This window comes from Leptodactylus fuscus, chromosome 3 (assembly GCF_031893055.1).
Source record: "Leptodactylus fuscus isolate aLepFus1 chromosome 3, aLepFus1.hap2, whole genome shotgun sequence".
Classification (NCBI taxonomy): Eukaryota; Metazoa; Chordata; class Amphibia; order Anura; family Leptodactylidae; genus Leptodactylus; species Leptodactylus fuscus.
In genome coordinates, this window is record NC_134267.1 from 203,130,440 (window position 1) to 203,377,515 (window position 247,076).

Below are 247,076 nucleotides of genomic sequence, written 5' to 3' on the forward strand. Positions count from 1 at the left end.
TTGGAGACCCGGGGGAATAAAAACATAAAAAAATTACTGTTACTTACCTGTCCCCGGCTCCTACGCTGTCTTGTCCGCTGTCGGCCTTCTTCTATGACGTCGGACGTCACATGACCCGGGAAGCAGGCTGGGTTCATGTGACGTCAGACAAGTAGGACGGAGGCCTGGCAGGATCGTGGAGAGGTAACAGTATTTTTTACGTTCCCTTACCTCTCCCGGGCCTCCGATCATTATACTCGGGGGTCTGCAAAGACAACTGAGTATAATGATAGTATTTGTGGGGCGCGCGGTGTCACTTGCCGATCCCGTCCCAGCCAGGATCGCCAAGTAAATAGGGCCCGTAATGGCCTATTAAAAAAAAAAAAAAACGCAGCGGTAGCGACTGTCACCCGACCCCCTAATGGCCCGGGCCCTGTGGCAGCCACCTCCGCTGCCTCTACGGTAGTTACGCCACTGACAGGGGGTTAATATGAGGGACATGATGGGGTTAGTTGCTATTAATATGAGGCACATGGAGTTACTAAAACTAAATGAATAACTCCAAATGCCTGACAGTAATAGGTATAGTAACCCCCTCCCCCTCCAGCCTGTACCTGTGTGTTCTTTCTTTAATTTCACTTTGCTGAAGCTTCCTCTGCTCCCTCTCATGTGTGCAGGATGCAGGACGGCAGGGTCCATCTTCTGTATAGCGATAAGCTCCGCCTCCTGGGCTCTCCTCACCCTCTCATTGGTTGACAGAGGGCAGCCAGAGAAGGGGGTGAGGAGGAGCTTCCTGAGAGTGCTGAGTGGAGCGCCCTCTATCCATAGCTGCAACTCCCTGCGCTGGCTGCTGTCTATTAGCCGCTGCTGCAGGTACACAGTAGGGAAAGTGTTCCACCGACAGGGGGCCCCTGCAAGTGCTGGGGCCCTCGGCAATTGCCCTGCCGACCAACCTGACCTGTCTTTTGTTAGGTCCGGGCCCTACCGCGGGCCCCGCTGGGCGCGGGTCGCCAGGCCCTGGATCCGCCCCTGCTGCCCAGGTCTGAGATAGAGGCTGAGATACATTGAAGCGTTTTTTTGAAGCATTTTTTGAAGCGTTTTTCTGGAGAGGTTTTTGGTAAAAAACGACAGGCGGTTTTCCCCTCCCTTAAAGTGAATGGACCGTAAAAAAAAAAAATGCGTTTTTTCCGCCTCCCATTCACTTCTATTGCTTTCCTCAGACGGAATCCGCAAGAATTGTCATGTCGCTTCTTTTTTCTGCTAGCGACGAAAAAACGCTAGCAGAAAAATGAACGCTAGCGGTCTCCATAGACCACCATTGTATGGAGGTGGATTTTGAGGCAAAATCCGCGGTTAAAATACGCCTCATTGCCCCCGTGTGAACTATCCCTAATACTGACTTCTTTATTTAAATTATACAAGGTGATAAATCTAGATGTGTCCAGGTAAAGTCAGGATGGTGAGAACAGAGACCGAGCCCGGAATCTGTCTCCTGATGCAGCAGGAAATCCACTTATTCAGTGAGCGTGTCTGACTGCAGAAAGTCCGGTGAAGTATCAAGTCCGAGGGCGAGAGCAGAGACCAGCCGGTAATCTGTATCCTGGTAATCTTCTCTGCTCCATGGTGTAGACAGCGACATCAACACTTGCTTGATATTCATTCTGAAAGAAAAGGTGAAAACAATGAAGGTCAGACCCCTCCCTATAATAGCAGTGACCCCTCCCTATAATAGCAGTGACCCCTCCCTATAATAGCAGTGACCCCCCCCCCCCCATATCATTTATCACAATCAGTACATTAACGAACTTAGATAAGTCAATGGTTATTTACCGGATAGAACAGGTTGGCATGCCGTGGTCAAGTACCAGGGTCACTGGCGATTTTCAGGGTTTGGCAGTGACCACTGGGGAGGACCTGGGTCTGTCTTAGGTCTCTCTGAAGGTCAGGGCAATCACTGTGCCCACCATGGACTCTACATGTCGGCCGACATGGAGTCATTACTTGACCATTTTGGGAATCCTGTTATCTTGCCATTCTGCAGGCAGGATATAAGATGGTTTCTCATTTTCTTGTGGTCATACATGACTGTGGGGTCACCATCTTCTGCCAGGAGCTCGTAGGCAAACACTATAGCAAATACCCCACAGTCATAGGTGTTCTTCTGCTGATCCACATTCAGAAATATCAGGTTCTTCAGGGGCTTGTGGACCACGTCACTGTAGATATTAATGATCTGCTGCCGGATTGATGGAGACAGATTGTTGATGTTGATGCTGTCGGCCACTTGGATTTTGCCATCTCTGAAGCAGGTGGTCAGCCAGTGTACCCTGTCCTCATCATAGTGGATTTGTACCGCTTTTTTTAGTACACTGTAGCCTGGAAAGAGAACAACGGCGGAGGGCTGCAAGCCATCGAAGTCCTCATATTGGCGTTGTAGGATCTTCTGGGCTTTGTTGATGATGTCATCATCCAGCATTCCGTCTTCTCCTGTACTTCTCAGGATAGATAAGTGCTCTGGAGACAGCTGGTTCATGTTGTGCTGTCTCCAGGTATCAGGCATCTCCACTTGGGGTGTTTGCATCTCCGGGTTCCCTAGAACTTTTGCAGATGGATTAATAGTGTGTTCCTCTGCAGATTTTTTGGCTGGTGGGAAGGTCCCGGGCTGACTCTCCTTGGAGGTTGGTGCCTTTCTTCTATCTATTTCTTCTTCTTTCACTCTATTATGTCCCTTAGTAAGCCCTGCACTCAGTATTATCCCCCATAGTGGCCCCTGCACACAGTATTATCCCCCGTAGTGTCCCCTGCACGCAGTATTATCCCCCATAGTGGTCCCTTCACACAGTATTATCCCCCATAGTGTCCCCTGCACACAGTATTATCCCCCATAGTGTCCCATGCACACAGTATCATCCCCCATAGTGGCCCCTGCACACAGTATTATGCCCCATAGTGGCCCCTGCACACAGTATTATCCCCCATAGTGTCCCCTGCACACAGTATTATCCCTCATAGTGGCCCCTGCACACAGTATTATCCCCCATAGTGATCCCTGCACACAGTATAATGTCCCATAGTGGCCCCTGCACACAGTATTATGCCCCATAGTGGCCCCTGCACACAGTATTATCCCCCATAGTGGCCCCTGCACACAGTATTATGCCCCATAGTGGCCCCTGCACACAGTATTATCCCCCATAGTGTCCCCTGCACACAGTATTATCCCCCATAGTGGCCCCTGCACACAGTATTATCCCCCATAGTGGTCCCTTCACACAGCATTATCCCCCATAGTGGCCCCTGCACACAGTATTATGTCCCATAGTGGCCCCTGCACACAGTATTATCCCCCATATTGGCCCCTGCACACAGTATTATGCCCCATAGTGGCCCCTGCACACAGTATTATCCCCCATAGTGGCCCCTGCACACAGTATTATCCCCCATATTGGCCCCTGCACACAGTATTATGCCCCATAGTGTCCCCTGCACACAGTATTATCCCCCATAGTGGCCCCTGCACACAGCATTATCCCCCATAGTGGCCCCTGCACACAGTATTATGTCCCACTGTGGACACCCATTAACAATTATTTTACTCTGGGGTCTTTTCAGACCGAAGAGTATAATAATCGGAGACCCGGGGGAATAAAAACATTTTAAAAAAAACAGTTGCTTACCTGTTCCCCAACTCCTACGCTGTCGGCCACCGCTCTCGTCCTTCTTTAATGATGTCGGACGTCACATGACCCGGGAAGCAGGCCAGGTTCATGTGACGTCAGAGACGTCAGACAAGTATGAAGGAGGCCTGGCAGGATCGTGGAGAGGTAAGTAACAGTATTTTTTACGTTCCCTTACCTCTCCCGGTCCGCCGATCATTATACTCGGGAGTCTGCAAAGACCCCTGAGTATAATGATAGTATTTGTGGGCTCGCGGTGTCACTTGCCGATCCCGTCCCAGCCAGGATCGGCAAGTAAATAGGGCCCGTAACGGCCTATTAAAAAAAAAAACGCAGCGGTAGCGACTGTCACCAGGCCCCCTAATGGCCTGGGCCCTGTGGCAGCCGCCTCCGCTGCCTCTACGGTAGTTACGCCCCTGATTGTACACATAAATGATATTATAATACTAGACAGTGAAAGGATTTATAGAGCTTTAACCTGACAGTAACACCAGCAATCGTGATAATTGATGTCTACATTTCCTATTGTCTATTGGTTGTCGGTGACTTTGTTTCCAAAAGGACAAAAGAGATGTGGCAGTAATCCATGATTTTACTGTTGTTCACACGTGATCAGATTTTTCCAATTACTTTTGTCTTAATTTCTCCTTTGATTTATTGGATCTTTGTGCCCCCGTCTGGCTTCAGGTTTCATTTCATCATCAGGTATCTATTAGTCTTCCATTTTCAATTGGTTTTCCGAGCATTAAATATTAATAGCCAATCCTTAGGATAGCTCATCAATATCAGATAGAGTGGGTCATTGATCAGAGACCACAGCATCTTGGTGAGAGCTTCAGCCTCTTTACTTAATATGAAGCAGTGACACGAAACAGGAATGTGCTTGGAGATGTAGTTCTGCCTTATTTACTTGAAAAGGACTGAGCTGCAAAAAGGTCACGTGATGAATGAGCGCGATGTCACTGGACTGTGACGTGGATGTGGCATTCACCAAACTTTCATTGGCTTTTCAAGTGGTGGCTGCAGGTATCGAGCCGCACCAGTCAGGTATTGATGACTGTCCTAAGGATAGGACACCAATATTTAACTCACAGAAAAACCCATTAAAGGGGCTCTATCACTGGGAAAAGTCATTTTTAATTAATCACATCCTTGCATAGCCTTTAGAAAGTCTATTCCACACCTACCTATAGTATGTAGATTGCCTCAGTGGTCTCTGAATAAGTCAGTTTTTATTCATATGCTAATGAGCTTCCAGCTAGCACAGGAAGTTCCCAGCAGCACTTGTCTCTGCTATTATCTCCTATGTGTGTGCAAACAGGAAGCTGTATCATCAGCAGCAGTAGCCAGAGCCATAGGAGACAATAGCAAAGGGGGTGCACGATGTATCGTGCACCAGTCTAATTAGCATATGAATAAAACTGACTTATTCTGAAACCATTGAGGCAATCTACATACTAAAGGTAGGTGTGGAATAGACTTTCTAAAGCCTATGCAATGATGTGATTAGTTAAAAATGACTTTTCCCAGTGATAGAGCACCTTTCAGCCATAAAAAATAGATAAGCTAGAAACTTTACCAGCAGCTTGGGCGAGCTTGTAATAATGAGAAAAACATGGCTCCTTTATGAAACCAGTTACAGGTCATGTGTTACATTTCAACAGAACTCCATTTACTTCACTGCTACTGAGTATTGTATAAGACACAAATCCAGGGTTAGTTTTGGCGTTTCTGGGGCCTTAAGTAAAGCCATATCTGAGGACCTAACTAATATTGCTTCCATATTGCCCCCACACAGTATACTGCTTCCTTACTGTCCACACATACAGCATATTGACCATTGGAGTAGCTTGAGGGGGTGCAGAGGGTCCAGTTGCACCAGGGCCCAGGGCCATAAACACTGGCATCAGTATTGAGATTGCAGCTTCCATCTGGCCCACAAGTCAAGGAGACCCACAGATTCCTCCTAACCACACTAAGGTGGATTAAACTCCTTAGCACCGTAACCATCACTATCAAGAATTGTAGGCAGGAGGCCCCGGACAAAAGATTGCACCGGATCTCAAAAGACTTTAGTTACGCCAGTGATATTGACTACTTAGTGCCCACACACACAGGATAATGCCCCCTTAGAGGTCCCTACACTTGCCTGTCACATCAGCTGTAAAACCCTGGCTCCGCCATCATAGAGCGACTTCTGGAGCTTCTGCATATAATGTCTAGATAATGACATGATAAGGACATCATGTGTCAGAACATACATGGCTGAAGAGGAGGAGCCAGGAAGGTGCTAAGGTATAACAGTAACTAATATTGCTTTATGGTAATTAATATTGCCTATTACCTATTGGATTAATTCATTACATAGCAGCCATTTTTTTTTTTTTTTTTTTAAGAAAATACTTGTTGGTATGTGATCCGCATGGGACCCCCTTAATCTCTGTGGACTTTTGCAATGGGTTAGGTTGTTTAGTGTTCATTGTATTCTGGATACATCCAGAGACACAAGAGAAGGTATATCTTGTAGATAATGAACCGTCACTTGGTGGCTTAAGCTGGTGCCCGGAAAAGGCTTCTCACGGCCATCATGTACAATAAATGAAATTTCTGGCACTCTACGAGTACGCTTCCAAAATGTAACTTTATTCCGACAAATACACAAACGTTTCGGTACAAATTAAAGACCTTCTTCAGTGTATCGGTAGTAGGAAGAGGAATAGGAAGCCAGAGTAAGGGTGCATTCACACTGAGTAAACGCTAGCTTATTCTGAACGTCAAACACGTTCAGAATAAGCGGCGTCTAAAGCAGCTCCATTCATTTCTATGGGAGCGGGGATACGAGCGCTCCCCATAGAAATGAATGGGCTGCTTCTTTCACTCCGTGCAGTCCCATTGAAGTGAATGGGGAGTGCCGGCGTGTACGCTCCGGCATGAGCAGAGCTTGCCGTATACGCCGGCACTCCCCATTCACTTCAATGGGACTGCACAGAGTGAAAGAAGCAGCCCATTCATTTCTATGGGGAGCGCTCGTATCCCCGCTCCCATAGAAATGAATGGAGCTGCTTTAGACGCCGCTTATTCTGAACGTGTTTTACGTTCAGAATAAGCTAGCGTTTACTCAGTGTGAATTCACCCTAAATGGGATGTGGAATCCAAATAGAGGAGTGTCAGAGAAGGTGTAGTTCCCATGTATCAGTATGTATGGATGCATCACTTTTAGGGTTAGTTCACACGTAAATAACGTGTGGCTTATTTTGGCACCGGAAAAAAAAGCTTTTTTTGGAGCTTTTTTTTTTTTTTTTTTTTTAAACTGTTTAAAAAAAAGCCAGGCTGTTTTCCCCTCCTGTAAAGTGAATGGGCTGAAAAAACCACATCGCGTTTTATTCTGTGCGGTTTTTTGCAAAAAAAATCGTCGCTTATTTTTGCAAAAAAAAACGCGGAAAAAACGAGTGGTTTTCGCCTCCCATTCACTTCTATTACTTTCTTCAGGCGGAAAACGCCTGAAGAAAGGTCATGTCGCTTCTTTTTCTCTGCTAGCAGAAAAAAAAAGCTAGCAGTCTACATAGACTAACATTGTAGGGAGGAGGATTATGACGTGAATCCTGCTCCATGTCCCCGTGTGAACTAGCCCTTACTCATTAGATGTGTGTTCTCAAGAACTGAGTAAGTGTTAAACTTCCGTAAACATGACTTGTCAGATTCAACTCCTATTAGGGTGATTGCTTATTAAATGATGTGATCCGTCCTAATCATATGTTCTTGGGAGACGTGAAAATTAGTCCCATTACTTCTACTTAGCAGATGTGACACTTCTCTCTTAAATGATAAGTGACAGATTCCTGCAATGTGATTTCTTAATGTTACAGCTGAGATTGACATCAATGGTGCAGTAAAAGTTACTTACTGAGACTTAGGTGCCGGAGAATGAGTGGCAGATGCCTGGTAATCTGTAGTTACTTAGGGTGACATAGTTAGGGCTCGTTCACATCTGCGCCCCGGGTCTCCATTTTGCAGGTTTCTGTTTCCTGCCTGAAACTGGGCAGGAAACGGAAACCTGCAGTCATTTTTTCAAACCCATTCATTTTAATGAAAAGTGTCCGGCCGTGAGCGCCCGTGAGTGTTTTGTGCTCTCCGTGGCGTAAGCGGCTTTTTTTAACCAGACACAAAGTCGGACATGCAGGACTTTGTGTCCAGTTAAAAAAACACGGTTTCCCTGCGGAGAGCACAAAACGCTCACCAGTGCTCATGGCCGAACACTGTCTGTCAGGTTTCTGTCTTCTCTCGGCAGAAAACGGTAACCTGAAAACTGAGATCAGGCGCAGATGTGAACCCAGCATTACTTGTATTTTCTAATCCTTCTATCCATCTATCTAATATACCTCTTCATTGTCCAATCTGTTGAGCTTGTGTCGTACTTGAGTTTATGTTTGGCTATACAACAGACAAACTAAACAAGTTGCACTGCAGTGTAGAGTATGAGGGTAGGCCGGAGTAATCTGTTTGGGGGGAGTCCACACCGCACCACCCCCACAACCCCCCGGACAGACTACCAAATGCATTGGCAAGCGGTGTGCTGTAAAAACACACAGATCCCTTAGATTTTAATGGGGTCCATGTGCTTTCCGCACGGTCTCCGCACGGAACATGTGGACAGAAAAGTATTTCATGATCTACTTTTCTTTCCGCATGCGGAAAGCACACGGACCCCATTATAGTCTATGGGTCCGTGTGCTTTCACTGGCACACCGCTTGCCAATGCGTCCCCATGTGGACTCCCCGAAACGGATTACCGACGCAGATGTGAACGAGGCCTTAGCCACTGATGAGATAGGAGGCAGATTTCAGGCTGTCTTATGCTATGTTCACACTAGCGTTCGGGTTTCCGTTCTTCAGGTCCGCTCTGGAATCCAAAAATTTTCAATGGACTACAATGGATGCATAAATATATTTACTCCCATTCAATCCTGACATCCAAAATTGCCCTTGCCCTTAACAGGTTAAAAACTTGTGTGGTGTAAATGGACGTTTCATCGATGTATAATCTTTATCATGATAAATCATCCTGTCTAAATGCAAATTAAAAAAATGTGAAAATTGGCAGCAATGTTGTAATATTGAGATCTAATATTTAGTTCTATTGGCAAGTTAGAACAAAGGGGAATACTTTATCTGATGGAAAATAATAGCTTTCTCTTTTACATTAGTGAATAGCATTAGTACAGATGAGATTTCAGATTCTGAAGCTCCGGTTGCAGATAGTTGATAGAAATTGACATTATAGCTATATGCAAGAAACACACAGTGCATAGTCATGGCAGTCTAGTATATAGTCCGCTGTATAGGACTACAGTATGTATGGCCAGCTTTAGATATAGATGTAAATATCACACATTAAAGGGAATAAATCAACTTTTTATTTCACTTCTTGAAACCAGATCCAGTGACATACATGACTTTTATCTAATCTGTTTTTTTATTTTAAGATTGTAGATATTTTATTCTATTTTCTCTACTTGATCATGGCGACTGCCATCTTGTCTTAACTCTCCCCCCGCCTCTCGTCTGTTAACAGCATTTAGCGATATGCTTTACAGCAGTTCTCATGTCCATAAGCAACAATAGTCTGGATCACAATTATTGAGGTCTATGGGAGAGTTCTCTAGACATGTCTGTACAGGGTGTGGAGTAGATAAGCTGTGACATCTATTGTCAATGGGTGCCATGATGGGTCATTGGTGTTATTTATTTTTTGTTATGCTTATTTCTATAGCGCCATCATATTCCGCAGCGCTTTACACACATTATTATTATTATTATTTATTTATTTACCGTATATAGCGCCATTAATTCCATGGTGCTTTACATTGACAGTCACTGTCCCATATAGGGCTCACAATCTACATTCCTGGTGTTTTCTGTAGATAACTTCTAATTTAATTATGTCTGTAATGTAAATGTGGTGACTTCTTGCAAATTGGCAAATGTCAGCCCATTATTAGGCAGAGTAATAATTGTATATCATTATATCAGTCTTTTATTCTGTTCCTATGACGGAACAGAAGAACTCATTAAACAATGAAAATGTCAACCCATCCCTAAGTATAGATATGTAGTTATCTCTGGAACACACAAGACCTAAGGCCCAGTTCACATTGGTGTTTGGACCATTCCGTTGCCCTCTCTGCATTTTTCATGCTGAAACCGAGAGGAAACCACACAGACCCCATTGTAGTGCAAAGGGTCCGCTGGTTTCTTAAGGTACCGTGTATACTCGAGAATAAGCTGAATTTTTCAGCACAGTTTTTGTGCTGAAAAAGACCCTCTCGGCTTATACTCGAGTCAAGCAAAAAAAATGTTGGGTTTTTTTTTTTTTGGGAGGAGGGTCTATGACCAGCCACAATAGTAATGTATAGGATCTCCCATAAAATAGTGAAAAAAATATACAGTAATAAAAAAATGAAGTGAATAAAAGTTCTAAATCCCTCCTTTCCCTAGAATACATATAAAAGTAGAGAATTACTGTGAAACACATACACATTAGGTATCCCTGTGTGAGAGTGCCCGGTCTACTGAATATAGGGTATCTGCAGTGCTCCTGTTCGGTTGGGAAGGGGTTAATAGGAGCACTGCAGATCCCCTTAATTTTTGAAATTCTCCAGTAGCTGCTGCCGGAATCTCTCCCCCCCCCCCCCCCCTCGGCTTATACTCGAGTCAATAAGTTTTCCCAGTTTTTTGTGGTGAAATTAGGGGCCTCGGCTTATATTCAGGTCGGCTTATACTCGAGTATATACGGTAACTGCTTTTTTACGCAGATTAGGTTTCCATTCGAGGTTCCCCATTCAGATTCCCTGAATGGAAACCCATGCGCAGATGTGAACCAGGCTTTAGTTTCATCGTTCTGATGACCTGAGGGGGAACAGTCCCGGAGGTCAGGCCCAGTACCACATGTGGATAGCCTGTGTGAAAAATAGGAGTAATGTGTATACCTGCTAAAGTGTTGTGTAAGGGCATTCAGGGACTCAGGGATGAACTAATAAGAAGCATCCTTAGGGATAATGATAATGAAATGTAATAGGCCAGAAACAACCTCATCTAGTTCTGTAAGCATAAAGCAAAATTTTCATTCATAATACAACTAAAGATCCAACATAATTGATACTCCATATAGAATAATTGTACTCTGTTATTTTATTGCCGTGAACTTAAGGTATTCTCCTCGGCATATAAATACCTAGTAGTACTTAGAAAAAGCCAATTAAGCCGTCAACATGGGAGTCATTGACTTTACTGCAGTAAACCCAAGTCTAAGCTTATGGATATTTATCAGTAATATCCAGCGCAGAATATTATTTCCCTACAAACACATACTTTGCAGGGTTCTGGCAGCGAAGCAGTTAGCCAAGGATTACATGTCCCTAGAGAATAGAAAGTTCTGACTCATTTTCTTCATATATCAATCTTTCTCCCTTTGTACAAAGTGGTGAATCATATCTGGACGCCTTTGGTTGCCCCAGCAATGTGGAATGGGCTTATAGGCTATTAGCGACATATAATAAACCTGAGCATTAGGTTGTGTTCAGACAGTGTCTAGTGACGTCGGGATCCATTATTTGATAAGAGATCTCCAGGCTCAAGGTTGGGTCTTACGCAAGTGGCTACTAATGAGGTTTACACACAAGCTTTAGACTACAAATTGACTTTGTATGAGGCCAGGTGGTGTTACGGAAAGCGCCTGTTCTCATTAGGATTGACTAGAAGAAGGCTGAACCTCAGCTTGACATGTTTCCCCACCACTGCAATACTTGTGTAGTGTCTAAGTATCAGCCATGGTCTTTACAAGCTGCGTGACTTCAAGTCAATCTGAATATTTTACATATTTATTAGAAATTTGCATGTGTTTTGCATATAGAAATGAGGTCTGCGCTCGCTATGAAGAAAGAGATTTGGTACAATGGAAGCAAAGCTGATGGCTTTGGGTTTTTACACTAAACTAAAAAGGAGAACTGGTTGTTGCTGTTCTCTTTTTACCAGTTGTCAAATATCTTGCAATAAATTCAGTTTTATAATGGGTTGTCATTTTAGGTTTAGTAAAAAATATTTGTCTTAGTACATATGATTCATATGTTCTTCTTCAGACGCCCACATAAAATCGTCCGCTGTCCATCTCTCTCGGAAATAACTATTATAAACTGCAATGTTGTAGGGATACATTACTTTATATCTTATGCATTTTAGAGCTATTACACATGGTTGTAATGCTGTCACATTTTAGTGTTTAGTGTCACGCAACTGAGTTTCATCCGTGAAACCTGGTCTGAACACTATGTGGGGAGAGGGAGTTCTATCATTATAGTGGTCTCTGACATCATTCATGACATGTCTGAGACCGGAAGAGGCCTGGTCCGGTGCCAGAGCCCAGGGGAAGGGAGTAACACTGTTTGCTATATATGATCACCTCTCCTGGGCCTCCACTCATACTCTGGAGTCTGAAGAGACCCCAGAGTGTAATAATAGCAATTCCGTTTCAGACCGAACAAAACTAGTAGGTGAAGTTTGTCCCACAAAGTTCTCCCAACAAATACTCTCAGTGCGCCCCCTCAGAGATTCGGCAATCTGCTGCCCGAGGCAAGATACTCATCTCACCTCATGGCAGATGCAGCCTTGCCTAGCCTTTGTCTACATGACCCGGATCTACTGTTCTATTGAACCAACCATTATATTAAAGCTTCTGACTTATCCGCCCTTTCCATAGGAGGAAGATTTCTTCCCAGTCACTGCAGTGCAGGTATGACCATGTTACATCAGTTCATTTGCACTGTGGTCCAAGAGAAAATATGACTGTTCCACTTGTGATTTCCCCATTGTGTGTGACTCACTTTATGTGGTATAAGGTGTCTCTGGTGCCAATATTTATTGAGAACTTTGTGCACAGTATGGACAAAGTGTTTTGCCAGGAAAATCTGTGTGTGCTTGGCAGCGCCGCACCTCCCATGAGGCGACCTGAAGCGACCGCTTCAGGCGGCGCTATGCCAGGGCCCCAGGGAGGGCGGCATTTTTGCTTACCTAAGCCAGTCCAGGACAAGCTGTCCTGGACTGGCTTAGCACCGAGCGGTGGTTTGGGGAGGCCACTGGAGCAGCGCTACTCCAACATCCTCCCCTCACGCTCAGGCAGAGAGCAGGTCATCTCCGTGCCTGCTCTCTGCCTGCGAACGGCGATTAGCCCCACCCCCTTCTCTAAGCCCCGTCCTTCCACTCCGCCACGCCCCCTCCTCCCGGGAAGGGGGGGGGCGGCTTTCTGACATTCGCCTTGGGCGGCGAAAGGGGCAGGTTCACCCCTGGTGCTTGGATAGAGAAGTCCAAGGAGGGTCTCACAAGTGTTAGCCACGAAGAAGGAGCAGAACGCCTATCTATGTCCACATCTGATGACAAGATTGAGCATGCATGTGAACTGATTCATTGGATAGTGGCTGAGAATTATGTGGCAAATCATTTGCAAATCAGTGAGGAAGAGGTGAAGACAGGGACTGGCATTTGTGGCTCGCAGCTCAGTCTAAAAAAAATTTTAGGAAAAAATACATCAAGCTTGGTGACAGATGGAGGAAATGTACTGAAAAACAGGAAAATTATGTAAAAAAATTATATATTTGTCTTTTCTAAAAGTAGATGAAAGTAAATGTTGTCATTGTAGATCATGCCTTAATAAGCATGATCTACTGTGATCCCCATTCAGTATAATGCAGGATAGGATAGGGTAGGATAGGATAGGATAGTGGAATATAGAATGTGCCCACCCAAGGGATGACAATTAGAGATGAGCGAGTAGTGAAATATTCGAGATTCAATATTCGTTTCGAGTAGAGCCTCAATATTCGACTACTCGATCGAATATCAAATCCCATTATAGTCTATGGGAAAAAATGCTCATTTCAAGGGAAACCACTATTCGACTAAAGGAGAGTCACCAAGTCCACGAGTAGCAGGAGGAGAGTGTTTAGAAGGAGTGCTGTGCGGTTAAAGCGCACGGACCCCATTATAGTCTATGGGGTCCGTGCGCTTTAAAGGGTATTCCCACGTCGCATACTTACCAGTCTTCGTTGCTGTAAATTCTTCTGTCTTCCTGCTTTGTTGCGTCATTGGTGGGCGGGGTTACATATGCAAAGCCAGCGGCGAGATGCCGCTGGCCCAGCGTGCATGATCATAGACCAGTCTAGCCTTCACAATGCGAATACAGACCCGGCATCCACCTCTCTCTATTACAGAGATGCCGGGTCTGTATTTGCATTGTGAAGGCCAGACTGGTCTCACCATCTATGAGCGTGCACGCAGGGCCAGCGGCATCTCGTCGCTGGCTTTGCATATGTGAATACAGACCCGGCATCCGCTGTAATAGAGAGGCGGATGCCGGGGACGGTTAGACGCCGGCACAGATGCACAGATGCCTGCAACATCGCTATGCTCCTGCCCTGCATGAAGCCAGCAGCGGCATGAGTGATGCTGTTATTCCGCTCCTCCGCCCCCCGCCCTTCCCCGGAATAGCAGCATCGCTCCTGCCGCTGCTGGCTTCATGCAGGGCAGGAGCATAGCGATGTTGCAAGCATCTGTACCGACGTCTAACCATCCCCGGCATCCGCCTCTCTATTACAGCGGATGCCGGGTCTGTATTGGCGGCCCCTTCCCCCCAAAGGGTAAACTACCTCCCCCCCTCCCCTCTAGGCTCGCTCCCGTGCACTTAGCCCCTCCCCCCTCACCCCTCAGAGCAGCAGATACATAATTTGAATTATGACCAGATAAGTCAAGGGATGTGTCAAAAACAAAATGAATAAAGTGAGATAGTGGACAAACAAAGCAGTTTTGCTGAAGCAATGTATTTAGGAAAAATCTTACATTCACATTAACAAGCAGTATAGATAAGATCCTTGTGATGGGACAACCCCTTTAACTGCACAGTGCTTGCAATTGTGCTGATAAAAAGTAAGCTCCCTCGTAACTGCAAGCTGCCAACTCTCCCGACTAGCAAAGACGAGCCTGCAGCAAATCAATGCTGGTTTTTCAGCAGGCTCGTCCTTGCTAGTCGGGAGAGCTGGCAGCTTGCTGTTATGAGGGAGCTTACTTTTTCTCATAGGAATGCATTGACCAGTGTTGATTGGCCAGTGTACAGCATTCGGCCAATCAACGCTGGTTCTGCCGGAGGCTCGTCTGTGAGGAGGTGGAGTCTAAGAATGGACCACAGCAGTCTCCATTGTGGTCCGATCTTAGACTCTGCCTCCTCACACACGAGCCTCCGGCAGACAAGGGAGACAGTGTATATGCCAGCCATAGGGATACACACAACACCTCCATGCTCCCCATGTCATCCATATTTCTCAAAAAGGCATACAGACAAGGGTTGTTATAATGAGGCAACCCATTTGATAATAAAGGGAGTCTGTCATCAGAGCAGTCCCTAGTAAAGTCACATAGCTGGGGTCCATGTGAATATAGTTATTTTGTGCTTCCTGATTGACACTTCTGCTGAGAGATTATGCTCCAATGTCAATGAGCATGAGGCAACGGTGCCACCCTTGCTCTCATTGAAGCAAATAGCTATGCTTTCAAGAGCCAAGTCCCTGCCTCCCTATGGCTGACATATACACTGTCTCCCTTGTCTGCCAGAGGCTCATATGAGAGGAGGCGGAGTCTAAGATTGGACCACAATGGAAACTGCTGTGGTCCGCTCTTAGACTCCGCCTCCTCACAGACGAGCCTCCATCAGAACCAGCCTTGATTGGCCGAATGCTGTACACTGGCCAATCAACGCTGGTCAATGCATTCCTATGAGAAAAAGTCAGATCCCTCGTAACAGCAAGCTGCCATCTCTCCTGACTAGCAAGGACGAGCCTGCTGCAGAACCAGCGTTAATTTGCCAAATGCTATACATAGCATTCAGCAAATCAACGCTGGTTCTGAATTGAATTTTTACTGCGAATATCGAGTGGTATTCGATCGAGTACGAGTATTACGAATACTGTAGTATTGATCAAATACTACTCACTCATCTCTAATGACAATCTTTGAAGCCCTATTTGATGCTTTCCTTGATCTGCTGTGTATCCAGTTTATATTACCCTACCTACACATAACACTCACATAGTAATACAGTCATATCCATGGCACAATGGGGGAGGAACGATTACAACAGAAATACCTCCTCCCGTACTGACCAATGTGTTTCTCATTGGGGACGACATCTAGCTAGGTAATATTATTGCCTTTATACGGCCATCAGAAAGGGTAAAGTACCAAGTACAGTGTTTGTCACACTAGAAGCACATAGCCAACTTTATACAAAGGAATCTAATGTAGCAATCTACCATATCAGCTTAATGACCTAGCTACATGGTATCACTGTGATGGGAATATTGACTTTGGAGGGTAAACTGAACTTTTATCAAGAAATAGAGAATAAAATGTTGCATAAGTCTTTAAGATGACTTTTTACTTCTAGACTTTCTAATATTATTACATGGGATAGATAAGGTTATGAGGTTTGTTTCATCAAGGTAATAACTTACAGTCAATTATACTTAACATCTTGTGCCCGGGATCAATATCTCAGGTTACTCATTAGAGAGAAAAGTTCCTGTAATGATGTGAGTTAAGGAGATCTTAATGATGTCTGTGATGGTGTTTGGAGAAGGCTCTTGTTATTTCTCTCCTTGTATCTTTCTGATTCAGCGCTCTTATTCTCATGTAAGCAGTTAGCTATTTTAAGGTAATGCACGTGGCTACAAAATTGGGTCAGAGTCAGGTTTATAAAGAAAAAACTTTATATCTCATAAACTAAAGGACAGAATTACAGTGTAACTCCCATTTTATTTTTTTGCTTTTGTGTCGGGGGTGATTGATGAACATTTTGTAATAGTCTTAATTAACCTATCAAACTTCCTTTTAATAGAAAACAGGCTGTAAAGTTATCCTTAGCAAATCCATAACTGAGCTGTTACTAAAGAAAATCTGTACACATTTGTACTATCAGTATGTAGAGTTGTAGCATTTGCCAAAGAGGGAATGATAACTTCAAATGGTTTATAAAATCTAGAAAAATGGTCTAGGTATCACATGAAAGATGAGCCTGTTTTCTTTTAAAAGGAAGTTAGATAGGTTAATCCTACTAATATTATAAATGTGAAAGTTTCTGTATTTGGATGTTTTTTTTGTTTGTAGATTGTGAGCCCCACATAGAGCTCATAATGTACATTTTTCCCTATTATTATGTCTTTGGAATGGAAATCCATGCAAACACGGGGATAACATACGAACTCCTTGCAGATGGTTCTATGCGCTTGGTGGGATTTGAACACCAGGACTCCAGCGCTGCAAGGCTGCAGTGCTAACCACTGAGCCACTGTGTGGCCCCTGTATTTGGATGCTTTTTCCTCAATCACGCAAAAACAGCTGAACAGATTTGAATAAAATTTTGTAGATAATAGATAATTTGTAGCCTCGATTAAAACATAGGCTACTTTTTATCCCGGTAAATAACATGACTGTTATGAATTTATGTTCACATACTATATTACACTGCTATTGCAGCAGCTTATCTCAGGTTCTGATAAAACCAGGGCTGTTATCTTTCTGTGTAAACACATGCTAACCCTCAGTGGATTGTGTACATGTATTTGCATATTATCTGATCTGCACCAGGCAGTGCAAACAAACTGACATGCGAAAACACCTTTAATCCAAATTGGTAGTTTGTCAATTTTAAACATGCCTGAAAAAAAGAAAATCTAATTTGCCGCAAACAACGAGAGCTATGAAGGTAGCCAGAATTCAACAGAGTTCTCCCCAAGCGGAGCTGAGGAGGATCATCGACACCAACAACACACTCACTATATGGCGTCCCAGCGAGCTGCTGAGATGCTGGAACAATCACGGGCACAGCGCGAAGCACGAGTTCAGAGGCAGGCCAGCTTGACAACTACCAAAACGCCATCAGCAGGCAGATCATCAACACCAACATCACAGTCATTATAGGACGTCCCAGTGAGCTGCTGAGATGCCAGTACAATCACAGGCACAGTGCGAGAAACAAGCTCAGTGAAAGGCCAGTTTGACAGCTGTCGAAACGCTGGAGCAGGTGGATCATCAACAAAACGTTCATTATATGACGTCCCTGCGAGCTGCTGAGATGCCGGAACTATCACAGGCACGGCATAAGGAACAAGTTCAGCAGCAGGACAGCTTGAGAGTTGCCGAAATGCCAGAGCAGGCAAACCATTGACGGCATCAATTTGCTGAATATAGGGGGATCATTGATGCCAACAACACGCATTCAGAGTCGCGGGCAAAGGCTAGTAAAGTATATTACATAAATGCTCATCAAGCAACCGCCAACACAATAGCTAAAAATAAAATGTGAGTTACACTATAAGGTAGAAACATTATACTGATAGTCTGACACACAGAATATTTTAGATTATCAGCATTGTTAGACCCCATGCATATAACCGAGTGTGCATCTTATGTGGGGCACAGTTTGCAGTGGAATGCACTCAGTTGGCACTCCATTAGACATTCACTTCTATGGGAGCTTTGGATCCATTCCATTCTAATGACATGGAGCACAATAGAACCTACTCTATGATCATCCAAGCATATTCCGCTGCAAACTCAGCCCCACATCAGAAGCACGTGTGCATGGGGTCTTAGGGAGATTTTATATGTGTATTCCCTGACAGCAGGGCATAGTTTACGCCTTTTCTTGTCTTTTGGGATCTGTTCCTGTTGTTTCTGATGACAAAACAAGAGGGAGAAGATATTTCTGTAACTCTGTACTGAAAACGGAATCTTAAGTCTTACAATCATATTTTTGACAGGTTCTGAGATGAATGGTCCTAATGGAATTGTACATCCCCTGCGCATACATAACATTCAAGACTTTGCTATAATTTGATCTGAAAAATACACTCACCGGCCACTTTATTAGGTACACCTGTCCAACTGCTCGTTAACACTTAATTTCTAATCAGCCAATCACATGGCGGCAACTCAGTGCATTTAGGCATGTAGACATGGTCAAGACAATCTCCTGCAGTTCAAACCGAGCATCAGTATGGGTAAGAAAGGTGATTTGAGTGCCTTTGAACGTGGCATGGTTGTTGGTGCCAGAAGGGCTGGTCTGAGTATTTCAGAAACTGCTGATCTACTGGGATTTTCACGCACAACCATCTCTAGGGTTTACAGAGAATGGTCCGAAAAAGAAAAAACATCCAGTGAGCGGCAGTTCTGTGGGCGGAAATGCGTTGTTGATGCCAGAGGTCAGAGGAGAATGGCCAGACTGGTTCGAGCTGATAGAAAGGCAACAGTGACTCAAATAGCCACCCGTTACAACCAAGGTAGCCAGAAGAGCATCTCTGAACGCCGCACAGTACGTCGAACTTTGAGGCAGATGGGCTACAGCAGCAGAAGACCACAACGGGTGCCACTCCTTTCAGCTAAGAACAGGAAACTGAGGCTACAATTTGCACAAGCTCATCGAAATTGGACAATTGAAGATTGGAAAAACGTTGCCTGGTCTGATGAGTCTCGATTTCTGCTGCGACATTCGGATGGTAGGGTCAGAATTTGGCGTCAACAACATGAAAGCATGGATCCATCCTGCCTTGTATCAACGGTTCAGGCTGGTGGTGGTGGTGTCATGGTGTGGGGAATATTTTCTTTGCACTCTTTGGGCCCCTTGGTACCAATTGAGCATCGTTGCAACGCCAAAGCCTACCTGAGTATTGTTGCTGACCATGTCCATCCCTTTATGACCACAATGTACCCAACATCTGACGGCTACTTTCAGCAGGATAATGCGCCATGTCATAAAGCTGGAATCATCTCAGACTGGTTTCTTGAACATGACAATGAGTTCACTGTACTCCAATGGCCTCCACAGTCACCAGATCTCAATCCAATAGAGCATCTTTGGGATGTGGTGGAACGGGAGATTCGCATCATGGATGTGCAGCCGACAAATCTGCGGCAACTGTGTCATGCCATCATGTCAATATGGACCAAAATCTCTGAGGAATGCTTCCAGCACCTTGTTGAATCTATGCCACGAAGAATTGAGGCAGTTCTGAAGGCAAAAGGGGGTCCAACCCGTTACTAGCATGGTGTACCTAATAAAGTGGCCGGTGAGTGTATGTATCGTGGGAGAAACAGTGTAACATGTGCTGTTCATATTGATCTATGAAGTCTTGATTCTGTGATGTTAGAGCTGCAGTCACTTATGGGTTAAGAGACCTGTTATACAGTTCAACTATATTAGTGTCATTCATTCGTTCATGTGGAAGGGATTTATTTGTTTTTTCCTTACTAGACAAGGAGATGTAACGTAGAGAAAAAGGAGGTGTGGCCTACCAAAAAGGGCGTGGTTTATAATCTCCACATTGTACCATTTCTCTTTATGTCTCTTTTTGTCTGTCACCTTTCAATCTTTCTTTCTTTCTTTCTTTCTTTCTTTCTTTCTTTCTTTCTTTCTTTCTTTCTTTCTTTCTTTCTGTCTCTTTTGTTATTTCCTTCTTTCAACTATTTTTTTTATTTTTCTGTCTCTATTTATTTTTGAACTCCGCAAGTGGATGCCCCCCAAACACAAAAGATAAAAAATAACCTTTATTGAATCTATTAAAATAATGCACCACTTAATAAAAAGAACAGCTATTCGCCTCCAAGATAGCTCAATGTGAGCGATCAATCCACCTGGTGTGGTTAAACAGCCCCTAATACAATGATATGTAGACCTATACAAGGTGTATTGTGTATGAGTCTAATAAAACTGACAAAGTATCTGATCTCAATTCCTACTGTGCTATGGAAGTGAGACTAAGTATCCAGTTCGATGTGATTGGCATAAATCCCTATGAACTACACAGGATACCACTGTTACTTTGTTTCAGTTTGACTTAGCCTGTAGTCAGAGACTAACTGTTACGTAACCCACTAGCTGCCAAAAATTAAATAACACTCCTCAGTATAGCACAAGTCCTATTGGGCATATATGCTTAACTGTCTAGATGGCAGCTAAAGTACTAGGATTAGGGGCTGGTGGACAAAAAATCTAATGCTATAATCGTAGCATGAATGATAGCATGCAGGAATATTAGAGTGAGTCTGATAGTGTTCTAATTATGGCAGTAGCCACGTCTCAACGCGTTTCATTACTCAAACGTAATTCATCAGGAGACTGTTTAGTTCATTTACCCTGCCTATATTGCATATGAAGCTTTCGCTACACCCTGTTTACGGTGTGCGGTCAAAACCGCATTTCCCGGGACCCAGATGGTAGGTCCCAGTACTAAGTTGGAGGCCGACGCCGTGCTCGGCACACTCCGTTCCTATATAGATTCGGAGTGTAAGCAAACCCAACCCCCCTCTTCACACCGCCCAATCAGCACGCGTCAGAGTTCCTGACGTAACCCCGCCTCATAGGAGAGGGCGTGTGCAGGGTGGGGATGGTTGACGCGCTACTCAAAGAGTCATAGCGTGATCCCTGGACAAAGAAAGAAGGTAAGTATGTAATAATTTCAACAGATGTTTTCTGGCTATAAGGCAATGCTGTATAGATCAAGGCATAGGTTAGCTCTCAAAGAAAAAATGCTCATCGCTGCACGGTATCCTTTCATAACATGTCCCGCAGCAGTGATAGACATCACGATTCACCATCACTTTACCGCATCCGCAGCCGCTTAGTCTGAACAGGATAAACCACCATGGAGATGAATACTCTCTTACTCGTGTCCCGTTTTGCTAAGCCTTATAGCTAATGTCAATGAAGTGAAATAATGCCATGACTATAACCGCATAATCTGAACACGATCAGCCCTTTAAAAAGGAAAAAATTGCTTGCCTCAACAATGGTACTAAGGCCGCCAATACAGTGAAACGACCTAACATACACCATGAATGGGTTCCCCAGATCCATTCTGTACAGGGTTATCATTCCTACTCCTTCTGCATTATTCTACTGTGGGAGTATCTCACATGGTAACCTGATATTACAGTGACATGCTGATGAGCATTATACAACCTCCTATGCCTATATATGGAGCAGATGAACCAACTATAGCCATAAATCTGATATTCTGAAGAAACCACAAACCATTCTTATTTTTATTTTATTTTAAATAAACGGTAAGTATGAAATTCCATCATTCAAGCCTGTAGGTTTAACTGATGCAAATTTAAAAATCCAAAAAGCCTCACGGCGTAATATCTGTGCATCCCAATCACCTCCCCTCACTGACTTGGGTACCCTTTCGATAATTTGAAATTTAAGGGCAAAGGGGTCACCCCCATGGAAATCCCAGGTATGTTTGGCCACAGGTGTATCAGCACGTCTCACCACGTCACCAATGTGATCTAGCACTCTCCGTCTCAACTGTCTCCGAGTTTTGCCCACATAATTTTGTGGGCAGGGGCAAGTGACCACATAAACCACCCCTTCGGTTTTACAATTGGCGAAATCTCTGATGCAAAAGGTCTTTCCAGTGGCACATGCTCGGACCTCGGCGCCACGTTGTATGTAGGCGCAGGCCCGACATGATCCGCACTTAAAGGTTCCAACCATCTGGGATCTATTCAACCACGTTCCCTCATTTAGTGGGGGTGACAAATGGCTATGAGTTATCCTATCAGCCAGATTCTTCCCTCTACGGAAGGTGATGGACGGATTCTCAGGGATGACAGAACGCAGATCTGGGTCCTGTTTGAGTATGCTCCAATGTGTTCGTATGAGGTTAGTAACCTCCCTGGCGCAATTATCAAACGGCCCGATCATGCGAATAAGTTTTTCCCCATCTCTCTTATCCCTGGGGATCAACAGGGATTCTCTCGGGGTCCTCCTAGCAGCTTCCCTTGCTGCCCTCAAGAGTGCTTTGGGGTAGCCACGAGATGCAAAGCGTTCCGTGAGAGCCATGCTCTCAGTATCATAATCCTCAAGATCGGAACAGTTCCTCCGCAAGCGAAGAAACTGTCCCTTGGGGATACCCCGCTTTAAAGACAGCGGGTGGTGGCTTCCCCATTCCAAGAGAGAGTTAGTTGCCGTTGGCTTTCTGAATAAGGTCGACGTGAAACTACCATCAGTCTCCAGGCGTAGCTGTATGTCCAAAAACGGTAAGGTATTAGGGTGAAAGTAAGACGTAAACCTCAGGTTGAGTTCGTTCACATTCAATGCCGCCACAAATTGGTCAAACTCAGCCGACGTGCCGGACCATACCAAGAGTATGTCATCAATGTACCTGAGCCACAGCACTATGTGCCGGGCCCAGGTATCTGCATGTTGTCTGAACACAACAACCTCTTCCCAGTATCCTAAGTAGATATTGGCAAAGGTAGGTGCGGCGGGGCACCCCATCGCGGTGCCCCGCCGCTGATGATATACTTTGCCGTTGAACAGGAATACATTGTGTGTTAACACAAACTGGAGGAGCTCCATAACCAGGGTGTTGTGCTCAGTAAATTGCCCACCCCGGGTCCCTAAGAAGCGCCCCACAGCCCCACACCCCAAGTCGTGGGGTATGGAGCTGTAGAGCGCCTCCATGTCTAGTGATGCCAGGGCCGCCCCAGGTGGTGCCTGGATGCCCTCCAGATGTCGGAGGACATCCATCGTGTCCCTGACATAGGAGGGGAGGGCCAGAACAAAGGGTCGCAACACCCGATCTAAATAGTTGCTGACACCTTCGGTGACCCCCCCTATGCCAGAGACAATGGGGCGGCCCTTCAGGGGGGATACCCCTTGTGGATCTTAGGTAAGGCATAAAACGTGGGGACCCGGGGATTGTCCGGACACATATATTTGTACTCCTGATGTGAAATCAAGCCCTGGGTTTTGCCCCGATCAAGGATCTGAACAAGGGATTCCATAAACTGAAGTGTAGGGTCACTGGGGAGGATGTCATAGCTGGTTCGGTCCCCTAGTATATGTTCGCACATCTGTATGTACTTGTCTATTTATTTTTGCCTTTTTCTTTTTCCCTTTCTTTATTTCTCTTTATGTCTCATTTGTTTTTTATGTTTAGGAATTCTTTCTTTCTTTCTATCCTGCCTTCTTTCTGTCTCTTTCTTTATTTTTTTTCCGTTTCTCTCTCCATTTTCCTTTCTTCCTTTCTCTCTGTCTCTCTCTCTCTTTTATTGCCTTGTTCTTTCTGTCTTTCTTTTTTTTTCTTTTTCTCTCTCTCTCTCTCCGTCTTCCTTCCTTCCTTCCTTCATTCCCTCCTTCCTTCTTTCCTTCCTTTCTTCTTTCCTCTCTCTCATTCACCCTCTCTCTCTCTTTCGTATTGCCTTGTTCTTTCTATCCTTCCTTCTTTCTGTCTCTTTCATTCTTTTTTTTTCCGTTTCTCTCTCCATTTTCCTTCCTTTCTCTCTCTCTCTCTCTTATTGCCTTGTTCTTTCTGTCTCTTTCTTCCCGCTTCTTTCTTTCTTCATTTCATTTGTTCTCTATTTCTTTACTTTTTCATTGTATTCTATTTCTTCTCTCCATCTCTTGTAACTATCTCATACCTACCTCTACCTATCTTATCTATTGTACCTCATGGTGCCTTCTTGTCTACCTGTAAATAATATCTTATCCTCACTACAATTAGTTATGTCTATCTTGTCATAGAATAATGAAACTTTGGCTTTCCCTGTCAGAATGAGCTTGAGCTCAGTATTATTGGCTCTGTGGTCTTTGCACAATTTGAGTGACACTTCTCTTCATTGCTCAGTACACTGTGAACAGGGAAATTCAATTTGTCCTCTATTATAAAATTTGGTGTCTTCTCTCCTCATTGATCACAGTAGGATCCACCAGACGTCATTACTAGAGATGAGCGAACACTAAAATGTTCGAGGATCGAAATTCGATTCGAACAGCCGCTCAATGTTCGTGTGTTCGAACGGGTTTCGAACCCCATTATAGTCTATGGGGAACAGATACTCGTTAAGGGGGAAACCCAAATCCGTGTCTGGAGGGTCACCAAGTCCACTATGACACCCCAGGAAATGATGCCAACACCTCTGGAATGACACTGGGACAGCAGGGGAAGCATGTCTGGGGGCATCTAACACACCAAAGACCCTCTATTACCCCAACATCACAGCCTAACAACTACACACTTTACACACTCAATACCACCTCTCTGACAGTAGGAAAACACCTTGAAACATGTGTATTTGGCACTTGCAGTGAGGAGAGCTTGTCACCAGCAGTGAATTTGGCCCTTGTAGTAAGTTGAGGTTGGCACCAACATTTGTTTTGAAAATCAGGGTGGATTGAGCCTCTAACCAGCAGAGTTTGGGCAAATTCATGGTGGAGGGAGCCTCTAAACACCCCAGTTTGGGCAAATTCATGGTGGAGGGAGCCTCTAAAAACCCCAGTTTGGACCAATTCATGGTGGAGGGAGCCTCTAACCAGCCCAGTGTGGGCAAATTCATGGTGGAGGGAGCCTCTAAAAAACCCAGTTTGGACCAATTCATGGTGGAGGGAGCCTCTAACCAGCCCAGTTTGGACCAATTAATGGTGGAGGGAGCCTCTAACCACCCCAGTTTGGACCAATTCATGGTGGAGGGAGCCTCTAAACAGCCAAGTTTGGACCAATTCATGGTGGAGGGAGCCTCTAAAAACCCCAGTTTGGACCAATTCATGGTGGAGGGAGCCTCTAAAAAACCCAGTTTGGACCAATTCATGGTGGAGGGAGCCTCTAACCAGCCCAGTTTGGACCAATTAATGGTGGAGGGAGCCTCTAAACAGCCAAGTTTTGGGAAATTCATGGTGGAGGGAGCCTCTAACCAGCCCAGTTTGGACCAATTCATGGTGGAGGGAGCCTCTAAACAGCCCAGTTTGGGCAAATTCATGGTGGAGGGAGCCTCTAAAAAACCCAGTTTGGACCAATTCATGGTGGAGGGAGCCTCTAACCAGCCCAGTTTGGACCAATTAATGGTGGAGGGAGCCTCTAAACAGCCAAGTTTGGACCAATTCATGGTGGAGGGAGCCTCTAAAAACCCCAGTTTGGACCAATTCATGGTGGAGGGAGCCTCTAACCAGCCCAGTTTGGGCAAATTCATGGTGGAGGGAGCCTCTAAACAGCCCAGTTTGGGCAAATTCATGGTGGAGGGAGCCTCTAACCAGCCCAGTTTGGACCAATTAATGGTGGAGGGAGCCTCTAACCAGCCCAGTTTGGACCAATTAATGGTGGAGGGAGCCTCTAACCACCCCAGTTTGGACCAATTCATGGTGGAGGGAGCCTCTAAACAGCCAAGTTTGGACCAATTCATGGTGGAGGGAGCCTCTAAAAACCCCAGTTTGGACCAATTCATGGTGGAGGGAGCCTCTAACCAGCCCAGTTTGGACCAATTAATGGTGGAGGGAGCCTCTAACCAGCCCAGTTTGGACCAATTAATGGTGGAGGGAGCCTCTAAACAGCCAAGTTTTGGGAAATTCATGGTGGAGGGAGCTCTAACCAGCCCAGTTTGGACCAATTCATGGTGGAGGGAGCCTCTAAACAGCCCAGTTTGGGCAAATTCATGGTGGAGGGAGCCTCTAAAAAACCCAGTTTGGACCAATTCATGGTGAAGGGAGCCTCTAAACAGCCCAGTTTGGGCAAATTCATGGTGGAGGGAGCCTCTAACCAGCCCAGTTTGGACCAATTCATGGTGGAGGGAGCCTCTAAAAACCCCAGTTTGGACCAATTCATGGTGGAGGGAGCCTCTAACCAGCCCAGTTTGGACCAATTAATGGTGGAGGGAGCCTCTAACCACCCCAGTTTGGACCAATTCATGGTGGAGGGAGCCTCTAAACAGCCAAGTTTGGACCAATTCATGGTGGAGGGAGCCTCTAACCAGCCCAGTTTGGACCAATTAATGGTGGAGGGAGCCTCTAAACAGCCAAGTTTTGGGAAATTCATGGTGGAGGGAGCCTCTAACCAGCCCAGTTTGGACCAATTAATGGTGGAGGGAGCATCTAACCACCCCAGTTTGGACCAATTCATGGTGGAGGGAGCCTCTAAACAGCCAAGTTTGGACCAATTCATGGTGGAGGGAGCCTCTAAAAACCCCAGTTTGGACCAATTCATGGTGGAGGGAGCCTCTAAAAAACCCAGTTTGGACCAATTCATGGTGGAGGGAGCCTCTAACCAGCCCAGTTTGGACCAATTAATGGTGGAGGGAGCCTCTAAACAGCCAAGTTTGGACCAATTCATGGTGGAGGGAGCCTCTAAAAACCCCAGTTTGGACCAATTCATGGTGGAGGGAGCCTCTAACCAGCCCAGTTTGGACCAATTAATGGTGGAGGGAGCCTCTAACCAGCCCAGTTTGGACCAATTAATGGTGGAGGGAGCCTCTAACCACCCCAGTTTGGACCAATTCATGGTGGAGGGAGCCTCTAAACAGCCAAGTTTGGACCAATTCATGGTGGAGGGAGCCTCTAAAAACCCCAGTTTGGACCAATTCATGGTGGAGGGAGCCTCTAAACAGCCCAGTTTGGGCAAATTCATGGTGGAGGGAGCCTCTAACCAGCAGAGTTGTGGGAAAGCAGGGTGGAGGGAGCCTCTAACCAGCAGAGTTGGTGGAAATCAGGGTGGAGGGAGCCTCTAACCAGCAGAGTTGGGGGAAATCATGTTGGAGGGAGCCTAGTATTAGCAGAATTGTGCAACGCTTATGGTGGATGAGTATGAGGATGCGGAGGAATTGGAGAGGTTGAGTACAGACATGGAGTTTCATGTTGGGGTGCTTTACACAGGTGGGCACAAAAATGAAGGCTCTATCCAGTGGTGGTTCATTTTTATCAAAGTGAGCCGGTCGGCACTCTCAGCTGACAGACGGGTGCGCTTGTCAGTGATGATGCCACCGGCTGCACTGAACACCCTCTCAGATAGGACGCTGGCGGCAGGACAGGACAGCACCTCCAAGGCATATAGGGCAAGTTCAAGCCACAGGTCCAACTTCGACACCCAATACGTGTAGGGCGCAGAGGGGTCGGAGAGGACAGGGCTGTGGTCGGAAAGGTATTCCCGCAACATGCGCCTATACTTCTCACGCCTGGTGACACTAGGACCCTCCGTGGCGGCACTTTGGCGAGGGGGTGCCATCAAGGTGTCCCAGACCTTAGACAGTGTGCCCCTCGTTTGTGTGGACCGGTGAGAACTTGGTTGCCTACTGGAGGAACTGCCCTCCCTGCCGCCAACGTCACATGCTGGAAACATCTCCATCATATTCTGCACCAATTGCCTGTGGCAAGCATTGATGCGATTGGCCCTCCCCTCTACCGGAATAAAAGACGAGATGTTGTTTTTATACCGGGGGTCAAGGATAGCAAAGATCCAGTACTGGTTGTCCTCCATGATTTTGACAATACGCTTGTCGGTTGTAAAGCACCCCAACATGAACTCAGCCATGTCTGCCACAGTGTTAGTTGGCATGACTCCTCTGGCCCCACCGGAAAGTTCAATCTCCATTTCCTCCTCATCCTCCATGTCTACCCATCCGCGCTGCAACAATGGGACGATTCGAAGTTGCCCGGAAGCCTCCTGTATCACCATCACATCATCGGACAACTCTTCTTCCTCCTCCTCCTCCTCCTCCTCCTCCATTAAACGCAGTGAAGCGGACAGATGTGTGGACCTACTCTCCAGCTGTGACGGATCGGATGCTATCCCTAACTCCTCTGTGTGATCTGAGTTATCCCTGATGTCAATCAGGGATTCTCTCAGAACACACAAGAGCGGGATTGTAAGGCTCACCATCGCATCCTCAGAGCTCACCCTCCTTGTGGACTCCTCAAAGACCCGTAGGATGTCACAAAGGTCTCTCATCCATGGCCACTCATGGATGTGAAACTGAGGCAGCTGACTTTGTGGCACCCTAGGGTTTTGTAGCTGGTATTCCATCAAAGGTCTCTGCTGCTCAACCACTCTATTCAACATCTGAAACGTTGAGTTCCAGCGTGTGGGGACGTCGCACAAAAGCCGGTGTTGTGGCACATGCAGGCGTTGCTGGAGAGATTTTAAGCTAGCAGCGGCTACTGTCGACTTGCGAAAGTGGGCGCACATGCGCCGCACTTTCACCAGTAGCTCTGGAACATTGGGGTAGCTCTTTAGGAAACGTTGCACCACTAGGTTGAAGACGTGGGCCAGGCATGGAACATGTTGGAGTCCGGCAAGCTCCAGAGCTGCTACCAGGTTCCGGCCGTTATCACAAACGACCATGCCTGGGCCCAGGTGCAGCGGCTCAAACCATATTGCCGTCTCATCGAGGAGGGCATCCCTCACCTCGGAGGCAGTGTGCTGTCTGTCCCCCAAGCTGATCAGCTTCAGCACAGCCTGCTGACGTCTACCAACGCCAGTGCTGCAACGTTTCCAACTCGTAGCTGGGGTCAATCTAACAGCGGAGGAGGAGGCGGTGGCGGAGGAGGAGGCGGTGGCGGAGGAGGAGGCGGTAGAGGAGGAGGAGGAGGGGGGTGTTCTTCTCGTGTCCCTGCCAGGAATGTTAGGCGGGGAGACGAGGTACACCGGGCCAGTTTGGGAAGCAGTCCCAGCCTCAACTACATTCACCCAGTGTGCCGTCAGTGAAATGTAGCGTCCCTGTCCGCATGCACTTGTCCACGCGTCGGTGGTCAAGTGGACCTTTGTGCAAAGCGCGGAACTAAGGGCCCGCCTGATGTTGAGTGACACGTGCTGGTGCAAGGCGGGGACGGCACACCGGGAGAAGTAGTGACGGCTAGGGACGGCATAGCGAGGTGCCGCAGTTGCCATCAGGTCCAGGAAGGCGGGAGTTTCAACAAGCCGGAACGCCAACATCTCCTGGGCCAGCAGTTTAGCGATGTTGGCGTTCAAGGCTTGCGCGTGTGGGTGGTTAGCAGTGTATTTCTGCCGCCGCTCCAATGTCTGAGAGATGGTGGGTTGTTGTAAAGAAACGCCTGATGGTGCCTTTGATGGTGCAGGAGAAGGAGATAAGACAGGACCAGGGGAGGATGAGGTAGAAGTCAACAAAGTGGCGGAGGCAGATGAAGTGGTGTCCTGGCTCGTCCTCTGGAGTGCATCGCCAGCACAGTCAGCAGTGGCAGTGGCAGAGGCAGAGGCAGTGGCAGAGGCAGTGGCAGTGGCGTGAACGGCAGGCGGCCTTTGTCCTGCCGTTGCTGCCTGCCACTGATTCCAGTGCTTGGATTCCAAATGACGGCGCATTGAAGTGGTGGACAGGTTGCTCTTCTCAGAGCCCCTAATCAATTTCGAGAGGCAAATTGTGCAGACAACACTATATCTGTCCTCGGCGCATTCCTTGAAAAAACTCCACACCTTCGAGAAACGTGCCCTCGAGGTGGGAGTTTTTCGGGGCTGGGTACGAACTGGAACATCTTGGGAGATTCCGGGTGTGGCCTGGCTTCGCCTAAGCTGCTGACCTCTGCCTCTGCCTCTAGCTACCCTTTTTGGTGCTGCACCTGCCTCAACATCCACACTACTTTCCCCGCTTGACATCCCCCCTGTCCAGGTCGGGTCAGTGTCCTCATCATCCACCACTTCCTCTTCCAACTCCTGTCTCATCTCCTCCTCCCGCACAATGCGCCGGTCAACTGGATGCCCTGACGGCAACTGCGTCACATCATCGTCGATGAGGGTGGGTTGCTGGTCATCCACCACCAAATCGAACGGAGATGGAGGAGACTCTAGTGTTTGAGCATCTGGACACAGATGCTCCTCTGTTAGGTTCGTGGAATCGTGACGTGGAGAGGCAGGTTGAGGGACAATGAAAGGAGCGGAGAACAGCTCTGGGGAGCAGGGACAGTTTGGGTTATTGTTCTGTAAAGCTTCGGAATTTTGGGAGGAAGGAAGACAAGACTGTTGGGTAATAGGAGGAGAGGAGGCAGAGTCTGACTGGCTGCTGGACAATGTGCTGTAAGCGTTCTCTGACAGCCATTGCAAGACCTGTTCCTGGTTCTCGGGCCTACTAAGGTTTGTACCCTGCAGTTTAGTTAATGTGGCAAGCAACCCTGGCACTGTGGAGTGGCGCAATGCTTGCTGCCCCACAGGAGTAGGCACGGGACGCCCTGTGGCTTCACTGCTACCTTGCTCCCCAGAACCATTCCCCCGACCTCGCCCACGGCCTCGTCCACGTCCCTTTCCGGGAGCCTTGCGCATTTTGAATTCCTAGTTAGAAATTGGCACTGTATACCAGTAGTAAAAATTGTGGGTGCACGTAACCCCAATATATTCTTTGAATTCCCAGTCAGACACTGGCACTATATGGCAGTAGCAAGAAATGAGGGTATTTGTATTCCCAATATATTCTTTGAATTCCCAGTCAGACAATGGCACTGTATACCAGTAGTAAAAATTGTGGGTGCACGTAACCCCAATATATTCTTTGAATTCCCAGTCAGACACTGGCACTATATGGCAGTAGCAAGAAATGAGGGTATTTATAACCCCAATATATTCTTTGAATTCCCAGTCAGACAATGGCACTGTATACCAGTAGTAAAAATTGTGGGTGCACGTAACCCCAATATATTCTTTGAATTCCCAGTCAGACACTGGCACTATATGGCAGTAGCAAGAAATGAGGGTATTTGTATTCCCAATATATTCTTTGAATTCCCAGTCAGACAATGGCACTGTATACCAGTAGTAAAAATTGTGGGTGCACGTAACCACAATATATTCTTTGAATTACCAGTCAGAAACTGGCACTATATGGCAGTAGCAAGAAATGAGGGTATTTATAACCCCAATATATTCTTTGAATTCCCAGTCAGACAATGGCACTGTATACCAGTAGTAAAAATTGTGGGTGCACGTAACCCCAATATATTCTTTGAATTACCAGTCAGAAACTGGCACTATATGGCAGTAGCAAGAAATGAGGGTATTTGTATTCCCAATATATTCTTTGAATTCCCAGTCAGACAATGGCACTGTATACCAGTAGTAAAAATTGTGGGTGCACGTAACCCCAATATATTCTTTGAATTCCCAGTCAGACACTGGCACTATATGGCAGTAGCAAGAAATGAGGGTATTTGTATTCCCAATATATTCTTTGAATTCCCAGTCAGACAATGGCACTGTATACCAGTAGTAAAAATTGTGGGTGCACGTAACCCCAATATATTCTTTGAATTCCCAGTCAGACACTGGCACTATATGGCAGTAGCAAGAAATGAGGGTATTTGTATTCCCAATATATTCTTTGAATTCCCAGTCAGACAATGGCACTGTATACCAGTAGTAAAAATTGTGGGTGCACGTAACCCCAATATATTCTTTGAATTCCCAGTCAGACACTGGCACTATATGGCAGTAGCAAGAAATGAGGGTATTTGTATTCCCAATATATTCTTTGAATTCCCAGTCAGACAATGGCACTGTATACCAGTAGTAAAAATTGTGGGTGCACGTAACCCCAATATATTCTTTGAATTCCCAGTCAGACACTGGCACTATATGGCAGTAGCAAGAAATGAGGGTATTTGTATTCCCAATATATTCTTTGAATACCCAGTCAGACAATGGCACTGTATACCAGTAGTAAAAATTGTGGGTGCACGTAACCCCAATATATTCTTTGAATTCCCAGTCAGACACTGGCACTATATGGCAGTAGCAAGAAATGAGGGTATTTGTATTCCCAATATATTCTTTGAATTCCCAGTCAGACAATGGCACTGTATACCAGTAGTAAAAATTGTGGGTGCACGTAACCCCAATATATTCTTTGAATTCCCAGTCAGACACTGGCACTATATGGCAGTAGCAAGAAATGAGGGTATTTGTATTCCCAATATATTCTTTGAATTCCCAGTCAGACAATGGCACTGTATACCAGTAGTAAAAATTGTGGGTGCACGTAACCCCAATATATTCTTTGAATTCCCAGTCAGACACTGGCACTATATGGCAGTAGCAAGAAATGAGGGTATTTGTATTCCCAATATATTCTTTGAATTCCCAGTCAGACAATGGCACTGTATACCAGTAGTAAAAATTGTGGGTGCACGTAACCCCAATATATTCTTTGAATTCCCAGTCAGACACTGGCACTATATGGCAGTAGCAAGAAATGAGGGTATTTGTATTCCCAATATATTCTTTGAATTCCCAGTCAGACAATGGCACTGTATACCAGTAGTAAAAATTGTGGGTGCACGTAACCCCAATATATTCTTTGAATTCCCAGTCAGACACTGGCACTATATGGCAGTAGCAAGAAATGAGGGTATTTGTATTCCCAATATATTCTTTGAATTCCCAGTCAGACAATGGCACTGTATACCAGTAGTAAAAATTGTGGGTGCACGTAACCCCAATATATTCTTTGAATTCCCAGTCAGACACTGGCACTATATGGCAGTAGCAAGAAATGAGGGTATTTGTATTCCCAATATATTCTTTGAATTCCCAGTCAGACAATGGCACTGTATACCAGTAGTAAAAATTGTGGGTGCACGTAACCCCAATATATTCTTTGAATTCCCAGTCAGACACTGGCACTATATGGCAGTAGCAAGAAATGAGGGTATTTGTATTCCCAATATATTCTTTGAATTCCCAGTCAGACAATGGCACTGTATACCAGTAGTAAAAATTGTGGGTGCACGTAACCCCAATATATTCTTTGAATTCCCAGTCAGACACTGGCACTATATGGCAGTAGCAAGAAATGAGGGTATTTGTATTCCCAATATATTCTTTGAATTCCCAGTCAGACAATGGCACTGTATACCAGTAGTAAAAATTGTGGGTGCACGTAACCCCAATATATTCTTTGAATTCCCAGTCAGACACTGGCACTATATGGCAGTAGCAAGAAATGAGGGTATTTGTATTCCCAATATATTCTTTGAATTCCCAGTCAGACAATGGCACTGTATACCAGTAGTAAAAATTGTGGGTGCACGTAACCCCAATATATTCTTTGAATTCCCAGTCAGACACTGGCACTATATGGCAGTAGCAAGAAATGAGGGTATTTGTATTCCCAATATATTCTTTGAATTCCCAGTCAGACAATGGCACTGTATACCAGTAGTAAAAATTGTGGGTGCACGTAACCCCAATATATTCTTTGAATTCCCAGTCAGACACTGGCACTATATGGCAGTAGCAAGAAATGAGGGTATTTGTATTCCCAATATATTCTTTGAATTCCCAGTCAGACAATGGCACTGTATACCAGTAGTAAAAATTGTGGGTGCACGTAACCCCAATATATTCTTTGAATTCCCAGTCAGACACTGGCACTATATGGCAGTAGCAAGAAATGAGGGTATTTGTATTCCCAATATATTCTTTGAATTCCCAGTCAGACAATGGCACTGTATACCAGTAGTAAAAATTGTGGGTGCACGTAACCCCAATATATTCTTTGAATTCCCAGTCAGACACTGGCACTATATGGCAGTAGCAAGAAATGAGGGTATTTGTATTCCCAATATATTCTTTGAATTCCCAGTCAGACAATGGCACTGTATACCAGTAGTAAAAATTGTGGGTGCACGTAACCCCAATATATTCTTTGAATTCCCAGTCAGACACTGGCACTATATGGCAGTAGCAAGAAATGAGGGTATTTGTATTCCCAATATATTCTTTGAATTCCCAGTCAGACAATGGCACTGTATACCAGTAGTAAAAATTGTGGGTGCACGTAACCCCAATATATTCTTTGAATTCCCAGTCAGACACTGGCACTATATGGCAGTAGCAAGAAATGAGGGTATTTGTATTCCCAATATATTCTTTGAATTCCCAGTCAGACAATGGCACTGTATACCAGTAGTAAAAATTGTGGGTGCACGTAACCCCAATATATTCTTTGAATTCCCAGTCAGACACTGGCACTATATGGCAGTAGCAAGAAATGAGGGTATTTGTATTCCCAATATATTCTTTGAATTCCCAGTCAGACAATGGCACTGTATACCAGTAGTAAAAATTGTGGGTGCACGTAACCCCAATATATTCTTTGAATTCCCAGTCAGACACTGGCACTATATGGCAGTAGCAAGAAATGAGGGTATTTGTATTCCCAATATATTCTTTGAATTCCCAGTCAGACAATGGCACTGTATACCAGTAGTAAAAATTGTGGGTGCACGTAACCCCAATATATTCTTTGAATTCCCAGTCAGACACTGGCACTATATGGCAGTAGCAAGAAATGAGGGTATTTGTATTCCCAATATATTCTTTGAATTCCCAGTCAGACAATGGCACTGTATACCAGTAGTAAAAATTGTGGGTGCACGTAACCCCAATATATTCTTTGAATTCCCAGTCAGACACTGGCACTATATGGCAGTAGCAAGAAATGAGGGTATTTGTATTCCCAATATATTCTTTGAATTCCCAGTCAGACAATGGCACTGTATACCAGTAGTAAAAATTGTGGGTGCACGTAACCCCAATATATTCTTTGAATTCCCAGTCAGACACTGGCACTATATGGCAGTAGCAAGAAATGAGGGTATTTGTATTCCCAATATATTCTTTGAATTCCCAGTCAGACAATGGCACTGTATACCAGTAGTAAAAATTGTGGGTGTATATAGCCCCAATTCTATTGCTAGGGGACTTGCAGGGTATTTCTGGGGTGAAGGTGGGGGGGCACACCGTTGGAACGGGTATCGGGGTATATATCGGGTATACGGGAATACACTGACAGTGTATTCCATTCAGGATCCTGGGAAAGCTGGGTTGCGGCGATTGAGCCCGTCAGTGCCACTTTACACTGACAAGCTTCTCCCTGGAATTTAGCTCTTATAAGAGCTGTTGGTTGTCTTCTCCTTCCTATCCTAGCCTGTCCCTGCCTACCCAGAATCTAAGCCCTAGCTAGCTGGACGGAAACCTCCGTCCTCGGTGAATTGCAAGCTCAGAATGACGCGAAGCTGGGCGGCGCTGTTCTTTTAAATTAGAGGTCACATGTTTTCGGCAGCCAATGGGTTTTGCCTACTTTTCTCAACGTCACCGGTGTCGTAGTTCCTGTCCCACCTACCCTGCGCTGTTATTGGAGCAAAAAAGGCGCCAGGGAAGGTGGGAGGGGAATCGAGTAATGGCGCACTTTACCACGCGGTGTTCGATTCGATTCGAACATGCCGAACAGCCTAATATCCGATCGAACATGAGTTCGATAGAACACTGTTCGCTCATCTCTAGTCATTACGTCTGAAAGCTGACAAAGCCCAAAAAGGCTGTCACATTGTTGCCTATACCAGAAATCCAATTAAATGTGTCTGTTTTCACCGATGTTTCTGCCTCCGTCTTCTAAATATGATGTGACGGACTGAATAATCTTACAGCAGTGAATACACGTCCTTCTTCATATGTCTATTATTTTTATTATCTTCAGACTTGTTTAGTTAGCTCTGGTCACACATGACTGCTTCTTTATTCTATGCAAATCTTTGGCAGGCACTGGGCAAACATTAATGGGTGTTGTCTAATACAAGTATACCAAGTATGTATGGCATTTGTGATATACCCTAATAACAAAAAAAATGAACTTAGAAAATATTTCATAGAAATATTTATCCAGAATACAGACTTTTAAAGTGACAGTAAAATAAAATCTACTGTGAACATAATAGCATATCCACCCCCTGGTACATCTATAGGGGTTGCGGTGGTTGTAGTTGTGTCTGGGCCCCAAACCCAAATGTGCCCAGAGATAACTCTCACTAGGGTTGGATAAACTTCATTGATGTCCTTTGTGAATTACTTTGATGACTGTGTATCACAACTTTAGTAATCCCTGCCCTCTGGTGAGCTGGAAGTGAGAGGATTTATGATACACAGCCTTCCACTGGCTGAAAGGAGAAAACCTTTCCATGACAAACTTTAGTTGGTCAGCAGAATAAAGTAGGGATTCTGTAGGGAAAGCTGTGGCACAACCTTGAGTATGATTGATGGTTGGGGGCACCAATGGGGAATGGTACACAGCTTATGTACACAGACATGTAGTGAACATGTTTTCCTGGTGGTATTTATTTATGGACTATCTTCATGATAGGAATTAAATATCTGAGGGCCAACAGACAAATCGTGAATGGATTGTCTGTTTAAGGCCATTTCTTGGCACCCATATTATATACTGCACAGGCCCAAAGCTGTTGGTTTTGGTCCCTGTATAATGGCTGGGCAATGTTACTGCAGCTCTCTACAGGGCACAGAGCTATTGGCTTCTGGTTCAGTGCAGAGTTTAGCTGTTCCAGCTGTTGGCCGCCACAGATCAGATATTTACACCCTATCGTAAAGATAGGCCATAAATATAAAATCCAGCTCAACCCCATGAATGGGACTGTGTAGGTGGACAGGAAGGCCACTGTGCAGGGAAAGCTGAGAAGAGGGTGCAATACTAAATTGGCACATGGCCCTTTATTCCCCAGATCAGTGGGGGTTTGACATCTTAGCGATATATCTTCATTTTATAAGAAGGAAATAACCCTTTATTGGCTATGATAGGTCTAGTAAGTGTGAACACCAGACTATATCTTTGTAAATTATTAATACATGAACATCTGGAGAATGTATTATAGAGAGCTCCTACCGTAAGATCTGCTATCACCTCCGGCCTTACTAGGTCTATGACACGTTCTATGGAAAGGTGTAGTCAGCGACAGCCGATCCAAAGCATGAAATAGTCTTGTAATGACATATAAACCTACATAAATACATTAGGAAAATCTGCTATTGGTGCTATAGGTTCATTTACTCCCATGAAAGAGAATTTTAGAGAACATGACTTATCTTGTAAAAGATAAAAGAACAAGACGTGCGCTGTAAATAAAGTGGAATAAGGCAACACATAGGGTGAAGACTGCTCTATCCACAATATTATGACTATAGAACAGCTATATAGTCCACAATAACAACATATAAGGGGCCACATTTAAAGGGAACCTGTCACTAGAAAAATGTATCATAACTGCAATCAGCATGTTATGGCGCAGGGTTAACTGTGAAGATTGATGTGTAGCTTTGTGGGGGGAAATTGGGGCTGCCCAAGTAGCACTTGAAAGTTCCTTTATATATTTATTAAAATAATGTTTTATCTGCAAAGGGTCATTTTAGTCAGTGTGAAGTGTCCTACAATGCTGTGTGGTTAGTTTACTATGGTCGAACCTGCTGACAGACTCCTATTAAATGTCCCATTTAAGGTTATTCAGGGTGCAATGACTAAATCCTTGTGCATCTTGTGATTTGTGAGTTTCTTCTGGGATCTCCACCCTAGTGCCCAAATGCTACTGATATGTTCATTGACTTCAAAGTCAGCCCTAGAGGTTGGATCCATAGATTGTGAGAGATGTGAGTGATGACAGTTTCTGTATAATGCTGTGGAATGCACTGCTGCTATACTGACATTACATAGTACATAGCTAGGGGCGTAAGCGGATATGATGGAGGCAAGAAATGCTGAGGCCTGGAATATATACATTTATATGATGAGCAGAAGAATAAATACTGACAGGACTCCTAGGAGAGACTGTGAGAGTCCTCATTGCTCTGCTCACACACAGACATTGACAGCTTTCTCGGGGCTCAGCTTCTCTCCCTCTGTCATATATATCACAGAGCTCAGCTTCTCTCCTCTATCATATAACCCTATATACCACAGAGCTCAGCTTCTTTCCTATATCATATAACCTTATATATCACAGAGCTCAGCTTCTCTCCTCTATCATATAATCCCATATATCACAGAGCTCAGCTTCTCTCCTCTATCATATAGCCCTATATATCACAGAGCTCAGCTTCTCTCCTCTATCATATAACCCTATATATCACAGAGCTCAGTTTCTCTCCTCTATCATATAACCCTATATATCACAGAGCTCAGCTTCTCTCCTCTATCATATAACCCTATATATCACAGAGCTCAGCTTCTCTCCTCTATCATATACACCAATGTATCACAGAGCTCAGCTTCTCTCCTATATCATATACACCAATATATCACAAAGCTCAGCTTCTCTCCTCTATCATATAACCATATATATCACAGAGCTCAGCTTCTCTCCTTTATCATATAACCCTATATATCACAGAGTTCAGCTTCTCTCCTCTATCATATAACCCTATATACCACAGAGCTCAGCTTCTTTCCTATATCATATAACCTTATATATCACAGAGCTCAGCTTCTCTCCTCTATCATATAATCCCATATATCACAGAGCTCAGCTTCTCTCCTCTATCATATCACCCTATATATCACAGAGCTCTGCTTCTCTCCTCTATCATATAACCTTATATATCACAAAGCTCAGCTTCTCTTCTCTATCCTATAACCCTATATATCACAGAGCTCAGCTTCTCTCCTCTATCATATAACCCTATATATCACAGAGCTCAGCTTCTCTCCTCTATCATATAACCCTATATATCACAGAGCTCAGCTTCTCTCCTCTATCATATAATCCCATATATCACAGAGCTCAGCTTCTCTCCTCTATCATATAACCCTATATATCACAGAGCTCAGCTTCTCTCCTCTATCATATAACCCTATATATGACAGAGCTCAGCTTCTCTTCTCTATCCTATAACCCTATATATCAGAGCTCAGCTTCTCTCCTCTATCATATAACCCTATATATCAGAGCTCAGCTTCTCTGCCTCTATTCTATAACCCTATATATCACAGAGCTCAGCTTCTCTCCTATATCATATAACCCTATATATCACAGAGCTCAGCTTCTCTCCTCTATCATATAACCCTATATATCACAGGGCTCAGCTTCTCTCCTATATCCTATAACCCTATATATCACAGAGCTCAGCTTCTCTCCTCTATCATATAACCCTATATATCACAGAGCTCAGCTTCTTTCCTTTATCATATAACCCTATATATCACAGAGCTCAGCTTCTTTTCTTTATCATATAACCCTATATATCACAGAGCTCAGCTTCTCTTCTCTATCCTATCCTATCCTATTAATATTATAAATGTGAAAGTTTGTGAGTTTGGATGTTTGTGGGTTTGTGTGTTCGGATGTTTGTTAGTCAATCACGCAAAACCCGCTTGACCGATTTGGCTGAAATTTTCCACAAACATAGTTAATACACCCCATTGCGCAATAGGCTACTTTTCGTCACAATAGCGCACATACGTTTTTCCCAGGACCCCCACAAACCCCAAACTCACATCACCATCTCTGCAATCTCACACACTATGGACCATAGCAAGCCCCAAAATTCATGTTGCCCTCTGCAGCCTCGCCCCTAACCCCACACAATCTCATATACATAGACTTTACCACTTTGCCCCTCACCTTAACGATACTCCAGGAGGCTCTCTTTAACGCTCCGGAGCAGCCATGTTTGCCAACCCCCACCGCTCTGACAATCCGCGACACCGCCCACCCATGTCAATACCCCTAGGCGGTCTAATAAATGCAAAAAAAAAAGTTTAAAAAAGTTAAAAAAATATTAAAAACAAAAAAAAGGATTAAAAATGCAAATCACCCCCCTTTCCCTAGAACACATATAAAAGTAGTTAAAAACTATGAAACACATACATGTTAGGTATCCCCGCGTCCAAAATCGCCCGCTCTACAAAGCTATACAAATATATTTCCTGTTCGGTAAACGCCGTAGCGGGAAAAATGGTCAAAAGTGCCAAACCGCCGTTTTTTCACTGTTTTGATTCTGATAAAAATTTGAATAAAAAGTGATCAAAGCAATAACATTTCCCGAAAATGGTAGAACTACAAAGTACACCCAGTCCCGCAAAAAAAGACGCCATATACATCCTCGTACATGCACGTATAAAAAAGTTACGGCTGTCGAAATATGGCGACTTTTCAAAAAAAAATTTTTTAACAGTTTTGGATTTGTTTTTAAGGGGTCAAAATGTAACTAAAACCATATAAATTTGGTATCCCTGGAATCGTAACTAAATACAGAATACAGGGGACATGTCATTTTGGTTGCACAGTGAACGCCGTAAAACCAAAGCCCGTAACAAAGTCGCAGAAATGCATTTTTTCTTGAAATCCACCCCATTTTGAATTTTTTCCCTGCTTCCCAGTACATTATATAGAATAATTAATGGTGGCATCATGAAGAAAAATTTGTCCCGCAAAAATTAAGACCTCATGTGGCTCTGGGAGCGGAGACATAAAAAAGTTATGGGGTGTAGAAGGAGGGGAGTCAAAAACGAAAATCAAAAAATGCCATCGGCGGGAAAGGGTTAACTTCAAATACCTCGGTCCCAAAGTCACTATGTAAAGTTTCTCACAACACCGTATATATAGCAGCTCAAATACAAATTAACTTCAACACAAAAGTCTCACGTATTCTCTGAATTACAGCAAAAACAAGATACAAACTTACATTTCATATCCCATACCTTATACACAGTACGAAAACCTTACCCACGTCTGTATATACCCACTTCTACAATCACCGCAGACGAAGTCGCGGGTACCAGCTAGTAACCCTATATATCACAGAGCTCAGCTTCTCTCCTCTATCATATAACCCTATATATCACAGAGCTCAGCTTCTCTCCTCTATCATATAACCCTATATATCACACAGCTCAGCTTCTCTCCTCTATCATATAACCCTATATATCACAGGGCTCAGCTTCTCTCCTATATCCTATAACCCTATATATCACAGAGCTCAGCTGCTCTCCTCTATCATATAACCCTATATATCACAGAGCTCAGCTTCTCTCCTCTATCATATAACCCTATATATCACAGAGCTCAGCTTCTCTTCTCTATCCTATAACCCTATATATCACAGAGCTCAGCTTCTCTCCTCTATCATATAACCCTATATATCAGAGCTCAGCTTCTCTCCCTCTATCATATAACCTTATATATCACAGAGCTCAGCTGCTCTCCTCTATCATATAACCCTATATATCACAGAGCTCAGCTTCTCTCCTCTATCATATAACCCTATATATCACAGGGCTCAGCTTCTCTCCTATATCCTATAACCCTATATATCACAGAGCTCAGCTTCTCTCCTCTATCATATAACCCTATATATCAGAGCTCAGCTTCTCTCCCTCTATCATATAACCTTATATATCACAGAGCTCAGCTTCTCTCCTCTATCATATAACCCTATATATCAGAGTTCAGCTTCTCTCCCTCTATCCTATAATCCTACACTGTATATTATAGAGCTCAGTTCTCCCCGTGATATATCTTGCTCAGGCAGCAGAAATAACCTGACAGGTTCACTTTAAGTAATGTTGAGTCAAATTAGAACAAAACGTCCTTTTCCGATGGATGGTGATACACGATACAATGTCAGTGGGAGCTATGTCGCCCACAACTTAGAATATCACACAGAGTAGAGACAATAATCATTTGGATACTGTAAAGCCTCATCTCGGTGACAACAATGAATGATGCTCAGATCAGTCACTGTGCAAAAATATTATTGTATTCTGTCAGCCATCCATCTTATAAGGAGCTGCCTGTCATAAATTGCATGTGGCGCTCCATAGGAGTAGGCCGCTGTCATGAACTGTTTCTTAAAATCCAGTAAAGTATGATATAAATTCTATTTTGTTCCCGTCTGCTGCTATATGACTGTGGGTTTATAAATTTCATGTTGGTGACAAATGATCTACCTTTTATCTGACTTTGATCGCTTCCTTACACATTCGCGTTGTCGGAAGGTTTCATTCCCATTTAATAATTTATCCGTTTTATATTGTGCAAATAGCGTGAAACTGACTGAGGAAGGAAATTGTACAACAAAATGTGTTTTCTATTATTATGGCAGCGTTTTATCAGTTATTGTACTGGATGAAGATGTTGGTCACAGACGTATATCTTAAATCTCCTGAGCCCCCCCCCCCCCCCTCCTATGTTTTATGTATAATACAGGTAACATGTTATGTACAGCAGCTCATTTGCATATGGATTAAAAGTTCATTTTCTTGGCATCAAGATTGCACTTTGACAAAAAGATATTTTTTACTATGTCCCTAACCAGCCCTACAACAGTATATAAGGGGCTTATGAGTGCTTTTGGTGGTGGTAGTCTCCCTTTAGATTACAGCCACACATGGTGGTCTACAGTGGGATATCCTGCACCGGAGCCATCCATGGCAAAATCAGCCTTTTGGTTTAAGTCTTGCAGCTAGAGCCAGATTACACCTTTGCATTGCCCTGAAAATCACCACCGAATCCACAGCAATAATTGACATGCTGCGGGTTCCAAAATATACTTTCAGCAGAAACTCTGTGAGTTCTGCGTTGCAGAAAATCCACCGCATTTCAGTCAAATGGAAACTTAGGAGTCCTTCTAATGTCAGATTTCTTTTAATAACCTACAGTAAGGGTATGTTCCCACAGAACTGAATCCAACAGCACATCCAGTGACCCATTGACAGAGATTTATCATACAAAGGTGTCTCATATTAATGTATTGGATCTAATGCATAACTTCCATTCTCTGCTTGTCTTCAGATAATCCATTATATTCAATAGGTACTTGGATAATAGCCAAACACTCCTTGATATTACTATATCTGCCTTAGAGTAATACATCATATAATACACAGCACTAGTATGGTTTTATGTATATCACTGTGACACCATCCAAATCTTTCTTCATCTACATTCCCACAATTGACTGATCTGTCCTTCCACATCCGGCGTTCGATTCACAATTCCTGTGCTGTTCTTTTTTGGCTCATTGAGATACATAATATAATTTGCTGAGTAATATAGTTAGATGCCAGCGGTCTCACCAAGTTGCTCATTAGAGCATGAATTACTCGCCTCCATCCAGCGGCCTCAGTTATTCTTCCTCCACATTTAAAGGCGCACATTATAATCCCGTCATGTACTAATGAACTATCTGTGAAGACACCTCTAAATCATCCCCTCTCGCACCGCAACTTTTATTAGGCTCAGTAAAATCCAGCATATAATTAGTTATGATAGGAAATTTAGAAAAATCTTAGGGAATGCAGCTGAGATGGATGAAAAGTGGCAGCGTTACAAGATCTTCAATTAGTCATAATGATTTTCCTGATGTTTTATTGTAACTACAATATATTCTGCATATCTCTTCTGTAAGGCCAGGTCTACACTGCCTCTTCTGTTGTGCCATCCCCGGCAGATACACGTCACGTCACATGACTTAAATAGCATGATACAGCTGTTATACAGTACACTTGGTGTGCGCCGCAGCACCATATAGGATAACTTACCATTAAGCTACACAAAGCTTTCCCACTCTCTATTCTCAGTAATGCCAACTTCATATGCCCCCAATTGTGAACAATTTTTCTGTCTGCATATTCTGTGTGGACACCGCGCGGAAAGCACTCGGACCCCATTATAGTCTATGCGGTTCATGTGCTTTTACAGCACAGCTCTTGGAATTGCGTTTGCATTCTGTTCAGGAGATCACCATGCAAACTCTAGCCGGATGTAATACAAAAGCAGATGTGAACCAACCCTTAGGCTTCACAGGCGAAGCTACTTAGGGTATAATTAAGTTGAATGAAATTTACAAGTCTGCAAAAACACTTTATAAAATCATACCCTTGTATACTGAGCAGAGCAGATAACTAGACCTAACCGTGTACCAGATATGACTTTTGCATACTGTATAATTGTGCTGGGAGCAGACAAGGTTGTGGCGCCGAAATCGCAGATGGTCACAATAGCGAGGGATTGACAGTAATCAAACAGACTCCAACAATATGGCAAACAATTAACCCCATTCCACAATATAATGACTGCCTGTCCTTAAACAGGTTCCAATGTCTCTCTCAAGTATAAATGTTCTGTTACTATTTTTAATAATAAAATTGACCCATAAGACATTTTTCTGCGCAATTCAGTTTGTTCTAGTACAACTCAATGATCAGATATGCTAATCCAATGTGATTGGATGAAATAGATTGGATGAAATAAGGATTTTGCATACTGAATAAGTGAGGTGAATAAGTCAAGTCCAATTTACGGAAGTCAAGCAGGACTATTAGAAGCGGTTATGATAAGACGCTTCATTGACTGGCCAGGCTGACCCTATGACTTCTTTCCTTTTCGCTAGTTATTTTACTCTACTCATTAGATACAGAATACAATACAATGTGGGTATCTATGTGATACTTGAGGCGAGCAGAGTAACCTTTACATGGAACCTGAAGACATTTATCAGAATCTCCTGAAGTATTCAGTGCAACTTACTGAGAGTCACATCTCTATCAATAACTGAGCTAAAGCGAAATATCCACTACAAGGGAAGTCTAGTAAGTAAAGTGAATGGCAAACTATGTAAAATGTAAGTGTACCAGAAATGGAGGAACTCATTGTTATTGTGTCTTCTCTCTGACTAATAGGTCGGAAGCCGCCCATGATGTCCATACGTTCTGATATGTTCTGATGAGACAACCTGTAACTCACCATGGTTGGCTTCCGCTGGTTGGCCAACTGCACCATTTGTTTGCCAGACCACAAGACAACCATCACCAAATGAAGATGTCAGGCCTGATGGCCTATTTAAAGGGAGTTTATAATTTGAAAAACGCATTTTCAACTAAAGGCACATTGGAATAGCCTTTAAAAAGGCTATTCTACTCCTACCTTTATTTCTTTGATCCTCCCCACTGTTTCTTCAAAATTCAGTTTCTTCTTCCCCCGCTGCCCCAAGCACTCCCCGTGTCATACATGCTCACCACCCCTTTCATGCTTCAGCTCTGTCCCCTTCTTCTCTTCTCCAGAATTTGGGCCTTACCCAGGCCTCAGACACTGTGCAGTATAGTACAGTAGAGTATGTTCATTTAGCATACCACCACAAAATGGCTGCTCGGGCATGCACAGAGAGGCAGAGACAATTGCGCATGCGCAAGTTTTTAGATAGGTACAGCACTGCGTCAGAGGCCTGTGCAAGGCCTAAGTTCCAGAGAAGAGGAGGACGGGACAAAGCACAAGCATGAAAGGGGTGGTGGACATGTATGATGTGGGGGTGCTTGGAGTGCTGGGGGAACGCCCCCGGTGCTTCTTGATCCATATTAGCATACAAAATTTTGAAGAAATGGCAGGGAGAATCAAAGAAATAAAGCTAGGAGTAGAATAGCCTTTTTAAAGGCTATTCCAACATGCATTTAGTTGAAAATGTGTTTTTTTAAATGATAGACTTCCTTTAAAGCGGAACAAGTATGTCATGCTGTGTTGTAATGGAGCTGACAGGATACAGGTAGCCTATCTAGTAAACTGATCACCCGCTGCTATACCTAGCACTATCTACTTAGCAAGAGATGGGAAATAAATAAACCACCCTGATACTGGAGAACCTACTCGGGACCCTACCTAGAAACCCTGAGAGATCCCTGTGGGTGGAATAGAATAGCTTCCTTGCTAGCAGGTGGAGCGGGCAGGTAGAGGAATCTAACAAGCCAGATCAGCGTAAACACCAAATCACAAGCTAGAATTACAAGAGATGAAATAGAGAGTGAATAGAGACAAGCAGCACAATAACATAAGGAGGAAGAATAGCCACTAAAAGGTCATACAGAGAAGCGGTAATAAGAAGGAAGGTAAAGAATAGCCAGATAAACACGTTGGGTCAAAAGCACAAGAATACAGACTAGCGTAAAGTATCATGCCTGACAGTGTAATACCTGCATAGAGCAAAGGGCAGCAGGAAATAAGTAGAGCACAGATCTATCTGATTTATTCACTGGTCACGTCTGGAGTCATTACAGGTAACTTCACCATAGCTCCCAGGCTTAACCCTCATCTTCTTTATTGTCTGGTTTTAGGAGCAGTGACTGTTACACTTACCTGCAGACTGCCCTGGCTCTTTTTATTGTCACTTTACTTCTGATTGACCCTGATCTTGACCGTAGCCTTGTTTCTGTATACTGAACCTGCTTTACCCATGAGCTCATGTGCCTGGTGTTTGTTGTTCTAATCATGGCTCTGACTTTTTGTTTTATTCCTCACTGCACTCCCACCCAGTCCTCCCGCCGGCCTCATATGTATGCTCTACTGAGAAGACCCTTGGATCTTTATTCCTGACTATGCAAGTGCATCATCAGCGCTACCGAGTTCATGGAGTGACTATTCTTGAGAGTACAATTTGGTGACATGACCAAGAAAGTCCACACTTTCATGCAGAGATTAAATTGTCATTCCTATCTTTGTAAATAACTGCCAAGATGGGAATGACTGCTTCCTGACCTACCCCTACAGTAGAAGCTTAGAGGAATAGCCATAAGGTACTGACCTATGCTGTTCCTGTTATTCCCATAGAGGAGAATGAGAACTACAGACATAAAGTAGTCACGTACTTCTGTAGCTCCAATTCTGCTTGATGGGAACTACGGGAACAGTGTATGGCAGCAATACTTGGCTGTTCCCAAGAATCCAATACATATTGGCAGCGAATAAGATTAAAAAAAAATATCAAGATTCCTTAGTATTCTTGTACTCCACACTTAATTGGTTATGCCTGAGTGCAAATCCTTTGTGTTGCAACTTTGTGCAATTCTTGTATAGTGTACCTTTAAGGCCAAGACCTCACTTTAGTCACTGGAAAGTGGATTGGATTCTAGCGAACCCCATCCACACATTGCAGAGAAATACACATAGTGGAAACGCTGCGATTTCCAAAAACACGTCAGTCATGTCAGTTATATAATTTACAGGTATAACGGAAGCAGAAAGTCTGCAGTCCAATTTCCAAAACCGCCACAGTTTTTTCCACGGCATCTTTTTGCTGCGGCGTGCTACACAGGGCTTTAGCCTTTACACTATTGTTCGGGTGGAGTGGTTTTGCTTCTAGAAATGCAACATTTGAAACAAATGGAATTGGTGAATCTGGCTAATTTCTCAACACCATGCAGACCATACATACTTTTTATGAGAAGTTGAAAATATTACTATACAGGCAAACATAATATAAAAGGTTGATGAATATGGCCAACAATGAGCAGATGTACGGATTAAATTACGGCATAAATTTGTTCCTTTATTTGTTGAATTCCTCCCATTGTGTGGCTCCAGATCACACCTACATTAGGTATGCACATATACACAATTCTACCTTCCACAATCCAAGCCAGCTAGCATGTGAGTAGTGATATGGATTATGATTTCATTGTATTCATCATTAATGGTGTGTATATGCTTTGTTAGTTCTGTATTTCCTATAACAGAGCACACTTCATTGATGTTCCCATAACTATGAATCAGTTACTGTGTAGCTATGTGATAATAGGTGGTATTGATCATTGTGTCTACAATGTATCGACAGTGTTATATTCTCTTATGTATCTTTATCCAGGTGCAAATAAATGTATTTCATTGAGGAATAAGTGAATACACCCCAGGGATCTGAGATAAGCAATGTCATCGACCTTCATATAACACTCCGGAGATTTTAAGAGATGGATTTCAAGTAATTTCACTCCCATCATGCTTATGGGACCTGTCCACTATAGACGAGATAAACGCTACATCATTCCCAGACCGCCAAGGATGTTATTATTAACCCCTTAGACATCAATTGTGTATGCGCACTCCTGCACATAAATATGCAGAGTTATCCTTATTACATGGATCCCATATATGGCAGTTTTTGGCATATAGGAGAGCATTTAAATGGACCCATGTATTCCTTTATATAAAAATAAAGTACCATACAGGAATTTTTTACATAAAGTTAGAATTAAAAATCTCTTTATTAGTTTATGTTATGGCACCCTGCATAGAACTGTACAAACTGTACAAACTGTAAGGCTTAGTTCACACGGAGTTAACGTGCGCACATTCTGACACATATACACGTGTCAGAATGTGAGCGCTTACAACAGATCCCATTAATTTCAATGTGTCGGCTTACAGGCGTATAACGCGCCTGCAAAATTATGCTCCTTATACGGAAAAAAAAAAAGCCATTGAACTCAATGGCTTACTACATTTTACATGTGTATTTTTACACATGTAATTTGTGGCAATATGCGTGGAGCGTTACTCCGTGTGAAGGCTAAAAGCCTCCCATTGATTTCAATGTGTAGCGCCTGAATGGGATCTGTTTTGAGCGCTCACATTCTGACATGTGAATACGTGTCAGAATGCGTGCACATTAACTCCATGTGAACTAAGCCTTAACATGGTACACAATACGCTTCCTCATCTCTGTATTATGGAACCAAATTCACATGTATGGGATTCTAAGGTAACCATATTCCAGTAGGTCCTGTATTCTGAAGTTCTAGGTCGAGTAGGGAATCTTTGGCTCTCCAGCTGTTGCAAAACTACAACTCCCAGCATGCATAGTTTCTCTGCTGTTCTTAGAACTCCCATGGAAATGAATGGAGCATGCTGGGAGTTGTAGTTTCACAGCAGCTGGAGTGCCGAAGGTTGCTGACCCCTGTTCTAGGTTCTAAAGTATCCTTACTACCAAAAAAAAATACAAAAATTTCCAAAAGGGTTGTTCATGATTTTTTAATTTTTTTTTTCCCAAGGCCATTTGTTTGGGGATGCATCCAGATTTTGTACTATACAGTGTACAGAGCCAGAAGCAGATAACTCCATGCTCTGTGTAGTGAATTCTATGGGAGCTGCAATGAGGACACCTGGCAACTATACAGGAGACAAAGCTATCTGCACTGGGGAGCAGCACACCCCTAAAGAGGTGATCTATGCAAGGGCCAATTGCAAGTCCCCCACCATATTTATGGTCTATCCAAAGGACCAGCCATAAAAAATGATCATGAACAACCCCTTTAAATCTTTAAAGCTGCAACTACTAGGCGTTTAGGTAAACTTCTATGTTATATAGCTGTCATTAGCCTGACTCCTGACCCTGCCATACACACTGGTTGTGACCATACATTTATCTGTTCTCAAATGAAAGTCAGGAAAAGAGGCCTGGGAATGTTAGAATCTGCCTGACATATCATTCATTCTCCAATAGTAGGTAGAAAGTGGGGACATTTGATTTTGAGGCGGAATCCATGTGAACCTAACCTTCAGTATTTTTGAGCATATTTTGCCTTCCTTTTATAGTTTGGCTACATGATATTTCCTTGCTCAGTTATAAATAAGGCTCAATTCTGGTTTTTGATGGTTTGCTGTTGTCATACAGTAGTGCATGATGTCATCACTACACATAACATGTCACTAAGTGGATATACACATTACAAAAGAATTATAGCGGCACCAGCCAACTATCTGATCCATATGCATATATTTATGACTGGGAAAGGGATTGTCATGGCTGGCTGGCTCACATCTGCATTCGGTATTCTGTTCAGGGAGTCCGTATGGGGTCCGTGTGCTTTCAGCGCAGTTTCTGCTCGGAACATGCAGAGAGCAAAGTACTTCATGAACTACTTTCCTCTCCACATGACTCGTGCGGACACTGCACGGAAATCACACGGACCCCATTATATTCTATGGGGTCCATATGCTTTCATAAGCTCGCTGCTTGTCAATGTGTTCCATATTCCGTTCATGTGGTCTACCTGAATGGAATACCGAACGCAGATGTGAATCGGGGCTAAGCCAAACTCAGTAGATAAAAGGAAGGCAAATATGTTCAAAATTACTGAAGGTTATGTTCACATGGATTTTGCCGCAACTTCAAATTCCGTCTAGAATCTCTGTATCTTTGTGTTGAATGGGGACCAGTCTTGTTTTTTAAGACGCTGAAAAAAAGAAGCATCCTGATCAATTTTCCTGTGGAATCAGCTTCAACATCTTCACCAATGGCCGGAATTTGGAGTGGAATCTGAAATGGAAAATTGCCCCTCTTTGTGTGAACCTAGCCGAAAAAATTGTAAGTCATTATACAGGAGAAACTTCTTTTACTATGTATTTCTCATCAACATGGAGAATAAAGAACCTCTTAATGTTGATCTAGCGCGACTAAATAACGTAACCTGATGTTAGATTTATCTCTTCTTCTCGCTGGATTAGTAAAAACTAAATACGGAGCGCTTACTATGACAAGCAGGGGGATACAGGTGGGTCTCATGTCCAGGTCATCTCCAAATGTCCTTCACTGTTCTTATTTAGCCCTTAAGATTGAAACGCGATGGGTGGTAAAAGAAGAATCAATAACGCTGATTTCCATAGTCAAAGTTCACACAGTTGGTAAGGAAGAGATAAAAGCAAAGCATAAAAGCAAATGGAAAAAGTAAATAGACTATAATTTACAGGGGAGATGCAGTTATAGAAACTAGCTCTAGGGGAAAAAATGAGCGAGCTAATCATAAGAACGAGGCGGCAGAACTGAGGCGTCATCCACAGGAATTGACAGATAAAATGAGCCCTTCACTCTTCAAAGAACCCTTCACCATACACACACTTTTATGTGCTTTCAAGCAACAAAGGCTATAATACACTGATGGCTGTATACAGTGGAGTTGATAGAAACCTGCACTGCTTAACAACTTCACTGCTGTATGCAATATAAGTAGCTGCATCCAAAGAAGCGAAAGGTCTCATGAGAAAAACATTATATTCTGATATTATTATTACTAGAATTATGATTATTATTATGTGGCAAGCCAGAAGGATTTCATATGCCGGCTCATTCACAGGCTCAAAGGCAAATAATGATATTGAAGCTCTTGAATTTTCCTTAAAAACAAGGTATTTGCAATCTGTTCCATTACTCTTTGATAACCTGCACTGAAAAGAAAAGTGGTGGGTTGAGGAAAGTATTACTGTTATTAGATGCAAATGATATTGAGCGAATTTCGACGCTTCTGACCATAGGCAAAAAATCATGGCTTGCTCTATTCAATGCCTTTTTACCAGAAAGTATTGCTTCTGTTTCCCTAGGAACTTGTTCATACTAGAGAGCTAAGTACATGGAGCTTAATTCATTTTTTAATTTTCCTAATGAGTTAAGTCTGTAGGGGATTGTAGGGTTATAGGTTGGACTTGATGGACTGATGTCTTCATCCAACCTCATCTACTATAACATCTACTGTAATGTAACTATGTTAGGGCCCGTTCCCAAAATGTAACGCAGCGCTCATTCTGACACGTAAACACGCATCAGAGTCAGTGCTTCAAAACAGAATCCCATTGACTTCAATGGGTTCCATTTAACATGCGGAACACATTGAAATCGATGGGTTAAAAAGCCTCCCATTGATTTCAATGTGTAGCGCGAGTATAACGGAACCCATTGAAGTCAAAGGGATTCTGACTCTGACGTCAGAATGAGCGCCACGTTACATCGTGGGAACGGGCCCTAACTATGTAAGTCAGGCCATGCAGATTAGTGGTCAGCTAACCATTCATGTGACCAACTACCATTCCCCTGAGCCCCCAATATACATGTATCAAGCATGGTCCTGTTCTTAATAAATGGGAGAAAATAAGCCATTGCCAAAAACCTCTGAGGGCTTATTACCCTTAAGAAAAAAAAAAACGTATGAGAAATCCAAGTGCCCAACTCTTCCATCCCTGACATACAATTTTAGGCAGATGTGGGGAAAAAATTCTGCAAAGTAAGAATACTTTAAAAATAGAAGCGTAATAGGTTATGTTTGTCTATTACCAAAATGAAAAGAAGGAACAAAAGAGATATCTAAATCCCAGCAATATTTGGTGTGACCACCCCTTGGAGGAGGAGCCTGGAAGAGATGATATGACCCCCACAGATCCCTGAGCTCAACATCATCCAGTCTGTCTGGGATTATATGAAGAGATAGAAGGATTGGAGCAAGCCTACAGAACCTACAGAAGACCTGTGATTATTTCTCCAAGATGGAGGGAACAACCTCCCTGCTGAGTTTCTTCTAAAACTGTCTGCAAGTGTACCTAGAAGAACTGATTGAAAAGGGAAAAGGTCACACCAAATATTGACAAAAATAACAAAAAAAAAACTAATAACACTTCTAGTATTGAAAGCATTCTTAGTTTGCAGCATTGTTAACTATTCCAGACAGTGGCGTAACTAGGACTGGCAGGGCCCCGTGGTGAACTTTTGACATGGCCCCCCCTCCCCCAACCGACATCGACGCCGAAGACCTCGACTGACCCCCTCCTCCGCACTCTATTATGTCCCTTAGTAAGCCCTGCACTCAGTATTATGTCCATTAGTGGCCCCTGCACACAGTATTATGCCCCATAGTGGTCCCTGCACACAGTATTATGCCCAATAGTGGCCCCTGCACACAGTATTATGTCCCTTAATGGCCACTGCACACAGTATTATGACCCCATAGTGGCCCCTGCCCACAGTATTATGTCCCATAGTGACCCCTGCACACAGTATTATGCCCCATAGTGGTCCCTGCACACAGTATTATGCCCAATAGTGGCCCCTGCACACAGTATTATGTCCCTTAATGGCCACTGCACACAGTATTATGACCCCATAGTGGCCCCTGCCCACAGTATTATGTCCCCATAGTGGACCCTGCACACAGTATTATGTCCAGGATCGGCAAGTAAATAGGGCCCGTAATGGCCAATTTAAAACAAAAACACAGCGGTAGCGCCTGTCACCGGGCCCCCTAATGGCCGGGGCCCTGTGGCAGCCGCCTCTGCTGCCTCTATGGTAGTTACGCCCCTGATTCCAGAGTTTCCCCTAAAATTTTTTCCCAATTTAAGCACTGACTGTAATGTAGACTAGCTATAGGTTAAACAATAGCCTTTTTCTTCCACTCCCCCACCTGCAGGACTTCTATTTAAAGAGCTGGCACCTTTGGGGAGGTGGGTGGAAGAATCATAGCTCACCAATCTGTTTTGTGATGGCTACATCTGTAAGTAAACCTACTCATACAATCTAAGGCGACATGCACACGACTGTCATCCATGCACCAGCCATGCTTCTGCGGCCCCATTCATTGGGGCCAGTGAGTAAGGTCTGCAAAATGGGCAGGAATAGGACCTGTCCTGAGTTTTGCTCATGGCTCACGGCCCCATACACCGGACCATGAACATACACGGTTGTGTAAGGGACCATAGAAATGAAAGGGTCAGTGTTCTAGCCATGAAAAACACAGCTTGCACACTAACTATGCTCATGGTCGTATGCATGAGGGCTAATAAAAGTAGTAGCAATTAGTTTCTGCTCAGTTTTTTCTGATCATGATGATGAGTATGATGATGATGATGGAGAGAGAGGCTAGTCGGAGCAGGAAAACTGGAATATATACATTATTTTAAAGGGAAGGAATGTCTGCCTATGTAAGAAGGTCTATAAGAAGCTCCTTCTATAATGATTAGTAGGCAAGGAGTTAAAGCTTATTTTGTTGCTGTAAAAGCGACTGATTCAGTATTCAGTCCTCATTAATGATTCATAGCAGAAAATATAGTCTAATCACCAGATGACAGAGAGAAGTAGGCCGAGAACACCCAAATATAAGAGCAATGTACAGCGGCTAAGAACAGTCTAGCGGAGAGGGCTATGGTTTTCCTATTTGTTGTTATAGTAAACCCCAACATAAAGAGTCTGCAGACCTCATAGCATGATGGGACATGGCCGACTATGTTAACTGCACCTTAGGACCTCACATCCATGGCTTATAGTCAGGATCCCAAAACCATCAAGACTACAGTATTGTGCAAAATGTTTAGGCAGGTGTAGAATAACTCCTGTAAGAATGTTTTCAGACATAGAAGTATTAATAGCTGATTTTGTCAATTAACTAAATTACCAACTTAATTAAGCGACTGACCCAAAGAGAAATATCAAATCCAACAATATTTGGTGCGATCGCTCTCTGCCTTCCATCAGTTCTTCTACATACATTTAAGCTAAGGCTACATGTAGTGAGCCACAGCCAAAAAGTGTTTTTCACAGAAAGTACGCAGAGTTTTCGTCTGCAGACTTTCTGCTTCTATTATACCTATATGGAACACGCCAGCATTTCCGTAGGTATATCGACATGCTGTGATTCATGCAAACTGTGGTTGGGATTAGCCAGAATCGTTTGTATCATTGAAAGCTCGGTAAAGCCCCATTCACATGACCGTATTTTGCGGGTCCATAATTGTCCGCAATTGTCGATCCGCACAGTATTGAGGGAAATTGCTGTGTTGGCACTTTTCAATAAATTAGTGGGTTTTGAGTTGCAGTTTGGGCAATTGATCTCCTAAAGGTTCGCCATCCTTGTCACTGCAGTCGTACAAGTGACACTATCAATGCTTACAGAAAAGTGACATATTAGTGACACTTCCAGGAACCATTCCTGACAGAGGTGAGCAGTAATAAGATTCCGGTGACATTTTACCAAACGCACCCAGTTAATCAGCCGCCCCGAACGCCGCGTGACAACGACAACTTCAAGTCTGTAATTGTAAAATTGAATAAATGCTCCACTGAACTGTCAACAATCGCAGTGTTAAATCCATATCTGTGACCTGAAGATTAATGCAGGTCGTGAATCAGAATATAAATTCCAGTAAATGAATTTTTTTATCTTTAAATCTTGATTTTCTCTTTTTGCTCCATTAGACTGAATTTAATCAAATGCTTCTAAATTCGCCAAGCGTATCACCGAGGAGCTAGACCGTCACGCGGGAATATACACTAAGTCTCATTTAAGCAAGATTAATATATCTCATTAAAGCTGTAAATAAATATTCATAAATGTTAATCATTTCGTGAAAACCAACCACGAAACGTAGAAATTGTTTTCTGCAGCCATTATGGAGGCTTTTCTTCAGCAGCTGGAAACTATTAAACAGTATGAATGACTTTCCAATACGTTTTATTGCTTTAGCACCTGTATAAAAAAAAAAGAATGAAGGAACTTCCGTTTTATGTATAGAACTCTATTGCAGACTGATGTGTTTTCATGGTAACAGACTACAAACAAACCGTGAGTGTAATCGGTGAAGTCGGTTTAGTCCAATGTTTTGTATATTTGATAGGTCATTTTATTATATATATTCAGTTCTACACTGTAAGGCTATGTTCATATCTGTCACAGAGTCTTCATTTGAGACTCCATCATAGAGTTTGCTAAAAATCGTGCAGCATCCCAGAGTGCCACTGCTTTAAGTGTTTGTCTGTTGTGCCTCTGGGTTATATTGGTATGTCCCATGTTTTAGGTTCTGTGTCACATGTACACTATTTTGCAGCTTTTCCCTTGCTATTTCCGCCTCACTGTTCAAACCCTTGTCTTAGTTCAGCCCTGGCCAATGATAGGGTTGTAGGAGACCTGACCCTTGGTCCCCAGTTCAGTTGTTTCCAGTTTAGCCTTTGTACAGTGCACAGTGTAGAGCTTTCCTGCACCCCCACCATTAGCTTTACAGACCCGGCATCCGCTATAATAGAATAGCGGATGCCGGGGAGGGTTTTAGCTGCCGGGGCCTGCAGGAGCGTGGCAATGCTGTAATTCCGCTCCTCCACCCCATTTATAGTCCATATTCGGACTATAAGACGAACCCCCATTTTCCTCCCAAATTTTGGGGAAAAAAGTGTGTCATATAGTCCAAAAATACGGTACTCTTTGCAGGGGCTGTGCCCTTGTATTGTAGCTCAGCTTCCATTCAAACCATGATGGTTGACATTCTACCAGGGTGAGGAGAAGGATATTATTATTATTGTTTATTTATATAGCACCATTAATTCCATGGCGCTTTACATTTGGGAGTTACAAATAATACACAGAATATACAGGTAGATATAATACTAACAGTGACCGACTGGCACAGTGGGGTAGAGGGCCCTGCCCGCGAGGGCTTACAATCTATGGCGGAAGGGGGTAGAGACAGAAGGAGAGGGGGGAGACAGTTCAAATGGAGAGGGATATGTCGAAACCCCAAGACAGAGGTGAAGCAAACTTATTTAGAAGCTGCAGTATGGTGGCCACTAACTCCCCTGCTCCACAATGCTCCCTGATGAATCTCGTGAGCTTCGCCCAACACATACTTGTACTGTACAAGGAGCGTAAACTAAATAATTGCCCTTAATTGCAATCAAGGTAAAATCCCTGATTAATTGCACTTTTGCCCAGCCCTACTAAATATGCTGCACTTCTCAGATGGGAATTCCTCCAATAGAGATGCGAGTTGGCCAAAAAGAGAATTTTCTAATTTTGAATATTATATATTATTTTTATCATACCACAATAACCTTCTCCTTACCCCGAGCTTTACATTGCAAATTATCTTGTTCACATTCTCTGCCTTGTATCAGAACAAGTTCACCATAAAGACAGTTCATGTAGGGTTAATTTCCATTAAAGTAAGGGCAGAACGATTAGAAGCTACAAACATCTAACCCTCCAGTGAGACGGCAGATTATCTGGTAATTGGCGCATATATAATGATTCTCAATCAGCGATATCCCGGAGATTTGTTTTTCTGTTCCTAACTACCTTTTAGCGCCATCTTTTAGTTTAAAATCTAGATAACAAGATGAACTTGTATGTTATTGAATTTCATTCTGCGACGACTCATTTGCTTTATATTCATTATAAAATGCTCTGAATATAATTAAAATCTCTAGGAGAATAGAACAAAACAATTACAGCAAAAATGGAAAACAGAAGAGCGTATCAGCAGCGCTTCCAACATGTTCTCTGCTTTTTCCCCAAGTTCAGCGTGCAATAGTTTTGGTATGGAGATTTTGGTTTTCATGTTATCTTGAAGAGTTTTTGAGCATAGTGGTTATCAGCAAAACTATGTGGAAATTAACAATAATATAAGAATAATAAATAGTATAAACCAGTATACAGCTAGCATGCAGTATCCATAAGCCCCCTCATTATACATCACTGGCAGGGCGGGCAATGATCCGTAATGGTGCTCAAGGGTGAACCTAGGCTTTGTGCCGCCTGAGGCGGATGCCCGGAGGAGGGGGCGGAGCGGAGGGGGCAGAGCCAAGCAGAGGGGGTGGGGCCGAGCAAAGGGGGCGGGCGGAGCGGGCAGCGTTAGCAGACAGAGAGCAGGTGATGCTAAGCCAGTCAAGGACAGCTTGTCCTGGCTTAGGTGTCGCCTCATGGGAGGTGCGACGCTGATGGTGCTAGTTACCTATATTGAAGACTCCCAGTCTCAGCTGCTGGGCAGTGGCTGTACACTATAGAAGATGCACATGTAGACTAAACGATATGTAATCCCTTAGGTCTATGCCTCATTAGAACATAATATGGCTGGGATATCTAACTTCATGTGAAGCCACATCCCCAAACCACCCCCGTTTTTGTGTATATTAACATGGTCTATATTTTCATACACAGCAAGAGGTTCCTCTGTGGTGGTGGGGTTGCCCCTAGTTGAATCTTTATCCCAGGTTCAGCAAAGTGTACCTAATCCCCTGGTTAATCCTGTATGTATCAGACATGTATGTTAGACTTGTATACCAGCTTCAGCGAACAGAATTTGTAACACATCAATAAAGAAACTACCACATTGTTTCCTTGGAAAATCGAGCCTGGAGTGTTTCTCTGGTAATGTCATAGCTGTTAACAAGAGATATTATCCAGATACTCATTTCATCATCTGCAGAATGAATCCCATAGATGGGAAACAAACAAAACCATAAGTTTCCTGAGCATCATTCTGTGGAAACTACCAGATGCTGAGATACAGTAAATGCCGAGGAATGAGTCTGATGTCAAAGTGAAGCTCCACCTTGGGGCTACTTCAAGACTGTAACAGAGGATTCTGTAACAAGTAATTCCTTTAGATAACGTAACTCTCATAATAACACGTTCATGCCTTGCAGCCCTGTCAGCAGACATAGCCTGTTTTGAAGTAATAGAAATTCTCTGTTGCCACCTGGAAACTGTCGACAAACTGGCTAACTGCTGTTGACAGATGTGTTATTGTTATATCTAGTGATGCTGTAATGGGCTGCGGGTTCCATTGGCCCTGTAAATGGGTTTTCTAATTCAATACATTTAAGTCCCAAGATATGTTCAGTGGTCATCGTGCTGTCTCTTGCTGATCCATCCTTCTCCAATGGATTCTATTGGGCAGTTCTGAACTGGGAGATCTGGACTTCATTGCAGTGAAACCACCAAATCACTTCCTATTGAGCTATTCACAGTAATGGCATTATGGGATGGATCTGTTAGCTGTCAGATATTAGGTCTTGGAGCTGTCCCAGTCTTGGTAACAACTGACCTAGACAGGTCAAGAAATGCAGACGCATGAAACCATGGTCTGGCATATGGTCAGTGAGCAGGCCGAGGTCAGGACTAGAAGAGTTTGTGCAATATGGTAAAACAGGCAAAAAGTCGGGGAAAGCAGAACAGAATCAGAGTCAGGTAAGAAACCAAAATCAAAAACAGGCGCAGAAAATGCAACAGTAGGAAAACACCTGCACAGGATCTAGCAAGCTAGAAACATTTTTGCTCAGGTATCTTGCTGTAGGAGAAGTTGTCATGTGCAGGAGAGGCTGGGAGCAGATTGTAATGTTAGAGGTTCTTAAAGGGCCAGCATATATAACAGGCTGCAATTGCTTCAGCCATTATTGTTACAATAGGACTTTTCATGTGCCTCAATGCTACAACAGCATAATGGACAATGGATCAGTATATAGCACCCTCTTAAAGGGGTTGTCCAGCCACAAAAAAAGTGTAAAAAAAAATAAATAATACCTTCAGTTCTGCTGCTTCCTGTTCCCTGCTGGTGTCTGTATCCTGGCCTCCAGCAATGATATCCCGACATGGACAATTGACTGCTGTAGCAAATCATTGGCTATAGCCAGTGACCTGCCAACATCCCGAGCAGTCACATGTTTGTGTTGGAACATTACGGCTGGGGGACCAAATGCAGAATCCTGTGGGTGCGGGTGAAGTGACAATACAGGAAGAGTAGGGGATCAGTAGGGGGAATATTACTACTTCTATTTTTGTTTTATGCCATTCTAAGCATTTTTTTTATTTATTTATTCAAGTGGCTGGACAAGTCCTTTAAGTCCCTCTAAGAATCCATTAGCAATTGTGAGCTATGAAATTAATCCAGTCGACTTTATGCAATGTAAAAGAATGCAGGCTTTACAATTACCTTACCCATATCATTAAGTGCAAGGTTTATAGAACAGTATTTTATGAAAATACATTGGAAAAAATATCCCATAACTAATATTTATTGGATGTGTCACTTAGAATGCCTAACATTCAGTGGCGTAACTAGGAATGGCGGGGCCCCGTGGCGAACTTTTGACATGGGGCCCCCCCGACACCGAAGATCTCGACCGAGTTCCTCCTACGCATTCCTGCGCGCTCTATTATGTTCCATAGTGGCCCCTGCACACAGTATTATGTTCCATAGTGGCCCCTGCACACAGTATTATACCCAATAGTGGCCCCTGCACACAGTATTATGCCCCATAGTGGCCCCATTACACAGTATTATGTCCCATAGTGGCCCCTGCACACAGTATTATGTCCCTTAGTGGCCCCTACAGGACTAAATACTGTCACGTCACCCACTGACCGCTATACCAGGACAAATTGTGGATAAAAAATCTGGCCCTGTGCATTACAATTTAGTAACTCCATGTGCCTCATATTAATAGCAGTTAACCCCATCATCTCCCTCACATTAACCCCTGTAAGCCTCACCATAAGAGTTACTGATATGTGAGAGACATGGAGGTAATAATAAAATATCTTCATTACTATTACCCCCATATGTCTCACATATCAGTAACTCTTATGGTGAGGCAAACAGGGGTTAATGTGAGGGAGATGATGGGGTTAACTACTATTAATATGAGGCACATGGAGTTACTAAAACACAAGTAATCACCCCATATGCCTGACATTAATAAGTAACCCCAGTACGTACCTGTGTAGCTTTAGTTTCACTTTCCTTCTTCCTTTCTTCCTCCACTGCAGGACGGCAGGGATAAGCCCCGCCTCCTCCTCTCATTGGTGGGCAGAGGACAGCAGAGAAAGGGAGGGGGGAGAGAGGGGGAGCGTCCTGAAGCGCTGACAGGAGCCCGAGCTGCAGCTCCTGTGTCTCAGCCGTTGCTGCAGCTTCGGGGCCCCCTGTTGGTGGAAAGTATTCCACCAACAGGGGGCCCCGATCATTATACTCGGGGGTCCGAAAAGACCTCCGAGAATATTGATAGCAGGGGTAGCAGCTGTCACCGGGCCCCTGATGTCCCGGGCCCTGTGGCAGCTGCTACCGCTGCTATGGTGGTAGTTACGCCACTGCTAACATTAACTTTCACATAGCGTCAAAGCAAATAAAACCATTTATCACATGATAGTGGATAATGGTCATGTGACCTCCATTTTTTAACAAACGTCTCATGGCAGCATTGAATTCAGTGTCATTGAATGGGGGCTATTCACATAAACCGTATATCACTTGTCGTATTTTTGGCCATTTTCACGCATCCCTCCATACACTCAAATGTATGAGTGATCCGTGAAAACAGTTGCCCTTCGGCCATGAAAAATGGACGTTATTTCACGGCCATTTTGTAACTCGGTCGTCTGACTGTAGCCTTGAGTTCTTTTTGCGCAGTCATTAATGGAATTTTAATAAGTAAAATATCATGCTTCATAAAGGAACATCAAGGGAATTACTTACGTAAATTGTCTGCCACAATGCCTTCAGAGATACCATAGAGAATACATTGGTGCTTTTGAGTTAATGATCTATAAGGATCTGCAGAATGAAGGCCTAATGTATACCAACAAAGCCGTGAGTCACATATCTAGGTAATTACCTGTATTCACCATGGAGATACGGCGGAGCCTCAGCCTTGTTATTACATTACTGTACATTCCAGCTTGTGTACATTCTCAGAATACAATTACAACAATCACATTATTGGCAGCATCCTGCAAATGAAACATAGTGTCTATGGCTGTATGTAGCGCATGCGAAGGGCACCCTTGCTTCCAATTACAAATGTAGTGAAATATATAATATTGGTGCAGAAATGAATAATACATGATAGAAAACTCTACTTAAATTAAAATTCTCTTTTACTACATCTTTGGGGCCATAACATTGCTTTCATATAAGGATGCTCCATTGTTGAGACTTGTGAAGGGAGTTGTCTAATGATCAATTGAAAAATTAGTTTAGGTGAAACAGTGTCACGCAAAAGTTTTAGGCAGGTATGGAAAAATGCTGCAATGTAAGAATGCTTTGAAAAACACAAGTGCGTCTCAATAAATTAGAATATGATGAAAAAGTAATTTTTTTTAGTAATTCAATTGAAAAAAGTGAAAGACATATATTATATGAAATTTTTCAAGTGTTTCTTTCTGTGAATGTTGATGATTCTGGCTTACAGCCAAGGAAAACCCAAAAGTCATTATCTCAGAAAATTAGGATAATTACCCAAAAACGGCTGCAAAAGCTTCCTAAGCGTTACAAAAGGTTCCTTAGTCTGGTTCAGTAGGCGGCACAACCATGGGGAAGACTGCTGACTTGATATATGTCCAGAAAGCAGTCATTGCCACATTCCACAAGGAGGGGAAGCCACAAAAGGTCATTGCTAAAGAAGATGGCTGTTCACACATGCTGTATTAAAGCATATTAATGGAAAGTTGAGTGGAAGGAAAATGGGTGGTTGAAAAAGGTGCACAAGCAACTGGGATAACTGGAGCCTTGATAGGATTGTTAAGAAAGGGCCATTCAAAAATTTGGGGGAGATTCACAAGGAGTGGACTGCTGCTGGAGTCAGTGCTTCAAGAGCCACCACACATAGACATATACAGGACATGGGCTACAAGTGTCACAGCCTATGTGTCAGCCATTCATGACCAATAGACAACGCCAGAAGCGTCTTACCTGGGCCATAGAGAGACAGAACTGGACTGTTGCTCAGTGGTCAAAGGTGTTTTCAAATGAAAGTAACTTTTGTATTTCTTATGGAAATCAAGGTCCCAGAATCTGGAGGAAGAGCGGAGAGGCCGCAGTACACAATGCAAGCTACTTGAGGTCTAGTGTGAAGTTTCCCCAATCAGTGATGGTTGGGGAGCCATGTCATCTGCTGGTGTAGGTCTACTGTGTTTTATCAAGACCAAAGTCAGCGCAGCCGTCTACCAGGAAATTCTAGAGCACTTCAGGCTTCCCTCTGCCAACAAGCTTTTTGGAAATGAAATTTTCATTTTCCAACAGGACTTGGCCCCTGTCCACACTGCCAAAAGTACCAACACCTGGTTTAATAACCTCAGTATCACTGTGCTTGATGGGCCAGCAAACTCGCCTAACCTTAATCCCATAGAGAATCTATGGGGTATTATCAAGAGGAAGATGAGAGACCCCAGACCCAACAATGCAGACAAGATGAAGGCTGCTATCATACAACTGTTCCGATCTGTTGGATCTCATCAGCACAGTGTATCATACACTATGTGTATGATAGTGGTGTATGATAGACACCATGATAGTACTTAATATAAGGGTTTTATTGGAACTGGACTTGGCCAAAAATGTAGCAAATTCTGACCAAATTTATTAAAACGTGTTTACCTTTTAATATATTTGGCACATTTTTCTACAATAAAATTAGGTATGAAACACCAGTCTGAATGAATTGCCCCATCTAGCAGCCCCCTCTTACTGGCTTTTTAACCTTCCTCATTGTTTCTGTTCCTGAAAAATTCAAGAACCCAATATGAGAAGATGGTAGTTTCTAGTTCTCTACCTGGAACTATTTTAGAAAGACTAGCTTTACTTCTTATATGCCCTTCCCACTGCAGCTATTTTTTGGATCTACATTTTTGTTTTTTACTTCCTGCCTTTCAAAAACCACCTTTTTTTGTGGGAAAAATTGCGCTTGATAGTGTTAAATGTACCAAATTTATACAATTTTTGATACATTTAAAATACCTAGACGAAAGTTGTAAATGTAATAAAATACTTTTTAAAAAATTATAATTTATTTTGCCCTTTGTAACTTTTTATATTTCTATGTATGGAGCCTTGTAAGGTGTCTTTTTAGCCGGTGCAGGTGGTAGTTATTACTTATACCACTTTGGGGAATGCTCCATCTTCTGATCACTTACTATTCAATTTTTGGGGGCAGATGAAACAACTAAAAAAACAATCAATCCCCAGGGTCAGGGGTGGAACTATCGCAATGGCATCCATTGCGACTACTATGGGTCCACGACTATAGGGGCCCTGCTACTTTTTTTATTTTTTATTTTTTAATAGGCTGTTAGTTGCTGGTTTATTACAGCAAGTAATGGCTGCTATTTACTTACCAGTCCCCACTCCTGCCCATAACTTCCTCCATTTTCCTTTCCACCGTTAGCCTCCCCCACATTACATCTCGCCACTGCATAGCATCAGGATGTAGCTATGTTGTTCAGTGTTTGCACATGATGTGCAGCACGCAGCGAAGGATAAAGGAGAAGAAGAGGAGGCAGTGGTCAACAACGGGATTTACTGTATGGGGGTCTGTAAAGGGTGAAGAAACTGTATGGTGGCCACTAAAGGGGGAACTTTCTGCACTGGGGCCAATAAATGGGCAGTATACTGTGTGGAGAAATACTAAAGGGGGCAATTACTGTGTAAAGGCCAATAGGGGAGGCAGCACACTATATTATGGATGCAATATACTGTTTGGGGGGTCAGTAAAGGGGACATTGCACCATGTGTAAGGCCAAGTTTACTGTGTGGGGACCAGCTAAGGGGTCATTATACTGTATGGTAGCCAGTAAAAGGAGTGTTATACCGTGTGGGGATGAGGAAATGGAACATTATACTGTGTGGGGGCCAGAAAAGGGGTTTTTATACCATGTAGGGGCCAAGAAATGGGACATTATACTATGTGGGGACCAGAAAAGGACATTTTATACCATGTGGGGGTCAGTGTGGGCCCAGGCAAAAGTTTGCTATAAAAAGTTTGCTATAGGGTCTGGTTTTCCCTAGTTACGCCCCTGCATTGGATTGCTGCCAAGCCCCAGATCAGATGAGTGTAGGTAATGGCAATTTTATTTTTAATGGGCACTGGATAATGGAGGGGGGACTTCAGTGTGAAAGAGCAGCAGGCTCCCTCGCTATGCCAGGAGTAGTCACACACAATCCACACTATGATGCTGTCCCTATATAGAAAGACTACTTGCAGCCATGTGTGTATTTACAGGTACATTTAAAATACTTCTGCCATTGTGGGCTACTTCTAAGGGGTCACACTTATTAAAGTTGGTGAGAGATTTGGGCGCCATAAGCCCCAGGAGATTCAGGCCCCGGGCGGCCACACAAAAACACCAAATTATATCAAGTTGTCCTGTTTTGTAATATCTCTAAATTATAGTGAAATAGACAAATAAGTATGTGTGTATTGCACTAGAGTAGGGGAGACTACTCTGCAGTAAGATGTGGGATTTGTGCACAAGTCCTGATAAGATCTAAAGGATGAGAGAAAAAGCAAATGTAACGCTCAGGATGGTGTTTCATATTATTGAGTTCATCTCTCTTATTGGCATCCTGCAGATGTTCAATCAAGCTGAACAGTGTGTAATGGAAATCACTGTCTTTGGAGATACTCTGCCACTAGAAAATGGAAAACAAGATTTATCTTAAATACATTCAGTTTGTTGCATTATGGAGCCATGTGGAGCTCTGGAGTGGCGGAAAAGCTTCATAAAGGAAAAGGACACAAAGAAAAGTCAGAAACCAGACTCCGTCCTCAAATGTAGCAAGTAAATGACAATGTATTGGTAGTATAAGCAGTTATAATTGTTCAGTGATAAGCATGTGTGGCCAATATGCCATTATATGTGCTATTCTTCATGACAATGTAAATGTATTATCAATTGACATCTGAGTGTTTTATTCTCCTTCTCAATAAGATGTGCCCCTACATGGTCTGACATTGTTAGCAGGCTTGAACTGGATCACAGACGTACAGGTGAATCCCTCGGTGGGCTCCTGAGCAAGGATGGGCCCACAGCACATAACACTTGCTATACTATATACAGGTAGGACAGGATAACCAACTTATGCTATTATATAATAAACTGGTAGAGACATAACTGGAAGCTCCCATGCGCCAATGCAGAATAGGTAACAGGACCCCTCCTTACCATGTGCTCCTGGGCCTAGTAGCGATCACTTCTTCTGTAACCCATATAACCCCATGTACCCTATAAACTGGGTACATTATTTAATACTCCCTAATTTATTATTATTATTATTATTATTATTATTATTACAGTGACTCATTGGGTGGTTGAGATGACATCTAGGAGCAGAGAGAAGCCAACCAATATCCTCACTCGCCGGCCCCCACTTTCTCATTGTTGGGGGCATTAAATCATCTAGCCTACTGCTGTGTACTGTGTATCTTTGCCTGGCTCACAAAATTATAAGGCTGAGTTCACACAGTTTTTTGGTCAGGATTTTGAGGCCAAATTCACCTCAAAATCCTGACCAAAAAAGACGGCTGCCATTGAAATCAATGGGAGCCTTTCAGGTCTTTTTTCTGGGAGACATGCTAATTCTTCAGGCCAATTTGCCTCACGAATCGGCCTGAAGACACTTCCTCCTCCGGATTAGGCCCATTCATTTGGCCTCATCTGAAGTGGAGTTCGTGACACTGCATCAGCATCCAGTTGCAGCTACCTGTTTTTTGGTCCGGAAACTGAGGCAGCTTCCGCCCCAGTTTCCAGACCAAAAAACCCTGTGTGCACCCAATCTAAGGGCCCTAGTCTAAGGTCTAAGGTAAGAGCCAGTCAGCAGAGTACTCTTTGGGTCCAATGGACAGAAAACAGTACAAGGCAAGGAGTAGTCAGCAAGCTACTGCTGAAAAAAATGTGTGTTACTACAGTCTTAGGAATTTGGAAATGGGGTCAAGTAATATTTACATGTACTATAGCTGGTCCTTAAAACAAATTTGGAATGGTAACATCCAGATGACAATTTACTCAAAACAATTTCAATAGATTTTAGGAGGAATAACAGGGAATAGCTCTAAAGAAAGATGCCACAAAATTGTAATTTTATGTACCGTATTTTTCGGACTATAAGACGCACTTATATGCGGGAGGAGGAGGCGTGGTTTTCTCGGCAAGCTTGAAACCACGCCTCCTTCACCCGTCTGGCCCGCCCCTACTTCCCTGCCTGTGTGGCTTCATTGCAAGGAGCCAGATCTGAGAGGCAGTGAAGGAGAGACGAGCCAGACGGGTGAGTTTTCTAAGCAAGTTTGCTTAGAAAACCACACCTCCTTCACCCGTCTGGCCCGCCCCTTTTTCTGTTCTTGCATAGCTTCACTGCAGGGTGTCTCTTTCCATCCATGGATGAGATTAGATAGACAGACAGACAGACAGATAGATAGATAGATGCAATATACTGTCCCTGAGTAACCCCAGCACATAGGCTGCATAGGGTGGGAACAATGGAGGGGGGCTGCTCCAAGTACTACAAGTCCCAGCATCCTGTGCAACATGCAAACCTTATCCTACTTCATGTAACGTGGAGGAGGGAAGTATATGGGGTGCAGAGAGACATATTAGAGATATTACATGGGTAGAAATAAGATAGATAGATAGATAGATAGATAGATAGATAGATAGATAGATAGATTAGATAGATATGTTCAAATCACCCCCATATCCCTAGAATACATATAAAACAAAAACATTACTGTGAAACACATACACATTTGGTATCCCTGTGTCCGAAAGCCCCCGGTTCTATTTACATTGATGAAATATTATATTATTAGGTTATTAAATATTTCACCAATTTTTTTTCCTTAAAATTTTTTTTTCCCCTATTTTCCTCCTCTAAAACCTTATGCGTCTTATGATCCGGTGCGTCTTATAGTCCGAAAAATACGGTAATACGTAAGTTTTTATTCAAACATATCAAGAAAGGTGACCAGTCTCTTCAAAATGAGTAATTCTACCTAATATTTATTTGGAATATGGCTAGGGTTTGCTATAATGTTATGATTTGGGAGATTCAATGTCTGGAATCCCCACTAACTCCTAAAACAAAGGGACAGATCTCCCTTCTATAGTTCTAGACATTGTCACTCCAGTCATCCTCTATGTAGGAAACTACAACACATCTGCATTCAAGTGAACAGGTTTTTGTGGTAGTTTCCAGCACAATAAGTGACTGGCAGTGATCTGCAGTAAAATTGGTAAAAGAGCCTCACTGCTTAAAAGGGTTCTCCCATCTCAGGGTTTCACCAGCTCTCGTCTCTACTTTCCTCCACTTCTTGGTTTCAGTGACAAAATGGTGGATGGGCTTAGCCTGTGTGATGTACAGCGCATGTCAGAAAATTCTACCAAAAAGAAAAGTGTGCATTGTTAATACCATAGAGATAATCGAGGGATTGTTCAAGGAATTTTCTAGCCCAATATAGGTGGTGAGGAACATGGAGAGCTAACCACTAGCACTAGATATCAGAAGTGGCCTGAATCCTAGGCAACAAGCTATAAATACATCCAGCTGTATCTGATAAACAGAGTAAGGGCCCCTTCACATGGCTGATACGCTGGCTGCTTTAGAACGTGTAAACGTTCCATAGCAGCGGCGTCTAAAACAGTTCCCATTGTTTTCTATGGGAGCCGGCATACGTGTGCTCCCCATAGAAATGAATGGAAAAAGCAGCCCATTCATTTCTATGGCGAGCGCGCGTCTGCCGGCTCCCATAGAAAACAATGCGATCTGCTTTAGATACCGCTGCTACGGAACGTTTACACGTTCTAAAGCAGCCAGCGTATCAGCCATGTGAAGGGGCCCTTAGATAGACAAAGCAAAGTTTGGGGTAAAACACTTTACATTATGTTCAAATATGTGCTGTTGTGTCCATTGTTCTGGTCCATCAGAGAACCAGAACGGACACATGGACCACAAAAACAGCGGACACCGCAGACCATATTGACTATAACAGGATTTGCTGGATGTCCATTCTTTTGAACTGAAATATAGCACATTTTTGGCCGGTGATTTTTTGGCGATCAATGTAATTATGTCTCCAAACAGAGACTCTGAAACAGATGTGAACTCTGCCTTAGCTAACTGAAGATCTTTTGCACACAATCGTGTGCTAGTTCAGTGTGCTATCCGGGTTTTTCCCATAGGCACACCGACCCATTCATTTTGACAGTCCGGGCTGCAAAACTCAGGAGAGGTCTTATTCCTAGACGGTTTTGAGGCCTGCCTTCTGTGGCCCCCATTCATTGAATAAGGCCATGGAAGAATGGGCACCACACAAATGACATCAATCATGGCCAGCAGCCCGCACACAGTAGTAGTGTGTAAGGGACCTAAACTAGAAGTTTAAATATAATCTTGGAGATTAAAAAATAGCCCATTAAAAGTGCTTTCCAACTCATTTTATCGATGAACTCAGGATAGGTTATCATAATAGACATCAGGAGCCAATATCCATGACCCAATAAGATAGAGATAACAAAGGATAAGACAAGGATGTAGCGATGTTGTTTATCATTTTCCATGTTGTTAAATCCGAAAGGGTTCATCGATGAAATAATCAGCAGGCAAACGAATAACCAGAAAATAAGTTGAGGGTCAGAAAAGCAATCCAATTCCCATAACCCAATGCAGAGCCAAACAAGAGAATTACATTAGCAGGCACCTTGGTCAGGAGGAAGGGGTCTTATGTAGGCCTCCTCAGCTGCTAATTGAACAAGCCCAGGGAACCTCTGAAATTGTAGAAGTTTCCCAGGTTGACAAGTAACGGTATAGCAACTGAACTGAGAATCCTGACACGTGACTTCTGTGGAAGAGTTTTCTAGGCATTCTCTGTGGCCTTTGGTCATTGCACAGAGAGGGGAGTAGATAAGCTTTGAAAAATGGATTCTGTGTCTTATTTATATATGCATAATAGCTGAGATCATAAGTGTTCTGATAAGTGAGGTGGATGCCAGAAAAGAAATCGCCTACAGAAAACAGGAAGTTGCCGCATATTATTTGTCTTGTGGCCACTTACTACAAGAGCTTGCATAAGCGGGCACAAAAAAAATAGCTGCGTACAGGTGCAGTCAGCTCTGCCCGAGGCCTGGTGGCAGAACTGACTGAGCATGCGTAGAAGATTGAAGGCTAGGCCGGAGGACAATGCGTAGAGGCCTGTTCCTGAAGAAGATAGATGCAGCACTGGAGAGTTTTCTAGCAGCATTGGGGACGCCCCCAGTGCTGTTTGAGCGCTGGTACCCACCCCAATGCTGCGAGAGAACTCATTTGCATAGAGACGGAAAACGGAATATCTACCGAACGGCTGCGTGGAGAAGACATCTAAAAGGAGGAGAAGAATAGCTTTTCTTAAGGCTATTCCTACGTGTTAGTTAGAAAAAAAGGGATTCTAATGATAGGATCCCTTTAAATATAATAGTGCCCGTCTAGTAATCTCCTGCTAGAACTTATAGTAAATATCGGGTACAGTTTTGGGTTTCCCACTGTGAATAGGACACAGGAGAGCTAGATAGGTTTCAGAGTTAGGCAAGTGGTAAAGGCGGTCATGAGAATAAGCTCAAGCTGAATAATTTGTGTTTGCTCAGTTCGGAAAAAAATACATTTTAGAGAGGATCTTATTAGTCTGTTTAAATATATTCAAGGACATTATGAAAATTCACAACATGAATTATTCATTCCAAGGACTGTGCAAAAGTCCAGTATCATTTACTGTAGGTATGAAAGGAAGATGGTGTAATCAACAATATAGAAAAGGATTCTTTACAGGTAAAGTAGTCAACCCTTAAGGGGCTTACTACAAGGAGGATCATGGTGAACACCTTGACAGCCTACGAAAAAGGACTAGACATTTATCTCCTGACTAATAGGGCTGAAAGTTACTGTTAAAGGAATATGATGTGTATTCAACCTGGGAAATTATCGGATTACCTTGAGTGGTCTGAAAACATGTTTAGGAAGGAATGAGGGAGATCGCTGTTGTCAAGTTAGAATTTGTCCAACAGGTATGTCATGAAAATGTCGAGCTTATAGAAGACCTTTCACCATATCCACCAGCTCCAACTTGTTTCATTCTTTGGTAAGCAGTGATTCTGGTGCAGTTGGAATTTTATCTCTAACCCACACCATTCCTGAGCAATCAGTGTACTTAGTTTCAGCACCCAATATGCTAATTGGCTCTCTACTGTCAGGTGGGATGTCCTGGTCTGAAGCAGAGAGACAGGGACCATCCCCTGACAATAGGGGACCTAATTAGCATATTGGGTGCTGGAATTAGCAGAAATGATTGCTCAGGAATAGTGCGGGCTTGAGAAAAATTTGCAACTGTGATGGAATCAATGGACAAACATACATTAAAAAGAGTTTGAGTTGGTGGAGGTGGTGATAGGTTCTCTTTAACAAAAGCCTGAATGTCTATACATGTAGGCAATGAGATCAAGTGACCACCTACATCTCTTCAGTATATGTTGGATTCTGCTTGTATCAATCGAAGATGACTGAAGACCCTGGTCATTATCTGCTTTTATTGGGTATCTTCCATGATAGTTGTAGTATACATTTGTGTAGGTTCACATTTTGTCTTATATCTCTCTTGCTTATTCTCATTCAACTTCCTATAAACACTATAGCAGTGTTTCTCAACCTTTTCAAGCAAAGTACCCCCGACGTTGCGATAAATGTTAACAAAATAAGGCATTGTTTGGAGCCTCCGTCGAAAGTTATATAATGGTCCCCTCACTGTCCCTATATATAATAATAATGTAATAATAATGGCCCCCAAACTCAGTAGAATGTCACTGCCAGTTCCCCAACATGTAGTATAATGGCCTTCACACTCAGTACAGTGTCCCTGCATGAAATATAATGATGCCCCACAACCCCCCTCACATGTATTATAATGGATCTTTACAGCACCCCCCACCTCCACAGTGCCCTCAAATATAATATGAAGGCTCCTCCACTCAATAGAAGGTTCCTACATGTGGTATAATAGTCTTGTCAGTTCACCCGCATATAGTATAGTGGCCCTCGCACTCAGGAGAACAGAGCCTCACAGTTCCCTTTCATGTAGTATAATAGTCCCCTCAGTGCCCCGCATGTAATATAATGGCTCCCACACTCAATAGAAGGTCCCTGTTTGGGACAATGCATCTCACTGCGGTGCATACCTCTGGGGGTATGCCTACTGTGGATTGAAACCCTGCCCTATAGTATTTTGCAAATGACACTTCTATGATTCACAGCATAGATAGATCTATCAGAACCGCCCTAATATCTGACATTTCACGTTCGATTTTATCATTAGAGATGGCTACACTTATGATGGATTTTACCTCTTGGCCATCTTGATGACCATCTCAAATATTTCCAGTATGTTAGGTTTCTGATGTTTGACTAACAGGCATCTAGGCTTTGGCAGATTATTTAGGTGCAGTAAAGCTGGATTTGTAATTTTCTTACTTTGCCTTTACTTACTCATTGTCTATGTGTCTGACCGAAGACATAGCATAGGCTAATATTGATTCTTCTATTGTCTTCGTAGGTTAAAGCTTTACGATGATGGCCAAGTCGTACTGCTGACCTGACCTAGATTTTCTCCCAAAATACCCCTCCTGTTTTCCGCTCTGCATCCTTTATTGCAGCAGAATGTTCTCGTTTTATTAACATGAGCGGGCGCATAGAGAGGAGCTGTAAATAATTATAGGGCGGTCTTTGTCGGCTCTCATGAAACCACTACTTTTGTCTCATCTGTTTTAATTATCCGCAGGATTTGGAAATTACTGATGATCACAATTGTGCGTCAGCCGCTCATTACATTCTGTGATGTTAGATGGAAGGAAAAGTCGTACATTGCTATAAAAGAGAAGCCTTGCTTTTGATTTAACTATTTGCAAAGATTTCATCCTCTATTCCTTTAATAGCAGATTAATAACTATAGGAAACATACTGCTACATTTATTATATGCTTAGATTAAATGGGTGGTAGATACCAAAATCTTCCTACATGTTTACTACATAGAGTTATGGGATACTGGTCAGATCTGGTTTTCAACATACTGGTAAATTTTACACTTCCGGTCACCAGGGAGGCCAAATAGGAAAATCTACAATGATGGTCAACTCATTCCAAGAAAGTCTTTGACGGCATGTGAGCTCAGTACATGAAAATCTTATGATTATTTTGATCTCCGGTGTTTCTTCCTCATTTTTTGTCTCTCAGTGATCTCCCCTGCCCCATTTCATACAGTAACATACAGTAATTGTCCCTCATATCTAGGTGAAGTTGGCCACTTTAGGTCTTCTGGACCTACAGTAAGGCCTCTAGTACATTCTTGCTAATATATGCACCCTAGTAGAGATGAGCGAACAGTAAAATGTTCGAGATTCGATATTCGTTTCGAGTAGCCCCGCAATATTCGACTACTCGTATCGAATATCGAACCCTATTATAGTCTATGGGGGGAAAATGCTTGTTTCAGGGGTAGGCAACGTTCGATCAAATTATACTTACCAAGTGCACGAGTGAGGGTCGGGCTGGATCCTCCGAGAAGTCTTCGCCTTGCAGCGTCTCCACGGCGTCTTCCGGCTCTTTATTCACTCTGCCAGGCATCGGGCCTGGGCAGAGCCGACTGCGCATGTCCGCACTACAAGCGGACATGCACAGTCGGCTCTGCCCAGGCCCGATGCCTGGCAGAGTGAATTCAGAGCCGGAAGACGCCGCGGGGACGCTGCACGGAGAAGACTTCTAAAGGTAGGAGAAGAACCAGCATTGATTGGCCGACTGTATAGCATTCGGCCAATCAATGCTGGTTCTGCATCGAACTTTTACATTCGAACAGCAAGTGGTACTCGATCGAGTACGAGTATTTTGAATACCGTAGTATTCAATCGAATACCTACTTGATCGAGTACTACTCGCTCATCTCTACACCCTAGACAAATACTTAGTATTATCTTTGATTGATGTGACCACACTCTGTGTATGAAAACATAATTGAATGCACAAGAACCAGGGGCATACCATCCAACCACTATGGGCATTATATTGTACGGGGTCACTGTCGGGGGAATACCCCGACTTTTCCAATCCTTAGGTATGCCGTGAGGTGCCGAATTCAAGGAAGGTATGGTGAAGTATCGAGGCTCGGGAGATATACAAAGACACAGATACATGCAGTTCTGTTTCCAATATAGATCTCAGTTTATTGCAAGCAAGGATAAACATTATATAGCCATCTCAGACCAAAAATGGCTATATGGCAATAGTATGATGCAGAGTACATCTAGTGTTAGCCCTTATCAGGTATACCTCACATGCTACATTCTACTGCTTCAAACCAAACTACTCAACCGTGACAATATCACACTTCCATTATTCAGTGTCCATTACTCTCATCCATCACAGGATGAGAGCAACAGACATTAAATAACAGATACAAACAGAGCCCCATACGTTATATATCTGTCTGCATTCACCCCAATGTAAAAAATGTGATGGAAGATTCTTCTGTCATGTTTTTTACTTTTTATGATGGAAGAAAAAGTCTTACATTGACATTCTCTTCCACATAACTATACAAATGTAACAGAAGAAAGTGTTTGGCATGTTGTTTACATAAGAGTGAGTGGGACCAGACACAGGCAGAGGAGGCTTCATCTTTGTCTATTACTTTGTCCTATGACAGATGACAGCAACGGACATTAATAATGGTAATGTGAACATTGTTTAATGAAACAAGCATGGGAATGATAAGATCCTGACACAAAGATGGATTAGCTAAATCTTCTGCATTATTACAGGGAATTAGTCATTCATTAGGACGTCTCCTACACAGGTCAATGAAGATGATGTATTGCTTACCGACATGATCATCAATGACCTGATCAATATTTCATTTGGACCTAATCCCGGGGACATGCAAGCTGCAATAAATGACTCATTATCATATCCTATATCACTGCAGGGGTGAAAGTCAATATGTGTTTGTTTTTGTCCTTGAGTCTAAAAACTAGATGATGCCTTTAAGTAGTATAAAAAAAAAACAAAAAACTTGCAAGTCTTCAGTAGGTGATACCTTTTTTTAATGGCTAACTCATAATGATGACAGAACATGACGTTTGGTAGCTTCCTCTGAGCTCCTTCTTCAGATATATCGAAAAACACTTTCTGCAGGCTGCATATTTATGCACAACTGGACACATAGGGATAGGATTACAGGAGGGAGGGGGGAAGAGGCTTATTATTATAATCATATAAAACCAAATAATCAATTCCCAGTTCCCAGGTTCTTTAGCTTTATGGCTGTCTTAGTTCAGCCGACAAAGGTGGTGCCATAGTCATGATGAACACATCAGACTACATACAGGAAGCACACAGACAACTGACTGACACATACTACTACTCCAAGTTGGATTCAGACCCCACAGAGGAGTATTCCAAATTAAAGATAAAGAACCTGGGAACTGGGAATTGATTATTTGTTTTTATATGATTATAATGATTAGTTTTTTATTATTTCATAACCACTGGCTAACACGGTACGAGAACAAACATTTGCCTTTAAGTAGGTAAGCCTCACTTATATAAGGTACACGTAAACTGACAAAACAGACTCTTCTATACTGACAGTATTTGTGATGTTGTATTAAATAGTGTCCACCCACATTGTAAGGAACTTCTACTTAGCAACAGCCTGTCTCTCTTAACAGTGGCTCGAAGTGAACTATGCAGGAACCCTTTTCTCTAAAATGATTACAATATCTCTTAGATAGTTAGAAGTGAACCACAATGGGACTGTTCTATCCAGATCACTGCTTGGGGAACTTGTACTCTTTATCTCTACTTGCATTAAGAGTTGCTGCGCACCAGGTGCCCTTTTCAGTCTGTGCGAGTCCGCTGTATTTCTCTATATTGTTACATCAAAAGGATTCTCAAGATACTGATCCATAATAGGTAGCTTAAATCTACATTGTGTCTTGAACCATTTGAGAATGTGCAATAACAGGAAGCTTAACCCCTTTCTAACCATAGATACAGCATGTTATGGCAGTCATTAGCTGGTACTACTCTACAGTGCTACTCTTGCACAGTATGCCCTGTACAGGTCTCCCTTGCCATCTTGGATTGGATGCACAGCTGTCTATTAACAACTAGTTATTTAACCCTACAATTGTCAAGGTCAATAGGTCTTCCTCTTTGATCAGGTCACCAGGCTCTGAGGACCTAGGAAAGATCCTAGGGCTGTCCTTATACACTCATAGTTCCGCTTTGGCTGAATCTTTTCTGCTAATGGAAAATGCTTTAGAATTTACAGCTAGAATTACTATGCCACGTTTTTCCAATAACTCATACATTTCTCTTTTTTTAAGCAATATGTCGATGAGATTAACAAAAATCTCATTCACTTTGCTGGTATTGTAAAACGCAACGTTTTTCCATTGCATTTCTGCAGCAGCTAAATATGTTGCATTTACACAACGTGGGGCCTTACGCTAGGTTCACACTAGTGCCCGGACTCTGTTCTCAGCTTCCCATCTTCTGCATGCAGAAGACGGAAAGCTGTCAGAGCGGGTCCGACCGTGAGCGCCGGTGAGCGTTTTATGCTCTCCACCGCAAAACCATTTTTTTAAAATCAGACACAGAGTACTGCATGTCCGACTCTGTGTCCGATTTTAAAAAAACGGTTTTGCGGCAGAGAGCATAAAACAGTTTTGTGCAGGAAACGGAAACCTGCAGAACGGAGACCGGGCGCAGATGTGAACAAGCCCTTAGACTCAATTGAGCACACTACAGTAAGGTCCTGTTCACATGTGACAGAGTTGACACAGATTTCCACAAAGAACATATGCCAAACTCTACATTAAATACATTGATAATCAGTATCCCATACATGTGATGCTATGCTCACATCTTTGCCGGTGTGTCCATTGTTCAGGTATGTCGGAGGACCAGAACAAAGACATATGAACCACTTAAATGTTGTTGATTAACAAACCCAATTGACTGTAATGGAATCCGTTGTGTGTCCGTTCTTTTAGACTAAAACTGGGGGATCAAAAAGTCAGATGTGTTGCACTTTTTCCTCCAGGAATCACTACGACATAGTCTCGAAATGGAGACACTGACGCAGATGTGAACCCAGCCTGAGTGAGGTTTCCAGAACTTCCCAACCAGTGAACATGTATTTCTGTAGCAATTGTATGTATTTTAGATGGTATCCCATATAAAATTACTCCCCCAAACAAGGTATTCTTCTTGGTTAACTTCATTTTTCACTCGGTAGTGGCGATAAAATATCCACCTGCTGTTTAGAAAAGTGTCTTGTCCCCACCTCCACTCCTATAAGAACAGGCTTACTGTGCACAATGATAAACATGCAGAATTCTGATTTTTTTTTTAATTAATTTCCGTTTATTAGGTAGAAAATTACATTTTGCAATTGCTTGTAGGTATAACAGCTTCACGGTGCTTTATCCCAAAACAAGAAGTTTGGAAATAGATATTGCAAACTGTGCACATTCTATGCCATCTGTGGCAGTGGAGCAAGAGATATCATTACAACATAAAGGTAACTGCAACACTAGACTGCAGAGAACCAGAGCATGTAGCAGCGGTCATATACAGCAAATATTGTAACAAGGACCATTACCTGCTTCATCATGAAAGAGGATTTATCACAGAGACAGATCCCTTTAAGGCTGAGACCCCACATTGTGGAAATGTGGCTTTTTTTTGTTGCAGATTTTGCTGAGATTTTTGAGCCAAAGCCAGGAGTGGATTGAGCAGAAGGGAGAAGTATAAGAACTTTCTATATATTTCCCATTCCTTTTGGAGCCATTATTGGGTTTGGCTCACAAAACCCCTGCAAAATCTGCAATTAAAAAAGCTGCATTTCTGCAAAATGGGGCCTCAGGATAAAGGAATTATCAGAATTTGGAGATGATGGCTTATCCTCAGGTACTGGTGATCTACAGTGCTGTCAGACCAGAACAGATCTAATACTGATGGCGCATCATTTAGGCCAACAACTTTAGAAAATGGATAACTCCTTTTAAATGATGGCATTTATCAGATACTCAGCAAGCAATAATCACCCATACAATGGACACCCCAAAGAAACTTCAGCGCCTTATTTCATCATTCACGTATAAAATTCACTTCTTTACAGCCTTATATCAGGGGTAAAGGAAGTCTATTACCTCCCCCAAGTATATCCACCTGCTACCACCTCATTACAGAGCACATTACAGTGATAAGGTCTTATGTAAATGAGGTAGTGGGAGGGTCACTTTGCACTGTGGGCGGGCCTTCAGCCCTGGGAGCGTTGCTGTTGCTGCTCATGTAGGATGGATGATGGGGAGGATCAACTCTTGCTGCACAGAGAAATAATAAGAGTCTGAGTGGCAAGAGCAATGCTCCTCAAAGCTAAAAGCCCACCCCCAGTGCACCAACTGCCTCATTTGCATAAGACTTCAAAGTTGTTTTTCTCCAAATTTATAAAAGTAATATGTATAATAAAGGTATGCTGTGTATCACTGTGATGTGCTCTGTTGCATGGTGGTGGTGGTTCATTTTGTCTGGGGAAGGGGATAGACACCCTTAAAAGAATTACTACACTCCCTTGCTCAAATGTAGAGGCTTTTTCTGACTCTTTAATATTGATAACCTATTTAAAGGGGTTTTGCAGACATTTTTAAGTTATGACTTATTTGATTAAGGACCTATACTTAAGATTGAAGATACGGGGGTTCCAACACCCAGGACCTCTGCTGATCAGCTGTTTGAAGTGCCACCAGCGCTTTCTGAGGGCCGCTTCTGCTTCACAGGTCATGTAATGCCACATTTATCAGTCATATGGCAGCTCAATCCCAAGCGTATGGGCTGAGCTGTGAACAAGTACTGCAGTGTGAAACATTCATGTGAAAATGCATAAATGAAAGAAAAACAATGGCCCAAGAATGTTCTACCATCTTACAAGTTGAGGATGCACAGAGGCTTGAGCCCCCAAACCACTCAGATGGTTTTCTCAGTGTATACATATATTTTTATGCCCCCTTATATGTGTTTTGAATCACACATGCTACAGGTGAACTGTGGTGGCGGTATTTCACTATATGGTAAAACTTGTCAATTCTACAAGCTGTAAAATCTCTTGCGGAGTGAAAGGTCTGGATATTCTGTTGAATAGTCATTTACATTCCAGACTCTACAATAGGTTAAGTTACTTAAATGAGTTTCAAAGAATTCAAAATGTGTGCAAAAAGAAGCGAAGTACATCAAAGGAAACGCGGGATGTGCCACTCGAATCAATTTTCTTTTCTATCGTTTGTGATACAGCACTGGCTAATCCCATCACCCTAAAACGTTTCTTCACTTGCCCTCAAGGAAGGCTGGGTTCTGTCTGGCATATTAACTATCGCACCATGAAAGCTGATAAAATACAGCCATGTGAATACAGCTATTTCACTGAAAATGATAAAAAGATTTACTCTGAGATTCACTAACAAAACCTAAGGCCACTGCATACATCATAAAGCTACAGCAGCCCAGTGGGAGCAAATAGAGGATGGGAGTGGTGGTCCTTTGTTCCAGTTTGGTTAGAGTGGATGTAGATGTCTACCAGAAGCTCCCACACTCCTCAGTGCTTGTGCAATAAAGAAGCAGCCAACAATGTGGATGTTGGTAAAGGTAGTTCTCCCCAAGGGCACATGTTGAAGTCTCCTGCCTGATGATAGTTGGGGTGCCCTTGTTGGGAAGGTTCAAGATGTAATGAGGCATGGGACAGTAGCAATTCTCACATCAATTTTCAAAGAGATTCCAAAACTTGTCCCATAGTAATTGTAAAGTTACTGAAGGTTTTCTCCAAATGTCTAAAAACTACTAATGTCCAGGGTGTAGGGTGCAAGTCTACTCAAGGATACTAGACCTAACTGGAAGCTCATAAAGGCCTCATCGTAACATTGCTATGAGGTGCAGAAAATTGTCTTCAAATCTTTTACTATGCACACATCTGAATTGAACAGAATCTGATTGAAGCTCGAGCCGGCTAACTCCAACTCCCTGAACCAGGAGTAGAGCCTAACTGGCTTATCTCCCCATGAACACTGGCTGGAAGGTACAATTTTATTTTATTTTTAATGTAGATTGTGAGCCCCATATAGGGCTCACAATGTACTTTTTTTTTTCATTTAAGTAGGTCTTTGTAGAATGGGAGGAAATCCACACAAACACAGGGAGAACATACAAACTCCTTGCAGATGTTGTTCCTGGCGAAATTCAAACCCAGGACTCGAGTGCTGCAGTGCTAACCACTGAGCCACCGTGTTGCCTCTGGAATGTACTAAATTTGATAGTACGCTAAGTTGTTTCTTTCTTGCTTCAGCCACAATGGTACAGTCCCAGAATTAAAGTTACATAACTCTGAAATAAACAGATAATCCCAGTAATACTAGGTTCACACTATTGTTCGAGTTTCTGTCTTTTGACTCCACTTGAGAACCCAAAAGACAGAAACCCTATCCGCTTAAATAGCAGTCACACATGGAAACCCATGGACCACATAGACCGTCGGGTTTCTGTCTGATTTCCATCAAAGATGGTGGAGAGAAAATTCTTCCTTTGTAGGACTTTTTTTCTCCGCTAATTTTAATCAGAATGTGGGTGGGAGTCTCATAAGAAGACTCGAACGCTATTGTGAACCTAGCGTAAGTCATAGAAGGGCATACTTTACGGTTAAATTAAGTGGAGTAAGCTTTTGAGAAGTGTCCTACTTGGACTCTACCTAACTATGAGTATACAGATCACTATAAACCCCACATGTTTGGTATAGCTGAACATGCGTGCTATTTCAATTGAGCAGGGTATAAAGAACCATTGCTAGATACCTCTGGTGCTACTTTAAGGAAACCAATATTAGAAACGGGTAAACCCTAAACAGTCTGATCCATGATTGTCCCACCAATAACCCTCAGCTAAGATTTTGCCAGCACACATATAGTATACTTAGTTTGAGTGTCTTTAGGGTCTCCTTGTTCTTGTTTGGGGCGTTTGGGTGTCGGTGGGCATGGGGTAGACAGGTGATGTGTGGGGCTTATGGGTGGTTGGATAGTCCATGCGTCTCATCTTCCTCTAGTTTGGTGACAGCTGGATACGTATTGGGCATTGATCTCCACAGTGGCCTCTTCTTCTCCCAGTAGGATGTAGAGTTTCCTCTTCTCGTCTGCAGATGTGAAGTCTGGGATGTGGGCAGAGAGTCTTTGGTAGTAGACGGCCCTCACAGCTGAGTATTTGGTGCAGTGTAGCAGGAAGTGGGTCTCGTCTTCTAGGGCCCCCTGGTCACAGTGCTGGCACAGTCTGTTCTCCCGTGGCTTGTATGTTTGCCTGTGGGCGCTCAATCTGTACCGGCTCAGGGCTTGTCTGTATTTGGGGTGGAGTATTCTCTCCAGGTAGGTGGCCATGGTGTAGTCCCTTTGTAGGGATTGGTACATAGTCAGTTTCTTGGAGTTATTTATTTTGTTTCTCCATTCTTCAATGTACCGCTCTCTGTTTGCCTCTGTGGTCGCCTTTATTTTGGTCTTGGTTATCATCTGTTGGTGTTTTTGGTTTGGTGGTTGGCTGTTGTTTGGTTAGGGGGGTGTTGGGTTTGCTCAGGTGACTTAGCAATGCTTGGTGGTGGTAGGAGTCGGGGTTTCTCCCTTGGATGTGCACCTGGAAAGCTAGCACCCTCTTCTGTATAGCCATAGGGAGAGTCTGCCTAGCTCTGCAGGCCATGTTGGGGGTGTTGCGGTGGATATGGAGCAGGTATTTGCAGAACTCCAGGTGGAAAGTTTCTGTTGGGCTAGAGTCCCATTTTGGCTGGTCTGGGTAGGTGGCTGGGCCCCAAACCTCAGTGCCATAGAGAAGGATCGGAGTGATGACTGCGTCAAATATCTTCAGCCAGACCCTCACCGGTGGTTTGAGGTGGTACAGTTGTCTTCTGATGGCGTACAAGGTTCTGCAGGCTTTTGCTTTCAGGGTTTCTATTGCTGCTTTGAAGCTTCCTGATTGGCTGAGCTCCAGCCCCAGGTAGGTGTAACTGTTGATTTTCTCCAGTGTGGAGTCGTTCAGTGTGAATTGTGGGGTGGGGACTTTGTTGTGGCCCTTCTTCTGAAATACCTTGACTTTGGTCTTCTTGTGGTTGATAGGTAGAGCCCATATGGTGCTGAATTTTTCCAGCACTGACAGGCTTTCTTGGAGGTCTTTCTCGGTGGGGGGCAGGAGTAGGAGGTCTTTGGCGTATAGCACGAACTTCACCTTACAGTCGTTCAGGGTGAGGCCTGGGGTTGGTGAGGCCTCCAGGGCTGTAGCCAGTTCATTGATGTAGATGTTGAAGAGTGTTGGGCTCAGGCTGCAGACTTGTCTGACCCCTCGGGCCTGTTGGAAGTATGCTGTCCTTTTCCCATTCACCTTCACACTGCACTGGTTTCCGGTGTAGGAGCTCTTGATGACGTCATACGTTCTTCCTCCTATTCCACTCTCTGGGAGTTTTAGGAGCAGGCCTGGGTGCCATACTAAGTTGAACGCCTTCTTAAAGTCCACGAAGCAGGCGAATAGCTTACCTCTTCTGGTGTTGTGGACGTGCGTCTTGATGAGGCTGTGCAGGGTGTAGATATGGTCTGTGGTGCGGTGGTTTGGCATGAACCCTGCTTGGCTCTTGCTGAGGACCCCGTGTTGTGTGAGGAAGCTGAGGATTCTGTGGTTTATGATGCTGTTGAACAGTTTCCCAAGCGTGCTGCTGACGCAGATCCCTGCATTGGGGTCGTATTGGTCTCCATTCTTGTAGATGGGGGTTATGAGGCCTTTGTTCCAGTCTTTGGGGAAGTGTCCTGCATTGAAGACGAGGGTAAATAATTTTGCCAGTGCTGCATGTATTGCTGGAGGGCTCTGTTTGATCATCTCTGGTAGGATGCCATCAGGGCCGCTGGCCTTATTGCCTTTTAGCAGGGCAATTCTTTCCTGTATATCTTTTATGGTGATTGGTGAGTCCAGAGGGTTCTGGAAGTCCTTGATGACTTTCTCCATATCCCTCAGTTTGGTGGTTATCTGTTGCAGTTCTGGGGTTAGGTCTTCTTCAGGGGTGTTTTTGTAGAGACCTCTGAAGTATTTGAGCCAGATGTTGCCGTTTTAGATGTGGAGGGAGTTTTTCTTGGGCTTTGTGGCCATGTGGTGCCAGGTCTCCCAGAATGAGCTGTCTTTGAGGGAGTCCTCTAGTTGCTCTATTTTGTGGGAGAGGTACCTCTGTTTCTTCTCTCTGAGGGTGCCTTTGTATCGCTTACATAGATTGTCGTAGGCTTCCCTCGCCTCCTTATTGCTGGGGTCTCTGTGTTTTTGGTTGGAGGCTGTTCTTAGGGTACGGCGTAATGCTCTGCAGTCACTGTCGAACCATTTGTGGGACTGTTTGTTGGTTTGTCTTATGAGTTTGGTTCGTTTCAGGCCTGCTAGTTCTGCTGTGGTCTGTAGGATGTACTTGAGATCCTTCACAGCTCTGGTGACTCCCTGTTGGTCTGACTGATAGCTGTTTGTATGGAAGATTGTGAGCAGTATCTTGATTTCGGGTCGGTTGGTTGCGTTGGTATATTCCATGGCCTGGTGGTTGGCCCATTTGAAATGTCTTGGTAGGTTGTAGAGGCCGGTCAGTTGGGGCTCATGTGCGGGTGTTTTGTTTGTGGTTCTCATGTATAGTAGGATCTGGTCGTGGTCTGATAGATTGGAGTCAGGTGCAATTGTGAAGTCTTCAATGTCTGACGGGTCTGCGTCTGTAATGGCGTAGTCCACCACGCTATTGCCCACTTGGGAGTTTAGTGTGAAGTGTCCTATGGAGTCGCCTCTGATACGTCTGTTCATTATGTATAGTCCTAGGCTTCGGCACATGTTCAGCAGTTGTCTCCCGCTCTTGTTGACAATTCTGTCTTGGCTGTTTCTTCTTGTCAGTGTGGGTTCTGGGTGGTGGATCTCATTTCCGTGCGTATGTGGGTTGTCATTAGGGGGCAGGTAGTCTATCTCTGTGCCTGTCCTTGCGTTGAGGTCTCTGCATATTAGTACTCTGCCTTTGGGTTGGAATTGGGCAGCTTCCCTTTGTAGGACCTTGTAGGTGTCGGGGTCGTGGTAGGGGGACCCTGGTGGGGGGATATATACTGCACAGAGATAGATGTCTTGTTGGCCGCTGAGGATGGAGCTGCTTATTTTTATCCATATGTGATTGGTTCCACGTTTGGTAGCTTTTACATGTTCTTTGAGCTCTTCCTTAAACCATATTAGTATGCCTCCTGAGTGGCGGCCTTGTTTGGTGGTCTTATTTTTCTGGGCGGGCACGGAGAATTCCTTGTAGCCCTTTGGCGTTAGGGACTCGTCTTCTGCCCGGGTCCATGTCTCTAGGAGGATTTGGATGTCTATGTTTTTTATTCTGTCTATGAAGTCTGGATCTTTTGGTTTAGATCCAAAGGCTGAGGCGTTCAACCCTTGTATGTTCCAACTACTGATAGTTAGTGGTATCATCTTTGGTGGGTAAACCTTGTAATGAGCTGTCCTGCAGAGGACGGGCTGGATTTTTGGTTGGTAGCAGTGTGGCCAGGTATTGGTTCGTGTGTGCCACTGCTGTGGCCATTGTAGTGGCCGCGGACTCCATTCTCTCTATTCTCTTTAATCGTCTCTATGTCGGTGTTCTGGGTTGCTCTGGTTGGCTTTTTCTTGCTAGGTGGCCTCTTTGGGGGTTTTTGTCTTGTATATTGGCGGTTGTCGGGGGTATTTCCATGAGTCTTTGTCTTGTTTAGTGTCTAGGCCCAGAGTCTCTGTTGAGCACTAAGTCTTTGAATTCCTTCACTAATAGGCTGACTTTATGTTTATTGAGTATACATGAGCATATTGGTGGCCTCTTTTCCCTATGGGTCCTATTCTTAGTACATGCTTTTCTACTCTCATTCTATGATGGCATGATTTTTTTTGTTTACCATAATAATAAAACCATTTTAGCTGTATCATGGGTCATGTTACTTCTCTATTCATCTATAAAGCTAAATTCATAATTCTGCAGTTTCTTGTGACTAGATAGCAATGTCTTATGAGATCTCAGATGACACCTACACGGTACAGTTGTACAAACACATTAGACTAAATTTGCCTGAACAAGGTAGTCTCAGCTGGGAATTGGGTGTGTTATATGATTGAAAAGTGGAAAAATCACTCTCTGTATAGATTTATCAAAAATAGCCAATTATGGTGTATTGTTAAGTCTTAAGGTTCCCATATGTTGTACAGTAAGTCAAACCTGCTGATTTCTTATGTGTATGGAGGCCTACCAATTCTCCCCTGATGTCAGGGGAAAGAAGGATCGAAGATTTTGAATTTCAAGGCCCAATTTATTTATTTACAAAGGAGAAAATCCATAGGTGCCTCCATAGGTTCCTCCTTGTTGTCATCTGAACCTAATATCAATGTGAGTAGGGGGGTGGAGCTGGGAAGTATAGTTTTTGGCCAAAGGATCGTTAAGGAGAGTCTAACATCAGAATCCAGCATATCAACCTAAACCAGATAGATAAGGATGCCCAGAATCAAATGTGTCTTACACTTGTGAATTGGGGCCTCCATTGCTGAGATATCACTGCTTTTGTGTATATGAAAACAATCTCTGTGGAGCAAGGAGGGCATTTCTGTTGCTCCAAAGAGCTCATTTGCAGGTTGAAAAAAGCTGCGATATCTGGTCAATGGGGGCCCCAATTCACAAGGGGAAAGCACTATTTGATTCAGATGATCCTAACCTATCTATCTGTAGGCCTACGTTGATATGCTGGGTTTTGGTGACAGACTCCCTCTAGGCTGACAGCTATTGATGGTGTGGAGGAACCTTTAGCTTTGACAACAATTTCATAAGAGGAAAACTTTAAAATCATCTGTATTTATTAATGAAGAAGATTACCTGTATTACAGTACAAAAACAGTAAGGGTGCATTCACATGGAGGAAAATGGTGAGGAATTTGGTGTGGAATTTCTGCTAGCAAGGAACCCATAGAAGTCAATGGGAGGCTTTTTTTTTTCAGCGCTGAATTTCCACACCAAATTCCTCACCATTTTCCTCCATGTGAATTGACCCTAAGGCAGCAATATAAGTATTATACAGTCCTATGAAAAAGTTTGGGCACCCCTATTAATCTTAATCATTTTTAGTTCTAAATATTTTAGTGTTTGCAACAGCCATTTCAGTTTGATATATCTAATAACTGATGGACACAGTAATATTTCAGGATTGAAATGAGGTTTATTGTACTAACAGAAAATGCGCAATATGCATTAAACCAAAATTTGACCGGTGCAAAAATATGGGCACCTCAACAGAAAAGTGACATTAATATTTAGTACATCCTCCTTTTGCAAAGATAACAGTCTCTAGTCGCTTCCTGTAGCTTTTAATCAGTTCCTGGATCCTGGATGAAGGTATTTTGGACCATTTCTTTCTACAAAACAATTCAAGTTCAGTTAAGTTAGATGGTTGCCGAACATGGACAGCCCGCTCTCAAATGATCTGAAAACAAAGATTGTTCAACATAGTTGTTCAGGGGAAGGATACAAAACGTTGTCTCAGAGATTTAACCTGTCAGTTTCCACTGTGAGGAACATAGTAAGGAAATGGAAGACCACAGGGACAGTTCTTGTTAAGCCCAGAAGTGGCAGGCCAAGAAAAATATCAGAAAGGCAGAGAAGAAGAATGGTGAGAACAGTCAAGGACAATCCACAGACCACCTCCAAAGAGCTGCAGCATCATCTTGCTGCAGATGGTGTCACTGTGCATCAGTCAGCAATACAGCGCACTTTGCACAAGGAGAAGCTGTATGGGAGAGTGATGAGAAAGAAGCCGTTTCTGCACGTACGCCACAAATAGAGTTGCCTGAGGTATGCAAAAGCACATTTGGAGAAGCCAACTTCATTTTGGAAACAAAGATTGAGTTGTTTGGTTATAAAAAAAGGCGTTATGCATGGTGTCCAAAAAGAAACAGCATTCCAAGAAAAACACTTGCTACCCGCTGTAAAATTTGGTGGAGGTTCCATCATGCTTTGGGGCTGTGTGGCCAATGCCGGCACCGGGAATCTTGTTAAAGTTGAGGGTCGCATGGATTCCACTCAGTATCAGCAGATTCTTGAGAATAATGTTCAAGAATCAGTGACGAAGTTGAAGTTACGCCGGGGATGGATATTTCAGCAAGACAATGATCCAAAACACTGCTCCAAATCAACTCAGGCATTCATGCAGAGGAACAATTACAATGTTCTGGAATGGCCATCCCAGTCCCCAGACCTGAATATCATCTGTGGGATGATTTGAAGCGGGCTGTCCATGCTCGGCGACCATCTAACTTAACTGAACTTGAATTGTTTGTCCAAAATACCTTTATCCAGGATCTGATTAAAAGCTACAGGAAGCGACTAAAGGCTGTTATCTTTGCAAAAGGAGGATCTACTAAATATTAATGTCACTTTTCTGTTGAGGTGCCCATACTTTTGCATCGGTCAAATTTTGGTTTAATGCATATTGCACATTTTCTGTTAGTACAATAAACCTCATTTCAATCCTGAAATATTACTGTGTCCATCAGTTATTAGATATATCAAACTGAAATGGCTGCTGCAAACACCAAAATATTTAGAACTAAAAATGATTAAGATTAATAGGGGTGCCCAAACTTTTTCATAGGACTGTATGTCATTTTAGTTGTGACATTATTAAAAGGCAGGGGTTTAAGTAGAGGGGGCACATAGGATGAGGTCGCAGTCACATCCAGACACAGAAGCCTTAAGAGCCCATAAGGTGTCTCGGTGGCGTAACTAGGAAAGGTGGAACTCCAAGGTGAACATTTGACATGGAACCTCTTCAATGATGGAGGAGACGTCAATTGAGCCGGGCCTGCGTTGCAATGCATTATGACGCAAGCCCCACCCACGTGACATCTGGGACGTCACCAAGTAGGCCCAAAGCCTGCCGGAGCCCAGGAGAGGTAAGTAAGAGTGTTTTTGTTCCCTCACCTCCAATCATTTTACTCGGGATTCTGTGGGGTTCACAGGCCTGTGGTCTTACTTACTGATCGCGGCTCCTGCTCCCAGCTTCGACAGAAGGGGAAGTGCAGGTGGCCGTGAACAGGAGGTTGCATTGGTAAGTAAATAGGGCCCGTTAACTACTAGGTTTACTCCAGCAGGTGATGGCCTATTTAAAAAAATTAAAAATTAGAGGCCCGCCGGGCCCCCTAATGTCCAGGGCCCTGTGGCAGCTGCTACCGCGCTAATTACGCCCCTGGGTTGTCTCTTCCCAACATAAAGAGTGCTATAAACAATACATTATAGTTGAGGGGCCTGGGACAGAATGAAGGGCAAATTTTATGGATAAATACATTGCACTGGGGCCCAAGAGCCCATTGTTAAATGGAGAATTTTACTTGAATTGAGAAGTCATGATTGTAACAACTACTGTATTACAAGCAATATAAATCTATACATGTAAATATACAATTATAGAATAGACTTTTTATATTTGCAATGTGAACCTTATAACTAGGATCTATTCCTTATTTACGGATGAATTTGTATAATAGTAGTATATATTTTGTACAGTATGGGTGACATACAATTTATGTGATGTTTCTACAAGGTCAGGAGGCATTGTATAATACAATGATGATGTTAATGCACCTCAACAACATAATACAGAAAGGCTTATTAAGGCAGAGGCTGCCGCCGTCCTGTCACCATTGGTAGAAAATTACCATAATAAATGTGGATTTCAATAATGGCAAGTAAATGGATTTTGTGTGCTGTAATTTTATCCGTGTGCTCGATAATTCCCAGCTGTGTAGAACATCCATGTTCTCCGAACAACAATGTCCCTGCCCCGATTTCACAGCCAAATGTAATTTTCTGCTTCACTTAGAGTGCTAGGACTACAATCTCCCCGGCCTGTGTCCAGATGGATGTGACAGCGGGTGTGAATGTCCAGCTCTAGTCAACGTCCTACATTACAATCAATGTAAAATGCAGTTTAATGGCAGTATTATATGTATATTATATAGGTATAAGTATATGAATTATATAAAATATTATATATGTATAGCCTATACATTGTAGCATTAAAAATACAATATTTTCACTATAATTATAATCATTTTAGGTAAAAGCTGAAGCACAGATGATGGGGAGAACATGAAAGGCACCTGGAATATATAAACTGAAGAGGAGATCATTCATCGGCAGAATTTAGTCTACTGAGTTACTAGGAAACCTGACGTCACCTAAGCCCAGACAATTACAGCAGTGCAGAATGTGTTTGCTCTGCAGTGCCACAGTCACGTCAATGACTGATGATGTTAATGTAAAAGCCAAAGTACTGCCTCTAGTTAATGCACAAGACCACAGAGGGGTGGGTATTCCTGTCTGGTCCATTGCAGACAGATCACAGGTTGGTGGTGTTGGGAGGATTCCTGTCTACAAGCAAGATATTAGTCTGACCATAGATCAGTGAAAAGAAGGGGGAGGAAATATGGATGACTTCCGGTAGAGATAAAGGCTTCTTTCACTCAGGGAAAAAAATTTAGTTGGATGGGTCTCCCATACAAATGAAGATGTATGCTGATATGGATTTGCAGTTCTCTGACGCAACTATCAGCTTACGCCAGTATTACTGCTGGGTAGTGGCAAGGTCAATAATATTAGTAGTTAATTAATTATTCATAGTATTAACCTTAGATATCACCCAAATAAGAGGCTCACAGTGTCGCTCATCACCATGACATTAAAGAGTCAACCTCTAGCTACTGGTCTTCATCCACCTGGTCAATGCAAAGAGAATCTCCCTCTTCTTCAGACAAAATACAAGACAATGCTGTCAGGACTGCTCCCACTAGCCGTTCACCAGGTTCTGGTACATTGCAGTCACAGACTAAGCCTCCTGGTTCTGGTGACGCAGTAGCTATTTCCCCAGATGGTGTGGACCAACCAACCAAATGGTCTTGAACAATGACATCTCTGAAAAAGTAATGAGCCCTCACCTCGACACAACCAAATATCACGTCGCAGCTAACCTGGGGTCCTACCACAGGACAGATCCAACAACTCTTCACGTGGTACAACATTAAGGTGCAACCAGCATTCTTCCTCTATGTGTTGCATCTGAAAAGAAATCACAACAATATACACTTTGCATCACCAATGGCTGCAAACCAACATAACATCAAATAAACATTTAAAGATCTAACCTGTCTTGGGTAGGGATATTGTGTATGGCCATCTACAATCACTCACGTCACGTTACTTAACTAGGGAAGTTAAAGGGGTTTTCCATGCAGAGCAAGTTATCCTCTATCCAAAGGATATAGAGGGTAACTTGCTGATCATTGGGTGTGCACCCTAGTTTTAAATGGAGTGGCAGGATGAACACTACTTGCCGCTTGACTCATTGCAATGGGGCCACTGAAGATAGTTGAGTGCAGTGTTTAGCTAACTCCATTGGCCCTACTGAAATCAATGGAGCAGCATGTAATGTCTATTCCAAACTGGGGATGCAAAGGGGTAACTTACTCTGACTGGAATACCCCATTAACCTTTACCTCCTTACACACTGACCCGGATTAAGCTTGATTAAACAGTTTGGCACCGTGATAAAATAACAAAATGGTGGTTGCAGAGAAGGACATCGCAAGACCATGATCAGACCATAGTTTAGATGAGATATTGATGCTATGAAATGAACACACAGGTGAAATAAGTATTCAAGATAGTCAAGAGATAGGAGAAACAACATAACATGAATCCCAAAACGACTATACAAACTCTGTGATAAGTCCACAAGGAATCATCTTTGTAACCCACAAGGAAGACAGCACCAAAATCATTGTGATCCACAAGGTAAACTACACCAAAATCTCTGTCATCCACAATGGAGACTACACCAAAATTTTTGTAACCAACACAGCAGACGACTGAAACCTCTGTAATATACACAGCAAATAAGTGTATTTACAAGGCAGATAAATTGAAGTCTTGTAATCTACATGGCAAAGTCTTTTACCCAACTGGGATATGTGCAGTTTTGTATTGAATTGGGCTTTTCAGATAACTGGGAAGAATGTGGTGGAAGCCATGGTTGTGCTCACAAGATGGCTGAACAGCTATGGGATGGATCAAGTGGCCCTCCAACTTGTAGCTGGACTAGATTTTTGGGATCATTTATGCCAGTTAACTGGAGTAAATGATGTTAAATCTGGTGGACCCAGTCCCCCCACCCACGCTATGCTCCTCCCCATTCCCCCTTCCAGGAAACTGGTGATAGTAATGCAAAATTGAAAGACTCAAATTGCACAAAAATTTGCAACTTGATAAGACATGATAAATCTGCCCCAATATGTTGATGAACATTTTCTAAAAAATATAATTGTGGAGGACCATATGGGAGAAAGGGTTGGCTGGGTCTCCGAAGTAGCTAAAATGGTTATAGATGATATTACCCCTAAGGAGATGATTTTTGGCTAAAAAAATAAGTGCTTGTTCCACTTAGTATTGTATCAGACATTGGTAAAAGCAAAGCAATTGAAGGAAATTCAGAAACCATCTGCTGCTCTTTTATCATTATATTTAGTATAATGGTAGCAGCGGAGACATGATCGGTCACCCCTGCCTATACCAGTATACAGATAATATATATCAGGTCTTGTCTCCTTGTGTTTCATTTTAAAGTTATCATGAATCAAATTTCAATCCAGTTCATCACAATAGAAACAGAGGAAGCTGCAAAATATCAAGGAAGCGAAGCCCCAGGAAATACCTGATCCGTGCATGCTGATCCTGAATGTCAGATATTCATGTAAGATTCAGATACACAGACAAATATTGTCACAGTTAGTAAGTAAGACATCAGCTTTAAATAAAGTCATAACCTGACAACTGAAAGACTAGAAAGAAGATCTGTGGCTGCAAATAACAATATAAAGAACAAAACAGAAAATTCATGGGTTCATATTGAAACAGAAAACAATCCCGTTAATAGGAACAGAAAGCAGACTTTAGGATGTCTAGGAGCCACCTCAAAAGCAAACATTACATATAAAAGTCAACCATTTGTATTCCAGTTTAAAGACAGTTTTTCTGTAACATGGCAGCTATAATAAAGTTCTTAAAACAAAATAAAAAATAACTTATAGTATAAGATCAGAACCCAGAGGAAACCAACAAGGTTTGCGGCAATACTCCAGTGGGACGTTGGCTCTCAGACAATTGCATCTCTGTTATCTCTCTTCATAGCAGTACATGTTTGCAGTCAGTAATGAGGGATGGTTGTAAATAAATTAGAACAGTATCATTGGAATGAAGCTGATGCAGCAGTGCTGGATTTGATAGGTGATGAGAATCCCAAATTTACATTCTACAGCAGGGATAGGGAACCTTCGGCTCTCCAGCTGCTGTGAAACTACAACTCCCAGCATGCTCCATTCACTTCCATGGGAGTTCCAAGAACAGAAGAGCAAGTATGCATGCTGGGAGTTGTAGTTTTGCAACAGCTGGAGAGCCGTACGTTCCCTACCCCTGTTCTACAGGAACAAGAGTCAGCTTGCAATTAACTCAGTTTTAGGTCTGTGTTTAAATACAGAAGTAACAGACTCCCTGCCTCAGCCCTTATTAGCAAAATTCAATTAGCAGACCTGATAACTGATAGAGCGAGATAAACAGCTCAGAAAAACAAGCTGCTCCGAGCACTCAGTTTCCCCTCCCCTACTGAGAGCAGGAAGCTATGTCACTTGTCCTGGGTGGAGAGATTAGATCATCCCCAGGTCAGTGGTTATGAAGAAGAGAGTGTAAACAATGAAGTGAATAAACTCAGATAGTGGCCAAACAAAGCAGTTTTGTGGAGGCAATGTACAGGTAGTCCTCGACTTACGACGATGATCCATTCTTACGCAGTGGCGTAAACCGAATTTCGACGTAAGTCGGAAACATACCATACGACAACGCGTAGGATCGGATCAACGTGATTTAGTGTGCGAGGAAGACTGTACCATATACAGTACAGTCTTCCTCAGTTCTGAGTTGCTGCACACTAAATCACGTACTGTACAGGGAGAGCTGGCAGCTTGTGTTTATGCGGGAGCTTACTTTTTCTCATAGGAATGCATTGGCCAGCGTTGATTGGCCAGTGCACAGCATTTGGCCAATCAACGCTGGCCAGGAGGTGGAGTCTAATATCGGACCACAATGTAGACTGCTGTTATCCGATCTTAGACTCCACCTCCTCACAGACGAGCCTCCGGCAGAACCAGCGTTGATTGGCCGAATGCTGTACACTAGCCAATCAACGCTGGTCAATTCATTCCTATGAGAAAAAGTAAGCTCCCTTGTAACAGCAAGCTGCCAGCTCTCTTCCGACGAGCAAGGACGAGCCTTGCAGCGTTTTTCAGTGCAAGCAAAGGGGATGGGATTCATGCGAATCCCATGCCACTTTGCGGAAAAAAACGCAGTACGGACACGCTGCGATTTGCAAAGCCGTTGCGGCTTTGCAAATCGCAGCATGTCAGTTATATCTACGGAAACGCCGGCAGCTTTCCCGTAGATATAATGTTAAGAGAAAGTCCCCAGAGGAAAACTCTGTGAACTTTCTCTTAAAAGCGCTGTGGAAAGAACCGCAATGCGTTCATGCCGTGGGGCCTTAGCCATAAGGGGGTAATTAGATATACTTGTTCTCAGCAACAGACATTGGGTGGACAGTGCATATCTTATCTGAAGGAACATGAAAAATTGGATGCTTGGGATGTTATATGTTACACTTAAGAACTTGAAGGACTTATAGTGTTCTGTTCATATAGGTCACCTAGTGATGTGACGCCATATTGCTCCCAGGTATAAGGCATTCTGTAGAGAAAGTAATTCTGTGAGGTCTGAGTTATGCCATAGCAGAATGCCGCTGTATCCAGCTACCTCCTTCGCTTATTGCCATATCTGTTGTGCCAATCTATGAATGGGTAGCTGTCTGCCACAGAATAGGCTTGGATTTTCTACAACTAGCCACGAATTAGTCCCAGATAATGGGCCCAATGCGCCTCATATTCCAGCACTGGATTAGCCAGCAACCAGGGCTGTATATAATGGAGTTGTCCTGCCAAGTAATAAAGAACAAGATGGGAAATGCCGTCCCCCTAATCTGCTTAGGCCGCTGCAGAGTGAAGACTTGGAGTTTGGATCTTGAGACGCCCCAAATAAATGAGATGAGTATTGAGTCCATCTTTCTATTAGTGGATTGAAACAGCACAGCAGCATTCTCTAGTATGTATGGACACAGTAATTCTACCATTTTTATAAGGTTTATACATCCTGCCAATGACAAGGTACCCCAGACTTTAAATTTAGTGGCAAAATGAGAATCAAAGACACTTTATGTATCATGTATCACCTACTATCAAAACTGCAATTTTTTTGTCTTATGGGAAAAATTACTTAGTTGGGGTTCCCTAAGAATTTTTTTTCCATGGGTGCCCTGAATCTGAAAATATTGGGAAACCAACCAGACTGCAGTGAGTAGAGAGGCTGGAGAAAGCAAATTTCCCTTTAGTGAAGTGTTCTACTGTATATACTCAGGTGCTTGTGATAAATGTCCATTGATATTGCTTACTCCATCCTATAGCATATCAGCAATCAATATTCCATTATAGACAGAGACCTGTCAATTAGGCCGTGCCAGATGGGGAAAAGTGATGGAAAACTGCCCAATGGGGTTTACTCATGCAATGCAGTCAAGAATACACCAAGAAAAACATCTAGTAAAAGGGGATCCTGTGGACGTAAACAATTCATTGATGAAACGGGTCAGAAGAAAATGTCAAGAATCCTTCTGACCAAAAGATGGCGCAAAGTAAAGAAAACAGCAGCCAAATGCAATGCAGGTGTCCCAACTAACATGTGCAAACACACAACTGCTTGTACCTTAGGCTATAACAGTAGATGGCGTCATTACTGTCTAAAGATTTCAATGTACAGTAGATGCAAGAGTGCATCCCTGCAGTGGAAAGCATTGACTGGTCAGATGAATCCAGATTTCTATTGCACCAGGCTGATGAGAGAGACATCATTTGGTGCAATCAGCATTAATTGATTAACCCTTCCTTTGAGGTGGAGCTGGAGTGCTGATGTTTGGTGGTCTGAAGGGGTGTCTCTAATACAGTGGCCATTCAGCATATATATCTGAAATGTAACGCTACTGTTATGGTCTGGGGATCCTTGACCACGGACTGGCCGCTGACTGATAACTTCTCAGTACAGTACAAGAAAAACACACCAAAAGAAAAACAAATCCGAAGTATGAGCAGTTTGGACTTCTAGTGTGGATCCTCCTACACCCTGCCTCGCACAACTAGAAGTAGCCGTGGGCCCGACTAACTTGCCTGAATGGGCACGAGCACAGCCGGAGAAGTAGCTAACCTACCAAGGGAAATAGAGCCCCTGTCTAGCTTCACGTTTACGAAGGAGAGGCAGATACAGAACAAGCCCCCCACGGATGTCCAGACGCGGACTAACGGTGAACATGAGAACACAAAAGCATAGGAAGAGAATAAACGTGAAACATAGAATAACTGAACTAAGCAAGGGATAGGGAAAAACAGAACTTAGGATCACACACAAAAAACCCCTACCAAAATTCCAAACTTCCAAACAGAAAAATACCTAGGGCTTGCTGCGCCCGGAACACTATGTCTGGATACAAGCTCGATACTTAGTGAACCAGTCCTGTGTGAACAGGAGCAAGAAACTGGATGGGCCGGGATGCAGATGGTAGCAGCTTCAGACAACAGACCATTACTGAGAACAGGAACAGACGTTTAAGACCGGCATCAGGTAGCATGTACAACAGCCTTATATAGTAAAGAGAAGGCCTCGCCCATGGCCTGTAAAGTATTCAGCACTGCAGAGAACTTAACCCCTTCAGAGGCCAAGACACACCCGGCACTGATCCACCAGGCCACTCACCACGTGATCCACGCCCGAGTGCCAGAGCAGAAACAGCATGTCTGGTGTGAACATTCCCCTGCCGTGCATCAGGTGATTCACGCGCTGAATGCCGTCCGGACACTCTGCGCCTGAACCTAACAGGCCGAGACTGCTGAGACCGGGTCATAACAGCTACATTCACAAGACCGAGGTACAAAATGTCCATTTTTCATCGCTGTCTTATACCCAAGAGGCACCTATTTTTATGGATCACCCATAAATTGCATTTTCCAATATACTTTCTGTATGAATTTTCCTCACAGAGTTCTTTATCTCTGCATGCTGTTATTCATGGTTTACTTCCAGTGGTTAAAAGTCAGTCCATGGCCATGTGAAATACAGTCCACGGTCATGTGATGTACAGTCCTTGGTCATGTGATGTACAGTCCATGGTCATGTGAAATAGAGTCCATGGTCATGTGATGTATAGTCCACGGTCGTGTGATGTACAGTCCTTGGTCATGTGATGCACACACAGGTGCACAGCTCGTTACAAATCAGATAAGTACAATTAATTTGCTGTGACTGTAACATGCCGTGCTCCCGCTGTGCATCAGTGTTCTCCATAAAGCTATGACCCACATCATTCCTATTTAGGGTTTTCAAGTAAATGTGTCTTGTGTCATTCTAACCGTGCGCTAAGGAATGGGTTGTGAACTCGAATACCTACCCTGGTCAAGATCACTAGATAATAAATTAGTCCAGTGCAGCCAGTTTGTTTATCCCTCTCCATCTTATAGCAGAACCATTCATACCCTTTAGGAGAACTATTCTGATCCATCTGGTTGTTGTTTTCTTTTTGCAGGAACAATGTCATCTGGGTCTGGACCTCCCCATCGGCTTATGCCCCCACCATACTTGATCTCCTGCTTAATCAGGTTCTTAGTAGGAGTGTGTGGGGTGGGGTGGGAGGCATTTAGGTCTGGAGTTTGGGTATGACACATGGCTTTCTAGTGAGCATAGTGGTCAACCATCAGAGCCCTGCACAGTAGTTTTAACTTCTATAGCCTTATAAAGGCCTCATGCACAAACCGAGTGTGCGCGTTGAAGATGGGCCGGTTTTATAGCGAAATTCATTTGGATGACATCTGAATGCCTTCCGTTCTCCCTTGATTTCAATGGGGAGAGGGGATCCGCTCCATTCTGATATCATGGAGCAAGATAGGACCTACTCTACAATTATCTGATCACAATGAAGCTTTGCTTGGATGGCAGACTTGGCCATATGGATGTAGCCCAAGTAGGCAGAGTTGTAGCCACTTTCACTGCTTCTATTCAGATTTGAGATGCATCTTGTGCCCTCATAAATATTGGGACTAACTCCACCATAGCAGTGAACATGATTCACCTTTAATCTACACTGCACATGCATTTTTGGTCCTTGGGGTTGGTAAATTTTGGCCCCTGAGTGAGAGTTTATGGCAGTGTCTCATCTTTATATTGTGTAATAATTTGCAGTGTTCCTATAGTCTCACCATTCTGTGCTGGTCAGCGCTTGGCTTGGAACAGTTACTAAATAGCCATAAGCCTGGTTCAAACCCAGATAGGGAACCGCAATTGGAAAACTTAGGGTCCATTCACACGGAGGAAAATGGTGAGGAATTTGGTGTGGAATTTTCCACACTGAAAAAAAAAGCCTCCCATTGATTTCAATAGGTTCTGCTAGCGGAAAATTCCGCTAGTGGAAAAAAAGCTAGCAGAACCCATTGAAATCAATGGGAGGCTTTTTTTTCAGTGTGGAAAATTCCACACCAAATTCCTTACCATTTTCCACTGTGTGAATGGACCCTTAGGGTGCATTCACACGGAGTAAAGTGTGGCGCTGATTCTGCCATGATAACTCGCGGCAGAATGAGCGCCGATAAAAAGACTCCCATTGAGTTCAATGGGTTCCGTCTTCCGCGCAGAACACATTGAACTCAATGGGAGTCTTTTTATCAGCGCTGATCCTGTCGCGAGTTATTGTGGCAGAATCAGCGCCACTTTACTCCATGTGAATGCACCCTTAGCTGGTGCGGTTTTTAGGCTTTCCCTTTATATTGTGTAATTGATGTGGAGACTCTATAGCAGGGATAGGGAACCTTCAGCTCTACAGCTGTTGCAAAACTACAATTCCCAGTGTGTATATTTGCTCTGCTGTTCTTGGAACTCCCATGGAAGTGAATGGAGCATGTTGGGAGTTGCACTTTCACAGCAGCTGGAGAGCCAAATGTTCCCTACCCCTGGTCTATAGTGTTAGGAGCTTCCAATGCAGTTAGTGGTGACCAGCACTTTCTTGATTGTTGTACTGTCTTGTATAACTTACTAGCTGGCTTAAAAGTTCTTTTGGTGCACAGAGTTGTATCTTAGACCACACCACATCTCTACGTGGCTACACTCTTTTCCTGACACACCACCCACAAGTTAGAATAGTATCTAAAACACTTGATAAATGTGCTGTACAACATGTCAATGTCACATTTTGCTTAGTAAATCTCTCTCAATATCTTTTGCCTGAATAAATTTTAAATAAATGTAATAAAAGTTGCATTAATATATATATTTTTTTTACACCTTACTGAAATCTATTTTATGATCCACAACTAGGCTTAGGCCCCACATTGCAGAACGGTTGCTTTTTTTTGTTGCAGATTTTGCTATGTTTTTTATGAGTGGAACGGTAGCATTAACACTACCGTTGGATGTCCGTTATGATAGGGGCCGTTAAAAAAAAATAAAAACAAAACAGATACTTTCATAACGGACATAAACAGGCGCTACACATTAACATAAGTTATTGTTTGTTATTGGCAGTTTTTATACTGTCCAGCTTCTTGCTTTTTTTTTTGTTCTGCTTTCTGAGCATGTGCAAAAAAACCCTGGCAGTTGCATATAGTTACATAGTAGATGAGGTTGGATAAAGACATTAGTCCATCAAGTCCAACCTACAACCCTACAATCCCTACAGTGCAGACAGTATAATGGACAATCGTCTGTTACTGTCATTAAGCATTGACATTAATGTTAAAAAATAATGGACACTTAACCAGTGGCAGAACTAGGAATGGGACCCCCACGACCAACGCCGAAGACCCCGACCGACCAACCCCCCCCCCCCCCGCATTCCTAAATGCACTATTATGCCCCATAATATACTGCACAGAGTATTATTTCCCCTAGTGGCCCTTGCATATAGTATTACGCCCCATAGTGGCCCCTGCACACAGTATTATTTCCCCTAGGGGCCCTTGCACACAGTGTTATGCCCCATTGTGAACACCCATGAACAATTATTATACTTGGGGGGTCTTTTCAGACTGTCACTAGGCCCCGTAATGTCCCAGGCCCTGTGGCAGCCGCTACCACTGCTGCCCCGATAGTTACGCACTTTAACGTCCATCATAAGTCCATTATTATGAACGGACACAAAAATCCTGCACCCCGTGTTATTATGTCTGCTAAAATAATGGACATGTGATGGGTTTGGTTAAAATGGATAGTCATGGACAACAGATCAAATCCCATTGAAATCAAGGGGATTTTTAATGGATTTAATGTTACTGTCCTTGTTAACATTTTGTAACTGATGCTAGCAACAGACACTACTAACAGTAGTGTGAACGCCCCCTTATCCTTATCCACATGGAAAAAAAACTGCATCACATACATGACAAATGGAATTTCACATTGACTTTAGTGGTAATGCATAACAAAGCAAATTTTTTGCATTGAAATTAACACAGAAAATCTGCACGTAATCCTGATTCCAGGTAAAATGTTTCTCCTGGAGGGTAAAGAGTTGCTTCTGCTTCTTTCATTGTTGAGAGAATATAAGTGAAGGTTCATGAATAATGAAATAAATAAATGAAATATTCATTGATCCATTGTTCCCCATTACATCATTTTGTGTTATTTATGATTCTTCTGGATCATGTGACTTTGGTTGCCTTTGTTTCAGCCAGGGAATTATCAGAAAGTGAATAATTTTCTACAGCGCCGGGGAGGCAGACACTGTAGGCCTGCCAGTATTTCCATAGAATAAGGCTGTTCCTGTTTCCTTTCTATTCCATTATATCTTGAGTTTCATTTGTTCATTTCCCCTTTGTCATATATGTGGAATAATGCAGAAGACTAAGAGACATCGTCTCCTGGGAAGAACTGTAATCCCAGCGCAACAAGATAGAATTACACATCTCGCCATGTTCTTGTGGACTTGTAGCTAGTAAAAGATGAAATAGCAAAAACCACCGCGTGAGTGGACTGACTAGGTGGACTGGTCAAATACAGCAGTGGAAAACAAGACTGGGGTGGCCATCACTGAAAGAAATTAGGGTGTAGGAATGGACAATTAGGGGTGTTGATAAATAAAGTAAAACCTGTAGATTTTGGAAGGACCATCTGACCCGCTAATTTATATTGGATGTCAGTCCAATTTTCGTTTGGTGGTCAGCCAAAAACATCAAGGCTTGGCATAATCAGCCTATCATCAGTCAACTCGTGCCGACTCATTTGGGCAGATTTACTAATAGTGTCTAAGTTTTAGACAGTGCACCTTCAGACGAGATAGTCCTATACTGCGTCTGTTTGATCTCAATGGTAAATCTGGTGTGTTGTTAGACTGTCTAGTCTAACATTACATCACTAGCCGTACATTAGTTGGCTTTTTGGCGCATTTTTCTTAATAAATTTCCCCAATTGTGCTTATTCTAAAATAACTTGACTATCCTCCGATTGGGAAGTTTAGTTGTTAATGTTGGGTTTGTATGTACGAACAATCCCATTATCAATTGGACAGATGGATCATGGCTGACTGATATGTAATGTGCATGGCCAGCTTAAAGGCCATACACATTACATGATTTCTAATACTGATGGTTTATCCTTAGTATAGGCCAACAATATTACATTTGGGGGTGCCTTACACCTGGGACTCCCGGAGATCACCTGTAGTCAGACAGGTTATTATTTACATATTGCAAATCCCACTGCTCACTCGTGTAGCGATGAGTGTAGGTACTCCAGTGCTCCAGTGTAGGTACTCCAGTGCTCCAGTGTAGGTACTCTAGTGCAGGTACTCCAGTGCTGTCCCATTAAAGAAAGAACTTTAGTCAATGGGACAGAGCTGTAGTACCTACTTTGTAAACAATGCCAAGAGCTACACTGTCTAGGTACAGGTGATCTGCAGAGGTCTCCAGTGTGGGAACCCCACTACATATAATATCAATGGCCTATCCCAAGGATATCCCATCAATATCCTATCCCATATCCCAGGAGATGTAACTACCGCCTTAGCAGCCCTAGTGGGTGCTATGGGGCCTGTGATCTTAGGGATCCCTGCTGCATGTTTTTAACAAGGCTTTATCTGCTGGATTATCCAGCAAGTAACACCCAATTTTCACTTACATATCCCTGCTCCTATCCACTGTTGCCTCCACTTAGGGCTCCAGGGGGCACTGCATATTACGTCCCTGGAGGCCTAGGCGGAGGTGGCTGTAGACAAGAGCAGGGATAACTAATGGAATATCAGCCGATACCTGCTGGAGGCCTGTATGTGGGGACACTATATTGTGTGATGGCCTATAACAGGGGCCCTTACTTTATGGAGGCCTGGACTTACTTTATAGGGCCCTGAAGTGTGCGTGCTTAGTGTATGGTATCTGTAACAGGGGCACTTACTGTATGGGGACAGTATACCTTGTGGGGACCAGTAAGGTAGGTGTTATACCATGTGTTAGCCAGTAAAGCCCCCCCGGTAATACCATGTGTAGGACATTGGGCATACCTCCCAACCGTCCCGATTTCCGCGGGACAGTCCCGATTTGGGTGACATGTCCCGCGGTCCCGGTTGGAGGGAGGTATGTCCAGAGGACGCAGATCTGAGTTGAACACACATGCGGCTGAAGGAAGGAGCTGACACAGGTCAGCTCCTCGCTTCGCCGCTGCCCGCCTCTCTCCCTGAAGCTGCTGGCGTGCTCGCTTCGCCGCTGCGTCTCTCTCTCGCTGACACATGCGGCTGAAGCGAGGAGCTGACCTGTGTCAGCTCCTCGCTTCGCTGCTGCCGCCGGCTCCTGGCTTGTAGACGCGATGTACACGCCAGGAGCCGGCGGCAGCAGCGAAGCGAGGAGCTGACACAGGTCAGCTCCTCGCTTCAGCCGCATGTGTCAGCGAGAGAGAGAGACGCAGCGGCGAAGCGAGCACGCGAGCAGCTTCAGCCACATGTGTCAGGGAGAGAGGCGGGCAGTGGCGAAGCGAGGAGCTGACCTGTGTCAGCTCCTTCCTTCAGCCGCATGTGTCAGCGAGAGAGGCGGCGAGGGAGCGGAGGAGAAGGTAAGTTTAATGTGGAGGTGGAACGTGAATCTGGGGGCAGATGAAGGAGAGGACGGCATGACATTGGGGCAGAGATGGGGGACATGAATCTGGGGGCAGAGATGGAGAGGACATGAATCTGAGGGCAGAGATGGGGGACATGAATCTGGGGGCAGAGATGGGGGACATGAATCTGGGGGCAGAGATGGAGAGGACATGAATTTGGGGGCAGAGATGGAGGGACATGAATCTGGGGGCAGAGATGTGGGACATGAATCTGGGGGCAGATATGTGGGACATGAATCTGGGGGCAGAGATGGAGGGACATGAATCTGGGGGCAGAGATGGAGGGACATGAATCTGGGGGCAGAGATGTGGGACATGAATCTGGGGGCAGAGATGTGGGACATGAATCTGGGGGCAGAGATGTGGGATATGAATCTGGGGGCAGAGATGTGGGGACATGAATCTGGGGGCAGAGATGGAGAGGACATGAATCTGGGGGCAGAGATGGAGAGGACATGAATCTGGGGGCAGAGATGGAGGGACATGAATCTGGGGGCAGAGATGGGGGACATGAATCTGGGGGCAGAGATGGAGGGACAGGAATCTGGGGGCAGAGATGTGGGACATGAATCTGGGGGCAGAGATGTGGGGACATGAATCTTGGGGCAGAGATGGAGGGACAGGAATCTGGGGGCAGAGATGTGGGACATGAATCTGGAGGCAGAGATGTGGGGACATGAATCTGGGGGCAGAGATGGAGGGACATGAATCTGGGGGCAGAGATGGGGGACATGAATCTGGGGGCAGAGATGGAGGGACAGGAATCTGGGGGCAGAGATGTGGGACATGAATCTGGGGGCAGAGATGGAGGGACATGAATCTGGGGGCAGAGATGGAGGGACAGGAATCTGGGGGCAGAGATGTGGGACATGAATCTGGGGGCAGAGATGGGGGACATGAATCTGAGGGCATAGATGGGGGGACATGAATCTGGGGGCAGAGATGGAGAGGACATGAATCTGGGGGCAGAGATGGAGGGGACATGAATCTGGGGGCAGAGATGTGGGACATGAATCTGGGGGCAGAGATGGAGGGGACATGAATCTGGGGGCAGAGATGGAGAGGACATGAATCTGGGGGCAGAGATGGAGGGACATGAATCTGGGGCAGAGATGGAGGGGACATGAATCTGGGGGCAGAGATGGAGGGGACATGAATCTGGGGGCAGAGATGGAGGGGACATGAATCTGGGGGCAGAGATGTGGGACATGAATCTGGGGGCAGAGATGGAGGGGACATGAATCTGGGGGCAGAGATGGAGAGGACATGAATCTGGGGGCAGAGATGGAGGGACATGAATCTGGGGGCAGAGATGGAAGAGGGACATGAAACTGGGGGCAGATGAAGGGTGTATATGAAACTGGGGGAGAGATAGAGGGGGGACATATAATGTACGGGTGACTGTAGGAGGATTATGCTGTGTGCGGGCACATGAAAAATTAACGAGTGGGCGGAGTCAACACAAAAGTGGGTGGGGCTAAAATTTGCCCCTCTTTCGGTTCTTCAAAAGTTGGGAGGTATGCATGGGGGGGCCTGTCTTTTCTAGTTACACCCCTGCCATGTCAGGTACCAGTGATGACCTGTTACCAGTATCCAAAATGTGACTGCTGAAGCCAATGATTGGTCCCAACGGTCATCTAGGATGAGGGCTGTGTTGCTCAAACCAGGGATCAGAGGTAGGTGAGTATCAGTTATTTTTTATTTTACCTTCCCCCGTCACCAGTATTAAAATTATTGGGAATCCATGACTGAAATTCGATCGCATGTTCGCTCCTTTTATAACCGTTTCTCTGTACATTTCCCCAATATTACAAAAGTGAAGGTACAACAAGAACATAAAACAGCAAAAAATGACACAGATATGGCCCATAAATGTGAAATAATAAATGATCTGACTCAGGCTATTGCTGGATATTTTATATCTGCAGGAATGTCTGATTTCACCAGACTAGACCAGTTCCTCCTTTGCTGTTTTGCTGAGACCATTGCAGCAGTAGGTGTAATACGGCCATTGCTTCAGTAGATGGCAGCACTGTGCGGGCCAGATTAATTCTCTCTAGCGCCCTTGACGTTCTTGTTGCCATGACAGCACAGTGACCTCCCGGCTGGGCAGGGTTGGATTGTACGCATGCGCACTTCCTCCCTAAAGCGCTACCCCGTTTCTTCACCAAGCATGCGCACATTGGACAGCTAGAGGAAATGCTGAGCATGCGCAGTTAGTAGTGACTAATAAGCGCCTTGGTGATACCTCGACACCGCCCCCTTCAGGTCCATGGTGACCGTACGGGTAACGCCTCCCTCTCTCCCGCCCGTTTCCATGGCGATCAAATCGACACCGCCCCCTCTGGAGCTCCCGGTCTGTCTCCGCCAGAGGGCGCCCGTTCCCCGGACAAGCGACGGCGCCATTCCGGTGAGCGAGATACCGCCAGATGGCGGCTTAGGATTGCTGCTCCCTGCCAGGCGCGGCCCGGGGGTTATTCCTATTATTATTATTATTTGATATTTACCCGACCCCCCCCGCACCCCCCACCTACAGCGGGCAATATAATATTATTCCGACGGCTACCAGTAGTAGCGCTCTCCGCCAGGCCGGGGCCTGGGCTGCTGGGGTATTAACCCCCTCCCGCCGGATCCTTTGTGCCCCTCACCCGAGGACTAGGTGTATCGGGAACCATTCCCTGACCCCCCCGGGCGGGAGGACCGGGACGACCGGAGCAAGGAGAAGACCCGGGATGTCCATAGGAGGTGAGCCGGGGGTGGAAGATGGAGGCCGGAGCGCGGGAACTGGGGGAGGGGGAGGAGGCGACTGGGGCTTCCCGCCACCGGGTCATACCGGTACCCCCCTCCCCCCGGTACGGGCCTGTGCCCATGGCGGACGGGGGGAGGCGCCTGCTTGGCATTGTGTGCTGGGCATGACGTGCCCACCCCCTGCTTGCATTAGATTGCTAGCTCTGTGGCTCAGCTGCACCTGTCCTGGCATCACTGACAAGTCTGGAGGACTACAAAGTCCAGGAAAGTCTGCAGCTGGGGGGCCATGGGGGGCAGGCTGTATCCTAGAAATATTAACCTGTGATTGACCAGAGCGTCTGTCAGCGGGGTCGCCCAATCACTGTGATGGTTGTCTTTTGGCGCCTTGTAAACAGTGGCCGCCATGGCAGGTTATTGTTATAAACTTGTTGTATGTCACATGACTGCGTGTTATTAATGGGGCTGATGTGTGACGTTACTTGTGTCCCGTTGTTTGTGTCTGGTATTGGCCATATAACTTGTATGACCAGGTAGATGGTTGCGCCTACAATGTATGGACTCCTAGGAGAATCCTGCCCCTGTCCTCCACCTCCTCAGCCCTAACACAAGACCATCTGCCCCCATACGAGTCACATGACTGCAGTCTACAAATGGGGAAGACTTGTTACTTGTCCCGTTGTTTGTATACAAGGTTTGGGTCTCTGGTATTGGCCGTATAACTTGTATGACTAGTTAGATGTATGGACTCCTAGGACAAACTTGCCCCTGTCCTCCACACAGCGCTCTCCTAGAGGTTACCATATAACCCCACCAGGTCACATGACTACGTTACAGATGGGGCTGGTATCTTGTGATTGTTACTTGTGTATACTATTTGGTTTGTGTCTATTACTGTCTATGGATCTCCTGTATTGAGTATGTTAATTTTAAATGACTGTATAGTTTGACAGATGGTGGCACCTTGAGTGGATGGGTTCCTAGGAGAATCCTACCCCCCATCCCCAATTGATCTTCAGACCTTGTGCCCACCACCTTACACCTGATCCTCCATGGAGCCCATACACGCTAGACTTTACTTACATACCTGGTTGACCCCACCATCAATACAAAAGGGGGCTGTTGTGCTACAGATGAATACGTGCAGGCGAGATAAGTCCACCATGTTGTTCTGTGCTTGATAAGTTTTGATTTTTTAAGGTTACGTTCGCACTGGCTTCTTATTTTATTATGATCTTAGTTTTGGGACAACGGGCTAAAAACCAATGAGAATGACGGATACAGAGCACCCCATGTTTACATCCATCGCCAGTTACTGTAATGTAATAGGGTATGGACGCCTTCTTCCATCTTGTTTGTTTACTTTTAGAAGAACAATAAACTTATGCGCACATGACGATAATAAACGTGATGTGGGTTTTTTTTTTTACATTAAAGTGAATGTTGATCGATGTAAACAGAGGGTGCTCTTTCTGTATCCGTCGTTATGTGATGTGGACACCGCCAACCATTGTCATTGACTGCAATCTTAGGCCCTGTTCACATCTGCGTTCGGGCCACTCCGTTCCCCTGTCCACATGAAAATTGCGGAGAAACAAGTCTTGCAAGTAGCACTTATCTCTCTGCATTGTTTGTACAGAAACCAGTCCATGAGGTCTGCGAGTTTCCTAAGGTAACTGCTTTTTATGTGGATTAAGTTTGCATTCGGGGGGGGGGGGGGGGGAGGTCGGTCCCCAAGCAGACTCCGCGAACGGAAACTCATGCGCAGAAGTGAATTAAACCTCAAGTGTCATCTACTGCTCCATTGGATTGAAGGGGGTCATCATACCAAAGCAGCGGACTTGCTATGCACAGAATAGGACTTAAGTTGCATATTATTGGGGGCCCACCAAGTACAAGAACGTGGGTGATTGACTTCCCAGTCTAAATGGATCAGTGGCAGGAAATGACTGGGTAGGCAGACCCCCTCTGTCCTTACAGCTGGACCCCCACTAATCTGGAGCAGATCTCCTATCCTGTGTATGTGGTGGGACAATGCCCTTCAAGCGCAGGTCATTGAGTCTTCATCATGGACGACTGCTTTAGCTTTCCTTGCTTGAATTGTTTTGGTGTTGCACAATGCCACATGAGTTGGCGCCAGCTTTGGACAGATGTCACTTGTATATCTCTGGGTGATCCCTTTTTTGTTGCCTCATTTTGCATTATGTTTATATACAGTAGTTGCCATTTTATGGGTCTATTTAGATTTTTTTAGTTGGTGCCATTACTTCTTCGAGAATGTGGTGCTATATACAACTGCACAGCCATATACCTGGCTCCCAAAGGCTTTACAGTGGTGTCAAGGGTTAGAAAAAAAATGTCTGCTTTCTACAATATTCAGCACCACACCTTTCTGCAGGTTGTGCCTGGTATTGCAGCCTGGCTTTGTTGATGTTAATGGTTCTATGCTTCATTGACACGCATGACTTTTTGACAGGTCTGACACTCTACAGACCCTTGAATGCAAATTTGTCATTTAGCATTTTTGCCGAAGGGGGTTTCAGACTTGAGCTTAGTCCTCACTTATGTCCAAATGATAAATCTCCAGGAACTTCTGTGACCGTTCCATCTATCCCTATGAGGTCATCATTTGGAGAGCCGACATGTGGGACTTCCGTGGCACTCCTTGAGTTCTGCTTTTCGGGCCATGTGACATCACATACATCAGTTACATGACCTGATTGCAGCTCAGTCGCATTCAAGTGAATGAGCTTAACTTTGATACCAAGAACATCTGTGAAGAGACTATTGCTCACACATTTGGCAGCCGCTTCACACAGCTGATCAGCAAAACCTCCCACGGATGTTTGTGTTTTCTTAGTCTTTTTTTTTTTTTTCCTTTTTTTTAAATATATAGGAAGTTCTTATATTTCCCTTCTGCTTAACCTACTCCTGGCTTTGACTAAAAAACCGCAGCAAAATCTGTAACAAAAAAAGCTGCGTCTCTGCAATGTGTGGCCTTAGCCTAAAGTGGCTTTCCAGGGCTGCTAACAATGGATGACTTATTCTTGGTATAGGCCATCCATTGAAGATACTTAAGGGTCTTAAACGTAAACTCCTCCTCTCTCCCCCTCCCCCTTCAACTCAGCTGTATGGAGAGGCCGCAGTGTTCAACAAGTATATCTACTGTGCTTGGTATGGCGGCTCAGCCTGGTCACTTGAATAGGACTGAGCTACAAACAGGCCATGTGACCAATGAATTTAATGTCTGTAAAGCGGGTTTGGTGTGCAGGGAGCACCGATACAGTTCCATTGGGGTTTAGGCAAACCCGGGGCATATACCGTCAATGGCTGTATTCATATTTGGTTCAGCTTTGCACGGATGTGTTCTCACAGGAGAATGGTCTGTTGTCAGACACCTCTGGGGTAACAAAGGATCAGATGAAGGGTTTTTCATGCTTGGCATGTGCCTTACGAATATTGTGTAAGCGTATCATCCATGTTAGCAGGTACAGGTGAATTACGTCTGATTGGTGCAGCCGCCTTCATTGTATATTCACATGATGGGTTATCCTGCCAGTTCTAATGTGGAAAATCTTTAGAGTGGGCATGGAGATCCGTAACGGAAACCTGAGGCTCAGCCTTGTCTGTGTGTGGGCTGACAGCCGAAATATTTGTCAGGTTTTTTTTGGCCAGTGACAAGTCATGTACATTGAATTGTTCATCATGATCACCACTCAGAGGATAATGGTGTCACATACAACAAATGTCTTCCCAATGTTTGAGACTGTCGGTAGATGCCATCTTCATGACTTGCCAGAGGGCCTTCAGATTAGGATAAAGGGTTGTCCTCCATATGACACGCTGCAGTCATGGGTTGCCAAACAGACACATGAAGGCCTGGTCAGAGTATTAGGATCTAGGTAGCTTCATAGTCACTGTCCCAGGCCAGAAAATCCCTGTAATAACTGTATAGTACGCACTGGCACTATATGTATAGTACGTGTACACTATCACAGGCTTACACACTTAAGATTTCTGGTTTGACAACTATTCTGCTGCCTCATCCAGGTTTACAGGTCAGACTGTGCATAAAGTCAGCCCGGAGGCCATGAATATTGGGTGTGCGTCTAATGTGCTGTAGCAGCTTCTCCACTCCCCCGAGCCTCATGGTTTATGACGCGGTGTCTATTCACTGTGATGGGCCGGCTTGTCATGTACTATAATGCATTGTGTTCTGACACATTAGTGCCACATTTCTACATGTCAGGAGTAGTATCTCTCCATGTGACTGGTGGCATGTATAACATCCGTATACTAATATTGGCCTGCCAGAAACACCAAATCTTATCCCTGAAACCACTGACATGAATTGTAATGGAGAGGGTCTAGTTTGCGTCTTAAAATTCTGTTTGTCTTCATTGTGGTGCAGTCTGGAACTAAAGATTGACTGTTTTTTTTCCTGTTATTTTAGATATTGTTGTTCATGTGGAATTCTTTTTATTCCAGTTCACACAGGGCACGGGACGGCATATTTTGATCCTGATTTTGACGCGGGAAGCCGTGTCAGAATAGGACCAAAATGCACCTGACGCGGCTTCCGACAGTCGCGGCTTCCTGCTCCAGAGTAGGCCCAAATGAATGGGCCTAGTCCGGAGGGTGCTGCCGCGAGGAGGACGCTGGGGCTGAATCAACCGCGGAATCTGCCTGAAGAAAGGGCAGCTCGCTTCTTTTTTCCACTAGTGGGAACAAACCACTCACGGAAAAAAGAACGCTAGCATTCTACATAGACCTCCATTGTGAGGGGGCAGATTTTGAGGAGGATTCAGTGCCAAAATCTGCCACCTCTTGCCCCGTTTGAACGAGCCCTTACATTACGGTTTGGTTATTGTTAAAGATTTTTTTTGTTAGGTTTTTTTTTTTTTTTTTTGTATTAATATCTTTAAAATGTTATTTGAAAGCATTGTAACCTTTTAGAAAATTGTAGCTAAACTGGCTTTATTGCTGCTGTTATATGCTATATGACACTTGACCACCACATTACTTGGTAATATATATTGTACGTCTTACAACACTATTCAGTCTCCCCCGGTAATCTTGGTTTGGCAATCATACCTACCATGGTGACTTGGTGAAGGTTCAGTATTACACACAATAAGCTTATTTTTGGCTAAGTTATCTCTTTTTGTGTAATTCTTCAAGATGGTAGCGCCTAGAATGTACAGGTTCCTAGAATGTTTAAGCACCTGTTTCTGTGCCCACGCCACCTCCGCCATCTACTGGGTCCATTCCATGTAGGAATCTTCTAGGAGCCCATTCATTCCAGAAACATGCCTTTCAGGATGGCTACTCAAAAAAAAAAAAATGGTGGTTGTAACCTCTCCCCTACTTCCTGTGTGATCATGGTACGCCTCCCTCTTCTTCACTGAGGCGCCCCCCCCCCCCCCCAACCTCCTATCACTAGGCTAGGTTGTAGTCTCCTTACTCCTGAAATAGTTCTTCAGTGCCTGCTGTTCAGTTAAAATGTGACCAAGTTGATAAGTTTGACATTTTATAGTTTTTTGACCCAACATAAAAAATGTAACCAATGGTGCCTGAGATGTTACTTCCACCTTCGGTCTCCTGTTATTGAATACCAATCCCGCAGGGAGATCACTTGAGCCATTCCATTGCTATGGCAGTCGGGAGCCCTCTGATGCCTGCCAATGCTATATGACTTCTCAGACCTGCCTGTGGCAGGGCTTTATAGTAACTCTGTAGTATTGCTGTCTATGGTATATGCAATCTAATGATTGCTGGCTCAAGTGCCCTATGGGGGCTAGAAAAATAAATATTTTAAAAAGTTTATTTCAAATCTGAAAAAAAAAAATATTATATAAAGTATAAAAAAAACTTTCAATTACTCCCCTTCCTGTTAAGGAAGTAAAAGACAAAAACACAAAACTGAATTTCATGGTCCTGAACCAGTTAAGTGAAAACTCACCCGACGGATGTTTACAGAAATCTGTAATGGATCCGATCAGTTCATTGACTCCTAACTCTGTAATCCCAGTGGAGACGGATGAGACACAACATTTTAGCTATAAGTAACAGCAGCTCTTCCAGTGTTCTCCACATAACATGTAATCTCCTTTATGGGAGGTTATGTTGGAGCAAACAAAGCAAAACGCAACAAAACTCTGGTGACTTGTACAAAAAATGTTCAGGCTGAGCAGAAAGTCGCGACCCCGTGCACCAAATGTACCAAACTTTGTTGTATTTTTCTTGCGAACATAGCCAAGTAATGGGATGTGTAAAGTTGGACTTGAGTCTAATAATATAACAGATTTATCATCCAGGATTAGACACTGTGATAAATCTGGCACATTTTAACCTAGACTTATGTCTAATCTGAAAACCATATAAATAGCAACTCCTGTTTTTAGCTGTGACAGCCCTCGAGTGTTTGCTTTTGTTTTCTAGGGCCAAGGTCTGTTCTTAACAGCTTCGGCTACATATAGGTTGTGTTTTTACCTTATTTATATAGCCATCCCTTTGCATCTGCTAAAGGTATAGAAATCAACATTTAAATTTTTTTTTTTTTTACACAAATGCATTTGTGTCCAAAAAAAACTAAAACAGATTTTTTTTCTTTTTAATATCGATCTCTGTAAACAGATTGAATGCATATGATAAAATTAGATAAATCTTGTAAAGAGTCCTCTGAATGGAGCCTGTTTACCTGTATTATTTACATAAGTTTACAATATCAAACAGACAGACATCTGTTTACATAAAGGTTAATATTAAAAAAAAAAAATAAACAAAGCACAAAGGTAAGACAGTGTTCACATTAGTATTTACTGTATTTTTCGGACTATAAGACGCACCTAGGTTTTAGAGGAGGAAAATAGCGGAAAAAAATTTTGAAGCAAAAAATGGTAAAATATTTAATATATGGGAGTTGTAGTTTTGCAACAGCTGCAAGGCCACATTGACAGGTGACCCTGCAGCTGTACGGGGACGTATAGAATGTTTTTTCTACTGTTATATATATTCTAGGGAAAGGAGTGATTTAGAACTTTTATTTCATATTTTTATTATATATTTTTAAAGCTTTTTTTTTTTTTTACAATTTTATTCCCCCCCCCCCCCCCGGGGGCTTGAACCTGCGGTCACTTGATTGCAAGTCCCATAGACGGCAATACAACTGTATTGCCGTCTATGGGCCATTCTGTATATTAGTATTATATAGCAGTGACAGGCCTGGGAGCCTTATTAGGCTCCCGGCTCTCACCCGAACAGGTCGGCTCCTGCGATATCGCCGCGCAGGAGCCGGCCTGCAACTTCACAGGTACGGGGCCGGTGAAGTTCACAGGTACGGGGGAGAAGGGGCCACCAATCCAGACTAAGACCCGGCATCCGCTGTACTAGAGAGGTGGATGCCGGCGAGGGATAGACGCTGGCACAGGTGCTGGGGCCTGAAGCCAGCGGCGGGGGGACGGAGGAGCGGAATAGCATCACCCCTGCCGCTGCTGGCTTCATGCAGGGCAGAGGAGCGCAGCGATGTCTCAGGCCCCGGCACCTGCATCTATCCCTCGCCGGCATCCGCCTCTCTATTACAGCGGGTGCCAGGCGCCACATTCGGACTATAAGACGCACCCTTCTTTTCCCCCCAAATTTTGGGGAAAAAAAGTGCGTCTTGTAGTCCGAAAAATACGGTAATTCCATTATGAGGTGTTTGTTAAAAAAAAAATTCAAAAAAAAGTACACCTATCATAATGGACACTAACTACTGATAATGTCTCCATGTTTTTAACTAATCCATTTAGTGGAAACTTTTTTTTAACACAAAAGTCCTTCATGTAGGATTTTTAATCTGCAAATCCTCCCCCCCAAAAAACCGGACATGTGACAGATTTGGTGTAAACGGACACTGACGCACAATAAAATCCCACTGAAATGAAAGGAAATATTAACAGATTTTTGAGTTGTTCAGCTAGTGTCGTCTGCTAAAATCTTGTAGAGGACAATAGCAACGCACACAACTGACCGTCACCAGTGGTAGTGTGAATGACCCCTAAGGAACTTCATTTTTGTGTCCATCCAAAAAAATAGACAGAAACTGATGGAGACGGATGATATGTTTTATGCATCCATTAAACAGGTCTTCTCTGCTAAATGGAAGTAAAGGGCATGGTCTGAACGGAGCCTTAGATGTTCTCATTTTTGGAACTTGACTAGATGTCTGTAGTTCTTCAGTAGGATCTCTGGAGTTTTCTTGGAGGGTTCTAGTCATGTCTGTAGAGACAGATGTTGATGTAATTGGTTTCCTTTTGTCTCTTCCAGACCTTGCTGTTTATGAGAAGTCTTGGTAAAGCTGTGCCGTCCTTGTATAGTATACAGTACTTGGCAGTCAGGGTATTGTGTGGGCAGGACACCAGAATGTGCCCAACTTTTATGGTTTCTCTAGTGGCTCAGCCTTGTACTTTGGTTTTCTATGCAGAGCCTTCTCTGATGGTTCTTCAAAGTACAGTTGGCATTGTGCCATGTGCTGGTTCCACTTTGGTTTCTCTACTTAGTCTAATAGTAGTTTTTAGTCTAAACCCACAACAGGCTCTTGACCTTCAGGTTCTGCACTTATTCTTGGAGTTGACCCAAAACCGTTCTGTATTGATGCTTCAGCTTCTTCTCTCCATTTACCTCTAAGCTACTGATGTGAAGTATGCGAGGTAAAACTAAAAGCCTGCTGAGATTAAATACGAAGATTAAAGTTATTAATACTTTTCCTCTTTAGATATGTTAGATTTTCGTTACTGGAGCTCTGGCTATTATGATACTTTACAAGACATTTTTCAGTTAGGAGATTATAATATATAATTTTATTTTATTTTTTTTCATCTAATTTTTGTTACAAATTTAGAACCTTTTTTTTTTTAAAAAAAAATAGTTAAAAATAAATTCTTTTGCCTCGCTCTCTATTTTTTAATGTACTTTACCCTGTCATTTTCACTCTGGCCACTAAGCCTAATAATAGATAGAACATCCAATTATGTTAGTGTTTTCTCTCCAGCAGTCGCCAGAGGTGTAGCATTTACTATAAGCATTGCATTAGAAGATAATACCACTGATCCATCATTGCATCCACTACTGACAATACATGGTGTCAACCGTTTATCTACTCCCCCTCCAATGTCTTGCTGCCTATAGTCTTGAGGCAAGAAAGCAAATCACTGTTAAATGTTAAAAGAGCCGATAAAAAAGCTTGGATAAGATGGCCGCCCCCATAATCATGTATGAGATATAGAATGGGGGAAAACAAATCTGTAAACAGGTTAGAAAAAAGTGATCTACTTCAGAATCTGGTTTTAACCGGTTAAGGACCAGGCCTAGAAGTACATTAAGGACCGGGCCTCTTTTTTCAAAACTGACATGTGTCACTTTAAATGGCAATAACTTTGAGACGCTTTAACTTACACAAGTGATTTTGAGATTGTTTTTTCGTAACACATTATACTTCATGTTAGTGGTAAACACTAATCAATATTTTTGCATTTATTTATAAAAAAAACTAGCAAATTTGATGGAAATTTGGAAAAAATTGCAATTTTCAAAATGTGAAATTCTCTGCTTTTCAGGCAGATAGTCATACCATTCAAATACATGAATAAATATTATCTCCCATATCTCTGCTTTATATTGGCATCATCTTTTGATTGTCTTTTAATTCATTTTGGATGTTACAAGGCTTACACGTGTAACAGCGATTTTTCAGATTTACAAGAAAATTCCTCAAACTAATTTTTTAGGGAACACTTCAGTTCTGAAAGGAATTATAAAGGCCTATATAATAGAAACCCCCATAAATCACCCCATTTTCAAAACTGCACCCCTCAAATTATTCAAAACAGCATTTGGGATGTTTGTTAACCCTTTAAGCATTTCATAAGAATAAAAATAATATGGAGGTCAAATTTAGACATTTCATTTTTTTTCACTAATACATTCATTTAGACCTAAAATTATCACATTCACAAAGGGTTAAAGGAGAAAATGCATCTCACATTTTGTTATGCAATTTCTCCCGTGCACAGAAATACCCCACATGTGGGTGTAAACTGATTTTTGGGCACACGGCAGTGCACGAAAGGGAAGGAGCGACACTGGGTGTTTGAACAGCATATTTTGCTGGAATAATTTTCAGGCACCATGTCGCATTTGCAGAGCCCTTAGCGTACCAAAACAATGGAAACCCCCCAAAAGTGACCCCATTTTAGAATCTACACCCCTCACAGAATTCATCAAGGGGTATAGTGAGTATTTAGACCCTACAGTTGTTTCACAGATTTTACTAACATTGGGATGTGTAAAAGAAAAATTACTAAAATGTCACTTTATCCCCAAAGTTTTCATTTTCACAAGGGGTTAAAGGAGTAAAAGCCCCCCAAAGTTTGTTAAACAATTTATCCTGAATACGGCAATACCCCATATGTGGCCATTATCTGCTGTATGGGTACATGGCGGGGCTCAGAATGGAAGGAGCGCTATTTTGCTTTTGGATGGCAGATTTTGCTGGAATAATTTTTAGGTGCCATGTCGCATTAGCAGAGCCCCTAGAGAACCAATACAGTGGAAACCCCCTAAAAGTGACCCCATTTTGGAAACTACACCCCCCACAGAACATATCAAAGGGTAGAGTGAGCATTTCGACCCTACAGCTGTTTCACAGATTTTATTAACATTGGGACATGAAAATGAAAATTTACTTTTTTTCCAACAAACTGTCAATTTAGCCCCAAATTTTTCATTTTCACAAGAGGATAAAGGAGAAAAAGCTCACTACAGTTCGTTACACAATTTCTCCTGAACACAGAAATGCCCCATATGTGGCCATAATCTACTGTATGGGAACATGGCGGGGCTCAGAATGGAAAGAGCGCTGTTCGGCTTTTGAAGGGCAGATTTTGCTGGAATATTTTTCAGGTGCCATGTCGCATTTGCAGAGCCCCTAGTGTACCAATAAAGTGGAAACCCCCTAAAAGTGACCCCATTTTGGAAACTACACCCCTCATAGAATTTATCTAGGGGTTTGGTGAGCATTTTGGCCTCACAGCTGATTCACAGATTTTATTAACAATGGGACGTAAAAATGAAAAATTACTTTTTTTTCCAATTAATCGTCCATTTAGCGCCATATTTTTAATTTTGCAAGTAGCTGAAGAATTAAAAAAAAACCAGAGTTTGTTACACAATTTCTTCTTAACACGGCAATACCCCATATGTGGCCATAATCTGCTGTATGGGTACATGGTGGGGCTCAGAATGGAAAGAGCGCTATTTGGCTTTTAGAAAGCAGATGTAGCTGGAATAGTTCTCAGGTGCCATGTCGCATTAGCTGAGCCCCTAAAGTATCAATACAATGGAAACCCCCCCCATTGTGACCCCATTTTAGAAACTACACAGGTGACAGTAAACTGGAATTCACCAAGAAGTGACCCCATTTTGTAGGGACAATTTTAGGGCCTCTGCAAATGTGATGTGGTGTCCAAAAACAAAGAATCTAAATCTGCACTCCAAAAGCACATATCGCTCCTTCACATCTCCGTCCTGCTGGGTACCCAAATAGCGGTGTATACCCACATGTATGACACTGGTGTACCCCGGATAACGTACTTAATGCCATATGTGGGTATAAATGGCTGTTTGGGCACAGCCGGGCACAGAAGGGAAGGAGCGCTTTTGGTTTTTGGAGCATAGTTTGGTTTTTGGACGTCATGCCACTTTTGCAAAGCCCCTGAATTGCCAATAAAGTGGAATCTGCAGACATGTCACCCCATTTTGGACACTACCCCACTCATGGGATTTATCAAGTGGTGTAGCGAGCACTTTTAACCCGAGTGTTGCATTTATTTAGTTTCCAGAAATGAAATCACAGCTGATAATGAGAAGTTAAAAATGAAAATTTTCCAGAGATTCGCCATTTTAGTGCCCGATATGTTGTGCCCAACTTATGTCAGCAGAGACACTCCAAAAACTGGTAAGCGGGTATCCTGGGCACAACAGCTTTTAGAGCGTTCATCTCTGATACAAGATGGGCACAACATGTTACGCACTGAAATGACGGATTCCTGGAAAAATTGTCATTTTTCACCTCTCACAATCAGCTTTGTATTCATTTATGGATAATAAGTTATAGCAAAACTTGGGGGTTAAAAATGCTCTCTCTACCCCTGGATAAATCCTTCAGGGGTGTAGTTTCCAAAATAAGGTCTCATATCAGGGGATTCCACTTTACTCGTGTTTCAGCTCTGCAAAAGTGTCATGGCATCCAAAAACCAAACCGTCTGCGCTCCAAAAACCCAATAACCCTTCTTCCCTTTTGCGTCCAGCTGTGCCCTAATATCAGTTTATACCCACATATGACATTACGTCCGTTATCCTGGGTACACCAGTGTCATACATGTGTCATACATGTGGCATAAACTGCAGTTTGGGCGCACAGCAGGGCGCAGAAGCGAAGGAGCGCTATGCGGCTTTTGGAGCACAGATTTGGATGTTTGGTACGCCATGTCATGTTTGTAGAGCTTGTAAGGTACCAGGAAAGCGGATTCCCCAAAGGAGTGACCCCATTTTGAAAACTGCACCCCTCAAAGAATTTATCAGGGGGTGTAGTGAGTATTAGTATTGCAGGCGTGACTGCACAGCAGATGGCGAAGAGGGAATATGTAAGCTGTGCGGAGAACATTGCAAACACCAAATTCCCTACTATGTCCCAGTAGCTCCTATGATTGGGGGAGTCACTCTGAGGGTCACATTGGGGGTCACTTCTGGTGTCTTCTCCCTCATAAGCTGTAAATCTGGGGTGTCCCCTGATATTCGCTCGCACAGCTTATATATTCCCTACCTGCCGCAGCCAGTTGTGTTCTAATAATTTGGCGATTTTTGGGGGGTTTTGCCTTGACATTGCTAGATGCTATAATTTCTTTATTTTTCTGGTGACGTGGCCATATAAGGGCTTGTTGTTTGCGGGATGAAATGCATTTTGTAATGACACCATTTTTGGGTGCCTACAACTTATAGAATACATTTTATTAACTCTTTCTTGCTGGATTAAAAAAAAAAAAAATCAATCCTGCATTGAGTTTTACATTTTAAATTTTTCACCATGCAGCGTACAGTATAAGTGACATGTGTCCTTTATTCTGCGGGTCAGTACGGTTACGGCGATACCTCATTTATGTTATTTTTTTATGCAATACTAAGTCTGCTGAACAAAAACACATATGGGGACATAAATCAATGTTTTTTGCATCGCCATCTTCTGAGAGGCGTAACATTTTTATTTTTCGGTTGACAGTGTTGGTTGAGGGCTTATTTTTTGCGGGAAAATGTGCGCTTTTTATTGGCACTGTTGTGGGGTGAATATGACTTTTTGATCACTTTTTATAGCATATTTTGTAGGATGAGATGACAAAAAATCATTACTTCCGGCGCGTTTTTTCCGTTTTTTTTTCCCGACGTTCACCGTGTACATTAAATATTATTTCAGTTTTATTGTACAGGTTGTTACAGATGCGGCAATACCAAATATGCATTGCTTTTTTTAATTTTTAGTGCTTTTTTTTATATAATTCATTTTGTATAGAAAAAAGGGATTTTTGGACTTTAGAACTTTATTACTTTTTTCATACACTTTATTTATTTTTTTTAACTTTTTTTTTTAACTTTTTCATCTGTCCCTTTAGGACACTTGAATCAGTTGATGCTTTGATGAAAGCATCAACTGATTCTGCACAATAGCAGACAGGACACGAGCAGGACATGAGCCTGCTCGTGTCCTGTAAGCTGCAGAGGAAGTGAGACACATCGCTCACTTCCTCCACCGCCTGGCAGGATCACCAGGTATGTGGGGGCTCCGATAGTCTGGGGTCACTGGCCAGACCCCAGACTACCTTGTACTGACATCGGCACCCCCCGATCTCGCCGCGGGGGGTGCCGATCCCTTTCAATTGTCGGCGGATCCCTTTCGATCGCGCCGTGATGTTTGACGGCGCGATCGAAAGGGTTAACACGTCCAGTCGGACTCAGTTCCGACTGGACGTTATGGAGGAAGGGGTTAGGTGTTAGTAACACCTAACCCCTGTCCCCCCCGCACCCCTCCCCCCGCCAGAAAGGTACCTAAAGGCCGGACGTATTTCGGCAATAGTCCGGTCTTTAGGTACCAGCACATGAGGCCGTAAATTTACGTACGGCGGTCCTCATGTGGTTAATAAGAAAAAGAAACCCCAACTTGCAATCCATTCCATCTAAGGGAGCCTTTTATAGACAGGACACCTCCATGCACATGTCAGTCCGTCCTGTTGAAATCTGTGGCGTTCCTTGGTCTGCTTCATAGGTCACTGCTGCTTTCTATACAGTAAAACAAATTGTCCTGTTTTCCCTGTATTCATTCCTCTGTATAGGCAAAGCTTTTGGTCTGCTATACAAGAGGGCATGCAAACATCTCTTTTCTATTGGAGTAACGTCCCATCATTGTGTCTTGTTTCTTCCCTCCCTCTGAGGTTTAATGGTAAGAGTGGTCCTGGTTATATGAGCCCTTGTAACCAAGTCCGAAAGAAGGGAAATCATCTTGCCTTTTGTGTGCATGGTCCAAATAGATCTCAGGGGATAAACTGTAAATGCGATATATAATGTAACAATAACCTCCATCTGTGTGACCTTAACATGACCAGCACTGGTTCCATGGAATGACCAAGACCTCTTTAAAGGGATCCTATCATTCAGAATGAATTTTTTGTCCCTAACGCTTCGGAATAGCCTTAAGAACGCCTCCATCTTCTTCAGGAACATCATCTTCCTGTATCTTTTTCCGGTGCAGGCTTTGAAACTTGGACACGCAGGAGCAGTGCTCCCAAGGGTGAAGTAGGATGGGTGATGTTGTGATACTGGGAGGAACAACTCTCTCAGGCAGGAGACGCATAAGGCTTCAGTTTCTCCAAATCTACTATAGAACAGGCCATACGTGTTTGATGTACACTCTTCTTGGGGACAGTCTTAAAAGAAAGATTGTTTGTAGATGAAAAATCTCTCACAAGAATAGAATAGATTTTTATCCATTTAGCAAACTTGGGTGTTATCTTTCCGGAAGTCTCACCCTGCACTGTCTGCTCTATGTGTATGTATAGCAGAGGCTGCTGTGCTGATAAGTCATCTCTGCTGTACATACACATAGAGCAGACAGTGCACACAGACACTTCCGCTGCACGGTCTAAGCTCATTAGCATATGCATAAAAAGGGACTTATACAAAATCTACTGAGGCGATTTACATACAAAAGGTAGGCGTGGAATATCCTTTCTAAAGACTATGCAAGTATGTGCTTTGCTAAAAATGACTTCCCAATGATAGAGCCCCTTTAAAGGGAGCATGTCAGGAATTTTAGACCTCCAAACTCCTACCAACCAGGTAACCATGATGGTAAGAGATGGACACCTAGTTCATATGCAGTAAAGTGAGTTCTGGTGTCGGCCAAAGCAGACAGGTGACAGGCTCCACCTCATCGACTCCTTAGGTTATTAGAATATAGTGCACTTGATATTCAAAGTATATTTTATTTCTACTTTAAGGTGCATAGATGAGAATATATCCCAACCAATGGCCTTAAATTATGTATATTCGAGAAACTCATTGATTTGTAACATAAATAATATCCCATTATAGGACTGTATATCATATTGCACTGCTGTAGGTTCTGGCCCAGTCTCGGTGCCAGTGTTCACATCTTACTCAGGGCTGTGGAGTTGGAACCAGTTTTGGCTGGAGTCGGATTTTGGGGAAAAAGCTACTAACTCCAGGTCGGCTTCATAATAAAAAAATATTTTTTTAATTATATTATTGATATTGTATAATTGTATATATAGTCTGTTGTATATTTGCTTTCATAGGAATTCATCACTTGCATTGCAGAGGATTCAGAGCAGGCGTTGGTCTGTGGGATATGGAGTCAGTATTTTGGGCTGACCTCTGTACAGCCCTGCTCCTAATACTTCATAGATAAGGGAGGCCGCCTGTTATATAACTGGCAGCTTATACCCTTGTTTATTCCAGACACATGCTGAAGGCCATATACAAAACACACACACACACACACACACACACACACATTTCTTGCTTAAGTTTCTCCTTTCCCTTGATTCTATTTTTTATTACAACAGAGAAATATCTTAAAAGCTTAAATATTTTTATTTTATTTTGTTTTTTAAGGCCGGGGGAGGTGGAATAAATACTCTCCTGTTCCCGCTGCTCTTATTTTCTTCCCATCATGTTCCACGCTAACCTCTACCTGAACATTTAGGCAAGGTGTTTTGTGCCGCACTCACTCATTTGCCTAAATTGGGAGAGATCTCTATTTCAGCCGTATAAACACTATTCTTAAGGCTAAATCCCCACAGCAAAACAGCGCATCACTGTTCTTCCCACAGCACTTTAGACTGAAAGTTTGCAGAGCTTTCCTCTGTGGATTTTGTTTGTTATACCTATGGGGAAACCACCGGTGTTTCTGTAGGTATAATTGACATGCTGTGATTTCCAAAACTGCGCAGGATCGCTAGAATCCCATCCACTTTGCCGTGATTTTTCCCATAGTATTTCCGCCGTGGGCTTATCGTGGCACTTATGTGCTTAGTTGAGCGCTCAAATGAGATCTGTTTCCTATGTGATGATACATTTGCTGTCCTTATTACCCCCCAATGTGTTGACGTTAACCTTGATACACCAGAGTTCTTCCTATTTTTTTTTTTTTAATGCAAAAGAAATAAAAATCCCGTACATCACTTCAAGCTTCTGTGTGTATATAATAGCTCCGCAGTACATCAAATATGATCACCTTCTTCCACATACATATTCATAGAAACTATACCTTAGGATCCTTCTCTAATGTGGACCTTTAATGGCTGTTCATGTTAGGATAGGCTTTTGGATTGCATTACCATTGTGCACAGTCTGTGTTATGTTGCAGTACTCACTGGTGTACATGTGACCAGCTTAGTCCTGTATAACATCTGGGTGGCTGATATCTTTGTATAAGGAGAGTTATCATCATCCTATGGCACTTGTGAGGTATTTAAAAATATTGTAAACCAGGGGCTAATGACTCTTTAAACACCATTCATGCAGAAATGTATCAGTGATGTTTTTACACAGTCCTCACCACTTTGGGTGTCTGTAGTACCAGCAGTCCACCAACCTTTATCATTTACATCAGTTTCCTGAAGTCTAAACCAGCTTGAAAACTTGCGTAAGTTTCAGTCTCCAAGCACAAGGGTTGTGTAAATAGGCCCCAAAGTGTTCATTTTGTTCCCCACGGCTTCAGTATCCAGTAAGTGAGCCAGCCTGGTTATCTTGTACTGTACAGATACAGGTGAACTTATATCACTTTGTATAGAGCACATTATAGCGGTAGAAACATGACATGACCCTTCCCATATACTAATGTGACAACTCTGAGAGCACTCGCAATGCCGGCATACAGCACGGTACGGCATTGATGCACTGAGCTTATTTATTTGTAGGTAATGCTACATTATGGGTGCTAGGACTCTCTTGCTGTGTCTGGATTATGCTTGTGCTTATTTTTCTTCTTTTGTCTTGCTGTTTCTGAGGCTTCAGGGCCAGTTGGCGGTCTACCATAGTGGTATGATATCATCATATCGGGCTCTTCCCAACACCTGCTAATATTGTATGTTGAGCGGCCCCTGTACCATTAGTTATGGTGTATTGAGCAGATTTAAAGTTCTGCTAGTGTATCAGACTGTGTCCATAGTTACGTTGCGATGTGTTTTGTGCTAAAGGGCCCCTTCACACGGAGTTTACGCTCCGCTCATTCAGACACGTATACATGAGCGCTTCAAAACACATCCCATTCACTTCAATGGGAGGGCGCGTAGAGCCAGCTTTACGCGCACTCCCATTGAAGTGAATGGGATGTGTTTTGAAGCGCTCATGTATACGTGTCTGAATGAGCGGAGCGTAAATTCCGTGTGAAGGGGCCCTAATGTAGAAATAAGGGCCTCTTCACACGGCGTAAGCGCGCCGCTCATTAAGACACGTATACACGTGTCCGAGCGCGGCGCTTCAAAAAAGATACGCGCGCTTCCCATTGAAATAAATGGGCTCTATTATGAAGCGCCGCGCTCAGACACATGTATACGTGTATAAATGAGCAGCGCGCTTACACAGTGTGAAGGGGCCCTAATAGTTCTGGGTCTGTTCCCGGCTTTAGTATTTATTTCAGCAATGATATACCAGTCTCGTCCTGTTCTCCACGAGCACTTTATTTCGGCACGTATATCACTAAGCGCCCTTTCCACTGACTCTTCTTGTAATATGTGTCTCTCATTACCAACCTCACATCACTGAAAGTGACGGATTGCTTTATTTCGGCACAAAAGCCTTTCCTTATTGGCCTCCTGTCTTTTTCTCTTCACTTTCCACTACTGAAGTTTTTCAGATAATTGCTCCATGGCTGCAGCAGATGGTGCCGAGCCGGCTATAGGACTCTGTTTTTATACTTGGCTATTAAATTATGATTTGTCTACAGAACATCCAAGTAATGACTGTGTATTCTAGATATTATGTGTTGTAAATATACAGAAATGACAGGTAGCTGGCTTCACATCAACCTTTTTTCTTGTTTACCTCTTCTGTACGGAGTCTTTGACATCCTTATGTGCTCAGTAGTGTAGACAATAACTCTAAGTTACTCAGCCATTGCAATCCTGAACAGTAGGGTTACTACCCTATACCTCAATGAAGGTATTCTGGTACAGTAATGCTCTTCACTGAGAGGGTACCTGAGTTTTCTTCAAAAGGGTCTTGCAGGGCAATCTGTTCCCGGGCTGTATAAGCCTCATATGTTGCGTCCTATCAGTTTTTCTGCTGCTGTAGTCCCATTATGGCTGCAGCACATTTTGCATTTCTCTCGGAGGTGGGGCGTGTACAATACAGAGTAGGCTGCAGACTTCTCTCTGTGCTGTATAGGCAGGAAAAGCTGTGTGTAGACATGCGGAGACCCGCCCCTCCCCTGTCACTTATTGTGTTTCTGTATTGAGCCTTCTGGTTTCTAAAGATCTTCCTTAATAATGGAGTTAACAGTAAATTAGTAAGAATTGAGATTTTGAGAGGTATTCTGGCAGAAAACAGCAGCATTTCTAAATAAAGTGCACGAAGACTAGGTCCCCCACTAGCATTCGGTCTCTATTTGGGGATTCCGTTCCCCATTTCACTTTAAAAATGCGGAGAGAGAAGTCACTTTTCGGGTGGAAACCCGGCATTCCCCATTACAGTCTATGGAGTGTGCAGGTAACCACTGTTTAAGTGGACTGGTTTTCCGGGTTCCCAAGCGGATCCAAAGAACAGAACTCAGGATGCTAGTGTGAGTGACCACTGAGGACTATTATTAGGGCCCCTTCACACGGAGTAAACGCGCCGCGCATTGTGGTGCGTTTACGGCGCGTGTACGCCGCGTTTTTTTACGGTGCACGTTTACTACGTGTGAAGGGGCCCTTATTATATTATTCTTAGGCAAAATCTCCCAGTTCTGCACCACAGACCCGAGCCAACCACATGCTCGCAACAATGACCCATGTCAGTCAGGGCTAGTTCACATGGGGCTAGTGACTGCGTATTTTGGTCCTGATTTTGACGCAGGAAGCCTCATCAGAGTAGGACTGAAATGCGACTGTCGTGGCTTCCCGCTCTGGAGTAAGCCCAAATTAATGGGCCCAGCCCCGAGGTTGCTGTCGCAAGGTGGACGTCGCAGCTGAATCAGCCGTGGAATCCGCCCGATGAAAGGGCAGCTCGCTTCTGTTTTCCGTAAGCGGGAACAAACTGCTCACAGCAAAAAGGACACTAGCGGTCTACATAGACCTCTATTGTGAGGGGGCGGATTTTGAGGTGGATTTGATGTCAAAATCCGCCCCCTCTTGCCCCGTGTGAACGAGCCCTTAGACTGCTTGTCAAGGTCATGCACAGAACAGTGAGGGCAGCTTCTATTTTTAATACTTTTATCATTTGTTTATAGTTTTGTTTTTTTTAGACATTACATAATACACTGCATGATATACATTGTGTTGTCAGAGGGGACGATTGCACTGAGAAGCCTATAGATGTCCTCAAATCTCAAGTGAGCTGACAAATGAGTGGTTTTGGCAGGAGGCATAGAAAATATTGATTTGCCTATTTGTTCTTGGTGTGAATACAGCCACTTTCTTACATTTGTCCTCTCCATTGTGTTGGAGCAGCTTGGATAATACGTGACCTCATGCTGGGCTGACACAATGGCTGTGCCTGACTCTCTGAGCTTGTGTTCTTGTTGTGAGTCAGTCTAGTGATCTGTCTTTTTTTTGGAGTTCTGCTATTGTACAGCTGGCCCCTAGTAGGACAATTTGACCCCCACCCAGATATTCAGTGTATGCTACTGAGGCTCTATTGTGTAGATTTTCTGTGTGGAAAGTGCTTAGTTCCTATTGCTTTGCCCCATGTCTATTTCATGTCATGTAACTGTGCAATACATGTTACAGTATGTGATGGGACATGGATGACTCTTATGTGTATACCTAAAGAGTCAGGCTATATTGTCCATGTCAGAAGATGTCATTGTTAGGACTAGCACCATCTCTAGTCACTGGGCTGATAGATTTGCTCTCATATGGTGGCTTAGTAGTACAGCACTTTCTTCTAATTCAATAAAGAACTTATGGGCAACATAATATGGCTTCTTTCTACCCTAGTAATGCAGATACCACTACGTAGTTAACCCTATTCCTATAACCTTTGGTGTATTAGGTATGTGGTCATTTGTTGACCCCCGACTATGCTGTAGGGGTTTTCTCTTTCTATACATACATCCACCACTAATTCCTCTGCTTTCGGCTGCTCTGATCCTCATGGCGTTCACTTGCTGAATCTTTCGTATGTGGGACTTGATGTAGGACCCGATCTTATCTTGAGAACAGGAGGCAGGCTCTCCTTTTGAAGAAGCATGCAGAAAAGTCTTATAGAAGTCAATGGAAAGAGCCATACGTGCCTGGGATGGGGGTCCCTAACCCCTGTTTTTGAGATAGATAGCAACTTCCTGAGGTTGGATCCACATCTATAAAACATTTATGGCATCCCTAGGGATTGGAATACTTCTACGTCTATTATATCTTCTATTTTGTATTCTATGTATTCTATTTTATTTCTTTGGCCAGCGAGGCTTTTTATCTGGTCCTACTCTGCTGTTCACTAATATTTCCTGAGCTTATTATAGAAAACATAAAATGATCGTGCGTTGTGTTGTCTGGCTGTTCTGGCAGGTTGTGATTTTTATTGAGCTAGTGAGATTATATACTTGAGTAAAAATAGCACATTATGTAATTATTAGCTCACCTTTAACTCCTTCCTGGTCGTCGCCTTATGGCTGCTTGCATTAAACGTCTGCAAATTCTTAAGGGATTTTCTCCGTACTTAGGTGTGGCGTACGGGTATCGCAGTGGCGAGCAGCTGGTGTACAGCCGGCTGCTACTTTACTACACACATTATTTTACTGGCTTCATATGCACTATGTAAAAATAAAAAAAAATCTGGTTACAGTTGCTTCCAAAAAAAGAAAGCAAACCTTTGTACCGAGTGAGCGAAACTACAAATGTCTCAAATACACAACAAAAATCATACTAAATATTAAATCATAGAACAAGTCATTAGGGGAGGTGACCCCAAATAATCATACTTGGCATTGTAGTGCCCGCAGAGATTTTTAGAAAAAAAAAAAAAAAATTATATATATATATATATATATATATATATATATATATATATATATATATATATATATATATTATATAAATTAATTAAAGGGTAGGGCGTAAGATTTGGGATCTAAAAAAAAGAAACCTCATTCACACGTTGCAGTAAAAATGCATATGGATTTTCAGATGTTCTTCTGCAGGTTTTGTGGTTTAGCTTTCTCGTACAAATGGTAAATTCCTCATGAAATTCCTCTCTGAACACTGAAGAAAACACAATGAGATGATAGTCTTTAGTTTGGTTCCTCCGCACCAATGATGTCCATGGGAACTGCCTTCACCAAAAGCTTTCCTTATCAGTGCTGCTAAATGGCAACAAATGATAGGAGATATAATTGTCACCTGACTGGAGACTTGGTGTATTGGGCTGGCTTTGTGCCATGCTCTTGTGTCCTTCTCCTTTGCACTGGAGCACAGATATGGACGGCTCCACATCTACTATGATTTCTGACTTGAGCAAACTTTGAGTGTTAAAGAAAACCTTTCACCTTCTACTAATTGCAGAACAGTTGACACTTTATCTCTAGCCCACACCATTCCCGGTCTATCAATTCTTTATTTTTGATACCTGATGTGCACCAAAACTAGCAGGTGGTGGCAGGCAGGTGCATGCAAGGGGAGTGTTATACTGAGCTCCAGTCAGAGGAAGACTGTGCAAGAACTCAGAAACCTACCTCGTGTCTAATGCTGCCTGACCCACCCACTTGGCATTAGGGAGTCTAGTTAGCACCAAAACTAACTTCACCATTTGCTCTGGGATGGTGTGAACTGGAGAAAGAGGTCTTAAGGACGTTCACATTACCGTTGGTAACCGTATTGTCCGCTACAAGATTTTAGCAATAGACACTAGCTGAACTGTCAGAAATTTGTTAAAATTTTCATTCATTTCAATGGGATTTTATCTTGTCTGTTTACACGCAATCCTTCAGAAGTCCGTTTTTTTTTTTTCCAGTGGACAAAAAATCCTACATGCAGGACTTTTGTGTCCATTAGAAAAAAACAGACGGCAAGTGTCTTATTTTTTTTTTTTTTTTTTTTTTTTCAACATTGAAGTCTATGGGCAGCGGACTTATAATGGACAGTAACTGATAGCCATCAGTTACTGTCCATTATTTTGTCTTTTATTTATTTTTTTTCTGCGCATGCTCAGAATGCTGAAATGAAACCAAAAAAGTCAGTATAAAAAACACTGACACTAACTAATGCTAACTGACACTCATGCTAGTGTTTTTTTTTTTTTTTTAATCCAATAAATAGATCAGTTACATAAAAAATAAAAAAAATGAACATATTAACATCAGTGTCCTTTAAAGAGGACCTTTCATGGATTTGGGCACATGCGGTGTTATATACCACTGGAAAGCCAACAGTGCGCTGAATGCAGTGCGCCGTCGGCTTTCCCGACCTGTGCCCCTGGTGAAGAGCTATCGGTGCCAGTAACGTAGCTCTTCATTATCAGAAGGGAGTTTCTGACAGTCTGTCAGGTACGTCCTTCTCCACAGTAGCGCCTATCGCGCTGTGCTGTGTGAGCGGGGAGGAATGCCCGCTCACACAGCACAGCGCGATAGGCGCTACTGTGCAGAAGGATGTGACTGTCAGGAACGCCCTTCTAACTGTGAATAGTTACAGTACCGGCACCGATAGCTCATTACCTGGGGCACAGGTCGGGAAAGCCGATAGTGCGCTGAATTCAGCGCACTGTTGGCTTTCCAGTGGTAAATAACACTGCATGTGCCCAAATCCATGAAAGGTCTAATGTCTGTTGTGATAAGTGTCCATGGTGTTGTTTATAATATATGTATGTGTGTGTGTATATATATATATATATATATATATTATATACACACACACCTTCATAATGGAATTCAACGGTAGTGTGAACCCCGCCTTACTGTACCAGAATCTGTGGCGCAGAGCAGGTTAAATATTGAGATCTAGTGAGTGAAAGTGGTAAACGATTAGTTTTATATATCTTGTAGTTTACTTTTACTCTAGTCTATGGGGGGAACCTTCAGTGTTTATGCAGTAAGGACATAACCAGTTGCATTGTTCTAGAACAGTTACTGTGGCGCTTTTCCCTGTATTATGAGCATTTTACTTTCACTGTAACCGCCAAAACGCGCTGCTTTTCCTAAGGATCGGTCCATCAATTGATAAGCCCAGAAAGCCCAAGGCCCATTGACCAGAAGAATGGCAGCACTGACTCGAGTATATTGATCCAGGAAGCACAAGAGAGGAATTGCAGATGATCCAGGACTGTTCACACCTGGTCCTGTTTAATCTATTCACTTTATTATAATGACAAATATTGGTTTTCCTCAATGCTACTTCTGTACAAATGGAGCAGCGACATCACAGGGATTAAATGTATGCTCCCGTCTGTTTTCTTGCAGTGTTTTATCTGCCAGCGTTTATTGTATTTCGATGGGAATTATTTTTTGCTTTTCAGTCTGCCAGGTATGGACCGCTTCCAGGTTTCTTATAGGAAAATTATTCTTGGAGCTGTGATGTGCTCGGAGAGTGTTTGAGGAGAGAATTCTCTCCTGTTATCTCTTTATTCAGTTAATGGAGTGTAGCTGAATAAATTGTTCAGTCTCATGTTTGGCAAGTTTTCTTCCTCCGACAATGACGTTTCTGCGTCTCTGCCTGTGATTTGTTACTGATTGATGCTCAAATTAAAAAATTTCTAATCAACCCGTAACGCTTTTTTGCTTTTAATTTGTTAATTAAAATGAGTCTACGTGAGAGGCAAAGTCATTACCACTGTTAGGCTGCCTTCACAAGGGCGTAATATGTGATACATGATATTGTGCCAAGAATGGGATCTGATCCCAGAAGGATAAAGCAAAGGTTTCACTGTTTTGGTCCCATTGTGGACACTAAATTTTTTTTATTAAGAGTGAGGTTTTTTTCGGCAAGGGGTTTTTGTTCTCAAAGGCTGTGTTCACACAAAGGAATTTGCTGCGGATTTCGCCCCTGAATCTGGGGCAGATTTCTTCTAGAATCCGCCTCCCATTGTTTTCAATGGGAAGCAGAGATCGTAGTAGGATGTGGGGTGGGGGGGGGGGGGGGAGAGAAATGCATGCCGCGGACACCGCAACTGAATCAGCCGCGGGGTCTCTGCAGATTAGGCCCATTCATACGCGACAGAATGCTGATACAATGGAATTGGGTTGGTTTGGTGTGAAAAATAACTAGTTATAATGTATCTTGTAATGTTATGGCATCATTTTACTCTAATCTGGGGAGGGAGGTGGGGGGATTGGCTTTGTTGCCTACATGATAAAGGAGTTTTCCACGGTATAAATATTGATGCCCCATCCAAACAGTAGTTCATGAATTTCTGATAAGTGAGAGGCCGACATCTGATACCCCAACCATTCACCTCTTTACTGTAGCCGATGCACAGAGAATGGAGCAGGAGGCAGAAAGCTCTGTTTGTGCGATGTAGTGACTAAACTGAGTCACTGCAGTGTGGCAGCCATTCAAGGGAAAAGGAAGTGATCTGCAGTACCCGGTCTGGCCACTACACAAAGAACAGCGCTGTCTGCTTCCTGCTCCATACTCTGTGTATGAGCTACTGACAACAGGTGATTGGTTGGGATGGTGGGTGTTTTCCGCAGTGTTTATCATTACGTTTTCCTCTGCAGACTTTCTACCCTTATTATACAGAAAACACTGTAAAACGCAGCGTCTTCGGGGCTTGAACCTCAAGGAGACTCTTTAATAACTAATTGCGTGTTCCCTGATACCATTATACCGTTGTAATTCGGTATTGATTACTATTGTTTTTTTTTTTTATATACAAGATGACACATTGTACAAATAAAGATTGCCTTCCTCTGATGTAGGATCTAGGACTTCCTCTCCCTGACTTCATGCAGTGCACATACGTGGCCAGTTGGCCAATAGAAATCGCAGCATTGCCTCTTGTCAAACACTTCCTCCTCCCATTGCCGCTCATATCTCCTACATGTGTAATCTGTCTCTAACCATTGTACTAGCAATTATTACTATTGTCAGAGAACAGCAGCCCTCAGCATGTTGTAAAACTACACCGCCAAGCATGCTCTATTCTCTTCTATGGGAGGTCCACGGAGAGCAGAGCCACTATGTATGCTGGTAGTTGTAGTTGCACAACAGATGCTGTGACTGTCTTCTCCTGGTCTATAGCATGACGAATTGAGTTTGAGATAAAGCTATTCACACTGCATTGTTTCAGTCACTACACCGAGTGCTATAGACAGTACTAAGGGGTCGTTCACACTACTGCTGGTGACCATTGCTATTGTCCATTACAAGACAGAAACCACGGACACAAAGTAGAAGAGTCTCAAATCTGTTAAAAATTCCTTTGATTTCAATAGGATTTTATCGTGTCCTTAAGTGACCGTTAATGTCTGATTACACCAAAGTCGTTATACAACCAGCGGTAGTGTGAGCCCGCCCTAAGAGTAATTATACAAGTACTATGTGTCTAGGACACACAGGATGACCCCCACACACACACACATACACCCCAAGACTGTTTTCCTGCTTTATTAGAGCCTGTACACTGTGCTCCAGTGAGAGAAACAAGGCAAAGAACACAGAAGGGTCAGACGTGGATTTCATGAAAAGGAGCCAAAATCTGTTAAAATATTATAATATCAATGTCACAAATCCTGCCAGAAAGTCAAGTGTTTAGGTATGCTTTAACCCCAGGAAATGTTAAAGCTTCTCGGCAACAAAACCTCCACAATCCCTCCTCTTTGGTGTTGACTGATGGCTAAAGTGGACTCCTGCTGTCTAGGACATAGGAGTATAGTTATGTGCAAAGCTTGTGCTGCTTAATACATGCAATCTATTGTGTGGAGGAATTCTTATTCTGGCTGCTATGAAAAATATAGCAAAAAACATCACTTAAAGGTTTAAGTGTATCTGGTCTCCAGCTTCCTTTTGATTTAAATAGTCACTGACTTTTCAGACGACTTGGACTAACCTGATAGACCAGGTGATACTCAACCAAAATGCAGTGTCATTGAATTTAAAAATGTTGCTGCTTTCTCCCTGAAAAAGCTCTATAAACTTGCTGCTAGGTATCTCCCTTCTAGTTAGTTTGCAGTTCACTCTCTGTTACTACTGTCGGGGTCTAGGGTTGCTAGGTGGGGTGGCATAGACACACAAGTCCAGTTTCTTTAGTCCAAAACAAAGGTAGAGTTTATTTTCACTCAAAAAAGTAGTGCAGCAACAAAAGGAAACAATGTAAAAATAAATCCCTGCCCGGCTAGGCTCTAACTGAACATAGAATAGGTTACCTCACCTAGAATAACAGAAATCCAAAAGCCAGTAGAATCATTCAGGACACAGCTCCAAAAATATGACCTCTCTGTCAGCTCTTCAGCCAAACTCTGCCAAAGTGTTGCTGCTGGAGCTGGCTTCTTAAGCTTCTTTGACGAGGAGACTCTGTGCAGCTGAGTCGCTGCCAGAACATCCCCAAAGTGTGGACTGGAGGGGGGTGGAATGACAGGTCCCACTACCAATCCTACCTGTCATGCTTTCTCTGTAAGGGCGAGTTCACGCCTGCGCCCGGAAGACACTTACGGGTGGACACTGGCTGCCGGGTTTCCATCTCCCGCCCAGCTTCTTGGACAGAAGACGGAAACCAGGCAGTCAGTGTCCACCTGGTCTCCGCAGCAAAACAAATTTTTTTTTTTTTTATAACCGAACACAAAGTCCTGCATGTCCGACTTTGTGTCTGGTTAAAAAAAAAAAACTTTCACCGTGGAGGAGCAGAAGACGCTCACGGGCAGTCACTTTGCAAACCCATTCAAGAGAATGGGTTTGAAAACTGACTGCCGTTTTCCATCTTCTGCCCGAGAAACCTGCAAAGCAGAGACCGGGCGCAGGTGTGAACCCACCCTAAGCAGTGAAGATGTGCAGTATATTCAGTTCACTGCACAACGTAGGAAAGTTCTCTCTATACATGTACCTACTTTTAGCTGCATGTTTGGTTACAGATGGGATATTATTCATAGGCTGACACAGCTTTACTGACTGCTCATAGATTGCTCTCTTCATGTGTCAGATCTTTTTTAGCTGCATCATGCCTTCATGTATTTGTCCTGTATTTGCAGTCTAGTGTCCCTGGATCTCCTATAGTATCGTCACTTGGGCTATTTGTTTGCTATTGTACAGTTACTCCTGGCATAATTACATGGAAATAAACCAGTAGTAGTGGTAATGGATAGGGGAACGGAGGTAGACTGCTTCTTATTGTACAAGCCCCTAGCCTCAGAGGGGAATGTAAAATACTTCAGCTATAATGGTGTTATAAAGCATCAGAAAATCTGCTCAGATGCAATGTATGAAGGCTTACACAGTCCCTGCATATATTGCAACTTTTCTTGAGAGCTCGGATACCCTTTGAAATGCATGTAAAACATAAAAACATGAAAAATTCTGTGTCTGAGTCCAGGCTAATTTTTTTTTTTCTAAAAGATGAATTTCATTGAGGAGCTTGTACAAGGAATTCTGTGTGAAATGGAGCCCTCCTTGTAGTAAAGTTGGCTGGAAATAAATTCCCCAGAACACATGGTGTTTTTGACTCCTGCTATTAAATCTGGATTTGTTTCACTCATTAAACATATTTTATTTAGCGTTAATAGTCATCTGTCAGTGCTGGAATCCGATGCTGATTGATGTCTACACCAGCCAGATATCCAGATCCTTTCATGCTAGAATATCATCTGACATGTTCAGTTCTGATATTTGCTTGCGAGATCAGTTTCAGTATGGAAATATATACAATGTAAGGTTTACTGATGCCGAAAGGAATCGAGAAAAGTATCAGATGAGAGCAGTATTATAGTTAGGTATGCACAGAAGCATGCTAGGCGCCTTTGTATGACATCATATTATGTATGTGTATAAATATAGTGATAGATATTAATATTGTACATGATGTTAGTGAACAGGGTCCCTTTGTGTACCATGAGCACATCTTCTAACCTAGAAAAAAAAAAAAGTCAAGCGGTGTTCGACTAGAAGTCGCGGTTACAGAATAGTAGGTGCCACAACACGACAACATTAAGGAATATTAGTTATAAGAGTTGTAGGGCAAACTGCTGGTATCACAATCGGAGTTGCGACCAAAGGTCATGTTGCCCTAGCCTAAATCCTACCAATATTATAAATGTGAAAATGTATTTGTTTGTTACTCAATTTTGCAAAAATGGGTGAATGGATTTGAATGAAATTTGGCACATAGATAGTTTGCAACCTTGATTAACACACAGGCTACTTTTTTTATCCCGATAAATGACATGGCTTCATGACTGTTATTAATTTATGTTCATATACTATATTAAACTGCTCTTGCCAGCTAATTGGAGTCTGCTGATAAAGCCTGATCTGTTATCTCTCTATGTAAACACACAGATAACACTGTGTCCATTGTGTGCAATCATTGCATATTATCTGATCTGCTCCAGTGCTGAGACACTGACATAGGAAAACCCCTTTAACCCAAATTGGCAGTTTGCCAATTGTAAACATGCCAGGAAAAAAAGTCTAATTTGTCAGAAAATTCTAAAACAACACGAGCTATGAAGTTAGCCAGAAGTCACAGAGTTCTCCTCAAGCGGAGCTCAGGGGATTGAGAAAGCTAGGCGTCAAGTGGCTCTAAGAGCAGCCGGACTAGGCATCTATGCCAACAAAACACTCATTATATGGTGGGGCCACACGGTGGCTCAGTGGTTAGCACTGCAGCCTTGCAGCGCTGGAGTCCTGGTGTTCAAATCCCACCTAGGGCAAAAAACCATCTGCAAGGAGTTTGTATGTTCTCCCCGTGTTTGCATGGATTTCCATCCCATATTCCAAAAAGACATACTGATAGGGAAAAAATGTACATTGTGAGCTCTATGTGGGCTTGCAATCTACATTTAAAAAAACAAAACAAAAAAAACCCCACTCATTATATGGTGTCCCAGCGAGCTGCTGAGATGCCAGAACACTCATGGGCACAGCACAAGGAATGAGTTCAGCGGCAGACCAACTAGACAGCATCATCGATACCAGCAACACACTCATATGGCATCCCAACCAGCTGCTGAGATGCTGGAACAATCACAGGCACGGCATGAGGAACAAGTTCAGCAGCAGGACAGTTTGAGAGCTGCCGGAGCAGGCGAACCATGGATAGCAGCAATTTGCTGAGTATAGGCGGATCATCGACGCCAACAACATGCGGGTGAAATCGTGGGCAGAGGCTAGTGGATTATACGGTCTACAGACTCAGCGTGGAACATCCATTTTTGAGTGTCACACCTTGGTTTGGTGAAATTTTGCCATTGCAATTTCTGCTTTGGTGTGTGAAACCTAAGGCTGAATTTGCACAAATGTACCAGGAGGCTTTTTTTTATGTTTCAGTGGTTAAAATCTATTTCTGTATAATTCTTAGTATAGTGTATGAATATACTATATATTATATGATGACTTTTTGGATAGGTCATTAGTCGAAGATTGGTGGACGTTGGACACTCGGGAATCTGCAGTTTGAAGTGCGAGTGGCACTCTGAGCGCTGCTTCCTGCTTCCCAGACCGTGTCATGTTGCATCCATGGGTCACATGGCCTGTTTGCAGCTCAGGCTCAATGTACAGCTCTCTGCTTGGTTTCTAGTGAAGAAAACTCGGCTCTTGTCCAAACAGGACAGTCTCTTCAATCAGTTTATTGATGGGGATGCCAGACACCTGCCAATCTTTGATTGATGACCTATCCAAATCTTATAAGCCTGGAAAACTTCCTTAACCAGTGGGTGGTCTACCTCCTGGCTTTCCTGCTGGTGAGTTGAAAGAATGCTCCAAGCAATCTATCCCCTGTTGTTTACATAGGCACAGCGCTATTAACACAGTTGTGGTTATGCTCAGTACTGCAGTTCATTATCAACTGGATTGAATTGCAACACTAAGCACAGCCATATCTACAACCTGAGTAAAGGGGTCATGGACCTATTATTGTGTTGATGTTGTGAGTGCGAAGCGTGATACCCCCACCCATCAAATATTTATGGTGTACCCTAAGGACAGACAATATTATAATCCATTAAAACCCATTTAATAATTTACTACTATGGCAACAACAATCCTCAAACGCTTCATCTTTTTAGTGCAGGGCTGATATTCTAATTTACCTGTAATCCTACCTAATTAATCTGCATGATTTAGCTTCCCTTAACGCTAAGGCCCCACGTGGCGTAAATTTCGCAATTCGGCTGTGGCGGCGACACCACGAGGGAAAATCACGACATTTTATAGTCACTGTGTAGTGGATGGAATTCTAGTAAAATATGCAAAGCAAACATGCCACAATTTCTAAAACTGTTGCGATTTTGGAAATCACAGCACAACAATTTATATCTACAGAAACCCCCGTGGTTTCCCTATAGGTATAAATGAAGCAGAAACTCCACAGAAGAAACCTCTGCGACCCTTCTGTGAAAAGCGCTGCAGGAAAAACCGTAATGCTTTCCTGCAGTGTTTTTTGCTGTGGGATGTTACACGGGGCCTTTTATTTTCCTTCCTCCTTGATGCATTATCATAGTCTGCTGGCCCCCAAAGTACAGGGAATTAACTGTGAAAATAGGAATGAAAGGGGGAGCCACCCCAGTACTGATGTGACCCAGAATCTGAAGCACCCTAGATCTGCGATGTCCAGCGTGAAATAAACTCGGAAGTAAACTCGGAAGCTTGCTGAATGGGATGCTATGAAGTATCACAATACTTAAAGAGGACCTTTCATCAGATCGGGCACAGCTGAATTCAGCGCACTATCGGCTTTCCCGATCTGTGCCCGGTGTAAAGCACTATCGGTCCCGGTACCGTAGCGCTTTAGTGTCAGAAGGGTGTTTCTGACAGTTAGCCAGGAACGTCCTTCTGCCCAGCAGCGCCTATCGCGCTGTGCTCTAAGACCGGGGAGGAACGCCCCCTCGCTCTGCTCACAGTGCTCGTCCATAGACGAGTATTATCAGGAGAGGCAGCGGGGTGTTCCTCCCTGCTCTACTGTACAGCGCGATAGGCGCTGCTGGGCAGAAGGGCGTCCCTGGCTAAGTGTCAGAAACGCCCTTCTGACTGTAAAGCCCTACGGTACCGGGACCGATAGCGCTTTACACCGGGCACAGATTGGGAAAGCCGATAGTGCGCTGAATTCAGCGCACTGTCGGCTTTCCAGCAGTATATAAAACTGCATGTGCCCGATCTGATGAAAGGTCCTCTTTAAGTAGATCAGATAATATGCACATGCTTGTAGAGAAGGGACTCCGTGTTCTCTATAGGAATGCTGTGTAAACAATGGGAGGTATATGTTCACATAGCAGGCAAACAAAGCGGCATTTCTAAGAGTTAGTTCACACTTAATACCATTTGGCGTAATTTGGTCTGAAAAAAAATGCTTAAGGAATTATTATTATTCTTGAAGTGGTTTTTGGACACTGAGGTGTCTTTTGGAGCGTTTTTTTTTTTTTTTTTTGTCCCTCCTGGACAATGAATGGACCTAAAACAAAACCCTGCATTGTGGTCTTTTGGCGCAGTTTCCGCCTCTGATTCACTTGTATTGACTTCCTGAGGCGGAATCAGCCTCAAGAAAGGTCATGTCCCTTCTTTTTTCCGCTAGCAGAAAAACTAACGCTAGCGGTCTCCATAGATCACCATTGTTGGGGGCGGATTATGACGTGGATTCCGCGCCATAATCTGCCCCCCTCTGTGCCCGTGTGAACGAGCCCTTAAGCAATATATTTAGGAATAGTCTTCAATTTACTTAAGCTACCAGTATAGATAGGATCCTTGAGATGGGGAATACCCCTTTAATGCTATACATTTTGGAAATGTAGCTTTTTTTTTTTCTTTTCTTTTTTTTTTTGCATAAGTGCAGCAGGGAACATGTTTCATTATTTACCAGTAAAGTGAATGAGATTGTGTAATCTCATCCACACATTGAGGAAAAAGAATGCTTTTACCTACTGAAACGCTGTGTTTTTCCAATAGAATTGTATGGGGTGGGAAAGATAAAACGGAATACAGCAGTGAAAAATCGTTGATCAGGTGGTGGTGCTACATTTTAGCTACTTTTTTTTTTTTTTTGCTGTGGCCTTAGCCTAAGAATGAAACCCCCAATGGTACAGGACAATAATGCTTGACTTTTAATTGAAAAATTCAGGTTCAGGAATTTTGAAGCTGAATTTTGCAAATTCCTCCACAGCTGTAGCATCATCATCTTACGGCTTCCAATTCAGTCCAGTCTGCATTCAGATCGAACATGACACTCTGCGTTCTTTTTTTGAAAAAATCAATGTCTCCCATTGAAATGAATGGAGGCTGAGTTCAGGTGGAATATGGAGCAGATTTAGAGACAGAATCCACTCCAAATTCAGCCATGTGAACAATACCCTAAGGCAGACCTGGGCAATGTACGGCCCGCGGGCCACATCCGGCCCTCTGACTGCTTCTATCCGGCCCGCATAGGTAGTTGAAGTTTTTTCAAGGACCTGTGATGATGTCATCACAGCCTATCACCAGGATAAGCTATGACTCGTTAGTGGGCGGAGCCACACGGGACTGTGTGCTTTCTGCAAGCTGCCGGCAATGGGGGCTGCTGGACGATAAAGAGAGAAGAGACAGCATGTGTGAGCAAGAGGGGGGAACTAGGGGCAGATGTAGGGGGGCAGTTAAACTAAATGCACATGGAGGCAGGACATTAAACTGGGGCAGCTGGAGGAGGATATTAAACCATGGGCCTCCAGCTGCCCCAGTTTAATGTCCCCTCTAGATTCTACTGGTTTATACTGGGGCACCAGGAGAGGGAGTTAATACTGTGAGACATTTGGAGGGAAACATTATAATGTGGGGGTGTATAATGTTAGGGTGACTGTAGGAGGATTTTACTTTGTGGGGCACATGGAAAGATGATTGAGAATGGGCGGAATCAGCGGAGAAGTGGGTGGAGCTAAATTCGCTGCTGTGCGCATGGTCCTCTAGAACCGTTACAATTTCTCATGTGGCCCCATGGGAAAATTAATTGCCCACCCCTGGCCTAAGGCCTAGTTTATATCTGCATTCAGGCCAATCTGTTCTCCTACTTAGATGAGCTATGCAGATGAAAAGTCCTGTAAGCAACACTTGTCTCCACATTTTTTGTGCAGAAACCACAAGGACCCCATTATAGTCCATGGGTTTCATTAGGTAACCGTTTTTTTATGGACTTCCCGAACGGAAACCTGAATGCAGATTTGAACTGGGCCTAAGAAGTGCAGCTCTGTACACTGTGTAGTGTCTGTAAATGGTCCTGCAACTCTTTGGTTTCCACTTGAATGGACAGACTCCTACCAATGTGGTACCGGTAGCCTGTCCTAAGGATAGGTCGTCCTTATTAAAGTACCAATAAACCATGGTAGCTGCTTGAAGATACTTCTTTGGTGAGTGAAGAATTCTACAAATCTGTCTGTGGTTGCTGCAGTGATGAATATTCATCTGGGCTTGTTTTGATCACATTTGCCCTTGTTATGTGATTGCAGCAGACTGCCATCCGCTAAGACATCTAAGCGACTATAATTCAGCAGTTTGTCACAGGAGAATTTCTGCTGCTAAGACTGCACTTGTTAACTCTAACAATGGATTCCTGCTTTGCAGTTGGCGCTTTCATTACTGAAGATGCTTGCATGCCCCTGACCTCAACTGCTTTGATATTTTTTTATTTTTTTTTCCAGGAATTTGTGGCTTTCAATTATGCATAAAATACACAACATAAAGCTGGATTTAACTCTGCTTGGGCTGACTTGTGTGTTATGGAAGAGAGCAGAGTTATTTCAGATGGCCTTTATAGATTTCTGCAGCATTGCTTACTGACTTGGGTTGGGTTTACATCTGTGTTCGATGACCGTCTGGGGATTCTGTCCCCCTTTCCGCTTGAAAAATGTCCTGCAAGCGTGGACAGAGTCTGCGCAGACCGCATAGTAGTCTATGGCTTCTGCCAATAACCACTTTCTAAGTGGCTTGGGTTTCCGTTTTTCAGATCCCCCCCCCCCCCCCCCCAAGCATACCCGAAGAACGCAAAATCCAAACACAGGAGCGTAGCATTAGAGAAATTTTTATTTATATTTATATGGACAAGTAGAGATGAGCGAACACTAAAATGTTCGAGGTTCGAAATTCGATTCGAACAGCCGCTCACTGTTCGAGTGTTCGAATGGGTTTCGAACCCCATTATAGTCTATGGGGAACATAAACTCGTTAAGGGGGAAACCCAAATTCGTGTCTGGAGGGTCACCAAGTCCACTATGACACCCCAGGAAATGATACCAACACCCTGGAATGACACTGGGACAGCAGGGGAAGCATGTCTGGGGGCATAAAAGTCACTTTATTTCATGGAAATCCCTGTCAGTTTGCGATTTTCGCAAGCTAACTTTTCCCCATAGAAATGCATTGGCCAGTGCTGATTGGCCAGAGTACGGAACTCGACCAATCAGCGCTGGCTCTGCTGGAGGAGGCGGAGTCTAAGATAGCTCCACACCAGTCTCCATTCAGGTCCGACCTTAGACTCCGCCTCCTCCGGCAGAGCCAGCGCTGATTGGCCGAAGGCTGGCCAATGCATTCCTATGCGAATGCAGACTTAGCAGTGCTGAGTCAGTTTTGCTCAACTACACATCTGATGCACACTCGGCACTGCTACATCAGATGTAGCAATCTGATGTAGCAGAGCCGAGGGTGCACTAGAACCCCTGTGCAAACTCAGTTCACGCTAATAGAATGCATTGGCCAGCGCTGATTGGCCAATGCATTCTATTAGCCCGATGAAGTAGAGCTGAATGTGTGTGCTAAGCACACACATTCAGCACTGCTTCATCAAGCCAATACAATGCATTAGCCAGTGCTGATTGGCCAGAGTACGGAATTCGGCCAATCAGCGCTGGCTCTGCTGGAGGAGGCGGAGTCTAAGATCGCTCCACACCAGTCTCCATTCAGGTCCGACCTTAGACTCCGCCTCCTCCGGCAGAGCCAGCGCTGATTGGCCGAAGGCTGGCCAATGCATTCCTATGCGAATGCAGACTTAGCAGTGCTGAGTCAGTTTTGCTCAACTACACATCTGATGCACACTCGGCACTGCTACATCAGATGTAGCAATCTGATGTAGCAGAGCCGAGGGTGCACTAGAACCCCTGTGCAAACTCAGTTCACACTAATAGAATGCATTGGCCAGCGCTGATTGGCCAATGCATTCTATTAGCCCGATGAAGTAGAGCTGAATGTGTGTGCTAAGCACACACATTCAGCACTGCTTCATCAAGCCAATACAATGCATTAGCCAGTGCTGATTGGCCAGAGTACGGAATTCGGCCAATCAGCGCTGGCTCTGCTGGAGGAGGCGGAGTCTAAGGTCGGACCTGAATGGAGACTGGTGTGGAGCGATCTTAGACTCCGCCTCCTCCAGCAGAGCCAGCGCTGATTGGCCGAATTCCGTACTCTGGCCAATCAGCACTGGCTAATGCATTGTATTGGCGTGATGAAGCAGTGCTGAATGTGTGTGCTTAGCACACACATTCAGCTCTACTTCATCGGGCTAATAGAATGCATTGGCCAGCGCTGATTGGCCGAATTCCGTACTCTGGCCAATCAGTGCTGGCCAATGCATTCTATTAGCTTGATGAAGCAGAGTGTGCACAAGGGTTCAAGCGCACCCTCGGCTCTGATGTAGCAGAGCCGAGGCTGCACAAGGGTTCAAGCGCACCCTCGGCTCTGATGTAGGAGAGCCGAGGGTGCACTTGAACCCTTGTGCAGCCTCGGCTCTGCTACATCAGAGCCGAGGGTGCGCTTGAACCCTTGTGCACACTCTGCTTCATCAAGCTAATAGAATGCATTGGCCAGCGCTGATTGGCCAATGTATTCTATTAGCCTGATGAAGTAGAGCTGAATGTGTGTGCTAAGCACACACATTCAGCTCTACTTCATCGGGCTAATAGAATGCATTGGCCAGCGCTGATTGGCCAGAGTACGGAACTCGACCAATCAGCGCTGGCTCTGCTGGAGGAGGCGGAGTCTAAGATCGCTCCACACCAGTCTCCATTCAGGTCCGACCTTAGACTCCGCCTCCTCCAGCAGAGCCAGCGCTGATTGGCCGAATTCCGTACTCTGGCCAATCAGCACTGGCTAATGCATTGTATTGGCTTGATGAAGCAGTGCTGAATGTGTGTGCTTAGCACACACATTCAGCTCTACTTCATCGGGCTAATAGAATGCATTGGCCAATCAGCGCTGGCCAATGCATTCTATTAGTGTGAACTGAGTTTGCACAGGGGTTCTAGTGCACCCTCGGCTCTGCTACATCAGATTGCTACATCTGATGTAGCAGTGCCGAGTGTGCATCAGATGTGTAGTTGAGCAAAACTGACTCAGCACTGCTAAGTCTCTGCATTCGCATAGGAATGCATTGGCCAGCCTTCGGCCAATCAGCGCTGGCTCTGCCGGAGGAGGCGGAGTCTAAGGTCGGACCTGAATGGAGACTGGTGTGGAGCGATCTTAGACTCCGCCTCCTCCAGCAGAGCCAGCGCTGATTGGTCGAGTTCCGTACTCTGGCCAATCAGCGCTGGCCAATGCATTCTATTAGCCCGATGAAGTAGAGCTGAATGTGTGTGCTTAGCACACACATTCAGCTCTACTTCATCAGGCTAATAGAATACATTGGCCAATCAGCGCTGGCCAATGCATTCTATTAGCTTGATGAAGCAGAGTGTGCACAAGGGTTCAAGCGCACCCTCGGCTCTGATGTAGCAGAGCTGAGGGTGCACAAGGGTTCAAGTGCACCCTCGGCTCTCCTACATCAGAGCCGAGGGTGCGCTTGAACCCTTGTGCAGCCTCGGCTCTGCTACATCAGAGCCGAGGGTGCGCTTGAACCCTTGTGCACACTCTGCTTCATCAAGCTAATAGAATGCATTGGCCAGCGCTGATTGGCCAGAGTACGGAATTCGGCCAATCAGCGCTGGCCAATGCATCCCTATGGGAAAAAGTTTATCTCACAAAAATCACAATTACACACCCGATAGAGCCCCAAAAAGTTATTTTTAATAACATTCCCCCCTAAATAAAGGTTATCCCTAGCTATCCCTGCCTGTACAGCTATCCCTGTCTCATAGTCACAAAGTTCACATTCTCATATGACCCGGATTTGAAATCCACTATTCGTCTAAAATGGAGGTCACCTGATTTCGGCAGCCAATGACTTTTTCCAATTTTTTTCAATGCCCCCAGTGTCGTAGTTCCTGTCCCACCTCCCCTGCGCTGTTATTGGTGCAAAAAAGGCGCCAGGGAAGGTGGGAGGGGAATCGAATTTTGGCGCACTTTACCACGTGGTGTTCGATTCGATTCGAACATGGCGAACACCCTGATATCCGATCGAACATGTGTTCGATAGAACACTGTTCGCTCATCTCTATGGACAAGAAGTATTGGGACTCGCCTCTTAATGTGTTAGGCTATGAGCTATGGCCCTACATTGTGAAATTGCTCCCCCCCCCCCCCAGAACGCAGCCACAAAACCAGACAAAAATGGCAATCTGGGTTTTCCTAGCACATCATCTGTAAGGGGCCGAAGGCTAAAGCTCCATGTAGTAAAATGCGGTGAAAATGTTTTGACTTTTTGCTGTTTTTTTTTTTTTAAATGTTTTTACTTCCCCTGTTTAAATATTTAGGGGAAACGTTTGTGATTCTGCTGCTAAAATTAACATGGAGCTTTTTTTTTTTTTTTTCCTTTCACTGTGTGAGATTAAATCTCATTTACTGCTACTGTAAAAAGCCGTTTTACACTTCCCACTGCATTTCCACACCAGCCAGAAAAAGCAGTGTTTCTGCGATGTAGGGCCATAGTCTAAGGCTGTATTCACACGATCATGAATACTGGCCATGTGATGACTGTGGGGGACATTAAACTGGGGGAAACTAGAGACAGACATGTCCCCTTCCAGCTACCACCCACTGTTTAATATCCTCCTCCAGTTGACCCCAGATTAAGATCACCCTCCATCTGCCTTCAGTGTAACTGCCCCTACATCTACCCCCAGTGCCCCTCTCTTGCTCACACATACTGCCTCTTCTCTCCTCCTTAGCTTCCATCACTCTCCATTCCCGGCAGCTTGCTCTTTCTGTGTAACACAACCACACTGTCCCGTGTGACTCTGCCCACTAAAGTGTCTGATCATATACTAGTGAACTTAAGGACCTTTGTCATCAAAGGTCCTTTAGCCGACTTGCCATTCAGCATCGATCTTTATCCTACACCCTATGCTGGCCAGTCAGAGACGGTTAGAGGGAGCCGTACAATGCCCAGGTCTGTCTTAGGCCAAGTTCACACATGGGTTTTTGGTCCAGAACCTGAGGCGGAGGTATCGTTCTCCTGGAATTCACCAAACCCAGACTCATCCATTAGATTGCCAGATAGACAACTCATTGGTCACAACAGAGAACACATTTTCACAGTTCAGTGGTGTAAAGCACAATGCACACTGAACTGTGAAATGTGCTCTGTGTTGTGACCAATGAGTTGCCTATCTGGCAATCTAATGGACGAGTCTGGGTTTGGCGAATTCCAGGAGAACGATACCTGCCTGTCTGTATTATGTCAGCTGTAAAGTCTGGCGGAGGAGAGTTCTACGAGGTGTTGTTTTCAGGGTTGGCCTGGGCCCCTTAGTAAAGGGAAGACTTCATGTTGCCTGCGGTCTACTCTGTAGTGGTGATCAGGGCGGTGCGATCGGAGGTTTCACTAGTCTTGGGTGGACTCTTAAAAATGTTACCAACTCATACTCTAGCTTCAAAATTAAAATTTTGCGTTATATTCTACAGTTGATATTGTATAAATTAGAAAGTTTGTTTCAAATTTGTTAGGAATTTAATTACCATTTTTCTGAGTTAGAAGTGTTCTGCTTCGGTATGTCCATGGATACCAGCCATTTATGTCAGTCAGGTTGTGGGAAAGTAGATTTGGCCTACCGACTCCAAAGGCCACATCAGCTGTTGGGACAATGTGCTGCTCCACAACAAAGGCAGGGATGCAGCAATGAGATCCCATACTTGAGCCCGACCATCATTGGCTCCCTGCGTTCACACAGTTTTTTTTGTCAGGAAACTGACTCAAATTCCTCCTCCTAAAAACGCCTCACCATTGGACTGTATGGTGAGACGTTTTTTGGAGGAGGAGTTTGAGTCAGTTTCCTGATCAAATTCCTGACCAAAAAAGTCTGTGTGAATGCAGCCTAAGGTCGCTTTCACACAGAGTTAACACTCCGCTGATTCTGACACGTAAACTTGTTCAGAGTGAGTGGAGTAAAACAGATCTTCAATGGATGCTGGTTTATGCATGTATTAGGGTGCATTCACACTGAGTAAACGCTAGCTTATTTTGTAGAGTAAAATTACACTTGTAAATTTTGCTATCCCATTGACTTCAATGATATTTTTTTACAAGTGTAAAAATACGCCTGTAAAAAATACGCCTGTAAAATGTCATTGAAGTCAATGGGATAGCAAAATTTACAAGTGTAATTTTACTCTACAAAATAAGCTAGCGTTTACTCAGTGTGAATGCACCCTTACATTGAAAGCAATATGGATCTCTCTCTCTCTCTCTCTCTCTCTCTCTCTCTCTCTCTCGTGATGTGGCAGATATTACATGTTCTGTAGATTTCCTTTTGTGAAATAAACTGAGCAGAGACATTAATGTACAGTGGGGCAAAAAAGTATTTAGTCGGTCACCAATAGTGCAAGTTCCACCACTTAAAAAGATGAGAGGCGTCTGTAATTTACATCATAGGTAGACCTCAACTATGAGAGACAAAATGAGAAAACAAATCCAGAAAATCACAGTCTGATTTTGTAACAATTTTTTTTCAAATTATGGTGGAAAATAAGTATTTGGTCACCTACAAACAATCAAGATTTCTGGCTCTCACAGACCTGTAATTTCTTCTTTAAGAGTCTCCTCTTTCCTCCACTCATTACCTGTAGTAATGGCACCTGCTTAAACTTATCAGTATAAAAAGACACCTGTGCACACCCTCAAACAGACTCCAAACTCCACTGTGGTGAAGACCAAAGAGCTGTCAAAGGACACCAGAAACAAAATTGTAGCCCTGCACCAGGCTGGGGAAGACTGAATCTGCAATAGGCAACCAGCTTGGATTGAAGAAATCAACTGTGGGAGCAATAATTAGAAAATGGAAGACATACAAGACCACTGATAATCTCCCTCGCTCTGGGGCTCCACGCAAAATCTCACCCTGTGGGGTCAAAATGATCACAAGAACGGTGAGCAAAATCCCCAGAACCACGCGGGGGGACCTAGTGAATGAACTGCAGAGAGCTGGGACCAATGTAACAAAGCCTACCATCAGTAACACACTACGCCGCCAGGGACTCAGATCCTGCAGTGCCAGAGGTGTCCCACTGCTTAAGCCAGTACATGTCCGGGCCCCTCTGAAGTTTGCTAGAGAGCATTTGGATGATCCAGAAGAGTATTGGAAGAATGTCCTATGGTCTGATGAAACCAAACTGGAACTGTTTGGTAGAAACACAACTTTTCGTGTTTGGAGGAAAAAGAATACTGAGTTGCATTCATCAAACACCATACCTACTGTAAAGCATGGGGGGTGGAAACATCATGCTTTGGGGCTGTTTCTCTGCAAAGGGGCCAGGACGACTGATCCGGGTACATGAAAGAATGAATGGGGCCATGTATCGTGAGATTTTGAGTGCAAACCTCCTTCCATCAGCAAGGACATTGAAGATGAAACGTGGCTGGGTCTTTCAACATGACAATGATCCAAAGCACACCACCAGGGCAACGAAGGAGTGGCTTTGTAAGAAGCATTTCAAGGTCCTGGAGTGGCCTAGCCAGTCTCCCGATCTCAACCCTATAGAAAACCTTTGGAGGGAGTTGAAAGTCCGTGTTGCCAAGTGACAGCCCCAAAACATCACTGCTCTAGAGGAGATCTGCATGGAGGAATGGGCCAACATACCAACAACAGTGTGTGCCAACCTTGTGAAGACTTACAGAAAATGTTTGACCTCTGTCATTGCCAACAAAGGATATATAACAAAGTATACTTATTTTCCACCATAATTTGCAAATAAATTCTTACAAAATCAGACAATGTGATTTTCTGGATTTTTTTCTCATTTTGTCTCTCATAGTTGAGGTCTACCTATGATGTAAATTACAGACGCCTCTCATCTTTTTAAGTGGTGGAACTTGCACTATTGGTGACTGACTAAATACTTTTTTGCCCCACTGTATAATCCACCTGGGTCTGGATGGGGAACAAACAAATTGTGGGAGCTGCTTGTCCTCTGTACTCTGTCCTCTGTACTGGAGCTTGTTTGCTGTGAGCGCCCTCACAGATCTCCTAACAGCCTGTATGGTGGGTCATTTGTTGAAATAACTATCTTACTTCTTTGCAGTTCAATGATGCAAAACATTTATTTGAGTACATCATAAAGGCATGTTTGGCAGTTGGCGATCGCGCACCAAGAGGTATATTACCTAAAAAGCAGCCACTGAATTATTTTTTTTTGTTGTCTGTAAAGAGAGACACACACACACACACATTCCCCCAATTACAAAATTTGTATTAATCAGTTTGTTGCTCTCATCCTATGACAAATGAAACCGACATTTTGTAATTGTAGAATACAGGTGGAGCCCCCTCCTTCCAGTGTCTGTCTGCATTCACTCTTATGTTACAAAAAAAACCAAAACAACCTGGTGGACACTTCCTCCCCCTTTCATTACAGATGTTGTAAGAGAGTCATGTTGTTCAATTGGAATGAACACCAATGTGTGTGTCCTTAAGTGTCCGTTTACAAAGATGTCCGTTTTTTTCAAGCGTACATCAGTATTTTGCAAGCGGACATCTTTGTAAACAGTCACTAAAGGACACTACATAATGTCCCATTTAAAATAATGGAAATTGTAAACGAACACAGCTAGTGTCCGATTCTAAAATCTTGCGTGGACATTAGCTACGGACTCTAGCTGTCAGACATCGACGCTAGTGTGAACCCAGCCTAAGGCTTAAAGGGATCCTATCATTAGAATCCCTTTTTTCTAACTAAGGGTGCATTCACACTACTGATACGCTGACTGATTGTGATCGTTAAAACTCGTTCAGAATCAGTGCGTATAAAGCAGATGCCATTCATTTCAATGGGAGCCGGCATACGAGCACTCCCCATTGAAATGAATGGGCTGCTTTTTTCTCTATGAGCGCTCCCATTGAAGTGAAGGGGAAGCGCTCGCGTGTATGGCTCGGACTGAGCCGAGCGCCGGGCCCCTTCACACGGCGAACCGTACACGCGAGCGCTTCCCATTCACTTCAATGGGAGCGCTCTTAGAGAAAAAAGCAGCCCATTCATTTCAATGGGGAGCGCTCGTATGCCGGCTCCCATTGAAATGAATGGGATCTGCTTTATACGCGCTGATTCTGACCGTGTTTTAACGTTCAGAATCAGTCAGCGTATCAGTAGTGTGAATGCACCCTAACACGTAGGAATAGCCTTAAGAAAGGCTATTCTTCTCCTATCTTTAGATGTCTTCTCCGCGCCGACATTCAGTAGATATTCTGTTTTCAGTCTTTATGCAAATGAGTTCTCTCGCAGCACTGGGGGCGTCCCCAATGCTGCAAGAGAAATCTCCAGCGCCACCTCCATCTTCTTCAGGAACCGGCCTCTACGCGACGTCTTCTGGCCTGGCTTTCAATCTTCTACGCATGCGCAATCGGCTCTGCTAGCGGGCCTTTTTTTTTTTGTGGCCGCTTACTACAAGAGCTCACGTAAGCAGCCACATAAAAATGGCCCGCTGGCAGAGCCGATTGCTCATGCGTAGAAAATTGAAAGCCATGCCAGAAGACGTCGCGTAGAGGCCAGTTCCTAAAGAAGATGGAGGTGGCGCTGGAGATTTCTCTCGCAGCATTGGGGACGCCCCCAGTGCTGCGAGAGAACTCATTTGCATAAAGACAGAAAACAGAATATCTACCGAACGGCAGCACGGAGAAGACATCTAAAGGGAGGAGAATAGCCTTTCTTAAGGCTATTCCTACGTTAGATAGAAAAAAGGGATTCTAATGATTGGATCCCTTTAAATAACCTGCCTATTTATGGGGTTTGAAGGAGTTGCCTGTGACCTGACTGGAGCACTTTAGAAGAGATTTTATAGATGTATTAATGGTTAGGGGCAGGTGTATCCTACAAATGTAAAAATTGTGATGGCCTTAAGTTACCGTCTGAAAGCTTGAAGAGATTCTTATCACAGCGTGTGCCCTTCTGAATTCAGTCAGGTACATTGTTGTCATAGAGGCCCTACGTGGAGCCAAATCACCAAATACTAAATTATCTACGGCCTGGCTTAAAGGGGTTTTTCAGCCATGATTTATTTTTATTGTTTTAAATAGTATCAAAAAATAACAAAAAGTGTATTTGCTAGTGGAGCCCCCAATGGTCATTTGATACACAGGAAATGCCTTGAGACGCTCCATCAGCCGATCACTATCGGAGACTAGTCGCCGCTCTATACAGTGTTTCGCTGAGTGTGGGTCTCCAGCCTCATCCCATGTAGTCTGTAAAGACCACCAAGGGAGCAGAGTTAGTAAAAAGGCGTTCCTCACAACTTGCCGTAATATATTGCTTTCGCCTATGCTTCACTATGTTGTCTTAGCCTTAAAGGGTTTCTCTCATTAGAATCCCGTTTTAAGCTAAAGCTACGTTGGTATAGCCTTAAGAAAGGCTATTCTTTCCCCTACCTTTAGTTGTCTTCTCCGTAGTGCTGTTCCTTAGATATCCTGGTTTTCATCCATATGCTAATTATTTTTCTCACAGCACTGGGGATGTCCCCAGTTTATCTAGCTCCGCCTTCTTCTTGGTCTCCGCCTCTTCTTGTCTCATCACGTCTTCTTCAAAAAGCACAAACGTCCGTCGCCTTTTTCCCATGGCCAAATGGGAGAGACCACAGGAAAATGACTGATGTACATGCGCAGTGGACTCAGTCGGCCATTTTCCTGTGGGCAAACAGAAGACGGCGGACGAAAACCAGGATATCTTCGGAATGGCAGCGCAGAGAAGCTATCTAAAGGTAGGGGAAGAATAGCCTTTCTAAAGGCTATTCCGTTGTGGGTTTAGTTAAAAACGGGATTCTAATGATAGAATCCCTTTAAAGGCGTTCTGGGATTTACACCATACTGTGCAAAAGTTTTAGAGAAGAGACAAAAATTCTGTGAAGAAAAATGCTTTTAAAAACTCAGATTTTATTTTTGCTTGTTAACACAATGCAAGGTGAATACACAAGTCTAAAGCAAATTAATATTTGTTGAGACTTTTACCCTTTGCCTTCCATCAATCCTTCTGTCTCTTCATGTAATCCCAGACAGACTGGATGATGTTGAGCTCAGTGGGGGCCCTATCATACATTTCAGGGCTTCTCTTCCAAAGGGTAAAAACATCAAATATTGATTTCATTTATGTTATTATGGTTTATTTATATAGCACCACGGTGCTGTACATTATATATTAATTTAATGGTGTTGTACATTTGAGGGTTTACATACGGTACACAAAATATACAAACAGTGACTGCCTGGCACAGTGAGGTAGAGGGCCCTGCCCACAAGGCTTACAATCTATTTACATTTCTATTATGTTCATTCGCTTCATTTACTCGACACAAACTAATAACACTTGTATTATTGAAAGCATTCTTTGCAGTACTTTTCACACCTGCCTAAGACTTTTGGACAGTGTTGTATGTTGATGACCTTTCTCCTAAACATAGGCCAATTCCCAGAAATCCTCTATAGCGCAGGTTCACTGTCACGCTGCTTTATATGTCATGGATTGTGGCGTCCGCATGGTTGCGGTATGTCTAGTACGAGGTGAAGCGTTGTTAAATCACAAAGGCTGTAAAAGATATTTGTTATTTTAGCAGTTTTCTGTGTGACAGGAGTCATAATATTGTGTCAGGTATTTGGAGGATTTGCAGCGCTGCGTGCCGGTGACTGCTTTATGGTAATGTGCCATCCTGTAACTTTGTTTGTTAGCAATGCTTTTCCCGGGGCTTCCTGTGACTATTTCTTATTTTGGTAGCATTTATCATTAGCACAAGCATTGCTATGGTTACCTTGTCTTAGTCTGGTTTTCACTTGTTCCACATTTATATTTTATTAATAAGATTTCATGTCATCTCCTCTTTCTAGGCTTGTCTTACATGGGGAAATATCTCGCCTACACCTATGATCATTCAGGCTTGTCCCATTTCTTGCCCATAGCTGCGCTGCTGCCGCTACCTGCACATGGGAGTGCGTGTGTGTGTGTGTGTGTGTGGGGGGAGGTAGTCACTTCCCAAAAAAAACTTGACTGTATAAATGCAGAGGTAGGCCCGGTTCACATCTGCGTTCGGTATTCCGTTCGGGGAGTCCGCTTGGGGACCTATACACATTAAAGAGCAGTTAGTTAGCTAAGAAACCACATGGACACCACAGACTGTAATGGGGTCCGTGTGATTTTCGCGTAGAGTCCTCACGAATTATGCGGAGAGAAAAGTGGTGCTTTTGCAGTACGCGTCTCTCCGCATGATTCGTACGTACACCGTGTGGAAAACACACGGACCCCATTATAGTCTATATGGTCCACGCTGATCTATTTGGCCTATCCTAAGGGCAGGTCATGTGTAGGATTTGCCCATAAAACCAAATGTGAGCTAGGTAAGGTTCCATTGGACTTGTAGTTACCAGAACTATTGCCTATGGCAGTGATGGCGAACCTATGGCACGCGTGCCAGAGAGGGCACGCAGAGCCCTCCATGCTGGCACGCGTGCGGTCGCCCGGATCGCTCACCAACAGGGAATCCGGTACAGGATTCCCCGTTGATGAGCGATCACTGCCTTCAGTTGTATGTGCAAATGCACATACAGCTGAAAGCTGTCAGGGTAGGCCGCGGATCGCGCGGCCGCGGCCTACACTGGCTGCAGAGTTTGACCTCTGCCCCAACGCGGGCGCGATGACGTCATCCGCGCCGCCAGTGACAAGAAGGTGGATGCCGGCGGCTCTTCAGGGGTGAGTATGAGAGTGGCTCACTGTGTATATGATGTTGGGGGGAGCGCTTATAATACTTGGTGGGGTGTATGATACTGGGGGGGCTTATAATACTGGGTGGGGTGTATAATACTGGGGGGAGTGTATAATACTGAGGGGGCTTATAATACTGGGGGGAGTGTATAATACTAGGGGGGGCTTATAATACTGGGTGGGGTGTATAATACTGGGGGGAGTGTATAATACTGAGGGGGCTTATAATACTGGGGGGAGTGTATAATACTGGGGGGGCTTATAATACTGGGTGGGGTGTATAATACTGGGGGGAGTGTATAATACTGAGGGGGCTTATAATACTGGGGGGAGTGTATAATACTAGGGGGGGCTTATAATACTGGGTGGGGTGTATAATACTGGGGGGAGTGTATAATACTGAGGGGGCTTATAATACTGGGGGGAGTGTATAATACTGGGGGGAGTGTATAATACTGGGGGGAGTGTATAATACTGGGGGGAGTGTATAATACTGAGGGGAGTGTATAATACTGGGTGGGGTGTATAATACTGGGGGGAGTGTATAATACTGGGGGGAGTGTATAATACTGGGGGGAGTGTATAATACTGGGGGGAGTGTATAATACTGGGGGGAGTGTATAATACTGAGGGGAGTGTATAATACTGAGGGGAGTGTATAATACTGAGGGGGCTTATAATACTGGGGGGAGTGTATAATACTGGGGGGAGTGTATAATACTGGGGGGAGTGTATAATACTGGGGGGAGTGTATAATACTGGGGGGAGTGTATAATACTGGGGGGAGTGTATAATACTGGGGGGGGCTTATAATACTGGGGGGAGTGTATAATACTGGGGGGAGTGTATAATACTGAGGGGGCTTATAATACTGGGGGGAGTGTATAATACTGGGGGGGCTTATAATACTGGGTGGGGTGTATAATACTGGGGGGAGTGTATAATACTGAGGGGGCTTATAATACTGGGGGGAGTGTATAATACTGGGGGGGCTTATAATACTGGGTGGGGTGTATAATACTGGGGGGAGTGTATAATACTGAGGGGGCTTATAATACTGGGGGGGCTTATAATACTGGGGTGGCTTATAATACTGGGGGGTGTACTAAAGAGCATATAATACTGTCTGGGGTCCCCTCACTATTTATATCACACAGTATCTGTTTTATAGCAGACGTGATATTAGTACAGGATGTAAGAATATTACACGGTAACTATAAAACAGATCCTGTGCGATGTAAATAGTGAAAATTAATTGTTCAAAGTACCAAATGCCGAGACCTTTACATTTCAGTACAACGTTGTTTGTATTATTGAAAGCTCTGTAAAGCCCCACATGACTGTAATTTTTGGTCAGTAACTGTCCGCAATTGTGGATCCGCATAGTATTAAGTCTATATTGTCGTGTTGGCACTCCGCGAAAATTTTGTGGGTTTTGGGTTGCAGTTTGGGCACTCGGTCTCTAAAAGGTTCGCCATCACTGGCCTATGGCATGAAATAATATAAAGGAACCCTTGTATAAATCAGGCCAGATCTGGGGTGCTAGGACTTGTCCTGTCTCTACCAGAGGTTCACATGGGACATTTGTTCGGCCAGTTGCTGTGGAATAAATTTAGTGTAAAACAATTGCCATGTCTAATAGGAAACAGTTGTAGAAACTATTCACTGCAATGTCTGGGTGCGATCATATGACAGGTACTTGTGTTAGTAGCGGTCACCCCTATATCCTTACCTGACCATGGATACATAACTAGTGCTAGGTATATAGTATAGATTCATAGCAAGCAGACAATAAGAAAAGCAGTAATGCTAACCTGTGACCGCCGTAACCACATAGATCATTAATGTATACAGCGCCCTGTCACAGTGACTACACTCACATACCTGCCTGTATATATCAGACTGAGAGGTACAGAACATCTCCTGACTGGTTGGGGTCACTCAGGTAAAAGATAGTGACTCGGACTTCAAAATAAAATGTAGAATATGATTAAAAATGGATTGATAAATTATAGGTGATGTATAATTTGTTGCATTTAATTAGGAATTCAAGAAAATCCCTAGTCTTTTTTTTTTTGTGTGAATTAGAGGAGTGTTTTACAGCTTCCAATCAGAGTAATCTGAATCTGGGCTTTGGTGCATGGACTCCAGTCGTACGCCTTTTGTAGATACTTGTATTTCCTTTGTGATAAAGTCCCGAATCTGTTGTCACTCTGCTTTGTGCTATGCCTCATAGGAATGAGTGAATACATTGACAACTAGGTTTTACCTAGTTTGACTGGATGGTGTCACTCTTTGTAGGGGCACAGCCCCCCCCCCCAACCTCCGTCCCCAATCCGGTAACAACCAGTTTTCAATTTTGCTCAGAAATGTCATGGAGTAATAGCAGAGCCATAAATTGGTCTGGGAACCATTTGGGCAACATCATGAAGAGGACTTCACAAGGGAATGGTCCCACTCCTGGCATAATGTACAGTAGCCAGACCCCTCTAGTCTTCATTTCAGGTAGACCACTCCAGCGGTGACGCCATTTCTCCAAAGGGCTCATTCACACGGGGCAAGAGGGGGTGGATTTTGGCGCTGAATCCACGTCAGAATCCGCCCCCTCACAATAGAGGTCTATGTACACCCGTTGGCTTTCTATTTTCCGTGAGCGGTTTGTTCCCGCTACCGGAAAAAAAGCGAGCTGCCCTTTCTTCAGGCGGATTCTGCGGCTGATTCAACCCCGTTGTCCGCCTCGCGGCAGCACCCTCCGGACTAGGCCTACTCTGGAGCAGGAAGCTGCGGCAGTCGTGGCAGGCGCATTTTGGCCCTATTCTGACGCGGCTTCCCGCATAAAAACCAGGACCAAAATACACCATCCCGCGCCCCATGTGAACTACCCCAAAGTGTCCCAGGAGCCATTTTTTTTTTTTTCAACCGGAAACCTCTAGACCGCATGTTGCTCATATTACTGTCAGCAGCCCATTTGGCCTAAACACGCTGCCATGACCTGCAGGGTCTCCAGACCGGCCTCTCATTTAACAAGTGAGGGGTGTCATTGGCCGCAAATTAGCTGGCAGCGACCAATCTTGATTTGTGTGCCCAAATGCAGTCAACATGGTGTGATGGTCCAAAGACAGCCATTAATAGCCTTATTGTTGGCATGGCGTGCCAAGGCATGTAGGTGTGTGTATATCTGTATTTCTAGCTCATACTGGATACTGAATATTTAGAATATTCTATTATTATTATTATTTATTATTATTATTATTAATAAAAATGTGTGTATATGTGTGTGTGTGTGTGTGTGTGTGTGTATATATATATATATATGTATATATATATATATATATATATATATATATATATATATATATATATATATATATAATTATAATATCATTTTCATATAGTTGACATGTCAATTGATTCTATAAGTTCCTTTACCACAACACTTTTCCCTGCTTGGTGTTGCAATTTCAGGTGCAGGTTAATTCCTACTTAGCTGAATTCAATGTCTTCTTATTTCTTTCTTATTATGGCAGCTTCCCCAGTTCTTCCTACAAGGAGGAGGGTATTCCTTCCCTGTGTAATTCCTTGATCTCCTTTTGTTAGTTGCCATTGTCTGCCATTAGACATTCCTTTTTGCTTTTGTTCATTTGTTTGCTGACATGTGAAGTGTAACAATAGAGCGCTCGCTCTCTCGCCTGGGCTGTCTCACAAATTCGCGGCTGATGAAATCTGTCAGGGAAATCTCCCTCCCTTGAAGATATTTGCTTGTTTCCCTGTGACCACAGCTTGTGAGCCTTTCATCCCCTTTCATGTACATATTTTCTGTTGCATGTTAGGCTTACAAGATTTTTTTTGTTTGTTTTTTTCCCCATTTTACCCTTTAATTGTGAGTTTGCTAGGGATGGAGTAAGCGCACCTCCTTGTAGCTTATGAGGAGAGGGCACTTAAAATGCATAACATGTATCACAGAAAGCAGTGTTCCTATAGCAACCATCCAGTAGGTCACAAGCGTCTCTGCGTACATGATTGGTTCTTAATGCTAACTAATATGAAAAAAAATGATCAAATATGAGTGTTGTGAGAAAGCAGCGGGGCGCCTTGTGTGCACGTCCTTGTTTTTTTGGTTTTTTTTTTTGGTCTGACATCTGTGTCTTTGATAGACGATTGCCTCTAAGTGCAGACTTTATAGCTCTCGTCTCCGTGTTTACAGAGCTGCCTGGGATCCATGTAAATTGTAGCCGGCTATGGCCAGACACGGTGAGCTACTGAAGATTCCTATGGGCATTGCCATGGTAGGTTAGAAGAATGCCAGCTTACAGAAGGTCAAGTAGTGGTTACAGGTCAAGACGTTCTAAGCCAAATGCTAAAATAAAGTGGTCTTAAAGGGGTTGTCCAGGATCTGAAGGGATTTGATTGTGATGACCTATTTCCCCAGAAGCCATATATGAAGTCTATGGCTGGAAGTAGCGCTGCTCCTATAAAAGTGAGTGGTTCCAGCTACCACTGATACATTGTACAGAGATCCCTCTATAGTAGTAGGGCTGCTGTACTTAGTATATCATTTTTGGGGGAATCAGTGTTACATATCTTCAGGTCCTGCACAACCTCTTTTAAGGCCCAGTTCACATCTGTGTTCAGGCCATTCCGTTCCCCTCTCTGCATGAAAAATGTGGAGAGAAAAGTTCTGCAAGCAGCACTTTTCTCCCTGCGTTTTTAGTGCAGAAACCACACGGACCCCATTATACTCTATGGGGTCCTTAGGGTCTCCAAGCTGGCTTCGCAAACTGAAACCCATGCGTAGACTACTTTAGTTTAGCAAAATATTATGGGAAAAAAGGGAAAAAGGAAAAATGTATACTCAGCCTATCTGTTTTCCAAATGCTTTCTATTTCCTCAATGCCTCCTTAGAGGATCCCGCTCGGACAGAAAAGACTCTCTCGGTTCAGAGCCACACTGAAGAAATCCAAGTTGGATTACTTTAGTTTAGCATTTTGTTTGGGAGAAGGATAATAATTGGTATGCAGCTTCCAGCGGCCACATCGACCGATAGTTGCTTCCAATACAATACCATCAATCCAATACAATACCATCATAGGTCACAAGTACCAAATATCTTCAGATCCTGGACAACCCCTTTAAGTTGCTTGAAAGAAGTCATGTGGGTATTGCAAACTGTTCATATTTATCTTTTTGCTTTTCATTAATCTTCTATTATTGAATATGAAGAAAAAATTCCCTGCCCCAAGTCACACACCCTAATCTGCAAGTGGATGTAACACCTTTAGAAACCCATTTATGGTGGGCTGTTCGTTTCTAATTTTCCGCTTAAAGGGAGCCTGTCAGGTCTATTCAGGGCACTAAACCACTGACCGGTCCTAGGACACAGAACCAATGATCTATATAGACCTGTGGTTGGTTTTATGTCTCATACTGACCTGACTGGTTTAGTTTAAAGGGGGTCGGGTCTAAATTGCCTTGTGGGCCATTTATAATGCTGTGTAGGGACTTTAATAGCAATGCAGAAATAATCGTTGTTTTTATGGACGGGCAGATCAGCCTGAAAATACTTCTGGGGTGGTGTCAGATTGTCGCAGGTGTTGTGAATGTCCTCAGTATTTCTCCTTCAGTCATGACGGACATGTCTGGGTCACCATGGTCTGTAGTGGTATCTGCTACAGCAATCTCGCGTACCGGCTGACTTGCATATCCCTTAAAACCTGATTATTGCATTGCTGTAACAGCAGTAGCATATCTTCATGGCCCACAAGCCAATAAAGACCCTGCATGGGGGTAGTAATGGTTTGGGAAGCTTTTTGCAAATGAGTCTCCTGATAAACCCATCATAAATGACTGAATCTGTTTCATTGCAGCAGAAGCAACCAATACAGCAACATGCGAAGACTTACAGCATGTAAGCGATGGGGTTTTACCTGTTTCTGTGGATATTAGAGATTTTCTATTTTTATAGATGCTGGGTATATTCCTCTCTATAATATGGTTGCCTATTGCTTAAAGGGATCCTATCATTTTTTTTTTCTGATTAACACATCAGAATAGCCTTAAGAAAGGCTGTTCTTCTCTTATCTTTAGATGTCTTCTCCGCGCTGCCATTCAGTAGAAATCCAGGTTTTCTTCGATATGCAAATGAGTTCTCTCTCAGCACTCAGGGCGTTCCTCAGCACTGGGGGCGTCCCCGATGTTGCGAGAGAACTCTCCAGCGCCGCCTCCATCTTCTTCTGGAACGTCCTCTCCCTGTGTCTTCTTCCGGTGCTGGGGTCAAACTTCTACGCATGCGCAGACGGCTCTGCCATCGGCCTCGGACAGAGCCGACTGCACGTGCGCCCAGCCATTTTCTTGTGGGCCCCTTACCCGAGCTTACTGTGTAAGCAGCGACAAGAAAATGGCCGCTTAAACCAGGCAGGCACCAGACTTTGCATGCCTAGAAGATTGAAGCCAGCGCCGGAAGATGATGCAGGGAGAGGACGTTCCAGATAGAGGCGACGCTGGAGATTTCTCTCGCAGCATTGGGGACACCCCCAGTGCTGCGAGAGAACTCATTTGCATACAGAAGAAAACCAGGATTTCTACTGACCAGAGAAGACATCTAAAGGAGGGAGAAAAATAGCCTTTAAGGTTAGTCCTATGTGTTATCGAGAAAAAAATGTTTTAATGATAGGATCCCTTTAAAAAAAAAAAAAATCAGACTGTTCAAGGACTCAAAGTTCTAGTTCTCAAGAGTATTATTTTTATGTTTTGGATGGAAATCCTCTAGGTCAAAGGTAGGGAACCTTTGGCTCTCCAGCTGTTGTAAAACCACAACTCCCAGCATACATTCTTGCTCTGCTATTCTTGGAACTCCTATGGAAGTGAATGGAGCATGCTGGGAGTTGTAGTGTCACAGCAGCTGGAGAGCCGAAGGTTGCTGACCCCTGCTATAGATATCGAGCAACACCTGGAGGCTGAAAGCTATAGAATAAGAAATATGAAAGGGAATGTGAACCGTCCTTATACATTTCTGTAAGGTATTGTTAGGTAGTGAGCGTTCCTTATCAATATGAGCCGGCGCTTGTTTCCATTTTGCATCTGGAAGTGTGAGCCCGCTCTCCGGGGAGCAGAGATTTGAGCGTTGCCTCCAATATGCGCTGAATGTAACACTTTACCAACACATTTCACGTGGCGTGAAGCAAATTGGGTTAGACTTTTTGAAGCAAAGTTAAATATAGAATCGACGAGACGCAAATTAAAGGACACCTTTGTCTAGGACGGAGCAAATGAATGAACTTGTTTCTGTAATTGACTGTGATAGGTAAAGCCTGGGGAATAGCCACTCTGCTAACCACAAGCAATGTACACTGACTAGGCCGCCTGGTCACACTGCCCGTGTTCGGGTTATATGGCCACTACTTTATTCACATGTTGTCACCCTTGGAATTTCTTGTTCTTGAGGACAAATTTGCTTTAGTAATGACGGGCAGCATGTGTCTGTCTTGACTGGACTAGCTGACCATGTCATTTGTGAGGGGTGTCCCTACTACCTAAGCCACCTGCTTAGAATGGCTCAGGCCGCCATTACGGGAGATATTTGGTAATGATGTTTTCTGGTAACATTACTAACCAAACCCATTGGACCCCATTAAGTCTAGGTAAACATCTATGCTGGGGTCTTCCAGGGGACCCAAACATGGGCGAGCTGGACTGCCGAGACAGTGGTTACACACGGACACCTGCACACTTTTCTTTCTACCTGTTTTTGGTGGTTTCTGTGGATGTGAACTTAGTTCAAAGACAGCCTGGCTGAGTTACATGACAGCGTCACTCTATGACAAATCTGAAATCCAAGAATCTATGGTCTATTGTATAGTGCATTATATACATGTATTCTAGAGACTGAATGGGTGCGGGGGTGCATCTGCCTCCACCAGGGGATTGTCTGAATTCACAACAGGGGTAAAAGTTCTATAGAGTTGGTCGGGTTCTCAGCAGTCAGAGATGTATCCTATGGATAGAGGATACAGAATTTTTGTGACGTAACCCCTAATGTCCCAATCTTTGCTAAGCTCTGATCAGCTGGAGATTAACCCTGTGTACTCTAATATTTTCCACTGGATCATGTAGATAATCTACAGACAGTCAGGATAACTATATTCTGCTTTAGTTTTCACATTCCTTTCAAGATTGAGTTTTTCACAGACGTTCTTCAAAGGTAAAACACTCCTATAAGACGATTTCCTGGGGTTTCATGTCCATAGTTTATTAGGGATCCTCACTACACAGATCAGTAATGCCTCCTTGTGCACAAACCCTTGTAAAGGAGTCAGTCAGGTCCAAAATGCTCTCCAAACCAGTAATGGTGCCATGCCTAGCCTTTCAATAGGAGTAGAGACATACCTTTGTAACCAGAAGATGATGACCCAGCAGGGTGGGGGAGGGGTTGTCATCTTATCTTTTTTTCAAGTGCATTGAGGGCGGGGCCAGATGTATAGATATATGTAATGCAGGCAGCGGCTGAATATGTCAGCCCCAGCTAAAGGGGAGATATTAGAGGAGAACCAGAGCATTTCTGTAGAACTGTAGATAAACAGGCTCCGCCCCCCGTGCACTTGCAGGATGATTGCAAATCCATAAACATGTGTCTGTATTGAATTATTGGTTTCTGTCCATAAAGATAGCTTTCAGCTCCTATTCTGATCCCAAGTATTTTGGACCTTTTGATCTGTACATAATATTGCGTGTGTTTAATGCTATCACCTGAATGTAAGCTTGTCTGAAGCCAGAGCTTTGCTCTTAGACATTCTGCACACATTGACTCAGTTTCACCTTCTATTGGGATTCTGGTCATTGTCTGAATGAAAGCTGCGACAGATTGTACAAGTCTTCTGCAGGGGTCAGTGGTTTGGTTTACATGTCTGACCAGTACACTACACAGTAAGTCGGGAGATTCCTCTGCCGTCTCCATTTTTCAGTGCTGTCTTGCCAGCAGACATGGGGTATTTTCACTCCAGTTTTCTTTTTAGGAAGGGGACTATGTATCTGATCTGAGTGAGGTTGTCAGTTCAACAGCTTTGTCGCCATGATGTACTGACATGATATATGAAACGTGATCCAAGCCGAGGGTTGCTTGCTATTGAGGAATATTTCTGACGTAAGCGACTCGGACCTGGCCCTTTGTGAGTTTCTGATCAGTTTGATTTTTGGGACCTTTTATGGGGTTGAATCTCACTGTGTGCTCCAGTTTACACTCCTGTAGTCTAACTCCTATGGGCGCTAATCCCTGGTGATTTAGTTGCTATGGATTCTATAGTAATAAATATCCCATAGAGTACTCCACTCCTGGCTTTGGCTCAAAAAAACCACAGCAAAATCTGCAACAAAAAAAGCTGCATTTCTGCAACGTGGGGCCTTAGCCATAAACTAATTTTGGACTAAGACACTCCTTTTAATTTTTTTTAATTTTTTTTTTTTTTTTTTTAATGTAGATTGTGAGGCCCACACAGAGCTCACAGGGAGGGGTTATTGACAAAAACTCAGTGTTGCCAGTCTGTCCTTAGGCCTTATTCACACACCATTTTTTTTACGCACAGATTGAATCCATTTTCTTTACGGATGAAACACGGAGACGTCTATAGAGATGAATGGGTCAGTGGGCTAGTTGTGACAAAGATGGCTAGTTCTCAGTGGTGTGCATGGAGCCTAGGTTAAGACAAAATTTACACCGCATTGCCATGTGCTCTTGGCCATGAAGATGTTCTTTGTACACCAAAGAGTAATGTGTTTTTGCAGGTTCCTCATAGCCCTCAGTCTATAGATACATGCCTGAGAAATGACGTTCCAATTTTTTTCTTCCTACCCCTAATTTTTTTGGCCATTTGGCCTGCACGCTCGGCTGTGTCCATGAGGCTTTACTGATCATTTCTGACCTCTTCTGATCTTAGATCATTTTTCCTGGGAAGTGTCTGTATTAAGCGAAGTTGTCCCCGCTTTTCCATAAGCCGCCTCAGTGTATTTCTGTAGTGCTTTTTAATAGGTTGCTGTATTGCTCTTGTGTTTGCATCCATTGGGTTAAGCCTGTATTATTACCACTTATGCTGCAGTAATGCGCTCTGACAGAATGAATACAGATTTTCTGTAGTATTTATCCATGGGGTTCTTATCATCATCCAAGGTCATTATTAATTTGCTTGTCTGGCAGTAGTGAAGTAGCTGGAAGTGCTGCCGCAGATGGGAAACTACAAGCTTGTCTTAACATTACCCACACACATTAGATTAGAGGGAAAAATGCCACAAAATGTTATTAAAAAATAAGTAAATATCCAGCTACTCCTCTCTTGGGTCCCTTGCAGATCTAGCACAGATGCTCCAGTGATCCCCGCTGGTCTGTTCAGTCTGCCAGCAGTCACACATTGTTACAGGGGGTTTCCTAAATAACTGGACCTATCCTTGCCTGGTATATTTGCCACCGCTATGGTGGCTCCCCGACTTTTTGTTCTTCTGCAATGATCATATACCCAGTGTCCACGTGACTGTAGAGGACCAGCGTGGTCAGCAGATCCAGCATATCAATGCTGCAGGAAGATCAGCAATTGTCTTTCAGACTTGTAAAATCTCTTTAAGACTGAGGCCTCACAGCAGAAAAGTGCTGCGGAAAAAAAAGCAGCAGCAACGTATTGCGGTTCTTCTCGCAGCGCATTAGACAAAGTTCACAGAGGTTTCCATTGCGGACTTTCTGCTTCAGTTTATACCTATGGGGAAACCGCCGGCGTTTCCTGTAGGTATAATTGATACGCTGCGAATTCCAAATCCACACTGGCTCTGGAAATCGCAGCGCGGTTTTTGTCGCACAGTGGTCATGGGATTTTCTAGAATCCATCCACGTTTCTCTGATTGTAAAACTCTGCAATTTTTTTCTGCGGCATTTCTTACTACAAAAACCTCCTACCCATTTTCTGAAGCAAATTTTTGAACTTACCCTCGTGCCAACATTTCTAGTTTCCAGCAGCTCAATTTTCAATATTAGTGAGTCGACTGTCAGGACAATTGTCTTCTAATCCTTAAAGGGGCTCTATCATTGGGAAAAGTCACTTTTAGATAAGCACATCCTTGCATGGCCTCTAGAAAGGCTATTCCACACGTATCTTTAGTATGTAAATTGCCTGAGTAGTTTTGGAATAAGTCAGTTTTTATTCATATGCTAATGAGCTTCCACCGTGCAGCGGAAGTGTCTGTGATCACAGTCTGCTCTATGTGTATGCACAGCAGAGACAAGTCATCAGCACAGCAGCCTCTGCTATACCTACACATAGAGCAGACAGTGATCAGACACTTCTGGTGCACGGTCTAAGCTCATTAGCATATGAATAAAAACGGACTTATTCAAAATCTACTCAGGCAATTTACATACTAAAGGTAGGTGTGGAATAGCCTTTCTAAAGGCCATGCAAGGATGTGCTTATCTAAAAGTGACTTTTCCCAGTAATAGAGCTCCTTTAAATTGTGTGTTTGATAATTTAGTGACCTACTTAGTTCTCCAGCTGACCAGTCCTATAAGGTACGATACCTACACGATGCACAGGTATGCAGCTGCATGTCACATACAGGTCACTGATGGACAGGACTGTACACACATGACACTATAAGGATATGTTCACATGCTAAGATTTTGTTGCAGTCGCTTTTGTGAATAATGATCTGTGATATATTTGTGAGTCTAGTTTTGCAGCTTTTGCATGGACTTCTGCAAGCCTAATTTGGATGAATAAGACCTTCTCAGAAATTCTGCAATGAGCCTGATGTAGAATTATACTCTAGTTGTCTGTGACCTTTTTCTTTTCTTTTTCTTTTTTTTTTTTTGCATTTATCAAGATGAATATATTGGTGATCTATCATTATGATAGGTGATCAATATCAGATCAGTGAGGTCTAACACTAACGTTGTATGTCTATAGGAATGGTCCATCAATATTTTAGTTTTGGAAGACCCCATTAGTCTAAGGCCCAACTTACTGAAGCTCAGTGTAAAAAAAAAAAAAAAAACACTTTGCAATTTAGTTTTTCTTTGCAGACTTTCTGTGCTCCTATTGTACTGTAGGGACTGTGCAGCGTGAAGCCTTGGGCCCTAGGGTATGGTTTTTGGAGCCAAAACCCATAGTATATTGAACAGGGGGAGGGGGCTATAAGAGCTTTTTTATATTTCATTCTTTTTGTATCCATCCTTGGTGTGGCTGAGAAAACTGCAGTAAAAAAACAAAACAGCTTTTCTGCAACGTTGGGCCTTAACGCTTTTTCATTGACTCTGCCATTACCTATACTGCTATACAGACAATGCTGGAGGTTTGTCTCCAGTATGATAGAGACCCTTCTGTACATACTTTTTTTTTTCTTTTCCCCCTAAAATTGAAGCCTAAAATCATCTGTTATTGTGCACAGTAGCAGTCTGTTTAAAAAAAAAATAAAAATAAAATCAGCAGCGGATCCGACACGTGTTTCCTTAGCCTGAGAGGGTTAATAAATCCTTCTTTAATGACTGGCTTAGCAAAATTACTCAGATGAGCAGAGTCATTAGATATCTGGGAGAGCCGGCTCTTTGGCTAGGGCTCAGAGTTGCAAAAGGGGATGTAAATACAACCCAGGCCTGCAAATAAGATGACTTCTGTTTTGTATATTCCTAAAATTGTGCAGCCTGGATGTTTAGGTCTAGAGTGTTGTTTGTTTTGGGTTTTTTTTGTAAAAGGTTTTGTTTTGTTTTTTTGTTTCCCTGATTGTGTAGTAGGTGAACTTATCTTAATTTGTGATGAAAGGTAATCTGTTGTCCTCCTCCTCCAGCTCCATTTTATCTATCACCATCATGCTATTTCACTGAAACACTAGCACTGTATTCACACAGAGTTTTTTGTTTTGATTTTATGCTTCAGCTGCAGAAAATTGAGCTGAAACTGTGGCAAGTGGCCACTAGGGGCTCCTTCACACGGGGAATGAGTGGTTGGATTTTGGCACTGAATCATCCTCAAAATCCGCTCCCTCACAATAGAGGTCTATGTAGGCGGATTCCGTGGCTCATTCAGCCCCTGTGTCCACGTCGCGGCAGCACCTTCCGTACTAGGCTCATTCATTTGGGCCTACTCCGAAGCGGGAAGTCACGGCAGGTGCATTTTGTTCCTATTCTGACGCGGCTTTCCGCATCAAAATCAGGACCAAAATACACGTCCCCGTGCCCCGAGTGAACACGGCCTATCTGAATGGGGATTACCAGAAAGCTGTGACCTCAGTAGGCCCTTCCCACTGACTCCTGAACTGACTCTGACTCCTTTTTCAGCGAGGCTGACCGTCATGGTCAGACAGAAGCAGTTAGGGTATGTTCATATGGCGGAATTTGAGGTGGATTTTGCCCCCCAAACCAGGGCAGATTCTGTCCAGAATCCGCCTTCTATTATTTTCACTGGTAGGAAGAGATTGCAGCAGGGCGTCCCCCCAGCTGTGGCTAGATCCCCAGCGAAAATACCAGCGGTGGGCAATGAAGAGGAATTCTGCTTCATTTTCTGCCTTGTGAATATAGCCTAAAGATGTTCTACTTAATTAAAAAGCCAGTAATTGAAATCCTATGATAGTAAATGTTACAAAGAATTAATCAATTAGGCCATATTAATTGTGTAATATAATTAAGAAATAATCACTTTATTGTGAAGCCGGAGTCTGTAACTTGTTTTTGACTTCAGCGACGATTGGTTTGGACTCCACAGCTGTGGTATACGGCACGCTGACCCCAGGCAGAAACTCCAGGCCAAAAATACATGTTGGATTCTTACAATGTATTGTTTGCCCTGTGAATTGACCCTCCCACAAGCCCTACTTTACACAATATGTTGTGGAGAAATTGTGAGCAATTTTTGGTAATGCATCATAAAGGTTTGGACCTTATACTTATATCAAGCCAGAGTTTTTAACAAGAACATGTTTAGTATATACCAAACGACTCAGGACTGGGGTGAGGGATAGTAGTTATCACCACATATTAGATAGATAGATAGATATGTATTTGTATAATTTATCCCACATTCTATCATGGGAAATAAAATGAGAATAGAGTAATCATATGTGTGTGTTTTTTGTTTTTAGTAAAAAACCAAAAACAACCCTATATACATTAGATATCGCCAAGATTGTATTGCCCCAGAATATAGACATTGCAAAATTAGAGGGGAACTCCCAGACTTATGCACAGTATGCAGGTACAGTAATTTAGTGGAGGTCTCCAGAGGCCCTTCATTATTGATCCCTGGTGGTGTATTTATATATGACTGATGGGAAGAAATGTTTTCTCCAGAGCCGTAATCCTATTTCTATATAGGTCATGACCTGCAGAATATGGGTATCTTGTGATTTTAGAACATAGTGGATGCTATCAGGAGGATATCACATTGTGTAATCTCCATGTTGGATTCCGGGGCCATGTTGTGCCATGCTTGCAGCCATTAATGAGATAGGACTCCTCGCCTGTTTCTTATCCAATAACCATGTGCCAGAACTATATTACAGCTTTGCCACCAATCACGTTATGCTAATTATACTAGTCCAACCTGCTTTGTCTATACAATGTATTAAAACTACCTCTTTCCCTCCATTAAAGCAGAACCCACTGTATACATGATAGCTGTATGTGTGTCTCTAAGCTAGTTTATACATCAACTTTATTTATTTGATTTGGACTTGAGTATGGTGATACTTAGAGCAGTCTCATATGGGTAGGCTGACTGAAAAAGTCTTGGATGGTGGAGTGGAAATATTGGCATCACACAAATAACTGTCCTGGTCCTAAGGGCTTATAGGGCTGTCTAGATATACCAAAAATAGGAACTACTGGTGCCAGCGCGTGTACACTACTGCAATGGTCACTTACCCGTGGCTCATTCCAGCGTTCAGATTTCCGTTCTTTAGGTCCACTTGTGACCTAAAGAATATTCTACAACAGGATCCTACGGTCCATGTGGCTGCTGTAAAGCATATCTAGTGTCTGCTCTCATAGCAAAACAACACTCTAGTATCACAGAATAAGAAATGATTTTATTCCTAAAACTGTAAGCCCTCTCTTAGAAATGTTTTCTATCAGATAGTTGATCCATGGCCCTGCAAGGGGCGAACTGAATAAGTCTGCTCAGTGAGAACTGCGGCACTGACACCATTGTAATTTCCAGTTTCTTATGCGAGTCACCTGAGAGCACTGCTAATACTGGAAGCCATTCAAGTCTGCAGAGGAGAGATCTATTGACTGCTGAGGATTGTGTTCACTCGTCTTGTTTTTGAGGTTATATAAATAGCGAATGTTTGTCTGTTTGCCAATTGTAGTTTACACCATCAAATAATATTCTGCAGGAAGGCTGCGGACATGAAAGGAGACGTTCATGCTGTGTACAAGGAGCCTTCCCTCCAGCTGCCTCAATACTCTGCATGGCAAGTGTCTATACCGCAGAACATCACACCTTACGTCTCTGACACTCGGGATTCTTTATTTACAAATCCCTTTTAATAACGATATATTTGGAAGAACTTTTATATCTGATATAGTTCATATAAAGCGACGTTCCCCTCTGCACCTGACCTTCCCTTAGGAGCTTCCTTCACAGTTTATCTAAAATCACAGCCCAAAGTGAAGTCTTGCTGCTTGCAGTAATATTTTTCCCATAAAAAACAATGGGCCAAGTTAGTTTTTTGTAACATGACAGATCCATCCCGGTTTTTCTCTTATAATGGATTAGAAAAAAACAAAATTCCAGCTGAGGTGTGAACATAGCTTAAAGCAAAGGCCTCGTGGGTCAGGTCCACAGCGATCCTACCAGCAGCCAATGGTTATCGCCGTAACATTCAGCCACAACTTCTTTCCATTGCAAAAGTTGAATTTTATGGACACATTTTCCTAGTTTGGACCTTTTGCCCGTATTCTATGTATACAGAAAATGCCAGAGTTTTTGTAGGTATAATTGACATGCTGCGGTTTTCATCCAGGTACTGCTAAACGCACTGTGTTGTGCTGCCATTTTTCCGTTGTGACCAGAACGCTGCGTTTCCACAACACGGGGCCTTGGCTTAAAGGGGTTGTCCATTAACACTCCCATTTTCCACCATTTTTAGGAAGTGGAATAAGCAGAATAAAATTGTAACTTTGCAATTTAATTTCACAAAAATTATGTAACCGAAACCTGTTTAGCTACTGATAAGTCCCCATCCACCTCTGCCATACAATGGTTAGATTATAAAGCGGGTACAGGCATATTTTTACTGATGTGCAGTTATTTCACCGCAGCAGTTAGTAGAAGAAAGCAAACGGCTCCCCTGTGTACATGACCTGCCGCCGCTTCCCGCTAAAAGGATTTCCTTGTCTCAGTAAATAAATCTTGTTAATTGTGTAATAAAAGGCTTATTTTTCACTATCTTTTCTGTATATAAATCCTCTATTAGGGTATGTTCACATCTGCCTTGTTTCAGCCATACTTCTATTCCTACAGCAAACTAGAAGAACGGAATAAACTATAAAGACAGACAACAATGGATCCCGAGGGACCCTGATGACTGTAATGAGGTCCTCGCACATCCATTGTTCTTTCCCTTACATCACTGGATGAGAAAGTTGGGCTTGCAGGACTTTATTCATCCATGATTTCAGATTTTACATGCAAGAACCCCAAAGACTCATGCACAGGCCCGAGGGGGGGGGGGGGGGGGGGGGGGGTGGGTCCGATATTCCGTTGCAGTATGTAGGCCCTGTTCACATGGGGCAAGAGGGGGCGGATTTAGGCGCTGAATCCACATTATAATCCGCCCCCTCACAATAGCGGTCTATGTAGACCACTAGTGTTCTTTTTCCCGTGAGCGGCAAGAAGCAAGCTGCCCTTTCTTCAGGCCTACTCCGGAACGGGAAGCTGCTTCCCGCGTCAAAATCAGGACCAAGATACGCCCCCCCCCCCCCCCCCCCCCCCCCCCCCGCTCCGTGTGAACTAGGCCTTATAGAGCGGGTCCTATCCTGTTCCATGAAAACGGATCACAATAAGAACCCCCCCTGCCCGCCGTCAATTGAAATCATTGGAGGGGAGGCACTTGGCTATCATGTGGCTCTACACCCCCGAATTGTCCCTGCTTGGCTAAGCATACAATATTGCCAATTTGGATCTTCTATAATACCGTTGTGTCAAATTATATAGTAGAAAATTTACAAGTACATCTTTGTATATACAGGTATATCAGAGTTAACCTGAACTTCTGCAATTGGTTATACTGCTGCGACGTGATATCTTATCACATAAGACCACAAAAAAAAAAAAAAAAAAAAAAATCATTGGAAAGGCAAGTTTCAGTGATCCCCCCCCCCCCCCCCCCCATTGGTTTTTGTTGTCTTCAGTGATACAATGTCACTAATCGGTTGCAGATGTTCAGGATAACTCTTCTATATATGTATGGGTTTTAATATTTTTTTTTTTCTCATTGCGGCTTGCTCCATACTTTAACTGAATATGGCGGCCAACCATCTAATAAAGTTAAATGGTTTTCTGACTTGAAGATATTAATGACCACCAATCCTAAAGATAGGTCAATAGCAAATCTGCGGTAGGGACCCAGCACCACCACCAGTCACTACTTATCAAGCACAGCAGCCCAGCTGATCTGGGGTCCTGCATGTCAGCCCTCCATTCATGTCATTTAATAAGCTATGAACTTTGCTCTGTGTAATACTGTATATTGTCTCAATAAGGATGGAAACTTCCCTGCCTTATACTTCACATGGCTCAGATTTACCAATTGGAGTGTAAACTTTTTTCGTCTGAAAATGTCACATATATCACAGTGCCCAAGCCTGGTGTAAGTTTAGTCTGTCTAGGCTAAAAGTGTGTTTAGTTGACTGACTTTGAGCCAGAGTTATATGACCAACTTTTGACCCTTTTTTTTTTTTTTTTTTTCTCTCTTGGCGTGTTTTAAGGCCCTTGTTTCGGAGAAGCCACCACCAGAGATCTAGGGAGTCCAAAATATTTAGGTCAATCAAGATGTGCCATATGTACCTCAGTCTCTAGTCATAACCACAGTATTAGGCCCCATGCACACAACCAAGTGTGTAGTGGATGACACTCGGGGTGCAGTCTGTTCTACATTTACGTCTGTGGGGGCTTCAGAACTTTTTTTTGTAATCTACCTTATCTATCTGAATTCCTTTTAATAGAAAACAGACTGTAAAGTTCCCTTTAGCAGTGCTGTAACTAAGCATTGCCAAGGAGACCTCATCTATATACGGGTACTCAATAAGGTACATGGAGCTAAAGCAATTACCAAAGGAGGAAGGTCACTTCAAATGGCCTTATCTCCAGTTTTTGTATCGGCGGCTTCCATACACTGCCAAGACTAGTACTAGCTATAAAAGAACTGGAGAGATCACTAGTTAAAAAAAAAACAGTTGGAGATTAACTATTTTCCTTGGTGGTATAGAACCAGAGATACAGCCATATGAAGTGACCATTACCCCCTTTTTGCAAATGCTACAACTCCACATAGCGGCAATACAAATGTGTGGGGGATGTTCCCTGGCAACAGCTCAGTTAGGGATAATATTACAGCCTGTTTTCTAGTAAAAGGAAGTTTTACTACATTTACAGAAATGTTCACCAAACGCCCTCCTACACAATAGCAAGGAAAAAAACAAAATAAAACGGGAGTTACACTTGAAGGCAATTGTCAAGTGTAAAGAAAAAGAGACTTCAGCATCGTGTTCAGTTATGGAAACAATAGATAAGTCTTAAATTCTGCAGTGTTTGGCTTTATTTCTATGGGGGGGAGGGGTGTCATAAAAGGTCCCCCTACCACTTCAAATGTACTAGTATGGTACGTAGGAGGCCCATAACAGATTTTCAACTGAGACCCAGAAGCTTAGAGAGGTCCTCCCTCTTGCTGAACGGGACACTGACGTATCACAATACACATGCAGATCAGATAATATGCACATGCTTGTAGAGAATGATGCATAGTTGGAATTTTCTCTCGTTTCCACCATTCTTGAGCAATCAGTGCTGTTCGTTTTGGTGCCTGCTGTGCTATTTAAGCTCTGTAATGTCAGAAGGGCGGGGTCAGACAGGAGGTGTGATTCAGAGCACCAATAAGAGGCAGCCAGTGTCAGAGCTCAGAGTCACACCCCTTGTCTGCTCCTGCCTGACACCTGACAGTACACAGTCTAAATAGTATATCAGGCACCAAAACGGAAATGGCTACTCGGGAATAGTGGGGGCTAGAGAAAAAATTCTAACTGTGCTGAAATAAGTGGGGCAGCAGATATTAATTAATATAAAGAGCTGGACTTGTTGGAGGCGGTGAAAGGTCCCCTTTAAAGATGTACCTCTGTTTATTTCTATAGGGTCCACATCCATAGTGCATTATGTAGTACAACCTTGTACTTGCCTTTTATAATTGTACACACAGTGTCTTCATACTAGATCAGATAGGGGTATTGCCCATACAAGCTTACAATTGATGAGATTATGGGGATAACGTCCATCCTTAGGGAGACCACCTTCTCAGGTGTGTGGAGACTTATACAGCCATAGTTGCTTCACTGCAAGGGAACATGGGAGGAATATGCAAATCTGTCTCCCAAGATGTAAACGGTGCTTCCCATAGAGGGCAGCATAACAGAGGCACTGTCTTCCTGTTTACATCTTGGGAGACAGATTTGCATATTCCTACAATTGATGAGGCATAAAGAACTGGTAAGAAGCAGAGGAGGAATCAGCCCTGTATGAATGTACATGTAATAACACACAATATGTATAAGCAGCCCCACATACCGTACTTGCTGGTTGTGTAGATTTTGGTGCACTCCATCGAGCACTTCATAGTCTCAGCACTGAACTCATTTCAATAAACAGTCCCTAGAAGCAGATATTGATCCCTGGAAGCATTACAGTAACAGTGCAGAGGATTGTAGGCACTTTATACCGGTGAGTGGATGGTGGTGTAAGAATTCCTGTATAGATTGGATTTATACTGTAATGAATCCTAACATAAAGGAGAGTGATCAGTCTGATACTGTAAATACACCACTCTGCTTTTAAAGGGATTTTCCTATAAACATTTCTATCCTATCCTATGGATAGGGGATATCTCAACACTGAAACTACTAGCCATAATGAGAACTGCTTCCCCGAGTTCCCTGTGTGAATGACGCCTTAGTATGCATGTATAACCACTGCTGCATTCACTGCTTTGTTAATGATTGTGTTGTAAAGGGAATGTAACACTTATATCATTTTATTAATCTTATCCAGATTTTGCTGCTTTTAAATACATTCATTGGTTTGCTTTACCGCAGCCTCATAGCTCATAGGAACCGGTGATCTGTGTTGGGGTCATTTTGCAGGAAGGGGGGAAGGAGGTGACAACCGAAACAGGATCCACCATTCACATTGGGTATTTGTATATAGTTGTTTCCGAACACTGTTATCCTATCAGTGATGTTGATGTGATATTTGATGAAAATTGGTCTCTACTGATCATGAAGTGTCGGACTATAAAGCTGAAGTTAGTCATAGGCTAGATTCATATCTGTGTTTGGGGAGGGGGTCTGCTTGGTGACCCCCCTCCCCCCCGAACGGAAAACTAATCTGCATAAAAAAATCTGTTATCTTAGGAAACTCGCGGACCACATAGACGATAATGGGATCCATGTGGTTTCCGCTCAGTTTACACACCAAAAATTCAGAGAGAAAAGTTGTGTTGCCATGCTTTTCCCTCCACATTTTACATGTGGAGAGGGCAATGGAATACCCAAAAGCAGATGTGAACCGAGCCATAGACATTAAATTATCAGCCAAACTTGCCAATTGTGGTAGAGATCGGTGGGCGCTTAGAGACACAACTGCATATTGGTTTGTCTAGAGTCCAGCCAGTCTTGCTCATGGGCCCCATGAACTAGAATAGGCACCATACACAATACCTGCTGTGCGTTAGAGGATTGCCTTGGCAGTATGACTACCCCCGCGGGCCATCTTGCATCTCTGTATAATATCACATCTGGTGGGGAAGTACGCCTTGACCCCTTTAGAGTCAGAAGGGGTAGTCTATCTTAGTAAAGGGATTCTATCATTAGAATCCCTTTTTGAACTAAGACCATGTTGGAATAGCCTTAAGAAAGGCTATTCTTCTATCATTATTCTGATCCGTGCAGCCGTTCCAGTGTTTAGTTTTTCCGCCATATGCAAATGGTCTTAGGAAAGCACATTCTCCTTTTCGAAGACTCTCCAGCGATGTCTCCATCTTGACCACCTCTTCGCTGCGTCATCGGCCGTGTATTTAGCTGAAAAAGCAGACTACGCATGTCCGTTGGCCATTTTCCTGTGTCCTCGTACATGAGCATCCGACCACAGGAAAATGGCTGATGAACATGCACAGTTGGCTCTTTCGGCTGGCGAAGAGGCACGGAGGGAGGGTCTTTGGATAGCGTAGGGGACGCCCCCTTTGCTTTCAGAAAACTCATTTGCATATGGCAAAAAAAAAAAAACAAAACAAAAAAAAACAATAAAATAACATCAGAATGGCAGCGCTGATCAGAATAATAAAGGTAGGAGAAGAATAGCCTGCCTTAAGGCTATTGCGAAATGGTCTTGGTTCAAATGGATTCTATTGATACAATCCCTTTAAGGAAACCTTGCCTCTGAGGCCATCATGAGGTGTACAGGGACTTATTGCACCATGTATGCTCTGCTAAAAAATCTGGGAAAAAATGTGCAAATAAGCACAACTTTGTGGCAAAGCGAGAACTTGCTCCTCCTAGCGCAACCTTTTGGAAGGTAGTTTCCTATAGATCAATGCCTGGTTTTCCTGCAATTTAGCAGAATAATTTTTGGGGAAAAAAACAAAATCCCTAGTCCCCTTAAGTGCTCTTTGCTGAAATTAGTAGTAGTAAATATAGTAGCAGCTTTAATGGGGTTGTACAGAAATAGGAAAGCATGCCTTATTCTAAAAACAGTGGCCACAGGTTGGATGTGGTATTGCAGCTCAGCCCCAATTCACTGTAACAAAGCTGAACTGCAATACCAGATAGAGCCCATGGACTAATGTGCCGTAACTAGAAGGGAGTAGCCGTGTAACCCCATTTATGTCAATGAAGCTAAACTGAAATGCTACACACTTTCTGAATGAAAGCGGCCATGTTTTATTGGATGTATTCAGTCTAAGGTTTCCCAAGGTGGTCTTGGCATTGGGGACTTTGTTTTGCGGAGGAGTATGGGAGTTATTGTTATAGGATAAATCCTCTCTTGGATGGGGTTAATGTCCTGATTTAATATTGTGTGTGGATTTAAAGTACCCCATTTGTATATGTAGTATGTAGGGACATACAAGCAGATTTATCCATTCCTCTCCCTAGTTAGATTTATGCAGAGATGGTCAATACCCCGGTCAATAATACTGATGCATGAATTCCAAAGGACTGCCACGTGAAAAGTGGTGGTAAAATAAATAAAGCTCCCTTGCTAATACATGTAAGGGTGAGTTCACACAGGGTTTTTTGGTCCGGAACCTGAGGTGGAGGCTGACTCAAGTTCCGGACCAAAAAACGGGTAGCTGTGACTGAATGGTGATGGACTGCACTGGCATCCAGTCGCGCACTCCGCTCCAGATTAGGCCCAATAAATGGGCCTAGATGGGAGGAGGGTGTCTTCAGGCCGAATCCCGAGGCGACTCCGCCTGAAGAATGAACATCTCGCTTCTTTTTTCCAGGAGCTGGAACAAACAGCTCCCGAAAAAAGAACTGACCGGCTCCCATTGAATCAATGGGAGCCGTCTTTTTGGTTAGGATTTTGAGGCAGATATGGCCTCAAAATCCTGACCAAAAAACCCCATGTGAACTAGTGAGATTTAAAGGGGTTTCACCAATTCAGCAGCTCATTTACAAATAACCCATATGGCTGGATTCTTAGGGTAGGTTAACAAGGCAGAATCTGAGGCGGATTTGGTTACCTGTATTGGGGGCCAAGAACTGATCTAGAAAACCGTGTGGAGTTGATAAGGAAATTATATTGGGAGATAAAAACAAAAAATGCTTGTGAACCGCCAGAACAATACTACAACTCCCAGCATACATACACGTTCTTTTAACTTCCATAGAAGTAAATGGATAATACTGGGAGTTGTAGTTTTACAGGAGTGCTGACCCCTGACCTATAGAGCACGCCGCATTGTAATAAAACCACCACTAACCCCCCAAAATGCCTGTGACTTGTTTGTAGACAGGGTTATGTTTTACTTTGGATTGGAAACCTCTGGCTGCAATATTTTAGATCACAATGTATTGTGATGACCATGACACAACTCTAGCCCTGGTCTGCTAGGCCCGAGGTCAGATCAGGACACGTTCCTGTAAGACTAAACTGATCTGCCTTTCCTGGTCGGCGTATGGATTACTGTACTTAATCTTGGCTCGGTGAAGAATGGGCCCGGCAGTGACATGATGAAGCGGCCATGTCTGACTGTACTGTAGTAACACTCTTTCACTGGTAATCTGTGCGCTGGAGGTAAACACTGATAGCCCGAGCTGTCTGCCGAGTTCAGCCGAGGATGTGATGTGCGCTTCTTAAACAAAGTAAACTTAAATTAATCTACGATACATAGCCACCTAGTGGTAGTCACTAAAATAGTTCTCCATTTAACTGTTTCCTAGTCCTGGCATCGTTCCTGCGCAGTGATGTGACGGGAGGCTCTTAATACACTTTCACTTCATTGAGATTATTATGTTCGAGATGATTTGTGTAATAGACCAACTAATAATGGTGAAGGGAAACCAAATTGTCTTTGTAGTCATTTACTTCAGTCACGGCATTTCTTTCACTGTATGACTGGCATCTGTATTACACAGTAACCATTCCTGCCACAAGGATGTGTGATGTAGTGATATACTCCTTACAGGTACTGGAGTCTGGGCTGCTCTCTAGCGCCTCCTCTTCAGAAACAGAAATCTGAATGAAACGGAAGAAACTGTTATTGTGTCTTACTACAGAATTGCATTAAAGTTCATATAAACAGGAGATTTACTGTAAGGGTATATTCATAGTGTGTGTGTGTGTGTGTGTGTGTGTGTGTGTGTGTGTGTGTGTGTGTGTGTGTGTGTGTGGGGGTTCTCCTGTTTTCTTTGTAGAAAATCTCTATGAATAAGCATTTTTTTTTTTTTTAAATTGTCCTTATCTTGATTTCAGTGTGTGCGGGGGATGGGGGGGGAGGTAGCGGCTGTACTGAAAAATATGCCCCTTGCCCTATTACTTACACACACACACATACACACACACACACACACACACACACACACACACACACACACACACACACACACATATATATATATATTTATATATGAAGAGCTCAACGGAAAAATGGCCTAAGTCCAAAAATCAATATTGTGAGAAAAACTAAATTTAAAGTTTTAGCCTAAAGCAAACGGGCATTATTGTGGGATATATCTATCCAATGTAATCAGCTAATGAACACCGTTAATCCTAATCATAAATTGTAGTATTTATTAAAAAAAATTGCAGCTTCATGTGTAAATATTATTTATTTAATATTATTAATTAATTACTACTACTATTAAACGATGAAGAATAATAATTACCTGCCTCCCTTTTTGGCGCTAAATATGTGCAAAAGTCGATTTAGAGCCTTTTAAACAATAAGACAAAGTTTTTACACTAATATAAACAACAGACCAGAAGTCATGATTTCAATGAAAAAATGACCAACGAGAGTGAAGTAAGTTTGTATTGGACTTAGGCCATTATTCCATTGAATGTAAATTCTTCTGCATTGAAATATATGGACTTAGGTCATTAATCCTAGGTACCTTGTAAACCCAATGCATAGAACGAGGTACAAAGAAGCTTTCTAGGTAATAATTTGAAATATGACAAAATGTGGACGTAGGCCATTTTTCCGTTGAGCTCTTCATATATATATATGTATATGTATATATATATATATATATATATATATATATATATATCTCGTAATTTGTTTTTTTAATTTTAATTATGGTTTTGTTTTTTTTTTGTTTTTTTTTTTGTATGATGATTATAGCCAGTTTTTCTGTGTGGTATGTCTAAGTTTTAATCATCCAATTGTTTAGTGTGCCTATAGCAGATATATATATTATATTATATTATATTATATTATATTTTTTTTCCTCTTCAGATCCCCAGACATGCACTGATCAGCTGGTTGAAGGCGCTGCAGCATTTGGGTGAGCACTCAAGTCCCTTCACTGAATACCAGGCGCATTGCTATATATATCATAGGGGCTGTGCCCTCGTGTCTATTGCTGCTCACTTGAATGGGACTAAGCTACCTGTGTACCATGGGACCAACGTTTGAGTACTGCAGCCTCGTCACCCAGCTGATCTGTAGGGGCCGCATGTGTCTGACCCCCACTTTTACCAATATTTAATTCCAGGAATCCCCATTTAATGTGGTCTTACTCCTTAGTTAACCATTGACTAGTGGCCCATTCACTTAATATTATAGACAATTATTTCTCCCATATGTATGCGCACTCGATGTTTGAGCATGCATGTTGTCTTAGTGGTAAGAAGGAGATAAGTGGCTGCCAGATGTGTCTAGTGGCAGCTTATCTTGTGTAAAAAACAAAGGATCGGCCATGTTGAAATCCCGCAATAGTTTTGTGCACTAGATGGTTTGTCTATTTAATGAGTAGCGGTAACATTAAGAAGCTGCCCTAAGTTTTCTCTAACACTGTCGCTGTTCTCTTTTAGGTCTATTACGGAGGCATTTCTAAGAGCTGAACCTGAAGCAAACATTTAGCAGCAATTCTCTTTGGGATTATACCTCTTCTAAAAGAAACTTGTGTAAAGATGATTACTTCCGAGCTGTCAGTTTTGCAGTAAGTTCTTCTTTTGTGCTGTCGTGTTCAAAGCTTATTTTTCATGATATAAAACACGGAGTGAAATATATATTCTGTTTCAGGGACTCTACAAATGAGAGCGCAACAGTGCACACAGACATGTCTGCCGTGGCAGCCGAAATGAGCTCTGATATTGTGGAGGACATTGAAGTTAAGGGGAAGAGAAAAAGAGGACGTCCAGGGAGGCCTCCGGTACGTATACTGAGATCTCTAGACTTGCACACTGACCTGGAGGAATTCTAGTCCTTAGTAATTTTTTCTTTTTGCAGTCTGCCATAAAGAAACCACGGAAGACTCCAGGTGAACGCAGTCGAGGGGAGCCAGGAGCCAGAGGAAGGGGGAGGGCAAATGGACATCCTCAGCAGAATGGAGAAGGCGATCCAGTCACCCTTTTTGAAGTTGTAAAGATGGGCAAGAGTGCCATGCAGGTATCCAGTATTAAGATGGCCAATCCCATAGTGTGCATGGTCTTATATATACTCTTCAGGTTTTGCTGTCAAGCATGCTTCATTTTTCACTGCCAAAGGTAGACGAGTGCTGTGCTCCACTTTTGTCAGCCCCATAAAGAAAACTAGAGTGTTATTACCATACTTACCACCACCCCATTCATATGGGAACACCATGCAGTCATACTCCCACAGATGTACCATTTATCACCTATCCTGTGGATGGCTGGTACATTGCAATGTTGGAACTCTCCTTTCCAATATGCTATGACAGTCAGCATGAACTTTGATTGTTATTGTTTATCCAAACCATGTGCCTTTTCTTCCATAGTCTGTAGTCGATGACTGGATTGAGTCCTACAAGCAAGACCGAGACATTGCACTTCTGGACTTGATAAACTTCTTCATCCAGTGTTCAGGGTGTAAAGGTAAGATTCTTGTATCTAAGGCTTTAATACATTAGTAATGTCCTTATTGGATTCATTACTGCTAAATAAGAAGTGGTGTAAAGTTGGAGATGAAGAAAAATGTTGTAGACAAACAACTGTTGTGTCCCACTCCCTTATTCTAGTAGCTTAAAGTGAATCTAAACTCCACGTGTTTTTCGGGCAGCGATTGTTAAACAATTAATGTTGTAATGTAATTTATTAACTGATTTTGGCTCCTTTCCTTGTAAAACCTGACTTATTCCTTTCTTTCTTGCTACATGAATATTCATACTGCTTCACACTAGAGTACCGATAAGCAGCTGAAGCTGGGGAGGGGGACATTTCATACAGTTATTTCTCTGTATTATAAAACCTAGAACAGGGCTTCATCTTTCAAGACAAGCCAAGACTGCAGTTCTGCCTGTGCAAGTTCTGCAAATAGTTGAAAACACAAATGGGATTGAGAGCAGCTACAAATATAGATTCTCAATTGGGTTCAAGTCCGGGGAATTTGCTGGCCAAGGGAGTACGGCAAACTCATCCTGGTGCTCCTCGAACCATGCACGTACACTGCGAGCTTTATGGCACGTCGCATTGTCCTGCTGGTAGATGTCATCATCCTGAGGAAAAACAATTCACATGTAGGGCTGAACATGGTTCGCAAGGATAGATACATTCTTGTGTTGATCCAGCGTGTCTTCCACAATGATGATTGCACCCAGATGGCTGACGACACGTACCTTCTGCGATTGGTTATTTAACGTTGACGTCAAAAGTAGGCGGTGGTCACATTAATATGACTGGACTGTGTATAAAGATAGAAAAGTGGACTTCAGGACAGGGTTTTCAAAGAAAGGAGTCACTGTGGTAAAGGATTTCACATCATTTATTAATGTTGCCCGAAAATTGAAAGTTGTTAGAGGGTTTTACTAAGTTTTCAATATTAGAAAAACATGGCTCCCTTCTTTCAAATTCTGCCCTACTGGTCTGCGGCTTGTTATATTGCAGTTCTGCCCCATTCATTACAGTAGAGGTGCAGTACCTGGCACATCCTTTCCATAACGAAGCAGCCTTGGTTTTCGAATTCTGGAAAACCCCTTTTATGAATTAGGAGGATGTACGGGACATTTTTATTTGTTCTTTATTTTGGCGGCATGTATCACATTCAGATTCATTGCAGTTTATGGAGAAGCTTTGTTTAATCTGGATACCAGGACCATCTTCTGAATTGTTCTTTTACTTACAGGTACTGTGAGAATTGAAATGTTCCGTAATATGCAGAATGCTGAAATAATTCGGAAAATGACTGAAGAGTTTGATGAGGTATGAAGTAAGATATTGAGACTCCCAACAGGATCCGAGGAACCATTCTGAGCTCTCATCTGTATGAACAAGGCAATTCGCCCAAACTAAATTAATTTGCCTTTTGTTTTTTCTTAAATAATGGTTTGGGAAAGGCTTTTGTGATCTCAGAAGACAGAATGTGGTTCCATTCTTGGTGGTAGCCATACTGCCACACATGGAGCTGTGTGACTTCAGCCAGAACTTTGTTTCTAGTCTTTGTTCCAGATTTGGAGTAATAAAACTTAAGAGATTTTTGTACCACTTGGTGTCTTTTAGGATAGCGGTGACTACCCACTAACAATGCCCGGTCCTCACTGGAAAAAGTTTCGCTGCAACTTCTGCGAGTTCATCGGCGTGTTGATCCGGCAGTGCCAGTACAGCATCATTTATGACGAGTACATGATGGACACTGTGATTTCCCTTCTGACCGGTCTCTCAGACTCTCAGGTCCGGGCATTCAGGCACACAAGCACACTGGCAGGTAAAGCAGCTTAGGCAAATGGTTTTGTCATCTTATTATATCCGAATGAAACGGTCTACACAATGTTTTCTTTCACATTTCATTAAATTGTGGTGGGTTTTTTTCCCTGTTTTTTTTTATGTTTGATGCTGGATAATCAACCAGAAATGGTGTTATTGCTTTGCTGACATTGTCATTCTTTTTCCTGATTCCATAAATAACACTGACGGTTCATTAAGTGTAATCTGAAGTCTAGTGCTATATGACAATCTTGGCTTGACTGTTATCACACTTCAGTGGCCAATTCAACTCTGTATCGCATTGAATGTAGCTAGGGTCAAGTTCTGACTTACAGGTTGTTATAGTTAAAGGAACGCAGCGATAAGGAGATCACACTCCTTACTCCTACTTCCTAGTGCCATCAGTGGAGCACATGTGGCAGCTCCTGTGGGTCAGTGAAGAGGTAAGCATTACAGGAATCCGCCTCTGTTGGCTTCTTAACCCCTTCCCGCCGATGGCATTTTTTGATTTTCGTTTTTGACTCCCCTCCTTCTAAACCCCATAACTTTTTTGTTTCTCCGCTCCCAGAGCCATATGAGGTCTTAATTTTTGCGGGACAAATTTTTCTTCATGATGCTACCATTGATTATTCTATATAGTGTACTGGGAAGCAGGAAAAAAAATTCAGAATGGGGTGGATTTGAAGAAAAAATGCATTTCTGCGACTTTCTTACGGGCTTTGGTTTTACGGCGTTCACTGTGCAGCCAAAATGACATGTCTCCTATATTGTGTGTTTCGGTACGGTTCCAGGGATACCAAATTTATATGGTTTTATTTACATTTTGACCCCTAAAAAAAATTCCAAAACTGTGTTAAAAAATTTTTTTTCTAAAAGTCGCCATATTCCGACGGCCGTAACTTTTTTATACGTAAGTGTATGGGGATGCATAGGGCGTCTTTTTTGCGGGGTCGGGTGTACTTTTTAGTTCTACCATTTTCGGGAAATGTTATTGCTTTGATCACTTTTTATTCAAATTTTTATCAGAATCAAAACAGTGAAAAAACGGCGGTTTGGCACTTTCGACTATTTTTCCCGCTACGGCGTTTACCGAACAGGAAAAATATTTTTATAGATTTGTAGAGCGGGCGATTTCGGACGCGGGGATACCTAACATGTATATGTTTTACAGTTTTTAACTACTTTTATATGTGTTCTAGGGAAAGGGGGGTGATTTGAACTTTTAATTCTTTTTATATTTTTTTTTTTACTTTTTTTTTATTTTTATTTTTATTTTTTTTTGCATTTATTAGACCCCCTAGGGGTGTTGAACCCCAGGGGGTCTGATCACTAATGCAATGCATTACAATGCTAATGCATTGCAAAAAAGCATCCTTTCTTTTGCAGGCTGCATACACCAGCCTGCAAAAGAGAGGATTTGCAGACAAGCCTGGGAGCCTGTACAAGGCTCCCGGCTGTCATGGCAACGGGATGTCAGCCCTGGAGCATGCTCCAGGAGCCGGCGATCCCGGCCAAAATGGCGGCGCCCATGCGCCGCCGGGAAAATGGCGCCTCCGGCGCCTTTGACCGCGGCGCCGGAGGGGTTAATGCCTCCGATCTGTCCGGGGACCGATCAGAGGCATTAGAGCCGGTTGTCTACTGCTTAAAGCAGTAGACACCCGGCGGCTATGGCGGCTGCCCGGCTCCCGGGCGGTCGCCATAGTTACAGACCCGACATGCGCCGTACTATTACGGCGCATGTCGGGAAGGGGTTAAATAGAATAGACAACCTGTATGTGGGATTTTCTGTCTTCCAAAGCTGCTGTCTTTACGGTTTATAGGTTGGGTCACACAGTACAGACACGCATACAGTTTTTGTACACCTCTAAGTCAATAGCAAGCTTAGAGGTTTTCCCACACTTGACAATGGGTAGGTTATCATTAAGATAAGTCATTAGATAAAGATGTGTGGATCCTGTGTGTCAGGCCAACGTCGATCAGTGTTTGGGTGATTGCTGCAACGGTGCGTAATCAAGACCAAGTTGTACATCGGTCACATGGTTTTTGCATAGTTTAGACTCATTTATGTGACTAGGGTTGAACTGCGATACTCTGGGAGTGCAGAAACTGCTTCAAACAGCTGACCCTGGAGGTCCATGATTTTGACCTCTGCTGATATACAGTTAGGGCCAGAAATATTTGGACAGTGACACAAGTTTTGTTATTTTAGCTGTTTACTAAAACATGTTCAGAAATACAATTATATATATAATATGGGCTGAAAGTGCACACTCCCAGCTGCAATATGAGAGTTTCCACATCCAAATCGGAGAAAGGGTTTAGGAATCATAGCTCTGTAATGCATAGCCTCCTCTTTTTCAAGGGACCAAAAGTAATTGGACAATGGACTCTAAGAGCTGCAATTAACTCTGAAGGCGTCTCCCTCGTAAACCTGTAATCAATGAAGTAGTTAAAAGGTCTGGGGTTGATTCCAGGTGTGTGGTTTTGCATTTGGAAGCTGTTGCTGTGACCAGACAACATGCGGTCAAAGGAACTCTCAATTGAGGTGAAGCAGAACATCCTGAGGCTGAAAAAAAAGAAAAAATCCATCAAAGAGATAGCAGACATGCTTGGAGTAGCAAAATCAACAGTCGGGTACATTCTAAGAAAAAAGGAATTGACTGGTGAGCTTGGGAACTCAAAAAGGCCTGGGCGTCCACGGATGACAACAGTGGTGGATGATCGCCGCATACTTTCTTTGGTCAAGAAGAACCCGTTCACAACATCAACTGAAGTCCAGAACACTCTCAGTGAAGTACGTGTATCTGTCTCTAAGTCAATAGTAAAGAGAAGACTCCATGAAAGTAAATACAAAGGGTTCACATCTAGATGCAAACCATTCATCAATTCCAAAAATAGACAGGCCAGAGTTACATTTGCTGAAAAACACCTCAAGAAGCCAGCTCAGTTCTGGAAAAGTATTCTATGGACAGATGAGACAAAGATCAACCTGTACCAGAATGATGAGAAGAAAAAAGTTTGGAGAAGAAAGGGAACGGCACATGATCCAAGGCACACCACATCCTCTGTAAAACATGGTGGAGGCAACGTGATGGCATGGGCATGCATGGCTTTCAATGGCACTGGGTCACTTGTGTTTATTGATGACATAACAGCAGACAAGAGTAGCCGGATGAATTCTGAAGTGTACCGGGATATACTTTCAGCCCAGATTCAGCCAAATGCTGCCAAGTTGATCGGACGGCGCTTCATAGTACAGATGGACAATGACCCCAAGCATACAGCCAAAGCTACCCAGGAGTTCATGAGTGCAAAAAAGTGGAACATTCTGCAATGGCCAAGTCAATCACCAGATCTTAACCCAATTGAGCATGCATTTCACTTGCTCAAATCCAGACTTAAGGCAGAAAGACCCACAAACAAGCAATACCTGAAGGCTGCGGCTGTAAAGGCCTGGCAAAGCATTAAGAAGGAGGAAACCCAGCGTTTGGTGATGTCCATGGGTTCCAGACTTAAGGCAGTGATTGCCTCCAAAGGATTCGCAACAAAATATTGAAAATAAAAATATTTTGTTTGGGTTATGTTTATTTGTCCAATTACTTTTGAGCTCCTAAAATGTGGAGTGTTTGTAAAGAAATGTGTACAAGTCCTACATTTTCTATCAGATATTTTTGTTCAACCCTTCAAATTAAACGTTACAATCTGCACTTGAATTCTGTTGTAGAGGTTTCATTTCAAATCCAAAGTGGTGGCATGCAGAGCCCAACTCGCGAAAATTGTGTCACTGTCCAAATATTTCTGGCCCTAACTGTATAGCAGAGGACCTGTCCCAAGTATTGGGCATTAAAGAAAATTATTTTTAAATCAACTAGTAGTCTCTAGTAGAGATGAGTGTACACTATCCGAAACAGCCGTTTCGAAAAGCACGCTCCCATAGAAATGAATGGAAGCGGCCAGCACGCAGACTTTGCCGGCGGCCGGCCACTTAACCCCCGTGTGCCGGCTGCGTCCATTTATTTCTATCAGAGCGTGCTATTTGAAACTGCTGTTTCGAATAGTGTTTTCTCATCTCTAGTATTAATCTCCTGTAAATTTGGTTTGCAGAATTTAGTGCACTTACTACAGAACCAACCTCATCCAGATATATGGCATTCAGCAAATTGGTATTTAGTTTTGTGGGAGACACTGCAGTATAACTTGTCATTTATTCATTTGTCTCTGCTTTTCTGTGTGTAGAAAAAGCAATTCAGTCAAGAAGGCAATCCTATTAGTGATGGCAGCGCTCCGTGTATGAGTGTACATACAGAGATACAGTAGCTGTCGGTCACTGACAGTATCTCTCCCCGATTCACTTACTACCCTGTTTCCCCGAAAATAAGACAGTGTCTTATATTATATTCTCCTCTGAAATATATGACCTGTCTTATTTTCGGGAGATGTCTTATGGAGCGGCTGGAGCGGGGGACAATCGGCAGTCATGCCGGCGCTTCCTTAACGGAGTGCCGGCATGACTGTCGGTTGTAGGTGGTGCAAGAGGTGGTGGTGGTGGGGGGGAGGTATGCTAGTTACCTTCCCCATCTTCATAGCAGCGCTGGTGCTGCTGTTGGTCACGGTGGTGGAAGTGGTTGGCGGGGCTTAGCAGAGATTAGTGAGGCTTCCGGTGGTTGTGCCGGAGAGCCTCACTTAGTGGGCATTGCAGCTGCCTGAACGCTGTGCTCCATGTGCACAGGAAAGCTGGCTGCCTCCTCTGCTGTGATACCACTGTTCCGGCTGCTGTGGGATGAACTGGGAGAGTGGACTCCCCACAACATACAATGCTTTCCCAGCTCATCTTACAGCAGCAGGAACAGTGGTATCACAGCAGAGGCAGCAGCTGTGCACAGTGTTCTGCCGGCTGCAGTGTTTTTGGGGATGTCTTATTTTCCGGGGTGCCTTATATTAGGCAATTTAACAAAACATCCCCCATGCCTTACTTTTGGGGGATGTCTTATTTTCGGGGAAACAGGGTATTTCTTTGCATAGAACAGCAGAGAGATATATATGACAAGTTATACTAAATCTTCTCTCACAAAACTTTATCTTATCATTCTGCTCAGTTTCTGCTACCTGCACGTTTTACTGCATTTTCACTGGTGGCAAGCTCCCTTTAAAAGGATATTTGGCTTCTAACATGGATAGACCATCAATATTAGGTGAGTGGGGTCAGACCCCTGCAGATCACTGGTACTGAGACAGTACGGCTCTCTGTACTAGCTGTAGTAGTGCGCTGTCCCATTCACATCTATTTGGCATCACTGCATTACTCACACTCACTACTACAGTTTGTACAGTGAATAAGCGCTGTGGCTCGCAGTATGTAAACAATACTGAGCGCGGTGCTGTCTTGGCACCAATGAGTGCTATGTAGTAAATAGAAGTAGATGCAGTGGAGCTGCCTTTGTTGAATCTGGCAAGCACGCAATGGCTAGATTCTCCATGAAGTGACAGAGATGGCAAACCTTGGCAGTACAGGTCCCTTCTGCCAGTGACTAATCACCACAGGGGGATGTTTTTTCCTGGGGCTCCTGTAGTGTTCAAGGTGCCGTTTACTTCTGCAAGGTTACCCCAGGTGAGCTCTTATCTCAACTTGAGGCCATACTATGTAACAAAAAAATATTTATATTCATACATAAACGCACACAACTGTGTTACAATAAGAAAAAATACAAAATAAGAATAGACTTTCACCTCAACTTATTCCGTCACCCACCATAGCTGCCATTTTAATCAACCTAAAGGGGTTTTCCGGGCAGAATTTTATTTATTTTTTTACAGTCTGTTAGTGCTAGTAATCGGTTAATAAGTACACCCATACACCTTTAGGAGTGTTTGGAGTGATTTCTGGGTGTCTCTGGAAGCTGCTGCATCCTCTGCATTTGTTTACCTGGTGTAACTTCCTGATGTGCAGCTTCCTGTGTACCATCCACACTAGTTTACTCTCACTCAGGACCCCATCCCTTTCTCTCTAATTGCATCTAGTTACAGTGTCACCACCCAATAGAATCACACTAAGGCTGAGGCCCCACATTACAAAAATGCAGCTTTTTCTGTTGCAGATTTAGCTACGTTTTTTTTCCGTCAAAGCCAAGAATGGCTACAGAAGGAATGGGAAATATATAGAAAGCTTCTTAGGGAGCGTTCACACTACCATCATAGTCCGAAAGGTAGTGTCCGCTGCTAGTGACCGTTCAAAATCTCGCACAGACATTAGCAGCGGACGCTACCTGTGTCCGTGACACTTTTCATTCATTTAAATGGCGATCAGGTGCGTTCTTTTGCACTCCGTGCCTGTCCTTAACTGCCCGTTTGTAAAGATGTCCGACTTTTCAAGCGGACAGCAAAACCTGACACCTACCTGTCGGACAATGATGGTAGTGTGAATGCCCCCTTATATACCTCCCTTCTGCTCAATCCACTCTTGGCTTCGGCTCAAAAACGCAGCAAAATCTGAAACGAAAAAAAGCTGTTTCTGCAACGTGGGGCTTTAGCCTAAGGCCGGGGCCCCCATGTTGTTTTTCTGAGCCTAAGCCAGGAGTGGATTGATCAGAAGGGAGACTTATAAGAAGCTTCCTATATATTTCTCATTCCTTCTGTAGCCATTTTTAGCTTTGGTTGACATAAACCACATCAAAATCTGCAACAAAAGCACTGCATTTCTGCAACGTGGGGCCTCAGCCTTATGCCTCCTGCACACAAATGGCACGCATGTGGTTTTCACTGACCTACATGTTAAAAATGAATTGACAGGGCCGCAAATGCAGACAGATATAGGGTATGTATAGGACATGTATAGGGTACGTATAGGAGAGATATAGGACCTGCTCCATAATTTTTAGTTCTTCATTTTGGCCCAAATACACAGCCACAAAAAATGGCTGTATATATGGGTCAATTTAAATGTATAAGTCTGTACTCTCTTCCAAAGTTGTGGATAAAAAGTCCGGTCATGTACATTACAGCTTAGTAACTCAATGTGCCTCATATTAATAGCAGTTAACCCCATCACGTCTCTCACATTAACCCCCTGTGTACTTTACATAAGGGACACTGATATGTGAGCCATATGGAGGTAATAAGTGAATATCTTCATTATATAGGTCTCTTATTAGTACCTCCATATGTCTCACACCTCAGTAACCCTTATATGAGCCACACAGGGGTTAATGTGACGGACATGATGGGGTTAACTGCTATTAATGGTGAGGCACATGGAGTTCCTAAAACTAAAGTAATAACCCCAAATGCCTGACAGTAATAAGAATAGTTAGTAACACACATGTACCTGGTGTTTTTACTTTCACTTTGCTCCCCGGAGTTTCCTCTCCTCCTCAGGGCTGCAGACGGCAGGAGCTCCTCACGTGTAGCAGCAGGTCCAGGGAGCCCTTATCCTGTGCAGTGAGAGGCTCACCTCTGATTGGTGGTAGGGAGAGAAGGGGGCGTGTCCTACACCTCAGCTTTAGCAGAGCACTGTAGGGACGTTCTCTCTCAATTTAGTGCATGAATGTTGCGGGCTGGCTGGCGTGCCAACAAAATATGCCTCGCGTGCCAGTCTTGGCACGCGTGCCAGGGGTTGCCGACCCCTGCTCTAAGCTATCCAGTCCATTACTTGCCCCTCCCCCTTTCTCTCTAGGTAATCTATCCCGTCGACTACTAGCCCCCCCTTTCTCCCTAGTTAAGATATCCCGCCCTTGTTCCCCTAGCTAAGTTATTCTGCCCACTACTAGCAGAGAGGAGGAGCTGTTCCCAGACACAGGAAGGCTTGGTTAATTGATGGGGATGGAAGGGAGGTAATGGTGACGTTCCATTTCAGAAGACTTGAAACGGAACGTCACTGGATTATCAGAAAGTATCCCTCGTGCGGTCCAGGGATATGAGTAATTATAGATTATTTATTTATTTTTTTTAAGTAAATTAGAAGTTAGTCGAGGGAAGGGGGTTTAGTTTACGGGGTTAATTCTTAGTTTATCCTGGACAATCCCTTTAATATGCTAAGTATCCAAAGGGCTGACAAAAGTGACTAAAAACTGCCTTTTTATTTTTTTCAATATCAGTATGTAGATTCAGAGAAATTTATTTCATTTTTAATCTTTTCTACAATATGTCTCAAATAGTCTCTTATAGTCCGTATTTTTCGGACTATAAGACGCACTTTTTCCCAAAAAAATTTTGGGGAAAAAGAAGGGTGCGTCTTATAGTCCGAATGTGGCCGCCCGGCATCCGCTGTAATAGGAAGGCGGATGCCAGCGAGGGATAGACGGGGGCATCAGCGGGGCCTGAGACATCGCTGCCCTGCCCTGCATGAAGCCAGCAGCGGGAGGAGCGATGCTGCTATTCTGCTCCTCCGTCCCCCCCGCCGGGAATATCAGCATGGAGCGCAGCGATGTCTCAGGCCCCAGCACCTGTGCCGGCGTCTATCCCTCGCCGGCATCCGCCTCTCTATTACAGCGGATGCCGGGTCTGTATTGGCGGCCCCTCCTCTCTCCCCCCCAAAGTGTAAACTACATCCCCCGGGGCCGGTCCCCACCGGCCCCATACCTGTAAAGTTGCAGGCCGGCTCCTGTGCAGCGAGCTCGCAGGAGCCGACCTGTTCGGGTGACAGCCGGGAGCCTAATGAAGGCTCCCAGGCCTGTCACTGCTATATTACCATTGCGGCTAGTCTATTACCAGCTGCATTAGTAATATACAGAATGTCCCATAGACGGAAATACAGTTGTATTGCCGTCTATGGGACTTGCAATCAAATGTCTGCAGGTTCAAACCCCCCAGGGGGGGGAATAAAATAGTAAAAAAATAAAAAAAAAAAGCTTTAAAAATATATAATAAAAAAATGAAATAAATAAAAGTTCTAAATCACCTCCTTTCCCTAGAATATATACAACAGTAGAAAAATCATATGTCAAACACATACACATTAGGTATCCCTGTGTCTGAAAATGCCCGGTCTACTAATAGTTTTACTGTACGGTGAACGTCAATATCACAAGTGCTAAACCGCCGGGTTTTTTTTTTTTCAATAAAAGGTGATCTAAGCAATAGATATTCCCCAAAATGGTATAACTAAAAAGTACATCTAGCCCTGCAAAAAAAAAAAAAAAAACACACTATGCGTCCCCGTACAGCTGCAGGGTCACCTGTCAATGTGGCCTTGCAGCTGTTGCAAAACTACAACTCCCATATATTAAATATCTTACCATTTTTTTCCCCAATTTTCCTCCTCTAAAACCTGGGTGCGTCTTATAGTCCGAAAAATACAGTAAATAAAGTAAAAAAAGGGGTTACCAAAAAGCCTAATTTCTAGGTACAGCCCAACAGACATCAAAGGTCTTTAAACCACCTTGTTTTGCCAAAAACACCAAAAAGTACCTGGTCATTATGGTCTGGCCTTCAAAGAGTTAATATCAGGACTAAACCTTCCAAACCCCTTTGCTCACTTCTGGCTGATACTGGCCGCTCTATTCTCCTCTTCCGTATGTAAAGCTTGTCAGCTGAAGCCGGCGTGGAGCAGCGAGCTGTTGGGAGTTTTGATCAGTGTTACGATCTCTACTGCCACCTTGTTTCAGTGTTTATTTCTTTTTGTAGTCTGCTCTATATCTGGGGCAAATTGTACTTGTGAATCTCTTTAGGCTGCTGCCCCATGCTGGTAAATGGAAGAACTCTAATTACATGTCACAGTCTTTCTCTTCTCTCCTCTGCCAGCGCCGCTGTCTGGGCTTTGACATTTGTGCGGTTTCCCACTTACAGTGACGCCGACTTGTATCTACGTGCCTCGACTCTAGGTAGAATAATACAAGCCTAGTATGTACAAACCTGCACAATTTATGCGCCAGCGGTTACTTCCTTGTCTCTTGTAGAAAGCTTTTAAAGGAAATTTTACTCAACCAATTATGGTTTCATTGTGTTTTTTTGTTGTTGTTTTTTATAAATTACTTTGCTTTTCTTGTCAACTTGAAGTTACAGTATGATCCGAATTATTTGTCTACATGCCAGCAGCAACAACATGCCACATATCGGTAAAGAGCCAACTGTGTTGGAACAGCGGGGAATTTGATCAAGGAGTAATGTTTGTTAATAATTTTTTTTTTTTTTTTATTTGCTGAGTTTTTTTGTTTGTTTTTTTTAAAGCTTTTCACGATCTCTTTATTTTCTTGCCAAGAAACAATACAAAATACATTTACAAATACAAATGTTTGCACCTTTATATTTAGAAAGGGATATAGCACGTAAGCATTTTTTTTACGTGTTTTGTTTTTTTTTCTGTCTCATTTTTGGAGAGAAAAACAATTTTGGAATTTTTTTTGCAACTTTGCAGTCCAATGAGGCAGTTGGTGCACTGGGCATGGCCTTCAGCCCTGGGAGCACTGCTCTTGATGCTCAAGAAGGATGGAGATATGTCATAGCAGTGGGAGGATCAACTCTAGCTGCAAGGTGTGTGCAGGAAGGAGATGGTAGGGGTCTGATTGACAAGAACAGTGCTCCTGGCACCTGTAGGCCCGCCCCCAGTGTGCCAACTGCCTTATTTGCGCATATATATATATATATATATATATATATATATATATATATATACACACACACACACTTTTTTAAAGTTTTTCTTTACATTTATAAAAGTAACTTGCATAAGGTATGTTATCAGTGTAAAGTGCTTTGTAACTTGGTGCCAACAATTGAATATGCTTGGGTAGGTGCAGACCTAAGATGTATCCTAGAAAAATTATTTCATTATATCTAAAACACTAAATGGGACCTAAAATGAATTCTCATTGCTCTGGTTCAGACTCCGCCCAGGTGCTGATTGGTGTTTGGTTCCTGGAGTCTGATACACATAAGCAGTACCTGGAGATACCTGCACAGGAGGGGTCGCCCATGAGGCTAGCGATTGGCTGAGCAAGCAGGTCTAGGCATTTCCTCTGTATTGGGAGGCATGTTACTTTTTTTTTTTTTTTTTTTTTTTTTTACGATTATTCTGTTTTAGAAATGAGGTAAGGGTCCGACTGATTTTTCATCCAGCTACTCTTTAAAATAGTTTCTTAGCAATGTTGTAAGCCGCTTGTTTATTTCTTGTGTTTGCAGCCATGAAGCTGATGACTGCTCTGGTGAATGTTGCGCTCAACTTAAGTATTCACCAGGACAACACCCAACGACAGTACGAGGCAGAGAGGAACAAGATGATCGGTAAAAGAGCCAACGAGAGGCTCGAACTGCTGCTACAGAAGCGGAAAGAGGTAAACCCTCCTAGTATCTTACTAAATAATATTGAAGGGATATTTTGTGTATACAAATTGAGTCGTACTGAAAGGACAGGGTGTGCGGCAGTGTAAACATCGTCAATATATAGTTGTTACAGCTATTTAGTAGTTTTCCACATCGGACATTACGTACTGGCTCAAACATGGGGGTTCTAGTCGCTCCCTAAAATGTACACTCAATTATAAAACTACTTTTTAGAAATGGATGGTACAGGTGAATATAAGAAACTGAGTAATAGATCTTGTTTAAGAAATAGATTTCCTTCTCCACTTCTAAGCCAAGTTACTTTATACATTGAAGTCTATGGAGAGGAGAGGAAAAGGGGATAAAGAGGCGGGGGGGAATGTCTACTACTGTATAGGATGAGGCAATGAATCAGTTGGCAGCCCCCTCTATAGAATTCTGTCAGGTGAATAGGTAGACAAGATGGAGTCTTACAAAAACAGGCATTGAGTAACGATGAGGAACTGGGACAATTTTCCTTCACCTAATAAGTGTTTCTTTAAGCCCTTCCCGACATGCGCCGTAATAGTACGGCGCGTGTCGGGTCTGTAACTATGGCGACCGTCATAGCCGCCGGGTGTCTACTGCTTTAAGCAGTAGACAACCGGCTCTAATGCCTCCGATCGGTCCCCGAACTGATCGGAGGCATTAACCCCTCCGGCGCTGCTGTCAAAGGCGCCGGAGGCGCCATTTTGCCGGCGGCGCATGGGCGCCGCCATTTTGGCAGGGATCGCCGGCTCCTGGAGCATGCTCCAGGGCCGACCCCCCGTTGCCATGACAGCCGGGAGCCTTGTTAAAGGCTCCCAGCCGGTCTGCAAATTCTCTCTTTTGCAGGCTGGTGTATGCAGCCTGCAAAAGAGATGATGATTTTTTGCAATGCATTAGCATTGTAATGCATTGCATTAGTGATCAGACCCCCTGGGGTTCAACACCCCTAGGGGGTCTAATAAATGCAAAAAAAAAAATAAAAAAAAAGTAAAAAAAAAATATAAAAAGAATTAAAAGTTCAAATCACCCCCCTTTCCCTAGAACACATATAAAAGTAGTTAAAAACTGTAAAACATATACATGTTAGGTATCCCCGCGTCCGAAATCGCCCGCTCTACAAATCTATAAAAATATTTTTCCTGTTCGGTAAACGCCGTAGCGGGAAAAATAGTCGAAAGTGCCAAACCGCCGTTTTTTCACTGTTTTGATTCTGATAAAAATTTGAATAAAAAGTGATCAAAGCAATAACATTTCCCGAAAATGGTAGAACTAAAAAGTACACCCGACCCCGCAAAAAAGACGCCCTATGCATCCCCGTACACTTACGTATAAAAAAGTTACGGCCGTCGGAATATGGCGACTTTTAGAAAAAAAATTTTTTAACACAGTTTTGGAATTTTTTTTAGGGGTCAAAATGTAAATAAAACCATATAAATTTGGTATCCCTGGAACCGTACCGAAACACACAATATAGGAGACATGTCATTTTGGCTGCACAGTGAACGCCGTAAAACCAAAGCCCGTAAGAAAGTCGCAGAAATGCATTTTTTCTTCAAATCCACCCCATTCTGAATTTTTTCCCTGCTTCCCAGTACATTATATAGAATAAATAATGGTGGCCTCATCAAGAAAAATTTGTCCCGCAAAAATTAAGACCTCATATGACTCTGGGAGCGGATAAATAAAAAAGTTATGGGGTTTAGAAGGAGGGGAGTCAAAAACGAAAATCAAAAAATGCCATCGGCGGGAAGGGGTTAATAAGGCTTAGGCCCCACGGGACATCCCACAGCAAAAAAGCGCTGCGGGAAAAACCATAGTAGCAAGGCATTGCGGTTCTTTCCGCAGCACTTTAGACAGAAATTTTGCAGTTTCTGTTACAATTATAGCTATGAGGAAATCGCCGGCATTTCCGTAGGTATAATTGATATTCTGTGACTCACAAAACCGCAGCGTGTCCGCACCGTGCTTTTTACCACAAAGTGGGCATGGGATTTGCTAGAATCCATCCACTTTGCCCTTACTGTAAAATGCCACGATTTCTGCCACGGCATTTCCACCATGGACAAATCGCGGCATTTACGTCTCGTGGGGCCCCGGTCTAATATGTATTACAAAGTTTTATCATATTCACCTGTGCTATTCATTTACTAAAAGTGGTATTATAATTGGCAGTACGCTTTATAAGATTACAGCATGTACCATAACTTGTGATCTCGCATACGGAGTTCCAGAGTTAGGGATTATGAGGGTGAAACAGCAGGTGCAGCAAAAACTGAGAACTAAAGTGAGTGTGTACAGTGAGGGAGCGCACAGGAATACACAAGAGGGTGAAGACTACTGGTTCTTCAGTGGCCAGAAGAATTATCAAGGAGATCAACCTCATGTACTTTTCAGCAGTTCATATTGTCGGCTGTCAAACCCAAGTCTTTTTGCTGTGCTGATGGAGTAGCATATAAGAGACAACAGTGTGACAAGGTGTTTAAGGTATAGGATAAGAAGAATACCACCTCCGAATTGCTTCTGATCCTCTTCTATGTTGTTGTAGGCCTGGATACTGACATAACAGCCATAAGAGCAGTCTTGCTGCTGAGGGAATCACTATTAATTCATATGCAAAATGAGCTGTTCAGTGCATGAGAGTGTGACCGAATCTACATCAGGACCTGTCAGCCTTTATTAGGGACAGGACTTTGTGGTGACCACAGTTGAAAAACTGGTGCTCCCGTTCCTCGAGTGCACCAAACAGATCATTTGCATATGGCTTAAAGTCGAATTTCTCAGCAGCAGGTTTACACTTTGACACACAAAGGTATGTTCATGTAAGGGTTGCCTGAAAGAACACTGTTAAAAAAAAGTTTTCTTTATTATGACAAATATAAGACCGTACGATCCTAAGCAAGCGATTAGGACTGCGGTGGCGGTTACTCGCCATTACTTATTTTACAAACTTTTCTTCACCACTTGTTTGTCAAGTTTGTACTTATATGAGCAGCATATGAGGGGTTTTAGATTGTGATGGTGGTAGACTCTCTTTAAAGGGGTTGTCCAGTTTCAGACCAATATGGAGAGACAAATATTGTATAATTCAAGTTATGCAATTTTCCAACACTAGAAATCTATACAGAAAGTAGGTTTCTAGATCTTTGCACGCTTTTCAATAATCTTACTCCCAGTGGATAAAAATTAGTCCATGGTCATGTGATGTACGGTCCATGGTCATGTGATACATGCACAGGTGCACGGATTGTTACGTGGCAGATGTCTGAATACTGTGCTGTGACTATAACGACCATACGTCACATGAACATGGCCTGTATAACACATGACCATACATCACATGAACATGGACTGTATATCACATGACCATACATCACATGAACATGGACTGTATATCACATGACCACGGACTAATTTTTATCCACTGGAAGTAAGCAGAATGAATGACAGCAAGCAGAGATCTAGAGAAACCCATGAGAAACTGATATCGAGAGAGTATCAGAAATTTTATTCAACTTTTCATTACACAAACAATATTTTTCTCCATATTGGTCTGAAACTGAACAATCCCTTTAAATGTTGTACTGTTGTTCTGTGTATAATTATCCTGCAGCCGCCCCAAAGGTTTCTTACTCTAATGCCAAAATCATATTACCATATTAGCATACCTATATATCACCCAGGTAGCCGCATTGTCTTTAATTTCTGTATTGCGGTTTTGATCCACAGCTTCAGGAAAACCAGGACGAAATCGAAAACATGATGAACTCCATATTTAAAGGCATCTTTGTTCACAGATACAGGTAATATTTCTCACAGTATTAGGTGTTTTTTCGTTCTACGTTTTTTCCCTTCTATTTTTGGAAGACGATGACTTTTATGGAACACTAAATGAAAAGGAAATGCAGTAGCCAAATGATCATGCTTCACACTTCAAGGGGTGAATCATACACAGAGACTTCAATGTTCTCCGTTCCAATCCAGTATTTTTCCTTTCAAAATTTAGACGTCGTACTTTGGTGGGGGCTACGGCTTATTGTCTACTTTTGAGGGAAGTTGAAGAATTATATCCTCATCTTGTGTCATTTCTTTTAAGGGATGCCATTGCCGAGATCCGAGCAATCTGCATTGAAGAAATCGGAGTCTGGATGAAAATGTACAGCGATGCTTTCCTCAATGACAGCTATCTCAAGTATGTTGGCTGGACATTGCATGACCGGGTAAGTTTTAGTCTTTATTAATAAGGTGGGTTGTAGAATCAGAAATCGTCTGCTACCCTACCCTGATATTGGGATGGATTTCTAATGCAGGGCTTGAGAAAGTATATTGTAAAAAAATATCAGTGCAGTGTTCTAGCTGAGGAAAAATGATGATGTGCTGATCTTCAAGTGTGCCTGTGGGTAAGGGGTTTTCTGGGCTAAAATGATTGATGACCTATCTTAAAGATTCCTCCCTAATATCAGTTGTGTGGGACTCAGACATTCCTATTGATTAACTGACCTCAGTAGCTGATACTCAGAGAATGGTGCAGGAAGCAGACAGCGGTGTTCTGTATTGTTCACTGCAGTTTAGCTCCAATTCAGATAAATGGGCCTCTACAGCACAGCTGTCTGCTTTCTGCTCCGTTCTCTTGAGTATTATCTGCTGAGAACTGCTGGTTGGTTGGGGGGTCCAACACTCAGCACCCCCACTAACCAGTGGTTCTCAGCAGAAAAGGAAGTCTGATATCCTTGAGGTAAGTCATCAATATTTATTACCAGATTTGCCTGAAAGGAGTTTTCTGGACTAGAAAATCTGAAAAACCTGTTGCCCTTTGTTATGACCAAATGGCTCCAACCCCTTTGCCATCACTCCTGAAAGCAAAGCTGTCAGTTGTTTCTTGGTCTTAGAGCTACAAGCCGAAACATCACACTTCTGTACCATTATCGGTGAATAAAACACCCTTTATGTCACAGAGCTCAGCTTCTCTCCCTCGGTCATGTAAAGGTTTATATATATTCTATTTTATAGCACTCAAAGCTTCTCCCTCTATTCTATAAATAGTGTGTATATCACAGAGCTCAGCTTCTCTCCATCTATCATATAACCCTATATATCACAGAGCTCAGCTTTTCTCCTCTATCATATAACCCTATATATCACAGAGCTCAGCTTCTCTCCATGTATCATATAACCCTATATATCACAGAGCTCAGCTTCTCTCCATGTATCATATAACCCTATATATCACAGAGCTCAGCTTCTCTCCCTCGGTCATGTAAAGGTTTATATATATTCTATTTTATAGCACTCAAAGCTTCTCCCTCTATTCTATAAATAATGTGTATATCACAGAGCTCAGCTTCTCTCCTCTATCATATAACCTTTTATATCACAGAGCTCAGCTTCTCTCCCTCTATCATATAACCCTATATATCACACAGCTCAGCTTCTCTCCTCTATCCTATAACCCTATATATCACAGAGCTCAGCTTCTCTCCCCCTATCATATACAACTATGTATCACAGAGCTCAGCTTCTCTCCCTGTATGATATAAACCTATATATCACAGAGCACAACTTCTCTCATCTATCATATAACCCTATATATCACAGAGCTCAGATTCTCTCCTATATCATATAACCCTATATATCACAGAGCTCAGCTTCTCTCCTCTATCATATAACCCTATATATCACAGAGCTCAGCTTCTCTCCCTCTATCATATAACCCTATATATCACAGAGCTCAGCTTCTCTCCCTCTATCATATAACCCTATATATCACAGAGCTCAGCTTCTCTCCCTCTATCATATAACCCTATATATCACAGAGCTCTGCTTCTCTCCATCTATCATATAACCCTATATATCACAGAGCTCAGCTTCTCTCCCTCTATCATATAACCCTATATATCAGAGCTCAGCTTCTCTCCCTCTATCATATAACCCTATATATCACAGAGCTCAGCTTCTCTCCCTCTATCATATAACCCTATATATCACAGAGCTCAGCTTCTCTCCCTCTATCATATAACCCTATATATCACAGAGCTCAGCTTCTCTCCATCTATCATATAACCCTATATATCACAGAGCTCGGCTTCTCTCCCTGTAACATGTAGTAGGGCAGTAGAAACCCATTGACAGCTTCACTTTAAGGTTCACCCTCAGTGGAATGGTTTTTATAATAACTTTGCTAAGTACTGTCTATTCGATGGCCATTTTTTGTCTTGTGGTTTCTCTCATTGGTTTATATTGAAGTGTTTGCCTTTCCCTGTGTTTTATGCAGCAAGGAGAAGTGAGGCTGAAGTGCCTGAAAGCTCTCCAGAGCCTGTACACGAATAGGGAGCTGTTCCCCAAGCTGGAGCTCTTCACCAACAGGTTCAAGGTAAGTTTTTGTTTTCTCAGTGTCCTCCTGTTTGTGCATTTTGCAGATGAATTACTTGGGTTTTCACATTTGACTTCAAATTAGATTTTTGTGCTACACGAATCTGTGGGAAGGCAATTCTAGTGCACCTGCTAAATTTGGGGTACAGTGGTGTAAACCTGAACTGCGTATCTGCTTAAATATTTGTTTAAGAAATCATAGAAAAGCCAACAAATAATTTTCCTGAAATTGTTTTTTTCCCTTGCACCATGTAGTGTGTAAGCGCGTGACGCTCCCGAGCCTGCATGTAGCAGAATGACATATAAGCGTATTGTTGTGTCTGTCACTGTTCCAATCAATGGGTTTTCAGTTTTTAACCACATGATGGACTCCAGCGCCCTCTACTGGACATTGTTGGGATTGCAGGCATTCAAAAATACAAGACCTGTTTCTTTTCTCTTTTTCAGCCTGGGGCCTTGTCAGATTGGTGTTTCAGAATCTTTTGTTACTGACTATGCCTAAGATATTCTTCTGCTTTATGACAAAAACAATTTATTAAGCACTAAACCACCTTCTTCTTGTATGGTCTCTGGGAAGCCACATAGTAAAGGGAACTATGTTCTCTCTAAAAGGCTCAGGTAGATAGATAGATAGATAGATAGATAGATAGATAGATAGATAGATAGATAGATAGATACCTTTTCATTGACGAAACCTTTAGCAACATCTTTAATAAAAAAAAAAATAATAATTTTCATACATTTCTATTTTTTTCAGGATCGAATTGTTTCCATGACCTTAGATAAAGAATATGACGTAGCAGTTGAAGCAATCCGGCTAGTCACTCTGATCCTCCAGTAAGTTTTTTGTTTTATTTATTTATTTTTTCAGTTATTTTTCTTATTTTCATGTATTATAAAAATTTATTACGCTGTGTTCACATCTGCGCCAGGTGTCTGCTGCAGATATATCAGAAATCCCCCAAGGCACCATTTGTATCTGCTATTTTTGCAAGTTTTTAAATTAATTTATTTTATTTTTTTTGGTCCTCCGACAGAGCAGAACTGAAACCCAGTGCAAATGTGAACCTAGCCTTAGCAACCTAAAATTCTGCCTACAGAGACAGAATACAACATTGTAAGAAAAACTATTCATTTTATTTTGTAGGGAATGTGAGTTTTTACTAAAACAGACTTGTCAGGAGAGGTGAGAGGTCATCTTTAAAGTGAAATGCTCAAAAAATATCCTGTCTTTGTAAAATGGGCTCTCCAGAGTCACTGTTACTTTACCTGTAGTTTTTGTGAATTTATTTATGGTACATGAATAACACACACTTGTATATTTGGTGATAGGGTGAATTTTACGTTACTGGCTTCTTTCTGTTCCTATTGACGCACTGTGACCTTTTCTCATGATCAGTGGATTGTTTCATACAGGACATGCTGGGTTTAAAAAGTATAAAAATGGCCTATTAGGAAATCTGTATACATTGTACCTCATTCTGAGGGTAAGTTCACACGGTCATTTTTGCACCAGTACGTGAGGCGGAGGCCTCCTCAGGTTCCGGTTCAAAAGCAGAGTAGGCACGACTGAAAGCCGGTGCATTGCACCAGAATCCAGTCGCGCACTCCGCTCCGGATCAGGCCCAATGAATGGGCCCAGTCTGGAGGAGGGAGTGTCTTCAGGTCGAATCGCGAGGCGACTTGGCCTGAAGAATGAGCACCTCACTTCATTTTTCCGGGAGCCAAAAGAAACTGCTCCTGGAAAAAACTCCTGAGCGGCTCCCATTGATTTCAGTGGAAGTCATCTTTTTGGTCAGGATTTGAGGCAGATACGGCCTCAAAATACTGACCAAAAAACTACATGTGAACTTATCCTAAGAGCCAGAGACTCTAAGGTCGACACCCAATTTGGTGGACTTGTATTTATTTATATGGTTGCCCAGTCATTGCAAGGACTCCCTGTGTGCCCGGCCACATCTTTTCTATTGACTTTAGCTATTCCCCATGGCGTCAGTGAAGCTGGACCTGTATTTTTCAGCAGTTTTCTATGCAGGCTTCTTGTAAAATGAATGTATACATTATAAGGCAGTAACGTATATGACGGATCCCTTTTTTTGCTTTGTCTTACAGCGGCAGCGAAGAGGCCCTGTCCAATGAAGACTGTGAGAACGTTTACCACTTGGTCTATTCTGCGCATCGGCCTGTTGCTGTAGCAGCCGGGGAATTCCTGCACAAAAAGTTAGTGACTGCCTATTGTATGTGATGGGGGAGAATCTGGTGTATGATGATAAAATCACTGCATACAGGGGTGTTCTGGGCTTATTGATTGGGGAAGTCCAACAACCATGGCCCCCAGGATCAGCTGTTTGAAGAAACCACAGCGTTTAGGTGAATGCAGCAACGTCTTCACAAGCACAGTTCTGTATATAGTATAGGGGCTGCAAGGGGGACTTCTTTGCCATTTTTGGTGGAAACCTTACAGACCCCATTATAGTCTATGGTTTCCATGTGTAACCGATTTTTAAGTGGATAGAGTTTTCATTTTTTGGGTCCCCAAATAGACCTGAGGGACGAAAACCTGATCGCTAGTTTGAACCGAGCATAAGGTGTTGGACCCCCTACTGATCTGTAACACCTATCCTAACCCTGGAAAAACCCTTTAAACAGATAAGCTAATACGGTCTCATTTTTATGTTAGACTAGACAATCTTTAAACTGCACCAGCATTTCCAAAGTCTCTCATGCTGTTTGATATTAATGCGTACTTTAGCCCGTGTAGGCTAATTTTAAACAACTTATTCAGTTTAGTTTCCAACATGATTTCGGCAAAGCGTCCTGATTTTTTGGGCAGTGACTGTTGCACAATTTTACAGACTGTACTCCGCCCACTTTCCAACCAGCCTCATCCTCCTGAAGAGGCGCAGAAATTTATTGTCAGCAATACATAGAGGAGGAGGTGTAAGCACATGCAGCATGGTGGTTGGTATTAACCGGTTAAGGACCAGGCCCAAAAGTATGTTAAAGACCAGGCCTCTTTTTTCAAAACTGACATGTGTCACTTTAAATGGCAATAACTTTGAGACGCTTTAACTTACACAAATGAATTTGAGATGGTTTTCTCGTAACACATTATACTTCATGTTAGTGGTAAACACTAATCAATATTTTTGCATTTATTTATAAAAAAACTAGGAAATTTGATGGAAATTTGAAAAAAATTGCAATTTTCAAAATGTGAAATTCTCTGCTTTTCAGGCAGATAGTCATACCATCCAAATACATGAATAAATATTATCTCCCATATCTCTGCTTTATATTGGCATCATCTTTTGATTGTCTTTTAATTTATTTTGGACGTCACAAGGCTTACAAGTGTAACAGCAATTTTCCAGATTTACAAGAAAATTCTCCAAACCAATTTTTTAGGGACCACTTCAGTTCTGAAAGTAATTATAAAGGCCTGTATAATAGAAACCCCCATAAATTACCCCATTTTCAAAACTGCACCCCTCAAATTATTCAAAACAGCATTTGGGATGTTTGTTAACCCTTTAAGCATTTCATAAGAATAAAAATAATATGGCAGTGAAATTTAGACATTTCATTTTTTTTCACTAATACATTCATTTAGACCCAAAATTAACACATTCACAAAGGGTTGAAGGAGAAAATGCATCTGACAGTTTATTGTGCAATTTCTCCCGTGCACAGAAATACCCCACATGTGGGTGTAAACTGATTTTTGGGCACACGGCAGTGCATGGAAGGGAAGGAGCGACACTGGGTGTTTGAACAGCAGATTTTGCTGGAATAATTTTCAGCGCCATGCCTTATTTGCAGAGACCCTAGAGTACCAAAACAATGGAAACCCCCCAAAAGTGACCCCATTTTAGAATCCACACCCCTCACAGAATTCATCAAGGGGTATAGTCAGCATTTAGACCCTACAGTTGTTTCACAGATTTTACTAACATTGGGATGTGTAAATGAAAAATTACTAAAATGTCACTTTATCTCCAAAGTTTTCATTTTCACAAGGGGTTAAAGGAGTAAAAGCCCCCCACAGTTTGTTAAACAATTTCTCCTGAACACGGCAATACCCCATATGTGGCTATAATCTGCTGTATGGGAACATGGCGGGGGTCAGAATGGAAGGAGCGCTATTTGGCTTTTGGATGGCAGATTTTGCTGGAATAATTTTAGGTGCCATGTCGCATTAGCAGAGCCCCTAGAGAACTAATACAGTGGAAACCCCCTAAAAGTGACCCCATTTGGGAAACTACACCCCCCACAGAACATATTAAAGGGTAGAGTGAGCATTTTGACCCTACAGCTGTTTCACAGATTTTATTAACATTGGGCCATGAAAATGAAAAATTACTTTTTTTCCAACAAACTGTCAATTTAGCCCCAAATTTTTAATTTTCACAGGAGGATAAAGGAGAAAAAGCTCCCTAAAGTTCGTTACACAAATTCTGCTGAACACAGAAATGCCCCATATGTGGTCATAATCTGCTGTATGGGAACATGGCGGGGCTCAGAATGGAAAGATCGCTATTTGGCTTTTGGAGGGCAGATTTTGCTGGAATATTTTTCAGGTCCCATGTCGCATTTGCAGAGCCCCTAGTGTACCAATAAAGTGGAAACCCCCTATAAGTGACCCCATTTTGGAAACTACACCCCTCATAGAATTTGTCTAGGGGTAGAGTGAGTATTTTGGCCTCACAGGTGTTTCACAGATTTTATTAACATTGGGACGTGAAAATGAAAAATTACTTTTTTTCCCAATAAATCGTCCATTTAGCGCCATAGTTTTAATTTTGCAAATAGTTTAAGAATTAAAAGCCCCCCACAGTTTGTTACACAATTTCTTCTGAACACGGCAATACCCCATATGTGGCCATAATCTGCTGTATGGGTACATGGTGAGGCTCAGAATGGAAAGAGAGGTATTTGGATTTTGGAGGGCAGATGTTGCTGGAATAGTTTTCAGGTGCCATGTCGCATTTGCAGAGCCCCTAAAGTATCAATACAATGGAAACCCCTCAAAAGTGACCCCATTTTAGAAACTACACCTGTCAAGGAATGTATCAAGGGGTATTATCATTTTGAGCCTAAAATGCTTCCCAAAAATTAATGTACAAAATGAAAATTGAAATTTTTAAAAATATGCCATTTCGGTGCCCAATACGTTGCACCCACTTTGTGTTGTCAGAGACCTGCACTCCTAAAACTATTAAGTGGGCCATCCCGGGGGTCAGAAAATTATATATGTGGGTGTAAACTGCTGCTTGGGCACACAGCAGGGCTCAGAAGGGAAGGACCACTGTGCGTTTTAGCTTTTGGGGTACAGATTTAGAGGGACCCTCTGGGCGCCATGATGTTTTTGCAGAGCCCTGGAGGTTCCAGTAAACTGGAATTCACCAAGAAGTGACCCCATTTTGTAGGGGCAATTTTAGGGTCTCTGCAAATGTGACATGGTGTCCAAAAACGAAGAATCTAAATCTGCACTCCAAAAGCACATATTGCTCCTTCACATCTGCACCCTGCTGGGTACCCAAATAGCAGTGTATGCCCACATGTATGACACTGGTGTACCCCGGATAACGTACTTAATGCCATATGTGGGTAGAAATGGCTGTTTGGGCACAACCGGGGACAGAAGGGAAGGAGCGCTATTTGGTTTTTGGAGCACAGTTTGGTTTTTTTTGCCACTTTTGCAAAGCCCCTGAATTGCCAATAAAGTGGAATCCGCAGACATGTCACCCTATTTTGGACACTACCCCACTGATGGGATTTATCAAGTGGTGTAGCGAGAATTTTTAACCCTTGAGTGTTGCATTTATTTAGTTTCCAGAAATGAAATCGCAACTGATAGAGAAGTTAAAAATGAAAATTTTACAGATTTGCCATTTCAGTGTGCAACATGTTGTGCCCGACTTATGTCAGCAGAGACACTCCAAAAACTGTTAAACGGGTATCCCGGGCACAACAGCTTTTAGAGCGTTCATCTCTGATACAAGGTGGGCACAACATATTACGCACTGAAAGGACGTATTCCTGGAAAAATGGTCATTTTCACCTCTCACAATCCACTACAGTTATAGTTATATATATAAAGTTATAGCAACACTTGGGGGTTAAAAATGCTGTCTGTACCCCTGGATAAATCCTTCAGGGGTGTAGTTTCCAAAATAAGGTCTCATATCAGGGGATTCCAAATTACTGGCGTTTCAGCTCTACAAAAGTGTCATGGCATCCAAAAACCAAACAGTCTGTGCTCCAAAAACCAAATGACCCTTCTTCCCTTCTGTGTCCGGCTGTGCCCTAGTATCAGTTTATACCCACATATGACATTATGTCCGTTATCCGGGGGTACACCAGTGTCATACATGTGTCATACATGTGTCATAAACTGCAGTTTGGACGTACAGCAGGGTGCAGAAGGGAAGGAGCGCTATGCGGCTTTTGGAGTACAGATTCAGATGTTTGGTATCTGGACACCATGTCATGTTTGTAGAGCCTGTAAGGTACCAGAAAAGTGGATTCCATGGGGTACCAGGAGTGACCCCATTTTGAAAACTGCACCCCTCAAAGAATTTATCAGGGGGTGTAGTGAGTATTAGTATCCCGGACGTGACTGCACAGCGGATGGCGAAGAGGGAATGTATAAGCTGTGCGGAGGACATTGCAAACACCAAATTCCCTACTATGTCCCCGTAGCTCCTATGATTGGGGGAGTCACTCTGGGGGTCACTTTAGGGGTCACTTCTGGTGTCTGTTCCCTCATAAGCTGTAAATCTGGGGTGTCCCCTGATATCCGCTCACACAGCTTATATATTCCCTACATGACGCACCCAGTTGTGTTCTAATAATTTGGCGATTTTTGAGGGTTTTTGTCTTCACATTGTGAGATGCTATATTTTCTTTATGTTTCTGGTGACGCGGCCATATAAGGGCTTATTCTTTGCGGGATGAGATGCATTTCGTAATGACACCATTTTTGGGTGTCTACATCTTATTGAATACATTTTATTAACCCTTTTTTGCTGGATTTAAAAAAAAAAATATCAATCCTGGCATTGAGTTTTACTTTTTTAATTTTGCGCCATGCAGCGTACAGTATAAGTAACATGTTCCCTTTATTCTGCGGGTCGGTACGGTTACGGCAATACCTCATTTATAGTATTTTTTTATGTGTTACTAGTTCTGCAGAGGAAAAACACATTTGGGGACATAAATCAATGTTTTTTGCATCACATCTTCTAAGAGGCGTAACATTTTTATTTTTCGGTTGACAGAGTTGGTTGAGGGCTTATTTTTTGCGGGACAACCTGCGCTTTTTATTGGTACTGTTGTCGGATGCATATGACTTTTTGATCACTTTTTATAGCATATTTTGTATGGTGAGATGGCGAAAAATCATTACTTCCGGCGAGTTTTTTCCGTTTTTTTTTTCCGGCGTTCGCCGTGTACATTAAATATTATTTCAGTTTTATTGTACAGATTGTTACGGACGCGACAATACCAAATATGCATTGTTTTTATTACTTTTTAGTTCTTTTTTTATATAATTCATTTTCTATTGAGAAAAAGGGATTTTTGGGCTTTATAACTTTATTAATTTTTTTCATACACTTCATTTTATTTTTTTTACATTTTTTTTTACTTTTTCATGTGTCCATTTAGGACACTTCAATCAGCAATACTTTGCTGATATAGAATGCCATGTGAGACACAGCATGCAGGTGTCCCACATGGCATTCCGTAGCAGGATGTCAGGCTGTGTAGACGCACAGCCTGACATCAGAAGGTCCTGGCAGGATCACCAGGTATGTGGGGGCTCCGGGCAGTCTGGGGTCACTGGCCAGACCCCAGACTACCTTTTACTGCTATCGGCACCCTCCGATCTCGCCACGGGGGGTGCCGATCAGCTTCAATTGTCGGCGGATGCCTTTCGATCGCGCCGTGATGTTTCACGGCGCGATCGAAAGGGTTAAAACGTCCAGTCGGACCCAGTTCCGACTGGACGTTATTGAGGAAGGGGTTAGGTGTTAGTAACACCTAACCCCCGTCCTCCCTGCACCCCTCCCCCCGCGAAATAGGTACCTAAAGACAGGACGTATTTTTACAATAGTCCGGTCTTTAGGTACCTGGACCGCAGGCCGTAAATTTACGTACGGCGGTCCTTAACCGGTTAAAGGAGTTAAGTAAAGTCTAATCTCTGTACCTTGTTGCGTCTTTGTTTTTCCTGTTAACTTTTTATTATTATTTTTTATTTTATCTAGGCTCTTTAGTAGACATGACCCACAAGCTGAAGAGGCTTTGGCTAAAAGAAGGGGACGTAGCAGTCCCAATGGAAACCTTGTCAAAATGTTGGTACTTTTCTTTCTTGAGAGTGAGGTAAGAGAGTTTACTTTTTCTGGGAGTCTACATAGTGTGGACAGACTGTGACTTTTGATCGTTCTACTGTGATTTGGAATTGTTTTTGTGATTAGTTTTGTGTGATACCTGCAAATAAAGACCTCCGTGTTTTTGTTATGTTACGTTTGTATTTATTTATTTATTTTTTTAAAATAAAGCCCTATGCATCTCTATGGTAACAGACTACATAATAAGCCTCTGAAAGTCCGATTCCTCTGTCCCTTACTTATTGTCATCCTACCAAATGTTTGATGCCAAGAAGCAGATGATGGATAGAAGGGGTAAGAATAGGATAAGATTAATCTCAATTTATTTTTAGTTTGTTAGGGGACGTTTACACTACCGTCAGTGTCCGACAGGTAGTGTCCGCTCCTAGTGTCCGTTCAAAATCTGGCACGGACATTAGGAGCGGACACTAGCTGTGTCCGTGACACTTGTCATTCATTTAAATGGCGATCAGGTGCGTTCTTTTGCACTCCGTGCCCTTCCTTCACTGTCCACTTGTAAAGATGTCCGACTTTTCAAGCGGGCAGAAAAACCCGACATGTAGGTTTTTTCTGTCTGCTTGAAAAGTCGGACATCTTTACATGCGGACAGTGAAGGAAGGGCACGGAGTGCAAAAGAACGCACCCGATCGCCATTTAAATGAATGACAAGTGTCACGGACACAGCTAGTGTCCGCTCCTAATGTCCGTGCGAGATTTTGAAAGGACATTAGGAGCGGAGACTACCTGTCGAACAATGACGGTAGTGTGAACGCCCCCTTACCATGTAGATGCATATGGGCTGTATACGTAAAGCAACTTAAGTTTTAATCAAAGAACATTTGCAAAGTGACTTTCTATCTGTGGTTTCATGAGAAGTTTCATATATCGCTGGCTCTGAACTGTGCTTTACTCAGAGGCTTTGCAGAATTTTAGAGTGGACTGGGAACGGTCTGCCGTTTCCTCCTTTTATGAAGTTAAATAGATGATGATAGGAATGAATTCAGCAAATACTCCAATTTGTGGCTGACTCCCTTTACGGTATGGATGTACATGTTCAGGTTTTTTGAGTTTTTGTAGTCAAAACCAGGAACGGATAAGAAGACTTCTCCCATGTAACACAGATCTGCTGCCGGGATTCTGTACTCTGTTGGTTTTCATCCATTTATAATATTGTGTATTTTATCCCACAGTTACATGAGCATGCGGCGTATTTAGTGGATAGCTTATGGGAAAGTTCTCAAGAGCTTCTGAAAGACTGGGAATGCATGGCAGAGCTGCTAGTGGAGGAGCCAGTTCAAGGAGAGGAAGGTAAGCCTCCATTTATTGATGATGCTGCTGTTGTAATGGGGTATCCATAGGTTTTCATTCACAAACACTTTTGTCTTGTTAAAATATTTTTTTTTAAAAACCAGTGAAACTCTATTAAAGGCTATTTCTGGTATATCCACAAAATATGCCTCTTCCCGTGGATACAGATTCCACCTTTTGGACTAGGATCTGACTTCAGGCTCAGGTTCCATAGAAGTGAATGGAGAGCTTTGTGTGTGCTCTCCTCTTACTGGCTAGACTCACACCTATAGGACAATTGACACATCCTCTATTCTTCATTAATGGAATATGTTTATCCTCATCATCATTACTATTATTAGATGACGATATTATTATTATGGCAACTAGATTATGAAATAACACTTTTTACTAATCTATTTTTATTTTCTGACTTGGAGGGTTTTTTTTTTTTTTTTTTGTTTTTTTTGGTTTTTTTTTTTTTTTGGGGGGGGGGGGGGGGTACATTGTGGAGGTTGCTTGAGCATGTCCTCTGCTTTATTAAGCAGTATTTAGTGATATGCTTTACAGCATATCCATAGGCAGCAACAGTCTGGAGCCAACTCTTTGTGGTTTATCGTAGTTTTAGATAGACTTGTTCTGTACAGTGAGCGGGAAGTACATAGCCTGCAACATCCCATATTACCAGAAGTCAATGCAATGACTGGTATTATCTTCTGTTGTCATGGAATGTAAATGGAGTCACTGCTAAAAGCAAAACTCCTCCTGGATTGAAGATGTTCAAGTCTATTATTAAGCTTAGTGGCCAGAGTTTAAATTGGTGAACTAAATACTTTAAAAAAAATAAATATATTGATGGTGGAAGAACCTACTAAATCATTGAAACTGTAAAGGGGACTCCAGTGGGGAAGGGGGGTGTTATTACTAATGCAATTTTCTGAGCATGGCTGTTCTAGGCTATTTCTCTTAATTGGAGTTGGGGATAATGCCTAGATCCACTGCGTTTGGCGATTTCTGTAACTCCAAACCTGGTGTTTAGGAGAATCCACATATTCTCATCTTGTCTATACTTTGGCTCGATGGCAATGTCGCGTTAAGGCTACATTGGCACCTTCATTGGGGGTCCCAATAGCACCTTATTAGTCAGTGGGTAGTGTCGGACAATGAAGGTGTGCATGTTCTTCATGTGACTTTGCTATTATTTTTGCTCTGTTCTTATGATGGAGCAGAACAATGGTAATAGCAATGCCGCTATGAGCCCAGCCTAAAAGACTTTGATGCACAGCAGGTATACGGCGTTACAGCTGCTCGCTGTCATTATGTAACACTTTATGAGAAATTTGTATTTACTGAATATGTAAGACTGCCAGTTAGGGGGAAATTCTCATCAATTATTCTTTAGTAAATGGCGCAGTCATTGATCTTACAGAGATGTTAATGTTCAGGTTGTCACCACTTCCTGCTGGTTAAATAGCGTTATCTTCATGTCTATAGATGGCGTCAGACAAGCTGAGCACTTTAGCACAAGGCTCTGCTTCTAAATACACATTCAGCTCGTATGTAGGACCGGGCAGATTACAAATACTTAACGGGGTTTCTGAGAGTCGCACATTGATGCCCCAGCTAGTTTTGTGGTCCCATTCTTTGCACAGCACATTACTCTCCATGTGGTTGTGTCTGGTATTGCAGCTCAATCTTATACACTTAAATAGGGCTGAGCTAAAGTATCAGAGCATGTGGATGATCTGTGAATTAGCTTCTGATGGTCTGTTCCATTCCACTGAAAATAGAGCAGGTCCTATAGAGGTGAATGCATTCTAAGGACATATCCCTTTGACATTGGGAATGATTTTCCTGATATATTCCTATTTTTTTGGTTAGTGGCAGTGTGTTGGAGCAAAATATTGGTCACCCAACTTGCATTGAGCATTCATGATACTTGTGCTGTTTTCCAGTGATGTCTGAGCGGCAGGAGAGTGCCCTGATAGAGCTCATGGTGTGTACGATTCGCCAGGCTGCAGAAGCACATCCGCCTGTGGGGAGGGGAACTGGAAAGAGGGTAAGTGGCATCATTGTTTATTACCTGGCAAAAGATGCAATCCATTGACTTTTTATATGAATCTTTCCAACCAAGAGTTTGTATAGTTTCTAATCCGTTGTCACTGATCTTGTTTTTTTTTTTTTCATAGGTTTTAACTGCCAAGGAGAGAAAAACGCAAATAGATGACAAGAATAAGTTGACCGAACATTTCATTGTTGCACTTCCAATGCTGCTATCTAAGGTATTTTACCGATTACAATTCATGAAGTTAACCCTACAAAAGCTGATCACCACAGGGTCTAGCTATCTAATGGGGGGGAGGGAAAACTACAGCCAGTCATAGTATTGCAATGGCCAAAACAGGACAATGTAGTAAATAGACTGCAATTCAATAGGTTGATCTGTGTACTTTGAGTGGGTGACTGAGTGTGCTGCTGGCCATCTGTGAATTAAAGGCATGGGCAGCGCACTAGGGACACGCAGATGTCACCCATATGCCACCCATGTACTGGCCGTGTTTCTGTGGCCCCTTTCATTAAATGGATAGGTGCCACAGAAGCAAGGACTGCGAAATGTATTTTGCAACCTTGACTGTTGACCCGCACACGTGACCATGTATTTCACGGTCATGTGTATGGGCCCATAGAAATGAATGAGACAGTGTGCTATCCATGAAATACACGGATAGCACACTGCTCCCGGTCATCTGCAAAGAGGCCTAAGGGCAAGAGTAGTTAGATTTTAAAAGAGGACTGGGGATTGGGGTCTCTGAATAGGGAATATCCTTATTGGCTGGGGTGACATGGGGTAGATATACTGATTAATTTGTCTATTAAAAATTCAGCAACGTGCTTTTTAAAGAGGACCTTTCACGTCCTCATAAGATGTGTGGTATTATATACTACCAGAAAGCCAACAGTGTGCTGAATTCAGTCGGCTTTCCCGATATGAGCCCTGGTGCTGGAGATATCTGTGGTGTTAATTTTGGCAAAATGTCTGCCCACTGTCAGGACAGCCTAGCATTATTGCTGAGTGGTACAGAACACCCCCTTTGACAGTACAAGTCTATGGAAGAATACTGTTGGGGGCATTCCTCATAGTCCAGAAATGACACAGAGCTGTTAGGCCCACACTTCTGACAGTGGCGAGATGTCGGGGCTGAAACTAACAGTACCACACAAAGGGCAAAAGGGCACAATCCCGGGAAAGCCAACAGTACACTGAATTCAGCACCCTGTCCTGCTTTCTAGTGGTATACAATACCACACCTCTATGAAGACGCCAAAGGACCTCTTTAAAAGCTGCTGCGGCAGATACTGTTCCAAAAGTGAGGTGGCACATCTACATAAATTGCTGCAGCTCTCTTTTGTATTGTAAGAGTTGAAAGCCACATGGTAAACCTACAGTATAAACTTTACCCTTCATGTTTTTACTGTATTGAAGTATCATCACTATGCAGCTAATGAACATAACACCAGATTAGCTGCTCACAAGTCCATGGCAGCTGCTCTGCTTAGGGTACACACTGTGTGACCCTTAAAGCCCCCACCCCAACCACATTATATACGTTAGACTGATTTCCACATGTTCAACAAATACACACATAATGTGGAAAGCCCACATAAGGCTAGGCCATCAATATCTTCATTCTGGAAACCCCTGTAAGCAGTAGCTATAAACTGTATAAAGCTGATGTTTCCAGTACCTCAGGCATTTCCATTTTGTCATGATCCAACAATATTAAATATGCAAAGTAATTGTCTCTATGTAAAATGTTGTGGTTTTTTTTCCTATAGTATTCTGCCGATGCAGAGAAAGTGGCGAATCTTTTACAAATCCCTCAGTATTTTGATCTAGAGCTTTACAGCACTGGACGTATGGAAAAGGTATGTCTGCTTTCTGTTCAGGGGTGTTCATGAAGTATGCAGCCCCCATAAATTCCATAAACTTGAATTTTATTTATATAGCTCCTACATATTCTACAGCACTGTACTTAGGTTGTCGTTTCACATCGGACTCTGGGGTCCCCCAGATGACTGATGTGTCTGATTCTCTACATGATGATCTTTTCTTCCTCTGTAGCACTTGGACAGTTTACTAAAGCAAATTAAATTTGTGGTGGAGAAGCATACCGAGTCTGACGTGTTAGAAGCCTGTAGTAAGACGTACAGCATTCTATGCAGCGAGGAGTACACAATACAGAACAGAGTGGATATTGCCCACAGTCAGCTGATCGATGAGCTGGTAGATCGCTTCTCACATGCTGTGGAGGATTTATTGCAAGATGTAAGTGTTCAGCTGCTCAGGTTACGCTAGATATTGAGTAAAATAACTATTAGTAGTGCTGATCTGCAATGGCTTGGATCATTAGACTGAGAAACTGGATATCCCTTTAATATAACCTCTAAGAATGATGGCTTATCCTCATAGACTTCAGTGGGGCACTGGTGATCTGTGAGGTGCCTGGGTGTATGACTTCTCACAGATATAATATTGATGGTCTACCTACACCATGCTCCTTCCATCTGTGTCACTCTATTTTCTTGAGTGCAGCTGCACTGGAAAACATAAAGGGGTTGTCCAGTATTTGGGCTGGCATGCAGACCCCGCAATGATCAACTATACAGAGCTGCTTTTGTGTATAACATGGGTCCAGAAGCAGATAGCTCTGGTCCCTGTATAGTGTCCAGGTCAGCCCCCATGTGATGACCGACTGTAAATCTGGTGATTTTTATTTTTTTTTTTGCTCCCTGAGCATTTGTCTATTATATTTGTATTATACCCAACGTTCTTATTCCCTTCCCCGCCAGTGATCCAAAAACTCTAGCTGAGCTTTCTGCTTGCAGATCAGATCTATTGTGTACATACTGACTGTGATTTCACTTGAAGAATTTGAATGATTTGGTGAAAAATGGATTTTAGTGTGAAATTGAACTTTCTGCTGTAAATGGTTCCTATTCTAGATTGACGAAGCTGATGAGGATGATGTCTACAACGTCCTGGCCTCATTAAAACGGCTGACGTGTTTTCACAAGTGAGTACACTCGAATACAGCTACTGGTATAAGGAGTAGCAATGTCCACCTGAAATCAGCGGACATAAAAGTCCTGCACAGATGACGCTTTCGTCTGATGATTTCAGTTTTAAAACGATTGACGACGGACCCCATTATTGTCAAGTTTGGTGTCCCCAGAACTGGTGACAGGATCCCTTTAGCTACAGATTTCTAGAATAAAACAAGAATTGACAGTCCCCAGAAATAGAATCTCTCTTGTCCATGGGATTTCTCTGGTACTGCAGCTTATCCTCATTCTAGTGATTAAGGCTGAGCTGCTATACTAGACATAAGTCACTGCACAAGTGTCCTGGTTGTAGGGGAAAAACAAATCTTCTTTTTAGAACCATAAATGATCCCTTTATGTTTGGGGAAACTCATTTGTCACAGCAATTTCTAATGTAGTCTTCTGAGCCCTAGCCACACCAGGACCCACAAAGAAAGAGCCTTAGGGTATGTTCACACAGAGGAATTTGACACTGATATTGAGGCAGATTGTGGCACAAAGTCAGCATTAAAGGGGCTCTATCAGCAAAATCCTGCAGATAGAGCCCTACATATGCGTGCATAGCCTTTAAAAAGGCTATTCAGGCACTGTAAAAGATAAATTAAACTCTATAGGGCTCTATCTGCAGGATTTTGCTGATAGAGCCCCTTTAAACTCCATCCTGAACCCGCCTCCTATTCTGTTCAGAATGCTGAAGAAATGTCATGCTTGTTCTTGCTCTAGATTTTTTGGCTTATTCAGTCTCAGAACCAAGAGCTCGACAGACTCCGAAGTTAAGACTGGTCTTACACGACAGTAAGTTTAGTCCGCAATTGTGGGTTCTCAATTGCTGACCATTTGCAGACACACTGTATTCAGTGCGGCCTCTTACACCACCAGATATTTTATCCGTGGTGTGTCGTGTCCGGGGTCCGCACTGAATACCGCAGGTCCGCAAAGTCACGGACATCACGGCATGGACTATCCCATAGAACTCTATGGAGGTGTGCCGATGGGCATGGACGTCTGCGGAATGACTTTTTGGAGTGAAATTCAGTGTTGCTGATCAGCATATTGCGGATCGCAAAAACCACTATGGTCGTGTAAGACCAGCCTAAGGCTGAACCGTGAGTTATATCCATGGCAAAAAGAAGTCCACCTCAGACACATCTTCCATTTTTGCTGTGTGAACAGGCTCTTAAACTTGGTCATTTGTTTTCTGCCACTGTTGCGTTTTGGGATCTTTGTATGGAGAACTGTGTATGTAACATTGGGGGGAATCAATGTGACAGAATCTTTGTTTTGTATTTGCAGTGCTCACGATTTGACAAAATGGGATTTGTTTGGGAACTGTTACCGGCTATTAAGGACGGGCATTGAGCATGAAGGCATGATCGAGCAGGTGAGCATCTGGGGTTTGTTGTGGAGGGCTGTGGGGTTACGTGGAGAATATACAAATGTGCTATTACATGGATTTTGTCTATAACGTAATCCCTATAATTTTCTGTCCAGATTGGTGTCCAGGCTCTTCAGTGTGCGCACTACTCTATTCTGTGGCAGCTGGTGAAGATCACAGAAGGCAACCCATCCAAAGTAAGTGGCCAGTACAACATACTCCACTCTCCTCTATCTGCATGTAGACCTGGGAGATTTCCTGTACTGTGACTGTGATCGTGGAATCCGGTATCATGGGATGTCTTCTGCTTCTTTACAGGAAGATATGTTGATGTTAAGAAAAACTGTCAAGTCCTTCTTGGCTGTCTGTCAGCAGTGTCTGTCCAATGTGAACACACAGGTGAAAGAACAAGTAAGTAGCGTTGTGTAAGACAGCCTGGAAAGTAATGCAGAGAGTTTACCAAAAGTGTTAGGGTTAGTTCACTCGTGCGTTTTTTTTTGTTTTTTTTTTACCGGAATTTGTCGTGGAGGCCGCCTTAGATTCCAGACCAAAAAAAACGGCTAGCCGCAACTGCATGCCGCCTGCAGTGCATCGGCATCCAGTCGCAGTTTTCCGCTCCAGATTAGGCCAGATGAATGGGCCTAGTCGGGAGGGAGGTGTCGCGAGGCGGATTTCCGCTGCTGACTCATCCGCCGGAACAAACAGCTCGCAGAAAAAGGAAATGACCAACTCCCATTGATTTCAATGGGAGGCGGTTTTTTGAGCCAGATTCTGACACGGATTCCGTGTCAAAATCTGTCCCAGTATTCCCTGTGTGAACTAGCCCTTATATAAATAAAAAATCTTTCTTGATCCAGACTGCAGAAGAACAATTATTTTCTTAAAGATACAGGCTTGTTACTTGCCAGTCCTGTGGCTTCCTTTATTAGACGCAGATTACTATACACATCAATACAGGTTTGTGGAGTTGCAGTCGAGAACAATTTTGGATGGTCATATGGGGGGAAAAAAGTTTACCACCCCCAAATAAAATGACCTATTTTTCATTATATTATATAATTCTTAGCATTGTATTAGATGTATAGTTTGTACAAATTATTGTCACAGCACTTTAGTCACTAGCTGACTGACCGGGACTCTCAGCCATTTATGGGGGAGTCCGAGTCGGGCTGTGGAAAATTAGTAGTCAATGGTTTAGTCTCCTGACGACTCGGCCCTGATTAATATTACTTAATTGGATGTAAAATAGTGAAGTGTTTGTATATGAATGATGGTTCCAGGTCACACTGGTGCGCCATACTAACAGCTGAGTGGCTGACTGTAGCATATAGTACTATACAGGAACATATAAAACCTCTTATAGATTTTAGGTTATCTTAGGCAGATGTTGTAGTTATAGTAGCATGTATGTGTCCACGCTGGATAAGGACCAGGCCATGTATACTTTAACAGTCCTGCTGTTCAAATCATTGGGGTCTGGAGTGGTGGTTGCTGTCTTTGATATTGAGTGACAGGTGACACTTTTTGGTCAGTCTGTAACCAGTGATTTGAGTTTGAGATCTTCATTGTTTTCTTCCAGGCATTCATGCTGCTCTGTGACCTTCTTATGATCTTCAGCCATCAGTTGACCACGGGTGGAAGGGACAATCTTCTGCTGCTGGTCTTTAATCCTGACATAGGACTGCAATCTGAACTGCTTAGTTTTGTCATGGATCATGTGTTCATTGATCAAGACGATGAGAACCAGAGCATGGGTAAGGAGGATTGCTTTTCAGACTGTGGTCATGTTTCATTAGGGCAAAAATATGTTAGACACAATGGTCTATTGACTTCTCTAGGAGAGTTTTCTAGGTATGCTGTGTGACCTGAGCTGTGACATCCTCTATTGTGATTGGTGGGTGCTGTGTCTTATCTACATATACATGATAGCTGTGACCATCAAGTGAGGGACTGCTGCAAAGAAATATACAGAAAATGTGAAGTGGCAGCATGTTATATGGCTTGGTAGCCACAGAATTGTGAGAGCTTAGGAATTTCTTTTTAATTATATATAACATGGAAAATTTGAAAGCTTTATCACAAATTGATTAAAAATATGTTTAACATAAACCTTTATTTAAAAAAAATCTATCCATCTATCTAAAATTCTCTGGTGCCACCTTCCCTTCTAAGTGAATGGGGAGAAATTTTCTGCAGATGTCCATATATAGGATTTTGCAGCAGTTTTTACACTGCAGCAAGCAGAAATCCCATGTAAGTATACCTGTAAGGCTGCAGATTTGTTATGCAAATAAAAATCTGCTCAATTCATCTCAATGGGTTTTTTTTTAAGACATGGACGTAGAGTTCTGCGAGCACCATCCAGGTGAATAGTACAGTCACAGTAGATTTATTGCACCAATTTTAGCATGTAAATACACCAAAGACTACAGAAGGGAACGATGTAGGCATTTGTCCATTTCAGTAACTTTTCTGGGCCTTTTAGGTTCTGTTTTGCTTCCATAAGGGCCCCATCATAAATGCAAATATTGCCAGCAGTATGCACAGATTTTCATAACTAATAATAATGTTGTTTCCTACAGAGGGTGATGAGGAAGACGAAGCCAACAAAATTGAGGCGTTGCACAAGAGGAGAAATCTGCTAGCAGCATTTTGTAAACTTATCATCTATGACATTGTAGACATGCATGCAGCAGCGGACATCTTCAAGCACTACATGAAGGTACCTGTCTTATTGTACATACATATGAGTGTAGTATTTATAAAGCTACCTGTATTTTAGCTTGAAAGTCCAGTGGTTGGTTCTTCTCAATGACTGACCGCTATCAGTGTGTGCACAAAGACCTGTCAGACCGCTCACTGGACTCCCACTTCACTCCCCTCAGTTCTGATGCCATAGGGCAGGATAGGACCTGCGCTTCAATAATAATAAACTGAATGGAGCATTGGATTTCCCATCAGAAGAGCCTCTGCCCTCACACTCTGTCATGTGCATGAGGCCTTAGACTGCATTTTCATGCTGACTGTTTCCCTCTAATAAGTAGTGTTAAGATGACTTCATTCTGCTTTTTCTGTTTTCTTTAGTATTACAATGATTATGGAGACATAATAAAAGAAACACTAAGTAAAACACGGCAGATAGACAAGATTCAGTGTGCCAAGACCCTGATCCTTAGTTTGCAGCAGGTAAGAGTCAATGTTTTTATATCTCTTCCCATTCCTACATCTGAAGAATATGATGTTACCAGAACCTACCCACGTTTTAGGTATTTACATATGCACTTAAATCTCATCCCCTTTATTGCAGCTGTTCAATGAACTGGTCCAGGAACAAGGGCCCAACCTGGACAGGACGTCTGCACATGTTAGCGGGATTAAAGAGTTGGCGCGAAGGTTTGCTCTCACGTTTGGTCTGGATCAGATAAAGACCAGGGAAGCTGTGGCCACGTTACACAAGTAAGTACCTTATGTAAGAATTGTCTGCCATGTAGTATAAAACTATATAGAAATGACCAGAGTATGTTTTGAGATTCTGACATGTTTGCAGAACTACCTAGAAGTGTTTCACTATTTTTGTTTGTTTTTAGTTTTGGGGTATTTCTTGCTGTGCACGCTTTAATATATTCCAGTATTAAGGAAATAGGATTTTTACATCAAATCTCTAATGAATTGATTATTTTTTGCGCTTTTACTTCACTCTCATACGCTCCTTTCTAATTTCCCAAATGCAGAGATGGCATAGAATTTGCCTTTAAATACCAAAATCCTAAGGGCCCCGAGTACCCACCACTAAACTTGGCCTTCCTGGAAGTTTTGAGTGAATTTTCTTCAAAATTGTTACGTCAGGACAAGAAGACAGTGTAAGTATGACAATGTTGTGTCACAAAACCTATTCTTCATTTTTAGGTTGTAGTAGTAGTAATGATCTCCTTCATGTCCTAACAACCACTAAAAGGGTCGTCCACCACAGGCAACTGCTTTCATACCAGAAGCCCCAAACTTGTGATACCCTGGGCAAATGACTTATTTTGCCAGGGAGTCTAGCATCTGTCGGGCATTTCCCCATGTGCCTATGGGCTAATGTAATCTAATATATTAGTTTTGTGACCTTTTGGATCAATGAACAGTTGAAGTCTGCCAGGTAGAGGCCGTCTGCATCTCAGTTCTCTCTAAAACTAATTTCTTGTCAACTTCTTCCCTTTTCAGACATTCATATTTGGAAAAATTCCTGACAGATCAAATGATGGAGAGAAGAGAAGATGTTTGGCTGCCCCTTATCTCCTACAGAAACTCTTTGGTAACCGGTGGGGATGAGGACCGCTTGTCTGTGAATAGTGGAGGCAGCAACAGCAAGGGCTCTTCTGTGAGAAGTAAGAAGGGCCGGCCGCCCCTGCACAAGAAGAGAGGAGTGGAAGGTAAGACATAGGAATATTGTGTAGCTTATAGGGGTTGTACCATGCTGGGGTCTGACTGCTGGGAATCCAGAGCAGTCGGGCAAATATGGACATTGATGCCTCCTTGTGAATGAAGTACCAGTGTGCTGGTGTGCCACTTACGTCACGGGGGTTGCTGGAGCTGCTGTCTAAATATATACCAGCTGTTGGTTCGCTTACTTTCACACCTTGATGTAGAATAACACTTCTTAAAGGGTCTCTATCATTAGATTTTCTGTTTTTTAGATAAATGTTTGCCTGAATAGGCTTTAAGCTTTAAGGCTAATAAGGTGCTGCTGATGAAACACCCCCCCCTCCTCCAACCCCCCCTGAATTACCATTAAAATGTATATGCAAATCAGTCCTACCGTGCACGGTTGGCGTTCCATACAAACACCTCCCCACGGCATAGCTTGTTCACGCCCTCATCTCTGGTTTGACTTCCCCCTCCTTGCGATTCACCGCCTCCAACTCTGTGGGGTTGATCGAAATCATGCGCAGTAGCGCTCCCTCTGCACACGCTCCAGCGCCATTTTCCTGTAGAGAAAACGTGACCATACCGTGCATGCACAGCACGCTCGCGTAGTTCTCAGGGGAACAGATTAGTTCTCTACACAAAAATGGCGGAGGGAGCGCTACTGCGCATGCGCGAGATTTTGATTGAAACCCCCGGGCTGGAGGCAATGAATCGCAAGGAGGAGGACGTCAAAGAAGAGAGGAGGGCATGAACAAGCTATGACGCGGGATTGCACTGAACATCTACCGTGCCCGGTAGGACTGATTTGCATATACATTTTAACGGTAATTCAGAAAAACATGGGGGGAGGTTCAAAAACAATTAGCAGCATCTGAATAGCCTTATTCAGGCATATGTTTATCTAAAAACTGTAAAATCTAATGATAGAGCCCCTTTAAAGAGGACCTTTCATCAGATTGTGCACAGGCAGTTCTATATACTGCTGGAAAGCTGACAGTGAATTCAGCGCACTGTCGGCTTTCCCGATCTGTGCCCCGGGTAAAGCGCTATTGGTCCCGGTACCGTAGTGCTTTACAGTCAGAAGGGCGTTTCTGACAGTTAGCCAGGGACGCCCTTCTGCACAGCAGCGCCTATAGCCTCCAACTATACTATTGTAGGCTTTTGGATCACCCTGGGTTGTGTTCCATGCAGGGATGGTCAGGTGCCTATACTGCCGCCTTCCCCATTTTGGGCGAGGTTATATATGACCTCTGAGACTCTGCACGGGTATAGTCAGAAGGAATTGGTAAAGAAATCCTTTAATCTCATGCCTCAACTTCTATGTATATTTCTCTGTTACAGAAGAGAGTATTGACAGCTCCTGGGTAACCAGGAACGACACCATCCAAACACCAGGAGCCCTTACCACCCCGCAGCTTACCTCCACTGTACTGCGGGAGAACCCTAGACCCATGCCAGAACAAATGCCTGAACAGGAGTCTGAACACGGCTCAGAACCAGATTTCTTACACAAGTATGTTTCCAGGGTCAAGTGCTGTTATTTTGCTTTACCACTTTGTGTATAATTATTCTACTAGTTTTTCTATAACCCCTCTATGGTTTAGTGAGAGGTGCAGGGTCATCTGCTCTTAGATACTACATACACAATACAGAGAAGGAAGTGTTGTGTGACAGGCTTTGTCTTTTCTCCGTCCTAGTCCCCAGATGCAGATGTCTTGGTTGGGTCAGCAGAAATTAGAAGACTTAAATAGAAAAGACAGAACATCCATGAGCTACATGAAAGTGCGGAGCGGCGTTAGACATGGAGTGTGAGTATTGCACCTTTTCCAGTTTGCTGGTAGATCTTATCCTGGGCTACAACTATGTAACTAATGAAGAACCGCTTGGTACATTAAATAGTATGTGCAAGTAACTCTCTGGTCTTGGCATGTTTCCTTCCCCCTTTTCAGACGAGGTCTAATGGAGGATGATGCAGAGCCCATATTTGAGGATGTCATGATGTCCTCGAGGGGGCAATTGGAAGACATGAATGAGGAGTTTGAGGACACAATGGTTATTGATCTGGTAAGTTAGTTTGCTGTATGTTTGTAACAGTCTGGCATCTACCATGGTAAAGACATTTCCATGCAATTATATTACAGTAAGGTCTCATTTCTTAGGCATCACAATGTGTGTAACATTGTGCATTGTAGTGTTACATACATTGTGATACTTGAGAAATGAGGCTTTTACCCTAGAGCGACACAATGCAACAATTTGCATAATCTTGGAAGGAGATGCATTAACTTACTAAGATAGGAAAATGTCTGGAGAGAACAATATATGCAGGGCACTGTTTGTTGCACAAGGTCTTCTGATCAATGTCTTTACACTGCTTAAATAGATTCTATTTCTGATGTTATTTTTCTAGCCGCCTTCTCGAAACAGACGGGAAAGAGCAGAGCTCCGACCAGACTTCTTTGACTCCGCAGCCATTATTGAAGATGATTCAGTATGTATTCATGTACTGCCTAATATTGTATCTCCGTGCACTACTGAGTGTGCCTGTTATACAAATGCTCCACATTGCATTGAAGAGTTTGCTGCATTTTAACTGTTCAAGGGGTTTAATCATGAAAGACATTAATGACATAAACACAGGATATCTCACCTATCTCTAAAATAAGCCCTCCATATTCCAATACTTACCTGACCACAACCCTGCTAAGCTTTACAGGAAACTATGTAGCTCATTGTTCTAAGCTGTAACTCCCATTCATTTTTATTCTCTCTCACTCAAACTACTGACTGTAGGGAAAGCGGCGGACATATTGGGTGGCCCTAAGATTGCCTCAATAACTGCAACACCCAAGTTTCATAGCATAGCTGCCTGTTAATAGAAATAGAGAACAGTGCAAAAATCTCTGGGCACCCTACTGTTGTGCACTACAGCTTGGGACAGCACAAATTCTATTTGACCCTTAGTGGTGTCTTACCCTGGGACCCTTCTAGAATTCACTTTTTTTAGTGTATATTATAGAAGCTTGCACAGAATGTATTATATGCATGATCTAGACACCACCGGACCTCCTGGCCAGAGTTGGTTCTACCAAGTGAAGAAAGGGACCGCCATCCAACGTGTCCTGTAAAAATAAATCATTCTAAAAGCCACTATAAGTTTGATCCACAGGTTGGTTGGTTCCTGGTTTTGGTGCAGTTCTTTTTTTTTTTTTTTTTTTTTTTTTTAAACCAAAGCCTGGGGTGGGTTTGGCAGACGGGTGAAGTGTCAGCTCTTCCTTTTATATTTTTCATTGATCTTGACACTGCTCATGGCTTTAGCACAAAAAAAATACAGCAAAATGTGCAACAAAAACACGCAGCTTTTCTGTAACATGTGGCCTCATGTGAACCTGTTAGGGAGTTTTGGGACACTAAGCCACCCCCAGGCCCTTACAGATTGAAGGTGTAGTGTCTACAGTCGCTCTCTTTAGTACACCCTTGGCTTCCGTGCAGATTCACTGGAGCTTGGGTGCGTGTGCATTGAAGCCAGGGTATACAAACCTTCATCTGCACAGGAGCATCAGAGAGGAGTCAGATGTGACTTATCTCTAGGTAGATTTTTTTTTTTTTTTAAAGAAATGCAGGCAGGATTGACATTACTACAGTTCTATATGGGATATTAGTATATACCGGTCCATAAGTATCTGTGAGTGGTTTCGTGTCCCATATCAACCTGACAGGTTCCCTTTTAAGGGGTTTTCCGTGATTTTAGTTTATACCTATCCTTGAAACAGGTTGCCAATATCACTTTGGTGGCTCTGAATCCCAGCACCCCTACTGACAAGCTGTTTGCAGCGGTTGTAGTGCTGGGGAAAGTGCTGCAGTCCTTTACAAGGCAAAGAGCTATGATGCTGCAGGGTCTCTTCCAGGTGTTAGGGCTCGTTCACATGGAGCAAGTGGGGTGGAATTTGGACGCAGAATCCGCCTCCATACAATAGTGGTCTATGTAGACCGCTAGCGTTCGTTTTTCGGCTAGTGGTTTTTTTTTGCCGATAGCGTAAAAAAGAAGCGACGTTAACTTTCTTGAAACGGATTCCACCTCAGGAAATCAATGCAAGTGAATAGGAGGCGGAAAACCGCTAGGCGTTTTATCAAGGTCCAATAACTGTGCTGGAGGGAAAAACCGCCTGGCAGTTTTTTCCTAATTCCTGAAGCGGGTTTTTTTCAGGACCAAATTCCGCCTCCCCCTATTCAAGTGTGAACTAGCCCTTAAAGAGGACCTTTCACCATATCTGGGCACATGCAGTGTTATATACTGCCGGAAAGCTGACAGTGCGCTGAGTTCAGTACACTGTCGGCTTTCCCAATCTGTGCCCGGTGTGAAGAGCTTACGGTCCGGTACCGTAGCTCTTCTATGGTCAGAAGGGCGTTTCTGACCATTAGCCAGAGACGTCCTTCTGCCTCGCGGCGCCTATCGCGCTGTGCTGTGGAGTGGGGAGGAATGCCCCCTCCCTCTCCTGATAATGCTCGTCTATGGACGAGCTGTGTGAGCAGAGGGAGGGGGCGTTCCTCCCGGCTCTCACAGCACAGCGCGATTGGCGCCGCGAGGCAGAAGGACGTCTCTGGCTAATGGTCAGAAACGCCCTTCTGACCATAGAAGAGCTACGGTACCGGACCGTAAGCTCTTCACACCGGGCACAGATCGGGAAAGCCGACAGTGCGCTGAATTCAGCGCACTGTCAGCTTTCCGGCAGTATATAACACTGCATGTGCCCAGATATGGTGAAAGGTCCTCTTTAAACACAGTTATAAATAGGGTGGGGAACTTCAGTAAATAGCTAAGCGGCCATGGGGATGGCTCTAGTATTGATAGATTAGCAGGGGTCAGACCCCCACTAATCCGATATTCATAGACTAGAATAAGTGGTTAATATTAAAATCACAGAAAAGCCCCTTCAATGGTTCAATGTTCAGTTTATTTTCCCAGCAGACTTCCTAAACTTTTCCCGGTTCTTTATAAGTTTAGGAATAAATGTGGGAGCCAGGTCCTATTCTATTGGTGTAATTCTCCTTTCCTCTATTCTAGGGATTTGGGATGCCAATGTTCTGAGGTTCGGCACATACCCGGAACTCTTGTTTAAAGGCCTGTATACTGTGAGCTTCTGTAAGAAAATTAGAAAAAAAGAAAAAAAAAAAAAGACTTTTTTAACAGTTTTTGTTGAAACCAAATGCTTGTGGTATTGATGGATTGTGTACAACCTGGAGAAGGTTCCCGGTGTCTACAGAGAACACTACGCCCCCTGTCGGGATCAGTGGATGCTGAATGCTCACAACTGTTTGCATTTGGTGGTACAGAGAGATAATTGGATACATAGCCTGTTTTATGGACAAATGGTTTTATCGACTCATTTTCCTGCTGTACAAGTCAACATTTTAATCTTCCCCCTCCTTTATATGTTGAAGTCTTTGTTTCTACACATTGGCTATAATCTGGCCTACAGGACCGCGTCTCTACCCCCCTGTATGGAAATGTACATAAATTACAAAATGCACTGGAAGAGGAAATGGGCAAGAGAGGGGGCGCAGATGAGGCCAAAACGATAAATTTATTCTCACCCGGTTCCAGCAGAACAAGGATTTTTATTACTCAGTGGATGTCAAGACCTGCATCATCTGTTCCAATTTTTTTTCCCCCCAGAAGTTTTGTATTTTAATGCTGTGGTCCGGTCCCTGTCAGAATTTCACGATTTTTTTTTATAGGGTTTTTTTTTTTTTTACGACCTGTCCTGCACATTTTAACCAGTTGATACCAGCAAACAAAGGACAGCAGCAGTTTCACCCGGTTTCATCACTCGCCGGTAACAATTTCTTCTCTTGATACTTGTTCTTTTTCTCCCCATTTTTTGTTGTTTGTCACTTTTTTTTTTTTTTTTTTTTTTTAATATTCCTTGTATTGTTCGACACATCGTACATATTTTACAATAAATAAAGGAAACTTATAATAGTGGGACTGACATGAGCCTAATATCCATGCAGTAAAATTCAACAGTAATATTTTTGTAAAGAAAAGGTACAAAAAAAATGGAATTTTAATCTTATTTGTCGCCTATAACAAGCGCTTGGTTGGGCGGTTTTGGTTTTTTTTTTTCCATTGTTCCCCCTCTGGTCAATGTTGCAAGTTATAGCATTTTCAGTGTTATCTGTCCCGAGTTTGGCTCTTTTTAAACGGGAAAGAGGAAAGTATTTTTCCCCCAGCACAATAATTCCCCGTTTAACTGCCCTGTTCTGTATTATTGTAATAAAAGTCAAAATCACATGTCTTAAATAAAGTGATTTTAACAGTACTAGAATGGCTTTCTATCCACTGCACATGACACAAAAATAGAGATGTTCTGGTTTATCTGAAATGTTCTGTGGTAGATATAGCATAGACGGAAAGGGATTGACTTGGGAAGACAACCCCCCCCCCCCATGTGTCTTATGGATGTCACATGGGACGGGGCTGCTATGGACGGGGCTTGCTATACCAGAAATTCTGCTTAATATATAGTGGGGCTAAGAGGAACAAGAACAGAGCATGTGTGTCCACCTTGTAGTATTAACTACGATGGACACTAAGGCTGTGCAATAGAAACAGCAGGGAAACGTGTACGTACGTTAAATGTTTATGGACATGGTATAATTATAACAATGTTCATGGACAATCCCTTTAAGAGATTAGAGAGTAAAAAACATTAACCAGAAGAAAATTAAAAACGTTAAAAAAAAAAAATTGCATTGTGTTAATGTGGTTGGCTAGGAACTGGGTGCCAGTTCCTGCTGTTCAGTTCCCATTGAAGTCAATAGGAGCTGAGCTGCATTGACTATGCCCAACCACTATACACAGCATGGATCCCAATGGCTTCAATTACTCATGTCTATGGAAAGGGGAGGAGTGAGCACGACATAAGAGAAAATGAATTGAATTTCTTTGTCATATCAGTACTTCTCTATATATGTCCCGCACGGTCACAGGCAGTGAGAGGCAGATTCTCCATACTTATTGTGTATGCAGCTAGTCTCCAGTCCTCTGTTCACACACAACAGTTTCTCCTGAAAATTTCAGTTTTTCTGGGCGCATTTTTTTTTATTTTACCTGCCAGTGCTATTAGTAAGGGCGCCCAAGTATCTTTAGCAGTGAATTGAGGGGTTTTTGGGAGTTCCTGGGATACGCCATATTTCTTCACCCCTCTACTACAAATCCCATGGTGCTTTGTGCTGCACCGAGCAGGTCATCTTTAGATGTGCAAACTTATTCTAGATGGCCTTAAACTGCAGCAGATTTCCAGTGTGTCTAATGCAGGTTGATAATCTGCTACTCTTAGTCTAATGTTACATTTTTTTTTTTTTTTTTAATGTAGATTGTGAGCCCCACATAGAGCTCACAATGTACATTTTTCCCTATCAGTATGTCTTTTTTGGAATATGGGATGGAAATCCATGCAAACACGGGGAGAACATACAAACTCCTTGCAGATGGTTTTATGCCCTTGGCGGGATTTGAACACCAGGACTCCAGCGCTGCAATGCTGCAGTGCTAACCACTGAGCCACTGTGTGGCCCCCTAATGTTACACATTTATTCTGTTGGCTTCTGAATAAAATTTGGCATCACATTTTGGCTCATTGGGGCAGATAAGTAAATATTCACCAGCACTTTTACACTTCCAAGCATTGGATTTCCTGGTCCAGTTGGGTGGACTGCTCTTGTTAAGGGAGGCTGCTCAGTTTGGGGGAGGATCCTGTGCAGGCGGGCTGTATGCCAACCTTTTGTTACAGTGGGTGCACATATAAAACGTGGCATGGGGGCTCTTCATGGCTGGACATGGGATACCTTCATTAGGGCAAATATAAGGACCCAGGTACAGCAGTGGCTAGCAGTGAGGCACTCTGGTGCAGAAGAAGTCTGAGGGTGCCAGGTAGCTCCCCAGAGGCCTGAAGAAAAGTACTTGCTTACCAGAATTGTGTTGTGAGAGTGCACACAGTGTCACTGACATTCCCAGATGCAGCAGTGGTGGCCATTGAGGCGCTACTAATGTGGTGTAGACACCCCCCCTGAATGAAAATAAAAGATGCTACAATGAAGACTTGTGTGCAGGTCCTGTCTGCCTTCGACAGCATAGTATGTATGGGGAGGATATTGCCTATGGGTGGCGCCAACATCTTGTGACATTTCCTAGTGGCCAGGCCTATACTCATGGTGCTGTGTCCCTCAATGATATAAATGAAACGAAATGTGTTCCACAATTGGCGCTCCATTCACTTCTATAGGCCTTCCATGCTGTGCTAATGGCAGTGCGTGGATCAACCTTCATGTTTTGCTCATATGTAGGAAGCTACTTTAAGGCCCATGTCTCCCTGCACACTGAGCATAGGGAGTAAGCACCCTTAATATAGAGATTGTGTTGTCAGGCTCCAGTTTTTCACAGCTGCCATTTTCAAGGCAAACGAGAAGTGAATTAAAATAAATCTCTTACAAAACTAGTTGTATATCACAATTCCATGTGTGAGCTGACAACCTATTGATAAATGAGATGGTAATATCCAGCTGTCAATTTATTACATTTCCAGGAGGATCAACAGAGGAACAGCTTGACATAGGAAAAAAAAGATACTATGACATTATTTTATGGAGAATACAAGTATTCACAGAAACGTCAGGAGAGGTGATGGGTCCTCTTTCAGATACCAAAAAGACTCTGCATACTGATTCCTGATTATATTTATTACGGTTTTATTTCTCATTGTATGACTGTTATAAGGGTGTGTGCACACAGTGCAGCAACTGCATGATTATACGGTATAATTGTGCGATCATTGGGGGACAGATGTTGCTGCCACACCGGCATGAACTCGTAAAGGCTTTTTCAGCCTCAAGTTTTGTTCTGCTACCGATTACCCTTCCCCCAAAAACCAGGTCATCAGTATGTGAACTGTAGGGGGCAGTCTGACACCAGATCCTCACACAGATCAGATGCTGCTAGTGGTCAGGGAGCTCAGCAGCCCCATTGACTGCATAGTGGTGGTTCTAGGGAACTGCAGCATCACTCCTGTCGCTTAGTAGGAGTAGCCTGCACATGGTTCACCAGCTGATCTGTTCAGGGTCCAGGTGTCAGACCTCCCACAAATCACATACGTCCACAGCATGAAAAATCAATTTGTGCCTGGACAACCCCTTTAAGGTAATGTTGGATCCAATAATTTATTACTAATTCTCGATTACAGGGTGGACCAGATCTGTCCTCTGATTCTAGTGTTTGCCACTCAGTTTGACACAAACCATTGTCTTTGGAGCTTGTGATTTCCAGACAGGAATGTATAGCACACCGTGACTAAGTGCTGCCTCATAGAGGGATATTTGCATGCTTCTTCCATGGATTCACTTGATGTTTGCTTGCAAGTACTTCCAGGTCACGGCAGATGCGCATACGAGTAGTAGACGGCTGTATAATATCATCCACAAATCCTGAGGGAAGAGAGACCGGATATAGGTTTCTGGAAATGTGTGTGAAGTGTTTAATCCATGCTTTCCTCCCCTTAGTTCTCCCCACTTTCCTTCCTCACATACATCACAGTATACGTCCATAAAGTGTCACATTCTGAGTTGTATGGCCTCTGTCAGCCACTTACTACACTTCAGAAAAAAGTGATCTCTCGCATGGAAAGCCGACATGCTCAATTGTCATTCCCCTTCCGACTTCAGATAGTGACCCCCGACACTCACATTAGATGGTCGGCTGGTTCTGCCATCTTTCATCTTATATGTACAACCATCTGAACACTCGCTGCGGTATTACTACAGAAAGAACTGCGTTGCTTCCAAATCTTGGTTGTAGCTGAAAATACTAAGACTCCTGCAGTTTAACCCCCTCCTGAGCTGGACAACAGACCGGCAAAGACCGATGAATTGTTTGTTTGTTTGTTTTGTTTCTTACTAGATTTATCTTAATAAAAATACATTTTGGAAAGCAGAGATGAGGAAATATGACAAAAGTTAAGAGCATTTCTGACCAAACTACCCTGCTTCCTTAAAGAAGACCTTTCATGACCACTAACACCAGTTCTTAGCATCTGGTATTAGACACTGCTCCACCGATTCCAGCACAGTTAACATTTTTTTTTTTATCCTCTATCTCCCACCATTCCTGAGCAATCGGTGCTGTAGGTTTTGGTGACAGACATGCTTTTTAGGCTCGTACTGTCAAGGAACGTCATGTAATTCCCAGCAGGTCAGAATAAGATCAGGTGACCCATTAATTTTCAGAGAGAAAAGAGTAACTTTCACCTAGTATTAACCTGTTGTATATTTTAATCTTTATGTGCCCGTTTCCTTGAGTGTCACTTGAAGGGTCCATTCACACGGAGGAAAATAGTGAGGCATTTGGTGTGGAATTTTAGTGCTGAACAAAAAACCTCCCAATGACGTCAATGGGAGGCTTTTTTTTTTTTTCAGCGCTGAAATTCCACACCAAATGCCTCACTATTTTCCTCCGTGTGAATGGCCCCTAAACGGGTAGGTACGGTAGGCTTACCTCGAACTGCTGCAGGGAAAGGGTTGGCAAATTTATCCACATACTCCGCCTCTGCTTCTGCCTGATTCTGTTTTCCTCTAAATATGATCTGAACAGCTCCCTGTGAGAGAGACAGCCATGAATTCACACATTACCTTTAATAGCGTATGTATCATCAGACATGACATCAGTATATCATAAACTTAGCTAAATCCTGATACGTTACAGTTCCCACTCAGGCATATAGAGCAGCAGACAAAAGTGGCTTATTCAGTAAGTAAATGTACCCCCTATCCTGTAGGCGGGGGTAAGTATCCAACTGCTGGGACCTCAAGTGAATCTGAGTAGGATTTTATGGACGTTGCACACCCCTCTCTCACTCCATGCATTTTTATTTTTTAACCTTTGTTAAATTTTTCAAAACAAAAAGCTATACAACAAGACAATAACCACAATGTGGAAAAACGAGCATGGAAAACATAATATAATCCAAAATCAATGAACGAAGGACAAAGAAAAATGGAGTAGACAAAGGAAAGAGGGGGAGGGGAGAGCCAGAAAAGTGGGAACGAACCGTTCAGACAAAGTCAAAAACGGTGGGTAGTGCAGTAGGTGTCCCAGTGTCACCACATAGAGTTAAAAGACTCCACTGTGTGGTACAACGTGGCAGACAGTCCAGCGGGACTCCTTGCATGAACAAGGCTTCTGTAAGGAGTAGCACCTCTGACCAAAAAGGACAAATCAGGATCCATTTACACAGACGAAAATGGTCTGGAATTTCAGTGCTGAAAAAAAGGCCTCCCATTACTAGCAGAAAAAGGAACCCATTGAAGTCATTGAGAGGCCTTTTCTTCAGCGCTGAAATTCCACACCAAATTCCTCACTATTTTCCTCTGTGTGCACAGAACCTAAGAGGGCAATCCCAGAAGACATGATACACCGTGTCCAACAAAGACTGGCAACGCCAACACACTCCATGCAGTCTGCTATCTGTGTCAGGTCCTACAGAATATAAGTTTAAGTTTTGTTAATGGGAAGCCCCTTTAATGATGGCTGTTAAAGAGATCTTCTGGCAGTATTTCTGTCATGAATACATTTTGTAATATACTTTTGGAAATGTTGTCTCCTTTCCATGAAATCCTGTATGTTTCCACTCTTTCCCTTCCTTCTGTATTGAGAGCAGATTCTGCCTCTCACTGAATGTTACTGTGTATGAGTAAGGGTAGAAAAGAGTCAATTCAAACAGTTATATCTCAGACATTATAAAACGTACAAACTTGCAATGTACCCTTAGTATCATATGAAAGACTCGAATCTCCTCTTTCATGTGACACCAAAAACTAGTGTGTCTATTTTACAATACCTGAGATCTAACTGTTTGAAGTCACCCTCCCCCAATCTCATTTTCTCTACAGGTTACACAGTCCTGTACTCCATACACAGTAACATTCAGCTCTAAATACAGACATAAAGAGGGGAAGGATTTCACAGAAAGAATCTAAAATTTGTTAATAAAGTAGATTACAAAATGTATTTATTTTACTGCCAGAAAATCTAAAGTTGTCAGAAAGTTTAGTTAGACTTTAAATCGCCCCACTCTTTATTGCAATGCTAAATACCTGAGTATATATATTAAGTATATTTCATGTCCAACACTGTAATCTGTAATATTGTTGTCACTAAGAGTTGTAGTTCCCAGAGTACAGAGTCTCCAGTATTCTCTATGGAACAGTAGTAACGAATGGTACATCGCCAATATGGCTGCCCCAAGGTAACCTTTCACCTATTAACATCATGCCAGTACAATCACATCCATTGGCTTAGGCGATCCAGACTTACCTTGGCTCCCATGACGGCGACTTCTGCTGTTGGCCAGGCGTAGTTCAAATCACCTCGAAGATGCTTGGAGCTCATGACATCATAGGCACCGCCATAAGCCTAAAATCAACAGGCAGTAGTTAGCGCAACACAGGCTTGTAGGATAAGGACATACGTATGCTGGGTGTTATCCACAGAAAAATAGGAAGGAATGTGTCACCAAGACACATCACACATTTAATTTTCACGCTACCATCTATATTTATATATTCTGTCCAGTAAGGCCAACAGCAATGTTACACTTACCAATTCTATAGGGGTTACAGAATTGACATCACAAACAAGCATACACAGTATCCCAATAGATGTTCATGCCTCTACAGATAACACCCATAGTGACCCATCTACCCAGCACTACAGACAGTGGATATTGTCATAGCTTATTTACTCCCCCCCCCCCCCCCTGCCTGCACAGAACATGGCCACAAAACTCTCCCATTAGACATCAGTGAGTTGGCACTGACATGACTTTCCATTCACAAGCTCACCTTTCTGGTAATAATTGTGATCTTGGGTACAGTAGCCTCTGCAAAGGCAAACAGAAGTTTGGCCCCATGGCGGATAATACCTCCATATTCCTGAGCAGTGCCTAGAAAGAGGCAAAAAGAAAAATTTGGCATTTTCATGTACCAACAATGAACAATGGGGGGGGGGGGGGGCTATTTTATAGCAGAATGCACTCGCATGTCACCCAAGGGTCTTCCAACCCCCCACTGATTTCAGTGGGTGGGAGGGGTCCAATCTGTTCCATTCTAATTTCCATACATTTCTATTTATGTAGAGGACTGGGGAGACCAAGGTTACCTTATAGAAGCAAGTATTACAGCTACCTGGCAAAAATCCTGGTACATCCACAAAAGTGATGATGGGTATATTGAAGGCATCACAAAATCTGACAAAGCGAGCTCCTTTTACTGATGAATTGATGTCCAAGCAACCTACAAGAAGATAACATAGGAGAAATGGGTTCCAGTTTCTAACAGAACAAAGATGAATAGGTCCCAATGTCAGTTCCTTGGCTCAGTACCTGATGCAACTTTTGGCTGGTTTCCAACAATCCCAACTGTCCTCCCATTCATCCTGGCAAAGCCCACCACAATATTCTTGGCATAGTTGGGCATAATCTCAAAGAAATCGCGCTCATCAACAATCTAAAAGACAGAAATCAGACACAACTTTACAGGGGTCGTGTATGAAATGATTCCTCTGATCAATGGAGTGGTATAAAGGAGAAAACTCAGCAACAAATAATATACAAGACTAAAATGTTACCGAATGAATGATATCCAGCATGTCATAGGCTTTAGTGGACTCCATGGGAACCACAGTATCTAACCCAGGGATGAGACGGTCACTGGAAGACAGAAAAATACGTTTTATAATAATAATCCAATAAAATAAAAATAATCCAAACAGAACTTTTCCCCTCTGAACTGTCTATAAATTCAGGACAGAATAAAACAAGCGATTATTCCTATATAAAGCTTCTCCACCTGAAAATCTTCATAGCTGCTTAGTGAGGAGTCTTAATGGGAGCATAAGCACTAAAGACAAGGGTTACTGAGGGCGGGTTCACTCCTGCGCCCGGTCTCCGCTTTCGGGTTTCCGTTTTCTGCCAAGAGAAACTGGAGAGGAAGAAGATGCTCACGGGCGGTCACGGACGAACGGAGACGGAAACCCGGCGGACAGTTTTCAAACCCATTCACTTGATTGGTTTTGCAAAGTGACTGCCCGTGAGTGTCTTCCTCTCCACGGTGAAACCTGTTTTTTTTTTACTGGACACAAAGTCGGACATGCAGGACTTTGTGTCCGGTTCGCCGCGGAGAGGAAGAAGATGCTCACGGACAGTCACTTTGCAAACCCAATCAAGTGAATGGGTTTGAAAACTGTCCGCCGGGTTTCCGTCTCCTGTCCAGTTTTTCTCGGCAGAAGACAGAAACCTGAAAGCGGAGACCGGGTGCAGGAGTGAACCCGCCCTCACCTGGCTTCACTGCAGTAGTTCACATGTGCCAGCAGCAGTCGTGGCGCCAGTAAAATATTATAGATATATATAAAATCCATGGCACAGAATGGTATAATAAAGTGCTCTAAGTGAAGGTGAAAGGTTAGCTTAAAAGTCTTATGTACACTCATATTACAGTATATTACAAGTCTAATAGCAAGTATAGAAAGATCAGGTAATCTATTCATGTGACATTTATAAATGAACAAGCATTTGTGAATGATGCAGCTCGCGCTTGTCTCCATCTTACATTCCTTCCTCGGGCACTGCCCATCCTTTGCAGAAAACTTATCTATAATGGGATGAAACTTCTTATCGGTGTCTTATCCTATAGCTAGGTGCCAAAGCTTGTGGCAACTTCATGTTATGTTAATTATAGTAAATCGCATCTTCTTTGTCTCTGCAATGTATAACCACACCTACAATGTATAAAAACCTCACCATCAAAGACCAGAATCCATATTGGTCACATCATCCAAATTGTGACTGTGTGTGATTCTCTGAGCCAGCTCATATACCAGCTATACTAATTTGAACTTCAATACGGTGATACTTCAGAGTGGATTGCGCTCAGACATTACAGTCCACACCAAAGATCTCTAAAGTACAGTACCATGCCTGTATATAAGGTTTCCCCTAAACCCATGTTGTAGGAAAAAAATAAGCGTGGACATGACAGCACAATGTGGATTTTCTACATATTCTGACTACTGCAATGCAAAGGATAAAAAAAATCTGCAAAACATATACAGGGTATGGACCATCTGTGCAGCAGAAATACTCTGAGGAGTGGAGTTGGCAGCCCAAAGCCCTTGACAGCCAGTAAATCGCTTATAATTTGAGAAACAAGCTAGAGATCCCTAAGAAAGTAAATATGTAACAAACTATACATTTCATTATACAGTATTACTAATTGTATTATATAATCTGACAATTTTATTTTGAAGTCTTACGCTAGGTTCACACCTGCGTTCATCTGTCCGTTCTGAGCTTTCCGACTTCTGCATGCCAGAAGTCGGAAACCTCAGACCGGGTCCGGCCGTGAGCGGCGGTGAGCGTTTTATGCTCTCCGCCGCGAAACCGGATTTTTTTATCCGGACACAGAGTACTGCATGTCCGACTCTGTGTCCGGATTATAAAACCCGGTTTCGCAGCGGAGAGCCTAAAACGCTCACCGCCGCTCACGGCCGGACATCTTTCTCACCCATTCAAATGAATGGGTGAGAGAGTCTCCTGCAGGTTTCCGTCTCCTGCTCTGTTTTAGGCAGGAAACGGAAACCTGAACTACGGAGAGGAGAACGCTGATGTGAAAGAGCCCTTAGTTGAAGTAGGTAACTTTTTCGGGGTTGGGAACCTTTTTGGCTGAGAGAGCCATGAACGCCATATATTTTAAAATGTAATTCTGTGAGAGCCATAATACCACACATCCCACCCCAATTCCTGCACGCACTATGATGCCCCATAGTGGTCCCTGCGCACACAGTATTATGCCCCATTGTGGACACCCATGAACAATTATACTAATTGGAGTATAATAATCGGAGACCAAGGGGGGGGGATAAAAACATAAAAAGCACTGGTACTTACCTCTCCCTGGCTCCGCTGCACTCTCCGCCACGGTCATCCATCTTCAATGACGTCCGGGACGTCATGTGACCGGGAAGCTTCCGACGCATATGGATGCAGGGCCCCGGTCATGTGACATCTGCAAGTAGGCCCGAATCCGAGAGAGGTAAGTAACACTGTTTTTTATGTTCCCTTACCTCTCCTGGGCCTCTGATCATTATACCCAGGAGTCCGAAAAGACACCCTAAATCCCCCCCCCCCCCCTTACGCCCTTGTCTGCAAGCCAGATCCAGCCATCAAAATTGCCACATCCCGCGAGCTATAGGTTCCCAGACCTATGCTCTACGGGATTTCCAGTTTCTTCCTCAATAACAATGCTTAATGCGGGTGGCTGTAACTCACCTGGGGTCGTGGCATTCTCTGATCGGTGCTGGGTCCTTGTTGCTCAGTGGGAGGTAGTTAAAAAATTCACGCAGGTTTAATAAAGCGTCGACATCATTCTCAAAGGCTCGATGTGCCACCCCTGCAGGACACACAAGTTTTACCCATTTATAATGCTACAAACTAAACGTGTATCTCCACTAAAAATTGCTTTGTATTGGTCTTGTATACATATACATGTATAGGTGTGCACCAGTCACTATGAACCTTAGATTTTAGCCTATCAGGTAAGCTCCTGGTATCGGACCGTTTTAGCCTTATGCCAGATTGTAAGTAGAATATCAGGCGGAGGACTAATGGCTTATACTGTACTTGTGTTAGTAAATATGCTCTGACCTGTAGCAGAGACAATGGTGCACAATATCATAACTAAATATTCTCTATTCTTTTACCACTGCAGCACAATGGCCAACCACAGGCTCATAAATCGTGTTGTAAGACTCTATTGGGGGAGGAATAGCCAACGTGTACTGTATATTACTACCCTCACCATACCCACATTTACCTGATAGAGCAGTATGCGATTTGGCTCCTCCGAGGTCCTCTTGTGTGACATCTTCATTGGTGACAGATTTGACAACATCTGGACCAGTAATGAACAAGTAAGAAGTGTCCTGGGGAGACAAGAGCAGGGACAGCGGCTGAAACATTCGCTTATCAGAATGGATCTAACAATCTATTACACAAGGACGGCGCCATCTTCTAGTTTTAGTTAGTTAGGCACTAGTTAGTTTTGGATTTAATGGATCAGTTGAAACACTGACATGTTAATATCAGTATCTGTCAATGTCTATTATTAAAGCATCCATTTTTGTTCTGCTTTCTGAGCAGAAAATAAAGACAGAGAAATAGCGGACAGTATACTGGACGACCGGCCATTACCATCCGATATATGTCTGTTAGCCATTGACATTAATGTTAAAAAATAAATGAATAAATAGTAGGCACTTCTCATCCTTCATAAGTCCATTAATTTGAACTGAGCCAAAAGTCCTGCGCCCTGTATTAATATCATGAAATCAATGAGATTTTTTTTACGGATTTTTGAGGGATTTGTTAGTGTCCATTGTTAACCTTTTCTGATGGATGCTAGCAACGGATCCTAAAAATGGTAGTGTGAACATCCCTTTAATTTTCTGTTATTGTACAAACCAAGACTGAGCAGTTGCAATGAGAGAGCCAATGTCTTACCTTAACCATGAAGGTGAAGTCTGTGAGTGCTGGAGAGTAAACTGCACCCCCGGCACATGGGCCCATGATGAGGGAGATTTGAGGCACAACCCCCGAACTCAATACGTTCCTCTGACAACAAATAAAATAAGATCAGACATGCAGGATAGGAAACTAAATATTTTTTCCTGGATTCTGGGATTCCTCTGCAAAAACTCTTTGAAGCATCTATATGTCCATCATATCAACCGAGCCCTGCAGATAGCTTAGGGTCACCCATAGAGCTCTACTGCATACTGGCAAAAACAGCTATTTCTTTGCAGTAAATACAAAACCGCCATTTGATTAAGGTGACCCTAATATATCTATCTGAGGGGCTGAGCCAATATGCTGGGTTATAGTGGTAAAATAATAGTTTCTGTGGTGATAATGTGAAATGTATGGATTAAAGGAGAAAAAGGGAGAATAAAATGATATAAAGATAGAGTCTGCATAGCAGCGTCAACTGCGTAGAAAATGCTGCAGCTAGTCTTCTAATGGTGTACTGCGCAGTCCCCCACAAGACCAAAATAATAGATTACAGAGCAACTGGACCAATTGGCATACAGTGAAAGGAAATCAGGAGGACAAATCAAACTCTCAGGTAACCACAAGCTGGTGAATTTCTGTTACATACCAAGAAGATATCTGCATAGCCGGCCAAGGACTCTACACCTTCCTGGATACGAGCTCCTCCAGAGTCATTGAGTCCAATCACGGGGGCTCCCACCAGCACAGCCTGATCCATGATCTAGAGAAGACATCAGAGAACATGTGGCCGGACCAGAAGGATATGGAAAGCACGTGACCACTCTTCAGCTATACATTTATTCTCTTCTCAGCGTGAAATGGCTTTTCTGAAATCCAGTCTAGCATTCATTCATTTCAGTTTTCTCAATAAAGTTACTGAACTTTTAGTTACCTGGACAAACGTGAACGAGGACAACCACCTCTGTCCATCTAGAGAAGGCTGACAATGTGATTTTCTGGATTTGTTTTCTCATTTTGTCTCTCATAGTTGAGGTCTACCTATGATGTAAATTACAGACGCCTCTCATCTTTTTAAGTGGTGGAACTTGCACTATTGGTGACTGACTAAATACTTTTTTGCCCCACTGTATGGTCTATACATGGGGTTTTAGGCTATGCCCTAATACAGGCAAGTTGTTTTTTGTTTAGATGCACAATTTTTATATCAACTTTTGCTATTACCTAGAACTGAATGAATGAATGAATGAAATGTACATTCTCTGACTTCTGTGCGTTACCTTGCAGATCTTTTGAGCATGAGCTCCAGACAAGCTGCCACCAAACACAGTGAAATCCTGTGGGGGAATACACAAAATTACCAAAAAAGTCAAGAACAGCTTATCAAACATGCACAAAGGAACACCTCTTGTGTATAAAGATGCCCCAAAGAAAGCTATAAATATAGTAAATGTCTGATGATTACCTGACTAAACACATATACCAGTCTGCCATTAATGCGTCCCTGTCCGGTGACCACGCTGTCTCCAGGATACTGTAAGAAATGGAGAAGAGACAACAGTTATGTCAGATAAATGACGCGCACTTATGTTCAACCATGGAAACACCAGACATTGTAAAGTGGCCGTGCTATATTAGCTCAGCTCACACTCACCTCAATGGCAGCAGAGGAGCAGTAACATTACACAACCACTACACAATGTATAGAGCCTTCTACTTCCAGCTCTGTACACTGTATAGTACAACTGTCCAGACCAGCTGATCAGTGCATGGGCGGGGTGTCTGTCTCCCAAAGATCAGACATTGATGCTAAATCCAGAGGATAGGCCATAAATAAAAAGCTGGGATAACATTTCAGTCACAGCAGGTGCTTTGCATTTTCTCACATACACAAGGCCAATAGCAACATCATCATCATTTCTCTAGTATAGGTTACATAATACAAACAGTGATCTGACTGGTGATCATGTTATGGATAGGCGATCAGCCTGCAAGTGCTTTAGGGGCGGGGCCTTATTTGCTTTCAGCTACAAATACTGGGCCCTCTTCTGGAAAATCGGCATCGAAAATACTGGGATTTTAAAAATTGCAGCACCTCGGTTATACCTGCAGAAACACTGGCGGTTTCCATATATGTATATTAGAAGCAGACTTTCTGTGTAAAGTATTGCAGCTTTTCCACAAGGTGGAGCTTTCCCCTAAAGGGGTTTTCCCACAAATCAAGTTATTCCCTAAGCGGTGGGACCCCCACTAATTTACAGGTAATCCTCTATGTTACGGATAGGGAATAACTTGCTTTGTGGGAAAACTCCTTTAAAAGTAAAAGGGTGAAGGTGGAAATTCCTGCTGTTACTTAGGTGGGGCTATAATAGTATTGAATCACTGCAGGTATATCATATAATAAAGCCATAAAACTCCACTTTTACTTAGGCCTAGGTTTATGTACAGGCTTATGTGCAAAAGGTGACTGCCTACCCTGTACTATGTGTAAGCAGGCGGTTGGGGCAGGACATTGATGCTATGTCAGACCATGATAAGATTGTCATCTGTGAATTATTTTTTTCTAAAATGTTTCACATCACATCTTTTATAACATACAAATAAACTACATGTCGGGTCTGACCTACAACTCCACCTAAGAGCAACAAATTCCAGAAAAAGTCTTAAAGGGTTATACAGGATTTGAAAACACGTTCACTTTAATTCAGAAACAGCGACACATCTGCGTGAGGTTGTGATACTGAATCCATACCTAAGTGTATGGAGTGAAGCTGCAATACTACACAGCATGCAGACACTGTACTGGGAGACACAGCCATGTTCTCTAATCCTGATTTTAAGCTAGGACACATTGCTAGACCTTCATCTCTATTCATGTAGCTTTTATTGGATATGCTACGGTGGTCATTACAAGACCGGATATAAATAACAGAAAATACATTTAGCAAATAGTGCACAAAAATTAGAGGGATCTGATCTGAACACTGACCTTGTTCCTGTCCTCCTGCATTCCAAAATCTGCACATCTGTGCTCCACAAACATGTCATATTCTGCAAAGCTGCCAGGATCCAGGAGCAGACTGATCCTCTCCCGCGCTGTCAGCTTCCCCTGAAGACATAAAAGAGGTATAGAGTAATGCACTTCAATAATGCTGATAATATGCAACTGTGAGATGAAGCTCTGGCCACAATGCTACACCTGGCCTCATCTACCATGTCCCATCTATAACACTGGGGCAGAAGTGCCATGTATGTTTTCTTTGGGGCCACTAAAGGATGTCAAATTTTGTGGCAAAAGATTTAGGGATTCTCCACACACGCCTGTTTGCACACACATAGGAATTAATAGGAGAGGCAGTGCTGCCTGGAAGCTCATTAGCATATGAATAAAAACAGACTTATTCAGAAACCACTGAGGCAATCTACATACTAAAGGTAGGTGTGAAATAGACTTTCTAAAGGCTATGCAAGGATGTGATTAGTTAAAAATGACTCTTCCCAGTGATAGAGCCCCTTTAATAGGCTGTGCTCCAACTGGCACAGTTGGAAATTTATTTCTAACTCCCACCATTCCTGAGCAATCAATGCTGTTAGTTTTGGTGCCTGATATGCTATTTAGTCCCTGTACTGACAGAAGGACAGTGTCAAGCAGGAGCAGACAAGGTGTGTGAATCTGTGCTCTGTCACCGCCCTCCTAACATTACAAAGCTTAAAGGGGTTGTCCCATCACAAGGATCCTATCTATACTGCTTGTTAATGTGGATGTAAGACTTTTCCTAAATACACTGCTTCAGCAAAACTGCTTTGTTTGTCCACTATCTTACTTTATTCAATTCTTTGTGGCCACAGCCCTGACTTAGCTGCTCATGAGTCAAGTGATGTATCTGCTGCTCTCAGGGGGGAGGGAGGAGGGGCTAAGTGCACGGGAGCGAGCCTGTGTATCTAGCTATTCCTGTGTCTACACCACGTGACCTATGTCCTGTTATCAGATAGACGAGAGGAGCTGCTTTCATTTCTTCTGTTCTCCCAGTTATCAGGCTAGCTAATACAATTGTGTTCATTATGGCAGAGACAGGCAGTCTCTGTATGTAACACAGAATGGAGTTGCTGCTGCCTGTACTTCATAGTCCAATATGGGTGGGCGGAGCTAAACAGCAGGTTGCATGTGAAACCCTACCCACCAAATGATGCAAGACACCAGAAAGAAAGAAGATTTTACAGCAGTAAAGACTGGTGAGTATGTGAGGTGGGAATACCCCTTTAAATAGCACAGGCACCAAAACTACCTACACTTGTTGCTCGGGAACAGGGGGGGGCTAGAGAGAACATTCCAACTGTGCTGGAATCAGTGGCTCGGCACCTATTAACAGACGCTATTAGAATTGGTGGTGAAAGGTCCTCGTTAATACAATGACTAATTAAGGTATGCCATCCTATAGGTTGACATTTCAGCAACAAAACTTTTAGTGAGGCACTAGTGGTGAGCCAGTCGAATTCGATCGAATAGGAATGCGTGTAATCAGCCAAACACCAAGGGGTTAAATGCATCGAATATTCGAAGCATTTAACCCCTTGGTGTTTGGCCGATTACACGCATTCCTATGCCGGTGAAGTATTTGATCAAATACTACTCGGTCAACAGTACTAGGGACACTATAGGAAATGTCATTACATTACTCTTCATTGCAAATGTAACCCTGTACCATGCGTAGGCAGAAATCTGATACAAACCCTCATAACACATAGATCTGTCCACAGAATCATTGCAGCAAAATCCACAGATCATACTGTTAACATTCAGTCCCAGGATCATGTAACCTATGGGTTAGTTCACACACAAATACGCGTGTGCATATTCCGTAGCAGCTGCCGCGACGGGATGCTGGTGCAGTGTACGGCATCGCGTCGTGGCTTTCCGCTCCGGATTAGGCCCAAATGAATGAGCCTAGTCTGGAGGGTGCTGCCGTGAGGCGGACACCGCGACTGATTCTGCCGCGGAATCCGCCTGAAGAAAGGGCAGCTCGTTTCTTTTTTCCGCTAGCGGCAACATGCTGCTAGCGGTCTACATAGACCACCATTGTGAGGGGGCGGATTACGACGTGGATTCCGCACCAAAATCCGCCCCTTCTTGCCCCGTGTGAACTAAGGGTGCAGTCACAAGGAGCAGCGTCGGAATCAAACACACTTTAAGTTTCAAGGACATGTTATGTATATCTGAGATAAGCAGCTGCAAGGTACTTTTTAATGCCGCTTGTCTCCAAGGATAGGCAGGATCAGCCTCCTTGTATCCCTGACCCATAGACATCAGTAGGATCTATATATAATGTCATCTAATCAGATCGGATACAGACATGGAAGGACAGGGGGCAGTCACCACTTACTGCAGGTCTGTGTATCCAATGTCAGACACCATATGTATGTATGTAAGTATGTATGAATAGGATTCAGGTGTACAGAGGTTGTGCCAAGTGCTGCCCCCTGCAGGTCGTCCCGCTAGCCGGTGACACTGTGCCCTTCTCACCCTCTTGTGCTGGGCTTCTATCCTCTGTAGTCCTCCGCCCTGCAGCGCTTCTCTCCGTTTCTTCTCTATCCTCTCCGGCACCGACAAGTGACTGACCGAGTACAACCGACCTGGTACCCGTGTCGCCCACCGGGTACTCGGACTCAAAAACCCAGCCAAGAGCCGGGAAACACCGTGGACAGCCGCCATGACAACTCCCCCGTTCCCCAGCCAATGAATAACCACTTAGACTCAGCAACCAATCAGAATTAGCAATGTGAAAAGGTTGACGAATAGCAGCGTGGTACATGACAATTGACCAATCGGAGGGGCACCGAATGACTGCGGACCAATCAGAGCACAGAACTGCATACATGTGACCAATCGTGAGCGGCGTAAGAGCTCTGACCATTTTAGTCACATGACGCACAAGCTGCTATATAACCCTCTACCTGGATAAGCTGTAGTATAGAAAGCAGGGGCTGAGACACTAGTGAAATATCTCATAGTGTGCGCCTGTAATAGCAGCTCAGACATTGGTACATGCTTGGTGCTACAGCTGCTGTGGTAGTCATAGAAAACCTGAGAAGTGCTGCACAAGGGTTCTATTAAAGGGAGTCTGTCGGCAGAACCCAGCATAGCAATCCAGCCGTGCAGATAGGTGTCAGCAGAACCCAGCATAGCCACCCTGCCCTGCAGATAGATAGGTTATGGTCACCTGAATCAAACTGTATTGTGAATCGATGCCCCTGTTGTCCACATATTGCCTTTTATTACCTGTATGCAAATGATCTCTTTGGCACAGTATGGGTAAGCCGCAATGCCCTGGTTATTCTAAAGAGCTGACGAAAATGGCAATGTCTCGACAATGGAATTCTTTTTTAAAGGGAGTCTGTCAGCCTAAAATAGCATGTTACCCTACACACAGTACCTTGCAGGGCTTTGCATACACTCTCCCAAGATGTCTTTTCTCTGTCTGTCCGTGGCTCTGTTACTGATAAAAATAAAACACTTTTAAAAATATGCAAATTAATTGAAATGGGCTTTAGGGGTGTCTAATCTTCACTTTGATGCTCTTTATTACATTCCCCTAAAGCCCATGGAGATCCGCGTGATATAAGTCTACTGCCACGACTTATAGTTCTGTGTACTTTGCTTTCTGAAGTTTACGCAATCCCGGGACCCAGACAGAGGAGCTTGTAATCCACAGCGTCAACTAAACCCAAACCAAGGATTACAAGCCCCTAGAGCCAATTTCAACTAATTTGGATGTTTTTAAAAGTGTATTTTTTTTTTCTTGGTAACAGAGCTACAGACAGACGAAGGAAGACATCTTGGGAAAGTGTATGCAAGGTTTTGTGTGTAGGTTAACATGTTATTTCATGCTGACAGACTCCCTTTACATAGAGGCAGAACATGTACAACATGTAACACAATGGTGCACGCTATATGGTAAATTTAGCACTACTCACTAAACACTTCACTTCCCCTTACTCCACCTCTTGGCTTGAAAATGTGCTGAAGGGAAGCCTAGGCCAGCCTAGATCAGGGTTGTCATTTTTCATTGCAATTTTGCATTATCATATTAGGTAGGTAGATAGATTGATAGACAGAAAGACAGGCCGGGGGCCCCATGGACCGTAAACACTGCGATTTGCCCGCAGCGGAGATGCTGCGGGAAAAATCACGGCATTGTACAGTGCATGCAAAGTGGTTGGGATTCATGCGAATCCCATCTCCACTTTGCGGTAAAGATCGCAGTGTGGACACGCTACATTGCGGCTTTGCAAATCGCAGCATGTCAATTATATCTACGGAAACGCCGGTGGCTTTCCCGTAGTTATAATGTTAAGAGAAAGTCCGCAAAGGAAAACTCTGTGAACTTTCACTTAAAAGCGCTGCGGAAAGAACCGCAATGCGGATATTAGACAGTAGATGACAAACACGCAGATTTACTGTATATTTAGAGTAGCAGGACATGGAGCTGATCTGCAGATCATGTGATCTATTCTTTCATTTATCCAAGCGTATCTGGCCAATATTTTTTTGTGTATTTTTGGTAAAAAAACCAAGTCTATATCCCAGCAAGATGAAGGAGAAACGTCTCACTCATGTAATAGAGTCCCATGCGCCAAGGTGTCTTGCGTACCATCTGCACCTTCATATTAGTAGGGTGCTAAATAAATGACTGCAGGGTATAAATCATTAAAGATCTACAAGCAGCATGAGAAAACGTTACAACAGACTTGCACCTGCTTCAAGTATTCGCTTTCATTTGGACAGGTTGTATTGGTGCTAGTTTTCTCCTAGCTATTTATGAGTTAACGCCTATTAAATAATGCAAGCGAGAGGCAACAGCAGGTTTCTTAATAATAGAGTGCCTGGGGTAAAAATGTCAGAAAGCAAATATATGGGGATGTCTCTGGTTATGTGGCGGGTAGTTGAACAGTCATTCATGGTACAGATCTAGCAAGCTTTAACTTGAATCTGACAACTTGCTGCAGCGTGATATATCACAACAAAAGCCTTGGGGAGGATTTATCAAGCTTCTCGCACCCACAGATTACATAGTATTTTAACATAAGGGACCCCCCCCCCCACCCCCCAGTGGTGAACCTAGCCTCTCTGCTGCCTCACGCGGACGATCAAAAGACGCCCTCCACTCCCCCGTATTGAGTCCGGGGGAAAGGGGCTTTGGGTGTCGTTCTTTTGATCGTCCGTCTCAGACAGCATGGGGGGGGGGGAACTGTTGGGGATGCTAGCGGTAACATTACAACAACTACAATGCCGTAATATTTTGCGCAGCAATACTCACAGGAGACGTCTTCCCACATTTCCCATCTCTTCCCTTTGGACTGCCATGACCACGTCTTCCAGCTATGACTTGACTCTCTAAGGTTTGAAACACAGACATCTTTGACTCCTCACTTCTACCCGCACCCAACCCCTATATATCCCACAGCGGCCCATGCATCCTATATTATGCCGCACAGTGGCACAATGGGGCATAATAGAGGTTGCAGGGGGACTGCTCTGGGGCATAATAGAGGTTACAGGGGCCACAGTGGACCCTTCAAGCTCTATTATGCCCCACAGTTGCCCGCCCCACAGTTGCACACCCATAAACTATTATTATACTCGGGGGTCTGGAAAGACCCCCAAGTATAATAATCAGAGCCCCAGGGGAGATGAGGGAACATAATAAACAATGTTACTCACCTCTCCGAGATCCGACGTTACTCCTAGCAGGCTTCGGGCCTATATGGTAATGCCCGTCACATGGTCTGGGATATTACCTTATAGGCCCAAAGCCTGCGCTGGCAGTAATTGTTATGTCAGTCCAGGTAGCTGCAACGGGGCTAAGGAGTAGCAGTAGGGAATCTCGCCCTGCACTACTCCCACTAGCTATCCCGGTCCCTGCCTCACGGGTGTGGGTCGGCTGTACTCAGGCTAAGCCTGACCCCGACAGCTCCTCTCTCACTGATTCCGTAGGCCTAGAGGGAAGTGGGAGAAGGAATGCCCTATAAGACCTCTAGGGACTGGAGACTAAAGGGGGTCACCCCTAACGAACAAGTGAAGCTGCTACTGACAGGGACTGACAAGGGTGTGCGCTGACTAACAACACAAGCAGCACACAGGAAAAATGTGGGAAAGGATTCCCCCAAACCAATATGGGAAGGAACCTTATACTAGGAAACAAACACAGGGAAACTGAGTAGAAATCAAAGGATAAGGCAATTCACTCACACAGTCAATTATACACAGAGGGAGGATTGGTGAACACAGAAGGGAAAACACACAAACCAACTCGTTCACCCAAACCTCCCAAAAACCAACCACGGAACTTCCTCTATCCCAGAACACCACCTACTCCTCCTGCTAAGGCCTAGCTCTGTAAAAGCGACACTCAGCACAGAACCATGGGAGGCATGGGTTTAAATACAGAGTAGAGACCACTCCTCCCAGGTGCAAATGGGAGGACAGACTAATCAACCAGGAGATAAAGCTGCCTACCATCAGTGCGCACGTGCAAGTCAGAAGGTGTGCACCAATACTCACGACAGGACAACCCCGGAGCGCCAGGATGCCACCCCAGACACTGCGCAGCCAAAAACTCCCCAGGTAAGAAAAATAGAAAGTAAAGAACCTAAATACTCCTAACAGTAACAGCCTGTTACCATACAGGCCTAAAGCCTGTGCTAGCAGTAACAGGCTATTACTACTAGCACAGGCTTTGGGCCTATATGGTACTGCTAGAACAGGCTTTGGGCCTATATGGTAATATCCCAGACCACTTGACGTCTGGGACATTACCATATAGGCCCGAAGCCTCCTAGGAGTAACATCGGATCCCGGAGAGGTGAGTAACAGTGATTATTATGTTCCCTCACCTCCCCTGGGGCTCCGATTATTATCCTCTATCTGCCCCCACAGTTTAATGTCCCCCTCATATGCCCATTATGATATGCCCCCCCAGTATATTGTTCCCCCTCTATATGCCCCCACAGTTGAATGTCCCTCTTCATCTACCAACATTTAACAAAAAAAAAAAAAAAACACTGATACTTACCTCTCCTTGCTCCTCTGCTGCTCTGTCTCAGTCCCACAGTGTTGATGGAGACGTGAGTGATGTCATCACATCACGCCTACAGTATCCTTTGCTGGAGCACATAGGGGAACAGTGGTGAGGCAGGAGCTGTGTCGGCTCCTACTTCACTACTGTATTCAAGAGGAGTTGAATCCGGACGCAGAGGAGTTGAATCCGGGACATACCTCCCACCGACCGGGACCAAGGAACATGACCCCAAGTCCAGGATGGTTGCGAGGTATGCATACTGTAATGTTATAAAAACCGTGGCCCCATTTACTATTAGTAGGTCCATGTACAAGTAATCCTTCTATTTCTAATTGTACCACAGCTACGAATGTCGGCTGTTTAGGCTCATAAGATGGCCTTAGGGGGCCACACGGTGGCTCAGTGGTTAGCACTGCAGCCTTGCAGCGCTGGAGTCCTGGTGTTCAAATCCCGCCATGGGCAAAAAAACATCTGCAAGGAGTTTGTATGTTCTCCCCGTGTTTGCATGGATCTCTATCCCATATTCCAAAAAAAGACATACTGATAGGGAAAAATGTACATTGTGAGCTCTATGTGGGGCTCACAATCTACATTTAAAAAAAAAAAAGATGGCCTTAAAGAGGACCTTTCACCACTTTTGGGCACATGCAGTGTTATATACTGACAGAAAGCTGACAGTGCGCTGAATTCAGCGCACTGTCGGCTTTCCCGATCTGTGCCCGGTGTGAAGAGCTTACGGCCCGGCGCCGTAGCTCTTCTATGGTCAGAAGGGCGTTTCTGACCATTAGCCAGGAACGTCCTTCTGCCTCGCGGCGCCAATCGCGCTGTGCTGTGGAGCGGGGAGGAACGCCCCCTCCCTCTGCTCACACAGCTTGTCCGTAGACGAGCATTAGCAGGAGAGGGAGGGGGCGTTCCTCCCGGCTCCACAGCACAGCGCGATTGGCGCCGCGAGGCAGAAGGACGTCTCTTGCTAATGGTCAGAAACGCCCTTCTGACTGTAAAGCGCTACGGTATCGGGACCGACAGCGCTTTACACCGGGCACGG

At 43.3% G+C, this 247,076-nt stretch overlaps 2 protein-coding genes across 3 annotated transcripts; one reads left to right on the plus strand and one right to left on the minus strand.

The window, feature by feature from the left end:
- The first annotated feature begins 104,241 nt into the window (after positions 1–104,241).
- STAG1 (STAG1 cohesin complex component) lies at positions 104,242–224,630 on the plus strand. The gene is made up of 34 exons (XM_075269065.1): positions 104,242–104,579; positions 177,283–177,410; positions 177,494–177,623; positions 177,701–177,859; positions 178,209–178,305; positions 179,552–179,628; positions 179,926–180,130; positions 191,242–191,393; positions 195,136–195,209; positions 195,503–195,626; positions 197,678–197,776; positions 198,533–198,612; positions 199,888–199,995; positions 206,046–206,160; positions 207,359–207,476; positions 209,411–209,514; positions 209,645–209,737; positions 211,293–211,382; positions 211,579–211,782; positions 212,460–212,530; positions 213,852–213,939; positions 214,050–214,130; positions 214,252–214,344; positions 215,513–215,687; positions 216,516–216,655; positions 217,018–217,119; positions 217,241–217,389; positions 217,665–217,793; positions 218,140–218,348; positions 219,685–219,856; positions 220,041–220,151; positions 220,293–220,407; positions 220,754–220,834; positions 223,409–224,630. Exons 2-34 carry the CDS (start codon positions 177,382–177,384, stop codon positions 223,430–223,432), a joined length of 3,798 nt encoding a protein of 1,265 aa, XP_075125166.1. The 5' UTR covers positions 104,242–104,579; positions 177,283–177,381; the 3' UTR covers positions 223,433–224,630.
- Positions 224,631–226,934: 2,304 nt separating this feature from the next.
- PCCB (propionyl-CoA carboxylase subunit beta) lies at positions 226,935–241,678 on the minus strand. 2 transcript variants are annotated; one of them, XM_075269074.1, is made up of 15 exons: positions 241,477–241,678; positions 238,945–239,064; positions 237,421–237,489; positions 237,236–237,292; positions 236,605–236,718; positions 235,950–236,060; positions 235,264–235,372; positions 234,720–234,840; positions 232,022–232,103; positions 231,777–231,900; positions 231,580–231,687; positions 231,238–231,338; positions 230,711–230,809; positions 228,893–228,992; positions 226,935–227,826 (listed from the first exon to the last, which is right to left on the minus strand). In XM_075269074.1, exons 1-15 carry the CDS (start codon positions 241,663–241,665, stop codon positions 227,705–227,707), a joined length of 1,626 nt encoding a protein of 541 aa, XP_075125175.1. In that variant the 5' UTR covers positions 241,666–241,678; the 3' UTR covers positions 226,935–227,704. The 2 variants fall into 2 exon arrangements, with proteins under 2 accessions (XP_075125175.1, XP_075125176.1); XM_075269075.1 differs by having other exon boundaries at positions 231,238–231,334; positions 231,576–231,687.
- Positions 241,679–247,076: the final 5,398 nt, after the last annotated feature.

What these genes read in the sequence shown, in the direction of transcription:
- STAG1 (XM_075269065.1), top strand. Translation starts at nt 177,382, where the DNA reads ATGATTACTTCCGAGCTGTCAGTTTTGCA. An exon ending in TCTTCACCAACAGGTTCAAG is followed by an intron (nt 197,777 to 198,532) that starts GTAAGTTTTTGT and finishes TATTTTTTTCAG; the next exon opens with GATCGAATTGTTTCCATGAC. An exon ending in CGATGAGAACCAGAGCATGG is followed by an intron (nt 215,688 to 216,515) that starts GTAAGGAGGATT and finishes TGTTTCCTACAG; the next exon opens with AGGGTGATGAGGAAGACGAA.
- PCCB (XM_075269074.1), bottom strand. Translation starts at nt 241,665, where the DNA reads ATGGCGGCTGTCCACGGTGTTTCCCGGCTCTTGGCTGGGTTTTTGAGT. An exon ending in ATGCTCAAAAGATCTGCAAG is followed by an intron (nt 236,719 to 237,235) that starts GTAACGCACAGA and finishes TGTCTTCTCTAG; the next exon opens with ATCATGGATCAGGCTGTGCT. An exon ending in CCAGCCAAAAGTTGCATCAG is followed by an intron (nt 231,688 to 231,776) that starts GTACTGAGCCAA and finishes ATCTTCTTGTAG; the next exon opens with GTTGCTTGGACATCAATTCA.